The 228,599-nt window shown below is 44.3% G+C and overlaps 4 protein-coding genes, 2 long non-coding RNA genes and 1 pseudogene across 8 annotated transcripts; 2 read left to right on the top strand and 5 right to left on the bottom strand.

Moving 5' to 3' along the window:
• Positions 1 to 6,823: 6,823 nt before the first annotated feature.
• Positions 6,824 to 17,565, bottom strand: NCKIPSD (NCK interacting protein with SH3 domain). The gene is made up of 13 exons (XM_047694377.1): positions 17,281 to 17,565; positions 14,645 to 14,754; positions 14,194 to 14,398; positions 13,914 to 14,004; positions 13,210 to 13,700; positions 11,756 to 11,926; positions 11,543 to 11,629; positions 11,318 to 11,456; positions 11,157 to 11,237; positions 10,908 to 11,036; positions 10,700 to 10,792; positions 10,389 to 10,561; positions 6,824 to 7,720 (listed from the first exon to the last, which is right to left on the bottom strand). Exons 1-13 carry the CDS (start codon positions 17,449 to 17,451, stop codon positions 7,517 to 7,519), a joined length of 2,145 nt encoding a protein of 714 aa, XP_047550333.1. The 5' UTR covers positions 17,452 to 17,565; the 3' UTR covers positions 6,824 to 7,516.
• Positions 17,566 to 19,224: 1,659 nt separating this feature from the next.
• On the bottom strand, positions 19,225 to 52,967 carry IP6K2 (inositol hexakisphosphate kinase 2). Of its 2 annotated transcripts, XM_047694435.1 has the most exons (7): positions 52,828 to 52,893; positions 44,698 to 44,816; positions 30,103 to 30,434; positions 27,945 to 28,167; positions 24,885 to 25,060; positions 20,452 to 20,627; positions 19,225 to 20,000 (listed from the first exon to the last, which is right to left on the bottom strand). In XM_047694435.1, the coding sequence occupies exons 3-7, from the start codon at positions 30,302 to 30,304 to the stop codon at positions 19,500 to 19,502; spliced, it is 1,278 nt and encodes a 425-aa protein (XP_047550391.1). In that variant the 5' UTR covers positions 30,305 to 30,434; positions 44,698 to 44,816; positions 52,828 to 52,893; the 3' UTR covers positions 19,225 to 19,499. The 2 variants fall into 2 exon arrangements, with proteins under 2 accessions (XP_047550391.1, XP_047550381.1); XM_047694425.1 differs by lacking the exon at positions 44,698 to 44,816 and having other exon boundaries at positions 52,828 to 52,967.
• Positions 52,968 to 53,045: 78 nt separating this feature from the next.
• Positions 53,046 to 75,923, top strand: LOC125080607 (uncharacterized). The gene is made up of 4 exons (XR_007121427.1): positions 53,046 to 53,123; positions 53,221 to 53,370; positions 58,919 to 59,030; positions 75,753 to 75,923. It is a non-coding gene; the product is annotated as an uncharacterized LOC125080607 (long non-coding RNA).
• Positions 67,853 to 184,051, bottom strand: PRKAR2A (protein kinase cAMP-dependent type II regulatory subunit alpha). Its single transcript, XM_047694447.1, has 11 exons — positions 183,547 to 184,051; positions 120,125 to 120,160; positions 108,629 to 108,681; positions 105,653 to 105,736; positions 101,125 to 101,231; positions 98,610 to 98,763; positions 89,585 to 89,686; positions 89,349 to 89,423; positions 74,473 to 74,538; positions 72,162 to 72,303; positions 67,853 to 71,702 (listed from the first exon to the last, which is right to left on the bottom strand). Exons 1-11 carry the CDS (start codon positions 183,797 to 183,799, stop codon positions 71,569 to 71,571), a joined length of 1,206 nt encoding a protein of 401 aa, XP_047550403.1. The 5' UTR covers positions 183,800 to 184,051; the 3' UTR covers positions 67,853 to 71,568.
• Positions 127,465 to 128,179, bottom strand: LOC125080586 (transcription factor BTF3 homolog 4-like; annotated as a pseudogene).
• A 107-nt stretch (positions 184,052 to 184,158) lies between the features above and the next one.
• On the top strand, positions 184,159 to 190,273 carry LOC125080604 (uncharacterized). Of its 2 annotated transcripts, none has more exons than XR_007121425.1 (4): positions 184,159 to 184,288; positions 185,834 to 185,953; positions 186,976 to 187,047; positions 187,453 to 190,273. It is a non-coding gene; the product is annotated as an uncharacterized LOC125080604 (long non-coding RNA). The 2 variants fall into 2 exon arrangements; XR_007121424.1 differs by having other exon boundaries at positions 186,976 to 187,071.
• SLC25A20 (solute carrier family 25 member 20) lies at positions 190,266 to 220,142 on the bottom strand. The gene is made up of 9 exons (XM_047694462.1): positions 219,915 to 220,142; positions 214,342 to 214,434; positions 209,278 to 209,405; positions 205,542 to 205,632; positions 193,649 to 193,766; positions 192,862 to 192,934; positions 192,381 to 192,490; positions 191,774 to 191,898; positions 190,266 to 191,114 (listed from the first exon to the last, which is right to left on the bottom strand). Exons 1-9 carry the CDS (start codon positions 220,017 to 220,019, stop codon positions 191,052 to 191,054), a joined length of 906 nt encoding a protein of 301 aa, XP_047550418.1. The 5' UTR covers positions 220,020 to 220,142; the 3' UTR covers positions 190,266 to 191,051.
• Between the last annotated feature and the right edge of the window lie 8,457 nt (positions 220,143 to 228,599).

The following is a 228,599-nucleotide window of genomic DNA, read 5'->3' as shown; positions in this document are numbered from 1 at the left end:
GTTCTGTGGCTTCCAGGATGGCCGGAAGAGATAATCCCGGAGGCTCTCTACGGTCTCGCCGGCAGAGGCAACAGCGGCAACGCTCTGCAGCGTCATTGTGAAGGATGCGGACGTCCCAGGACCGAGGAGGGGTTTAGGGCTGGATCCCAGAACGCTCCAAGGGGCGCGGCTCCTCCTAGGAACTAACGGGAAACTCCTCGCTGAGGCATCCGGCCCACTTCGACGGTACCTATGACATCATCATCAACCAATCAAACGGCACATTCTTTGGCCCCGTGACTTCTTCGCTTCCGGGAGGTGGGGCTCCCGTGGGCTCCACCTCCCGAGCGCCAGCCCTGTCTACCTACGGAGAGCCGGCCGGTGGGTTCCAGAATCTGGGGAACCCCTTAAGGTCGGAGCTCCGCGCGGGGTGTGCAGTCTGGGTTCCACTGGGCGTGAGGGTGGAGCATCTGCTCGGTCGCTGAAGGCGGAACTCGGTTGGATGGGGACCCAGACCTCGCAGGGGCTGGACGAACGAGGCCGGGGATGAGGTTTTGGTTGCACGTTCGCCCTCCAGGTCCACAATCTAGCGAGTACAGGGCACAGAACTTTACACTAACAAAGGAGGGAGGCAGGCGGAACGCTAGGGGGAGGGGTGCTAGGGTCCCGGAGGAGGTGCCTCCGCCAATTTAGCGATCTGGGACGGCTTCCCGCTAGAGAGAATGCTTGAGAGAGCCCGAATAACCGAGAGGAAGTCCGCAGCTGCGAGGGAAGGAGGAGCGCTCATCCTAGGTCTTGGAGGCTAAGTGGTCAAATGTGCAGAGGTGTAAAGGAACCGCCTGCCGAAACAGATCAAACTCTGCTGTCTTCACCAGGGCTAGCAGTGGCTTCAGCGGATCCTCCCGTGGAGAGCAAGACCTAGACTTCTTTTTTTTTTTTTAAGATTTTATTTATTTATTTGACACAGAGAGAGAGATCACAAGTAGAGAGGGAGGCAGAGAGAGAGAGGGAGAAACAGGCTCCCTGCTGAGCAGAGAGCCCGATGTGGGGCTCCATCCCAGGACCCTGAGATCATGACCTGAGCCGAAGGTAGAGGCTTAACCCACTGAGGGTTAACCCAGGCGCCCCAAGACCTACACTTCTTAATACCCCTGACACGTGACTTCAGTGGCTATCCCTGTCGCTTCCTGCTGTTCCTCCCTCCGCTGCAGTCCTCTCTCTGGCTGCTGTACCCATGGAGGCCTCCCGCTCCCCATGTGCACTCACCTCTATCCCCCCACCCCTGTGTGGCAGCTTCTACTGCGTCCTGTAAAGACAAAAACCAACTATTTCTGAGTTTCTCCCTTCAACTCCAGACCTGCCCCTACCTCCTAGCAACATAGCAAGATCCCTGCGGTTCATCCTCTGTCTCTTCTTTTCAATTCTAAGCTAGAGTCCACCTGGGGCTCAGAAACCTGGGTTTGAGGCTGCTGTGGGATAGATGGAGAGCAGCCCAGAAGACCAGAGGGCAAAGGCTTTGCAGAAACTGCTCTCTAGGACATGTTGGCCTCTCGCATCCTGGCTTTTCCTTCTACCCTGTGTTTGCCCTCTCATTCCCCCTCAGTCAGGTACCTTGCTGGAAGAGAAAGCCAGAAGACCTGGCCAACCCATCCAGCTAATTATCCAGTAGTTCTTTGAACTCACTGAGATCTCCAATCCATCATTTCTCACCTCCCCTGTTCCTTACCTTTACCATTAGCTTTATAGAATCCCTCGTTATAACAACTCATCTGCCCTGCTTTTCTTAGACAAACATGAGCTAAAATCTAACCCCACTTAAAATAGACTAACTGTGGGACGCCTGGGTGGCTCAGTGGGTTAAGCTGCTGCCTTTGGCTCAGGTCATGATCCCAGGGCCCTGGGATCGAGTCCCACATCGGGCTCCTTGCTCGGCAGGGAGCCTGCCTCTCTCTCTGCCTCTGCCTGCCTCTCTGCCTGCTTGTGTGCTTTCTCTCTCTCTCTTTCTGACAAATAAATAAAATCTTAAAAAAATAAATAAATAAACTGTGTATTCCTCACCTCTGGAGCAGAACATTACAAGAGAAGAACATTTATTTATTTATTTATTTATTTATTTATTTATTTATTTGACAGACGGAGATCACAAGTAGGCAGAGAGGCAGGCAGAGAAAGAGGAGGAAGCAGGCTCCCCGCTGAGCAGAGAGCCCGACGTGCGGCTCTATCCCAGAACCCTGAGATCATGACCCGAGCCGAAGGCAGAGGCTTAACCCACTGAGCCACCCAGGTGCCCCGAGAAGAACATTTTACATTCATGACTACAAATCTCAATGTTATATCGGAGGGCATAGCCAGTGCTGTTAAGGCAGGAAAAATAATAAAAAGGTATGAGGATTAGAGGATTAGAAAGGAAAAAGTAAAACTTATGCACAGGTAATAGGGCTGTGTGTGTGAGAAATTTGAAAGAACCTATAGATAAGTTATTAAAGTAAGTTATTAGAGTAAGCTTAGAAAAGTTCTTGAGGGGCGCCTGGGTGGCTCAGTGGGTTAAAGCCTCTGCCTTCGGCTCAGGTCCTGATGCCAGGGTCCTGGGATCGAGCCCCACATCAGGCTCTCTGCTCAGCGGGGAGCCTGCTTCCACCTCTCTCTCTCTGCCTGACTCTCAGCCTACTTGTGATCTCTGTCTGTCAAATAAATAAATAAAATCTTAAAAAAAAAAAAAGAAAGAAAAGTTCCTGAACACAAGATCAATATATAAAAATCAGTTGCAGGGCACCTGGCTGGCTCAGTTGGTGGAGCGTGAAACTCTTGGTCTTGGGGTTGTGAGTTTGAGCCCCACACTGAGTGTAGAGATTACCTAAAAATAAAATCTTTAGGGCACCTGGGTGGCTCAGTGGGTTGAGACTCTGCTTTGGGCTCAAGTCATGATCTCAGGGTCCTGAGATTGAGCCCCACATCAGGCTTTCTGCTCAGCAAGGAGCCTGCTTTCCCCTCTCTCTCTGCCTGCCTCTCTCCCTACTTGTGATCTCTCTCTCTCTCTCTCAAATAAATAATCTTTTTAAAAATCTTTAATATAAATAAAAATGAAAATCAGTTGTAATTTCTATATATCAGCAACAGAAAATAAAAATTTTAAAAATATGCCATTTACAAGAGCATCAAGTAACAAAATGCCAGGAATAAAGCTAATGAAAGTTATGCAATGACTCTTTTACACACACACACACACACACACACACACACACCCTCACACACATTACTGAAAGAAATAAAGACATAAATGGAGTGAAGAGCTGTGTTCAAAGATTGGAAGATTCTATATTGTAAAGATGCCATTTCTTCTAAAATTGACATTGACATGGATTTAATGCAACTCCAATAAAATCCGGTAAGTGTGTGTGTGTGTGTGTGTGTGTGTAGACTGATAAACTAGGTTCTAAAATGAGGGCCAGGAATACCCAAGACAGTCTTGAAAACCAAAGGAGGACACCTTCCTCTACTGGGAATCTACAGAAAGCAAGACTATGGTCCCAGAGCAGGAACAGACTGCTAGAACATAATTCAGAAGATGGGCCTAAAGATTTGTGGAGACTTGAATTTTGACGAGGGTGGCTCTTAAGAGTCAACATGAAGGGAAAAAATGGATCTTTCAAAAAATGGCGCTGGCTCAGTTGGATATCCATGTAGAAGAAGTTAAATGAGAACCCTACTTCATACTACCACATACTCAATTCCAGATAGATTTGACAGTTAAATATGAAAGGAAAGAGAACACAGCTTTTAGAAGACAACACAGAAGAGCTTCTTCATACTTTAAGCAAAGATTTATTAACAAGATACAAAATGCACTAACCAGAAAGAAATTCCTGGAAAAACTTACAACTCTTACAACTAAGAACATCTTTTCACCAAAAGACAACATTGAGGATGGGAGCAGATATTGCAAGATAGACAACCCAAGGACTCCTATGCCACAGACATACCACAAATCAACGAAAGAGAGACAACCCAGCCAATGAACGGGCAAGAGATTTGAACGGGTTCACAAATGATCCAAATAGCCAGTAAACTAGTGAAAAGGTGTTCAATCTCTTTAGCCATCAGGGAAATGCAAGTTTAAAAGCAAATACTATGATGGAGTACTGGAATGACTTAAAAAAAAAAAAAAGAAAAGAAAAGGTTGACAATACCGTTTTGGGAATGAGACGGAGGAGCTGGAAATCAGCATGACTGGAGGGGGGCATACATTGGTACAGCTACTTTGCAAAACTATTTGGAGTGTGGGCTTTTGAGCCTGCAGTTCCACTCATGAGAATATACCCCCAAGATAATGCACATGTGCAAAAGACAACGGGGGTAACAATGTTCCTGATGGCACTATTCGTAATAGGTAAGAACTGGAAACTAAGAGATCATCAGCAGTGAGTAACGGAGGATACATCCCACACAACTTTGGGGGTGAACACACTGCAACCACATACTAGGACACAGACAAATCTCAGAAACTTAGTGGTGAATGAAGAAGCCAGACTAAGAGTTTATACTGTATGGCTTCATTTATGTCAAGTTCAAATACAGGCGAAACTTACCTGTAATTCCCTCCAGGGAGGATGCGTGTGTCAGTGAGGGAGAGGGGGCACACACCAGTGGGCTTTGGGGACTGGTGATATTCTACTTCTTGACTCGGGTGGTGGTTGTACTAGCATTCTCTCTTAATTCATTCAGCTGTACTCTCTGTATACTGCACTTTTCGTGATTATGTTATTTTTCCATAAAAACAAGAAAAAAAGGAGCGCCTGGGTGGCTCAGTGGGTTAAAGCCTCTGCTTTCGGCTCAGGTCATGATCTCAGGTTCCTGGGATCAAGCCCCAAATAGGGCTCTCTGCTCAGCAGTGAGACTGCTTCCCCATCTCTCTCTGCCTACTTGTGATCTCTGTCAAGTAAATAAATAAAATCTTTAAAAAGAGAGAGAGAGAGAAAGGTTTTCACCTGTTTGGAGTGTCTGTACCTTTCGGGGACCGAGCAGGCATGTGATTTCACCCAACGCCTTATCCTGGAGTTGCCTGATGCATGGGTAGCCTGTGGTCCATGGGGTTCATCCCACAGGCAAGGTGCCAGCACCTCTGTGTACCCACTTCTGCCCGAGAGCTCAGCCCAAACTCCCATCCCTCAGTGCCCCTCACAATCTCCTTTGAGTTTTTCTTCTCGGCCCCATCCACCAAATACTCCCATTTGAGTGGCTTAGTTGTTTCTCTCTGCCCTCCTCACCACATCCCATGTTTACCATCCTTCCAAGCAGCCAAAGAAAGCGCAACTCGATTCTTGGAGAAACTTCCCTCGCTGAGGAATTCTGTGGCTAACCATCATTTCCCCTTATGGTTGTAATTTTGTGTCTGGAGAGCACCATCAAGGTGTGTGCTGAGGGGGTCGCAGAGCTCTGGATCCTCTCCGAGCATGTTTGCTGCCAGAGGCCGGTATTTAACACTGTCAACGGGGGCTCTTGTGTGACACACACACACACACACACACACACACACACACACACACCAGGATCCCCCCACCCCCCACCCCGGGGTTATACTTTGCTCATAACAGCTGGCAGTACGGGGACAGAGGGTGCAGCACAGCCCTGCCCTTCCAAAGTCAGTGTGTGCATCACGATAGGGGACAGAGCAAAGCATGGCTGCTGTCGCACGTTCCTGCATCAGTTTCCTGGGACACCTGTGCTTTTCACGGAATTACATTTTCTCGGAAGGAGCACCATCATTCTCTGCTTTCAGCTCTCCAGTGATTGGAAGGCCATGGACTCCGGATGTGAAAGGCAAGGCAGAAGGCCCCCAAGGGTGAAGAGGAGTGAACAGGTTGTGCCCCACAGTTCCACTGGGGGGCACTGTCAGCCCCTCTTCTGGTCTAGCAGGGGAGTTGAGGTGCTTAACCGACAGTCAAGAGTTAAGGTCAGACATCCCCCATCAGCCTCCTGAGCTTTACTTCCGTTGAGTTCACTGTCACATGTTCCTGCCTCAGATTCCCAAGGACCTGTGTCCAGGGGACCCCACCCCTTGCCCTGGTCTTTTTGGTGTTTCTTGCTGGATTACAGTCCTATTGGGAAAATAATGGAACAGCCCTTGGCCTTCAGCATTCCAGCGAGGAAGGAAAAGTGACTGGAAGTCACGGTATCAATAATTCAGGATATGTGGGAGTGTCGGATGAGGGTCGTCCTGGGTGAAAAACGGAGGGAACTAATGAAAACCACTTCTGACTGAGGATTCCTGACCCTCCCCCATTTGTGGCCAGAGCCTTCATTAACTTGGGAGCCCACAAGGAAAATGAAGCTTTCGCCAGATGGTCCCCAACTGTCTGCCAACAGTAATGCCAACTCAACCCCACTCCTGCTGAGGTAACTCTTTTTGCCCCCACTGTTAGGATGGAACCTCTGAGGCTGCAAAATGAGGGATCTTGTTGGACCCACGACAGGCGAGCAAGGGAACAGAGCCAGGCAGGGCCTGCATGTGCTGGGAGGCTGTGGTGGGGCCCGCTTCATCTGAACAGCTACAAGGGATAGGGTTTCACCAGGGGAGAAGTGAGGTCTTCGAGGGCAGTCACCCGCAAACAGGCCGCGGGGCACTCATTGGCTTAGCTGTGGCCCGGGAGAAATGGGAACTTGGGGAGAGAGGCTGAACAGGGATCAAGGGACCTTGATGGACAGGCTTGTTAGGGACCATCCGCTCCCCACGCTGGAGAGTTCAGGGCAAGCAAGTGACAAGGTCCTGAGGCCCCAGCGTCCCCGGCCCATCCTGTCCCACCTCAACCCAGGATCATGCGGGGTTGCTGAGCACACAGCCTGTTTCCAGATGCCTGTGATTTATTTCCGAAGGTGAGCTGCAGCACACGGGAAAATACACATGGCTTTTCAGTCTGTTTTTACAGAGAAAATAGACTCTCATTGGCTTTCTCAGTGCCATCACGCTCTTCTGCGGAGCTCCAGAAGAGATGGCCCATCTCTAAGATTCTGTGCTCAAAGCAGCAGCTTGGCCAAGACCTCTGGGGTGGGAGCAAGGGAAAGCGACCCCCACGGGGAGGGGGGAGCATATGAGCAGCACTCACTGTGAAGCTAAGGCAAAGAACAGAGCTGGCGGAAGGCGCCTCCCCTTACCCTAAGGACATGGCTTGCTGAGGCCCAGGACCCAGACTAGGCAGGGCAGGGATGGGGACTCTGGGCCAGCCTGGGGCAGCAGCAGGACTCTGAGTGTGCATCTGTGTTGAGGGGAGGGGGCATGCTGAAGAGGCAGCCTACCAGGAGATGGAGGGGCTTCAGCTCACACAGGCCCTCTGCCCCAGCAGAGCTCCCAGAGCGTGGTCCCCAATCCCGCACTTGGCCCCTCTCATTGGCTCTCCTTCAGGTTGGGCGGGGGCCCTGCTTAGACCTTAGACCCTTCCACCGCCACCTGCCCCACGCTGTCTGTGCAAAACATTTTGAGGGCCACGCCTCCGTGTCCCCTGCACCCTGCCCAGGGCTGCAGGGAAGGGAGGGAAGGAAGGCGCTAGCTGGGGTCCTCGCCCAGCACGGGGAACTCCTTGCACATCTCTCGGACAATCATGCGGTCCATCTGGCCCTGGGGCGAGGCTTCCTCTTCTGTCAGGATGCGCCGCAGGGTGGCCTGCAGGTCAGGGAGCCGGTGGCGGTGCTGCAGGTAGGGCGTGGAGCGGATCACCGCGTGCATCAAGGACAGGTACTCCACGCGCAGCTGCAGGAAAAGCGGCTGAGCTCAGAGACCCAGGGGAGGCACTGCCACCGCCCCCGGACAGGAAGAGGCCACCACGTGGGCCCCTAGGGCCATGGACCAGCTCACAGCACTGAAGGTCAAGGCCGTAGCCCCAGCACCCACCCCATGCCTGGCCCAGAACTGGCCCTCAAGAGCCACCAAGCAAGTGAATGGATGGACCGTCCCAGACACAGGCAGTCCCAGGACGGGGCCAGCCCACGGGAGTCCCGGCTTGGAGAGGCGGCAAGGGCAAAACGGCCAGCTCCTGCCCATCTTTACTGTGCGGTCAGAGGCCCCCTGCTGCTCACTTCCCCCTCTCACTCCGAAGATCTCACTCACACCCACAGCTTCAGATACTGACCGATGCTCACACCTCTGGCCGAGACCCATCCAGTAAGCTCCAGGTGAGAACATCCACTGCCCACTTCTCGTCTCCCGCAGCCCGCAGAGAGACCCCTGTTGCACACGTCCACCGTCACACTCACGACCTTCCCCGTCTTCCCCAAACAGCAGGCTTGCTCGTGTTTTTTTTTTTTTTTTTTTTTAACTTGCTCATGTTTTTTCTTACTAAAGAGCACACCTGTCCACCTAAACGCACAGGCCAGAAACACAGGTGTCCTCTCTGATAAGCCACCCCTACCTTTAACAGCCCCTCCAGTCTGACAGCCCAGCTGCTACTCCTCCTCACTGAGACACCCAATCCACTGACCCTCTAAGCACTGACCTGTGCTTAGAGGAGTCACTTCTTCAGGCAGCGTCACCCCGTGCCCCCCAAGCCTGGTCAGACCGCAGCACCTGCAAATCCGCTCCCAGTGTCTAAGCAGTGGACAGCCCCAAGGCCCTGCACAGGCCCTGCACAGGCCCAAACCTTCTTCCCTGCCATAAAGCTCACACGGACGTGCAGCACGGCCCTGCACTCCGGGCTCTTTCCTCTGCTACATTCACGCACCCTTAAGAACAACTGCCCACCTTCTTCTCCCAGTTCTCCGGATCTAAAGTGCCTACACAGCCAGCCTTGTGCTCCATGGAGAAAACAAGCGATCTTTCAAAAAGCTCTTGTCCTCCCCTCCCAGCACCCACATCTCACTTGTCCCCGCCAGAATGAACTGCCCTGGCTCCCACTGGGGGATGGGGGGGCATCCCAACACAGGCCTGGGCCGTCTCCCATTGCCTGGTCTACTTGGTTCCTGCACTGGCCCACACTCCTGAACACACCAGCCATTTCTTGATGCTTACTGGATCATTCCCTCTGGCCCAGAAACCTGCACCATCATCTTCTGCCTTTAAAACGCTTCTTGAGGGGCACCTGGGTGGCTCAGTGGGTTAAAGCCTCTGCCTTCAGCTCAGGTCGTGATCCCAGGGTCCTGGGATCGAGCCCCACGTCGGGCTCTCTGCTCAGCGGGGAGCCTGCTTCCTCCTCTCTCTCTGCCTGCCTCTCTGCCTACTTGTGATCTCTGTCAAATAAATAAATAAAATCTTTAAAAAAATAAATAAATAAAAAAAAATAAATAAATAAAACGCTTCTTGACCGGGGCGCCTGGGTAGCTTAGTTGGTTAAGCAAGTGCCTTCAGCTCAGGTCCTGATCCCGGAGTCCCGGGATCGAGTCCCACATTGGGCTCCCTGCTCAGCGGGGAGTCTGCTTCTCCCTCTGACCTCTTCCCTCTCATGCTCTCTTTCATTCTCTCTCTCTCTCTCAAATAAATAAATAATTTAAAAAAAAAAGAAACAGGGACGCCTGGGTGGCTCAGTTGGTTGGACGACTGCCTTCGGCTCAGGGCATGATCCTGGGAGTCCCGGGATCGAGTCCCGCATCGGGCTCCCAGCTCCATGGGGAGTCTGCTTCTCTCTCTGACCTTCTCCTTGCTCATGCTCTCTCTCACTGCCTCTCTCTCAAATTAAAAAAAAAAAAAAAAAAAAAGAAACAAAGCACTTCCTAACCCATCTCCCTCCAGCGGCCCTCTGCTCTTCTGCTCCCTTCATAGACAAACTCCCAGGAGTTGTCTCCACTTCCAGCTTCCAATGTCCACCCCCCACTTCCCTCCAACTTCAAATTCTCTCTTACATGTTCCATTCGGACCCTCTTCCCTCCACTCTGCTGGTACTGCTTGTCAACCACCTCTGGCCTCTGGGGGGCAATTCCAACAGCAATCACACTTTGGTTGCCTAACAGAAGTCCACGGCAGGCCTGGCACTCACCTCTGATTCACAAACCTGACCTCGTCCCCCACGGCCATGGCCTCTCACCGCCCACGCAGGCCGCCCTGACAGCCGTGGCTGCTTCCTTGCAAGCTTCCCACCAACCCTGAGCTCTCAGTCTACAAGACGTGTGGGGTGTCGGTAAGGTCACATCCCTTCCTCTGAGATCATGAGCTCCTGCCACAGCCTCTGAGGCCTTGTGGAAATGCCCCCTCCTCCTGCCTGACCCCCTGGTTTCCTCCACCCCAGCTCTGTCCGGGCAGCCTGGCCCACATCCGCTCACCGGGGCTCCTTTGGGTCTGGGCACACCCGCCATGGCTCCAGAGTGGCCCCCACACTGACCTGGCTCCAGCTGCACCCCATCCCCCATCTCCGTTCCGTGGCCTGTCCCTCGCTTCATTCCGTTTTAGCCTCTACACAGCTCCCACCCCTGCCGCAGCCACCTCCGGGCACCTTGTCTCCAGGTGACAGGTCCGCGATGTGGCGCACGGTGATGTCGATGAGCGCCATCATGTCCGTGTGGTAGAAGATGGAAGCCGTGGCGGGGCTGGCGAACACGTCCTGCAGGAACTTGAGGATGGAGTGTGGCGGCTGCGGCTCGTGTTTGAAGATGCGCACGGGGTCATCTAGGAGGCAGGGGGAGAAGGGCTCAGGATGGTCGTTGCGGGGGGTGAGGGGGGCAGCCCAGGGCACCGCAGGGAGTGACAGCGGTCACGGAGGCAAATGACAGGGCAGTGGTGCCGCACCGATTCCCCGGCCCTCACCCCCTCTGTTCAGCAGCAACAGTAGCTTCTCGGAGAAGATCTTGACGTTGGAGTGTTTGCTCAGGGCGGTCATGATGACGTTCTGGTCCGGGGCTGAGGAAGGACATGGGTATAGACCAGCACGGGCACCAAGCACCAAGAGGGGAGAGCCCCCTCCCGCCGGCCACCACCCGCCCTCCCGTTCCCGATGCCGGCCTCCACCCCCAACCTGGCAGGTGCAAGTTGAGAGCCAGAAGCAAGTTCATGCAGAGATCCGGCAGCTGCTCGGTGGTGTCCAGGGGCAGCCCGTCCTCCACGATGCTCAGCAGGAACTGGGCGAAGGGCGTGCCCAAGTGCTCTGGGGGAGAGGCGCACACAATCTGAGCCCCCCCGTACCCGCCCCCTGGGTTCCTGTCAGCCCAGGGCAGGGGGTCCCCAGACCCTCAGGCTCCCAGGAGTGGGGGAGCTGCCCGCTTACCGTAGTGTGCGTAGGGCACTGCCTCCCCCATGGAGAACACCATGGCCAGGATGAGGGCGGAGTAGCAGAGCTTCTGGTGATCTGGAGGGCAAGGCAGGTGGTGAGAGCCCCTCGGGCTGGTGGGGACCCCCCACGGGGCAGGCGGCTCCCCCTCGTCTCACCCTGCGTGTCAGTCTGCATGTCGCGCGCCAGCTCCACAGGCAGCACAGACGACACGAGTGTGGAGATGATGGCCGCATCCAGGCCACACATGGCGCCGAAGCACTTGAGGAGCAGCAGCCGCAGGGACGCCCGGTGCTCCTGGCGGGAGACCCCGTGCGCTCAGTGCCTGGAAGCCCCACGCCTGCCCGGCGCCTCCACGCCCCGCCCCCATGCCTCGCACACACCATTTGGTAGTAGGCCACCAGGGCCAGAACAGACTCGAACTCATTTCTCTTGCACATTTTCTTGCAAACTTCAGGGTCGGCGTCAGTCTAGGGGAAGGAGGAAGTGCGACAGACTCAGCGGGAACCACGCAGCCACACGAGAGGGAGCGGAGTACACGCAGGGGAGACTCCTGAGCCCTGGGGGGAGGACACCCGTGGGCCCCCACCCCGCACCAGGATGTGCAGCAGCTCCTCCAGGTAGCAGCGGATGACTCCCTCGTCCTCGTACAGGGCCCAGCTGCGCTGCTGGGCATCGTCCTTCCGGCGAGCCAGGTCTGCAAAGATCACCTCCAGCCGCTGCTGGTCATGGCAGACCTGCCCTGAAGGCAGGGCAGTGCTCAGGTCCTGGGTTGGGGAGAGAAGGAGGCAGGATTCAGCACATTCCTGGCCCATCCCCATCTCCAGGAAGCCCCCAAAGCTGGGAAATCGACCCAGATCCTGAGGATGTCGCAGGCATGAGCTCCAGGCCAACATCAGGCAAGTGTCCCCCGCCTCACCTCTCAAGAGCTGCCCCTGGTTCGTGTCCTTCCAAAGCCTGGGAGGGGACCAGCCCCTGGTTCTCTTTCGTCCTTCCCCCTGCCCCGCCTCGAGCTCCCACTAAACACCTGCTCCCATGACCCACACCTCAACAAGGAAACTCCCAAGGGCAGCACCCCAGTCCCATACCCCCTCTGCAAGTACCTCCATCGCCCCCAGTCTTGATAACCTGCTGGGACCAGATTCTGCACGAGACACACGTGCGGGGTGCCCTCCAACAACCCGCCTCTCATCCCAGCCCTGCGTAAACATCTTCGTGTGGGAGGCTCCCGACTCTGCCACTGCCTGAATGTGACTGAGATGCCGCACAACACGCCACCAGGCCTTGTCATCTCCCCACCTTCTGTCTCCCAGTGCTTCCTGTTTGACAAGCACCGGCTGTACCTAGCACAGACGACCCTGCTGACCTGCTGCTCCACCCCTGCCCCTGCCCATGGCTGCTGGATCCTGGGGCTCTAAGGAAGGGACCTTGGGCCCATCTGGTCCCCATACAGAGATGGTTCGCTACGCTCCAATCCTGCTTCCTGATCAGTGCCCCAACCCTGGCAAAGGCTCCCACCGGCCCCACAACACCCACGCACCTGACTCACACCTGCGTCAGCACCAAGGCCTCCACCACAGCTCTCGAAGCACCCACTCCTCCCCATTGCCAAGGCCAGCAAGGCACTCCCCTCTCCCATGCCCTCTGTCCACTCTCCCCCTGCAGCCAGAGAAGACTCTGGGCCACTCACATCTGGCCTCATCCGTCACCTGCTCCAAATCGCACCTTCTCCCACACCGCCTGTTCCCTTGCTCCCCATGTTACAGCCATGCTGGCCTTGTTTCGCTTCTGCCTGCGAGCCAAGTGTGGTCCTGCCTCATGGCCCTTGTCCAGGCTGAGCCTCTGCCCGGAATGCTCTCCCTCCCTTTCTCCCTTTCCCCTCCAGGGACCAGTTCAAAGGTCACCAGCACCTGGCACAATGAAGGCCGAGCCAGAGCTCAGCCATGCCCGTCAAGTCGAGGGTGGATGCAAGGGTGAGGGCAGGGATGGGGCGGGGGAGGCAGGGTGGCCCGAGGACGGGGAGGCCCTGGGCCCAGCCAGCCACCCTCACCTTGCCCTCTACCAGCGAGAGGAGGACCTGCTCCATGACTGGCGAGCTGGCTGGTACGGAGGCCTGGATGTGACCCACCACGACGCCAATGGCCACGCGGCAGAGCTCGTGGCTCAGGCCGGTGTTTCTCCGCACGAGCTCCATCAGCTCTGCCCCGATGGTCCTGGGCACAGCAGGCTCAGCCACCGCCTTCTCGTCAGTGGTCCCCAGGCTCAGGGCACCCAGGGCCTCCAGTTCATCGGGGGCTGAAGCTGTATCAACTGCCACCTCCTCTGTAGGGGGCTCGGGGGCTGGCGCCTTGGAGGGAGGGGGCTGCGCTTGGGACACAGTGGTATGGGTGCCTCGGCGCGGCACAGGCGGGGGCGTGGGAGAGCAGCTGGGGCCCAGCTCCGACGAGCTAGAGCCGGTACAGAGCGTGTCAAGGGAGGTGCTGCTGACTGAGGAGCCGCTGGACACAGAGCTGCCCCCGGAGGGCGCGGTGTTGCGGCCGCCTGTGGGCAGAGAGCGGATGCTGTGCTGGGACAGCCCCCCTGGGTCCCTTACCCCTCCAGGCCCTGAGCCCCAGCCTTCCCAGCACAGGGCCTGGTTTCTCTGCCAGACCCACCCCGCTGAGCCCAGAACCCCTAACTTTCTGACACAAGCAGACGGCCGTTCCGAGCACAGGGTGCCCACCCCCACCAACGGCCCCAGCCCTGTCTTCTCACCACTTCCTGGGGCCATCAGGGCCTCCCTGTCTCGGCGCTTCACGGGTGGGGGTGGCGTGGTGGGAGCTGCTCGGCGAGGCTGTGGTGGGATCTGGGAGGACAGAAGCGGAATCTGGGAGGGCAGGCTGCTAACTCGGGTACTGGCCTGGTGGGGGCCCTGGGCTCTTGGCATGGGCTGGGCTACGGCTCTGCATCCCGGACCCGAGTGGACTCTTGGAGCCTCTGGACCCAGACTGAAGCTCCGCCCACCTCCCTTCCCCAGGGTTCCCTCACCGCATACCTGGTAGAGGCCTCCGTCTGCCCCGAGATACTCGGAGCTGGGCAGGCTGTGCTGCCGTTCGAACCCAGCTCGACACATCCCGTTGGGCTGCCTGGCGGCAGCAGCATCCAAATGGTGGTCACTGGTGGATGGGGTCATAGCCGAGGGACTGGAGGCAGAGGGGCCTCTGCGGGACAGGGTCTCTTTCCGGTGGTAGATCAGCTTCCTGGTGGAGGGGCAGGGAAATCACTGGGCGAGTGACCTTAAAACTCCCCAAGTTCTCACATGCTCCCTGTGGGATACAGCGGGGGCCCCTCCCAGCCCAGGCTGCTCCGACCTCCCTCCTGCTCCACCCCACTCCACCTTCCAGACATCCCCAGCACTCACTGAAGGACCCCCACCCTACCGTGCTGGGGGTGGGGGCGGCAGGGAGGTGGAGGGGGTCGTCCTCCTCCCCTCCCCCCACACTCACTGAAGGACTCCGCGCTGCTCCAGGCTGTACTTGCCACCATCCCGCATGGCTGCATTGTGCACGGCCTCAATGGCCCGGTCAATCGCTTGGAGGACATCCTGCTCCAGGCCCTGGGTGGGAGCAAGGGTGAGCAGTTAGACCTGGGGACCTAGGGAGGGTGAGCCCTGACCCAGCCCAGGATGGAGCCCCATTACAGCGAAAGCCTGGAATGCTAGACAGGAGCACAGAAAGCTGAAGGAGAATATGAAGTTAAGGCTCTCAAAAACTGTGTCACTCAGGGAGCTGGGACACAGGGTGGCCCCACACTGCTGCTTTACATATGGGGGTCCCAGTCAGGCCCCACAGTGAGGCTCTCAGCTGTCTCCAAACACCAGGGGTCTAGAGCAAAAACACAGCCCAGGGACCCCCAGCTTGAGACCATGAGTACATACCTAGTCTATCCCCAGGCTTGGCTCAGAGCCCAGGCTAGCATGCCAAGCAGGGAGCCTCTAGTGTCTGGAACCCTTAACAAATCACTCTGGATCTTGCTGATCCTTCTTCAAACCAAGGTCACACTCCAGAACAGCCCTGTCCTCACAGAGCCTTCTGCAGACCCCGGGGATGAGCCTGAGGGACCAGCTGAGGATGGGTCAAAGGGATCTCCTCTTTCCATCCCTGCTTCTAGCCCTCATACCCCCTAGTTATTCCAGGAATCTTCCAGTCTTGCCCTGGGAACCAGCAGTCTGTGTTTGTGGCAAAGGATGGACATAAGAGAGGGGCCTGGCCCCTGGCCCAGATTTCCGTGCTGCCAGACCCAGCAACTCGGGGGTCTAATCTGCCCAGCCAGACTGGCAAGGTGTGAAGAATAGGGGGTGGCAGCTGTGGGACCATCCACCTCCACCCCTCCCCTGTCCATCATGGTCCATCAGGGTACATGGAGGTCTCGGAACTGAGGTGACGTCACTCAGAGCAGGGTCGGAGAAGCGTCCCTAACCGGGACGGACAGATGGATACAGAGTTCAGCAAAGCCCTCCAGGTAGCATGGGGAATACCAGAATGCAGGGAGACAGCAGACAAAAAGGGGGACAGAAAAAAGAAACACATATCCATAGAAAACAAGAAAGAGAGAGAAGGGGAGAGAGGGAGGGAGGCAGGGAGGGAGGGAGGGAGAGGGAGAAGAGGGAGAGGGAGAGACAGGCAGAGGGAGACAACGCAGAAAGAAATTGAGAGCCAGAGACGGAGAAAGGCAGAGAGTGGGAATGGCAGACACAGACAGAGTTAGGGAGACAGAGACAGGGAGATATGCAGAAAGAGACTACAAGGGGATGGGAGCCTCCCTGCCCCTGCCAAGCCCCAAGCCCCACTAGCCCTGAAAAGGATCTTCACGGGCCCTTGAAGAAGAGGCTTCCAACAAGCCCCCAACCCCAGACAGGCTGGGTCTGATACGCTCCCTCCTAAACCAGCAGCCCTAGTGTCCAGGGCCCCAGTCACGCCCCAGGCACTCCTAGATGGGAGCAAGCTGAGGGTCCAAGGCCCAGGGCCCATCCCCTCTGGCAAGACCAGATGACATCTCCAAATTTATCCTGTTATTTCTGTCCTGAACCGGGCTGGGACAGGATGTTTCCTAAAGACTAGGGACTAGGATGGGGCGGGGGTGTCTGGCACAGGCCAGGCTTGGAGGCTCCAGGCCCTCCTTTCCCCTGAGGTCAGAATAGACCAGCTGGAGACACTTACACCCCAGCCCCCACAGCAGGACTATTCTTGGGGAAACAGGAACTGGAGATGCGGCCTCCACTGGAAGGAAACAGGGCCATAGTCAGACCAGGGGAAGCCGTGAAGAGATCTCACTTCCTCACAACGGGAGAGGCCCCCACCCCAGGCTGTGGACAAGGAGGGATGGGACTTTTCAATTTCAGAGAGAATTAGTCTGAAAAGTCAGGGCCTGAGGCTTGTGATGGGGGAGGAAGGGTGTCAGGGAGAGTATTGCCAGGGAGTGCCAACAGGGGCTGAGATCTTTGGTTCCAAGAGGGTTGGGGGTGGTCTGAAGAAGAGCTTAGGGGGTGGTTGAATACGGGAGAGCAAAAGCCACAGAGGTTTGGCGGGTCATCCAGGGGCTTCAGAGGTCAGTGGAGGAGTGAGGACATAGAGGGTGGTTGAGGAAACAGGTGGTGTCCAGGGTGGCCCGGGTCTCCGTGGTGGAGGCAGTGGCTCCAGCTGGGGGTCTGAGGGTGGGAGGCAAGAGTGTGCAACCCGGCGGATCCAGGGAAAGGACTGATTATGGGTCTGAGGTTTCAGTGATCCGAGGAACTGATCAGAATTCGGCGGTAGAGGAATCTCAGGACTGTGTCTTGAATTCTACTCAGATGGAGCTTCAGATATTGGGTCTCAATGGGTCTGGGATCCCAAGGAGTCTCAGTCCCAGAGTTAGGCTTGCCAGTCTGGAGTCCAGAGTTGGCTGTCAAGGGCCTGGTCTTTTGTGGGGGTGCGGGCTCTTGGGGTCCCAGTCTTCGTGAGTCTGGGGTCTCAGGGTCAGGTGCTCAAACTCCCTATCTGCGGGAGGTCCCGGCGGGGCTGGGGCTCCGGGGTGGGTACCGAGAGCCTGTGATGGGGCCCAGTCGGGGGACCGCGGAGGCCGGGCCGGGGAGGGGAATACTTACCTGCAGGCGGCGCAGGTAGGCGGGCGGCACGTAGCCGGTCTCGCCACTGCGCGCCCGCGCCGCCAGCCACCAGTGCGCGCTGCTGCGCTCCAACACCAGGAAGGTCTCCCCCGCGGCGAACGCCAGCGCGTTGGGCTCCGCCGAGCGGAACGCGTAGAGCGCACGATACATGGGGCCGGGCCGGGCCGCGCCGGGGCAGTGGAGGCGGCGGGGGCTGCGGAACCAGGACGCCAGGCCCGGAGCGCCGCGATCGCCCCGCCCCGGCCCGTGACACACGACGCGTGCGCGCACCCGCCGGCCCGCCGCAGCCCCGCCTCGGGAGGGGGGTGGCCCCCCCTCCGATTGCGGCGCCCCCTGGCGGCTCCAAGCGGCGCGGCCGGGCGCGGCTCGAGTTAGCCTCCGGTCGGGTCCGGACCCCTAAGACTCTGAGCCTCTGAGCCCCCGCTCGGTACCCGCCCGGTGAACCCCATCCCAGCTTCTCCCGCCTGGTCCTCCACTCAAGCCCGGGTGCTGCGATCCGTTCGACCTCCGGAAGGAGCGCTCAGCCCGCAGCCCAACGGCAGAGCGTGCGTCCTGCGCTCTAGTCCCGAGCGTCGCCGCCGCGCGGGGAGAGTGGGTCCTGACCTACTAACGGTAGCATAGTCCCATCGTTGCGTCTCGCTGATCCAACACTTGGGAGGCGCCCGCGGGGGCCGGTCTTCTGGGTGTCTACAGCCGCGTGAACCCTCTCCACCGAGTCCCTACTGCCAGCCGCACGCACCACGCACCGAAACCAGGTTGGCCATTCCCCAGTCCAAAGTCCTCCAGCCCTCGCAGCTCACCCACCTCCTCTCTTCACTCGCTTCTCTCCACTCCTCTAATACAGGTCTTTGCATACGGTTTCCTCCCTTGGGGCTCACTCCCCCCACCATCCCAACAGCATAAGGTCATTATGCTCCCAGTCGCTGTCACGTTGCTCTATTATCTTTATAGGACCTACAACTCCGAATTATCTTATTTCTGAGCAGACAGGAGAGCTGATGAGGGTGGTGAGGGCGGTGCTATGTGGCCTTAAGAGCTTGTTTGACCAGTCATCCCCGACCTGTCCTTGATGTCCTGAGAGACACAGGGACCCAGGGGAGAGGCCCTAAGTTTCCCTGGGGGGCCTTCTATTCCTGTCCAGGGACTGGGCCAGCCACATTCCCCACTGGAAGCCTGGGTCCAGTGCAGGGGTTGTGGGCACAAACAGGCCAGTGTATACAGTTGGTGTTTCGGGACATAGTGCACATAGGCATAGTGGGCCTTGGAGAGGAGGGGCTGGGAGTTTCAGGGAGGCATGGGACTGCTAGAACTGGACATCAAGACCCTACCTTTTTGGCATTGGGTCTGTGCCCTTCTCCCTGGTGTCTGGTTCTGCAGTTCAAGACCTCCTCCCACACCTCCCAGAACCCTCCTAGCCTTGCTGGAGCTGGGTAGATGAGACCAGCGTAGTTGTGGTGGGTAGCAGTGGTGACACGTGGTGTGATTAAGAGGAACACCCTTTCTCACTGGGGCCCCCACCTCCTAGGACCTTTGACCATGGCGCCCATGGCTGCCAATAGCCCAGAACCTGGCAGCTACTCGAGGCCCCATTTTGGCTCTAGGACATCTGACATCTCGGTGCAGGAGCTGGATCCAAGGTCTGGCATACATGCTGCCCCACTCTGTCTTAAGCTGCATGGAGCGCAGGGCAAAGACCTGTATCAAGTTCTTTGCTTAGGGGGTGCTGGCATACTAGCCCAACCCAGACCCCAAAGAGACCTATGGGCCAAGCCAAGAAGCTGTGGTGACTTTAGGTCTACAAGATGGGGGCAGCAGCCAGGAGAATATTCCTGGGCTAGGGTGGAGACAGCACGTGTGCGGCTTCTGTGGGGTCGGGAAGGGGGCTGGCTGCCTGCCCCTAGTAAGAACGACAGCAGTACTGTATACAATTAACAAAAAGATTTGTATTAGAACATTTACACTCAGGGAAGAAAGAGGTATCTGCATCATCAAATGTGGAATGTTGAAGAAATAGTTAAAATAAATAAAAGACTCCGAACGTGGTTAGGGCTGGCTCAGGCTGGGACTCACAGAGGCCTCTGCACATCAGCTCCAGGCTGCAGGGGCCAACGGCCTGGCCATACTGGCCTTCTCCCCGACGCAGCACAGCTGTGCCTGGGACACAGAGAGTCTCTCAAGTGCTGGGGCAGGAAGCAAGCTCACTCCCCGCTTTCCTCACTTATCTCTGTGACAATGTCTATCAGGCTCTGGAGCCCAAAGATATAGCCAGCATCCTGGCCCTCATGTACCACACTGTCCTCGCCATACAGCCTGCAGGTGGTGTGTGCAAAGTCGATCATGCGCACGTCCACGGAGCTGGTGCCGATGGGCTTGTAGGCATAGGCACCAGCAGACTCGTCAGCTGACTCTTCTGACAGGTCCTCCAAGTCCTCAGCATCTGAGTCCAGGGCCACCTCAGGCCATTCCTTGCCATCATAGATGACCAGTAGGGAGCTTGAGTAGAAGCGATAGGACTCCTGTCGCTCCAAAACGGCCTTGAGCTCAGTCAGCTTCTTAAGCACAGGGCCCAGGAGCTCACGGCGCAGGTACCGACCATTGTGGAAAAACTGGAAAAGTGCCTCCTTGAAGCCTTGCACCGACAGCTTCCGCCCATGGTACTTGTTCATGAACATAAGCTGCCCACTGCCTGCCTGGTACACCTGTCGGGGGGAGACCGGCAGATTAGGTACTGACCGCCACTCTCAAAGCCTGAACCCCAGGGAACAGCAGCAACAGGACAGCACCAGATCGGAGCCTTTAACCTGTTAGGTACACCAGTCACACAAGACACTGTCCTCTCTGATCAGCAACCACTAGTCAGGATGTAGCCCTCTGACCTGGTTCTGTGCACAGACCCCTCCTGAGTGTATGGGTCAGTGGAGAGGGCCTAACCTCCCTCCCCGAACTCCCGCTCCTGTCCAGAGGTTCTGTACTCAGTCAACCAGGTCAGCCCCAGAGGATTCACCCAAGCATGCATGCTTTTTACCTAACCAGAGAGCGACAGACTCAGTCACACTGGAACCTTGAGAAAACAGGACCATGCCAGGGTTCGAGAGCGTCAGCTACTGGCTGCGCTAGCCAGCCCAGGCTCTAGCCCAGCATTCCCCTCACCTGCATGCCACACACACGGACACCGATGACTGCGGACGTGCTCTGCTGGCACTTGCGGATCTGGTTGGCTGCTTTCTCCTCTGAAGCATCGTCACCGTGCTGGCGAGTACCCATCTTGAGGTCCAGGACACAAGGCACCTCGTAGCGAGAAGTTAGGTTTTCCAGTAAGATGAATTCTGAGTGGTTAAGGACAATCCTCCCTCTAAGAAGGTGCTGCTGCATGGGGCCTTGGCACTCCCAGGGCTCAGTGCCTGCACAGAGGGCCTCAAAGAAGCCCGAGTCCAAAGAGGGCCCCATCAGTCCTGCTATCCCCCCACACAGGGAGCCAAAGGCTGGCTGACTAGACAGCTAAAAGGCATATTCAAATTCTTGTCAGGGAACTATCTGGGTCCAGCTTGAGGGACACACACACACCATTTCCTGGACTCAGCAAGGTGTGGGAAGAGGGTTCCACACCAGGTTGTCCTAAGTTACGAATAGAACATTAAATAAGTAAATCCCGTAACCTTATATGTGAACTGGAAGTATCTATATGAACTCATGAAAAAATTTCTCTTTAAAATAAATGTGTATCGGGGCGCCTACCTGGCTCAGTGGGTTAAAGCCTCTGCCTTTGGCTCAAGGTCATGATCTCAGGGTCCTGGGATCGAGCCCCACATCAGGCTCTCTGCTCAGCAGGGAGCCTGCTTCCTCCTCTCTCTCTGCCTGCTTGTGATCTCTGTCAATAAGTAAAATCTTTAAAAAAATAATAAATAAATAAAATAAATGTGCACTGGGGTGCCTAGGTGGCTTAGTTAAGCATCTGCCTTCAGCTTAGGTCATGATCCCAGGGTCCTGGGATCGAGCCCCTTATCAGGCTCTCTGCTCAGTGGGGAGCCTGCGTCTCTCTCTCCCTCTGCCTACTGGTATTGTCAAATAAATGAATAAAATTTTTAAAAATAAATAAATGTGTACTTCCCTGCTGTGTGGCACTGAAAAAGTCTAGAAAGCCAGGAGTTTTCCTGGGGCAGGGACTGGTGAACTATTTGTTATAGAGCCTGTACACTAGAAACTGTTCTTAAATTTTTAAGTCCTCAAAAAATTATTATAGGGGCGCCTGGGTGGCTCAGTGGGTTAAGCCGCTGCCTTCGGCTCGGGTCATGATCTCGGGGTCCTGGGATCGAGTCCCGCATCGGGCTCTCTTCTCGGTGGGGAGCCTGCTTCCCTCTCTCTCTCTCTCTGCCTGACTCTCCATCTACTTGTGATCTCTCTGTCAAATAGATAAATAAAATCTTAAAAAAAAAAAAAATTATTATATAATACTTCATGACACATGAAAAGTAAATGATACGCAAATCTTGGTGACCGTAGTTTTATTGGGATATGGTCTTGCTCATTCATTTACATTATCACCTATGGCAAACTTTCATGCCATAGTGGCAGAGCTGTGACAGCCTGTGCAGCCTACAAAGCCTAAAACATTTACTGTTGGCCCCCTACTGAAAAGGTTTGTTACTCTTGCCTTAGAGGAATAAGGAGCTCACATCTGGAGTAGGAAACATACATGACTCTGGACCATCATTTTATACCAGAAAGACAGCCATCACAGACTATCGTGATTGTCAGAAGGACTCAAGAGCCTATTTTAAAAGATCAAACATGGGAGAATTTGTGCATCAGTAAAGGAAAAAACTGCAATGGATTAAACCACATCAAGCATGTTTAAATTCACAGATGTGTAACAATGCTGAAAAACTCACTGGTCACCTTTGGAGGATGTTGAAAAATCCACTCACTACTCCAAGTATTTAGTAAATAAAAGACAAGAAACATTTACCCTGCCTTTCTCCTTTATAAACTACACCTCAGAATGAGCATATACTTGATGAGAAAATGTTTATAGATTCCAGCTGAGAAGGAACAACCGAACTAGGAAACTTCCTAGTGGAAAAATGGACCTAAGGCAATAGCAATACAGGAGAGAAAGATGAACAGTGCACTGCTGATGGACAATACCACCTCAGAAGGACTCTTGCCCCCACCCCAAAATTGAACCTGAATGTGATCAAGCCTGGAGGTCAAATTATCAACTAAAGGGAAGAGAAAGAAAAGAGTAACATGTAAAGGACACCACAGGAATGTAATCAGTAAAATCCAGATGGTGGGAAACTTCAGAAGACTGACTGCCCAACCTCCCTCCCTCCCTCCCTTCTTTAAGATTTATTTATTGGGTGGGAAGGAGAGGGAGAAAGAGTCTCAAGCAGACTGTCCGCTGAGTATAAGCCCAACTTGGGGCTTGATCTCCTGATCCTGACATCAGGACCTTAGCTGAAACCAAGAGTCAGCTGTCTTACCTGACTGTACCACCCAGACACCCCGAAGACCTAGTTTTTTGACAAGAAATTTCTAAGAAGAAAAAACAGAAAGAGTACTTAAAAAGACTTAAACATTTCGACCAAATGCAACATGTGAACCTCACCTGGATCCCCATTCAAACAATCCATCAATCAGTATAGAGATTTATGATGGGGCACCTGGGTGGCTCAGTGGGTTAAAGCCTCTGCCTTCAGCTCGGGTCATGATCCCAAGGTCTTGGGATCGAGCCCCACATCGGGCTCTCTGCTCAGCGGAGAGCCTGCTTCCTCCTCTCTCTGCCTGCCTCTCTGCCTACTGGTCTGTCAAATAAATAAATAAAATCTTAAAAAAAAAAAAAAAGATTTATGAGACAATTAGGAAAATGTGGATACAAACTAGATTTGATAATGAATTATTGTCTACTTTCAAGGAGCAATAATGGTAATAACGTCTTAAAATATTCTTAGAGATCCATGAGACACTTCAGAAACAGCTCAGCTGGTAGGGCTAAGTTTAAGATAGTCGTGGCATGAGCTGGACATAAGTGAGTGAACTGCAGAAACTGGGTCACAGGTACTTAAAAGTTCCAAGTATTATTCTAATGTTTAACATGTTTAAAATATCCCCTAGTAGATAAAAGAAAACCCTTCTGCTCTCTTAGCTCTGCTGGAAGCTGGAGGTTGCTAGGCCCCTATGTAGTGTACAGAATTCTAGCTTTTTTCCTCCTTTCTGTGTATTATTACACTGTGTCTTTATGTAAATATGGACAGTTAGCATTTACTGACATGTACCTATTTCTCTGTTTAAAAAAAAAAAAACAAAACTTTAAAAAATGGGGTTATAGAAGGTCAGCAAAGGGTGGATTTGAAATGTTTGGGTAGGTTAAGTGGATATTTGACAACATGGCTTTTCCTCTGGCATGTTTATGATGTTTAATGGACATCCTTGCAGTTTAAGATGACACTTTTAAAATTAAACTCTCTCCTAATGATGACTTAAGCCCTGGCACTTGATGGAAGAATCAGCAGAACCTATAGGATCTTTGGAATGGACATTCTCTGTTACAATTTTGTTCCTGTTTATTTTTAAATTTCCTTTTTGTTTCATGGAAAGGAAAGATGATGCAAGTGTACAAGTTGCTTTATTACAATAAAACTAAATGTGTAAAAGTAAATAAATAAATAAATAAAAATATCCCCCAATAAAAAATTAAATAAAACATACTCAATTCTGAGGAATCCTTCCTCCAAGATTAAAAAAAGAAAAGGGACGCCTGGGTGGCTCAGTTGGTTGGGCGGCTGCCTTCGGCTCAGGTCATGATCCCAGCGTCCTGGGATCGAGTCCTGCATCGGGCTCCTTGCTTGGCGGGGAGCCTGCTTCTCCCTCTGCCTCTGCCTGCCATTCTGTCTGCCTGTGCTCGCTCGCTCTCCTCTCTCTCTGACAAATAAATAAAATCTTTAAGAAAAAAAATCCATGAAACAGGGACGCCTGGGTGGCTCAGTTGGTTAAGCAGCTGCCTTCGGCTCAGGTCATGATCCCAGCGTCCTGGGATCGAGTCCCACATCGGGCTCCTTGCTTGGCAGGGAGCCTGCTTCTCCCTCTGCCTCTGCCTGCCACTCTGTCTGCCTGTGCTCACTCTCGCTTCTCTATGACAAATAAATAAATAAAATCTTTAAAAAAAAAAAAAAATCCATGAAACATAGCTTCATGGGCTAGAAAGGGGAAAAAGGAAAGCCCCTTGTGGTATGCTTCATGTGCAAGTCTGATCAATCAGGACTGAAAGGCTGGCACCCACCCGCCACCCACCCTGGGCTGGCAAGCAGGGGATTTCCAAAAACATGAGCCAACTCCTTGGACTCTAGGCCAAAGTTTCCCTGGTGTAGGCTGTTCCCTCCGGGAGGTGTCCCTCACCTGCTTCCCCACCGCCTGTATATCAGACCAGCCCCTGCTCCTGCGGGAATAGGGATCTGTCCTTGGGTTACCACAGAGGGTGCCCTGGTGCAACCATGGCTAGAAAACAAACCCAACTTCTCTGCACTCTTTGGCCCTCACCCACCCTTCCGTTCCCGAGGCTGAGAGACTCTGTGAACAAAGGATACTGTACTGGTTCCGATGTTTTGCGTTCTCCTTCATTCTCTGTAACTGCTGCTGGTGACACTTCATGCTCCAAGGGTTATAGTGTTTAAGCTGGGAACTGACGTTCCCCTTTTTCTCTACACTGTAGTACAAGACTTCAGATTTCTTTAACCACTCAAATTCTTCTTCTAATTTATGGCTGTAAGGAGACAAGAAGCCAATCACAATGTCTTATCAAAACTCAGGGCCAAAGAGGCATGAGAGAACTTTTGGAGCGATGGGAAGTTTGAGATCTTGATGGGGTGGTGGTTTCAGTGTGCACACTAAACACTTCAAATGGATACATTTTATTGTTAAGTGTATTATACCTCAAGAAAGATGGTTTTTAAAAAAGAAAGGGGCCGGCTCACTGTTTTTTTCTACAGTAAGGAAAACCCAAGATGCGAGAACAGCCTCTGCGTCCGCCCCGGCGCCCCCACGACTCCCTCCCAAGCAGCCCTTACTGCCCTCTTCTTCTAGACGGTACCACCACCCTGGCTTCGGATACAGCAGGTTCTCAGATTCTGAAGGCTGGAGACCAGGGAAAAGCCAAACTAAAACCCCATGGGAATAAGCCAACCTACTTAGCCACATTATAAATACTTTAATTTATATATACTGTTTATATTTTTATAAGCTCTGCCAAAGAGTGGTACCTGGACGGCTCTTATAGGTGGAGGAGTCTCCATTTCAGGGACACCCAATGGACCACTTTTGTCTCTCACCATCAGCGAGCAGCCTGAGGGGAAGGGATGGCTCCTGTCTCAGTCACTGCTGCATCCCCAGGGTAGCCGCAGAAGCAACGAGCGACTACAACTCTTTCAGAGCTGCCACCGTGGCTCTTGACCCAAAATGGCATAATTTAATCCAGAGTCTGTTTGTTTGTTTTTACCTTGTATGATTAGACTTTATTTCAAAATAAATGAACTAGCAGGTTATAGCCTAACAAAAGGCTAATGACATTTATAAGGCAGAATAAACAACGAACTGGGTAACTTCATTTTGTCTGCTTTTTAGGGGGGGCAGGGGAACTGAGGGAGAGGGAGAATCCTAAGCAGGCTCCACGTGACAAGGGGCTTGATCTCACGATCCCAAGATCATGACCTGAGCCAAAGTCAAGAGTCGGACACTGAACTGACTGAGCCACCCCGGCGCTCCATGTCTGCGTTAATATAGTGCATTGGGTGACATGGTCCAAATCTGATTCAGCTGAAGTCCGTACTTTCCTTTGTTTATAACTTCCATTTAAAAATTAATTCCGGGGCACCTGGGTGGCTCAGTCGTTGGATGTCTCTCCGGCTCAGGTCATGATCCTAATATCCTGGGATTGAGCCCCACATCAGGCTTCCTGCTCGGTGGGAAGCCTGCATTCCTTCTCCTAGTCCCCCTGTTGTTTCCCTCTCTCATTGTGTCGCTCTCTGTCAAACAAATAATTAATATCTTTAAAATAAGTAAATAAATAAAATTAAAAAATAAAAATAAATTCCTAGGGGTGCCTGGGTGGCTCAATCAGCTAGGCGTCTGACTCTTGATCTTAGGCTCAATTCTTATCTCAGGGCTGTGAATTCAAGCCCCACACTGGGCTCCTCACTGGGCATGGAGCCTACTTTAAAAAAAAAAAAAAAAAGTTACAAAAGAAAAAACTGCACTTAAAAATGACTTTAAAGGAACATTTTTATGGGGGCACCTGGGTGGCTCAGTTGGTTAAGCATCTGCCTTCAGCTCAGGTCATGATCTCAGGGTTCTGGGATCAAGCCCCCTGTTGTCCCGCTCCCTGCTCCTCAGGGAGTCTGCTTCTCCCTCTCCTTATGCCCCTCCCCACCCTCAACTCATGGTCTCTCTCAAATAAATCTATCTTAATATATATATATGTATATTTATGAAGCTTTCCATAAATTTGGTTAAAGTCATTTTTATTTTAGGAAGTGCACAAAACTCCCTTTTTCTACATACCCAACCTGTATTTGAAAAGTCAACTGATTATCTCTTGTCCTAAATGTAAAATATGAAAGAAACGTGTTATTTCTGGGGTGCCTAAGTAGCTCAGTTGGTGAAGTGTCCAACTTTTAGTTTCAGCTCAAGTCATGATCCCAGGGTCCCAAGATCTAGCCCAGCATAGGTTTCGGAGCTCAGCAGAGAGTCTGCTTGAGATTCTCTCTTTACCTCTCCCTCTGCCCCTCCCTGCTGCACAATCCTGTGTGCCTGCATGCTCTCTAAATAAATCCTTTTTTTTTTTTAAGATTTTATTCATTTATTTGACAGAGACACAGTAAGAGAGGGAACACAAGCAAGGGCAGTGGGAGAGGGAGAAGCAGGCTCCCCGCAGAGCAGAGAGCCCGATGTAGGGCTCAATCCCAGGACCCTGGGATCATGACCTGAGCTAAAGTCAGATGCCTAATAACTGAGCTACCCAGGCGCCCCTAAATAAATCTTTTTTTTTTAAAGGAAAATTAAAAAGGGGCACCTGGGTGGCTCAGTGGGTTAAGCCGCTGCCTTCGGCTCAGGTCATGATCCCAGAGTCCTGGGATCGAGTCCCGCATCGGGCTCGCTGCTCAGCGGGAAGCTTACTTCCCTTCCTCCCTCTCTGCCTGCCTCTCTGCCTACTTGTGATCTCTCTCTGTCAAATAAATAAATAAAATCTTAAAAAAAAAAAAAAAAAAAAAGGAAAATTAAAAAAATAAAAGAAAGGTGACACTTCTGTAATCCAAAGCTAACCTCAATACTGAACAGAGAAATGGCATTGCCTTTTAGCTTCACCTATCATACATTAAGAAAAAATCTACTACATCTTTTCCATTTTCTATTTCAAAAATCCTGATCTTAAAACACTAATATTTAACACAAAGTTCGAAAGTGTAACCCAGAGTCATTAAAGAGAAGCTGCCATGTGGGAACTGGCCACTGAGTTACAAGGCACAACTAAGTCCATCATTTGAGTCCCTAGCTCCAGGAGCCTGGCCTGTAACTAAGATCCCCTGACACCTCCCCTTCCACAGAGTACAGGGTGTCGTGTCCCCCCGCCCCCCGCCTCAGTCTATACCTACCTCTTCATCTTCTCCTCTTTCCGGTGCTGCCTCACCCAGTCCTTGGGGCTCTTCTCCGTTTCTAGAACGTGATGTTTTTTGTTTGTCCACCTCAGGAGCTTACTTTTTGGTTCACAGTCTGAATTGTCTACACTGTCCACAGTTCCATGGTCCCCCTTTAGTGGATATGCTATTAAACATAAGTTCCTGTCTTCATCCTCTTCAAAGCGTACAGATACCACACCTGCAAGGGGGGTGAGGAGCAGAGAGAACTTTTAATTCCACAGAAGATGTGTTATAAATAACATGATTGTAACATTTGTTTTTTTCTTACCCTGTTCCTTAGTCTCTATGTTGCCAGAGGCCCCAAACTCATCTGCAAACCTAACAAATATCAAAACAGCTAGAAAAGATGACACCACACAAGACAAGCGATTAGGGAGCAAACATGGCCGAGAGTCTTCCTCTCTGATGCACTCAACAAGGCAAGAGCCAAAGAATTACAAGACACATTTTTCCATCATTGAAAATGTTTATTAAGTTTTATGTAATTCTTCTAATCCTAAGAGAGACGTGAAAACATTTGCTCTTTATATCTTGCGGGAATTTTTGATGCCCTAAACAGAAACTCCGACAGCCTGAGGCTTGCTTTAAAGCAGAGCCGAACAGGGGGAACAAAGGTTTGCCCTGAGGGGTAAGAAGCATCCAAGGGTAAGGGAAGACTGGGCAAGTGAAACGAAGTAAAGGAGCCGACAAAACAAACCGCACAGCACGACAGACACCCTAGCAAAGGCTTCCTGCAGCACCCCCACACGGGTGGGCGCCCCAAGCCTTTTGTCCTCAAACATGTTACTTTATTGGTCTTTGCAGTCACAAAAGAACAAAATGAACACAAGGCAAATAGGGTCCGGCCGGGAGCACAGACGCGTGGTGGCCTTGAAAGCAGCTCTCCCCCTTGAGTCTCTAGAACCTGCCTTGTGTAATTAGACAGTCTTTGAGGAGGGGCTGTCAGGTGGGAGCGTTTCAGCAGGCGCCGACGAGAGCCTTACAACCGACTGGCTGAACACCTTTCCTCACAGGCCTCTGTGGCCTGGGATCACTCAATTTGCTCAGTCCTTGCTGCCCGCCCGCTTGCTCGCTCGCTCGCTCGCTCGCTCGCTCGCTGCAGGGGAATGCGTGCTCAGAGAGAGATGACACTTCTGAGGTGGTCCCTGGCTCTGGGCGCAGAGGAGCAGAGGAGCCCAGGTGGGGAATTCAGGGGACCACACTTCCCTGTGGCCCGGGGAAAGAGCCAGGGGGAAATAGGGGACAGGGGCGGCCAGCTAACAAGGGGCCTTTGGCTTTGTCCTGGAAAAAACAACAGAGAAGGACCAAGTGAGGGCCCTCAACTCCCCCACCCCCCCCACCACAACACACATGTATATTCAGAGTACAGAGAGAGGCGCCCAGTACATTCTGTCTTCAAACAGCACGTTTCAACAGTCCCAGAAGAACCTAAGTTGTTCAAGAGTCTTTTGTATAAAACCAGGCAACGTAAATTTAATTTCCTTTAATGGATTCTTTGATTTACAAAATATCCTCCCACCCCAGGAAAGACCACACCATGCTGGTGGTTGATGTCACCCCCAAAAATGCATTATAAAAAGAAAGAGAGAGTCACCATATGTGAATCAAAGGGTTGCCATAACATTGCAATTTTGGGGACATTCTGTAATAGCAAAGGGCTTCAGCTAATCAGCACAGGCCTCCCACTCCTGCATTCCATCTGACTCAACCCTGCCCCCAGCCTACCTAATCACCAGGGCTTCTGGTTTCCTGGAGGACAAAAAGCAGGCCGCAAGGATTCTGGGTAAAATCCTCCCAAAGTCTTCCCCCGCTGTTCCCCCACAGGGGCCTATGGGTTACTGAGATCAAGAGACACCTGAACATAAAACACAACTACACTTCCACCAAAAATAAACTCAAAACAAATCCACAAAACAAAACAATTGAGCAATCTTACCAGGGCTTGCAAACTGAGGGTGTGAGGTGCTGGGCTGAGGGCCAAGAGGAGGAGGAGGAAAAACAGAGTGAGGGGAGGGGTGAGGGCTCCGGGGATGGCTGCCGGGACCTTCCATGGCAGCGCCGCCTCGCATCTCCTCGCCAGGCGATGGCGACCCCTATGGCAGCGGGGGCTCACCTTTGTACTGGGGAGTGAATTTGCGCATCTCGGCTGGGAGAGTCTCGTAGAACTGGTGCTCCCTTGGTACCAGGGGCTTGCACAGGGTCGTCTCGTTGAAGCGGAGCACGCATGAGTGCCCCCCGACCTGGTGGACAAAGGGCTCCAGCAGGACGCCCTTGGTGCGGGGCTCCACGTCCATGGCCCTGAAGGCTGGGCTCATCCTCCAGGCGCAGGCGGCAGGGAGAAGAGGGAGGCGGCGGGGTCCAGCGGCCAGCGCGTCCTCCGTCTGTCGTCTGTCCGTGCGTCCGTCTGTCTGGCCTCAAGTCCTCGGTTGCGCGGGCCAGGACGCTCTGCCGAAAGCAAAGAGAGACACTGGCATTGGAAGCGGCCTGGGAACCGCGGTAGAACCGCGAGCACTTCAGCATAAAGACAAACAGCGCGAGCTCAGGCGGGGCCCTGCCCACACCGCCCACCCCGGCTCCGCCTCCTCCCTCGGAAACAAACAGCCAGAGCTACTGCGGGGCGGGGCCAGTCGCAGGGGACTGGCCCCAGGTGTCTTCAAACAGCCCGTGCCCTCCACTAGGCGGGAAAAATGCAAGCCATGATATGGTAAAGTCCCATTTCACACCTAATAATTCAGATTAATTTTTACCATTTTCTCTTTTAAAAAAGATTTTATTTACTTGACAGAGAGCGAGAGCAGGAACACAAGCAGGGAGAGTGGCAGAGGGAAAGCAGGCTTCTGGCCGAGCAGGGAGCCCTATGTGGGGCTCGATCCCAGGACCCCAGAATCATGACCTGAGCTGAACGCAGCCGTTTAACGACTGAGCCACCCAAGCGCCCCATAATCCTTACCATTTTCTGGTAAGACTAACTTCATTCATTTTTTAAAAGATTTTATTTGATAGAGAGAAAGCGCGCGTATTTGCGCGCGCGCACGAGCTGGGGTAGGGGCAGGGGCAGAGGCAGAGGCACAAGCAGGCTTCCTCCCCACAGAACAGGGGAGTTGGCCGGGGGACTCAATCCCAGGACCTCCGGATCACGCACGACCTGAGCCGAAGGGAAGTGCTAAACGGACCGAGCCACCCAGACGCCCCCATACATATTTTTAATACTTTATTTTTTTAGAGTAGTTTTAGGTTCAGAGCAAAAATGAGAGGATGATAAGTGCCCACAGAAACACCTGCCCCCACACATGCCATTGCCTTCCCGGTTATCAATATCGCCCATCAGAGTGGTAGGTTTGTTATAAAAGATGAACCTACATTGACTCATCATCCTAGATTACATTAGGGTTCTTAGTCGTTAATTATGTTTTTATAAAATGCAGTTTAAGGGAAAACCTGCTTACTCACCATCTGGTAAGATTTACTCCCCCAGGGTGTCCACTCCTCCCCCTCAACCCTAAGGCCAAAGACAAGCCCCATTAACCTTATTAACAGTGGAGCTTGGGCCTGGCGTTAATCATTAACATCTGTATCTAAAAACAACCAATCAGGGCTGGCTACTCCATTTAAAAAGATACACAGTGTTCTAGGTCACTGACTATTTTTATCAGTTCTATCCTGATCTCCAAAAGCTGGGGCACACGGTTAGGCCAAAGCTGCGCTCCTGGGGTAATCAGGGCTCCCATCCTCTCCTGAGGTTCACGGCCTTAGACCTGACTTTGCATCCCTAAACACCCCAGATCTCAGCAAAGCAATCTCTGTGCAACTGACTTCAAGGCACTTCATGCTAGTTCTCTGTTTTCAGTCTGTAATTTACAGACTACACAGCTGCTACTAGCACTTCTTATAGGGCGTGGGGCATGCCATTATCTGTAGGGTTCTTAATGAGAATTCTTCCAGTTCCCATTACCCCAAGTGACATACTGGTGATGAGAATAGGTCTGCTGAAGATGTGCCCACTGTCCTCTAGGGTGAGTAAAGCACCTACTACATGCTAGCTCATTACAAAAACTTACCTCATTTGGTCCTTGGGATACCTTCTGTGAGGAAGACACTATTCTCTCTGTTACAAACAATGAAGCTAATTTGGGAAGTGAGGAAACTCGTCCAGGGCCAGGGACAATAAGCCACAGCTCCCAAATGAACCACAATCTGTTGGAGGCCCTCATGGGGCCACCTCTACATCCCAGAGTCTTTGAAACTAGTGCCCTGATACAGCACTCCTCCTATGTACATGGGACATTTAGCCTGGTGAGAGGGTGCCTTCACCATGCATATTTTCTCTTTATATACATAACCTCTCTTAGAGTTTAAACCGATCATTAGTCTCTTTTTAGAAGGATGTGACTGTGGGCCCCAACTGGACTCAAGGATTAGAAATCAATAAGCTTTCCTATACGCAGAGATGAAAACCAAAGGTCCTGATTTCTCTCCTGGAACCACCTTCTCATGACCACAGAAGCCCTCAGCAGCACATGTGCTGAGGAGGTTTCTAAGCTCCAAGGATGAGTACATTCCAGCCATTTCTAGACCCTCTCCAGAAGGTGGAGCTCTGAGACACTTGGCCACACCAGCCCTTTCTTCGGGTCTACACAGACTAGTTCATACTAATCCACTGAAAAGACCTCTGGAGTAGGAACAATACCAAAGAAAAGCTACTGTACTGACTCACAGTCGGTCTGCCAGAACCTACGCACAAACGAGGTACCACGATTGTCAATGCACAAGACACCCCTCATGGGCCAGGCTTTAGAAACACAATCCAAGCCTTTCATTAAAGTATAAACTGCTTTTGTCATCAGAGTAATATTAACACCAATGCAAATCCCTTTCCAACTCTGTTCAAATTCCTTAAGTGTATTCAGTTAGGTGGAAGAATCTCTCTCCAGGCATCTCTCTCACCCATCCTTACCCTAAAGCAAAATCTACAACAAAAACGGGTCCTTCAAGGCAACTCTCTGGAGTACAGTGCATGGGTGTGGCTGGAGGCCACCAGGTCAGGTGAAAGTCTCCATCGCCTCCTCCCAGGTCCTCAGTGTGCTCATTAGCTGCTGGGTATGATGTGGCACCTTGCCATCCTCCCCCCAGCACCCAACTCTGGCAGTCCGCAGGACACTGCTCCCTGGAGAATCATCATCATCTTGGGTAGAGAGGCAAGAAAAATAAGGCTAATCCTCGCCTGAGCCAAGCTGATGACAGAGAAAACTGCCAAATATGAACTGGGAGTTAGGGAGACAACAGATTACCATGTAGTTAGGTGGAGCCAGATTCTAGTCCCAGTTCAGCCACTCGATTGCTTGGAGATAATCTCCAAGTCCCTGGCTCCCTCTGGGTTCTGGTTTTCTGGTTTGTAAAATGGAGAAGAGAGGCATGGAATAGACCTCTACTGCGTGCGTGGTATAATGCGATTAGTGAGCGGTAACTAGTTTTAATCAAATAGGAAAAAATAGTAAATATAATTGCATTGTACATATAAGATAAGTCCTATTTTGTGATTCTTTCATTTAAAAAAAATTTTTTTAAAGATTTATTTGAGAGAGAAAGAGAGAGAGATTGAGACAACGAGTGGGAGGAGGGGCAGAGGGAGAGAAGCAGACTCCCTGCTGAGCAGGGAGCCCAATGTAGGACTGGATTCCAAGACCCTAGGATCATGACCTGAGTCAAAGGCAGATGCTTAACTGACTGAGCCACCCAGGCGCCCCATTTAAGAAATTTTTTAAAAAAGATTTAATAGAGCACACGTGCACAAGTAGCCAGAGCAGCAGGCAGAGGGAAAGGGAGAGGGAGAAGCAGAATCCCTGCTGGGCAGAGAGCCTGATGCCAGGGCTCAATCCCAGCACCCTGGGATAACACAAGCAAAAGGCAGATGCTTAACTGACTGAGCCACCCAGACGCTCCTTTGTGCACCCCTGTTTCAATTATGTTTAGTCTCTCAATATGAACATAAGTATGGCTTCACCATACCACATATTTCTCACATTTGGGGTTGCAGATGAAGAAATGGAGCTTCTGTTCTAGCTTCTCTTAGAGGCTGCATCTGTGTGGGAAAATGAGGTATCAAATTTCCCAAGGATTACACACAGCAGATCCGCTCCCTCTCTAGTGGCCTCAACCCGGCCAGAAGAAAGAAAAGTGCCCCAAAACCTGTTTTCACCTACTATTCTCTCTGTCCCACACGTGGTTTGAGCTCGCAATGATTTTTAAACATCCGAGGTCTAAGGCCCAGTGTCCCAGAAATCCTGGAGTATTAGAAGTTACTGAGAAGTCCATGCAAAATGTGTGGGCTCTGTGCCTAGGGAGAGGGGGAATAACCACAGAATACTGCCTTTAGATTTAGCATCTATTTTAGGCTTCCACATCGTCTCACATTGGTCCATGAAACTATGAACAGGTAAGGAAAACAGAATATAACTCATCCTAAAACAGGAGGACATAGATTTCCTCCACAGCCCATCCCCCTAAATCTGTCAGATTGGTTTAAGGATCTGCTGGAAACAATGCTTTAATATTCTTGCTTCTAAAATACTGCGGACTGGGGCGCCTGGGTGGCTCAGTGGGTTGAGCCTCTGCCTTCGGCTCGGGTCATGATCTCAGGGTCCTGGGATCGAGCCCCACATCTGGGCTCTCTGCTTGGCAGGGAGCCTGCTTCCCCTTTCTCTCTCTGCCTGCCTCTCTGCCTACTTGTGTCCTAAATAAATCAAATCTTTAAAAAAATAATAAAATAAAATACTGCAGATAGTGGCGCCTAGGTAGCTCAGTTGGTTAACTGACTTCGGCTCAAGTCAGGATCCAGGATCCTGGGATGGAGTCCTGGGATGGGGCCCCTTGTTGGGCTTCTCCCTTTCCCTCTGCCCTCCCCATTCATGCTCTCTCTCTCAAACAAATAAAATCTTTTTAAAAATAAATAAATACTTCAAATAAAACAATGACTCATGAAAACCCTTAAGCCCTTAGCTCACTCATCTAGAATTTAGTTAATGAGGCCACAAATGTGGTCTGCTGGGGCCACTTACTTTGCCTCAAGAAAAGCCCCAGGGTTGGATAGTCACAGGGGGTGGTGTGAGGCACACTAGCCTGATGGTGGAAAAACAACACTCACCATTCACACCTCCTCTCCGTGAGCGAGCCGCAGGGCCACCACCATACAGCATCTGCATACAACCCACAACTACACAACCCATGACTACACCACCACCATCACTAAAACTCTTAAACACTGTTGGTAGGAATGCCCAAAAAAAAAAAAAAAAAAAAAAAAAGTGGTACAGCCACTTTGGAAAACAGTTTGGCAGTTTCTTATAAAGTTAAACAAATACTTATTATATGACCCAATAATCCTATTCATAGGTATTTGCCTAAGAGAAATGAAATCCAATGTCCACACAGACTTGTACATGATCATAGATAGAGGCACTACTTACAAAAGCCAAAAGGTGGAAACCCAAATATCCATCAAATGGGTGAATGAATAAACAAACTATGGTATATCCATTTCATGCAACAGTATTCAGCAATAAAAGGGAATCTTGATTCACCATAAAGATTCATCATAAAAGCACGTAAGTGAAAAAGCCAATCATATATTATATTACATGATTAGATTTATAAGAAATGCTAGAAAAAGCACAACTCTAAAAAGTAGATAAGCAGCTGCAGAGGTAGGAGAATAGGACTGACCACAAAGGGGACTAAGAGAACTTTCAGGGGTAATGAAAATGTTATATGCTGTGGCTGGGATAGTAATTACATGACTGCATAAATTTGTCAAAATTCATCAAATTGGGCTTAAAATTGATGAGTCCTATTGTATATAAATTATACTTCAGTAGAGGGATTAAATTTTTTCTTACACTTTTTAATTTACCTTATTTTCATAAGTACATATTATTTTAATAATCAGAAAAAAAAATAGACTTGGGGCGCCTGGGTGGCTCAGTGGGTTAAGCCACTGCCTTCGGCTCAGGTCATGATCCCAGGTCCTGGGTTCAAGCCCCGCATCGGGCTTTCTGCTCGGCAGGGAGCCTGCTTCCTCCTCTCTCTCTGCCTGCCTCTCTGCCTACTTGTGATTTCTCTCTGTCAAATAAATAAATAAAATCTTAAAAAAAAAAAAAAATAAACTTAAAAAGATCATATTAGGGTACCTGGGTGGCTCAGTGGGTTAAGCCTCTGCCTTCGGCTCAGGTCATGATCCCAGGGTCCTGGGATCGAGCCCCACATCAGGCTCTCTGCTCATCAGGGAGCCTGCTTTTCCCCCCACCCCCCACCTACCTCTCTGCCTACTTGAGATCTCTGTCAAATAAATAAAATCTTAAAAAAAAAAAAAAGATCATATGAGCTGTTAAATAGCTTCTATATGCAAATGCTTTGGTTGAGATTTACCTTCCCATCCACTCTAACTGGGCTCATTTGCCTCATACTGAGCATCTTGAGACACTCCTGCCAAGATGCCTGGGTCACCATCTTGGTCAAAGGAAGGACTCCCCCTTTCCGTGAATGCACTCCCAGATGGTACAGACTTTCAGAGACAGCCATGTTTTCCCTCATAAATCCATGACACCCACTGCTAAATCTAAAGCCATTTGCTCACTCTGAAAGCCTAATTTTTATCAGGGTCTTAATAACTAGCAGACTTCTACCAGTGGCATGGTTATCTTTTTAAATTCTTATAAAGTCAAAGCAAAAGCATCCTTTACAGACAAACAAGCAGAACAGAAGCATAAAGGTCCAATAAGCCTTTCTGTAAAATCCATAAGGAAAGAAAAATCAGCATCAAATCTGCTATTATTCTAGTTTCCTTGTTATTTCTCAAGCATGCCTGGAATATGCCTACCTCAGGGCCCTTTGCACTTGCCATTCCCTCTGCTTGGTACACTCTTTTCCCAGGCATCCCTCTGGCCCACTCTCTTATCTCCTTCAGCTCTTTATGCAAATGTTACTTCTTTAATGAGGTCCTCCTAAGCCACCCCATCTGAAAGGACCATACCTCCTTGTCCACACTCCCTTATACACCTTGCTTTATTTCTCTTTAGCACTTATCACCATCATCTAACATATTATATGTCTTCTTTGTCTTGTTTATTTTTTGTATCCCCCATCCTGACCCCACTAGAAAACAAAGTCCATAAAATCAGAGATTTCTGACTGCTGTGTTCACTGCTGAATCTCCAGAGTCCAGAACACCAGCACAGAGAAGGGACTTCATAGGATGTGCCTCAAGTCACTGCTGCGTCATGAAAACCTGCTGTACACAGATAACAGAAGACTCAAAAGGCACCCGCTGCAATTATCCAAACCCGCACTAATCACACGGCGAGTACAATTATTAAAATGAGGCATGCAATACACTTTACCAAATGTATTCTGAGCACTGAACTAGTGTTAATTTTGCATTTATAATTCCCCATCTATCAAGCTGCATTAACTGGGGAGTATAAATGAAGGATCCTGCACCTAAAGACTCATCTGGGACCTGGTGCTGTGGAAACATTTCATGGAAACAAAACTTAAGCTCTTAATGCAATGACCATCTCTTAGAAAATTCTCTCTTGCAGAAAATCAGGCAAGAAAAGAATGGTCATTCAAGAATAAACTTTAAAAATGTGGCCTCGGGGGCACCTGTGTAGCTTAGGTCTTGATTCCAGAGTCCTGGGATCAAGCCCCTCATCGGGCTCCCTGCTAAGCAGGAAGCCTGCTTCTCCTTCTCCCACTCGCCCTGCTTGTGTTCCCTCTCTTGCTGTTTCTCTCTCCCTCTCTGTCAACTAACTAACTAACTAACTAAATAAATCTTTAAAAAAAAAAAAAAAAAAAAAAAAAAAAAGGTGGCCTCAGGGCATCTGACTGGCTCAGTTGGTGGACAGCAGGACTCTTGATCTCAGGGTTGTAAGTTTGTGCCCCACACTGGGTATAGAGATTACCCTAAAAAAAAAAATGTAGCCTCAAGAAGATTAAAATTCTGTAACTTAAAACAAATACACTAACTAGCATTCAGAAATTATGTGTTGGTATAGAATTCACATCCCAAACACCCGAGGTTTTCAGGTTGCAATGTTATCATTAAAAGACAATTATCCGGGGCACCTAGGTGGCTCAGTGGGTTAAAGCCTCTGCCTTTGGCTCAGGTGGTGATCTGAGAGTCCTGGGATCGAGCCCTGCATTGGGCTCTCTGCTCGGTGGGGAGTCTGCTTCCCCCTCTCTCTCTCCGCCTGCCTCTATGCCTACCTGTGATCTCTGTCAAATAAATAAAATCTTTGAAAAAAAAAAAAAAAAGAAAAGAAAGACAATTATTCTGGGTCACTTGGGTGGCTCAGTCAGTTAAGCATCTGCCTTCCGCTCAGGTTATGATCCCAGAGTCCTGGATCAAGCCACACATCAGACTCCCTGCTTGGTGGGGAGTTTGCTTCTCCCTCTGCCTGCTGCTACTGTTGCTTGTGTTCTCTCTCGCTTGCTCTCAAATAAATAAAATCTTTAGAAAAAAATAATAGATAAAAGATAATTATCTCCATCTTTTGCAGGCAAAGCAAAGAAAGGCCCCCTTCAGCAACACTGGTGGGTCTGCCCTCCAGCTTCTAATGAGGTGTCTCAGCAAGACAATGCAGAAGGAAAATCATTCCTCACTTTGCCCTGGACTTACCTGGAAGCTGGGTAAAATGAGGCATAATTCCTGGTAACAAAATGAATATACAAAAAGGAGTTTTAGCAAAATAACGCCAGGAAGGAAGAGGAAAGCTATCAATGTTTGTCTTGTGGGAGGCACCAAGGATAAGGGCTGACCAGACTGACCCATCTGGGTACAGGGCATCAAACTAACACCGACCTCAGGAAAACTCCTACCACTGTGCCACAGAGTTTAAGCCCCATCAGGACATTTCCCCCTCAACCATTTTTTAAAAAATATTTTATCTTTAAGTACTCTATATATATACCCGATTGTGGGGCTCAAACTCATAACCCCGCAATCAAGAGTTGCACACTCCATGGACTAAGCCAGCCCAGCGCGCCCTGCCCCCATCAAGACATCTCTTCTACCCCATTGTGAAAGGACTTACTCCCATGTCTAGCAGAAGAGTGCCATGATGGACTATCAGGATATTATGAAAAGTCTGCTTACTAATTTTATGATTTTTAAACAATATGAGAAAATTGTTTAAAAGCAAGATATAAAATTGTATAAGCTATTATTATCTAAACTAGGTCCAAAGAATTACAGAGGAAAAGACTAGCAAAAAGTCCCAGCTATGCCACTGAATCATATATTTAAAAATGGTTAAAATGGTAAATTTTATGTTATGTATATTTTACCACATACACAAAAACTAAAAACAAAGTACCAGCTACTCACAAGGGGTCATGGCTGCCTCCCCCTTCCAAACCCCTGTAGTCACTGCATTAAAAATGCTGAAAGCCTTTAAGTGTCCCAGCTCACCTATGAAAGAAACTTGATACAGATTTCCCAAATTTGACAACAATCCTAAAAATTTATATGGCACAGATGAATTAGGAAGCTAAAAGAAAGTGTTCTAATGGGGTATCTGGGTGGCTCAGTGGGTTAAGCCTCTGCCTTATGCTCAGATCATGATCTCAGGGTCCTGGGATCGAGCCCTGCATCAGGCTCTCTGCTCAGCGGGGAGGCCTGCTTCCCCTTCTTTCTCTGCCTGCCTCTCTGCCTACTTGTGATCTCTGTCTGTCTCAAATAAATTTTAAAAATCTTAAAAAAAAAGTGTTCTAAGTTGTCAGTAATAGAAAGAAGATGGCCATCAACCTAGGGGAGCAACTGTGTGTCCTTTCTATAGAAATATCAGAACACTGTTGTCACAGAAGAGGCAGTCAAAACGCTGCCCCAAAATGTAGGGGAAAGTACCGCAGGTTGTAGTATTTTTCTGCTTTTTGAAATGTGAACTTCTGATTTCTTTTTCCAAACTAAGCAAATATTCACTTTCTTACCTAGTTGTTTCCATCATTGTAAATTCTTCTGTTTAAAGATGGCAGTTGTAATATATATTTATATAAATAAATTACATATATTTGTATTATGTAAACTTTGGACAGCACGAAACCTAGATCTGCCCTGTACCAAGTGTTAAGATAGTTATTCCCTTCTCTTCAAGTTGTCTAAATGTCTAACTTCTTGAAATATTCTCAAACTCAGAGCATACGTTACCTTTATATTAGGGAGGGAAAACATCAGGGGGGAAAATAAAAGAACTCACGGAGACGAAAACAGGAGAGCCCAGACAGTTCTGCAGCTCTTGCAGGTTTCAAGCTCATCCTCAAAAAGGCCCTGCCCCAGCACCCACTGGCAGGCTCCAGCTGCGCTCCATGATGAAGCCCCGAGATGCACCACACAGAAACACAGGAGGTAACAACCCAAACCCACCCTGCCCTTAAGGTACGTCTGAGACACTGAAGACCAGAGGAGGAAGTGACCAACTCCCCAAACTTCAATGACAATGGGGTACAACCAGCCTCTAGAGGCCAGAGCCGCCACTGATGGGGAAGTTCCTCTATTCTATAACACCCATGCTCTTACAGCAGCCCTCTGGAGTAGACACCATGACTATCTCCGTCACAGACGGATGTATAGAGGTGCCAGGAGGTCACCGTAACAGGGAGACCTCACTACAGAAAACAGGTGCATGAGATGAAAGAGTTACTGCTAAGAATGGCTACAATCATAGTCCTAACCTCAAAGGAGCTACAACCCAGCTGGCTGGCAGGGTGTCTGTCTACCAGCCCCCCAGGCCAAAGCAGCAGAGCCTGGGAGACAAGACACAGAGGCTCTGCATCGATTCGACACCTATGCCTGTGGTCCAACAATGGGTGTTCATTTTCTCCCTCATTAACATTTTATTCTAGTTTTAATAAAGGAAAAGCTCTAAGTTGTCCATGAAATTATTTCATTAAAGCCACAATAATGCAGATCCTTCCCCCAATTATGAGGGACAAATAAAACACCAGATTCTTTGCCAAAAATCCAGACAAGTTTTTCTGTAAGGGAAACAGCAGCCTCTCAAATGCTTCTCTAGATCCGCCAGCATGACCACACTGCCTGATCTCTCTGCCTCAGATCAGATTTCTGGAATGAAAGACTAGTGGGTCCCAAGATGGAAGGAAATGAGAAGGAGCTTTCAGCCTACCGACAGGTACGTTCATCAGAGTTACACCGCTAAATTACAAAGTTATAGCAACTTAAAAAGCTTTTTCTAGGGATGCCTGGGTGGCAGTGAGTTAAATGTCTGCCTTGACTCAGGTCATGATCCCAGGGTCTGGGGATAGAGTCCCGTATCAGGGTCCTTGCACAGCGGGGGGCCTGCTTCTCCCTCCACCTGCCGCTCCCACTGCCTGTACTCTCTGACAAATAAATAAATAAAATCTTAAAAAAAAAAAAGTTTTGGGGCATCTGGGTGGCTCAGTGGGTTAAGCCTCTGCCTTCGGCTCAGGTCATGATCTCAGGGTCCTGGGATCGATATGGGTATCGGGCTCTCTGCTCAGCAGGGAGCCTCCTCCCGCCACCCCCCGCCACTGCCTGCCTCTCTGCCTACTCGTGATCTCTGTCAAATAAATAAATATAATCTTAAAAAAAAAAAAAAAAAGCTTTTTCTAGCTAAAACTGTAGCACCACTCCTTCAAGGAAATTGAAATTATTAACTCTGGTGTCACACGTCCTATCAGAATACCACATTTTCTTATAAAGAACTAAATGTATTCCATATACACACCCAGAATTTTTCAGTCCTCCTTAAAAAGCCCATTACCCCTCTTTCAAGGGCAATTCTCCACTTTCCACCACCTCCTTGGTGCAGTCTATGACTCCCACCACCCTGTAGAGAACATACACAACAGAAACATACAGAAATGACCACCTCACATTGCAGCTGAAATGACCGTGAGGTCTCAATCTGAGGGACTTTCCAACTTTGAGTCACAGTTCTCTCTTGTGCCAACAAGTCCACTCACTGGCTTTAGGCAAGATTATATGCTCTCTGAAGGTAGTCAGTGTTTACCCCTAACCCTCTCTCAGCTGGCTTCCAAACCAAATGAGACATGTGAACTATCCTCTGAAACACAGGAGCCAAAACTGATTCAGTCCTATGGGCAACCACAGAACCCGAGCACCCCTGACCTGCCTAGGCCAGCACCCCAAGCGCTGTACCTGTTGATGGAGGGACAAGGTGTGTCCTGCACTGCACCAGGTCCTGTGTCCAGCGGGCACAATTTCCTCCGGCTTCTTGCAAAAAACCCCACTCAGGTACATACTCTCCTCAAGGGTCTACAAAGTGGCCCCGGCTCACAGAGCCAATCTGGAAGCTTTTTTTTTTTTTTTTAAGATTATGTATTTGAGAGTGACAAAGAGTTGGGGGGAGAGGGAGAGAAAGCGTCTCAAGCAGACTTCCTCCTGAGTGTGGAACCCAATGCCAGGAGCCCAATGTGGGGCTCAATCCCATGACCTTAAGACTGTGACCTGAGCCAACACCAAGAGTAGGATGCACTGAATGACCCACTCAGGCATCCCCCAATCTGGCAGCTTCCATCACAAACCACTCTGCAAAGTGTCAGTGTTCCTCCATGACCAGCAAGAAAAGAATGAGCCACAGGTATGAGAAAAGTCCTGACACTGGCACAGGTCACAACGCTATGCCACTTGCCAGTCATCCTCCAGAAATCCTGAGATTTCTTTCCAAAATAAACCATAGCAAACTATTTACAAATTTCGAGGAAATGAAGTTCAAATAGACCCACAGTTCTGAAGCAAATCAGATGCTGACTCCTTCAGAATCACCCAGCTTGTGAGAAGGGCAGTGACTTCAGTCACTCAAGAGCACATCTGAGGACTGGGAAGGAAGGCCAATGGGGGCACTTCCACTTTTGACACCTTACCTTTTTCTGTTCCCTTTCTTTGTCTCTATACAAAGAGCCCCCTGTATTTTTTAAAGTAAAAACACTCTTCTGAGAGTGCGATGAATCATTCCTGGAAGAGGACCAGCCTGTCCCCTCCTTTCCCACCCCTCACCTGCCCTAGACCGGCTGGCCACATCCATCAGTCTTTCAGAGCCCAGAGTCTATCAGCTGCCACACCTGGGACCTCTGCAGGGTTCACTCTTCCAATTGCCCCAGGACCCTGCATCTGAGGCTTACAGTCCTCCCCTGGCCTCCCAAGGGAGGTGCAGCAACCCCATCAACCCACAGGCTCTCACGCATGCAGCCGTGGGAAGGTGTTGCTGTGTATGTCCCATAAGGCCTAGCACAGGTACTACAAAGGGCAGGGACACCTCAAAGGACCTGGGGGAAAAGATACTTGTGTTCCCATACTCTCTGATAAGAACACAGAGCAAGAAAAACCCAAACCCTTAGCAGGGAGTTGGCAACCAACTTCACTATCTCTCCTCTAGAGGCACTCACCTCAGGGAACAGACACTGTTCATGGAAGGACACCTTTCACTGCCTTACATGAGTACAGCATAAAAGCAGAAAACTTGAAAATGTTCATGAAGAACTGACTAATTTAGGAGGACCATAATCTCAGCAATATGCAATTAAATGGTTTAATAGTGATGTCTGCCTTCCCTGTCGGGTCGTTCGAGCTCATAAAAATATACCTTCTGTGGGGGCGCCTGGGTGGCTCAGTGGGTTAAGCCGCTGCCTTCGGCTCGGGTCATGATCCCAGGTCCTGGGTTCAAGCCCCACATCGGGCTTTCTGCTCAGCAGGGAGCCTGCTTCCTCCTCTCTCTCTGCCTGCCTCTCTGCCTACTTGTGATTTCTCTCTGTCAAATAAATAAATAAAATCTTTTAAAAAAAAATTAAAAAAAAAAAATACCTTCTGTGGTCAAATACATTATATCCACCCTTCTTCCTTTGTTGAGTAACTCCAGGTAGTCTCTCAAGGAAAGTCTTGATTCTGTTTAGCATGAAAACCAACATGTGCTGGTCCACGCACCTCCACAGAGCTCCCTGTAAAAGCAGCTCCAGCGAGACCCCCACAGAGACTTAGCATCACTTCTTGCTCGTAAGAGGGGAGGACTGAGCTAAGGTGCAATCCGCAGAAACCAAGTTTCAAGCACACTGAACAAACAGCCATCGGAGTGAAAGCCGGCAGGCTCGGATCTAGGTTAACCAAATGTTGCTGCAGCCTTAGCAATGACACCAAAGTTGTACAGATGTGGGATCTCAATCCCAGATAAAAAGGCAGGAAGGAGGGTTGCAGCAAATCCCTACCTCGCATTAGTTTTACACTTGTAAAACAAAAACAATCTACTATTCTCATAAAATAAGCTTTGAAGGGAGGTGCAAGATTTTTACGTTCCCTAAGACAGTAAGACGGAACTCACACAGTCCACGGGGCCTCTCATTTCCCAGTGTGCAGCTGGGGCTAGAAAAGCCTGGAGCAGAAACAGCAGTACTAGCCTTTCTGGCTTCTAAAACACATCTTACTTCATGAAATGAAATATAATCTTCCTTAGGCTTGGGATGGTACACTCGATTTCTAAAACACGTCTGAGTGTCTCAGTAAGATAAATGGATGGATACACAGAACCAACAGTACTAAATGATCTCCCAGTTTGATCAACTATGACTTTCAGTCAAATACCTGCACAAGAAGAGTTAAAACAAGCAAATAAACCGAGCAGTGCAGAGAAAGTTTGTGAAAGAGGTCCAACAGGCCCAGACTGACCTCAGCTGTCCCGAGGAGTTTATGACAGCAGGTACTGAAACTCCTTCTCTAAACCACAAGGGTTTCAAAAACATTACCCAAAGCCTGACATCTTCCATCCAGAGTGGGATGAGATCATCCTGGCAACAACAACAACAACAAAAACCCAAGTGAGAGAGTGAAAGACCTAGCATAGTGAGGGTCCCATGAGCAACTGCTGGAAGTATTGCTTCTGTTTTCCCGTGGGCAGGGTGCTGTAGGTGCGAACCATACAGCTTCAGCAACAGCTCCATTTCACAAACATTTAAAACCAAATCAAGGCACAACTCCTCTGTTTAACCATTTGTTTGTTTACAGGTGTTTTGCTACCTGTTCTGACCTGGAGACCACTATTTAGGAGCTATCATCCTCCCAACTATTTCAATCTTAACTAAGTGGCATCTTAGTGGCATTAAACACAAAGACTCTTTCTTGTTACTAGAATATAAACTTTTAGCCGCCACATACTGATAATGCTGGTGCACTGCCACAGCTTAATCCTTACCAGTAAGACTGTATTAATGTAATGTCAATAAGAAGAGATCCCTGTTTATGAAAATTTACACTAAAAACAAATACACAGGGGCACCTGGGTGGCTCAGTGGGTTAAAGCCTCTGCCTTCGGCTCAGGTCATGATCCCAGGGTCCTAGGATCAAGCCCCGCATCGGGCTCTCCGCTCAGCGGGAAGCCTGCTTCCTCCTCTCTCTCTGCCTGCCTCTCTACTTGTAATCTCTGTCTATCAAATAAATAAACAAAATCTTTAAAAACACACACACACACACACACACACACACATATACAGGGGCACCTGGGTGGCAAGGTCAGTTAGGCGTCTGCCTTTGGCTCAGGTCATGATCCCAGAGTTCTGAGATCGAGCCCCGCATTGGGCTCCCTGCTTAGTGGGAAGCCTGCTTCTCCCTCTCCCATTCCTCCTGCGTGTGTTCCCTCTTTCGCTATCTGTCAAATAAACAAAATCTTAAAAAACAAACAAACAAAAAACCCCAACCAAACAAAAACATATAATCTTGAAAGAGACTGGAGAAAAGGTCTATAAACAGAAAAATGAATCCAAGGTGCATCTGAGCTAGATGCCGACCACCGATGCTCACGTCCAAGACAGTCTCTCTGGGTAACATGTCCTCATTTGCCCTCCAACCCTCCATGTAAAATGGCAAAACGGTAATGTGCTACAGCCTCCCCGTCCCAAAGCACCTATCTCTGGGGCAAACTGCCACAACCAACAGCAGGAAGAGCTTGCTTCCTCCCTCTATTCCCAGGGCTTAACCGAGTGCAGGGGTGGCCTTTACAACAGGTCAAAGTGAGGAGGGTTTCAGGACGACTGAAGGGCCAGTGGGGAGGGGAGCTATACTGGGATGAGGGACACAGGATTCCTTCTGGGATGCATTATAAGGTAAGTGAACCACAGCTCAGTAAAGCTGTTAGACAGAAAAAAAAAAAAACCTGCACAGTTAACAGGGTCACACTGAAGAGATCACAGCCAGCTCAGGGTAGAGGCTCTAGTGATGTCACACCTTTGCCACCAAGAGTGAAGATCAAGTGCTCAGGAGAGCACCTCCAAATGTGGCTACAACACCAAAGATGCACGCAGACAAACTGCAACAGAACTAATTCTAAAAATATGTGGGTAAAAAAGTCTAACTTCTGGGGCGCCTGGGTGGCTCAGTGGGTTAAGCCGCTGCCTTCGGCTCAGGTCATGATCCCAGGTCCTGGGTTCGAGCCCCGCGTCGGGCTTTCTGCTCAGCAGGGAGCCTGCTTCCTCCTCTCTCTCTGCCTGCCTCTCTGCCTACTTGTGATTTCTGTCAAATAAATAAATAAAATCTTTTAAAAAAAAAAAAAAAGTCTAACTTCTAAAGGAACACGTTGTTTTAGATAATAACTAAATGTGTATGTGCAATTAAAAACAATATTGTAGGGGCGCCTGGGTGGCTCAGTGGGTTAAGCCTCTGCCTTCGGCTCAGGTCATGATCTCAGGGTCCTGGGATCGAGTCCCACATCGGGCTCTCTGCTCAGCAGGGAGCCTGCTTCCTCCTCTCTCTCTCTCTGCCTGCCTCTCTACCTACTTGTGATCTCTGTCAAATAAATAAAATCTTAAAAAAAAAAAAAAACAATATTGTAGGAAAGTCAACTTCCAAGTACATCTAAGTTTATACACTTTTGAATTGTATCCAAAAAATTCTTTTACGGGTGCCTGTGTGGCTCAGTGGGTTAAGCCTCTGCCTTCAGCTCAGGTCATGGTCTCAGGGTCCTGGGATCAAGCCCCATAGCAGGCTCTCTGCTCAGCAGGGAGCCTGCTTCCTCCTCTCTGCATGCCTCGCTGCCTACTTGTGATCTCGCTCTCTTTCAAATAAATAAAATCTTAAAAAAAAAATTCTTTTAAATCTCAAATTCAGGCCTGCCTTATCCTGGGGTATACATGGTGCTCTACCTCCTGGTGCCTGTGTTCATCTATAAACCGGACATGGTACAGTTTTACAGAGGTGCTCTGAGGCAGGAACAAGAGTAAAACACCTAGCCACCTGCCTGGCTGTCCTCTGCCCACTGCCCTACAGTTCCTGCAAAGAGTCCATGGGGAGACGGAGGTCAAGGAGGGACCGATGGTATAGGAGGGGATAAGGGTATACACTAAGCTTGCGCTCCTGGAAGGAGAGTGAAGAGCGGAGGCTTCAACGCCAGGCAGAGGAACAGACTACCATGGGACATCCTGCCTGACCTTTAAAAAAAAAAACCAGATTTTTAAAGCAGTTACAAGTATGATAAATTGACCACCGTTACTCGTTCGGGCGCTCTTCACCCTGCAGATCTGCTTCCATACACTCTTCTTTTTTTTTTTTTTTTTTTTTTTTTTTTTAAAGATTTTATTTATTTGACAGAGATCACAAGCAGGCAGAGAGAGAGGAGGAAGCAGGCTCCCCGCTGAGCAGAGAGCCCGATGCGGGGCTCGATCCCAGGACCCTGAGATCATGACCTGAGCCGAAGGCAGCGGCTTAACCCACTGAGCCACCCAGGCGCCCCTCACTCTTCTATTCTTTACATAAACAGGATCAGTCTGTGCTGTTTTGCTTTTCTTCCCCAATGAAAATCAGCTTTATTTTTCTCACCTTTTTAAAAAATTGTGATGAAATACACACAACATACAATTTACCTTTTTAAGCTATTTGGGATGTACAGTTCAGTGGCACTAAGTACACTCACAGTGCTGTGCAACAACCACCACTACCCATTCCACAACTTTTTCATCTTCCCAAACTGAAACTCTGTATCCATTAAACAGTAACTGCCCAGTTCCCCTACCCCCAAGTCACTGGCAACCACCATACAGCTTTCTGTCTCTTCGAATCAGACTACTCTGGTTTCTCGTACAAGTAGGATCATTCAACATTTGTTCTGTTTTGCCACTGTTCCCCCACTAAACTATATCCTTAGCCATATCTCTGTCTCTATAGAATTCCTTTCAAAGGCAGCATATTATTCACACAAAATCATAATGTATTTTTAACTTCCCTACCGACACTAGCTTATTACAATAATGCAGTGAGTGTCCCTGTAACAGTCTTTGCACTCTTGTGGGAGTATTTCTGTAGGAAAATTCCTTAGAAGTAGAAGAATCGCTGGGACAGAGCACAGAGATTGCACCCACTGTTTCACTCTTCCGTGTAATGCCTGTGAACCACAAGGATTGTGGAGCAGGGTGGTGACATTCTCCGTAGGGAAAACTAACCAGGCAGAGAGAAATAGAAAACCTGGCTTCACGACGGCATGGGGAGGACAGTGGCAGCAGGACCCAGCATTTACAGGGGTCTTCTAAGTTCTTACTTAAGGAGCAATCAAAGTGATACAATTCTTTTTTTTTTTTTTTAATTTTATTTATTTATTTGTCAGAGAGATTGAGCACAGGCAGACAGAGTGGCAGGCAGAGGCAGAGGGAGAAGCAGGCTCCCCTCCAGCAAGGAGCCCGATGCGGGACTCGATCCCAGGATGCTGGGATCATGACCCGAGCCGAAGGCAGCCGCCCAACCAATTGAGCCACCCAGGCGTCCCCAAAGTGATACAATTCTTATACACATTAAAAGCGTATGTGAAAAAGGAGGTTTGAGAGAATAAAAAAATGTAAGCTTCTTAGGAAGCTCTCAAGCTACTCTGTTACATGCTATCCTATAGATGTGTTTCAGTAACCTGTGGGCTCATGAATTTAGAATCTGGTTATTTGAAGATGTCAAAAGCAAAGGTAAAGAGGAGGCGGCAACACTGCCTTCGGAGTCCTGAGCCTGGGAGTTTGCAGGCGGAAGGAGATGAGAGCAAGAGTACCCCTAACAGAACTGCAAGCTCTAGGAGGCCATCAGGATCAAGACCAAGCTGGTCTCTCCAGCCTGTCCCAAATGGGCTTCCTTCTCTCATGGGTCTCTCCTCCTTTATCCCTGGGGCGGGAGGTAGGAAAGAGTTCTGACACCTCAAATTCTCCTGCCTTCTCCAATGTACCCACAGAGCTTTGTGCCCAACCCCCACAGGGAATTAAGGAAGGATGGGGGAGAGTCCAGAAACAGGCTTTGGTAGATGGTTAGGTGGTGTACCACTGTTCTTAACCCTTCAGGGGCTACTGGCCCCCTGGAGAATCTGAGACATCTGCCTGTGGGCCTCTCCTGAAAAATGCACACCCTCACTGAACTCTACATACAGACTGGGGTGTGGGCACCTGTGGACCCTATCTTCAGAACCCGATACGGGGAATCAAATTAGAGGGATGAGTCAAATATTGAGCATTCCCACGTCAGAACAAGGATGTTTTGGTTCAGGAAGTCAGAAACAGCTAAGAAGACACTTCGCTGAGCTGCAGACACTTATATATAAGGGGATGGTCAAGCGCTCAAGAAATATTCAGCAGATAGGAGCAATGGGATTGAAGCTTGAGTGAACCTAACGTGGAAACAGATATGGGGGTTACCTATAAAGGAAAGACTAAAAAGGCACTCTAAGAGTAATGTGCAAAAAAGGAAGAACACTGGGTCAGGGACCCCATAGGTGTGAACTGCCTGTGAGCAGAGGGTGCAAGGTCAGTGTAAGAGGAGGTCTGTAAAGGGACAAAGAGGCAGAACATCTACAATCTCCTGGAAGTCACAGAATCTCCTCCAGTTTCACATGGAAAATCTAGGGCTCATAGTTTTGGGACTACATGACACAGAGGGAGTCAAAGAGTCTTACACTGTGTAGCCCTTTAGGTCCCTGACCTCGGGTTCATGGTTTGGGGCTCAGTTATGAGGGAGCCTTGGCAAAGCCTTCACAACGTCTTCACTGAAGATATACAGGAGCGACCCTTTCAAACCCAGCCACCGTAGTCAAAAGGTCTCAAGCAAAGGAAGTGATCAGCAAAAGCCAGCATAGGGGAAATCCTAAAGGATAAATGACAGTTGCTTCAACAAAACAATTACAAGAAAAACAGAATGAGACTATATAATTTAAGAAACGAAAGAGATACTTAAATCAAAAGCAATGTGCAGACCTTATCTGCAGATAAGACCTTATCTGCAGAACAAATCAACTGTAAAAAAATTATGGGAAAACCAGACACATTTGACCATAACCAGGTATTCAAGTGGGGAAAAAAGGTATTATCATTAGTTTTTAAGCAGAGTAATGGTACTGTAGATTCAACGGGCGGCTCCTTGTCTCTTAGAGATAAACAATGAAATACAGAAAAATACATCCTGATGCTATGCCACCTAAAAAAATTCACGTTTTGTTTGTTTTTAAGATGGGGGAAGACAGGCAGTGAGATGAAATAAGATCGACTAGGAGTCGGTAACTCCAAATGGTGATGGATGACAGACCCAGTCCGACTGTTCATCCGCTTAGGAGACTGTTTCTTCCTTCAGACTCTGAGGTGGAGTATAAATTCAATTTTGGGGAAAAAGGACCTTTTCTTGCTACCAGAATATACTGCAAAATATACTACTGGTTACTTTTATTACTCGATATCCAAGTAGGCAAAAATATAATTATTTAAAATACAAAAACATTCTTTAAAATGTAATCAAAGAAGAGAAATCATCTGCTTACCTTCCACTGTACAAAAATGTGTTCAACGTGTTAGGGCAACTATCTCACTAGGTAAAATAACTTCACTTAAAGGGAAAATTCTTCCCCAGAGCATCCTCTTTATGAACCAAACAATGGAAAATTTTCACCTCAGCAAACTGGCCTCAGAGGCTCAGGCTCAACCCTGTTGCCTAGATACCAGTGACATCTCCAGCACTTACAGAAAGGAGACTGGCTAAGGTTCATCAGTCAGCAGTTGCTCCTTCCTTCCCTCTACATTCCACTGCTCCAACAGACACGGGGTTGGTATACAGTGTACTGGTCTGTCACTCGTAAAGCTCCAAAGCACAAAAGAACTCTATTCCGTCTGCTAAGTGGCTTTTACAATTATATCAACTCTGGTGCTGATTCTCGTGCCCCTGGTTCCTAACAATTCCTTTGAATTCTACTCTAAAGTCACAATGCAAATAAATCAGTTGGGAGTAACAGTCAACAGTCCAACTGACTCTTTCTCCAAAGAAAAAGTTACTAAGAGATGAACTGGCTTTTTATTTTTTATTTCTTTTCTTAAGATTTATTTATTTATGTGAGAGACAGTGATGGAGAAAAAGAGAACACAAGTGGAGAGGGGCAGAGGGAGAGGGAGAAGCAGACTCTCCACTGAGCAGGGACCCCCCCACCCCCACCCCACCAATGATGGCGGGATGTCCTGACATTGCAGGGATGTGGGGCTCCATCCAGGGACTCCAGGACCATGACCTGAATCAGAGGCAGATGCTTAACAGACTGAGCCACCCAGGGGTCCCTCAACTGGTTTTTTATATCGAATATGATAAAGTATTCATTTTGCGGGCTTCTAATTTTGATAGTGGCTAAATTTAAAACAATAACACCACCACCCTGAAACTTCTCTTTAAATACTTAACACCAGGTTACAGGATGCAATTACCCAAAGTCCACAGCAGCAACTTGTGTAAATAAGCATCCGAGTTCACTGAAAATGTAACCCTGCTAAAAATGTAAATACTGCAAATATTTTAAATACTAGAGTTCATCAAAATTACTGTAATCATGATGCTTTATGAAAAAAAAATCACAGAACTGGTGAACTGGAACATTTTTGTTAACGCTCTTCAAAAGTTTCAGTACTTTTCCTCAAAACTATTCTTTTTGAAGACTTTTATTTTGTTCTTGTCTCACGTACATTTTACTACCAAAACGTTTCATTCCAAGCAGTAACTAGTTCTATGTCCCTGGTATTTAAGAGCACTAGGCTTTGCTGTTTTCTATCTTTTGTTTTCACAACGTCTGGCCTCATTTTTCTGCTAGTGCAGCTTTCTTAACAGAGGAAACCGAGTAATACAAATCATTAGCATGGGAGGCAAAAGCGGTCTTGAAGCAAATACGAAAGAAATGAAAGCTCCACCCACGGTGAAGCTTACCGCTATTAAAGAAGCCGTCCTCTGATCCATTTTAGGACTTTTTTGGATAATAAGATGTGCAGATTGCCTCACCAGACACCAGCTAACAGGCCCAACTGGCATTCAACGCTCAAAATGGCTGCACATCTGCCGGGGCCAGGTAAACAGCACCTGAGGCGGTGGGCTGGCTCTTCCACCCAAAGACTCAAGGAGAAGCCCCCCTCAATAACCCGGGAGCCCGTTGACGCCGCTGTCCTGGGAAGTAAAGACCCAGGAGGTCTTCCCCCACAAACACCTGGGGAAAGCTCCTCAATGACCGGGGGAGATCCCGCACGGCCAAGATACCCGGGAGACCCCCCCCCAATGACCAGAGAAGATTCTGCCCCTCAAAATCAGGGGAAATAGCCCCCCCCCCCAGTAACCCGAAGACATAACGCCTCTCTCAAACGACCGGGGGGTATCCGGCCCTACGAAGACCCGGGGAGATCTCCCCGCCCCCGGGATCGCGGGGGAGCCCCTCCCCAAATAACCCGGGGACAACCCTAATGAGCAGAGACCTCGCCTCTGAACGGCCCGGAGACACCCTCCTCCAAATATACCGGGACGGCAGAGCCATAGGCTGGACAAAGCGGGCGTTACCTGCGGCCTCAGCCCGTCCCGCGGTGCTTCCGTCCTATTGTTTCTCTCCCATCAAGATGGCGGCGGCCGCGCCGAGCCCCGCCCCCCGCGCCTCGCTCCCGGAGCCCCTCGCTATTGGCTCGCACCTGGAGCCCGGCGCGTGGACTGGGCAGCCCGAAAAGCGCTGTTGCTAGGGCGCCGGGATCCCGGGCAGCGGCTTCCGGGAGGGGCGGGGCGAGGGGCGGGGCACGGAGCGGGGCCAGAGGTGGGGCGGGGCCTTGAGTGCCTTCCAGTGGGAGGATGGACTGGGAGGTCAGGTGGGTGGTTGGGTGGGCGGACGGGCTTTGGGCTTGTGGGTGCAGTGAGGGATCCCTGTGTGAACGGATGGCTCAACCAACTGTCCCATTTTTCCAGGGTCCGAGGGGTCTCCCGGGATGTGGATTTTTCAAGGCTAACGTTGAGATGATCCGTAGCAAACTGGGAATTTCATCACCCTACCGGATGGATGGACAGAGGACTAGATGGGGATGGATGGAAAGACGGACAAAAGAGTGACTGTAGACGGTGAGTAAAGGAGTGGTTATATGCACATGTGGATAGATGACTAGATGTAGAGGGGAATGGCTGTAGAGTCCTCTAGGGACTGGTAGATGACCCTGCGTCCAACCTAGGTCCTGCTAACAGGGCTGCCCAGTCCACGCGCCGGGCTCCAGGTGGGGGGAGGGGTGCTGCCTTTATGAGAGCAGGCAGGAAAGCCTTCCTGTGACCAGCTGATCTCTTCTCTCCTGGAAGCACCTTCCCTGTGTGTTTCAGGCCTCCATGCCCTGGTGCTTCTCACCTCACTGGTTCTTCCTCTTTGCCTTCTCTCTCTATCTACCTTCTCTCTCTCATAACCTTATCCAGGTTCATGGCTTCAAATTCCACCTACACGCCCATCACTACCAGAGGTGTATGTCCAGTCCAGATCCTTCCTGAGTGCCTGACTCAGTTGCCCAGCTGTAAACTAGGCATCTGCACTGACTTCCACTTGGCATCTCAAACTCAACTTGTGTCCCCCTCACTCTGGCTTAAAGGGATGGCTGCTTAGTCCTTTCGATTGCTTGGTCCAAATGCCTCTTGACTGCTTTCCCACTTACATTCAAGATGTCCTGTTTCTTCCATGGCATCATCTACTCAGAATGAGAGCACTTCTTGTGCTCTCCCAGTCTAAGCCACCACCCAGTCCAAGCCACCACTATCTCTCCCTAAGGCAATGTCAAAGCCACAGGCCCCTCTGCTGCCCTTGCCACCTTCAGTCCATTCTCCACACATCTGCCTATGAATACATACATCAGAATCCTTCATGCCCTGCTCAGATCCCTGCAGTAGCACCTCCCCAAGAAAAAGTCAGAGCTGGCAGGGACCCTGTGATTCCCCATTACTTCTGACTGCATGTCCTCTGTTCATCTCCAGCCCCTCACAGATCACACCCTGTGCACTCTCCTGGTTCAGGGGCTGGGCTCCAGGTGTTCGCGTAGCTGCAATGCACTTTCCACAGATTTCCACAGGACCGTAACCTAATGCCCTCAAAGCCCCCCATTTCAGACTGCAGCCTGTACCTTTCAGCCAACACATGGAATCACCTTTATCCCTTTACCCTGCTCTACTTTTTTTCATAGCAGTTACCTTTCTCATGGAGGCATTCAATATCCTTATATGGCATTGCCTGGCTTCCTCCACTAAAGTAAGAGCTCTATGAGGTGAGAATCTCTCTGTTTTAGTCATGGATAGATCCTGAGCACCTCAAATACAAAGTAAACTCCAGAAATACCTGTTGGCTGACTGAATAAGAAGGATGTCTTGTGGTATTAAATGATAAATTAAAATGGGGCAGCAGAAGGTTGGGGCAGAATGAGAATATCCCAGATTAAAGCTAGTCCTGGGTCAGGCCCAAGGCCCCCACACCCAGCAGGATTGCTATGAAGACCAGTCCAGCTTCTGCTCCTGTTTCCTGCCTGTACCCACAGAATAAAAAGAGCCCAAGAAGGGCGCCTGGGTGGCTCAGTGGGTTAAAGCCTCTGCCTTTGGCTCAGGTCATGATCTCTGGGTCCTGGGATCAAACCCCACATCGGGCTCTCTGCTCAGCAGGGAGCCTTTTTCCTCCTCTCTCTCTCTGCCTGCCTGTCTGCCTACTTGTGATCTTTCTGTCTGTCAAATACATAAATAAAAATCTTTAAAAAAAGAGCCCAAGAGGCACCAGTCATTCAACCCCTCACAGGGAAGTACTGCCCCACCTTCCTCTGCCCACCCCCTCTCCCATTCCAGTACTCCTATGTGTGGAGTTGAGGCTGGACAGGGCAGGGTGTCCCTGGGGAAGACATTAATTTACTCTTATATTTCTTCCATAAGTGCTAACCTGTGCTAGACACTGGGTACATAGCAAGAATGAACACAGCAAGAATTTGAATGATTTATAGAGTCCTTGCCCCACAGTGAGGAGTGTGGGGAAGTAAAGGATGAGTATAACAGCAAAATAAACAACTTAAGATGTGCCTGGGTGGGTTAAGCATCTGCCTTTGGCTCAGGTCATGATCTCAGGGTCCTGGGATCAGGCTCTGCTTAGAGCTCCTTGTTCAGTGGGGAGCCTGCTTCTCCCTCTCCCTCTGCCCCACCCCAAGTCATGCCATCTCTTTCTCTCTCTCAAATAAATAAATCTTAAAAAAAAAAAAAAAAAAACAACTTAATTATGGGCAGTGTGACTAATGGAGAAAAGGAACAAGGGTGATGTGCAGAGTATGTTGTTTACATCCGAGGTAGCAGGAAAGGTGTATCTGAGAAGGAGGCATCTGAGCTAAGATAAACCTAGAGGCATGGCTAAGCAGGGAAAGATCTAAGAGAAGCCATTCCTGGAAGAAAGCATAGCAAGTGCAAAGACCCCAAGGACAGAACAAGCTTGGCATGTTGGAGGAATATGAAGAAGGTGCTTGGGTCTAATGGAAAAATAGCTCAGAGCTCAATGGAAAGCTCAAAGGCATGGAGGAAAGACCAGGGATCTGGAGGCCAAATCTAGGAATCCTGAGGTACAACCAGGAGTTCCAGAGGGAAAAATGGGGATGGATGAAATAGAGGCATGAACCAAATAAATTACAGAAGAAAACTTTTCTGACATGAAGAAAAAGCTGTGTCTGCAGATGGGAGGTACTGACCTCATTCCCAGGCAGTGTGGAAGGGAAAGATGATAGTAAATTCTTCAACTCCAAGGAGAAAGAGAACATTGTACAAATTCATAGATAGATAGAACAAGTTACCTACCAAGGAGGAAGGGCCAACTGGCTTTAAACTCTCCCCCATAACATAGGTAAATTATTTGCTACTTATACGCAGTAAAGGGTCAGTCCTTATGCCTGGAGGGAAGAGGTAGCCATTAATGGAATGGAAAAAAGTACTAGAATTTCCAAATTACCAAGGGAAAAAGTGAAATGAATGACATCTTAGAGAAGATAGGAAAGTAGTAGGTAGTTGGTAGTTTCATATAGTTCAATGGAATAAAAAGATAAAATCACAAAATAAAAAATAATAAACATAGGGGTGCCTGGGTGGCTCAGTGGGTTAAGCCTGTGCCTTCGGCTCAGGTCGTGATCCCGGGGTCCTGGAATCGAACCCTGCATCGGGCTCTCTGCTCAGCAGGGAGCCTGCTTCCTCCTCTCTCTCTGCCTGCTTGTGATCTCTCTCTCTCTCTCTGTCAAATAAATCAATAAATAATCTTTAAAAAAAAAAAATAATAATAATAAAAAGGGGCGCCTAGGTGGCTCAGTAGGTTAAAGCCTCTGCCTTCGGCTCAGGTCATGGTCCCAGGGTCCTGAGATCGAGCCCCGCATTGGGCTCCCTCCTCAGCGGGGAGCCTGCTTCCCCCTCTCACTCTCTGCCTGCCTCTCTGCCTACTTGTGATCTCTGTCTGTCAAATAAATGGATAAAACCTTTTAAAAAAATATTAATAATAATAAAAATAAACATAAAGGAATTAAGGCATGGCAAACATCTTTGTCATACTAAACAAGGATACCCCGATCCCCCATTAAAAATCTAGAGACTGGGTTAGAAAGACAAAAAAAAGATACATACTGTTTATAACAAAGATACTTGAAACCACAAGAAAAGAAAAGAAAAAAGAAAAGACTGAAAATAACGGAGTTGTCAGAGAGAAAGATCAGGCCAGCATAAAGTAGAAGACAGCAAGAGCAGCCACATGACACCAGAGAAGGTAGGGTTTAAGGTGATAGGCACTGAGAAAAATAAAGATGGTCATTATCTAACAAAGGCACAGTTCATGAAAAAAATATAAAATGTAAAATAATCATAAGCCAACATACACCAGATACTAAGTCTACTTTTTGTTTCAGTCAGGAGCGAGACAGGATCAGTATCAACACTATTCTCATTACACAATGCTTTAGAGTTCTAGCAAGTGTAGTAAGACAAGAAAATAAAATGTTATAAATATGGAAAAGACAGAGATTGCTCTATCTTTTTAGTTAATATCATGAATGGAAATCTAAAAAATCCAAAGGACTTTTTTGAAAACTATAATTAATAAGAGGACATGTTAAGGTGATAAATACAAGAAAAATATGTTAAAAATTTACTATGGGGCACCTGGCACAGTCGGTTAAGCATCTGACTCTTGATCTCAGCTCAGGTTGTGATCTTAGGGTCGTGAGATCGAGCCCCCACATCAGGCTCTGTGCGCTGCTTGAAGTCTGCGTGGGATTCTCTCTCCCTCTCCTTCTGCCCCATCCACTTGTGCTCTCCTTCTCTCTAAAATAAATAAATAAATAAATATTTTTTTAAAATAAAGGAGCATCTGGGGGCTCAGATGGTTGGGCATCTGCTTTTGGCTCAGGTCATGATCCCAGGGTCCTGGGATCGAGTCCTGAAGTAGGCTTCCAGCTGAGCAGGGAGCCTGATGCGGGACTCGATCCCAGGGAAACCTGTTTCTCCCTCCTCCCTCTGCTATTCTCCCTGCTTGTGCTCTCTCACTCTCTCTTTCAAATAAATAAGTAAAATCTTTTCAAATAAAATAAAATAAAAATAAAAATTTACTCCAGGAGTGCCTGGGTGACTCAGTCAATTAAGTATCTGACTCTTGTTCTCAGCTCGGGTCTTGATCTCAGAGTCATGAGTTCAAGTCCCACATTGGGCTCCACACTGGGCATGGAACGTACTTAATTTTTTTAAAATTTACTAAACAACTAACAATAACAATAAAATCTTTGGGAATAATTTATTATGGAAAGTAAGCAATTGTACTAGGTGGGAAATTTCCTATAGGAAATCATACTAGGAGTCTCAGAGAGAAGGGTCAGGATTCATCCATCACTTGAGACTGGACACTTGCCACTCTGGACAAAATCTGGATTTATTAGAAAAGATAAGAAGAAAAAGGATTGGGAGGCAACCAGCAGAACCTCACAACATGAAGAATGGCCAAGTATATCAGAAGGCAAGAAGTGCAAATCCGAGTGAAAATGGAACAATGACGGGGCGCCGGGGTGGCTCAGTCGTTAAGCATCTGCCTTCAGCTCAGGTCCTGGGATCAAGCCCCACTTCGGGCTCCCTGCTCAGCGGGAAGCCTGCTTCTCCCTCTGCCACTCGCCCTGTTTGTGTTCCCTCTCTTGCTGTGTCTCTCTCTGTCAAATAAACAAATAAGATCTTAAAAAAAGAAAGAAAATGTAACAATGGCACAACTACGGAGAGAATAAAAAGATGAGTGGTTGCCAGGCATTTGAGGGAGGGGGAGAGATAAATAGGTGGGCACGGGATTCTTTTAGGGCAGTGAAGCTGTTCTATTTAATACTCTAATGGTGGATACATGTCCTTATACAGTTGTCAAAAGCCACAGAAAGTACAACAAAAAGAATGAACTCTATGTAAACTCTGGACTTTGGTTGATGATGGTCCACTGATTGTAACAAACACGTCACACTGATACGGGGGGCTGATGGTGTGGGAGGCTCTTTGTTGGGGAGGGAGGGGATATATGGGAACTCTCTGTACTTTCCACTCAATTTTGCTGTGAACCCAAAACCACTCTTTTATTTAAAAAAAAAAAAGGCTTAATTTTTTTTTTTTAAAGGGAAATGAGCTGTCACTTTCTTTAGTCCACCCGCAGATGTTAAAAAGAGCTGGACCAACTCATGTTTTCCAGGATGCAAGGAAACGGATTCATCCAGACATTATTGACAAAGGTAAGACAGTTCACAGCCTTTTTGGGAAAGCAATTTGGCAAACTCCAGTAGAATAAAAATGCACACACTTTTGGACCCTATGGTCCCAAATTTTAGATTCTCACTTATAGAAATGAGAGCACTGGGTGTGCCTTATATGATCAGGGATATTTATTCATGCATCATGTATAGTGGGGGAAAAATTGCAAAGTGATAGCCCATCCACAAGGCCACGGTTAGAGACATTCTGGTACCTGCACATGGTTCTGGCTACTATGCTGTATAAAAAATTCCCTAAACTCTCCTTAGTGGCTTAAAACAGTAACATTTATTGTGCTCACCAATCTGCCATTTGAGCAAGATTCGGTGGCAACTGTTCTTTGTGGCATCAATCTGGGCAGCTTGGAAGCTGGAGCTGGAATCCTCAGAAGGTCCGTCCCTTGAAGCGTGTATGATGCTGGCTGTCAGCTGACCCTGGGGCCGAGGCGGGAACACCCAACATTGACCTCCATACGCCCTGGGCTTCCTCCCAACATGGTGGCTAGGTTCCCAGGATGATTGTCCCAAGAGAGAGGAAGGCAGGTGGAAGCTGTATTGCCTTTCTAACCTAGACTCAGATATACACAGTAGGGCTGGCATATGTGTTCAAGGAGAGGGGAATTAGACTCCACCTTTTGTGGGAGGAGGATCAGCAAGTCTGGGGACAGGTTTTATGTCTCCATTGAAAAGGAGGAATTAGAATTGCCACCACCTGAATTGGACGGACTGCAAGAAGTAGAGATGAGCGGGAAGGACGCAGAGAAGTGTGTACGGAATGATCTAATGTATACAACAAAGACAGACCACATCGCGTACATGTGCGATTGGCACTTTGTACAACACAGCTTTGAACTCCACGTATTCGCGAATTTTTGCATAAATACAGTACAGTACTGAATATGTATTTTCCTCATATTTTCTTTCCTCTAGCTTACTTTATTGTAAGAATACAGTATCCAAAAAAAGAATACAGTATACAATACATGTAACGTACAAAACAGGGTAATCGACTGTTTATGTTATTGCTAAAGCTTCCAATCAACAGTAGGCTACTAAGTTTTTGAGGAGTCAAAAGTTATACACGGATTTTATTCTGTGCAGGCGGTTGGCATCCCTAATCCCTATGCTGTTCAAGGGATTAACTGTATATATATAATGATTATGTAAGCAAGGAGAAACATGGAAACATGTATCTTTTTTTTTTTTAAGATTTTGTTTATTTATTTAGAGAGCACGAGCAGGGGGAGGGGGTAGAGGGGCAGGGAGAGGGAGAGAATCTCAAACTGACTCTCCGCTGAGGGCAGAGTCCTACCCAGGGCTTGATTCCAAGACCCTGAGATCATGATCTGAGCTGAAACCAAGAGTCGGACACTTAACGGACTGAGCCACCCAGGTGCCCCATGTCACCATGGTTTTCCAGAGAGTGATGATGATAGAAGGGAGAGGCCTGGGGTAAACAAAAGAGGAAAAGATAAAGACCGTGCTAAAACCCAGCAGTTAGGATGGCTTCTCCCTTACGCATTTAATTACAGGTGTTGATACCACTGTATGAAGAAAGTAGTTACCTACCTATTTATTTATTTACTGTTGTTGTTTTTAAGTCAGCTCTGTACCCAGTGTGGGGCTTGAACTCCTGACCTGCAGGTCAAGAGTCACATGCTCCACCAACTGAGCCAGCCAGGTGCCCCAAGAAAGTGGTTTTTCAGAGAGGTATGTTTAGGTGGTAACCATCAAGAAAATTGAGGTAATGACCATCTTACTGTAGGGCACTGTAGGGCGCCAACAGTGTCCTTCCTCTGGGCTCTGTTTTTTGTGAGTGGTGGTGAGAAATCACTGAGCAGAATGTCTGTTTTATGCATCTTTCTGTATTCATTATATTCCACACTTTGAACAAAAATTTAAATTTAGAAAAACAAAAAAAGGCAAAGCAAACTTTCCAGAAGGTTCCCAGTGGGTGGAGTGAAGAGATGGGAGAGGGATCCCAGCCCAGACCACTGGACACTCGGCCCAGCACAGTGTCCCAGATGGAGGTATATATCTGGAGTGAGCAGCATGGAGAGAACACCGAAAGCCACGCTGCTTCTGGCAAAAAACTCCCAGGGTGGGGAGCGGAATGGAGCCCTGGAACGTGCCGATGTTTAACTGTAGTCTGGGTTAAAGCTGGCAACAGAGCTGAGAAGAAAACCCAGAGAACTAGATGTTCTTGAGAAGGTGGTCCTCGAAGCAGGAGAGACAGGTCCACCACGGTGACTTGAGCGGGCTCCGAGGACCGCAGGGATGAGCTATGGGCCAGAACGGGAGGCAACTGTCCAGAAGTCTCAGGCTTTTGCCGTGAAAGGAGAACAGTGGGGCAGGAGCTAGAGGGGGACACGGAGAGCAGAGGAGAAGCCTGGGGGTTCTGGCCCATGTTTCTGTTTTTTTTTCTCATAATGAGGTGAGACCATTGCCGAGGAGGGCAGAGGCACAACAGGTTAGAGGATGGGCTAAGGGCCAGGCAGCAAGCGATGAAGGGTGGAGGAGGTGCTGAGCAGTGACCTCGCCTCAGGGGTGTAAGAAGCCAGGCCCCAGGCAGGAGTCAGCCAGGGTGAGAGAGGTTGTCCAAAAGTGGAGGGAGGGAGAGTTGGACCAGGAGGTGGAGGCAGCCTTTCTGTGCTAAAGATCCCAGCTGTGGATCCCTTCTTTCCTCCCACGCAGGCCTGGCTTGGGATTGGGGAAGGAAGGGCCACAGTCTGCTAGGGCCGGTGCCAAGGTTAGGGTCGGGAGGGAGTGCATCGGTAGAGCTGTCCTGGGCTCAGGGATCTATCAGAAAACCCTTCCCTGCCTGTTTCTTAAATCAAGCTGGCCTTTCTCGCTCCACCCCACCCTCTCAGGCCCACGGTTCCCAAGGGTTGGATGGGTAGTTCCCAGTCCAGAACATGATGTTCCCACCAGGACAGGGCAGGACCCAGGTCCCCCACCACCCTACCCCCTCCCCTGCCTCCATAGCCCTGGGAAGTGGGCCACATGGGGAGGGGCTGGCTGCAAGTCATTCCTGATTTTTTGTTGTTGTTGTTACGGAACAAAAGGCAGGAAAATTACCAAGAAAAAGATCCCACAGGGCCAGGGTGGAGGCGGTTCCCAGCACATCATGCTGGATGCACACCCTGTCCCCACCGCATCCAGGCCACGAAGAGCCTAGAAGGACACTGAGAAACTCCCGTTGTGCTCGCCTGGTCTCATCGAGCCCCACTCTGGCACGCTGTGTGTACCTTTGCCTCACTTTGTAAACCTGGCCCTGGACCAGTTCCCAGGTACAAAGCTAGCCCTCCTGGGACATAAAACTAGTTATATCTGTTTATCAGGTAGGAGAATAACTCACAGAGGTTTTCATTTGGGAGGCCAGTTCTCTGGCCCCAGGGAGTGGGGCCTGCTTTCACTGTGAGCCAGAGATGCCCAGCTTGAAGTGAGCACAAGGAGAGAGTGCACACCAGCTCCTGAACTCCAGTCTCCCACCGAACCCTGGCCTCCTGTGACTGGGCCTTGGACCAGTCCAGGCAGGTGAAGGGTCAGACTAGAATTCCACTGGGCCAACACACATGGGCAGCCAAGGGCAGCGGAGTGGATGCCCTCCCATGAGCCTGCTTCCTTCTTTTCAGAGGAGCAAGGCAAGGAACTGGAGGGTCTCCAACTCATCCTCATCTCAGCAGTGTCAGCCCGGAGCTGCCAGCCCAGTGGAACCATCTTGAGTTCTGAGGTAGGGGCAGTGCCTGAAGTGGGGATCTGGGGGTCTGGTCTGTCCTCCAGCTCTGTCCTGGCTAGGAAAGCAGTCTGGCTTCCAGAGCTGCCAGGGCTGCAGCTCTCAGGGGGAACAGCCCCTCGTCTGGGGTCATAGGAGCCTGTGTGTGGCCTCATTTCTCATCCTGGGCCTGGGGCCCCAGGACAGGACGCCAGGAGTCCAGCCTGGCCCTTGTGCTATTCCAGCTCACCTGGATCGATGCACAGTGACCCCAAAGGCCTCTGCCCTGACTGTTGTGCAGATCCAAGCCTCAGCTTCGGGTGCCCCTTTCCAGCTGCCCAGGCTGGGTTCATGACAGGCATGGGAGAGTGTGCTGCGGGTGTCCCTGCACGCCTAGGCCTTTCATCTTCAGAATGAAAATGTCCAGTTTAGGGGCACCTGGGTGGCTCAGTCGGTTGAATGTTTGCCTTTGGCTCAGATCATGATCTCCAGGTTCTGGGATCGAACCCTCTGTTGGGCTCTCTGCTCAGTGGGGAGTCTGCTTCTCCCTCTCCCTCTGCCCCTCACCCCCACTCGTGCTCTCTCTCTTTCTGCTCTCTCAAAATCTTTTTAAAAAAATAAAAAGGAAAAAAAAGAAAAAAGAAAACATCCAGTTTAACTATGCTTGGATGTTATGCTGGAAAGTGCTGATTTGCTTATCTGGTGGATCTAGACTTTAGCTCTTCCTTTTTACCAGTTTACTAAGAAAAAAAAAAAAAAAAAACTGTACACTCCTCCCTCCTCATTCTGGGGGCAGGAGGACCTGGCCAGGAAGGGGATTGCTGGATCCTGGCTTCCAGTAGCATACACAGCGACTTGTGACCCCTGGCTCAGTGCAGTTCTGCAGAGGGAGGAAGTGGTGGGCTGATGGCCAAGAAGGCCACAAAGATTTGGCTGGTACTATTTTCATCTGTGTTCTCCAAGAGCTGGCCCCCAATGCCCATTCTTCTGCCTGTCAGGATGGACTGATTAGTGCGGTCCTAGTGTCTGCGGTAGCTCCTTTGGTTTCACAGTTCAGCCTGGCCAGCCTCCTGCCCTGCAGTCTACAAATGGGCTGGGCACTACTTGACTTTACTTAAAGACATACTTAAGGGCGCCTGCGTGGCTCAGTGGGTTAAGCCTCTGCCTTCAGCTCGGGTCATGATCTCAGGGTACTGGGATGGAGTCCCACATCAGGCTCTCTGCTCGGTGGGGAGCCTGCTTCCCCCTCTCTCTGCCTGCCTCTCTGCCTACTTGTGATCTCTCTCTGTCAAATAAATAAATAAAATCTTAAAAAAAAAAAAAAAAGACATACTTAAAGGCAAGCCAGTTGGGGCGCCTGGATGGCTCAGTGAATTAGGTGTCTGCCTTCAGCTCAGGTCATGATCCTAGCAATCGAGCCCCACGTCAGGCTCCCTGCTCAGCCAGGAGCCTGCTTCTCTCTTTCCTTCTGCCCCTCCTCTGCTTGTGCTCTCTCTCACTCTTCTCTCTCAAATAAATAAATGAAATCTTAAAAAAAAAAAAAAAAGACAAGCCCATTACTGGTTTTATAGGAGAGAAAGAAATGCTCCCAGGATCAAGGATTTTGGCTGGGAAAAAGTCAAAGAGGAAGGGGTAGAATGTCACACAGAAGAGACTAACTTTCAGAAGTTTGATTTTTAGCCCATGACATCACAAAACACAACCTAGATCCAAAACTCATCTCTGGCCAAGTTTCATCCTGACGTTTAGGATGACTAGGATGAAGGTGACAATTTCTTAGAATCCCTACCTGGAGGGAGTCTCCTTCAAACCTCAAGTCTAGGGGCTCAGTCATTAAGTGTCTGCCTTTGGCTTGGGTTGTGATTCCAGGGGCCTGGGATTGAACCCCACACTGGGCTGGCTCCCTGCTCGGCAAGAGGCCTGCTTCTCCCTCTCCCACTCCCCCTGCTTGTGTTCCCTCTTTCGCTGTGTCTCTACCGAATAAATAAAATCTTTAAAAAAAAAAAAAACCCTCGGGGCACCTGGGTGGCTCAGTGGGTTGAGGCCTCTGCCTTCAGCTCAGGTCATGATCTCAGGGTCCTGGGATCGAGCCCTGCATCAGGCTCTCTGCTCAGCGGGGAGCCTGCTTCCTCCTCTCTTTCTCTCTCTCTGCCTGTCTCTCTGACTACTTGTAATCTTTACCAAATAAATAAATATTAAAAAAAAAAAAAAAAACAAAAAAAAATCCCCTCAAGTCTAGTCTTTCTAGACTAGACACTTTTATAGTGCCCCAGATACTTGTGCAGCCAGAATACATGATGCAGGCTAGAGCAGGAAGGGACAATGCACACTGTGTGTCCAAACCACTCACTTTATGGAGAGGCAGTGGCTGCCCTGAAGAAGGGCAGCATCACCAAGGGCAACAAGGCACTGGGCGCATGATCATCCTTGAAATAGAACAGGGCTGCTGTCTATGTGAGTCCAGAAACATGGAGGATAAGCTCCATCAATGGAAGAAAGGTCCAGAATGCCCTGGTGGACCTCAGTATCATTCCTGATAATTCCTGTGGTTTAAACAGTGTCATGGTGTGCGTGGGTGGCTCAGCTGGTTAAGCATCTGCCTTTGGCTCAGGTCATGATCCCAGGGTACTGGGATGGAACCCTGCGTTGGGCTCCTTGCTCGGTGGGGAGCCTCTTCTCCTTCACCCTCTATCCCCTTGCTCCTGTTCTCTGTATCTCAAAGAAATAAAAATTTTAAAACAAAATAAAAAACAAAAAACCACAGTGTCAGGAATGTCCATAGCAGGTCATCAAAATTTGCTCCATGAGGGGCGCCTGGGTGGCTCAGTCAGTTAAGCATCTGCCTTCAACCGAGGTAATGATCCTGGAGTCCCAGGATCAAGCCCCATGTCGGGCTCCCTGCTTAGCGGAGAGTCTGCTTCTCCCTCTGCCCCTCCCTCCCCCTACCCATGCTTGCTCTCACTCTCTCAAATAAAATCCTTAAAAAAAAATTTATTCAGTGCATGAATAAGCTGAGTCAGACCTAATTTCTGACATTCTAATTCAGAAATTGGATAATACTCATCTAAATTCACAAGTCATTGCTCAGTAAGTCCCTGGTCTACACCCTGCATTTTATCTGCATATCCCCAAATAGTGAGGTAACAGTATCTGTGCCATCATCTGTGATGGGGCTTTTGTCCACAGAGAGGATGGGTATGGGTAAAGGAAGCAAAATTCATACTTCACACGAGGCCTTGTGAAACAAACACAGATTCCTTAATCACAGCGTAAATAAACTGGTTTAATTCTGTTGTTATAAAATAGATGCACTAAGGGGCACCTGGGTGGCTCAGTGGGTTAAAGCCTCTGCCTTCAGCCCAGGTCATGATCTCAGGGTTCTGGGATCGAGCCCCGCATTGGGCTCTCTGCTCAGCGGGGAGCCTGCTTCCCCTCTCTCTCTGCCTGCCTCTCTGCCTACTTGTGATCTCTGTCTGTCAGATAAGTAAATAAAATCTTAAAAAAAAATAAAATAAAATAGATGCACTAAGATCACTGAGGATAAGTTCAGGACATACAAGAAGGCGAAGTCCTCATGTCACATGAACTCTTTGAGGCTGAGACTGTGGACATGATCTTATTGTTGTCCTGGCACTTCTTAACTGTTCATAGTGATACCATCAATAAACTATAAAAGCCAAGCCATATTTAATTTTTAAAGCCTTGAAATAAGGCCCGTTTGGCTTTGAGACAGCTCAGCTACCAGTTTCTTGAGCTCCGTAGGCTATCTCGAATGTTCACAACCTACTTGACCCTTTTGTACTACCAGGTTAAGCAAGATTAAACAGGAACATGATTTTGCCAAACAGCTTCTCTTGATCACTTGGAAAAAAACGTTAGGTACACTAGGTTATCACAGAGTCATTGCTCCTTCTCGTGACAGCCAGGCTACCGAGAAGGAAATGATAGAAGTAATCTTGTCAGACAGAGATGCTGTCTGCTGGGCTTCACTGGGGAGTTTATCTACCCTGGCAAGGGACAGACTTGACGCCCTTCCACAGCAGACCCGACAACTCAAATACCATGCTGGTATAGTTAATTTTTTAAAAATTTAAATTTTTAAGTTCGTTTTTAAAGATTTTATTTATTTTAGATAGACAGCATGTGAGTGGGGGTAGGGCAGAGGGAATGGAAGAGAGAGAGAATCCCAAGCCACACCCAGTGTGGAGCCCAATGTGGGACTCAATCTCATGACCCTGAGATCATGAACTGAGCCAAAAATCAAGAGTCATATGGTTAACCAACTGAGCCACCCAGGCGCCCCTAAGTTTTTTTTATTTCTAAGTAGACTCCATGCCCAGTCTCATGACCCTGAGATCAAGACCTGAGCTGAGATCAAGAGTCAGAAGCTTACCTGACTGAGTGCCCCTAGGATAGTTAATTTTATGTGTCAACTTGACTGGGCCAAGGGGTAGGGGTATTTGGTCAGCCATTGTTCTGGGAGTTTCTATAAGGGTGTTCTGGGATGAGCTCAACATTTAAATCAGTAGGCTGAGTAAAGCACATTGCCCTCTCCAGTGTGGGTGGGCCTCATCTAATCAGTTGAAGGTCCAACCATAAGAAAAGTACCCTTTCTCGACTAAGAGAATTTTCCTGCCTGACTGCCTTCAAACTGAGGCATTGGTTCTTCTTGGGTTTCTGGTCTGCTAACTTTCTAAAAGGAACTACTCTATCAGCTCTTATGGTTTTCAACCCTTCACATTTAGACTGGAATGAAATTATCAGCTGTCCTTGGTCTACAGTTTGCCAACTCATCCTGCAGATCATGAGACCTGCCTGCTCCATAATTGCATAAGCCAATTTCTTATAATAAATCTATTTACAAACATACATACACACACACACACACACACACACACACACACACACACACACGGGAGACACACTCCTTGTTGGTTCTTATTGGAGAACCCTAACACACATGTCCAGGCCTCCTATCTAATTTTCAAGAGCTCACATCCCAGTCCCAGCAATGTATCTGCCAGATGAGTACTATGATGGCCTGGAACCCTAAATGAGAGGACAAACAACACAGGGCCACACCAAAAAGTCAGACATGATTTGTCAGCCTTTATTAACCAAGAGCAAAGCCGAGCCCTAGAGTTTCCTTTTAAAAAAACCAACTTTGTTTATGGCAAACAATGATTTAATTATATGTTCAATACTACAGAGCAAAACTTGATCACTTTCTAATCACTTATTCTTCTGAGATTAAAATACAAGTGTAAAACGGTTAAAATAAGATTCTCCCCAATGATTTAAAAACAATTCCAATTGAAAGACATTTCAAACACAATGTGTAGAATTCAGGACCAAAAAAAGACCTTAAAACATTTTACCTTTGAGGTAGCACAATAATGCTGAATTAGATCTCCTTTATTACAATGAGCTTAAGAAAAAAATGAGGAAATCTACCTTTTGCTCAAGGTGGGCTAAATGGTTTTCTGCAAATCCCCCATGAGGTTAGTGACAGATTTTTTTTCTTTTTTCTTTTTTTTTTTAAAGTATAAAGATAGCCCTGCAGTGTGTAAAAGGAAACCCACAGGGGAAGGCTGCTTCCCATAAAATAGACATTAGAATCATCGAGGAACGTCAGCAGTCAAGACAGGAGGAACAAGAGGTAATTGTAGTGAAAAACCAAAACAACTTGTATCTTGGCAAGACTGGTTTACAAGTGTATGTCAAGAACAAAAATTCCATCAGCCAACCGAAAACAAAAGATAAAAGATGACATTCATGGGTCTTTTTCCTTTTTCTCTGTGCAAAAATGCTCTTTCACTTTTTCTAAATGAGAAGGCTGTTTGTACACTGCGACTTGACATGGAAATGCTGTGTGCCCAGGGTGCCGCTGGGCACCAGTGGCACCTCTCACTGACTACCATTGTGAGCAGAGAATCTGGGCATTAAGAGGATGAACATGACCTCTCCGGGCCGGAGAACCACTTCTTGCCACTTTGCTGCTGAATTCACTCATTAAACTGCTCAAAGAAAAGCTGCACTCTGACTTCTGAGAACCTATTGCAATTATATGTGAGACTATCAACTAAGAGGACAGCACACATGATGCCTTTTTTCAGAGACTATGACCAAAAGAAGAGGGTGGCCGTGATAAACTGGGCCTAGAAAGAAGGATAATACTATAGGTTGGGCGTCAAGGCTCAAGGAATATTCTCCACCACCCCAAATCCACAGCAAAGCCAGGAAAGAGGGCGTGAAGCTCTAACCCACGGAAGAGAACAACATAAAAGGGATCTCTTCCCAACACACACCTCTGCTCGAGGCCCAACCAACAGTGCAGGGATTGCCGGGCATAGTGTGGACACCAGAGATTCTGCCACCTCAGATTCCCCACGCTGCGAAGAGAACCGGAACACTGTCGGACTCCTGGCACTATTTCACTCACGCTGGTCCCTTTAAAGTCTTCCTTCCTCAAGCCAGACCCCCAGGGGGCCCTGTATACAGTGAGGGTCTGGACTCATGATCCGTATGTCAGTCTGTAGTTAGAGCTGGAGGGCTTAAACCTGGATGACTTCTACTCTGTAAAACAGCGACCATCAGTGAGTTGGGGGTATCAAAGAGGCTTCTGTGAGGGGGAAGACTGAACTGGGATATGCAAGAAGGCCACATGAGAAGGCCCATGCCTAACAGCCTGGAGGAGTGACTCAGGACACTAGGCGCCCAGCCGGCCCTGAATAATGCTGGCGGGGGGGGCGGGTTTACAAGAGAGCATCTGCTTGGTGTTTAAACAGAGTCCTCGCACAGTTTGGGGCTAGGCCTCTGTGACACCCCTAAAGCTCCATGTACTTGCTACTTTTGGACGAAACAGGTGTGATTCTTGTCTGCTAACGTACAGGATCTGCTTTCTGAATTTATTTGATAATAAAGCAATGCCCTAGAAAGAACCACCTTGGAAAATCGTGGGAAGAAAACCACATGGGCTTTCCCAGCGCCAGCTGCCTGTTTTGGAGTATTAGTTACAACCTTTCATGCTGCAATGCAGGTTACCTCGCTAGGGCAGTCTGAAGGCAGTCTCCTGCTTTCACTTCATAGAACACAAGAAAAAGGGAGACTTGACCAAGGTTGTGGTGAGTCGCCACTCTGGAAATCTCTCCACTGCACAGTCCATGGCAAAAAGCAGAGAGCCTGGCTTCCGTGGAGAATGAAGTGACCACGTGGGCTCCATCATTATCCTACAACAGGAATGACTCAAGCCCCAGCATGCGGTCTCTCAGGGATTTACTGAGTTATGCAAGTTTAAAAAGTAAATCATACTAGAAAGGGCCTCTTGCTTTAGTATAAACTTGGCTACAATATTCAAATTTATCTCTATGCAAACTTCATACTGCTCTTAGGATCTCTTGTAGAATCTGGTTCTAAGTCATTCATCCTGAAATATATCTAGTTTGGATAATTCATCAGAATTCTGCTTGATATAATTAAAAGGTTAAAAAGTTTTAAAATACAAGCTAATTTACTTTCCTCTGGGGTTAATAACTGGAACCCCAAATATCCCAGCACCTTAATTAGAACTAGCTCTTTGCAGTAATTCTATGAAATGGTGAAGGATTCTGATTTTTAAAAACAAAGAATTGATCTTCAGGATGAATGCCCGAGTCAGCTGACACACTGAAGCATATGAATAGGTCCAACAGGAATTCCCTACATATAGAAATAACATTTTTTTAAATTTCAAAAAAATAGCTGCTTCTTTAAAGAGTTTAAAAATTGATAGTTCAACAGCAAAGCTAGGTAACAATACTGGAGTAGAAGGAAAGGGCTCTCTTTGTAGTATGACCTCTTGCTGGCACACTGCCATTATCGGCTGGTGAGGCAACTGGAAACGAGATGGCAGGAGTTGCCCAGGGAAGTATTTGGGTCAGATAAAGTGATGGCACATCCAGACTCTGACTCCTCAGAAATGGACAGTAGTTCACTCAGGCAAACCGCACAGAGATTAAATAAACAAAATAAAATCTACTAAAACAAAACAGAACAAACCAAAACCCCCAACCCAGAAAACCTTCCCTGGCTCTCTGCTACCTGAAGAATGTGTGGAACCCAGATTTTCTGCTTTAACACGGGTCCTCACGACCAATCAGTGTGCTCTGGGGTGCTGACCTGCTAGGCCCCAGGGTAGGGCCTTTCCCTCAGCATCGCTGGGAGTTTGGAGACAGCTGTCATGGGCGCAGCTGTCAGGTGACAGTACAGGGCCTCAGGCCCACAGACCTCATACTACCTGCCGCCATCTTCTACTGTAAAACCAAAGGCTATGAGTGTGAACAAATGTGGACTTTCTCAAAGGACAAACGAGAAGATCAAGGGCTACAACATTTCCTCCCTCGAGAAAGGTCAGGGGCGGGTGTCTACAGTTAAACACGGGTCTGTGCAGACCTGGGATGACATTCAACAGCAACAGTAGCAGCCAGAGAGGAAAGGAACATGATGACGCTGTGGACTTGGTATCAGGCACTTAAATTGTTGGAGAGACATGCCATTTTGAACCAAAGATGTGACAGCTGGGTTGGAATAATCGTTACGAGTGGTCTAATAATGGGCTTTCAGAAGCAAAGTGGAGGAGGTGTGGGTTGAACCTCTGCCCATCTTTTAGTGCTGACTTTCAAGTTTTCTAAATGCCCACGGCCATAGCAATGGCAGCGGCGGGGGCAACAGCAGGAACAGTTCTGTCGTGTCTGTCTTGTGTGTGTGTTCTGTGGCTGACCGGAAGGTTTTGGTGTCACACTGAGAAGGCTCTGGGGTGTGGCACACCTACTGCCCGGGGTCAATCAGATCCAGGCTGGAGCCAAACATCTTCACCAGCTGTTCCTCGTAGTGGGAGATGTTCCTCTTCATGATGTCCATGCAGGGCCCCAGAAGCCTCTCAAATGCTTGTACATCCATCACTGTGTTGTTAAAAAGAGGCGCGAGAGAGAATGAATTCTCTATACCAATAATTCAAAGTCACTTCCCTCACCCAAACCTTTTCTCACATATACCGGTTCACCTTAGGGAACCAGACTGGGGGAGGCTGGGCGCTGGGGAAGGATGGGTGTGTCTCTGTGAGGGCAGCCGGACTCTGTCCTCTGTCTGCGACTTTGCAGAGCCCGGCAGCACCCATTCACTCTGTCCCGATGGAGCTCGGGACATCTGCCTCCGAGACTGCCTGTCACAGGCTACCCTCACTCAGTGCTCAGCAGTGCTTGCTCAAGGGGTACATCCGCCATTTCTAGCTGGTCCCACAGACTGTTCAAGCCTCGATGTGTGTGAGAACTGGTGAAATGAGTCGAGGCTTTCTGAGGGAAAAAAAAATACCGCATGTTGGGAAAAAAAGTATTCGTGCATGAAGAATTTATTTTTCTTACCTAAGCATTTGACATCTCCCACTGCGTAAGCCGAAGCAGCTCTAGGTTTGTTGGTGACCAGCGCAAGCTCTCCAAAGTACTGCCCCTTGTGGCAACGGGCAATCTCAACCTCCTGGTTCCCGCCATCCTTGTTGGCTTTAGTCTAGAGCAGATGGAAGACATGACCTAGGCTGATTCCAGAATCACAGCTGAGCACGTCCAGTTACACGCACTTCCATTCCCTTCTCAGGACACTTAAAACACAATTATTGAGAAATTCACTTTGCGGAGACACTAACTGTACCATGTACACTGCACAGGCTAATTCATCTCAGCACTCTGGTTTAATTAGAGGAGTTAGCTTTTACCTGGGGCTTCATCCAAGTCCCAACACTGTTCAGGTAACGGCTAAATATCGAGAGGTAAGGTGCAGACCATTTTCTTTGGAAGGTTTTATATATATCTTCCAAAGGAAAAAAATATGTATGTATTATAACATATATATTATGTTGATATATATGATCATACTATAGTGTCAATTATATATTAACATAAAATATATATATATATATATATGAATGTTGTCTTTTTGGTAGATGCTGACTTCTGCTTCTACTTTTGCTAATTCCTGCTGAATGATGTCAACGTTTCTCTTAGGTAAAGTCACAATCCTGGGTTACTTCTTCTTGATTTGATACCATGCCTTTCTCGAACAATACAGTGACAAATCTTTTTAGGTACTATATGCTTCTTAAGTTAATGGTTCCCTCCAACACTGCACACATGTTTTTAGAAGAGCCGAGTGACTAAAAAAAAAATTTCTTTATAATGTTCAACCTGGATATTTAGTGGTTTAACTCTGTATTAAGAAATCAAGCAAGGGAGGTGCCTGGCTGGCTCAGTTGGTTAAGTGTCCTTCAGCTCAAGTCATGATCCTGGGGTCCTGGGATGGAGCCCCACATTGGGCTCCCTGCTCAATGGGTAGTCTGCTTCTCTCTTTCCCTACGCCCCTCCACTTGTGCTCTCTCTCTCTCTCACACATAAATGAAATCTTAAAAAAAAAAAAAAATCAAGCAGGTTATAATTTGTGCTTATCAAATAAGAGAAAATAATGTGGCATATTTTATGAAATATCTAATGTTTCCTCTTTTTTTTTTTTTTTTTTAACAAATCCATCTGCTAAGCTAAGCAATAATCTCAGGAAAGAATTACTGAGAATTTACTGGTAAGAATTAGTCTCAGTCTCTAAGAGTCACTTTGGGTTACATGCAGATAATTCCCTTTACACTTCTGCCCCAACCTGTTTGCTCCGAAGCTGACCTGCTCCATCAGAGCCAACACTCTCCTTCCAATTCCTGTAGCATTCTCTAGGACGGCAGTTTGTGCCCACCTAGTCCCTTCTTTAGAGTAGCAGTTACCACACGGTCACATGAACGCCAGCCCCCTGGGGGATTTGTTACAATGCAGATTCTCACTCAGTGGGTCTAGGGCAGAGGTCAAGGCTCTGGATTCCTAAGGAGCGCCCCCTAACCCCAGGGCCACAGTGCTGCTGGTCCCACATACCCAATACTAATCAGAAGATGATCAGAAGGTGCCAATGAGTATTTGAGAAATGTACGGACATCTATCACTAGTCCAAAAACAATCAGTAAAAGACCACAGATGTTTCAATCTATTGTTTCATGTGAAACAGATCTATTTTTAATAGAGATTTAATATTTTTAAATCTATTTTTAACAGAGGTGGTAATCATGTTTTTCTTTCTCCATATTTAACTTTTACTAAAGATATTCTTTAAAAGGTTTCATATTAGGTTAGAATTATATTTAACTATTTTAACAAATTCTACATTCTTAAAAAAAATTGGAATAGGGAAATCTGGTGGCAATGGATTTATGATGAGGACCATTCCTCCCACCTACCGGCCATCAGTTTTCTAGGCCTCACCTATCCACGAAATGGCATAGTAATACTGGTCCTACAAACCTCCTCCCCAGTGCTCTAGAAAGGAAGCTTTTTTCATATTCAACACCCACGTGTATGCCTTTATCATATAATTCCCCCACTTTTGACTACGGGGTTTATCTTTTTCTTACTGATTTGTAGGCCAGTATTTCTCATGTTAACGATGCCACAGAGGCAAAGGCAATAGGAACAAGCAGAAATGCACCAAGTCCCCACCACTGGAGGTTCTTACACGTGGGTCTTTGCCAGTCACATACCTCACAGAATGATGGTTTGTTACACTAGACACACTTCGCATTATTTAAAGCCAGCAGCTACTTTCTGGGCACGCACCTGGCAGAACTTGCACCATCACACACAGACTCACCTTGCTTCTGATCAGGATGCTCACCTCACCAGACTCTATAATGTAGAAGCTATCAGCCTTTTCGCCCTAGAAAGAGACAGAAGGTCATTAGAGCTATACATATGTATTGGCAAGGGACACATTATTTTCTCGTTGCCCTGATTTGTATTTATTGGCCAACTCTACAAATTAACCAAGGGCTGACAAATTCAGCACAAAACCAGAGGCTCCTGGTCACTGGGACTGTCAGTCCAACTACGACTGACGCACGTCTCTCACTTCCTAACATGGAATAGTCACATTTCTCCCCATGAGCATGCCCAGGTGGCACACAGATCACTCCTGCTGCTGCTCAGGTCAGTCTGCTATTGAAACCTGTGACCAGGGGAGGGGGCGCAGGGGGACAGGAGGCAAGACTGCTATAGAAAATATCAAGGTGGGGCGCCTGGGTGGCTCAGTGGGTTAAGCCGCTGCCTTCGGCTCAGGTCATGATCTCAGGGTCCTGGGATCGAGCCCCGCATCGGGCTCTCTGCTCGGCAGGGAGCCTGCTTCCTCCTCTCTCTGCCTGCCTCTCTGCCTGCTTGTGATCTCTCTGTCAAATAAATAAATAAAATCTTTAAAAAAAGAAAAGAAAAGAAAAGAAAATATCAAGGTGACTCCTGGCTACCCCTGAGCTTGGGGCCCAGGGATAATCCGGACCATCAAGTGCAGCCCTCAGGAGGACAGCCTGGATCTGGAGAAAGCCTTGCCTTGGTGAGGGAGGGACTTTGATGTGAGTTGCTGTCACTCTTGCGAGACTCAGGCTTTCCTTTTTGCTTGCTTGGATTTTAAACCACTTGGCTGAACCAGTCCTTCAGGTATTTCAACAAGTAATTAAGTACTTACTATGTGCCAAGGCACTGTTCTAGGCATGTGAGACGCATCCGTGGACAAAACAAATATCCCTACCCTTATAGAAATCACAGTCTGAAAGGGCAAACAAACTATAAACAATCAACATGGTGAATCACCAAATGATACTGTTGTGTTGGAAGGCAATTAAGTACTCAGGGGAGAAAGCAGAGCAGGCAATGTGGGGTCTGGAGGGCTGGGGGAGGAGATGGCTACAGTATACAGCGGAGTTTCATCAAGATGGTAAAACCTGAGCAAAGGCTGCAATGAGGCGAGAGCTCAGGAAGCAGACGGGAAGCCCATATCCGTCTCCGACCTCCCTCTCACAGCATCTGGAGCAACAGTCATCTACGCTGGGTAATTCAATACTAATCCTGTGTCTTCATTCCATGTGGGTCTTATGTCTTCAGAAGAATCTACACTTGTGAATTTTCATAAGACTTCAACTTTGATGACCGCAGACAACTCCAAGTGTACACCCTAAGGCGGAGGCCGCCATTCCTGAGTGAGTCTAGTCCAAGTTCACTACATAACAATCATCACTCCATGTGAGTAGAAGCCACAGCTCTGTAAAGGGGGGTCATGGGCTTCTGCGCTGTTGTGTCAGGTAGGTACCCTATACCCAACAGGCCAAATCAGCATGAAATTGTAGAATTACACAAATTAACTCCCTGACACGAGTTGCTGAAGGAAACTAAGGGGGAGCCAGAGGTAGGATCACCAGCAGGAAGAGTGGTTTCTAGGTCCAAGAAGAGTTTCATAAAGGAAGATGTGATTACCAGTGTTCAGTGCTACTGGGAGGAGGTCAAGAGTAGTAATGATTCACATGTGTGGAAACATTCTGGTGACCAAGACGAGAGTGGGGTGAGTGGTAGCCATAAACCAAAGAAGAGACAGGTGGTGAAGGGTGGTACCTGAGCTCTTTTTGTTTGTTAGGATGGATGTGCTCATTTTTCAAGGCTGCAGCCCGATGAACTTTCACACATGTATGCACCTGTGTGACCACCCCCTCGATCAAAACAGAAAATCTTTCTGGCCTTCACCCTACAGAGTGTTTTGCAGTCAAAACCACCATGACTTCACTATTAGGTAACTGTTTCTGACTTCTGTCCTTGCAATTTTCCTTAACTTCTGTTAAGGAAAGGAAGGCTGTTCCTTAACTTCATATAAATGGAATCATACATTGCCTTTTGTGTCTGGCTTCTGCCAGTCCACGTTGCGAGCCCACACTTTGCATATGCCTGCCTGTGAAAGGGATAAGCTGGTTGCTGGAGTAAAAACAGAGCGAGTGCAGGAATGTGAGTGACTCGGGCATTTCTACAGGATGGAAAGAATGAGTGTGATGAACAGGGAGCCCAAATAAAACAGAATCTGCTAACGGTACTGTGTGCTCACTCCCAGCAGGCACTCTGGAGAGCACTGCATGTACGCTGCTTCACATAATCAATCACCTGAGAAGTCAATAAAGTTGGTACTACTGCTATCCCGTTTTACAGATGAGTTCCCTCAGATGCTCAAAAGATAAGTAACTTTGCCAAGGAGGTGGGGGAATAGCTGGTGGATTCAAAACTGAGAGGAGATGGGAAAGAATTATTAGCAAGACCACGTGGACTAATGAGGCTTGCTTAGGTAAAAAAGCTCTTCTCATTCTCTAGACCAGAGAAAGCACCATCTCTGATGCTTTTAATTTTAGTAATTTGCTAATATATCACCAGAAAGGATTATCATAGTTTACAAACAACTTAAGAAGAAAAATTTAAAATAAAACCATGAATGATGAAAATAGTCTATGGAGCGGGGGGCACCTGGGTAGCTTAGTGGGTTAAGTGTCTGTGTTTGGCTCAGGTCATGATCCTGGAGTCCCGGGATCAAGTTACAGGATCGAGTCCCTGCTCAGCAGGGAGTCTGCTTAGCTCTCTCTGCCCCTCACCCCCATTCTCGTGCGCTCTCTCTCTCACTAATTAATAAAACCTTTTTAAAAATGTGTAAGGCTATAATAAGAGAAACTCTGAAGGGGGCAGCTTGCCAGAGGCTCCCCTGCCAGCACATATGGTCTAGAGAACACCCAGAGACGGGCTGAGATGTACACTAGCATCCCACCAGCCTCTGCAACAGGCGGTGGCTTCTGTTCTTTTGGTCGCATCTGGGCCCTAACTGGACACCTGCACTAAGCGAGGCTCCCACCCTCAAGCACAATCACATGTAAAGAACAGCTGGGCTGCAGGAAGGGGCTAGTGGCATGTTGGTGCTAAAGAGCCACAGCAGTCAGAGCACAACTGTAAAGAGGGACTTCAGGCAGTGACCTCTAAATGCTGGCCATCACCACCGATCTTTAGGGATGCAGGGAAGCTCCTAGTTGTTTTTTTGTTTTGTTTTGTTTTGTTTTGTTTTTTTAAGATTTTATTTTTTTGACAGAGAGAGATCACTAGTAGGCAGAGAGATAGGCAGAGAGAGGGGGGAAGCAGGCTCCCCGCTGAGCAGAGAGCCTGATGCGGGGCTTGATCCCAGGACCCTGAGATCATGACCTGAGCCGAAGGCAGAGGCTTAACCCACTGAGCCACCCAGGTGCCCCGAAGCTTCTAGTTTTAAAATGCCATGATGGAAAAAGAAGAAAGGCTAGAAACTACATAGCTAAGCAACCAACTCAAGTGAATTGGGGGGGGGGAATACCAAAATCAAAGCAGAAGAAAGGAAATAAGATAAAGACAGAAAGTAATGGAAAAGGAAATGTTCAATACGATTAATAAAAGGTGAGAGCTGGTTCTTCAAAAAGACTGAAAGAATTGGTAAGTCCCTTGCAAGCTTGAGCAAGAAAAAAAAAAAAAAAAAAAGAAGGCACAAACAACAGTATCAGGAACGAAGATAGGAACATCATTCTAGATGTATATATTTAAAAGGTGTTATGGGGAAACAATTAAAAAAACTAGAAGGCAGCCTATGTAATGGGAGAAAATATATGGGACAAAGGGTTAGCATCCAAAATCCATAAAGAACTGATCAAACGCATCACCCAAAAAACAAATAATCCAGTTAAGTAATGGGCAGAAGACACGAATAGACACTTTTCCAAAGAAGACATCCAGATGGCCAACACACACATGAAGAGATGCTCAACATCACTCATCATCAGGGAAATAGAAATCAAAACCATGATGAGATACCACCTCACACCTGTCAGAATGGCTAAAAATAACAACACAAGAGCCAGCAGGTGTTGGCGAGGATGTGGAGAAAGGGGAACCCTCTTGTATTGTTGGTGGGAATCCAAATTGGTGAAGCCACTCTGGAGAAGTTTTGGAGTTCCTCAAAAAGTTAAAAACAGACCTACTCTATGACCCAGCAATTGCACTACTAGGTATTTACCCAAGGGATATAAAAATACAGATTCAAAAGGGTACATGTACCCCGATGTTTATAGCAGCATTGTCAACAAGAGCCAAACTATGGAGAGAGCCCAAATGTTCAACCAATGAATGGATAAAGAAGATGTGGTATACACACACACACACATACACACACACACACACACACACACACGAATATTAGCCATGAAAAAAGAATGAGATCTTGCCATTTGCAACAACATGAATGGAGCTAAAGTGTATTATGCTCAGCGAAATAAGAGGAATACAAATACTATATGACTTCACTCATGTGTGGAATTTAAGAAGGAAAACAGATGAACATATTGGGAAGAGTGGGAGGAAAGGATAGAGGAAAATAAACATAAGAGACTGTTAACGAAAGAGAACAGAGAGTTGATGGAGAGAGAGGTGGGGGCAGATGGGCTAGATGGGGGCTGGGCATGAAGGAGGGCACTTGTAATGAGCACTGGGGATTGTATGTAAGTGATGAATCCCTGAATTCTACTCCAGAAATTAATATTGCACTGTATGTTAACTAAGTAAAATTTAAATAAAAAATTAAAAAAAAAGGTTTTATAGGAACATTATGACCAAGCTTTGTGCCAATAACACTGAATTTTAGACAAAGATGAAACAGAAAGCATAAATACTTTAACAATTAAAATAATTTCATCTGTAGTCAAAATCTTCCTACAAAAGAAACACTGGTAAGTTCCTTAAAATAGCCAAGAAATTCTAGCCTTTTCTTTTCTTTTTTTTCTTTCTTTAAGATTTATTTACTTGACAGAGAGAGAAAGAGAGAGAGAGAGAGCATGCACAAGCAGGGGGAGCAACAGGCAAAGGGAGAGGAAGAAGCAGACTCCCCGCTGATCAGGAAGCCCAGTGGGGGACTCCATCCCAGGACCTGGGTTCATGACCTGAGTCAAAACCACATGCTTAACAGACTGAGCCACCCCAAGGAATTCTAGTCTTATACAAACTCCTCAGATAATAGGAAGAGAATAGAATCCCAGCTTACATTATGAGTCTAACATCCTGATATCAAAATCTGACAAAGCTGCTATAAGAAAATTACAGATCAGCCCCTCTTGGGAATATAGCCATGAAATCTTAAACAAAATATTAAGAAACGGGATTCATCAACATATGAAAAGGATACCACACTATGACCAGCAACAAAAGGCTATTTTCACATTTCAAAATCAAATCAATGTAATCACCGAGGCCTCGTTCATAACAGCTAAAAACTAGAAACAGCCCTAATGTCCATCAGCAGTGGGAGGCGGTTTATTCACACCCTGGCACACTGTACAGCACACCGACAACCTGCAGCTGCACACAACAACGTGGGTGAGTGCGGAGCAAAAGAAGATGCAAGTAAAAGACTAGTTTCTAATTCCAATGTAGAAATTTAAAAAAATAGCAAGATGGAGCCGTATTGTTTAGGATGGATACTTAAGTGGCAAAACTATAAAGGAAAGTAAATACATGACTACCATAAAGGTCAGAAAGGGAGGTAGGAGGGCTGTGACTAGGAAGGAACTCATGAGGTGTGAGGGTATTTCTCTGAAAATACCTAGAAAATAAATTTCTGGATTATAGAGTAAATTCAGCTTTCCAGGATAAGGATAAATTTCTCTCAAAAGGGGTTCAGCTAAGTTATTCTATTAATGGTGAATAAAACTTCCTACTGCTTTTTGGAATTCTCAGATTCCTACTTTTTGCCAAGCTATTAGGTATAAAAATATTTCTCACTGTGGTTTTTAATTTGCACTTCCTCATTACTCAATGAGGCTGAAGCCAATTCATTTTTCACTGATGCCAGAACTATGCTTTGAGAATACAATTCTTATAGTGTCATCCTTCCTCTTAAAAATCTTTGAAAGTGCTTCTCAAACATTTCCACCAAGTATTCTTAGTGCAAGGGCATTACCAGTCTTGGAATAGTCTGTATCAGTGGTTTTCAAGCTTTAGCAAACATTAAAATCCTCTGGAGGTGTTGTTGATACCAAAACCAGACAAAAAGATCACAAGGAGGGGGTGCCTGGGTGGCTCAGTGGGTTAAAGCCTCTGCCTTTGGCTCAGGTCATGATCCCAGGGTCTTGGGACTGAGCTCCGAGCAGGGAGCCTGCTTCCCTCTCTGCCTGCCTCTCTGCCTACTTGTGATCTCTGTCTGTCAAATAAATAAAATCTTTAAAAAGGAAAAAAAAAAAAAGACATCACAAGGAGAGAAAACTACAGACCAACATCCTTTATAAACAATCAGAGAAATCCTTAATAAGGGAGTTACCCACTACATGCTAGATGGGATGCTCCCTAATTCACTTAGTAAATTAATACTTAATTTATTATTACTTTATAAGGTAATTATTTAATAAAGCCAATTACATCTTCAAATTAAAAAAACCAAAATTTTAAAAAATTAAATCCCATAATAAATAAAAAAGATAATATATCATGACCAAGTAGGGCTCACTCCAGGATGCAAACTTGGTTTAGTATTCAAAATTCAATCAATATTAAAAAAAGTAAAGGGATGCATGTGTGGCTCAATGGGTTAAGCCTCTGTTTTCCGATCAGGTCGTGATCTCAGGGTCCTGGGATCGAGCCCCACATCGGGCTCTCTGCTCAGCGGGGAGCCTGCTTCCCCCTCTCTCTGCCTTCCTCTCTGCCTACTTGTGATCTCCCTCTCTGTCAAATAAATAAATAAAATCTTTTAAAAAAAGTTGGGGCACCTGGGTGGCTCAGTGGGTTAAAGCCTTTGCCTTCGGCTCAGGTCATGATCCCAGGGTCCTGGGATCGAGCCCCACATTGGGCTCTCTGCACAGCGGGGAGCCTGCTTCCCTTTCTCTCTCTCTGCCTGCCTCTCTGCCTACTTGTGATCTCTGTCTGTCAAATAAATAAATAAAATCTTAAAAAAAAAAAAAAAAGTCAAGCAGGGGGACGCCTGGGTGGTTCAGTTGGTTAAGCAGCTGCCTTCGGCTCAGGTCATGATCCCAGCATCCTGGGATTGAGTCCCACATCGGGCTCCTTGCTCATCAGGGAGCCTGCTTCTCCCTCTGCCTCTGCCTGCCATTCTGTCTGCCTGTGCTTGCTCTCTCTCCCTCTCTCTCTCTGACAAATAAATAAATAAAATCTTAAAAAAAAAAAAAATAAAGTCAAGCAGGGCGCCTGGGTGGATCAGTGAGTTAAGCTTCTGCCTTCGGCTCAGGTCATGATCCCAGGGTCCTGGGATCGAGCCCTACATCAGGCTCTCTGCTCAGCGGGGAGTCTGTTTCCCCCTCTCTCTCTGCCTCTCTGCCTACTTGTGCTCTCTCTCTGACAAAAAAATAAATAAAATCTTTAAAAAAAAAGTCAAGCAATGTAATTCGTATTTTTAACTAAAAAAGAAAACCCATATGGGCACCTCAATAAAAACGGCAAAAGCATCTGACAAAATTCAACATCTTTTCATCATAGAAACCGAGAAAACCAGGAAGAGAAGGGCCCTTCCCTAACCCAATTAATGGTATTTATAAAGAAGCTTATAGTTTACATTATATTTAAAGATTTTATTTTATTTTTTAAAGATTTTATTTATTTATTTGACAGACAGAGATCGCAAGTAGGCAGAGAGGCAGGCAGAGAGAGAGAAAGGAGGAAGCAGGCTCCCTGCCGAGCAGAGAGCCCGACGTGGGGCTCAATCCCAGGACCCCGGGATCATGACCCGAGCCGAAGGCAGAGGCTTTAACCCACTGAGCCACCCAGGCGCCCCTACATTATATTTAATGGTGAACAATTAAATACTTTCCTCCTAAGATCAATAACAAGATCAGTAACAAGACAAAGATGTCTGTTCTCAGCATTTCTATTCAATATTGTACTGGAGGACCCAGCCAATGCAATAAGGTAAATTAATTAAAAATGAGAAAGAAGGTGGGGAGCCTGAGTGGCTCGGTGGGTTGAGCCTCTGCCTTCCGCTTGGGTCATGATCCCAGGGTCCTGGGATCGAGCCCCCGCATCGGGCTCTCTGCTCAGCAGGGAGCCTGCTTCCCTTCCTTTCTCTCTGCCTGCCTCTCTGCCTGCCTCTCTGCCTACTTGTGATCTCTCTGTCAAATAAATAAATAAAAAATCTTAACAAAAAAAGAAAAGGCATACAGAAGTAAAACTATACTTGTTCATAAACAAAACAGAAAATCTCTACAGAAAATCCCAAGGAAGCTACAAAAAAGCTACTAAAATCAGTGAGGTTTAGCAAGGTTATAAATACCACAGGATCAATATGCAAAATTCAACTGTATTCTTATACACTAGCAATAAATAATTAAAAACTGAAAAAAGGAAAACCACCTAGAATAATGTTAAAAGTATGAAATATCCAGGTATAATTTTTTTTATTTTTTATTTTATTTATTTTCAGAGGGAGACTCAAGCAGAGGGAGTGGGAGAGGGAGAAGCATACGCGGGCTCAATCCCAGGAACCTGGGATCATGACCTGAGCTGAAGGCAAAGGCTTAATGAGTGAGCCACCCAGGTACCCCAGATCCAGGTATAAATTTTACAGATGTGTAAGACTTGAAAACATAAAATATTAGAGGAAAATTAAAATATATAGAAAATTTTAAAAACTTATAGATGGGGGGGCGCCTGGGTGGCTCAGTGGGTTAAGCCACTGCCTTCGGCTCAGGTCATGATCTCAGGGTCCTGGGATCGAGTCCCGCATCGGGCTCTCTGCTCAGCAGGGAGCCTGCTTCTCTCTCTCTCTCTCTCTCTGCCTGCCTCTCCGTCTACTTGTGATCTCTCTCTGTCAAATAAATAAATAAAATCTTAAACAAAACAAAACAAAACTTATAGATGGGGCGCCTGGGTGGCTCAGTCAGTGAAGCATCTGCCTTCAGCTCTGGTCATGATCCCAAGGTCCTGGGATGAAGTCCCACATGGGGCTCCCTGCTCGGTGGGAAGCCTGCTTCTCCCTCTCCCACTCCCTCTACTTGTGTTCCCTATTTCCCTCTCTGTCAAATAAATAAATAAAATCTTAAAAAAAAAAAAAACCTTATAGATATCTATGTTCATGAACAATGTATGTATCTGACAATAAGCTTTTTTGATTATAATGTAAATGACTGATATCAAACTTTTGATTACTGAGGCAACCACTTCAAAGACACCCATCTTGAATAAACACGCTGCCAGCTATATAACTAGAGAAAGAGCCAGGCTGCTCCCACCTATGAAGTTTCCCTTTTAGAAGGCCCTGGGAAACACAGAAAACTGACAACTTGAGTGACCCCACTTTTCTCTTTTCACACCCTAATTCCTGCTCTGATATTTTAAAAATTCGCCAATAAAGAGTGAACCTGCCAAACCCTGGGGACTCCACCCTCACCCCCAATAAAGACAGAATTCCAGGTCCCCGACCCCACTCTGTGACCTCACTGTGTGGCTCTGGATGTGCTATGTACCCTCCAGGATCCGTGAGTAATAAACCTGTTTTTTCAAAGTTCCCTCAGGATTGTTGCTGAGGTAAGTCTTGTAGTCATAATAAGAACCACAAGGGCTGGTCCAGCCATAACAATGGCTCTGTGGGGGCTTGCTAGGAGTAGGTGAGTGCCCCAGGCATTCCTAGCTGACAGCATCACTACTGATGGCCTGAGATGGACACAAAACACTCACTATTGTTACAATGTCAATTCCTCCCCCAATTGACCTATAGATTCAACATATTCCCAATAAAAAAAAATCTCAGCAGGCTTTTTTGGTAGAAATTGTTATGTTGGTTCTAATATACAGAAATGAAAAGAGCACAGAATAGCCAAGATAATTATGAAAAAGAAGAAAAAAAATTGGAGGGCTTCAACTATCTGATTTTAAGACGTAGTATAAAAAGCTTTATAATCAAAACACTGCAGTTTTCAATGGAACAAAAGAGACCAGAAATAGACCCAAAAACATACAGCCAAAATTTTTCAATACAACTATCAAGGCAATTGGATAGGATAATCTTTTCAGCAAATGACTCTGGAACAATTGGACATCTATATGCAAAACCCTGTAAAAAAACTTTACACCATGTACAAAAATTTACTCAAAATGGGTCACAGATCAGAGATACCTGACTGGCTCAGTCAGCAGAGCATGTGACTCTTGATCTCAGGATCATGAGTTCAAGCCCCATGTTAGCCATGGAGCATACTTAAAAAAAAAAAGGAGCAGGGGATCACAGATCTAAATGTATGAGTTAAAACTATGGAATATGTACAACTGCCTTCTTCAATACAGTAGCATGTGGCTACTGAGCACTTGAAATGTGGCTTCTATAGATTTAGATGTGTTTTAAGTATAAAATACACATCAAATTTTGAAGACTGAGTACCAAAAAGATGGAAAGTATTTCATCACTGAATTTTTCTATCACTTAGATGTTGAAATGGTGTTATATAAAGATACATCTATCATATTATTAGAATTAAGTTCACTTTTATAAGAAAATTTGGCTGCTAAAAAATTTTAAATTACATATGCATCTTACATGATATTTATTTAATGGTGCTGTCCTAGGAGAAAGTCTTATTGAACTTGCAAAATTTTTAAATAGGGCATGAGAATAAATGAACTACAGGAGAAAAAAAATTATAAACTAGACTCTTCAAAATGAAAAACTTTTGGTTTTTAAAAGCTACTATTAAGAAAGTAAAGGTATGGGATGCCTGGGTGGCTTAGTCATTAGGCATCTGCCTTCAGCTCAGGTCATGATCCTATAGTAGGGTAAAGCCCGCACAGGGCTCGCTGCTCAACAGGAAGCCTGCTTTTCCCTCTCCCACTCCCCCTGCTTATATTCCCTCTCTCTCTCTCTCTGTCAAATAAAATCTTAAAAAAAAAAAAAAAAAAAGAAGGGACAAGAGAGGTGGGTAGGGGATGGGCTACATGGGTGATGGGGATTAAAGAGAGCACTTGTTATGATGGGCACTAGGTCTTATAAGTAAGTGATGAATCACTAAGTTCTACTCCTGAAACCAATATTACACTGTATGTTAACTAACTAGAATTTAAATAAAAGTTTGGAAAAAAAATAAAAAGAAAAAAGAAAAGAAAATGGGGCACCTGGGTGGCTTAGTTGGTTAAGAGTCTGCCTCCAACTCAGGTCACTTTCCTGGGGTCCTGGGATCAAACCCTGCATCAGGCTCCCTGCTCAGCGGGGAGTCTGCTTCTCCCTCTGCCCCTCCCTCTGCTCCTGCTCTCTCTCGAGCTCACGCTCTTTCTCTCTAAAATAAAAAAGAATCTTTTAAAAAATTTTAAAAAAGAGAAAAGAAAATGAAGAGACAAACCATAGCTATAGCCACAGATTGGAAGAAATATTTGCCAATCATATGTCTGATAAATGATTTGTAGTCACAGCACATAAAGAACGCTTACAATTCAATAATAAGAATCCAAATTACATAATTGTAAATACGGCAAAAGATCTGCAGCAATTTCATCAAAAAAACATGTGGATGGCAAGCAGCCACAGGAAAAAGATGCTCAACATTAGACATTAGGCAAATGCAAATGAAAATCAAAATGAATTACCACTTCCTACCCACTAGAATGGCTGAAATTAAAATGACTGTTGATACTAAACGTTGACGAGGCTGCAGAACAACTGGAATTCTAGTACATTGCTAGGGAAATGCAAAATGGCAGAGCCATTTTTAAAAACAGCTTGGCAGTTTGTTAGCCATACATTTCCCATATGACTCAGCAATTCCACAAAAACATCCGTCCACACAAAGACTTGTGTAAGAATGTTCAATGCAGCTATATTCATAATTGCCCCAAACTGGAAAGACTTCAAATGTCCCTCAACTGATGAGTGGAAAGACAAATTACGGTCCATCCATACAGTGAAATAGTACTCAGCAATAAAAAGGAACTATCCACCAACACAACATGAAAAAAATCTCAAAAACATCATGCTAAGAGAAAGAAGTCAGACACAAAAGACTACATGTGCTACGATTTCATTTATATGAAATTCTAGAAAAGGAATTTCTGTAGTGTTAAAAACAAATCAGTAGTTTCCAAGAGTTAAGGGGTGGAGCAGTGGACTATGAGGGAACGTCTTGGGGTGATGGAAATGCCCTATACTACGATTCTATGATTGTAGGGATGGCTATAAAACTCCAGAATTGTATACTTGGTGATTTTATTTTATGTAAAATATACTGTAACACGGGGCGCCTGGGTGGCTCAGTGGGTTAATGCCTCTGCCTTCGGCTCGGGTCATGATCTCAGGGTCCTGGGGTCGAGCCCCGCATTGGACTCTCTGCTTGGCGGGAGGCCTGCTTCCCCCTCTCTCTCTGCCTGCCTCCCTGACTACTTGTGATCTCTATCTGTCAAATAAATAAATGAGATCTATCTATCTATGTATGTGTGTGTGTATATATACATACATATATGTGTGTGTGTGTGTGTGTGTGTGTGTGTGTGTGTGTGTGTGTGTGTGTATATATATATATATATATATATAATATACTATATCAAAGCTGACCAAAACGAACAAACAGAACAACATAAAACAGTAGTTTCGGACTCCCAAGAACTTGCACTTCTAACAATTCCTATCAAATTCCCAGATGATGCTGATGTTGCTGTTCCTGGGAACTCACTTGGAGACCCCCTGTCTAGAGACACTGGCTAGAATAAGGGGTCTAGAATAAGCTGAGATCATCCTAATTCTTGCCCATTCTGTGCCACCACCTAGCGTTGCTATCTTCAAGAGAACAGACACTCCAGAAAACACCACAGCTTCTCATACCTCCTGGCACACATCCTGAGGGCCTGGGACTTTCAGAATGAACTAGGGGTCCTTTGGGAGTAAATTAAAGCACCTCAGATTCAGAAGCAAATTGGACCTGTCAACATGTCCCATTCTTGCAACTCAGCCTGACATTCTTAACAGACCAGGACACCTGCCCTGGAACACAGCTCACACCCACAGGCTGTTGCTCATACTGTTCCTTTGTCCTAAAAGACCTTTCCCTGACCTCAACTGCTGAAGCTGCACTTACTCTAAGCCCAGCCCCAAATGGTATTTTCCTCACAAAACCATATGGAATACTTCCTTTCCTACATTCCAACACTGACATTCATGTGTTTTTTTTTTTTTTTTTAAGATTTTATTTATTTGTCAGAGACAGAAAGAGAGAAATTGAGAAGACAGACAGGGGGAGTGGCAGGCTGAGGGAGAAGCAGACTCCCTGCTGAGCAAGAAGCCTGATGCGGGACTCGATCCCAGGAGCCTGGGATCATGACCTGAGCCACCCAGATGCCTCATGTGTTCCTTCATTATAATGCTTATATTTAGTTCCACCTGTGTATCTTAATAAATGTCTATAGAGAATCAAACCAATTTCTTTTTTTTTTTTTATTTGACAGAGAGAGATCACAAGTAGGCAGAGAGGCAGTCAGAGAGAGAGGAGGAAGCAGACTCCCTGCTGAGCAGAGAACCCGATGCGGGGCTCGATCCCAGGACCCTGTGATCATGACCCGAGCCTTGAAGGCAGAGGCTTAACCCACTGAGCCACTCAGGCGCCCCGAGAATCAAACCAATTTCTAACTCAAGAAATTATTAACAGTAGGGGTACCTAGGAAACAAAGGCATTTAGAGATGCCACTCATAGTTTTTTTGTTAGTCCTTTTTCTCTGAGAGTTTCTCTCTCCTTCTGTGATAATAAGCCTGAATTAGTCCTTGTAGGGCTGGTTGGGCCAACTCTACCCACTGGCCCTAGGGGTGGGCCCAGGACTTAGGTTTGACCAATCTGAGTCTTTTCTCCTCCAAACCCCAGCTCTGGGTTCATGATGGAAACATTACCCAACCCAAACCAACCAGGTGTCTTGTCAGTGTTCTTGCCAGAACCACAGGCAGAGAAGTTTACACCTTTAATTACATATAATTAAAGACGTAAGCATAGTAGATAAGGAAAATTATTATACAATACTCACAATGACCCAGGCCACTGTGTGGTGATCCTTACAGCACCCAAAAATAACATGAGAGAAAGGCACAAAGGAAACATTAAAGACAACTTAGATGGGGCGCCTGGGTGGCTCAGTGGGTTAAACCTCTGCCTTCGGCTCAGGTCATGATCTTGGGGTCCTGGGATGGAGCCCCGCATCGGGCTTTCTGTTCGGCGGGAAGCCTGCTTCCTCCTCTCTCTCTGCCTGCCTCTCTGCCTACTTGTGATCTCTCTCTGTGTTAAATTAATAAATAAAATCTTAAAAAAAAAAAAAGACAATTTAGAAATCTGGTCAATCACTGAAGACTGAAGACCCTGGCTTATGCTGGATTAGCTAAGAGGCCACCTTTGTTCCAAACATAGAAGGTAAAGGGCACAACCTTTAGACCTTCTCCAAGCTTTAGCACCAATGGATAAAGCTTACTCAAGGGTTAGAAGAGAATGATGTCCAAAAGAACAAATATCAGAAACCAGCAAAACGGAAATGGAGGCAAGAGATGTGCACATGTCCACAAGATGAACGCCAATGGGCTTCAGAGGACTCTGTAGGAAGTGTGCCCCAGTAGCTGGCAACATGAGCTCCCACCAAAGTGAGAGGACAAGGGATATATCCGTCCTTCAGGAGGTGATTCTCAGGGAAGGAGCTGCACAGGGACCTGCTCACCTGCGTGATTATGCGCTCCCCATCCTTATAGACCTTCTCTCCTATTACATCCACAATCTTCATTCGTTCTGACACCTGAAACAATGGACATACCCATAAACTACAAGGAAAAGACCTTAATTGAAAATCACAATATCTAAACACCACAGAAATGGGTTAGAATAATCCAATATGAAAATTTAATAGTTTTAAATCTTAAATCTCCATAAACAGACTCTTATTCAAATACACTTTACCTCTAGTGATTTAAGGAGGGGCACAGACTCAATAAATGATTCAAACATCCTTCTCTTTTTGGCATTGTTTTTCACTATGATTCTTCTAAAAGTCACACGGTCCTACAAGAAAGAACATGAGAATTCTGGTAAATGCCTCTGTAAGAAAACATCAATGGTTTAATTAACTGGATGACAGCAAAAATTAGAGGACTATGGAATGTACTGGGCCAAATGAGTGTTTAATGACATTTTAATCTGAGTCACCACTGGAAGAGAAAGACTGGTAGCCTGTGTCAGACAGATGCCCACTGTGTAATTGCTCGCTATCCAGTATTCCACGAGTGCCACCTATGGGTCATGAACAGAATACAAAATACAAAACTCCCAAACACTTGCAAGCTCACGGTCACTGTTCAATGTGAAAAAATGCATCTTTGAAAAAAAGAAAGAAAACAATCAAAGGGCTCTTGCCCTCAACAGGGAGACAATACAAAATATATGGGAATAAAAAATCTACAGACAGCATATGAAATGTCCTAGGTGAACGATTAAGACAAGAAGAGTAAGTGCCACAAGAATTCTGAGGAGGGAGGGAGAGAGATCACAGTAGGCTGGAGTGATCAAGGATATTTTTGTTGCAAAAATATAAATTTTGGTGGGCCACCTGGGTGGCTCAGTTGATTAAGCATCCAACTCTTAATCTCAGCTCAGGTCTTGATCTCAGGGTCATGAGTTCAAGCCCTAAGAAAACAAACAAACAAATATTATATATATAAATTATATATAAACATATACATTTTTAAAATTTTAATATAGTTTTAAAAAAAATATAAATTTGCAGAGACCTGAAGGAGGGGGAGAATTTAAGTTAATGGAAAGAGAGGGAAAGAAACTCAAGGTGGAAGGTGGGTATGTGAAAGGTCCCTTGACCCCAGCAAGCCATGAATTCAGATCAGGAGAGAGCTGACCACAGCTACAGTGAGGCTCCTCTCAAACATGTGTACATATGTGTGGAGAGGGACACACAGCCAGGAGAATGTTAATTGCTTAGTGTTAGGTTTCTTGTATATAAGTTAATTATACGTTTTGTCCACCTCAGGCTGTCAGGAGTGGAAAGATGTTTTGTTTTGTTTTTTCCTTTGAAAGCACATAATGAAATGCTCAAGGCTGGCTGAATGAAACATAGCACACACAGTAAGGACATGTTTAACCATAAATTTGCTATTTTAGTATTCTCTGTGATGGGGTGGTGGTGGGGTAGAGAAATCACATAGAAGACCAGTGAGTTAAATTGTCCAAATGGGTTTCACTGGCTCATATTCCATTACTTCCAGAGTCCCCAACCCCTAGCCCATACCATGTTTCATCTACCTTACAAGAAAAGTCACTTAACTACATACCATACTCCTACCATGAGCTACGGCAGACTCCAGCCCTCTGTCTAAACTGCTGGACAGATCATCTGCTCTTCAGCACATTTCTTCTCCATTTGTCTGCTTGAAAAGAGCCATTTGATCTCTGCTTGCTCTAACGGGCTGCATGATTTACCTCCAATTTTTTAAAGTCCAAGGTTAGGGATATATCTTTTTAAATCTTTTTTTTTTTTTTAAGATTTTATTTATTTATTTGACAGAGAGAGATCACAAGTAGACAGAGAGGCAGGCAGAGAGAGAGAGAGAGGGAAGCAGGCTCCCTGCTGAGCAGAGAGCCCGACGCGGGACTCGATCCCAGGACCCTGAGATCATGACCTGAGCCGAAGGCAGCGGCTTAACCCACTGAGCCACCCAGGCGCCCTAAATCTTACTGTTATACTTTGGAATATTATTCCATTATCCTTAGAATTCAATTTCTACATGTTCTCTGGGCCAATTTAGGCATGAGTGCTATGGAAAGAGGACAATCAAGAGTGAGAAAACGGGAATTATAAAGTTCTCTTCCTTCTATTTGAGTAGGCACTGTCAAAAAATATTTTAAAAATCCCCTTACAATGTCACAAAGATTGCTACAAATGCAACAGCAAACTATTTCTAGCCAACGAGAAAACAACTGGTATCTCTCAAAGTGACTTATTCATTCACGTTCTAACCCCTTCTGTGCACACTTCCGCCCTACCCAGAGCTCTCACGCTGTGCGCGGCCAGCTGTGGAGGGCATGCAAGAGCTCCAGACACTAACCTGGCTTTCAGGGAGCTTCCAGTGGAGCTATGAAGAGGAAACTCCCACTGTGAGAGAATGGCTCCCTCAGGCAGCACGTGTTCAGAGTCCAGCATGCAGCCCAAAGTTCAAAAGAGAAAAGGGATACTACGCTTTCCTGCGATTGCAAGTGTTTCCTCAGACAGTTTCTATTGATTTTCACTTTCGCAAGAGAGAATGGGAGCAGAGACTGAGTGTAATGGTCATGGTGGCGTCGGCCCCGAGGAAGAGGAGGAATGTATAATCCAACTGGAGAAACTCAAGTGCAACTCCAAGTCCTCCCTACTTTGGCCTCAGAAGGCATTTCCAAGGCCTTGGAAGGTACAAGAAGTCAGGCTGAGGAGGACCCTCCAGGAGTTACTGTCCTGGACGTGGTACTAAAGCTTCTGAGAGGGTCTGGGCTACAAAGCACATGAACAAAGCAGGAAAAAGCAGAGGTCAGAAGGGCGTCTTGACAGGATGCTTAATACAGTAGGTAAAGGAAGAAAAGACTGCAAAGGATAGGGTTAGGAAGCAGAAATACAAGGCAGGGATCTCAGGAGAGGAGCCTTCTGGAAGAGAATGGCGATAAGCAGTACCGTAACCATAGAGAGCACGTGTCGTCATTCCGTAAGCCCCTACCTACCCTTCACCAGACCCCAAGGGAGCTGCCTCTTATGTCTATTGAATTCTCATACCCCAACTATGGGGCAGATGGCTTTACAGTCCAATTTGTTAAAAAAAAATTCTATTGTGACTGCCTCTTTGACTTTATTAAAGACTTTTTTTTAAAAGATTTTATTTATTTATTTGACAGACAGAGATCACAAGTAGGCAGAGAAGCGGGCAGAGAGAGGAGGAAGCAGGCTCCCTGCTAAGCAGAGAACCCTATGCAGGGATCGATCCCAGGACCCTGGGATCATGATCTGAGCTGAAGGCAGAGGCTTTTTTTTTTTTTTTTTCTTTACAAAATACTAATATCTTTATTCTGGCATAAAGCAGTATTTTATACATTAACTCAATTTTATAGAAAAAGCATTTTATGTACAATTGTAAAGAAACTGTTGCACAGATAGCTCCAATGTAAAAATGGATCGTATTTTAAAAGTTCATTGAGTTTGATATATTGGAAAATATTTTCTTTGTAGAAAATAGTAAAAACCACACTTCCCAGGCTAGCCTAACAAGCCCATTAAAATCAAGTAATAGTGGGATTATAGATTTATAAGTATGGTGTGGATTCCAGGATCCAGGAGAAAGTTCAGCTTCACTTAATGAAACATCCATGTATTCTTTGTATGAAGTGAAATTCTCATGAATCTTCCCCTTACTCTCAATTTCTGCCTGAATATTTTTCTGTAGGCTAATCCATAATCCACATCAAGGTTTTAACTGTTCCTTCCTAAAAGACAGGTACCATACCTTATCTACTTGATAAGGTATCCATTCCTATCCAAACTGAAATATTTTGGTTGTTATTAAAATATGCTCAGTACTTGAGCAAAACCGGAATCTAATAAATTATCATCTACACAGCATGTGAGTGGTCAGTCATCAACTTCTGAATCCCTGTGGCTTGATAGGAAGCCATGAGGAGTGGGAGGAGAAAGTGGTAAAATGGACAAGTTGATCAAGAAAATAAAGCCAAGAGAATTTCTGAAAACAGAGAAACATCCCAGGACTGAGGGACAGAACTGAAGTCCCGAGTAAGGACACACGGCCTCAAGCATCAGAGCGCTGAGCTGGCTATTGAATGCCTTACTGCAAAGGTCACACAGAGTTAGGTTAAAAAAAACCCGATCCAGTGAGAGAAACCAGGGCTTAAAAAGATTTCAATTGTTCAAATGTAATCAAATGAAAACAGAACCAGCCATGTACTTTAACTTCTCCTATCAGCTTATTCCCTGAGATTCTCAGTACAGAATTTCTAGGAATTAAGGCAAGAAAACAATGCCATTCTTGAGCTCCTACACTGTGCAGAAGTTTGGAGGAAGTAATATTTGAGAACTTGGAGTTACATGGCAAGGGGCTGTATTAAGTTCTTCAGTTCCCTCAAAGCAACAACTTAAAATAACCATATAGAGATTGTCATAAAAGGAAGTCTCCAAGCAGCTAAAACCTTTCAATGGAATAGCAGTCTTACAGAAACAGGTCCTACACAGTGGTTATAGGAACTAGGCCTGAAGGCAGAGGTTTTAATGCACTGAGCCACCCAGGCATCCCTGACTTAAAGATTCTTTAGAAATGTGCTACTTAATTTCCAAGTGTTTGGAGATTTTCCTATTACCTCTCTGTTACTGATTTCTGGATTTATTCCATTGTGGTTAGAGAACACATTGTCTGATTGCAATTCTTTTAAATTTGTTAAGCTTTATTTTATATGCCAGGATGGGGTCTATCTTGGTGAATGTTCCATGGGCTTGAAAAGAGTGGTATGGAGTGTTCTACAAATTTCAGTTAGATCTGTTTGGCTGACGGTGTTGTTAAGTTCTTCTTATATCCTTCCTGATTTTCTAATTGTTCCACCAACTCTTGAGAGATGAGTGTTAAAGTCCACAACTGTAACTGTGGATTTGTCTACTTCGTTTCAGTTCTAACCGTTTTTCCCATATTCTGAAGCTCTGTTGTTTGCCGTATACGTACTGAAGGTTGCTATATCTTCTTGGTAGATTAACCCTTTCACTATTATGTAATGTTCCTCTTCGTCCCTGGTAACTTTTTTTGCTATGAAGTCTATCTTATCTGATATTAATATAATTAGTCCTGCTTTCTTCTGGTTAATGTTTGCATGGCATATATGTAATTCTATCTTTTTATGTTATTATGTTTGAGTGAGTTTGGTGCAGACCAGAATAGAGTTGGATCATCTAAACAAATCCATGTGACTTGTCACTGTCATTTAGTTGGTATAATTAGATCATTATATTTACAGAAATTATTGATATAGGAGGACTTAAGTCTACCACTTTACTATATGTTTTCTGCTGTTCCTCCTGTTTTTTGTTCCTCCATTTCATTCTCCTGTATTCTTATGGGAATAAACTTTTTAGAATTTTGATTTATAGAGCTTTTGAATATATCCCTTTGTACAGATCATTTTAGTGGTTGCTCTAGGTATTATATTTATATATGTAACTTATCATGATCTACTGATGTCAACATTTTAGTAGCTGGAATAAAATGTAAAGCTTTACTTCCTTTTGGGCTCCTCTACCCCCCACTTTAGACTCTAACTGTCTTAAATATTTCCTCTATATACATTGAAAACCACATCAGACAATAATTTTGCTTTAAGCATGTAATACAATTTAGAAAACTCAAGACAACAGTCTTTTATATCTCCTCATAGCTTACTTTTTCTGTTGTTCTTTCTCCATTCTTCATGTTCCAAATTTCCTTATTTTATCACTTCTTTTCTGAAGAACTTCCTTTTGCCATTTTTACTGTTACCAGTAGACCTTCTGGTAACAAAATTTTCTTTGATCTGAGAATATCTTCATCCCTGCAGGATACCTGCAGGATATTCTCACTAGGTATAGAATTCTAAGCTGATAGTTCTTTTTTTTTTTTTTTTTTCCCCCAACATTGAAAAATGCGGTACCACTTCTTTCTGGCCTCCATGGCCGGGAAATCTGGTATCATTCAAACTGTTGTTTCCTTAGAGGTAAAGCATTTTTTTTCTCTCTAGTGGCTTTCAAAACTTCTCCTGTCTAGTTTTCTGAAGTTTGATTATGTGTCTTGGCATAGACTTCTTTGTGTTTATACAATTTGGAGTTCACTCAGCTTTTTCAATCTGTAGGTTTATTATCTTTCACCAAAACTGGGAAGTTTTCAACTATTATTTCTTGAAGAATCTTTTAGTTCTATACTCTTTCTCCTCTCCTTCTGGAAGTCTACTGATATGAAATATTAAAAAAATAAAAATTTTTTAAAATGAAATATATCTTTTGTTATTATCTCACACACACTGTTCACTTCACTTCAGTCTGTTTTCTTCCTGTTGTCCAGACTGGGTAATTTCTATTGTTTTTACCTTCAAGTTCACAGATTTTTTTTTTTTTCCTCTCTCACAGTCATTCTGCTATTGAGCCCATTCAGTGAGTTTTTATTTTGGTTATTACATTTTCTAAATTCTAAAATTTCCCAATTGGATCTTCTTTCTGTCTTCTATTTCTTCATTGAGAACTTCTATTTTTTCTTCATTTTTTTTCAAGTGTGTCTATAATTGCTTGTTGATGGCTTATGTTATTGGGTATATGGTAATTGTTTTAAACCCTTGTCAGTTAATTGTAATATCTGTGTCATCTTGGTATTGGCATCTGTTGATGGTCTTTTCTCACTCAGGTTGAGAATTTCCTTGTTCTCTGTATAACAAGTGATTTTCTTTCTTTCTTTTTTAAAAGATTTTATTTATTTATTTGAGAGAGAGCAAGCAAGAGAGAGCATGAGTGGGGGACAGGGAGGGCAGAAGAAGGACAAGGAGAAGTAGGCTCCCACTGAGCAGGAAGCCTGATAAGGGGGGCTCGATCCCAGGGCCCCGGGATGATGACCTAAGCTAAAGGCAGCCCTTAACCGACTCAGCCACCCAGGTGCCCCAACAAGTGGTTTGGGGTATAATGTTGTGAAATTATGTATCCAATTTAATCTTCTTTTGCAGGCACTCTATTAGGTATAGTGTTCATGAACATGTGGTAGTGAATGTTCAGCTCCCCTCTGGACCCCACTGACATAACCCCAGCAGGGAAAGTGGAGTGCCAACTAGTGACACTACATAGCATCTCATTTTGCCTCTTTGCTGCTGGGTGAGGTCGTAAATTCAGCTTGCTGCTAGCCCCAGTGACACTGTGGGGAGGAAGAAGCAGTTTTTCTTTTGGTATTTGGCTGAATAGGGTGATATAATCTGTTTTGCTAGGCTGCCCTTTTCCTGGTCCTTTAGCTAAAGGGGTCAGGGTTTTCTTGGGTTTGTTTTTGTTTGTAATTGGTTGGTGGATCTAGGTTGTAGGCTTTTCCAGAATGCCATCTGGGTCTCACTCCCTTGTCCTTTAAGTCACCAAGATCCCTAGCCACTCCACCTTCTCCTGTCCATCCTCCAGGGTCTTCCTAAGTTTGTTTGTTGTATAATACCTGGACTTTTTTAGTTTTAAAAGAGAAAACTAGGGGTGCCTGGGTGGCTCAGTGGGTTAAAGCCTCTGCCTTCAGCCCAGGTCATGATCGCAGAGTCCTGGGATCAAGCCCTGCACCTGGCTCTCTGCTCAGCAGGGAGCCTGCTTCCTCCTCTCTCTCTCTGCCTGCCTCTCTGCCTACTTGTGATCTCTGTCTGTCAAATAAATAAATAAAATCTTTAAAAAAAATAATAAAAGAGAAAACTACTGAGGAATGGGGCTATTTCATCTTGACCTGGACCAGGAGTTGTCATCAATACATTTTTTTTTTTAGTTGGCTCCATGCCCAAGGTGGAGCTCAAACTTAAAACCTTGAGATCAAGAGTCAAATGCTCTACTGACTGAGCCGGTTAGGTGCCCTGCCATCAATACATTTTAAAACCGGGTTTATTTTCTCCCATTACTTATTGATCTATGATCTATCTTTGAGGTTTTTGGTTTTTTTTTTCTGTTTTTTGAGAGACTGAGAGATAGATGGAAAGTGAGCGAACATGGAGGTGGGGGCTGGGAGGGCAGAGGAAGAGGGAAAGAGAGAACCTTAAGCAAGGTGTGGAGCCTGACCTCACAGCTCTGAGATCATGACCTGAGCCAAAATCAAGAGCTGGACGGTCAACCAACTGAGCCACCCAGGTGCTCCATCCTTCAGTTTTTCAATCACTAGGTCCCCAAGTTCGTGATCTATTCTAAAGCCATTCTATCACTCATTTCGCAAGACATTCTTAGTTCTAGGGGCGCCTGGGTGGCTCAGTGGGTTGAAGCCTCTGCCTTCGGCTCAGGTCATGATCCCAGGGTCCTGGGATCAAGCCCTGCATCGGGCTCTCTGCTCTGCGGGGAGCCTGCTTTCTCCTCTCTCTCTGCCTGCCTCTCTGCCTACTTGTGATCTCTGTCTGTCAAATTAAAAAAAAAAAAAAAGACATTCTTAGTTCTACATCAATATACCACAAGAAAGTGCTCTATTATGTTTTTAAAGTATGATTTCATTTGAGGAACTATACTGATAATGCTATGGTATACATTTAATTCTGCTTGTAAAGTAAATGGAAACAAATTATCACAGATGTTAGTATCTTAAAAGTGAAATCTGGAATTTGTACAAGAGGATAATTATTTTATTTAGAAGGAAGACCATTATAGATTCTGAAAGTTTGATGCAAAAGGAAGCAACGTGGACCACAGATAACAGAAGAAAGAGATCACAGCAGTGCTATGCCATCCATAGGCACTCTAGGAAAGTTCTCTTTCCCGGAATATGGCCATCAGCCTTTCTAGTCATCTAAACCGACTGGATATTGGCATGGAACAATGCACAAGTGGATGGCTGGCTAAAGAGAAAAGTTAGTTCTGGGACAGCTAGAGATGGCAAACACTGTTTGCATAGCTTTCCATGATAATTATTTTTCTAGGCTGCCTCTTGTATAGAGAATTATCCCCTTTGTCTCTACCTGTCTGATAAAAACATACACAGAAAGCATAATAAGAACCAACATGACTACAAGGTCATAAGACCCAGTCTTTTCCCTGTAATTTGGAGTAAATGGTTTGTTGACAAATCATTTTCGAGAAATGGAAAAACACACTGGTACAGGATGGTTCACAATGTCCTTCAGAGAACTGGCTATATAGTGTGAACCAACAGCCCAAGGACAGAAAACCCCAAAGTAAGGGGAATTAATACCATGCCACACAAGGGGAATCATTTCTCTAACTCACCAGTCCCCAAAGGGAGCCTTCCGAAGTGGCGACAATAGTAGCAGCTCTTGGGGTGTTGTACATCAGAGCAAGTTCTCCAAAACTGCCATGGTTGTCATACTGACCGACAGAGCGAGTTTGATTATCTTTTGTTACTAAAATATCATAGGTTCCCCTGGAAGTGTAACAAGAAATAACTTCATTTATTATTTCTAATAACAAATTTTAGACCTGGCAGGTGGTTCAGAAATAGAAGGTACATATGATATAAAACAGGCAACTTCCAAAAGATTTTTGCTGGTATAGAGAAATATAAGAGATTTTGCATTTTGACTTTGTATTCTGTGACCTTGCTAAACTCACATATCAGTTCTAACAGCTTTTTTGTAGCTTGGGATTTTCTAGGGAGGATCATGTCATCAGCAAACAAAGATAATCTCAGTTTTTCTTTTGCAATCTATATGCCCTCCCTCTTCCTGCCTCCTTTTTCTTTTCCTTTTTTCACTGCATTATTGCACTGGCCAGGACCTACAGTACAATACTGAATAGAAGTAATGAGAGCAAATATCCCTGTCTTGTTCTTGATTTTAAGGGGAAAACGGTTGATTTTTCACCATTAACTATGATGTTAGCCATAGGTTTTTTTAAAAAAAATTCCTTTAATCTGATTGGTGAAAAACCACATCTATTCCTAGTTTACTGAGAGTTTTTACATTGAAAAGGTGTTTAATTTTGTCAAATGTTTTTCCTGAAGGGATTCAAATGACTGTATGGGTCTTCTTTTGTAGTTTGTTGAACTAGGATAGAGATAAAATAAAGAAACCAAAAGGTACAATATTCTACCTATTAACTGGTAATGACTGCTAAAGAATAATATTCAGAACTGACAACATTTAGAGAAACAGGCACTCTCAATAACCACAGAGGCAAACTTAAATACATCAATGTTTCTGCAAGATAATTAACAAAATATAACAAATTCCTCAGGGTGCCTGGGTGGCTCAGTGGGTTAAAGCCTCTGCCTTCGGCTCAGGTCATAATCCCAGGGTCTTGAGATGGAGCCCCGCATCGGGCTCTCTGCTCCGCAGGGAGCCTGCTTCCACCGCCCCCACCCGCCGCCTACTTGTGATCTCTGTCTGTCAAATAAATAAATAAAATCTTAAAAAAAAAAAATTCCTCAAAGAGACCCTTTACCAGTGATGCTATTTCTAGGCATTCTATAGGAGGTAATCTGGTGAGGGTGGCTCCTTTCAGGTCTGAGAGGGGGTCAGAAGGAGCCCCCAAGACAACAGTAACAGCCCAAGAACTTACGACACACTAAGGCCAGCAGGTGAAACCCACATATTGCATGTCTCCCAATATGGCTTACACCTGGAACAGAGCTAAGGCAGTGTATCATGTGTAAAATTAGGCTGGGACTAAAAGATCCAGATGACAATATAGCAAAATGGCTTCCTGAACACTGGTAAATAAGTATAAAGCACATCTTGCTAATTATAAAGGAGAATCTTTTTTTTTTTTTTTAAGATTTTATTTATTTATTTGAGAGAGAGACAGTGAGAGAGAGCATGAGAGGGGAGAGGTCAGAGGGAGAAGCAGACTCCCCGTGGAGCTGGGAGCGCAATGCGGGACTCGATCCTGGGATTCCGGGATCATGACCTGAGCCGAAGGCAGCTGCTTAACCAAATGAGCCACCCAGGTGCCCCAAGGAGACTCTTTAATATTGATAATGGCAACCCAAATACGGGTTTTACTGAGGACTGAGGACGGCACTAGATGTGGGGGGCAGGCTGTGGACAGAGAGGTACAAGTGCTTTTTTTTTTCCCCTTCTTGAAATCTTTTTTTTTTTTTTAAAGATTTTATTTATTTATTTGACAGAGATCACAAGTAGGCAGAGAGGCAGGCAGAGAGAAGAAGGGAAGCAGGCTCTCTGCTGAGCAGAGAGCCCGATGTGGGGCTCGATCCCAGGACCCTGGGATCATGACCTGAGCTAAAGGCAGAGGCTTTAACCCACTGAGCAACCCAGGTGCTCCTTGAAATCTTTTTATTAAGAGAAGTTCTTGGGGTGCCTGGGTGGCTCAGTTAAGCACCCAACTCTTTTTTCCCCCTTTTTAAATTCAATTAATTAACATATAATGTATTATGGTTTCAGAGGTAGAGGTCAGTGATTCATCAGTCTTATATAATACCCAGTGCTCAATACATCACATGCCCTCCCTTAATGTCCATCACCCAGTTACCCCATTCCCCCAACGCCCTTCCCTTCCAGCAACCCTATTTGATTCCTATGATTAAGAGTCTCTTATGTTTTATCTCCCTCTCTGATTTTGTCTTGTTTTATTTTTTCCTCTCTTCCCCTATGATCCTCTGTTTATTAAATTTCACATATGAGTGAGGAGAGGGACAAGCTTTAAGAAGCTTGCACACCTGGTCCTAAGCCCTCTCTGGGCTGAACAAAGCACAGGTTGAGGTACATGCCCTGCATTATGAATCTCATTAAGGGCAGCCACACATCTGCAAAGCTCCATCTCCTACCGTTCTATGACGTAGAAGTTATCTCCATCATCTCCTTGGTCGATGACATGCTCATCAGCTTTGACTGTCCTTTCAAACATGGCATCAAGGACTTGAGACAGTTGTTCCTGTGGGTATACACACGAAGAGAGAAGATGGCTTTGACATTTGCTGGGGAAAAAATGACTATGCTTATCTCTGTCTGCGATTACATAGTGGAAGTACATGTATCAGACTGTTCTCCATATTCATGCAAAATCCCTAAATTAGTTGTTGGAAACAAACGTTTTCCTCTGGCCATTCAGCTTTGTACCCCCATGAACACAGCACAGTTGCTGAGTTTTTTTTAGGCAGTAGTGCTTTAAACAACATTCCATAATCTATGCAAAAATAGGCATCTAAGTCATGGTGTGCCTCCGCCCAGTCGCACCCACATGACTGTCAGGTGTGCCTTGATGGCTCCGCTGTGTCATCTGTAAAGCCATGTGATGTCACCTTCCTACAGGTGTTGATCTTAACAGGATCATCAAATCTAAAGGGCAGGGACGAGAAGTTACCTCACAGAGAGGCACAACTGCTCTGACTAGCCATGCGCATCACTGAACCTCTCTGAGCCCCTGTTAATTCATACTTTAAAAAGCATTTAATAGTTTCTAGCTCATTAATTTTTATGACTAAAAAAGAAAAATCTAAGGGAAGTATCACACAAGGGGACTCAAAAACTGACATTAATGGACAGCTACTACTGCTTCAAACATGTATATACACAACACATACAATTACTTACTTATCACTACCTGCTCTAACAGGAAGGTAACTAACTGTACTGGTAAGTACAGTGAAAACAAAACAACGCTATTAAATTTTAACAAAACAGTGGTCTCAGTCTAGGGCCAGCATCCTGTCGGGGAGGGAGAGCAGTGACTGTCAGGGGGTACTAATGAATACCAGCTTCAGCTCAAAGAACGACTTTCTGCTTGTTAGAATGTGGACTGCAGATGTGGCAAGGAAAAACTTTACTGCCGCATAATTCCATGTGATTTAGTGTCTGTCAGTGTGACGGTGCTACCTAAAATAACTGAGTGTCACTAAAAGTATCTTTAGTTCCATAGTTCCATGTGTGTTGAATGCTGCACAAGATGAGAAATACTAAAAAGGAAGTGACAGTCACGTGCATTCCAAACTCACATGGAATGTGAGCCCAATGTTGCCAGAAATCTCATGTTCAAATACAGGTAACAATTCAAATTTTCATGTACAATACAGACCAAACACACACTAGTTGTAACTGGCCTGTGGGCTATCCACTGGCAGCCTCTCGTTCTTAGTAATTCTTCTTTTAGTCTGGACTCTTCAAAAACATCAGTGTCATAAGATATAGAGTGAGGTGTGAGGGAAGGATTCTAGGTTGAAGGTGACTAAAATGACACCATGACAACCAAAGGCAACATGTGATTCGGGACTGAAAAACAAAACAAAAAAGCTGTAGAGAACTGGGAAAATCTGAATATGGAGTGGGTGTTAGATAACACTACTGCACCACTGTTACTAATGGTCTTGTGCTAATGTAGGAGAATAACCTCATTCTTAGAAAATACATCTTAAGGTATTTAGTGGCTAAGTGTCAAGAAGTCTTAAACATATTCATAAATGGCTCAGAACAAAAGAAAAAAAGCAGTTCACCTGTACTTATGTGTGTGGACATACACACACGAGAGAAAATAAATGTGACAAAATGTTAACAACTGGTCAGTCTAGGTAAGGGTACACGAGGGTTCATGGTATTCTTTTGACTTTTTTGTAAATTTGAAAATTTAAAACCTGAAATTTGGGCAATAAATTTTTATTTATTTATTTTTATTTATTTATTTTTTAAAGTAAGCTTTACACCTAATGTAGATGTAAATAAATTTTTAAAAACGAAACAATACACTCACCAGAATGGTTAAAATTTGAAAAGATAGACACTATCAAATGATGGAGCAACTGGGAATTTCATATATTGTTGAAGGAATGCAAAACTGCTTTGAAAAAGATCTGGCAGATTTTTATAAACTCAAACATATACCTACCCTATGACTCAGCAATTCTGCCCTCGGGTATTTTACTGGAGCAATCGGGAAAAAAAAATTCACAAAAAGACTTGTACAAAATGTCCACAGCATTATTCATAAGAGCTAAAAACAAGAAATAGTTCGGCCTGGTATCCATCAACAGGAAAAAAAAAAATGGATAAGCAAACTAGTATTTTCATATAATGGCACAACATTCAGCAACAAAAATGAATGAAGTAACATCACCAGCAATAAGGCCTACTGACATCACGGACCCCTTGATATGATGCCCTCAGAAAGAGACAACTTTCTGCTAATTTCTGTAGCAGTCAAGCCAAGAATGTATGTCCATAGTCCAGTGATGATGAAACATCAGACAAATCCAAATTGAGGTACTTTCTATAAAATAATGAAGCGATACTCTTCAAAGTGTCAAGATTACGAAAGACCAGAAAGGGCTGAAAACCATGACAAAATGAAGAGAAATAAGAACTAAATGCAATGTGGGGTTCTGGATTAGATCCTTAAATCAGAAAAAAGGTTTGCAGTTTAACTAGTAGTATTATAACAATGTTAATTTCCTGGTTTTGCTCATTGTTCTATGGTTGTGTTAAGATGTTAATACCAGGGGAAGCTGGATGAAGGGTATATGGGAAATCTGTACTATTTTTGCAGCTTTCTTGTCAGTCTAAAATGAATTCAAAATAAAAAGTAAAAAAGAAAACGGAATGAACTACTGATACATGCAACAGGCATGAACCTCAAAAACTATGCTGAGTGAAAGAAGTCTCACACAAAAGAGTGCCTATGGTATAATTCCATTTATATGAAATCCTAGGAGAGCCAAAATTAATTTATTATAGAATAAATCAAAATAGTAGTTGCCTCTGAGAGGAGGGGGGCCAGAACTGTTCACAAGGGGGCACGAAGGAATTTTTTGGGGGTGGTGGCAATGTTCTGTAACCTGTTGGGGAGTTCAGATTACCCAAGTGCATACCTTTCTCAAACCTCAGTGGACGCACTTAAAACTCAGGCATTTCACTGATATCTGAAACTTACTCTGAAATGAACCCAACAAAGTAAGATGGGTTAAGGCAGAGGCCAGCAAACAGCTGCCTGTTGTGGTAAATAATGTTTTACTGGACACAGCCACACCCTTTCATTTATGTACTGTTTGTGGCTGCCTTCCTCCAGCAATAACAGATTTGAGTAGTTGTGACAGACATTTACTACTTTGTTCTTTAAGAAAAAGTTTACTGACCTCTTTGCTGAAAGATGGGTAGATGGTATATAATATAACAAGCACAGTAAAATGTTAATCGTAGAATCAAGGCAGTGGATAAATGTGTGTTCTGCAGAAGTCTTCCAACTTTATTGTATTTGAGTATTTTGGTGACAAAAATGTTAGAAAAAAATCACTACATCTGACATTTTAGTTATGAATAAAATGGTAAAATGGTTTTCTTCAACACTAAGAAAACTGAATATTAGATTGACACAGCAACTCCCTTAGAACATCTGATGATACAAAATTTACAAGGGGTTTTTGTTCAGTAGGTAAAAGCAAATTTTCTTTATACTGATACAGATGGATCTTCTAGGGAAAACAGGAGATACAGACCAGTATTTCTCAAAACCAGCCTTTCCTTGAGGTCATGGTCCTTGTTTTATTCACCTGAGACTAACAAAACTGACTAAAGTTCTGGCTATTCTTATAACCACACAGCTACCAAACAAGATTGGTTTATAGATATCAGGGATGGTTGTGAGGATGTCATTAAAAGACTTCTTTGCAAGAGTTGGGTAGGAGGGGAACGTTAACCCCATCCTTCTTGTCTCTGCACATTCTAGGATTCTCCAGGAGGCCCCGTACCTCATCCACTCATGCAGCTTCGGCATGTGGCTCTCAAAGTAGAGAAGTAATGAAATCTGAAGATTCTCTGTGCTCGTGAGGTAGCCCCTGCTCTCCATCTCCACACAAGGGAGGGAAGACAGGTCCAAGCACAGATCCTATACCAGAGCCCTGCAGTCACACACCACTCCCCATGTCTGAGGTCTTTGCTGAGAAGTAATCACAAGACATGTCCCACATCTAAGGCCCGAGAAGTCACACACCTCCAGTGGGTTAACTGTGACCAGAGAAGAGAACTCCATAACTAGCACCTTTGGAGAAATTACTCTGCAGCATAAATTCAGACCCTCCAAACTAAGCCAGGGTCATGTGAACGTGAACATTTCCTTTTAACACGACCAAACTGCGTGATCCTCAAATGGTATATTCTCGGAGGAAGTACCAAAGCAGTTCAGAGAAATACTAGAAGTCATCTGAAAAGCTCATTATGAGTTATGATTGTCAACACAATGCCAACATCTGTAAGTAGGATGATTCTAAAGTTTTATGCCTCATACGGCTGAGGCTAAGATGATAAAAACTGTTTGAATGACAAATAGGAGAAAAGCTGAAAGACAAAAATACTCTTAAAAACCAACGTTACCTGATCAAGATTTTTGAAAAGGAGAATATCTTTGCAAGCCTCCTGAAGTCTGCATCTCTGTTGATCAGTTTTAGGATGAATCACCTGTCAAGCCAAATGAAACCAGGGAAATATTTTTATTCCATTTTAAAATTCGACTTTACTTACAGATCGGTACATTTCTTTCTCCTAAAAAGTGGGGGAAATTAAGAGCATGTTTACTATGACTTTAATTCCATACAATACCAAGCAGGGTCCTGACCATGGTGGGGCACTGGGATGGGGGCAGAGCTCTCACCCTGGGGCCACACACTGACCGTGTGACTGGCAGCAAGTAAGCTACCCTCCGGGAGCCTCAGCATCCTCATCTGTGAAGCGGAGGGCTATTGATCGGTTCACTCAACAGATACTAAGCATCTACTAGGTGCCAGGCACTGTTTCATGTCTGGGGACATGGCGAACGCACAGATAAAAAAACCTGCTCTCATCCAATAAATCTGTAAAATATGTTAGAGAGTGACAAGGCCAAGGAGAAAAATAAGGTAGGGAAGGGTGATTTTTTAAAAAAAAGAGTGTTTGTGTGTGTGGAGTGGGCAGATGAGGCCTCGCTGAGGTGACATCTGTGTAAAGATCTAAAGGAAATGAGGATGACCTGAGGGAGTGGGTCATGTGGACATCTCCATGGGAAGAGTACCTCGAGCAGAGGGAAGAGTAAGTGAAAACAAGGCCCTGTGGCAGGTGAAGAGCATGTCTGAGAAAGAACCAGGAGATGGGTGTGACTCAGGCAGAGCATGGGGTGAAAGGTCAGGAAGAGACCAAGCTGGGCTAGGTGAGGGTGATGCAGAGGGCACTGAAGGTCACAGAACTACAAGTTTTCCCTAGTCACATGAGGGCAATCTGAAAGCTCTGACTGAGGAATAAGAAAGATCTGACCAAAGTCTTTAAAGGCTCATAATGGCTACTAAGTGAAGAACAGCCTTGAGGGAAGCAAGAGTGGAAGCCAGGAAACTACCATGATTATTCCAGTGCCAGGTGGTGGTGGTGAGGACTGGCAGGGGAGGTAGCCATGGAGGTGCTGAGACAGTAGGGATATGTTTTGAAGACCGAGCCCATTGGATTTGCTGGAAAACTGAACATAGGTATGAAAACAGTAAGAGGAGCTGAGGGTGACCCGCAAGTTTTGGACCTGAGCCCTTGGAAGGATGGAAATGCCATGAATTGAGCTCAGGAAGACTGTGGGTGGAGAAGAATGTAAAGGGAAATCATCAGGAGCTCCCGTTCAGCGTGAGTTGCCTACTGAAATCTAAGTGGAGGTGGCAAGTAAACAACGGCTGCATGTGCCGGACTTCAAACATCCACACTTTAGTAGAAGAAGTGGTGCCTCTGCTAAATGAGTCGTCAGAAGGATTATGTAAGTTATATATGCAGTATGTAAAACAGTACCCGGTATTTAGCAGGTGCTCAAAACCTGTCATTATTTGTACTGTTACTGAATAGTTCACTGAACTAAAAAAAATAATTAGTGCTTAGTATTGCTGTTATAATTCAGAGATTACCTGAAAAGATATACCTAAAAAGAAGTATATTTCTTAATCTGATGAGAAATAACAGATGTCAAAGGATTAAGTGTTTTAAATTTGTAATATTAAAAAGTTAGTAAAAAACTGCTTTAATTTTTTTGGTTGGGGGAGGGCCGAGGGGGAAGGAGAGAGGGAATCCCAAGCAGACCCCGCACTGAGCACAGAGCCCAACTCAGGGCTCCATCTCATGACTCTGAGATCATGGCCTGAGCTGAAATCAAGAGTTAAGTTAACTTCCTGAGCCACCCAGCTGCCCCTCCCAAAAAACTGCTTAACTGCTTTAACTTTTAAAAGTCATCAAGAATTTTATAATATCCAGAATAAATTTTTTAAATTTACATATCTATTATATTCACACAATGGTAGCATTTTATTATTAGAATGCTTCAGAAGTCTTTCATGGGCTGCTCATTTTAAGGCATACTTGAAAGATCATTAAAGCTTCTTTTATAATATCAATCTTTTAAAAATGGTGGTTCAGATACACTTTTATAAAAATAATTTGGTAATCGTACAAAAGTTTAAAAAAAATCTGAGTTTTTAAGAGAAGATCAAAAGTGAACCGTAGTAGGGCACCTGGGTGGCTCAGTGGGTTAAAGCCTCTGCCTTCGGCTCAGGTCATGGTCCCAGGGTCCTGGGATCGAGCCCCACATCGGGCTCTCTGCTCAGCGGGGAGCCTGCTTCCCTCTCTCTGCCTGACTCTCTGCCTACTTGTGATCTCTGTCTGCCAAATAAATAAATACAATCTTTATAAAAGAAAAAAAAAAAAAGTGAACCGTAGTCCTGCCACAACCACTATTAACATGTGGGATATAATCCCTCCAGAAATAATTCTTTGTACTAATAACTACTAGACAGATGGATAAATATATATATACATATATATTTTTTAAAGTTTATTAACTTTTTTAAGTAATCTCTATACTCAACGTGGGGGTCAAACTCACAACCCTGAGGTTAAGTATTACCTGCTCTTCCAAATGAGTCAGCCAGACACCCCAGATAAATTTTTTAAATTATTTTTTATTTTAGAAAATGGCTGCAAATTCTCTTGATTTGAGTGTACCATAATTTAGCCTCTGGCAATCCCCTATTTGGGGGCATCGTTCCCATTTTTACCATGACGACACTGCGATGATCTCTGTTTATACATCCTCAGGAAGGATCCAGCTGCGTGTTAGGGATGACTTCTTCAGGTAACAGCTGAGTCAGTTGGCTTGACTGTGTTTAAGGCTTTGAGAGCTACAGCTAGGTACCCCATCTTACCATAACCTCAACCAGTCCTGCTTTCATTCTTCTTAATATCTGTCATTCTGGCAGATTAAAAAAATAGCATCTTGTTGAGGATGTAGATGAGGAGAAGGGGAGTGAGTGGGGAATAAACAACTCTACCTAAGGCCTTCACAGCAGTCCTTACCCTTGGATCAGTATCTTCCTCTTCCTCATCAGGGTTATAGGTCTCAGCACACACTACATTTGGAGAGAAAAACACAAAGAGAAAAGTGAATAAAACAGATGTGTACTTTTACTGGAAAAATAGGAAATGAACACAGTTTCCTGTTATTCACTGTTTTCTAAAACTATAATGATTTTTAAAGCCCTCTCATCAATTAATAAATACATTAAGTACCTACTCATGCCAGGAATTCTAGTAAGTGCTAAAATGCCAGCTTTCTAGGGATTGGTAGTCCCAAATAGGAGAGAGCTGGTAAAATATATTACAGAGTAAATCCTACAGTAGTGGCAGGGACAAGCAAGGAAGTGTTGTCTCTGTTGAATTTTTACTCAGGGGTGCAAAACCAGAAAGTGTAATATATGCAATATCACATGGATATGGATATGAAATAGTTATGAAAAAATTATGAAATAACTGTGAAATAATTATTATTTCCAAACACACGGATATGAAATAATTATGAAAAGAATTACAAAATTATTAAAAGAAAAATTGCCGGACATCATTTTGTACATCAAAGACTTAAAAATAAGAATGAATTTTAAACAAAATGAATACTATGTGTCAGTCTTTGTTCTGGGTACAATATTATATAAATCTAAAATCAACTTGATTTTCTTTGTAGGTAGCCTGTGTTTTTTGTGCTTGGCTGCCTGCAGGACTTGTCTCTGTTGCAATTCAAAGGTTCAGAAAATATTCACTGGACATCTGTTTATAACAGCAAAATATCAGAAATGACCGAACTACCCAAAAATATGATATAAGTAACTATTTGAATAATACGCTATAAGAAAGAATGAGGAAGATCTCCATGGGCTGATAGTTGAGTTCTAGGGAAAAATAGTAAGGTGGAGCATATATGTAATATGCTATCACTTCTATAAGAAAGGACTTCTATGAGAAAGAAGGAGAGCTAAGAAGAAGGGAAAATAAATATATAAATATGAATATATATATACATATATATATATACACACACACATATATATATATATATATATATATATATATATACACACAAAAGTTTTTTTTTTTAACCTATCTATTTTTCCAAAGGGAAACAAGACAAGGATGAACCAGGAAGTTAGCAGGCAAGGAATGCAAATGGTTCTCAACCCTACAATGCATTCATGTGACGGCTAACAACTAGGGGACAAACTGATACCGACTGCTCTCAATTTAACTCCTCGATTCTTAGACACATTTACTCACTGCAGCCTTGGTCTAGCTGAATCCCAGCTTCTCTTTCCTACTGATTCTCTGAACTCATCTGAGAGTTCTTCATCTGAGAAATGATATGTTATATAGACAGGAGCCCCGTCCCTGCCTAGCCTACAGTACTCTAGTGAGGGCCACAGCTCCTGTAGTGTAATGCCATCAATACTCTGCCCATCCAACAGGGATCCAACATCCTTACACAGAGAAAAATTGGGGGGGGGGCGTGTCTGGGTGGCTCAGTTGGTTAAGCAACTGCCTTCGGCTCAAGTCATGATCTCAGGGTCCTGGGATTAAGCCCTAAATCAGGCTCCTGACTCAGCGGGGAATCTGCTTCTCCCTCTCCCTCTGCCTGCCGCTTCCACCACTTGTGCTCTCTCTCTCTCTCTAATAAATAAATTTTTTTTTTAATTATGGAGAAGGGATTTAAGAGGCCAAATACCATTCTAGTCCCTAAAACAGCATCAGGTGATGTTCTGCAGGATGGTATGCCTAGTCCCTGGCTGGTCCAGGCTTTGGGTGGCTGAGCCAGGGAAGTGACAACAGGATGTAGATAATGTCACACCAACTTTCTCCAAGTCATTCCTGATTCTGCAAGATGAGGTCAGCTACATTTATCTCCGATCTGTCCTAATGATTAAGACACAAACCTTCTTCCCTGCTCAGTGGGGAGCCTGCTTCTCCCTCTCCCTCTGCTGCTCCCCCTGCATGCGCTCCTGCGCTCACTCTCTCCCTCTCTCTCCCTGCCATGCTCTGAGGAAGGCGGAAGTAATGAGGAAACCGCATTGACGGCAGACACTTAAACTGCAAGCCTCTTACACTGTTGGTGGGACTGCAAGTTGGTGAGCCACTTTGGAGAACAGTGTGGAGATTCCTCAAGAAATTAAAAATAGAGCTTCCCTATGACCCTGCAATTGCACTATTGTGCTTTAAACAAAAATAGTTATTTCCAGTAAAATTATTATGAATATTTCTATTTGTAGAAAATCATTATTTTATTTTTCAAAACTGCTTTTGAATTTTACCCTCTTCTTTTGAACTCCAGATTCACCTTCGTTTGCCTCTTCCCTGTTTCCACCAACCTCTCTACTCTTCCTAGTCTTGATCCCAAATCACTTTTCTCATCTTTCATGTAAAAATCCATCTTTAACTGTCTCTGTGACTGTTGCCCCAGAGTTTGTGTGATCCCCTATGAAGCCTCAAGAACAACACTAAACGGCATGAGATGCTTAAACCTACTGAAAATGAAGACTGAAAGAGGAGCACAATCCCTTGTTCCAAGGAACTTGTCTTGCCACAGTTCTCCAGCAGATGTCACTGGTCAGCAACATGAAACTGCACAAAGTGACAAGAAACCATCCAGCACAATTTCTTCTGAATTTTAACTGATGTTTCTGTCATCCAGAAATGTATCATTTTTTAAAAGATTTTATTTTTAAGTAATTCTACACCTAATGCGGGGCTCAAAGTCGCAACCCTGAGATCACGACTTGCCCACACCACTGATTGAGCCAGCCAGGTGCCCCCAGAAATGTGAATCATTAAAATGTGCTGGTGAGGGGCCCCTGGGTGGCTCAGTGGGTTAAAGCCTCTGCCTTCGGCTCAGGTCATGATCCCGGGGTCCTGGGATCGAGCCCCGCATCGGGCTCTCTGCTCAGCGGGGAGCCTGCTTCCTCCTCTCTCTCTCTCTCTCTCTCTGCCTGCCTCTCTGCCTGCCTGTGATCTCTATCTGTCAAATAAATAAATAAAATCTTTAAAAAAAAAATGTGCTGGTGAGAGAAAACTCCTTCATTTCTACAAAGAAACAAGCAGATCCCAGTCACAGCCTGAGGCTCTATGCTCTTCTGCTAGCTCTCATGACAAGTTGACTCAGCCTATACGTATTAGTCAACCTGGGCTGCCATAACAATATATCCAGCTGAGTGGCTTAAAGAACAGAAATCTATTTTCTCACAGTTCTGGAGGATGGAAGTTCAAGACCAAGGTACTGGCATGTTTGTTTCTCCTGGAGCCTCTTCACTTGGCTCATGGGTAGCTGCCCTCTCACTGTGTCCTCACACGGCCCTTTGTCTCTGTGGTGGACTCTTGGTGTCTCTTCCTCTTAGAAGGAAACCAGTCCTATTAGATTAGGGCTCCACCCTAATAACCTCATTTAACCTTAACTGCCTCCTTATTTTAAAGGCCCTTTCTCCAAATACAGTCATATTGGGGTTAGGCCTCATGCAGGAATTTGAGGGGGATGCAATTCAGTATGTAACACTGGGTTTCTAAATTATTTTCAGTAATGTTTGGTCATATTTCACTGGAAGATAGCTGCTGGTGGAAAAAAATACTGAATACTGTGAAAGGATAGCAAGACAAAAATCAGTATTTCAGTCCATTATAGCATGTTCACCTTAAAAGGCAGGGAAACCTGGGGAAGGAAGAGCACCTACCATGCAGACATGAGTGCCTGCCACGGCCCCAGAGTCTCAGCAGACTCTACTGACTTGTCAGAGTCATCACCAGAGTCAGACCCTCCCTGCCCAAATGTGGCATGATGTCAACACACAACTTCTGATTAAAATGCTTTGAAGCTTCGCATGTATTTAATAAAAGAAAGGGTTTTCTGGGGATGAAATTTTTTAATTAGCAGAATCAGACTAACATTTCAAACTCAGACAGTTAATACTACTTTAGGACTATTTCAAGAAAGGTGCCTTTAAAGAATTTATGAACTCTCTTCATTTAATGAATTTATCACATGATATAGGACTGTTCTGCTAGAACTTAAATGTGGAAGGCACAGCTTTTCAATTCCATCGCTTTGCAATGATGAGACAGCATCAAGGAGGGGAGAGCTCATCTCTGAAGCCACTACATGCACTGGTGTCTGAGCTTGGACTCACCCACCACTCTCTCACTATTTCTCTGTGTCCCAGATCCTAGGTCTGTCACTTCAGGGGCAAGAGGGGGTAATAAACTAAAATCATGTAGAAGATTAACAATAGGAGGGGACATTTACAACACTGGGCTGAGGGGCACCTGGATAGATCAGTCAGTTAAGCATCTGACTCTTGATTTCAGCTCAGGACCCTGAGATTGAGCCCCTCATCAGGCTCCACACTCATTGGGAAGTCTGCCTGAAATTCTCCCTCTCCCCCCTCAAATAAATAAATAAAAAGATTGTATTTATTCATTTGAGAGAGAGAACAAATATGCACAAGTGCGGGGAGGAGCAAAGGGAGAGGGAGAAGCAGACTCCCCGCTGAGCAGGGAGCCCAAAGTGGGGCTCGATCCCATTCTAGGATCATGAGCTGAGCTGAAGGCAGATGCTTAGTCAAGTGAGCCACCCAGGCACCCTAATAAATAAATCTTAAATAAATAAATTAAACACAGGGCTGGGCTCACAGGCGATACCCAACAACTGCTACCTCTCTTATGATGCTTTATGTTACGGACTATTAGTCAGATATGCTGAGTTGCTGTTGGAGTCTCTGGCACAGCACATGTCCTCACGCAACTAGCTATTGCAGAAATCCTTGGATCACATAAGGAGCACCATTCCCTACCTCTCTTACCAATCTTACTTCATCTCCTCACCCCCAGCCAGAACAGCCAGGTCCAGTTCACCCCTGTTCGAGTCTTAAGACATTCTTTCACCTAGAATGCACTCTTCTTGGTACTAGCCAAACGGTAACCATGTTTTAAAAGTCTGGGGCAATTTCTGCCTCCCTGAAAGAAGGGTCTCTTGACTTCTTTTTCTGGCCACAGTAATTTCTCCTCCTGATTTCTGATCCCTTCTTTTGTTCCTTTCTTCTATCCATCCATCCACATTTACTGACACTGTTCTAAGTGTTAACCGTATGCATCAATGAACAAAACGGACAAAACTTCTCTGCCTGATTGGAGCTTACACTCTAGCATATGGAACTAGGTAATAGGACAAATAATTTAGGAGGGAGACAGCACAAGAGAGACAGGAGAAAATAAAGTGAGGGAGATAGGGTGTGTGTGTGTGTGCATGTGTGTGTGTGCATGTGCGTGTGTGTGTGTGTGTGTGTGTGTGTGTGTGTTGGGTCTTAATCAAGACCTGAGAAAGTGTCTTTCTTTTTTTTTTTTTTAAGATTTTATTTATTTATTTGACAGAGAGAGATCACAAGTAGGCAGAGAGGCAGGCAGAGAGAGAGGAAGGGAAGCAGGCTTCCCGCTGAGCAGCGAGCTCAATGCGGGACTCGATCCCAGGACTCTGGGATCATGACCCGAGCCGAAGGCAGCGGCTCAACCCACTGAGCCACCCAGGCGCCCCGAGAAAGTGTCTTTCAAATGAAGGTCTGAAGGATGTGAATAAGCAATCCACAAAGATGGTTTTGGTGAGGAGTGGGAGCAAAAGTCTGATGCGACTAGACTCAAGAGAGAACAGAAGAAGAGAAACTAGATACAACAAATATGGACAACTCCTTCAAGGACTTTGCTACAAAGATATAGAGGGAAAAAAGGGTGGTGGCTGGAGAGGGAAGGCTGGTTTTAAAAAGTTTTTTTTTTTTTTTAAAAAGTGGAAATCAGTGCTGTGTTTCTCTGCTGAAAAGAAGAATCCCGAGGAAGGATAAAAAGTACGCAGGATCAAGAGGAGGAAAGTGAGGGAGTGATGAAGGGGTGAACTCTAGTGTGCAGGGGGAAACTAGACTAACAGGCAGGTAAGGAAGGATAGATGTGGTGGTGGGAGTCTATGGAAACTACCTTCTGTCGCTTCTGTTTTCTTAGTTAAGGACAAAATCATCTGCCATGCATGAGGACTGAGGAGGAGGTGCAGGTTTTGGAAGAGAGAAGGTATGAAAGGCTTATCTGGGAGAACAGGAGAGTAAAAGAGGTGCGGAGACACAGTGGGATTGCTGGCATCCGGAGCCTACTAGCAGTGAATGCCAGGTACAGAAGGTGAGATCAGTCAACAAGGCTGTTTGTTTTCCTTTCAGTCAAGTACTGCTGTGGTCCGGAAGCAGAATAAGTGGACAGCTGGGCTTAAACAGAATATCGTTTAGACAAGCAAGGAAAAAGGAAAAAGGAAATTGAGGGTATGTGCCACAGAATGATTACAATCGCTGATCAAGGAATTTAAGGTTAGTAAAAGATGAAGTGAGGAACAAAAAGGAAGATCAAGTTGTCAGGGTTGGGGCAGGACAGCAAAAGAGCCCAGGCAAGGGCAGGTGGTGGGAGATTAGGACCACTGATGGAGTATGAACAATCATAATGCTTGGGGTGCCTGGGTGGCTCAGCTGGTTAAGCATCTGACTCTTGATTTCAGCTCAGGTCATGATTTTGGGGTCATGAGATCGAGCCCCATGACAGCTTAAGATTCTCTCTCTCTCTCTCCCTCTGCCCTACCCTTAAAAAAAAAAAAAGAGTTGTAATGCTTGTCATTTCAGAGTATGATGGGGTGGGGTGTAGTGAGTGACTGAAGTAGGGTAGAAGACAGGAGGTCAAGGAATGGAACAGCAAGACACTGACAGAATCATCTATGTGGAAACAAGAAGAAAGCAGCTCATGGATTATTAGATAACTAAAACGAGGAGGGCAAGTGGCTGATAGAATATAATAATACGAGGTTTGAAGGGTGAGGAGAGAGAGAGAATAGTCTGGAAGCACTAAGGAGTATAGATACATTTACCCATCTCCTGTCCGTGTTACAAGAAAGGTAGAAGAGAAGAATCACCATTTGAAAAGCCTGCAGAGAAAGCCAAGCTTCAGCTAGATCCAGAAGATGAACGCCACATTCAGAGAGCAGGCTGAGAATGTAGGGGATTTAGATGAAAACTGACCAAGAGGTCCAGAGGGTATAAGAAAGGGTCCTTAGAGGTGGGAAGGGTAGTACTTAGGATGCACGCTACCTTCAGGCACATTATCACCTTGACTGTTCCAAGAGACTTGACTTCTGCTTTGTCCTCAGTTTCTGCATCTGTACAATGGGGATAATCATGCATGTACCTCACAGTGTTAATATGAGGATTATGTTCAATGATGCAAGGGAAGCGTTTAGAGAGACCTTAAAAATATACATCTAGCACATAGTCTGGATTTTAAAAAACATTAGCAGGGTGCCTGGGTGGCTCGGTGGGTTAAAGCCTCTGCCTTCGGCTCAGGTCATGATCCCAGGGTCTTGGGATCGAGCCCCACATCGGGCATTCTGCTCAGCAAGGAGCCTGCTTCCTCCTCTCTCTCTCTGCCTGATTCTCTGCCTACTTGTGATCTCTGTCAAATAAATAAATAAAATCTTTAAAAATAAATAAATAAAAAATAAAAAAACATTAGCTGTTCCTATTTTCTCTCCTGCATAATCATTTTGGATTCTTTTAAGAATCTTTTATTTTGGGGCACCTGGGTGGCTCAGTGGGTTGGGCCTCTGCCTTCAGTTCAGGTCAAGATATCAGGATCCTGGGATCGAGCCCTGCATTGGGCTTTCTGCTCGGTGTGGAGCCTGCTTCCCCCTCCCCACTTGCCTGCTTGTGATTTCTCTGTTGAATAAATGAATAAAATCTTTAAAAAAAAGAATCTTTTATTTTAACTTAACATTTGAATAATATTATGAAGTTTTAAATCTTCAATAAGATTATAAAATCTAGGGGCGCCTGGGTAGCTTAGTTCATTAGGCAACTGCCTTTGACTTGGGTCATGATCCCGGGGTCCTGGGATCGAGTCCCATGTTGGGCTCCCTGTTCTGCAGGATAGCCTGCTTCTCCCTCTCCCTCTGCCCGCTGCTTTCCCTGCTTGTACTCTCTCTATCTGTCAAGTAAATAAAATCTTAAAAAAAAAAAAATCTAAGGAGGAGGGATAATACCATGTACTTGTCTGAGTTCTCCACAGTTTAAGGCATGAACGACAGAAAGCTCAAGCAGGGACTCATGAGCGCGATCTGTGACCTCTGAAGGAGATATCACTGTACTCTCCATCTCCCAGATCTGTCCTACAGATGTCAAGAGATAGTACTAATCATTTGGGGAAAAGGGGGTACAGGGCAAGGATGAACAAATATAGAAGATAACAGCTCATGGATCTCATACCAACCTTAATTCCCACTCTATTTCTTCTCTGTAATGTCTCCCTACACATAAGAACATATTTTTTTTCAATCTCCTTTCAACAGACTTTAAATTTTTTTTTAAGATTTTATTTATTTATTTGACAGACAGAGATCACAGGTAGGCAGAGAGCAGGCAGAGAAAGAGGGGAAGCAGGCTCCCCACTGACCAGAGAGCCCGATGCGGGGCTTGATCCCAGGACCCTGAGATCATGACTGAGCCGAAGGCAGAGGCTTAACCCATGGAGTCACCCAGGTGCCCCTCAACAGACTTTAGTGTACAACCTTACCAAAGGCTTTCTGAAACATAAATGAGCAGATTTTCTCAAAGAAAAGGACTGAGACATAGAAAAGGGATTCCTAGTCTCACTACATACTAGGTCATGTGACAACTGAAAATCAAGAAACCTTCCCAGAATGACAGGATATGAATAAATGATGTGATACATAGAGCTCACATAGCAATTTTGAAATATATTAACATCACCACTGTATAATCAAATAAACTCTAGATGTATCCAAAAGTCATTTTAATTTTAAAGAAACTTCCAGAAAATATATTTATCAGCTCTAAAAAAGGGGGGGACCTTCTCAGCTTAAGAGCAATTATTTAAAAATATATAATATATATTCATATACATATATAATATATACTCATATACATATATATACAATATATTCAATAAATATTTAGTGAATGCTTGCTATGTGCCAGGCAGTTTTCATGGAACCAGTCACATATTAAAATTTTTGAGTCATTAAAAAAAATAGCAAAATTAAAATAAGTAGCACAAACAACAAGGAAAATTTTGCATTAAAAATTTCAAAGGGTTGGGCACCTGGGTGGCTCAGTCAGTTGAACATCTGACTCTTGGCTTCAAGTTTCAGCTCAGGTCCTGATCTCAAGGTTGTGAGATCAAGCCTTGCGCCTGGCTCCATACTCAGCACAGTCTGCTTGGGATGCTCTCCCTTCTCCCTCTCCCTTTGTCCCTCCTCCCCATTCATGTTCTCTCTCTCAAATAAATAAATCTTTTTTAAAAATTTCAAAAGATTGGGGCACCTGGGTAGCTCAGTTGTTCAGTATCTGCCTATGTCTCAGGTCCTGATCCCAGGGTCCTGGGATCAAGCCCCGAATCAGGTTCCCTGCTCAGGAAGGCTACTTCTCCCTCTCCCACTCCCCTGCTTGTGTTCCCTCTCTTGCTGTCTCTCTCTCTCTCCATCAGATAAATAAATAAAATCTTTAAACAAATTTTTAAAAAGATTTTATTTATTTGACAGACAGAAATCACAAGTAGGCAGAGAAGCAGGCAGAGAGAGAGAGAGAGAGAGGAGGAAGCAGGTTCTCCACTAAGCAGAGAGCCCAAAGCGGGGCTCGATCCCAGGACCCTGGGATCATGACCTGAGCCGAAGGCAGAGGCTTAACCCACTGAGCCACCCAGGTGCCCCTAAAATTTTTTTTAAAAGGTTAAAATCATGACAGGAAAATTTACTCAAACTTTTATAAAAAATAATCTGGATCATAATAAAGAAAAATATTGTCAAACTAGTTCCGTATAAGAAAATAAAAATAGATTTCTCATATTTGGAAAACATTCATTTTTGTTAATAATCAAAGGAGTGCCAAATAAAACATTTTGAAGTACAATTTTACATCTAAAGTAGTAGGCACTGGCTATGTTGGTGAGATGGTGGTGGAAGAGAAGCCTTTGTAGGGTGTCTTTCTCCTTAGAGCCTATTCTGTAGGCTGCCTCTGAAAAGCAATACACAGAAAAAAATGCAGGTAATCCTCAGTTTCTGACCAGAGCATGCTACCCAGCCTATGACTTAGGAAACAGTTTTAGTGGCTCAACACTTTATGCAAGTAGTTAATACAGCATAGTTTAGAATACGAGAAATAGTAATAATATGAAAACAGTTTTTATGAAGAGACATTTTTCCAAAGAAGACATCTATGGCCAACAGACAAATGAAAAGATGTTCAACATCACTTATCATCAGGGAAATGTAAATCAAAACTACAATGAGATATCACCTCACACCTGTCAGAATGGCTAAAATCAACAACACAAGAAACAACAGGTATTAGAGCAAGGATGTGGAGAAAGGGGAACTCTTTTGCATTGTTGGTTGGAATGCAAACTGGTACAGACCCTCTGGAAAACAGTACAGAAGTTCCTCAAAAAGTTAAAAATAGAACTAGGGGCACCCGGGTGGCTCAGTCATTAAGCATCTGCCTTCGGCTCAGGTCACGATCCCAAGGTCCTGGGATCAAGCCCTGCATCAGGCTCCCTGACCAGCGCAAAGCCTGCTTCTCCCTCTCCCACTCCCACTGCTTGTGTTTCCTCTCTTTCTGTGTGTCTCTCTGTCAAAAAAAATAAATAAAATCTTAAAAAAAAAAAAAGAACTACCCTATAATCCAGCAATCACACTACTAGGTATTTACCCAAAGAATACAAGAATACAAATTCAAAGGGATACGTACATTCTGAAATTTATAGCAGTATTATCTACAATAGCCAAATCATGAAAACAGACCAAGTGTCCATTAACCAATGAATGGATAAAGAAAATGTTTGTGTGTGTTTGGGGGGGGGGGGTGTGATGGAATATTACTCAGCCATAAAAAAAGAGAATGAAATCTTGACACTTGCAATGACATGTATGGAGCTAGAGAATATAATGCTAAGTGAAACAAGTCTGTCAAAGAAAGACAAATACCACATGATTTCAATCATATATGGAATTGAAGAAACAAAACAACTGAGCAAAGGGGGAAGAAAAAAAGAGAGGGAGGCAAACCAAGAAACAGACTCTTAACTACAGAGAAGACAATGATGGTTACCAGAGGAGAGATGGGTGGGGGAATGGGTTAAAGAGGTAATGGGAATTAAGGAGTACACTTGTGATGAGCACAGGGTGATGTGTCAAAGCACTGAAAAAAAAAAAAAGGGAAGTTTTTAGAAGCTATAATTATGAACGTGGAAAAATATTAATGATGTAAATGAGACAAATACGTACATATATTATCAGAACTTGAAATGAAACAGAATGAAGGAATTACAGATAATTTTTATAATGTTCTATAATGCTGCTAACTTACTTTTTTATTTAAAAGGTCAGTTCATTTTCATTTAAGAAAACCTCATCTTAAAACAGCATTTTAGCAGTATGTTATGAAAGAGAATACATACCTGATACTCGCCGATCAAATCTGCCAGGAATTGGAACTGTAAAACAAAAAAGCAACATTTAGTCATCATTATGTCACATGACCCCATTTTTAACAATAAAACTAAAAGCACTTAATTACCATATGCTGGGTCAATTCATATTCTTCTATAATCAACCACAGTAGTTCAACATGATCACCAAAGGCAATATAAGGAAGAATTTATGTCTTTGAAAACAAGCTCTTTATAACTTTAAGGTACACAAGATAGCAATTTTATTTCTGTTTACATTCATGTTCCAACTAATTTGTATCATATCAAATGAATAAGAAGTCTACTAAATTTATTGGTAATGTTATGATATTAAATAGTTAATTTTCTTTTTTAAAATGTTTCAAAGATAACCCCAAGACCTGCTGGATAATAGCATTTAAATTGCATTTTAAAATATTTTAATGAGGGGTGCCTGGGTGGCTCAGTTGGTTGGGCGACTGCCTTTGGCTCAGGTCATGATCCTGGAGTCCTGGGATCGAGTCCTGCATCGGGGTCCCAGCTCCGCGGGGAGTCTGCTTCTCCCTCTGACCTTCTCCTCACTCATGCTCTCTCTCACTGTCTCTCTCTCTCTCTCTCTCAAATAAATAAATAAATAAATAAAACTTTAAAAAATATATAAAATAAAATAAAATATTTTAATGAGAATTACAATAAATGAAAAAGATATTGACCACTATATTTTCCCTCAGTATGCCCATAGTCAGTTTATTAATCAGAAAAATGTCTTTAGGTTAAAAAAAATCACGTAAGTTTTCCCTTTGCTATTCTCCTCAACTTTTCACCTACCATTCCTTATGGCTGATGATTATCTAAATTCTCACTAATAAACTATATGAATTATAAACTATGAATACAATGATATTTTTAAAGATTTTTTTTTCAGTAAACCCTACCCAAAGTGGGTTTTACCCTTCAGAGCTTAATCTGATTATTTTTATTGAAAAAATGATGTAAAATATGCCTTCTCATCCTCCATAAAAAGATAGACTTGAAGATTAGTGAAAAACAAATAGAAGATGGCTCAGAGAGCCAAACTCAACTAATGTGAGGCCTCTGGAAAAAAACAAAAAACAGACCCAGGAAGGAGACAAATGCTCATTTACTATAACAGGCCTAGAATTATCTTTTTGCATAGCATGGGGTAAAAGTCATGTTAGCAACAAAGAGGCAAAAATTCAAAAGAAAATTCTAGCCATTACTGATAGAATAGTCCCTTACTACTTCCTCAGTGAAACTGTGGATCTGTCAAAAAAACAAAAACAAAAAAACAAAAACAAAAAACTATGGATCTGTCAAAATTAATTCACCCACCAGCAAACAAAGATGATAAATTCAGTTCAACAAATACAGGTAGGGTACCTCGTAAGTGGCATGCACTGTAGTAGACAATTTGGAAGGCCCTGGTAAATAAAACAAAGACTCCTAGTTTCACGAAGCTTGCATTCTAGCTTGAGGGATGTGGGAGAGTCTCCTTTGATCATTTACAACACGTGTTCCTGTCACTCAGGCAGACAGATGAAATGTATACCAACTTAAACTCATAACCCAGGCCTCATGGGATTTCCATGATTAAAATCCCGCTGAACATTAGCATACAACCTAAAATTTTAAAGATACAATGAAAAAATTTAGCATGGGTGCTATCAGGGGATATCGCAAACAAAATGTTAGATATTAAGATTAAGAACTATTATAAAATGAAAACATGTTTAAAACAAAGACATAAAAACAGGAATCAGAAGCATAAATAAACAAAACAGGGAGACTTGAAAAAAAAATTGGAACTTCTAAGAAAAAAATACACATCGAAATTTTAAAAACTATGGTGCAAGGCACCTGCCTGGGTATATAAAATCTTAAAATGTTGGAAAAATCATTGCAAAACATCATTACCAACAACTTACTGCAATAATATTGATTTAAATGTATAGATGCAAATCAAAAGGAAAATTAGAAACTATCTTGAGATGACTGAAAACAAAAACACAATACACCAAAACTTATGGGATGTGCTGTTAAGTCATGCTAGAGGAAAATTTATGGCTATAAATGCCCACATTTAAAAAGAAGAAAAGCCTCAAATTAATAAGCTAATCGTACACTTTAAGGAAGTAGGAAAAAAAGAACAAACTAAATCCTAAAGCAGCAGAAATAAGGAAATTCAGAGTGGACAGAAACTATAAAATAGAGTGTAGAAAAAAAAAACAGTGAAACTAAAAGTTGGTTCTTTGAAAAGATCAACAAAATCAGTGAACTACTAGCTAGACTGACCAAGAAAAAAGAAGATTCAAATTACTAAAATTAAAGTGGGAACATTACAATGGAATACACAGAAATAAAAAGGATTTTAAGAGAATACTATGAAAGGCAATATGTCAACAAATTGGGTAACCTAGATGAAACATGAAATAGACAAATTCCTGGAAATACACAAACTTGTAAAACTTGCTCAAGAAGAAATGGAAAAATCTCAACAATCTATAACAAATAGGAGGATGGAACTGGTAATCAAAAATCTCCTAACAAAGTAAAGCCCAGGACCAGATGTCTTCATTGTAAATTCTACTAAACATTTAAAGAATTAACACTAATCCTTCTCATAGTCATCCAAAAAATCAAAGCTAAGGGAACACTTCCTAACTCATTTTATGAGGCCACCATTACCCAATACCAAAGCTAAACAAACATACTGCAAGTAAAGAAAATATTCATTATGAATATAGATACAAAAATCCTCAAAAAAATACTGGCACACAAAATCTGGGAACATATTAAAGTGATTTTACACCATGACCAAGTGGGATTTATCCCAGGAATCCAAGGCTGTTTAAAATAAAAATATTGGGGGGCGCCTGGGTGGCTCAGTGGGTTAAGGCCTCTGCCTTCGGCTCAGGTCGTGATCCCAGGGTCCTTGGCAGGGAGTCTGCTTCTCCCTCTCCCTTTGCCTGCCTCTCTGCCTACTTGTGCTTTTCTTTCTCTCAAATAAATAAATAAAATCTTAAAAAAAATAAAATAAGAATATCAAGCAATATACATCACATTAATAGAACAAAGGGAAGAGGGGATCCACATTACTGTCTCACTGATGCACAACAAGCATCTAACAAACACTCTTTCATGATAAAAAATAAACTGGGAGGGATGCCTGGGTGGCTCAGTTGTTAGGTGTCTGCCTTCGGCTCAGGTTGTGATCCCAGGGTCCTGGGATGGAGTCCTGCATTGGGCTCCTTGCTCAGCAGGGAGCCTGCTTCTCCCTCTGCCTGCCACTCCCCCTGCTTGTGCACTTACTCTCTCTGACAAATAAGTAAATAAAATCTTTAGAACAATTAAAATGAAAATAAAGCATGACAGTATGTTGAAAATTATTTTAAAAAAATAAACTGGGGGGCACCTGGGTGGCTCAGTGGGTTAAAGCCTCTGATTTCGGCTCAGGTTATGATCCCAGGGTACTGGGATCGAGTCCCGCATGGGGCTTTCTGCTCAGCAGGGAGCCTGCTTCCCCGCTACTTTCTCTGCCTGCCTCTCTGCCTACTTGTGATCTCTGTCAACTAAATAAGTAAAATCTTTAAAAAAAAAAAAAAAAAAAAAACCCTGGGAATTATAAGGGAATTTCCTCAGCATGAAAAAGGCACATATGAAAAACCCACAGCTAACACCAACTCAATGATAAAGGATTGTAAGCTTTCTCCACAAGAGCAGGAACAAGACAGAATGCCTGCTTTTGCCACTTCTACTGAATATATTACTGAAGGTTCTGGCCAGAGCAATTAGGAAAGAAAAAAAAAAAGAAAAGGCATCTAAATTAGAAAGGAAAAAGTAAAATTATCTGCTTATAGAATGACATGATCTTCTATGTGTAAAACCTTAAAGAATCCACACACAAAAACGTTAGACTTAATAAACGAATACAGAAAGTTGCAGGATATAAAATCAACACCTGAAATCGTATTTCTATACAACTGCAATGAACAATCCAAAAGAAAATATTTTTAGAACTCTATTCACAACACCATCAAAATGAAGAAAATAATCTAGGAAGGAGGAAAAGATTTGTACACTGAAAACTACAAAACATTGTTAGAAGAAATTAAAGAGACATAAATAAGCCTTTTGCAATGTATATATACTCATGTTGTACACTTTAAATATCTACAATCATATTGGTCAATTGTATTTAAATAAAGCTAGAAAAAAAGAGAAATAAATGGAAAGCCACCCCATGATAAGACTAAAAGCTATAATATTGTTAAGATGACAATATTTTTGGAGCACCTGGGTGGCTCAGTGGGTTAAAGCCTCTGCCTTCGGCTCGGGTCATAATTCCAGGGTCCTGGGATCAAGCCCCACATCGGGCTATCTGCTCAGCGGGGAGCCTGCTTCCTCCTCTCTCTCTGCCTGCCTCTCTGCCTACTTGTGATCTCTCTCTGTCTGTCAAATAAATAAATAAAATCTTTACAAAAATAAAAAAATAAAAATAAAATTCTTTTAATAAGAATGGGAAAAGCTATCTAAAATTCATGTAGAATCTGGAGCGCCTGGGTGGCTCAGTGGGTTAAAGCCTCTGCTTTCAGCTCAGGTCATGATCCCGGGGTCCTGGGATCCAGCCCGGCATTGGGCTCTCTGCTTGGCAGGGAACCTGCTTCTGTTCCTCTCTCTCTGCCTGCCTCTCTGCCTACCTGTGATCTCTGTCTGTCAAATAAATAAATAAAATCTTTAAAAAAATAAAATAAAATAAAATAAAATTCATGTAGAATCTCAACAGATCCCAAATAGCCAACTAAACTTAAAAGGTAAACAAAGTTGGAAGACTCACACTTCCTGATTTCAAAACTTACTACAAAGTCTCAGTAATCAGAACAATGTGGTACTTGCATTAAGGACAGAAATATGGACCAGACCCATGGAATGGAGAACCCAGAAATAAACCCTCACATACAAGGTGAATTGATTTTCAAAAACGTGCCAAGATCACCCAATGGGAAAGAAGAGTCTTTTCAAACAAAAGGAAGAGTCTTTTCAACAAAAATAAAGCTGGCCTCTTACTTTTTCATCATAAAAATTAACTCAAAATAGATCAAAGACATAAAATTAAGAGCTAAAATTATACAACTCTCATATGAAGACATGGGAAAATCTTTTTTTTTTTTTTTAAAGATTTTATTTATTTATTTGACACACAGAGAGAGAGAGAGAGATCACAAGGAGGCAGAGAGGCAGGCAGAGAGAGGGGGAAGCAGGCTCACCGCCAAGCAGAAAGCCCGATGCGGGGCTCGATCCCAAGACCCTGAGATCATGACCTGAGCCGAAGGCAGAGGCTTAACCCACTGAGCCACCCAGGCGCCCCGACATGGGAAAATCTTTACGACATCAGAATTAGCATGATTTCTAACATCAAATGTGTAGGTAACAGAAGAAATACATAAAGTGGACTACATCAAAATGAAAACCTTCTGTGTATCAAAACACACAACAGAGTGAAATGGCACACCATGGAATGGGAGAAAATATTTGCAAATAATTTATCTGTTACATCCAGAATAAAGAATTCCTACCACTCAAAAAAAAAAACAAAAAACAAAAAACAAAAAAAAAACCAAACTGATGAAAAAATGGACAAGGGTTTGAATAGACTTTTCTTCAGAGAAGATATACAAAGGACCAATAATCAGATGAAAAGATATCCAATACTACTAATCAATAAGGAAATGCAGGGGCACCTGGATGGCTCAGTCAATTGAGCCTCTGACTCTTGGTTTCAGCTCAGGTCATGATCCCAGGGTTGTGTGATGGGAGTCTGGTGTGGGGCTCTGCATTCAGCGGGGAGTTTGCTTGAGATTTCCTCTCTCCCTTTCCCACTGCCCCTCCCCCAGCTCGCACTCTCCCTCTCTTTCTAAAAATAAATAAAATCTTTTTAAAAAATAGGGAAATGCAAATGAAAAATACAATAAGATATCACACCTTTTAAAGATGGCTCCCATTAAAAAAAAAAAAAACGAACATAATAAAGGTTGGCAAGGTTGTGAAGGAATTGGAATACTTTTGCACTGATGGTCAGAATATAAAATGGTGCAGTTGCTGTGTAAAACAGTATGGCAGCTCCTTAAAAGATTAAAATGAATTACTATATGATCCAGCAATTCCACTTCTGGGTATATGTCCAAAAGAACTGAAAGTAGGTTCTCAAAGAGATATTACAGCACACCCACATACATAGCCAAAAGGTGGAAGCAACCTAAGTGTCCACCAATGAATGAAAAGATAAACAAAATGTGGTTTACATACAATGGGATATCATTCAGCCTTTAAAAGGAAGGAAATTTTGAAACTTGCTACAATAAGATTTGATGAATGAATTTTGAAAACATTATGCTAAATAAAGTCAGTTACACAAGACAAATACTGTATGATTCTACTTGCATGAGGTACCTAGAACAGTCAAATTTATAAATACCGAGAGCAGAACATGGTTGCTAGGAGTTAGGGGGAGGGGAGAAGGAGGAGTTATTATTTAATGGGTACAGAGTTTCAGTTTTGCAATATGCAAAGATGTCCAGAGACAGATGGTGGTGATTGTTATGAATGCACTTAATGGCAATGAACTGCAACTTTTTAAAATTTAAATTCAATTAACTAACTATAATGTATTATTGATTTCAGAGGTAGAGTTCAGTGATTCATCAGTCTTATATAATACCCAGTGCCCATAACATCATGTACCCTCCTTGATGTCCATTATCCAGTTACCCCATCCCCTGATCCCCCTCCCCTCCAACTACCCTCAGTTTGTTTCCTATGATTAAGAGTTTCTTATGGTTTGTCTCCCTGATTTTGTCTTGTTTCATTTTTTCCTCTCTACCTCTATGATTCTCTGTGGTTTTTTTTTTAATATAAAGATTTGTTTTATTTTCTACCAAGGGAAGAAGGAGGATAAATAGAACTGTTTTCCAATTTGCTCTCTACTGTATATACACATACCCACATGCATACATACACATACACACAAACCAAAAATACCCCAACAAAAAAAACAGGGGCGCCTGGGTGGCTCAGTGGGTTAAAGCCTCTGCCTTCAGCTCAGGTCATAATCCCAGGGTCCTGGCATCGAGCCCCGAGCCCCGAGAGCCCCACATTGCATTGGGCTCTCTGCGAGGCAGGGAGCCTGCTTCCCTTCCTCTCTCTGCCTACTTGTGGACCCTGTCTGTCAAAAACAAAACAAAAACAAAAACCAGAAAACTGAGAATCAAATACGAAAACACCCTCAAACTGCACCAACACTTCATATTCTGACCAAAAGAATAAATCCTGGGAGGAAGTGCAAAATGCAAAATCAAATGACTGAAAAATGCTGAACAAACAGCATTATCAATATACAAAATATTTATATTACTGAACTAGTAACAGTTGATGTTCTCTATGTCTGTAAAACTTTGGAACCACATAGCTGATTTGTTAAATTTAGTCCATGCCAGCTTCCAAACTCCAGAAAAAATTTCGGTTAGCTTCATTCTTTGATGCCTCATCAAAATTTTCTGAGATGTGGAAAACATCATCGTCCTCTTCATCAACGTCTTCTGGTTTTGTTGCTTTGCTATCCAACACTTGGCCATGGGAACTGTTCAGCTAACTTCCTAAGACTTGTTAAGCTGTCAGCACCAAGCTGACTTAATATTCCAGGAAGCATTTCTGTGATTGGTTTGGCTTCTGCATGCCCAGTAATTGCAAAGGTGTTAGCAGAAAGGGAAGCTTGGACTTTGGGATTGTTGAAACGAATAACTGTCCCATCATCTTTAATCATGTTCACCTCTTCAATACCAGCTATATTATTCATAGCCAGTTTTTTTAGAGAACTCTAGAGTTTTCTGGCATCAGCTGTAGCTGTTCTATGTACCACCTTCTTCTTTCTGCGAGCTGTACCCTTGCCCCGTATCTGGACCTGAGCCTGAAGTTTGGCTAGCTTTTCTTGATCCGTGCTGTTGGTAAATCTGAAGCAGGGAGGGTCCTCTAACAACAGCATGCGGCAAGAACAAGATGGCTGCCTCAGTCGAGACAGAGAAAAAAGAAAAATCTTTCTAAAAGATTTTTATTTATTTATTTGAGAGAGAATGAAAGAGAGAGCACAAGACGGGGAGGGGCAGAGGGAGAAGCAGACTCTCCGCTGAGCAGGGAGCCTGATGCAGGACTCAATCCTAGCACTCCAGGATCATAACCTGAGCCGAAGGCAGTTGCCCAACCAACTGAGACACCAAGGCACCCCTCTGTTTTGTTTTTTAAATTCCACATATGAGTGAGATCATGTGATAATTGTCTTTCTCTGATTCACTTATTTTGCTTAGCATAATATCCTCTATAAACTGCAAATTTTAAATGCTTAATTTTGTTATTTCCATTTGTCCACAGTTTAAAAAAATTAAATATATATAAAGCAGAAATTAACACTACGATGTATATGTGTATGTGCATGGGTACATAAACAAGAAGTGAAAGATAAAGGAAGTGAAGCGTGGCAAAACATTAACAAGTGGTCCAACTAGGAGGAGTTCACTTGTTCTTCCAACTTTTCAGTAGAGTTGACATTTTTCCTAGTGAATAGGTATTTATTTATTTATTTGAGAGAGAAAAGACAGAGAGCACGCTTACATGTGATCAGGGAGAGGGGCAGAGGGAGAGGGAGACCAGCAGGCTCTATCCCAGGACCCTGCAATCATGAACTGAGCTGAAGGCACTGCTTAAATGACTAAGCACTCAGGCAACCCCTTAAATAAATAAATCTTTAAAAAAAAAAAAAAAAAGAATTCCAAGGTTTTTTTTTTTTTTTTTTTAAACAAAACAAAAAAGAGGTCTTGGTTTGAAGTCAAATAGGAGAAAGTCATGGTTAGTTTGCATGAAGTAAATACTGTTCTTTTAAAAAGTTTTTATTTGATTTTTTTTTAAAGATTTTATTTATTTATTTGACAGAGAGAAATCACAAGTAGGCAGAGAGGCAGGCAGAGAGAGAGGAGGAAGCAGGCTCCCTGCTGAGCAGAAAGCCCGACGTGGGGCTCGAACCCAGGACCTGGGATCATGACCTGAGCCGAAGGCAGCGGCTTAACCCACTGAGCCACCCCGGCGCCCCATTATTTGATTTTTTAACTTGAATATAGTTGACATATAATGTTACATTTCAGGTGTATAACATAGTGATTCAATTTCTCTATACTCTATGCTCATTAAGTGTAGCTATCACGTGTCATGATAAAACGCTATTACAATATCACTGACTATATTCCCTATGCTGTGCCTGTTATTACTGTGACTTATTTGTTTCATAAGTGGAAACCTGTATCTCTCACTCCCCTTTACCAATCTATCTTCCCACCCCCTTTCCTCTGGCAACTATCAGTTTCTTCTCTGGATTTATAAGGTCTGATTCTGCTTTGTGTTTATTCATTTCTCCTGTTTTTTAGATTCTACATATGAGTGAAATGATATGGTATTTGTCTTTCTCAGTCTGACTTATTTCACTTAGATAAGACCCTCTAGGTCCATCCATGTAGTCACAAATGGCAAGATTTCATCCTTTTTTATGGCCCTGAATAGCCAAAGCAATCTTGAGAAAGAAGATAAAACCTGCAGGTATCATAATACCAGATTTTAAGATCTATTACAAAGCTGTAGCATTCAAAACAGTATGGTATTAGCACAAAAACAGACACACAAATCAATGGAACAGAATAGAGAGCCAATTTACTCCACTTATATGTTCAATTACTCTATGACAAACGGGGCAAGAATATACGGTGGGGGAGGGCGCCTGGGTGGCTCAGTGGGTTAAGCCTCTACCTTCAACTTGGGTCATGATCTCAGGGTCCTGGGAAAGAGTCCCACATCGGGCTTTCTGCTCAGCAGGGAGGCTGCTTCCCCCAATCTCTTTGCCTGCCTCTCTGCCTACTTGTGACCTCTCTCTGTCAAATAAATAAAATCTTAAAAAAAAAAAAAAAGAAAATACAGTGGGGGAAAAGACAGCTCTCTTCAACAATGATTCAGGAAAAACTAGACAGCTACAAGGAAAAGAATGAAACAGGACCATTTTCTGACACCATACACAAAAATAAACTCAAAATAGATTAAAGACCTAAATGTGAGACCTGAAACCGTAAGTCCTAGAGGAGAATACAGGCAGTAATTTCTCTGACATCGGCCATGGCAACATTTTTCTAGGTATGTCTTCTGAGACAAGGGAAACAAAAATAAACTACATCAAAATAAAAAGCTTCTGCACAGCAAAGGAAACCATCAACAAAACAAAAAGGCAACCTACTGAAAGGAGAAGATATCTGCAAATGAAGTATCTAATAAGGAGTTAATATCCAAAATATATAAAGAACTTACATAACTCAACACCAAAAAATCCAAACTGACTAAAAAATGGGAAAGACAGGGGCACCTGTGTGGCTCAGTGGGTTAAGCTGCTGCCTTCGGCTCGAGTCATGATCTCAGGGTCCTGGGATCGAGCCCCACATCGGGCTCTCTGCTCAGCGGGGAGCCTGCTTCCCTCTCTCTCTCTCTCTCTCTCTGCCTGCCTCTCTCTCTCTCTCTCTCTGCCTGCCTCTCCGTCTACTTGTGATCTCTGTCTGTCAAATAAATAAAATCTTTAAAAAAAAAAAAATGGGAAAGACAGAGCACCTGGCTGGCTCAGTTGGTAGAGTGATCAACTCTCGATCTCAGGGTTGTGGGCTTGAACCTCACATTGGGTACAGAGATAACTTAAAAATAAAAATATTTGGGGCGCCTGGGTGGCTCAGTGGGTTAAGCCGCTGCCTTCGGCTCAGGTCATGATCTCAGGGTCCTGGGATCGAGCCCCGCATCGGGTTCTCTGCTCAGCAGGGAGCCTGCTTCCTCCTCTCTCTCTACCTGCCTCTCTGCCTGCTTGTGATCTCTCTCTGTCAAATAAATAAATAAAATCTTAAAAAATATATATATGTTTTTTTAAAGTTTTTTTTTTTTAATTTATTTGACAGAGATTACAAGTAGACAGAGAGGCAGGCAGAGAGAGAGAAGGAAGCAGGCTATGTGAGGCTCGATCCCAGGACCCTGGGATCATGACCCGAGCCGAAGGCAGAAGCTTTAACCCACTGAGCCACCCAGGCACCCCCAAAATAAAAATCTTTTAAAAAAATGGGAAAGATGGGGCGCCTGGGTGGCTCAGTGGGTTAAAGCCTCTGCCTTCGGCTTAGGTCATGGTCCCAGTGTCCTGGGATCGAGCCCCACATCGGGCTCTCTGCTCAGCGGGGAACCTGCCTCCTCCTCTCTCTCTCTGCCTGCCTCTCTGCCTACTTGTGATCTCTATCTGTCAAATAAATAAATAAAATCTTTAAAAAAAAAAAATGGGAAAGACAGGGGTGCCTGGGTGGCTCAGTGGGTTAAAGCCTCTGCCTTCGGCTCAGGTCATGATCCCAGAGTCCTGGGATCAAGCCCCACATTGGGCTCTTTGCTCCGCAGGGAGCCTGCTTCCTCCTCTCTCTCTGTCTGCCTCTCTGCCTACTTGTGATCTGTCTGTCAAATAAATAAATAATAAAATCTTTAAAAAAAAAATGGGAAAGACAATTACCATATGATTTCACTCATATGTGGAATTTAGGAAAGAAGACAAATGAACATAGGAAGAAAGAGACAAACAAAAAACCATTCATATGCACAGAACAAACTGGTGGTTGCTAGAGAGGATGTAGAAGGGAGGGGGGATTGGTAAAATCGGTGAGGGGGATTAAGAGTATACTTACCATGATGAGCACTGAGTAATGTACATAATTGTTGCTATTATTATAATCCACACTTGAAACTAATATAACACTGTATATTAACTATATTCAAATAAAAAATAACGTTAACATAAAATTTTTTTAAATGGGCAGAGGACTTGAGTAGACATTTCTCCCAAGAAGACATGGGGATGGCCAAGATGCATGAAAAGATGCTCAGCATCACCAATCATCAGGGAAATGCAAGTCAAAGCCACAGTGAAGTACCACCCTATCCTTGCCAGAATGGCTAAAATTAAAAAGGGCATGCATAGTTTATAAAGTAAATTAAATAATGTGTTGAAATTCACTGAATTTATTTAATATATTAAACTAAAATTTAAAAATGCAAACTTATGGTGCACCTGGGTGGTTCAGTCGGTTAAGTGTCCGACTCTTGATTTCAGGGTCATTGAATTCAAGCCCCATGTTGGGCTCCACGCTACTTAAAAATAAATAAATAAATAAATAAATGCAAACTTAAAGTCGGTATATTCATAAATCATGCAAAAAAGATAAAATGATTTTTTTTATTTCTAAAGCATTCTCTATTACTATGAAAGAGTTCAAAGGTAAAAAATGTTGAATTGCAATGAAAAATACATAATTAAAAACAAGAGTCTTAAGGGCTTTAGCTTGAATAAATGAGTGGATGAACATGCTGCTGCCTGATAGACTTCTGTGCAATTTAATTCTAAGTTAGTACACGTCTTCTAAGGTTTTACAGGGCCAGGAGAAACGGCTGCTGTCAGAGCCAGATAAACTGCCAAGGCATCCAGAGAATGCTATCAACAGTTACCGCGGTCAAAGAGATCACCTTATTCTAATTTCACCACTGTTTACAGAGAGTTCAAAACAGATCACATCAGCCTTTATATGGATCCGACAAAATATTCAACTAGCATATCAGGTGTAAGAAAACCTTCCAACAGAAAACACTACCTAAAATGTTCTCCCGATTTTCATTATAAACAAACACTGATAAGGGATAAGAAGACTTAAAATGTAACCTGGCCTGAAAACATGTGCCTCAAAAAATTAACAAATGCCATCTCAGTGATCAGTGAAACTAAAATTCCTGATTCCTGATAAAAGGAACTCCTAAATGCTGACGGGCCCTGAAAGTTAAAACATGGTTTTAAACAGGTCGGATATTATATGTGGTGAGTGATATTAAGATCATGCTAGAGAAATCAAAAACATTTCCAAAAGTCTCTCCTATTTTATTTTATTTTATTATTTTTTAAAGTTTTACTTATTTATTTGAGAGAGAAAGAGCACGAGTGGGAGGGACAGAGAGACAAGAGTCTGAAGCCGACTCCGCGAAGCATGCAGACCCTGACACGAGGCTCCATGTCATGACCCTGAGATCAGGATCTGAGCCAAAACCAAGAGTTGGTGGCTCAATCAGCCACCATCCAAGTGTCCCAAAGTCTCTGTTTTAAATTCAAACATGTGATCAATAAGATAACAGAAACTTCACTATGAATGTAATAGGACATGTCATGAAAACCTGGAGAACATAATCCAAGCACAACTAAGGTAGGGCAAGATTCAGGAGGACACAACATCCTGCAACTGCTGGAAAGGCAAAGAGGAGGCACGCTGGACTTAAATGGGGCCAGCAGGATGTTAGCAGCACAATTGGGCTGGGAGTTGAGTGAGTCCGTGATTTCAGTAAATGAAAGGGGTATGATATGGCATGAGCAATGTGAGACGAGAGCACAGAGATGAGGGTCAAGAGGGGAGCAAGGGTCATTTTGGAAGCCATTCTATGGCAGAACAATATTCAGTAGTAGTAAGCTGGTTATCTACATGCACTTTCTTTCCCCTTCAGACTGGGGAAGAGCAGAAAGGTATCATTCAATCTATAAATAAGGGTGCTGTCACAGATCCCAAAATCATAAAATGTCAGAGTCGTAAAGTATCTATGAAGTCATTTGGTTCGGCCATGACAAGTAAGGTTCATCTCCTACAGTAACTCTAACTGATGTCACTGGTCCACCTGAATCACCACTGACTCCTTCCTCTCTTTCATTACTCACACCTACTTCATTAACAACTCCATCTGCTTTCCCTCCCACTTTATTTCTCCTATCAGTCTACCTTTCTCCAGCTCCACTGTCATCCTAGCCTGAAGTGCATCCTTTCTTGCCTGGATAACTTGCAGCAGCCTCCAAACGTGTCTTCCAACCACCAGTTCTGCTCCACACCAATCTACTCTCCACATAGTTGTCAAAGGGATCTTAAAATTTTGGAAGACAATCTGGCAGCTTCTGTCAAAATTTTTAATGTGAACCGCCTTTAACCAAGCAACAATTCCACTTCTAGGAATATGAATGAAAAAAAATATATATATATGTATCACAATCATCACAGTGTAATATGTAACAGCCAGAAAAAAAGAAAAGTTGTCTTAAAAATTAAAAAGAAAAAAAAAAAAGAAAGGAAGGAAATGTTGGTGTAGCGAGAGTACAAACCTCTAAGTAGCCATTAAAATGGATGTAACACACCAACATGAACGGACAGGGAGATCTTCAAGATACAGTGTTATGTGAAGAAAGCTGTACAAACACATTATGATATAATCCTTATTTTCTAACAATTTTGTCTTTAATCAGACTACTACATATCACAGATTTTAAAAAGTCAAATAGCACTATAAGCTATAACTAAGAAAACAGTATCAGCAAAACACGGCCATCCTTCAACCCATCTCTCCCTATTCCCAATTTCTGCTCCCCAGAGGCAACCACATCAACTCTTTCAGCTATTTCTCCTGAGATTAACTTCAAATTTCCAAATAACAATTACATTACTAATCCTCTTTCAGTTTTTTTTTTTTTTTTAAAGATTTTATTTATTTGACAGAGATCACAAGTAGACGGAGAGGAAGGCAGAGAGAGAGAGGGAAGCAGGCTTCTCGCTGAGCAGAGAGCCCGATGCGGGACTCGATCCCAGGACCCTGAGATCACGACCCGAGCCGAAGGCAGCGGCTTAACCCACTGAGCCACCCAGGCGCCCCCTCTTTCAGTTTTAATTATCCTTTGACTTAAAAAAAAAAAAAGACTTTATTTCACAGAGAGAGAGTGACAGAGAATGTAAGCGGGGGAGCTGCAGAGGGAGGAGAGAGAGAAGCAGGTTCCCTACTGAGCCAGGAGCCCCACGTGAGGGGCTCCACACCAGGACCCAGGAATCACGACCTGAGCTAAAGGCAGATGCTCAACCAGCTGAGCCACCCAGGTGCCCCTTGTTTGACTTTTAACTCTGAAAAAGAGTAGGAACAGGCTTGCAGAGAAGCCAGATAGGATAATCTAGATCCCTGACAACTTCCTGAAGCTCCCTGTCCTACTGATCCGGGGCTGCTACACTTCAGGCTTCCTTTAAGTGCTATTATTTGTCACTCACAAACCTAATCCTAATCAATACAGAAATCAAAGCAAATTCGGCCTATCAAGATGACAAAGAAGGCTGGAAATCATGCACATGGAATAACAGTATCTAACACACATGTGCCAGGATCTGGCCCGAGTACTTCATGGGTATTAAGTCACTTAATTCTCACACAAGCTTTATGCGGTAATATTTAATAGAAAAATAATTGAAGACAGGGTTAAATAACTCACTCTACTAACAAAGATGGAACCAGGTTCGATGGCAGGAAGCCTTAGCTTCATAGCCCATGCTCTCAGCCAGCCACACAGGTACCTGTAGAGAGGTTAGCATCAAGAATCACCCAGAGGGACACCTGGTGGCTCAGTCCTTAAGCCTCTGCCTTGGGCTCAGGTCACGATCCCAGGATGCTGGGATGACCCCCACTTCAGGCTCTCTGCTAAGCTGGGAAGCCTGCTTCTCCCTCTCCCACTCCCCCTGCTTGTATTCCTTCTCTCTGTGTGTTTCTCTCTGTCAAATAAATAAATAAAACCTTTAAAACAAAACAAAAAAGAATCACCGGGGGGATGCTAGCAGGGTAACTAGATAACACTCACATCCATGCAAGTTTAGGAAAGCACCTTTTTTCTTGAAATGTCTAAAATGTCTTTTTAAATGAAGTTAAAAACTACCACTAGAAATTTGTATCTGGAGTCCTGACTGAATAATTTCTTAGAACTAGCTCAGTTTATCAGTACTTTCATTAGGCAAAATCTGTTGAACCAGGTTCAAAATCAAGTGCTTTTCTAAGATCAACATTAATAGTTCTTTTTAGGGGCCCCTGGGTGGCTCAGGTGATTAAGTGCCTGCCTTTGGTTCAGGTCATGATCCTTGGGTCCTGGGATCCAGCCCCACCAGGGTGCCCCCCTCTCCTTCTCCCTCCCTCTCTGTCCTCCCGCGAGCGCGCGCGTTCTCTCTCTAAATAATAAAGTCTTTTTTTAAAAAGTTTTTAAAACTGTTATTTTTTCCCATTTAAAATAAATCCACTTAAGTACAAAGAGTCATTACAAAGAAAAAGAGAAGTATGGGCCAAATAGACAAAGGAGATTAAGAGATAAAGACTTCCAGTTATAGGGGCACCTGGGTGGCTCAGTCGTTAAGTAGCTGACTTCGGCTGGCTGAGGTCCTGATCTCAGGATCCCAGGCGGGCTCCCTGCTTTGCGGGAAGCCAGCTTCTCCCTTTCCCACTCCCTCTGCTTCTATTCCTCTCTCACTGTGTCTCTGTCAAATTAAACAAACAAACAAAAAGAAGACTTCCAGTTTTGGGGGCGACTGGGTGGCTCAGTCGTTAAACGGCTGCCTTTGGCTCAGGTCATGATCTCTGGATCCTGGGATCCAGCCCTACATCGGGCTCCCTGCTCGGCAGGAAGCCTGCTTCTCCCTCTTCCACTCCCTCTGCTTGTGTTCCCTCTCTCGCTGTGTCTCTGTCAAATGAATAAATAAAACCTTAAAAAAAAAAAAAAGAAGACTTCCAGTTATAAAATAAGTCACAGGGATGAAAAGTACAGCATAGGGAGTACAGCGAATAAAATTGTAATAATCCTGTATGGTGACTACACTTAGTGTGGTAAGCAAAGAGTAGTGAATAGAACCGTCCAATCTCTATGCCATACACTTGGAACTAATACAACACTGTGTGTCAATTATATTTCAATTATACTTTCTTTTTTAAAAAACAGAAAAATAATCATGCTTGGCCATAGCTTAAACACTCAGGGGGGCACTGAGTCTGCAATAGCTGGGGACAAAAAGGAAAACATGCCACTTTTTAAAAAATAACAGCTTTTTCTGAAATTAATAGCTTTACTGAGGTAGAATTCACATACCATATAGTTTACCGTTTAAAGTCTGCAACTCAGGGGTACCTGGGTGGCTTAGTCAGTTAAGCATCCGCCTTTGGCTCAGGTCGTATCTCAGGGTCCTGGGATTGAGCCCTGAGTCGTGTTGGGCTCCCCGCCCAGCAGGGAGTCTGCTTCTGCCTCTCCCTTCTCCCCTCTTTGCTCATGCACACGCTCTCTCTCTCTTTACTACTTTTGTGGTTGATTTCATCTGACTTCTAGGGAGTAAAACTATAACTCATTTAATGATCTAAACTAAAAGAAGCCAACTCCGAAGATAGGAGAGTCCAAAGCAGGAGAAGTTGGGACACCTTTATTTTCTTCATTGTGCGGTCTGTGAAAACTGTACATTCTTCAGAAATTTCTAAATCAAAACAACACATCCAATTCAGGTAAATTCTTTAATCTGAAATTGATTTGCCTTTCCCATCCAGTGGGGTGAGGAGAGGTCTGAAAAGTATCAATGCTGACAACCTACAGAAACTAGATAACATGAGAAAGAGTTTAACTTCATAAAAGATACAAAATAAACACATATTTCTAAGCTTTTAAAGTTAGCAAATACAGAAATAAATTATCTTAATGGCAGTTTGTTTCATAAAGCATAAGATACACCGGATGATAAACAAAGCTTTTTCCCGAGTGGAACTCAGTACCAATGCAGCTGGGCCATGTTCCTCCCTCACCAAAAGGCTGGCAGTTCACCATCATTACCCTCGGCCCCTTCCTCATTCTGTTTGACCTCCCATACAGCTGACATGGTTCACTAGCCCAGGTTTCTTCGAATTCCCCTTTCCACTGGCTAGGCCAAAACGTTGCTCATTTCTCCTCCTACCTTTCTGGTTTCACTGGCACTCTCACTGCTACCCTTCTGTTGAAAAGCGCCTGGCTTCCTTCTTGGGCTATCTTCTCTACAAACCTTTGTAGCAGTCTTAAACTCCCACTACTGTTATTACTACTGCTGCTTCTGCTACTACCACCACGACACACACACACGTAGCAAATCCACTTCTATATCCCTACGTTGTCCCTGAGCTCCAAACTTCTATTTCTCATTGCCTTTGGAGGTCTGCATTTGAATGGCTGAGACCAAATCTGTACTAGGTCTGCCTGTAACCATCACCACTGAAGCCTGTCTGTACCTCCTCCACCTGCCTCACCACATCACCCTTCCCTCACCCCCACACATTTTCAACTGGGCACCAAGACAATTGAGTCTGCTCTTGAAATTCACATCCACTCGCTATGCTTTCTCTAACCTCAACTTTAAAAAAATATCCCTGGGGCACCTGGGTGGCTCAGTCAGTTAAGCATCTGCCTTCAGCTCAGGTTATGATCCAGGAGTCCCATGATCAAGCCCTGAACTGGTCTCCCTGCTCAGAGGAGAGTCTGCTTCTCCTTCTGCCCCTCCCCCTGCTCATGCTCTCTCTCACACTCTCTCAAATAAATAAAATCTTTTTTAAAAATTTAAAAAATGAGGGGCGCCTGGGTGGCTCAGTGGGTTAAAGCCTCTGCTTTTGGCTCAGGTCATGGTCCCAGAGTCCTGGGATCAAGCCCCGCATCCGACTCTCTGCTCAGCAGGGAGCCTGCTTCCTCCTCTCTCTCTGCCTGCCTCTCTGCCTACTTGTGATCTCTGTCTGTCAAATAAATAAAATAAAAATGAGGGGCGCCTGGGTGGCTCAGTGGGTTAAGCCTCTGCCTTCGGCTCAGGTCATGATCTCAAGGTCCTGGAATCGAGCCCCGCATCAGGCTCTCTGCTCAGCAGGGAGCCTGCTTCCCCATCTCTCTCTGTCTACCTCTCTGCCTACTTGTGATCTCTCTGTCAAATAAATAAAATCTTAAAAAAAAATTTTTTTAAATACCCCCAGAGAGCACCCCACTACCTTCCATGAAGCTCCAATCTTCCAAACACAAACTACTAACCACATCATTTCCCAGATGAGTAAAATCTCTGGTAACTTGCCATTGTTTCTGAATAAGGTCCAAAGTAGTTCTCTCAAGGACTTTTCAAGACTTTGCCTATTATGTGCTAGATACTATATCAGGAGATAGGTAAATGAAACAAAAAATTTTATCAACAGAATCAGAGTAAAGGAAGCATTTCAGAGATTGCTCTGAGTTCACCAAATCCTGTTTTCTTTTCGTACGGGACACACAGCTATACCGTTTCCTAGCCTCTCTGGCAGCTAGGGACAATACTGAACCATTCTGGCTAATGGAACATTGGTGACTAATGTTGCCAAATCCAGCCTGACCCCTTAAAATCCTCCATGGGATCGTTCATGTTCTCTTCCCTCCTCTTTCAACTACTTGCAGAGAAGTCAGCACAAGACTGAGTCTCCAGAGAAGCCCTTCCCAACCAGGGTTTCCTGAGAGAATTAAGCCCTTAATACAATGATGTAAGTAAGTAGACTAATTCCTCAGTTCTCCCACGGATGGCATGTAATCAGTACCACTCCAGAATCACAGAGAAATTAACTTGCTGCATACAACAGATGTCTTAAGACATTAGGGTTTAATTATTTCCTCAGAATTCTAGGGGTTTAAGGAGCCTGGGTCTCTGAATATGTGGGTGCAGAGGCCTAGCCCTGCCAATGCACATTAGACTGTGACCTGAGCAAGAAAAAACAAAACTCTGTATTTAACAAGATAAATAAAGATTGTACTGGATTATAACTCATAGAAGAAAAAATCCATAAATCTATACTGGTATATATTAATATATATTAATATGTAATTATTAATCATAACACTGTTACATTAATTATTATTATATTAATAATTATTAATATCATGTTATAATTTATATTATTTTATTAACTTATATTAATTTATATTTAATAAACTTATATTTATATTAATTTATATTAATATATTTATATTATATTTATATAAATATATTAATATTGATTTATATTTATATTTATATATATTAATAATGTAATACATACATAATACATATGTATGTAATACATTCTTAGAGTAAAATTCTGACCAATAAAAGAAAAAGGAGAGATGGAAAATTTTTTAAATCTCCATCTGGCAAGCATCATCGTAAATAACTGTTCAAGGCAAGAATCATCAATAGATACTCAAAAGCATGAAGAGAAACAGTATTTTTACGGTCTCAAAGTATCTCCTCCACAAAATACCACTAATTAGAAAATAATTAAACTTTACAATGGAGTAACCTGGACAGATACATCCTTAACCAAGTGATTAAAGCTGACACCACCAGTAATAGGACAAAAAAGACACCTTGTGTCTTCTGATGTAATGCACTGAGAAGGACATAGCACTACCTCTGTGGTATTCTTTTTTTTTTTTTTTTTTTTTTTTTTTTTTTTTACCTCTGTGGTATTCTTACTAAAAATTTATAACCTGGATTTAATCAAGAAGAAATAACAGACTAACCCAAATCAAAGGACAGTCTATAAAATACATGGTCAACATTCTTCAGAAGTGTTAAAGTCATGAAGGATAAAATTTGTTTAGTTCAAAAAATGTCACTGTTTAGTTCATAGTTGTCATGTCATTAAGGAGACATGACAATTAATTCAGCGTTTGATTCTGGATAAGATCCTGAGTCAGAAAAAAAGTTGTTTTGTTATAAAGAACACTACTACAGTAGACAGCTGATAAAAACTAAACATCTGTATATTAGATATTAGGTACTAGTATTATACCAAAGTTCTTCCTATATTTTGATCACTGTATTGTGGTTATGTAAGAGAATACCATCCCTCCTTTTTTAAAGGAAACAAACTGAAATATTTAGAAATAAAGTGGCATCGGGGCACCTGGGTGGTAGTCAGTTAAGCATCTGAATCATGGTTTTGGCTTAGGTTGTGATCTCAGGGTGGTGAGAGGGAGCCCCACATCAGGCTCCATGCTCTGTGTGGAGTCTCTCCCTCTCCCTCTGCCCCTCCCACTCTGTGCTCTCTCTCCCTCTGTCTCTCTCTAAAATAAATACATAGGAGAGCCTGTGTTGTTCAGTTGGTTAAGCATCTGCCTTCAGCTCAGGTCATGATCTCAGGATCCTGGGATGGAGCCATGCATCGGGCTCCCTGCTCAGTGGGGAGTCTGCTTCTCCCTCTGTCTCTCTCCCTGGCTTGTGTGCTCTCTCTGTCAAATAAATAAATAAGTAAATAAAATCTTAAAAAATAAAATAAATAAATAAATAGGGATGCCTGGATGGATCAGTAGGTTAAGTATCTGCCTTTGGCAGAGGTCATGATCTCAGGGTCCTAGGATCAAGCCCCACATTGGGGGAGCTTGCTCAGTGGGGAGCCTGCTTCCCCCACACCCCCTGCCTCTGCCTGCCTCTCTGACTACCTGTGATCTCTGTCAAATAAATAAATATTTTTTAAAGTTAAATAAAAAAATAATCTTTTTAAAAAAGGAAATAAAAGGGCATCATGCCTGCAATAACTGATGCTATCTTTAAAATGTTCATAGTAGTCACACATTATTTTAGAATAATTTTTATTTCAATATTGAATTAAAATATCTATCTTGATTCCTGAGTTTTTTGGTACCCACTCAAATTTTGTGTCCAAGCCAAATGCCTCATTCTCCTCATGCTTCCCAGCCCTACTATTACAATTCAGAAAAAAAAAAAAAAAAAAAAAAAAAAAAAAAAAAAGTGTGTGCCTAACAGAGAAAAATAACATGACAAAGCAAATGTGATAAATGTTAACATTTGGGGAATGTGGATATGAGAATTCTCTGTTCCACTTGCACTTTTCTATAAGTCTGAAATTATTTCAAAAGACGTTAAAAATGAGTTCTGAATGGAAATATGGATATCTGGAAAATTAGAAAATATGTTTATTGGGGAACCTGGGTGGCTCACTCATTAAGCGTCTGCCTTTGGCTCAGATCATGATCCCAGGGTCCTGGGATCAAGCCCTGCATTGGGCTCCCTGCTCCGCGGGAAGCCTGCTTCTCCCACTCTCCCTGCTTGTGTTTCCTCTCTCACTGTCTCTCTGTCAAATAAAATCTTTAAAAATACACACACACACACACACACATATATGTATATGTTTATTCCTAAGAGAATGGTCAAGCAGATCCTGACTAATTACAGAGCCTTCAAAAATCATTTTGGAGGGGCGCCTGGGTGGCTCAGTTGGTTGGGCAGCTGCCCTCGGCTCAGGTCATGGATCTAGGGTCCTGGGATTGAGCCCCGCATCAGGCTCTCTGCTTAGCAGAGAGCCTGCTTCTCTTTCACCCTCTGCCTGCCGCTCTGTGTACTTGTGCTCTCTATCTCTCTGTCAGACAAATAAATAAAATCTTTAAAAAAAAAATCATTTTGGAGGGGCACCTGGTTGGTTCAATCAACAGAGCATGTGACTCTTGATCTCAGGATTGTGAGTTCAACCCCACATTGGGTGTAGAAATTACTTAGAAATAAAATCTTTAAAAAATTATGGACCCACAGCTATATGGTCAACTAATCTTGGACAAAGCAGGAAAGAATGTCCAATGGAAAAAAGACGGTCTCTTCAACAAATGGTGTTGGGAGAACTGGATAGCTACAAGCAGAAGAATGAGACTAGACCACTTTCTTACACCTTACACAAAAATAAATTCAAAATGGATGAAAGACCTAAATGTGAGACAGGAAACCATCAAAATCCTAGAGGAGAAGACAGGCAGAAACCTCTTTGACCTCAGACATAGCAACTTCTTATTAGAAACATGTCACCAGAGGCAAGGGAAACAAAAGCAAAAATGAACTGCTGGGACTTCATCAACATAAAAAGCTTCTGCACAGGGGTGCCTGGGTGGCTCAGTCATTAAGAATCTGCCTTCAGCTCAGGTCATGATCCCAGTGTCCTGGGATCGAGCCCCACATAGGGCTCTCCGTTCAGTGGGAAGCTGCTTCTTCCTCTCCCACTCCCCCTGCTTGTGTTCCCTCTCTCTCTGTCTGTCAAATAAATAAATAAATAAAATTTAAAAAAAAAAAGCTTCTGCACTCTGAAGGAAACAACAAAACTAAAAGGCAGCCTACAGAATGAAAGAAGATATCTGCAAACAACATATCTGATAAGGGGTTAGTACCCGAAATCTACAAATAATTTACCAAACTCAACATCCAAAAAACCAAATAATCCAGTTAAGAGATGGGCAGAAAACATGAACACTTTTACGAAGAAGACATCCAGATGGCTAACACACACATGAAAAGATGCTCAACATCACTCAGCATCAGGGAAATACAAATCAAAACCATGAGATACCACCTCACCCCTGTCAAAATGGCTAAAAATAACAACACAAGCAACAAGTGTTGGCGAGGATGTGGAGAAAACGGAACCCTCTTGCACTGTTGGTGGGAATGCAAATTGCTGCAGCCACTCTGAAGAACAGTTTGGAGGTTCCTCAAAAAGTTAAAAGTAGAACTACCCTGGGGTGCCTGGGTGGCTCAGTTGGTTAAGCATCTGCCTTTGGCTCAGGTTGTGATCCTGAAGTCCTGAGACCAAGCACCACATCAGGCTCCCCACTCAATGGGGAGCCCATTTCTCCCTCTCCCTCTGTCCTTCCTCCCATCCCGCTCATGCTCTCTCTCTCAAATAAATAAAATCTTTTTTAAAAGAAAGAAAAGGGGACGCCTGGGTGGCTCAGTTGGTTAAGCAGCTGCCTTCGGCTCGGGTCATGATCCCAGCGTCCTGGGATCGAGTCCCACATCGGGCTCCTTGCTTGGCGGGGAGCCTGCTTCTCCCTCTGCCTCTGCCTGCCATTCTGTCTGCCTGTGCTCGCTCGCTCTCCTCTCTCTCTGACAAATAAAATCTTTAAAAAAAATAAAAATAAAAATAAATAAATAAAAGAAAGAAAAGAACGAACGAACAAACTACCCTACAACCGAGAAATTGCACTACTAGGCATTTACTCAAAGGATAAAAAGTACAGATTCAAAATACATCTAGCTCTCTGGTTGGCAGGGAGCCTGCCTCCCCCCTCTCTGCCTGCCTCTCTGCCTACTTGTGAGATCTCTGTCAAATAAATAAATAAAAATATTTAAAAATAAAAAAGTACAGATTCAAAGTAAGATCTGCCCCCCAATGTTTATAGCAACATTATCAACATAGCCAAGACAGACCAAATGTCCATCCACTGATAAATGGATAAGAAAATATGGTATAAGGGTGCCTGGATAGCTCAGTCGGTTGGGTGTCTGTCTTCTGCTCAGGCCATGATCTTGGAGTCCTGGGATCGAGTGCCACATTGGGCTCCCTGTTCAGTGGGAAGCCTGCTTCTCCTTCTCCCCCACCCATGCTCATGCTTTCTCTCACCATCTCTCTCTCAAATAAATGAATAAAATATTTTTTTAAAAGTTGTGGTACACACACACACACACACACACACACACACACACACTGGAATATTACTTGGCCATCAAAAAGAATGAAATTGTGCCATTTGCAATGACCTGGATGGAGCTAGACTGCATTACACTAAGTGAAATAAGTCAGTCAGAGAAAGACAAATACCATATGATCTCACTCATATGTGGAATTTAAGAAAGAAAACAGATGAACATATGGGAAGAGGGGAAAGAATAAAAGGAGAGAGGGAAATGGAAACAAGCCATAAGTGACTTTTTAAAAAAAAGATTTATTTCAGAGAGAGAGAGAGAGAGGGAGGGAGCACTAATCAGGAGGAGGGGCAGAGGGACTCCTCTCCTAATGGGGCTATCTCCTAATGGGAGATGGGGCTCCATCTCCTAATCTGGAGATCATGACTGAAGCCAAAACCAAGAGTCGGATGCTCAACTAACCAAGCTACCCAGGCGCCAACAATAAGTGACTCTTAACAACAGAAAACAAACTGACGGTTGAGAGAGACAGGCAGGGGCAGATGGGCTAGATGGGTGATGGGTATTAAAGAGGGTACTTCTTGTGATGATCACCAGGTGTTGCATGTAAGGGACGAATCACTGAATTTTACTCCAGAAACCAATATTGCACTGTATGTTACCTAACTTTTTATTTTTATTTTTTTTTAAAGATTTTATTTATTTATTTGACAGACAGAGATCACAAGTAGACAGAGAGGCAGGCAGAGAAAGAGGGGGAAGCAGGCTCCCCGCCGAGCAGAGAGCCCGATGTGGGACTCGATCCCAGGACCCCGAGATCATGACCTGGGCTGAAGGCAGCGGCTTAACCCACTGAGCCACCCAGGCGCCCCACCTAACTTTTTAAAAACCTGAAAACTTCTAATTTCATAAAAGAAGATGTTGGTTGAAAAAACACCAAGTTTTTGGAGACCATTTAATGACAAGGAAAAACAATACTCATTGTAGGTTAATCAGAGCAAAAAATGCCTGATGCTATATAAATGTCAGGGTTTTTTTTTTAAGATTTTATTTATTTATTTGACAGAGAGATAGAGAGAGATCATAGCCAGGCAGAGGTAGAGGAGGAAGCAGGCTTCCAGCTGAGCAAGGAGCCTGATGTGGGACTTGATCCCAGGACCCTGGGATCATGACCTGAGCCGAAGGCAGATGCTTAACTGACTGAGCCACCCAGGCGTTCCTACAATGCCGGTTTTTACATACACGTTTTTACCTGTGCATAAATAAAAAAAGAAAACCACCAAAATGTTAATGTTTTCTTTGGGTGATAGACTCAGGGACAATTTACATTTTCTTTATGTTTTTGTATAATTTCTAAATTTAAAAGTAAAAATATATTACTGCTAGAAGAAATACATTCTTTTAATGTAAAACATGAAACAAAACAGAACTATGAACCACCAGCTCTTTGTCAGTGAACAGTGAAAACAGTATTGAGAGTCAGAACTTGATGTCTTATCTATTAAAAATTCAGATATTCTTTTCCCAGCTGAAATATGTGGTCCTCTCAAAAGAAAATACAATGAGCTCATTTCATGCTAATTTCATATGTGTTCCTTTGTTAACATATTGAGAGATGGATATGTTAACCCATTGATTAATAGGGTGCCTGGGTGGCTCAGTGGGTTAAAGCCTCTGCCTTTGGCCCAGGTCATGATCCCAGGCTCCTGGGATGGAGCCCTGCATTGGGCTCTCTGCTCAGTAGGGAGCCTGCTTTCCCTCTCTCTCTCTCTCTCTGCCTGCCTCTCTGCCTTCTTGTGATCTTTGTCAAATAAACAAAATCTTTAAAAAAATGTAACTGATTAAGCTATAATCAAAAATCAGTTATATGGCATTATTAATAAAATTGAGGTTTTTAGAAATGCAAATCACATAAGTTCAAGGCAGTTAGGTAAACAGGTAAGGAATATGAAGTAAATGTCTACACAGAGACTACAAAAGATCGAAAAATTTGGGGCACCTGGCTGGCTCAGTTGGAAGAACATGGGACTCTTGATCTCCGGGTTATTAGTTCAAACCTCACACTGGGTGTAGAGATTACTTAAATTTGGTTTAAAAAAAAAATAACAAAATTCAGGCATTAAAATTTAGTTATACATGCCAGAAAAATTAAAAACTTGAATGCAAGTTCATTAATTACTAAAAACAAAATTCTGAGTTATTTTTCACACTTTCATTCACTTACAACATGTACCAATCCTCCAGGAACTCTTCCAAAAAATTGCAGAGGAGGCAACATTTCCTAATACATAATTATGATGCCAGCATTAGCCTAATACCAAAGCTAGACAAAGATAACACAAGAAAACTTCAGAGCAATAGTCCTTATGAATAGAGATGAAAGATCCTAAAAAAAACCCACAAAATCTAACAAATCCAACTGAATCCAACAGCACATTGAAAAGATTATACACTGGGGTGCCTGGGTGGCTCAGTCAGGTAAGTGGCTGACTTTTGGTTTCACCTCGGGTTGTGATCTCAGTGTCATGAGATCAACCCCCACATCTGGCTCACACTGAGCAAGAAGCTGGCTTGAGATTCTGTCTCTCCCTCTCCTGCTTTCCCTCTGCTCCCCCCCGCATCTTGTGCTCGCTCTCCCTCTCAAATAAATCTTAAAAAAAAAAAAAAAAAAAGAGTATACACCATGACCAAGTAGGCTTTAGCACAAGAGTGGAAGGGTAGTTCATCATAAGAATATCAATGTTATGTGCCACATTAACAGAATGAAGGAAAAAAATCACAGATCATCTTAATAGATGCAGAAAAAGCATTTAATAAAATTCAGCAGTCTTGGGGCTCCTGGGTGGCTCAGTGGGTTAAGGCCTCTGCCTTCGGCTCGGGTCATGATCCCAGGGTCCTGGGATCGAGCCCCACGTTGGGCTCTCTGCTCTGCGGGGAGCCTGCTTCCTCCTCTCTCTCTCTCTGCCTGCCTCTCTGCCTACTTGTGATCTCTGTCTATCGAATAAATAAAAATCTTAAAAAAAAAATAAAAAAATAAAATAAAATAAAATTCAGCAGTCTTCTGTGATTAAAAAAAAAAAAGAGCCAGAAAAATAGGAATGAAAGAAACCTCATTAACATGAAAAGGAGTATTTATAAAACTCCACAGCTAACATCATACCTAATGGTGCAAAACTGAAAAATTTTCAAGATGCCTGGGTGGCTCAGTTATTAAGCATCTGCCTGGCTGGCTCACTGGGTACAGCATATGACTTGATCTCAGGGTCCTGAGTTCAAGCCCTATGTTGGCCACAGAATTTATTTAAAAAAAAAAAAATGAAAGAAAGAAAAAGAAAAAGGAAAAAAGAGAACAATTCCATTTAAATGGGACCCAAAAGAATAAATACCTAGGAATAAATTTAACAGAGGAAGTGAAAATGTATGTGCTGAAAAGTACAAAACATCACTGAAATACACCTGAAACTAATATAACACTGTGTGTTAACTACACTGCATTTTTTAAAAAATTTAATTATATTTATTGTTTCTACCAGCAAAAGAAATACAAATTCATTTAAGCAATTCCAATGTTACAGAAATATACAATATAGAAACAACAACAAAAAAGAATTAAAGTAAACCTAACTAAATGGAAGACATTCCATGTTCATGGATTAGAAGACTTAATATTAAGTTGCAATACTCTCCAAAAGGATCTACAGATTTAATATAATCTTTATCAAAATTACAATGGCCTCTTTTGTAGAAATGGAAAAGCTGATTCTCAAATTCACATGGAATTATAAAGGCTCAAAATAGCCAAAACAATATCAGAAAAGAAAAACAGGGGTGCCTGGGCAGCTCAGTTGGTTGAGGGCTCAATCTCAGTTTCAGTTCAGGTCGTGATCTCATGAGCTGTGGGACTGAGCCCCATGTGGGGCTCTGGACTCTTGAGTCTGCTTGAAGGTTCTCTCTCTCCCTCTGCTCCTCCCCCCAAAATAAATAAATCTTTAAAAAAAAAAAAAAGAAAGAAAAGAAAAACAAAGTAAGTGAGACTTCCCAATTTCAAAACTTACTACAAAGCTACAGTATTCCAAACAGTGTAGTACAAGCATGAGGAGAGCCATACAGACCAACAGAATAATTGCAAGTCCAGAAATAAACTCATACATCTATGGCCAACTGATTTTCTTTCTTTCTTTCTTTTTCTTTCTTCCTTCCTTCCTTCCTTTCTTTTTTTAAAAGATTTTATTTATTGGGACGCCTGGGTGGCTCAGTTGGTTAAGCGGCTGCCTTCGGCTTGGGTCGTGGTCCCGGTGTCCTGGGATCGAGTCCCACATCGGGCTCCTTGCTCAGCGGGGAGCCTGCTTCTCCCTCTGCCTCTGCCTGCCATTCTGTCTGCCTGTGCTCACTCTCTCTCTCGGACAAATAAATAAAAATCTTAAAAAAAAAAGATTTTATTTATTTGTCCGAGAGAGAGAGAGAGAAAGCATGCACATGTACAAGCAGGTGGAGGGGCTGAGGGAGAGGGAGAAGCAGACTTCCTGCTGAGCAGGGAGCCCAGTGCGGTTCGATCAAGGACCCTGGGATGATGACCTGAGCTGAAGGCAGCCACTCAACTGACTGAGCCACCCCAGCACCCCAATGTAGCCAACTGATTTTCAACAACAGTGCCAACAATGTTCAACGGGAAGAATAGTCTCTTCAGCAAATAGTGCTAAGACAATAGGATAACCACATGCAAAGAATACAGTTGGAACCCTAACTCCACATACAAAAATTAACTCAAAATGGATCAATATAAGAGCTAAAACTATCCTGGATTTGCCAATGGATTCTTATATTTGACCCCAAAACTTTGTGCATCAGAAGACATTAAGAGAATGAAAAGGCAACATACAGAATGGGAGAAAATATTTGCTAATCATATATCTAATAAGGTTTTAGTATGCATAATATACACGGATTTTCATGACTCAACAACAAAAGACACATAACCCAATTAAAATGAATAAACAAACAACAACAACAAAAACAGAAAGACTCATAGAGAACAAACCAGTGGTTACCAGAGGAGAGGAGAGCGGGGGGATGACTTAAATAGGTGAAGGTAATTTAAAAGGTACAAATTTTTAGTTATAAAATAAATAAGTCACGGAGAGAAAAGTACAGCATAGCAAATACAGCTAATGAGATTGCAATAACCCTGTACAGTGACAATGGTAACTACACTAATTATGGTGAGTACTACATAATGTATAGGATTGTCAATCACTATAACATCATACAACTACATACTATATGTCAACTATATACTTCAATAATAATTTTTTTGAAGATTTATTTATTAATTTGAGAGAGAGAGCATGAGTGGGAGGGACAGAGGGAGCGGGAAAGAGAATCCCAAGCAGACTCCATGTTGAATGCAGAGCCCCACACGGGGTTCAGTCCCAGTACCCCGTGATCGACCCAAGCCTGAAACCAAGAGCTGGATGCTTAACAAACTGTGCCACCTAGGTGACCCAATAATAATTTTTTTTAGTGGGCAAAGGACTTGAATAGACTTTTCTCAAAAGAAGATATACAAACATTCAACAAGCAAATGAAAAGATGTTCAACATCATTGTCATTAATGAAGAGCCAATCAAACCACAGAGATACCATTTTGCACCCAGCAAGATGGCTTTTATCCAAAAAATGGCAAACGAATCAGTTGGCAAGGATGGAGAGAAACAGAAACCCTTGGACACTTCTGATGGGAATATGAAATGGTGAGGGAGCTGTGGCAAACTGTTTGGTTGTTCCCCAAAAAAGTATACATAGAACTATCAAAGGACCCAGCAATTCCACTCTTAGGTACATACTCAAAAAGAACTGAAAACAGGCACTCAGAGAGATATTTGTTTATAAATGTTCATAGCAGCACTAGTCACAATAGCCAAAAGGTAGAAACAGCCCAAACGTCTATAAACAGATGAACAGAAAAACTGCAGTCTGTCTATACAGTGGAATATTATTCAGCCGTAAAAAGAAATGAAGTAGGGGCGCCTGGGTGGCTCAGTGGGTTAAGCTGCTGCCTTCGGCTCAGGTCATGATCTCAGGGTCCTGGGATTGAGTCCCACATCGGGCTCTCTGCTCAGCAAGAAGCCTGCTTCCCTCTCTCTCTCTCTGCCTGCCTCTCCATCTACTTGTGATCTCTCTCTGTCAAATAAATAAATAAAATCTTTAAAAAAAAAAAAAAAGAAAAGAAGTGAAGTACTACTAACACATAACAACTTGGATGAACCCTGAAAACATGTTAAATGAAAAAAGCCAGACACAAAAGCATTTTAAATACTCCTGATTCATATTCTGAATATGAATTATTCAGAAAGATAAATCCATATATCCATAGAAGAAGAAAGCCAACTAATGGTTGCCAAGGAATGGGGGAAGGGGAACATGAGGAGTGATTACTAGGCACAGGGTGTTCTTCTGGGGCACTGAAACAATTTTGAAACCAGAGGCGTGATGGTTGCGTAACACTGTGAATGCACTAAATGCTAAATGCCATTGAAGTGTAGTACACTTTAAAACAGTTACGGTATGTTATATGAATTTCACTGCAATTTTTAAAAATTAAGCTAAGTGAAAGAAGCCAGGCTCAAAAGACCACATACTGTATGATTTTATTAAAGGAAATGCCCAAAAAAGGCAAAACTAGGAGAGAAGTAGATTAGTGATTGCCTGGGAACGGGGTGGGAAAGGGAAGTGATTGCAAATAGACCCAGCGGATCTTTTGGGATAATAAAAAGTTCTAAAATTGTGGTAAGGAATGTACAGCTCTGTAAATTTACTAAAAATAAATGAATTGGGGGCACCTGGGTGTCTCAATCAGTTAAATTTCTGCCTTCGGCTCAGGTCATGATTCCAGGGTCCTGGGATTAAGCCCACATGTTGGGCTCCCTACTCAGCAGGAAGGCTGCTTTCTCCCTCTCTCTCTGCCTGCCAGGGTCCCTGTTGTGCACTCTCTCAAATTAATTAATTAATTAATTGATTAATTAATTTTAAAGATCTTTTTTAAAAGTTGAATTGTGTGCTTCAAATGGATGAATTTTGTTATATGTATTATATGTCAAAAAATAATTAGAAAATACCACTGAAAGCCCTGAAAGCCCTTAGACATGATTCATATCAATATTAAGTACAAGGAGCATGGAGAGGAAATGAAACAAGAGTAAAAAGAGATAAACAGGAAAAAAAATCGCTCTTTTTCATTCAGTAAATATTTATTGAGTGCCTATTACACGCTAGGCATTGGGATTCGGGTGGCGAGCAAAACAAATCACCTGTCTTCAGTGGAGTTTATAATCTAATTGTGGTAACAAACAATAAACAAACATATCCTGGAATACAATAAGGCACAGACTCAGTAGGTTCTGAAGTATATTAATAGGAAGAAAACAATTCATCATACCCTTTTTTCATTTGGCATTACAGACAACTGTGAGAAAGAAAAAAAAAAAAAGCCTTTCCTACTTTATGTGAAGCCCTGTGTTCTGTTTAAACTAAAAAAACCTAGCTCTGAAACGTGCTGATTTTTTAAACTCTAAGAACTTGTAAACACAACTGATATCTACAGACAGCAAAAACTTGTCTAATCTTGTGTTAGTCACAGAAATCAAGTTAAGTGTAACACTGTATACATATTAAAGCACAAAGAACTAAAGACAAGAGATAAAGACTGGAGTATGATTCAGATTAGAAAGGAACAGGAGGTACCTCTCCAGCTTCTGGATATAGAAGACAAAAGTCCACTTGATTACAAAGATTTGGGCAACAGAGCCTCAATTCTTCCTCGGGATTGACAAAACTCTCTGCAATTTCCAGAAAGTTTGTGATTAGCTGCTGTGAGCCCTGTTAAAAGTTCTAAGTAAAGCCAGATAAGGCAAAGGGGAGGAAGTTATCAAAAAATGTAGCTAGATAAGCCAAAGGGGGTAAGTTATCAAGAATGCTAACAGTGAAGGGTCACTGAGTAGGATATTCAATTGACTTTATAATCCTTTCTATTCACCCAAAGAGTGAACAGGTTTATGGTTTCCAGTTTCAGAAAGATGTATTTTGAATCTTGAACTAAGTCTGACCTTTTTGCTGATTTTAAACATTCCTCAATGCCTTGTTCCATTTGTATTTTCATAAAGCTCTATAAGTTTAATATGCACCAGGGTAGAGAATCATTGCTATAAATCAATAACATATCACAGAATCAGAGTAGTTCAAAGCTTATGAAGTCCTTAATCAGAGCAGCTCTCAAGCAATTCAAAGCATAGCTCTGTCTAGGAGCAAACAGCTAGTTCACTTCTATTCTCTAATTTGAAGACTTGTGGAGGGTTTTTTTTAAGATTTTATTTATTTGTTTGAGAGAGAGAGCATGAAAGAGCACAAGCAGGATGAGGGGCAAAGGGAGAGGGAGAAGTAGGCTCCTCACTGAGCATGGAGCCCAACTGGAGACTCCATCCCAGGACCCTGTGATCATGACCTGACCAGAAGGCAGAAACATAATGGACTGAGCCACCCAGGGGCACCCCAGCTTTGTGTTTTGTAAATATTTAATCACGAATTTCAACATGTCTTTAGGATGTGAAGAAAATGGGTGGTTTCAATTCTCCAGTTCTAAAGCCTTTGGATATTCAGAAGTGTTGGCATATTTTTGTGAAAGGCTGAATGTATATATTCCACTTCAGATTTTTGTTCCTTTTAAAAGCACTGGCATTTAGAGATGCCATGCTACTAGGAAACTGGAAGATTCTTAACCCACTGAGCCACCCAGAAATTGGAAGTTTCTTAATCCTCCAAGTACACAAATGTTGCAACTTAGAAAAGGGAGTGTCAGTCATTTTCCATTCCCAAAGGCACAAATTATTCTATAAACATTAACACACACTGCATTCAAGAGGTATTACAGACTATCTTGGCTGCCCTCTGCCCTGATGCAAATGTGTGAAGAGGCAAGTGAGGCTTCTGTATCTTCCTTCATATGTCAACCTTCACTTCCACCTTTACCACACCCAAGGCATTCTTACCAACAGAAATCAGCCTAGCCTGTTAAGAAAACTGGAAGCCAGGGCGCCTGGGTGGCTCAGTGGGTTAAAGCCTCTGCCTTTGGCTCAGGTCATGATCCCAGGGTCCTGGGACTGAACCCCGCATCGGGCTCCCTGCTCAACAGGGAGCCTGCTTCCTCCTCTCTCTGCCTGCCTCTCCCCCTACTTGTGATCTCTGCCTGTCAAATAAACAAATAAAATCTTAAAAAAAAAAAAAAACTGGAAGCCAATCAACTAAGCCTATCAAATTATTTGCATAAGGAGTATCTGCCTTACTTTCAAATGACAAAGGCTATACCACCGACCTTCAGTCAACTGAAAAAGCAATTTTATAACATAAGTCACTAATTATTTTATTTATTTATTTTTAAAGGAACTATGCGCGTGAAAGCACACACATGTTGGCGGTGGCAGGGTGGACAAAGGCAGAGGGAGAGGGGAAGCAGACTCCCTGAGGCTTGATCTCTCAACCCAGAAATCATGACTTGAGCCAAAACCAAGAGTCAGACGTTTAACCAACTGAGCCACCCAGGCATCCCATAAGTCATTTATTCTTAATATTTAAAAAGGCTTTGCAGAATGAGGCAAATGCAAGAGTCATAAGGTTTTTTTTTTTTTTTTTTAAGATCTACTTACAGGAGAGAAAGAGAGAAAGAGAGCGTGTACCCAAGAGCAAGGGAAGCAAAGGGAGAGAGAGAGGATGCCAAGCAAACTCTCTGCTGACTGTGGTGCCTGACTGGGGGCTTGATCCCATGACCCCAAGATCAAGAGCTGGATGTTCAACCAATGAGCCACCCAGGTGCCCCAAAAGTCATAGTAAGATCTGAAGTCAAGGACAGATTTGCAGTTCTAACTTTAGAACTTAACCTCTCTGAGGCCTTGGTATACTCAAAAATTCAATGAGAATAGTATTACTTACCACGAATGACCTAGGAGGGAATCAATGACCCTACGTATGAAGGTATGGCTGTAGAATGCTAGGGATATCATAGTTTAATTTTGTATTTCTTCAAAATTATAGATCTTTAAAAGACTGGAGCTCAGTTTCACACTTTCACAGCTGCTATTTCAACGTGTGTACTCTGTTCAAACATTTTTTTTTTTTAGTTACAAATTTTTTTAGTTTCACTATGTGCAAGTACTGAGCCAAGAATTTCAAATGCACCACTGAATGCAATTGTCTCAAAAACCCTATTATCAGGGACGCCTGGGTGGCTCAGTTGGTTAAGCAGCTGCCTTCGGCTCAGGTCATGATTCCGGCGTCCTGGGATCGGGTCCCGCATCGGGCTCCTTGCTCAGCAGGAGCCTGCTTCTCCCTCTGCCTGCCATTCTGTCTGCCTGTGCTTGCTCTCTCTCCCTCTCTCTCTGACAAATAAATAAAATCTTTGAAAAAAAAAAACCCTATTATCAAAAAAAAAAAAAAAAAAAAAAAAAAGATGGGGCGCCTGGGTGGCTCAGTGGGTTAAGCCTCTGCCTTCGGCTCAGGTCATGATCTCAGGGTGCTGGGATCGAGTCCCGCATCGGGCTCTCTGCTCAGCAGAGAGCCTGCTTCCTCCTCTCTCTCTCTCTGCCTACTTGTGATCTCTCTGTCAAATAAATAAATAAAATCTTAAAAAAAACACCCCTATTATCATCCCATTTTGTAGGTAAGGAGACTGAGACTAAGAAAATCGCCCTCAAAGAGACAATCACAAGGCTAGGAAGTGGTTAAGCCAGGATGTGATTTATCTAAATTTGACAATTCAGGAAAAGCAGAGCTGTGATTAAATACAATGCCTGTTTTATATTTTGGGGGAAAAAATCCACCACTGCTTAACTATGGAACGGGAGCGATATACTGTATATTAGGATTCCTCAGCTTGCTGCTGTAGAGGGATCATCATATCGTTGCCTGCTCACTGCCCTCACCGCATACGCTCATGCAGTCATGACCACCCTTCCTCTCTTCTGGATCCCAGTGCCCAGCAAAATGAGCATCTGCCCTACTAAAGCCAGAATGCAGCAGGAAGCTGAAGGCTGCAACAGGATTTAGCTATAAACCCACCTCCACCACCCCTTCCTCTTTCCCCCTAGATATCTGGAGTTACCATTTAGGAGTGGCCTCTCTCAAACTTGGAAGTCCCTGTGGGGCTTCACTCTCAACCCTGCCCCTCACCCTCACTTCCAACCAGGCCACAGGACAGGGTGGATGATCCAAGCTGGGCAAATCACAGTGTTTCCACTGCCCCAGCACAATGACTTGTTCTAGAATGGGAACCTGATCCCATTAGCCAAGCTAATCAAGGACAGAAATCTTGGTCATTCTTTTAATTAGATTAGGAAATATTATAAGCACTCGGGAACCAAAGAAGGGTCTTCTGCAGGGGAGTGGCAGGGTCATATATGCATCTTAGAAAGATGATTCCAGTAATAGCCATGAAAAAAGACACCAAGAGAAGAAGACACACAATGAAAATACCAGTATCAATTCTACATTGATAGTCCTGACAAGAGATGAGGGCTTAATCCAAGAAAATGGTAAAAGGAATAGAGAAAAGAGAATACTTTGGAATTGCTTTCTGTCTCACTGGAAATACTATCCTAAAAGGAAAAACCTGAATGCTACATAGAGAGATGAGAACTATGGACACCTGATTCATACAATAAGTGACTTACTAAGTAACCAGAAAGGAGAAAGATAAAGTGGTTATGAGCACAGTCTAAGCCATGCCACTTGGGTTTAAATTCAGTGTTATGTCACCTTACTAGCAGTGTGACTGTGGATGAGTTACTTAACCCCTCCTGTGCCTCAATTTCTTCATCTAAACAAACTGGGATAATAACAGTACCTACCTTCCAGGGTTGCTGGCATGCAGAAAAGGAAACCCTGGAACTGGTTGATTAAAGACAAGTAGTAGCTCAGCAGACAAACAAGGGGGGAATACAGCATTCCAGGCAGAGAGGAAGGCATGTGCAAAGGAGAAGAAACATGAAAAATGAGCTTGAATCATGAGCTTTACCCTCTCTAGAGCCACATTCCCAGTGCCAGCTAAATGCCAGTTGGAATTCCAGCCTCAGGAACTGTATCTGAAACTCAACTGGTCAAGAATGAAACCAATCACCTTCAGATCTCCTCCTCTCCTACCAGACGGTTTTAATTATTCTCCATGATCTCTAAAACAGAGACTGTAACAGTGGGTCAAGGGTGGACTGGTTAGTCTGATGTAATTCATGCGTCATGGGAAGAGACCAAACACCTCCCAGGGCACTGAGTAGGAGACATGACTATGGCAAGGTCAGAAGAAGCAGTGGGGACTGGGGGTCAAGTCAGAGGTGGCACAGAGCACTGCTAACCCAGGGGCAAAACCGACTCTTGGGAACACAAACCATCCAGGCCCTGACGAATCATCCTCTGCTGCAGGGTAAAGACCAACTTTGCATCTGGCTTTTCCAGAACTAGGACAGCAACTTCCCCTACCTACCTCAATCCCCTTTAGCTATTGTTATATTGCTGATAATAGTTCCATGTTTTCCAACCAAAGTTCTAATTGATAGTCCAACTTTCCAAAGATTTTAATATGGGCAAGTTCCCAAGTTTTCAAAGTCAGGAGTTCCAGGATCAACAGAAAAGATGCCCAACCAAATTATAGTTACCACACCAATCACTATAATAGGTATATAGCATACATTATCTGTAATATTCAACACCCTTGAAAAGTAGTCAAGAATTCCCCTTTTAAGAATGAGAATACTAGGGGCACCTGGGTGGCTTAGTGGGTTAAGCCTCTGCCTTCAGCTCAGGTCATGATCTCAGGGTCCTGGGATCGAGCCCTGCATCAGGCTCTCTGCTCAGCGGGGAGCCTGCTTCCCCCTCTCTCTCTGCCTGCCTCTCTGCCTACTTGTGATCTCTCTCTCTGTGTTAAATAAATAAAATCTTTAAAAAAAAAAAGTGAGAATACTAAAGGCCAGAGCTGTGACAAAGCAAGGATATAAACCTAGGTCAGCCTGATTCTGTGTAAGTCAGTTTCCAGTGAATTAACATCAATTAGTCAACAAGGAACTGATCATACATTTTCTGGACCTGAAAAACAGAAAAAAAGATCTTAAAAGTGGTGAATCAACTCAAGGAAAACATTCCTTTTTTTTCTTTTTACGATTTTATTCATTTAGGGGCACCTGGGCGGCTCAGGCGTTAAGCTTCTGCCTTCAGCTCCGGTCATGATCCTGGCTGGTGTCCTGGATTGAGCCTCATGTCAGGCTCCCTGCTGGGCAGGAAGCCTGCTTCTCCCTCTCCCACTCCCCCTGCTTGTGTTCCCTCTCTTGCTGTGTCTCTCTCTGTCAAATAAATAAATAAAAATGTAAAAAAAAGAAATAGAGAAAACAAGTGAGAGGCAGAGGGAGAAGCAGACTCCCTGCTAAGGGAGTCTGACACAGGGCTCACACCCAGGACCCTGGGATCATGACCTGAGCCAAAGCAAGACACTTAACTGACTGAGCCACCCAGGCACTGTGTAAACATTCCTTTTTATAACATTCCTGCTAACCCCTAACACTAACTCTTTCACTGGGTTCAGTTCAGGCCCTGATCACTATTCACTTTTATCATTATAATGGCTTACAAGAGGATCTCCCAGCATTCACTCTGGCCCTACTTCAGACCAGGTCTTCACACTGCTTGCCTTAACAAAGCTTATTAATGGGGTCACCAACCCACAGCAGCATTTCCCAAACTTGTGTGGCCACAGAACTGTTTTTAAACTGACAGGACATCAGCTGGCATTCACAATATCTACTGAGTGCTTGGACTGAAAGAGAGAGGAAAAAATGGACTTAGTAAATGATGCAAAAAATAAAGTAAAATAAACTTTATGGTCAAATAACAGATTAAAAAATTAAGCCATTTTTACTTTCTTACAAATAAAATTTCACAGGTTATAATAAGAACACAAGACACATGACATAGACGTAATGAAGTAGAAACCATACATCATGCTAGTTGGTAAATCCGAGTCACACAGTGTAAGATGCAGATCCCGTCACACACATGCTTGTAATGTCCCAGCATTAACTCTCAGAATTATGTGAAAGTGTTTAGAATTCCTTATTTTAGACTTTGAAAATGTATTTTAGAAGCAAAATTACTCAATTGTCACTCTTCTTTTTTTTAAGTCCTCTACCATCTGTAACACTGGCGTTCTCCAGCTTTAGCAGGTGGTGAGACAACCCAGGGGCTTCGGACACTGCACAGTGTGTCACAGCTTCTCTCCAGGTCATGTTCAGTGAAGAGTGCAGCAGTATATTTCCGTGTTTAAGAAAAAGAGGAAGGGAAAACCGTATGGAGGTCCTCAAAAATTTCAAAATAAAAATATCATATGGTCCAGTAAGTCCACTACTGGGTGTTTACCAGAAGGAAAACTCTAATTCAAAAAGATAGATGTGCCGCTACATTTACTGCAGCATCATTTACAACAGCTAAGATATAAGAGCAACCTAAGTGTCCATTAACAGGTGAATGGGTAAGGAAGAGGTGGGGGTGTGTGTATGTGTAGAGATATCTATACTGAAATATTATATAGCCATAAAAAGGATGAGATTATGCTATCTGTGATATGGATGGACCTAGACAATATTATGCTAAGTGAAATAAGTCAGATTGAAAAAGACAAATACCATAGGATTTCACTAATATGTGAAGTCTAAAAAAAAAGCAAAACCAAACCTGTAAATACAGAGAACAAACTGATGGTTGCTAGAGAGGAGGGGAGCCAAGAGATGGACAAAATGGATGAAGGGAAGTGGGAGACAGAGTAGAGGCTTCCAGTTACAGAATGAATGAATCATGGGAATAAAAGGCACAGTTTAGAGAATATAGTCAGTGATACTCTAACAGCGCTGTATGGTGACAGATGGTAGATAACACTTGTGGTGAGCACAGCATAATGTATAAACTTGTGGAAACATTGTTGTACACCTGAAACTAGTAACATTGTATGTGAACTATACTCAAAAAGAAGGGAGGAAAGGAAGGAAAAAGGAGGGGAAGAGGGAACAAGGAACCTAAATAGATGTATTCTATCTATGCTCGTGCACACACACATTTCAATGGAACAATAGATCATTAAAAAAATTAAACATCAGTTGTCCTTAACTTTAGCTATCCATGAGAATAAACTGGAATCTTGTAAAAATTACTGATGCTTTGGTCTCATTCTCCTTCAATTCGCCTCCCAAACTGTGAATTAACTGCTTGGATATGGAGTCTGTGCATCAGTTGTTTTTTTGTTTTGTTTTGTTTTGTTTTTAAAGCTTCGAAGGCTGAAAACCATTGCTACAGGAGAGGGAGGGAATCAAGTGGAGGCTTTAAGGGTAGAAACCAGACTTCAAGGAATATACCTTATTTTGTAGATTTAACTTTGAATTGTGTATCTTATACAAATACAAAAATAATACTGAATTGAGAGGAGAACCACACAAATAACAATTTACTTGATCTGGATATCCTAGAGGGGTATTATCCTAAAGATGTAAGAACTCAAGAAAATCTTAAACAGTTTTCAAACATCATACTTCTAGTCTCATGATTCTGAGACTGTTACATGTACATCATGGGATTAAGAAAATGAGTAATTAGGGCGCCTGGGTGGCTCAGAGGGTTGAGCCGCTGCCTTCGGCTCAGGTCATGATCTCAGGGTCCTGGGATCGAGTCCCGCATCGGGTTCTCTGCTCGGCAGAGATCCTGCTTCCCTCTCTCTCTCTGCCTGCCTCTCCATCTACTTGTGATCTCTCTCTGTCAAATAAATAAAAAAAATCTAAAAAAAAAAAAAGAAAATGAGTAATTATATTATGGAACAATGCAATTTTCTGGCCTTAGAGAAAGGATATGCACTAGGTTAAGTAAAACCAGTACGTCCTGAATTTGAATTGGACATATGACTAACCCCAGTTGCAGTGAGCACCCCTACCATTCAGACTGTGGATTTTACCATTTTTGCCTAAAGGGAAACAGGGCTCTTTGAAGAGATCGATGATTCCTGGTCTGGAGCTAAACATGTAATGAGACTGGAAAATCTACCAGAAACCACAGATGATATAAACTACTACTAGGATCAAGTCAAAAGAAATCAGAGGAAACTTAAAAAGAGATTCCCATTACACAAAGATGGGATCATATGAGCATCAAATAAGAACAAATGGCAAGAGACTAAAACACCAAATACAATTAAATCCTTGACTTTATAACAGTATTTTTTTAAAGATTTCATTGGTCATCTTTGGAGGATACTAGAGAACCAACTGATTATTCTGAAAACAAGTAAATAAAAGGAAAGACTCAAGCATTTATTCTGTCTTTCCTGAACAAACTATTCTGCTGGGTGACCTAAGAGTTAATGAGAGGAAGTTTTTCTTTACAGAAACATTCCAGTATGCAATGAAGAAAGAATTAATGCCATCTGAAACCCTGGTGAATTAATGAACATAATCTAAGCAACAATCAACATGATCATCGGCATCATAAATGAGAAGACCAGTTAGCTTTAGGTGCCTTCTAACAGAAGACACATCAAAAGTTATGAAATAGTTGGTGGAGGTGGTGGGGGGTACAGGTGGGGGACAAACCTGAATCTGATCAAGCCCACGCAGCAATGGTTCTCAAACTTCAGGGTTCATCAGAATCATCATGAGGACTGGTTAAAATACAGATTGCACGGGCACCTGTGTGACTCAGTTGGTTAAGTATCTCCCTTCCGCTTAGGTCACGATCCCAGGGTCCTGGGATGGAGCCCCCTAGTTGGGCTCCCTGCTCAATGGGGAGCCTGCTTCTCCCTCTGCCTCTCTCCTCCTCATGCTGTCGCTCACACACTCTCAAATAAATAAAATCTTCTTAAAAATACAGATTGTAGGGGCACCTGGGTGGCTCAGTCGTTAAGAGTCTGCCTTCGACTGAGGCCATGATCCCAGGGCTCGAGGCCTGCTTCTCCCTCTCCTACTCCCTCTGCTTGTGTCCCCTCTCTCGTTATGTTTCTCTCTGTCAAATAAATAAATAAAATCTTTAAAAAAAATACAGATTGTAGGGCCCCAGCTTCAGAGTTTCTGATTCACTAGGCCTGGAGTAAGAACAAGAATCTTTATTTCTAACAACTTTTCCAGCTAGACTGATGTTGTTGATCCTGGAACTTCACTTTGGTAACCACTGCTCTAGTGCTAATTAGGAATTTAGGGGAAAAATGAGAGAGAGAAACTTTGATGCAAACATCATGAGTATGCAATCAACAAACTCCAGACTGTGAAAAAAAAATCTAGAAAATAAACTTACTTGTACAAATAAGCTTCAAAAGAAAAAGAGAGATCATGGGGGAGTAGAGAGAGAGACAGAAATCCTATAGTTTAAAATAGACCTAAGAGATAAAGCAGCCAGGGGCACCTGGGTGGCTCAGTTGTTAAGCGTCTGCCTTTGGCTGGGGTCGTGATCCCAGTGTCCTGGGATCCAGCCTGAGCCTGAGCCCCGCGCATTGGGCTCCCTGCTCAGTGGGAGCCTGCTTCTCCCTCTCCCTCTGCCTGCCACTCCCCCTTGCTTGTGCTCTCTGTCAAATACATGAACTCTTAAAAAAGAGAGAGAGAAAGAAAGCAGCCAAATGTAACCTATGGACCTCATTTGGAGATGTGTGAAATTTGAATATAGATTGAATATTTGATACTAAAGAGTTATTATTATTTTAGATGCAATAAAAGTTTTGTGGGTATATTTTTAAAACAAGTCCTTACAAATATAAGCTTAAATATTTATAGGTAAAATTATTTCTAGAATTTTATTTTACTTTTTTTAGAATTTTATTTAATAATTTGAGAGCACGTGGTTTGAGTGCAAATGACTCATGAGCTGACACATTCCTGCACCAGATCAGGAGAACTGATTCTAAAAATCTTTCCCCAACTCCTTGTTCAACAAAATTGTGTTGGTAGCTCGAAATTAGCAAGGTAAATGTACGGGCAAATACTCCCAAGGGAAACTGGCAAACACTATATAAATCAGAGGTGGTTGCCATGGTATCACTACCATGAAGTTGGGTTTATTACACTATTCTTCTTACTATTGTCAATAATTAACATTTTTCATCATAAAAAAAAAAAAACTAAAAAAGAAAACCAGCATTTCTGTGTGGGGAGAGGGTAACTAGTGGGTAGGGTGATTCTGATAACAGATGGTTCATTTACACAATGTTTACAAAACACTGCCCTAACACATACATCCCACCACTAAACACAGTCACTTATTCTGAAATAACCAATGCCACCCACAACTCCTGCCACCCTGTACACTAACTAGTAGATGTGACATCTCTCTGCTCCTAAAGTGACTCCTGACTAAAAAACATCCATCTATAATACAGTCCCCTCATCCAAAACTCAAAGAAGATAGCTCCCTTCCAGGGGCTGAGCACTGCTTCTCTATAATAGCACATACAAGTTCCATGTGTCTACTACATCACACTAAAAGCTCCTAAGGAGTAGGGATAGGGGCCTTCCTGCCACCTTTTGTCTAGTACAGACCTTGGCACACATAGATTCTAAATATAAATGGACTGAATGAATTATTTCCTATTATCCAGGCTAGAAAGGACTGAAAGCCAAGTCCCCTTTCTGATCACCAACTCATATCTGGACACCAATTTAAGTAGAATTTATAATAGGACTATAAAACTATTCTGACACCAATTGGTGTATTTCACTACACTTCTGATGCTAACCACCCAGAGAAGCATCACAGTCCACAGTTAAAGGACCTGGTCCCTAACAAGACTACCCTTACTTCAGATGCCAGCAGCACTTTGGGAATCCCCATGCCATCCACATTTCTGACCAACTGACTACAAATTTAGAGGTTCCCACAATTCCTTAGTTTTGACCTGCTAGAACAATTCACAGAACCCCAGAAAACCTGATACTTACAATTTTATTATAAAAGATCAAACCAGGATTAGCCAAATGAAGAACACAAAGGCTATAGTCTGGAAGGGTCTTAAACAAAGAGTTTTCCATTCCCCTCTCCTCATGGAATCAGGGCATGTCATTCTCTTAGAACAGAAATGTGTTCACCAAAAGGAAGCTCCACCAAACTTGGTGTTTAAAGTTTTTTTCAGAGTTTCGTCCCATAGGCATGGAATCATGGGCCACATAATTAAACTCAAATCTTCAGCTCCACTTTTCCCCAGATGTCAGCCTGGTTCAAAGTCCCAATCCTCTAATTATATGATTGGTCCTTCTGGAGACCAGGACCCATTCTGAATTATCTCATTAACATTAACTCAGGTGCAATCCAAGGGACTCATGAATAAGAAAGACACCCCTATCACTTGGGAAATTCTAAGAATTTTGGAAGGCACAAAGGCAGACACATTATTATGCAACAAAAACAAACTGTTAAAATTCCCTAGCCAACTTACAAAAATAAAGACAAAAAAAGGTATCTAAGACCACTGAAGACCACTCATTTTAAGAGTACTTCCATTCTCACTTAGTAGATTTCAGACCACTCCTCTACTAGACTACCCACCATTTTTTAAATTTTTTATGCATTGGGGAGCCTGGGTGGCTCAGTTGGTTAAGTGTCCGCCTCTTGATTTTGGCTCAGGTCCTGATCTTAGGGTTGTGAGATTGGGTCCCTGGTCGGGCTCCATGCTTGGCATGGAGCCTGCTTAAAATTCTCTCTTTCAGCCTCTCCCTCTGTCCCTCCCTCCCTCTTGAGCTCTCTCTAAAATAAAAAAACAAAAAACAAAAAATGCTTTTTAATGCATTAAATTTAACTATACTCCAAGGGTTATCTAGTGATCGCTAGGGAAAAAAACCCTTAACACCACCAACCGGATGGGGTTCCTCTTTTGTCAGCTGGAAAATCCATTACTTGAGCACTGGCCTGGTAATGTCAAGACAAATCACCTCCTTTTTAAAAATAATGGAGTCACACACACACACACACACACACACACACACACACACACAAAAGTCAATAATCTTTCCCAAAAGAGCCATTAAGAACATGGTAAAAGGCTGGGGCGCCTGGGTGGCTCAGTGGGTTAAAGCCTCTGCCTTCGGCTCAGGTCATGATTCCAGGGTCCTGGGATCAAGCCCCGAATCGTGCTCTCTGCTCAGCAGGGAGCCTGCTTCCTCCTCTCTCTCTCTGCCTGCCTCTCTGCCTACTTGTGATCTCTGTCTGTCAACTAAATAAATAAATAAATCTTTAAAAAAAAAAAAAAAAAAGAACATGGCAAGAGGTGACAAGTATGTCTTATTCACAGTATGAAACAAATCCCATAATTTTACTTTTCTTTAAAAATATTGGCTGCCAGGGTGCCTGGGTGGCTCAGTGGGTTAAAGCCTCTGCCTTCAGCTCAGGTTATGATCCCAGGGTCCTGGCCCTGCATTGGGCTCTCTGCTTAGCAAGGAGCCTCCTTCCCTTCCTCTCTCTCTCTGCCTGCCTCTCTGCCTACTTGTGATCTCTGTCTGTCAAATAAATAAATAAAATCTTAAAAAAAAAATACTGGCTGTCTCAAAAAAAAAAAAAAAGTGCTTAATTATAACACTGCAAACTGAACAATAAATCTCCAGCCACTGGCTTAGCCAAAAAATCTTTATCCAAATTTCAACATCATTAGTCACTGTCTTCACACACAATATCTTGTGGGGTATCACATCTTAAAACTATTGTTGACAAATTCCCAGACAGGTATCAGGGCATGGACTGAGAAAAACTCAAGCCATCTATTTTTAGATCTTAAATTCATTTAAGTGGAACCTCAAATTCATAATAAATAATACAAGCTAAAAGTTTTCATTTCCAGGCTCTGAACACTCCTACCTTTTTTAATGCCAAAGAATCACAAATTAAATTTTACACTTAGCAGGAAAAATGACATGAGAAATACTTATGGTGAAGACATAATATACAAGAACAGTCCTAGCAAACCACCTGTTTCTAGAGACAAAAAAACCTGTGCCAACACCTGTCTCAGTCTGGAGCCACATCATCTAAAATTCTTACAAAAAGACTTAATGAGCAAAATGTTTCCCCTATTACTTTCCTTCAAGCTGCTTTTTATTTGAAGAGAAAGCCTCGATCCCCTTTTTACTAAGGAAGTATTTAATCTTGAAAAAATATCTCATCATTCAACAGAACTGTAAACTAAGGCTATTCTGTGCCAAAGACAATGAAAACAAGCTCCTCAGTCTCCGGAATGGGCAAGTATGCCCAACCTGTCCTTACCTACATATCATGCACTGGTGTTCTCCAATGTATATGGTTCTTCAGATGAGGACATTTCAAAAGCTGCCCATAGGTTACTAACCATGCAGTAGCAAATCTCAGTTTTTTGTGTTAAAACAGTAGATCTTGTATTCTGTGAATAAGCATCCACTAATTTTACTTTTTTCTTTTTTTTTTTTTAAAGATTTTACTTACTTGAGAGAGTGAGAGAGAGAGAAAGAGCAAGCATGAGTAGTGGGAGGGGCAGAGGGAGAAGACGACGCCCCACTGGGCAGGGAGCCTGATGTGGGCCTGGATCCCAAGACCCTGAGATCACGACTCCAGCTGTAATGAAGAGTCGGATGCTTAACAAACTGAGCCACCCAGGGACCCCTAAATTTTTTTAAATAATCATATTTTTGGGGCACCTGGGTGGCTCAGTGGGTTGAGCCTCTGCCTTCGACTCAGGTCATGAGCCCAGGGTCCTGGGCTCTCTGCTCGGCGGGGAGCCTGCTCCCCCCACCCACCTGTTGCTCTGCCTACTTGTGATCTCTCTTTCCAATAAATAAATAAAATCTTTAAATAATAATAATAATAAATTAATTAATCATATTTTCTTAGGGCCTCTAAAAGAAAGCTCACCTTTTGTATTTGGAAAATTGTTTCTCCTACACAACTCATTCTCAGAGCCATTTTCGAAAAGGGCAAAAGGGTTCTCAGTTTTACTGTGAAAGCTTGGAAGAAGGAAGAAGGCCGCATATCTTTCAGTTGCACAGGTGAAGAGCTGGGCCCTGAGGAGCAGTAACCCCAAATTCTCACACCGAGGAAGCTGATGAGTGTCCATTCCCACCAGGGCATACAGGCCCCAGTAGTCTCACCAGAGGAACAGATGTGTTCATCACGATGTGATAAAGACAGGACTTAAATGCAGTCAGTCTCAAAGAGGAGAACTAGGCAGAAGAGGACCAGTGTGTGAGTCACAGTAGTGTGTAACTCACTTTTCTAATTGGAGATTGTCTTGCTCTCTTCTATTTTAAAAACAGTGTGTAAGCAGATCACTGAGGGACATCATTCTTTTTCTAAAATTGAAAATACTTTAATAGTAAGAATCAGAAGGCTGGGGGAAAAAAAATGTAGGCAATCTTCAGCACTCTCAATTAACTATCTGCACTAAAAAAAAAAACAACTAATCCAGGATGTCTGGGTGGCCCAGTCAGTTAAATGGCTGCCTTCGTCTCAAGTCATGATCTCAGGGTCCTCGGATTGAGTCCCACATCAGGTTCCCTGCTCAGTGGGGAGCCTGCTTCTCCCTCTGTCTGCTGCTCTCCCTGCTTATGCTCGCTCACTCTCTCTCTCTCTCTCTGACAAATAAACAAATAAATAAAATCTTTAAAAAATAAATAAAATTTAAAAATTAAAAAAAACTAATCCAAGGATAATTCAATCACTTAATTATTGATTTTGAGTATCTGGCTATTTCTTTTTCTTTCTTTTTTTTTAATTTTAGAGAGAGAGAGAGCACAAGTGGGTGGGACAGAGGAAAGGCAGAGAGAATCTCTCAAGCAGACTCATACTAAGCATGGAGCTAACACCAGCTCAATCTCACGACCCTGAGACCCCAAGATCATGACCCGAGCCAAAACCAAGAGTTGGATGCTTAACCCACTACCCCACGCAGGCGCCCACTGGCTATTTCTAGAAATGTAAAAGTTAGTGATTCCCTCGTTACCATAATTACTTCCTAAATATTTTCATCATAATAGTGACCTTTTATTTTCTTTCATTTTTTCCAACAGATTAAGAAGTTTGTAAAAGCAACAAATGGAAAATTCCAACAAATAAAGTAATCCAGAAATAGCTCATCATCTCTCATCAGATAAAGAAGTTTTGAGACTTGAAAGAGGTTCCAATAAGCTACCTTTTCATTAATTTCTAGATAACAGATTTTGTACGAAGAAGTTGATACTTATTTTAAGATCTTTGTTTATTTGACAGAGAGAGACAGAGATAGTGAGAGAGAACACAAGCGGGGAGAAGAGGGCGAAGCAGGCTCCCCACTGAGCAAGGAACCCGAATGCGGAGCTCAATCCCAGGACCATGGGATCATGACCTGAGCCAAAGGCAGATGCTTAACTGACTGAGCCACCCAGGTACCCGAACTTGATAGTATTTTTTAAAGACTTTATTTATTTATTTGAGAGAGCACACACACGAGTGGGGGAAAAGGGGAGAGGGAGCAGACGAGGGAGATGCAGACTCTCCACTAAGCAGGAAGCCCAATGTGGGACTTGATCCCAGGATCCCGAGATCATGACCCAAACTGAAGGCGGACACACAACCAACTGAAACCACCCAAGCACCCCAAAAAGTTGGTATTTTTTAGAAAAAGAACACTTCCCCAAAAAAGGTCTACATTATAAAAACCTTTTTAAAAATGCATTTGTTGGGACGCCTGGGTGGCTCAGTTGGTTAAGCAGCTGCCTTCGGCTCAGGTCATGATCCCAGCGTCCTGGGATCGAGTCCCACATCGGGCTCCTTGCTTGGCGGGGAGCCTGCTTCTCCCTCTGCCTCTGCCTGCCATTCTGTCCACCTGTGCTCGCTCTCTCTCCCTCTCTCTCTGACAAATAAATTTAAAAAAAAAAAAATCTTTAAAAATGCATTTGTTGGGGCACCTGGGTGGCTCAGTGGGTTGGGCCTCTGCCTTTGGCTTGGGTCATGGTCTCAGGGTCCTGGGATTGAGCCCCGCATTGGGCTCTCTGCTCCGTGGGGAGTCTGTTTCCCCCTCTCTCTCTGCCTGCCTCTCTGCCTACTTGTGATCTCTCTGTGTCAGACAAATAAATAAAATCTTTAAAAAAATAAAATAAAAATGCATTTGTTTCTTTTTTTTTTTAATGCATTTCTTTCTCATGGATCCATGGCATTGAAAATAGCCAACAGACAGATAAGCTAGAAAAATCAATAACCTGTTTCAAAGAGATAATTCTCCCTTAGCTTAAACATTCACCTCTGAGATTCAACTCATAAAAGAGAAGGCCTTGAAGTAAAACCTTAAATTACCCTTTAAATTAAATAACAGGGAAGGCAAATAACACTCCTTTCCCCTCTCTGAATATGAGATGTCCCTACTTTCTCCCCGTTCTAACCCATCCAGTCTTTGGGCCTTGCTGCACTAGCAGCTACCTCTCCTCTGGCTCCTCTTCCTACACAGGAACAAGTTTGGGGTGACTATATCTTAACAAAAGTAAAAACAAAAACCTCCCCTCGCGCCCACCTCTCCTTCAAGCACTGGGTCTTTTCTTCTTCAAAATGTAGTCCCCATGCCCCACCTGCATCACCGGCAGCCACACACACACTCCCAGCCCTGATGACGCCTGAGCCTCTATCCAGTTTAAGTACAGAGAAAGCAGGTGTTTTTTTTTTTTTCCTTCTTGTAATGCAAGGGATTGACTTAAACTTTGATTAAGGCGGCATTCACTTCAAAGAGGCATCTATTTCAAGAGGGCTAATCTTGAATAAACACATTGCGAGGGGTGCCTGGGTGGCTCAGTGGTTTAAGCCTCTGCCTTTAGCTCAGGTCATGATCTCAGAGTGGCTGGGATCAAGCCTGCTTCCCCTCTCTCTCTGCCTGCCTCTCTGCCTGCCTGTGATCTCTATCTCTGTCAAATAAAAAAATAATCTTTAAAAAAACAGACAAACAAAAAACACATTGCTAGCCACTTGATTAGATGAAGAGCCCAGGCTGCCTCCCCTCACTGAGGCTCCTTTGTTTTGGAGATCTTGGTTGATTTTGCTGGGTAGTCCTTTGGGCCACTTGTTTTTTTCTGCTTCCCAGGCTTTAAATTCCCCCTCTTATGTTTTAAATTCACCAATAAAGAGTGAGCCCCCAAACCCTAGGCCCCCATCTTCAACTCTAATAAAAGTAGAACCCCAGGCCTGTGCGTGCTCATGCCCTCTCATTCCCAGGCCTGCATTCACGCACTCTCCTCCCATCCCATACAACATTCTTGCTGTGTGGTTCCATGTGTGCTGTGTAATTTCCAGGTCCTGTAAATACTAAACTTTTATTCTTTTTTTTTTTTTCCTTAAACCTTTCTTTCCTAATGGTAATTGCTGAAGGGTGTCTTGCAATCACAATAAAAAGTGCAAAGGCCTATCTACCCACAACACTGCTTAACACCAGGCTGCGACCAACACACAACATCCTGAGACTCACAGCTGACTGCAACCATGTGAACACCAGCCTTCACCACCGCTGACCTCTCCCGTTGCTTCCAACACCACTGACTGACCAGTGAATTCTGTAGCTCCCATCTCTGTGCTCTCACAGTGTACACCATGGTATCAGTCTCCAAAATCAGCCCCCCATTATACACTCGCTCATTTACTCAACAAGAGTTTTTTAGGTATTCACTATGGGCCAGGTATAAGCTAAGCACTGGAGACAAAGTATAAGACAGAAAGCTTCCCATTCCCAAAGAACTTCCATCCTACTGACAGAGAAATAACAAAAAGCAAATGAGAATTCCAGATCATTACAGAGCTTTGACATAACCACGTGGGGTGCCATTAAACCTCAACAGAGAGATCCACTCTAAGCAGGCAATCCGAAAAAGTCTCTCTGAAGCGGAGTCCTAAAAGAGTGCCACGTGGTCAAAGCCAGGGGGAGAAAGAGTGAGGAAGGGCCAGGCGCAATCAAAAAGTACTGGGGGAGAGAGAGGCTAGTGTAAGAATAAGTTTAACAAGCAAGGAGGGGTAGGGCTAGAGAGAGAAGGTAAAGAGAAAGACAGGGACCAAACCCTGCAGGATTGTACAGACCACAGAAGATAGGTGGATTTCATTTCCCTTTCAGTGAGGGGATTTAAACTGAAAAATGATGCGATCTGATCTCCATTTAAAAAAATCTCTCTCGGGGGGCACCTGGGTGGCTCAATGGGTTAAAGCCGCTGCCTTCAGCTCAGGTCATGATCCCAGGGTCCTGGGATCGAGCCCCACATCGGGCTCTCTGCTCAGCGGGGAGCCTGCTTCCCTTCCTTTCTCTCTGCCTGCCTCTCTGCCTACTTGTGATCTGTCTGTCAAATAAATAAATAAATAAAATCTTTAAAAAAAAAAAATCTCTCTCGGGGGGCACCTGGGTGGCTCAGTGGGTTAAAGCCTCTGCCTTCAGCTCAGGTCATGGTCTTGGGGTCCTGGGATCGAGCCCCGCATAGGGCTCTCTGCTCGGCGGGGAGCCTGCCTCCTCCTCTCTCTGCCTGCCTCTCTGCCTACTTGTGATCTCTGTCAAATAAATAAATAAAATCTTAAAAAAAAAAAAAAAAACTCTCTCGGGGTGCCTAGGTGGCTTAGTCAGTTAAGCGTCTGCCTTTGGCTCAGGTCATGATCCCAGAGCCCTGGAATGAAGCCCCGAATCACGGTCCCTGCTCAGCAGGGAGTCTGCTTCTCCCACTGCCTCTGTCTGCCACTACCCCCGCATGTGCTGGCTCTTTAATAAATAAATAAAATATTTTAAAAATAAAAACAAAAAAAAAATCTCTGGCTACTAGGTGGAAAATGGACTGGAGAGGCAAGCAAGGTGTCTGAGAGAAGGAACTACTGTGGTTGTCCAAGCACAAGAAGAGAGCCAGGGTCTAGACTGGGTATGACACTCAAAGAACAGCAAGAAAAGAAAAAAACACAAAAACTAAACTTTATCAGAATTTAACATGTGTCCTTCAAGAATGTAAAAGGACAACTCACAAAATAGGAAAAAACATTTGCAAATCACATACTGGGTTAGGAACCAGTATCTGAAATATGTAAAAATCTCTTACATCTCAAAAACAAAGACAACCCAATTTAAAAATGGACAAAGGCGGGTGCCTGGGTGGCTCAGTGGGTTGGGCCTCTGCATTTGGCTCAGGTCATGATCTCAGGGTCATGGGACCCAGCCCCACACCGGGCTCTCTGCTCAGCAGGGAGCCTGTTTCCTCCTCTCTCTCTCTCTCTCTCTCTCTCTCTCTGCCTGCCTCTCTGCCTACTTGTGATTTCTATCTGTCAAATAAATAAATAAAATCTTTTTTAAAAAATGGACAAAGGACCTGAATAGACATTTCTCCAAATAAGATATACAAATAGACAAGCACATGAAACACTGTTTGTCATTAGGGAAATGCAAATGAAAACCATAATAAGATACACTTCACACCCACCAGAATGGCAATAATCAAAAAGACAAAGGTGGGCAATGACATGGAGAAAATGAAATCCAAGTACACTGGCAAGAAGGTAAAATGGTTCAGCCACCATGGAAAAACATTTGGCACCTCCTCAAAAAGCTAAGCTGAGAACTGCCATATGACCTCACAATGCTACTCAAAGAACTGAAAACAGGTACTCACACAAGTAAATGCACAGGTATACAAGACCAGCACTCTTTTTTTTTTTTTAAGATTTTATTTATTTGTCAGAGAGAGAGAGAGAGAGAGAGAGCACAGGCAGACAGAATGGCAGGCAGAGGCAGAGGGAGAAGCAGGCTCCCCGCCGAGCAAGGAGCCCGATGTGCAACTCGATCCCAGGACGCTGGGATCATGACCTGAGCCGAAGGCAGCTGCTCAACCAACTGAGCCACCCAGGCATCCCAAGACCAGCACTCTTCATAACAGCCAAAAGGTAGAAAATGCCCAGTGCCTATCAACTGATTAATGGATAAACAAATCACAGTATATCTCAGGGTCCTGGGATCAAGCCCTGCATCAGGCTCTCTGCTCGGCAGGGAGTCAGTTTCCACCTCTCTGCCTACTTGTAATCTCTCTCTGTCAAATAAATAAATAAAATCTTTAAAATAATAGATAATTTGATGAATGAACAGAATGCAAATTATTCATATAATCGAATAGCATTTGGCCATAAAGGGGAATGAAGCACTGAGAGATGCTGTGATATTGATAATCCTTGAAAACATCACGTTAAGTAAAAGAAGCCAGGAGCAGAAGAACACATATAATTCCACATACATGAAGTGTGCGGAATAAAAATCCATACAGACAGAAGATAGATTGCTGGTTGCCAGGGGGAGAGGGAGAGATGAGCAGTGACCATAATGGGTATAGGGGTTCTTTTGGTGTATCGTAAATGGTCTGGAATTATACAGCGGTGATGGTTGCACAACTTTGTGAATGTACTAAAAACCACTGAATTGTATTCTTTAAAAAGGTGAATTTTATGTATCTCAATTACAAAAAGAAAAAGAGAAAGCAAAACAGAATCATCAAACATATGGAATCAAAGCTAGTACAGCGGAGGTAAATAATTGAAGGTAATAACTGCAGTATTTCATAGAGCTTGCAAAAAGATGAACGTAAGGAGTGAGGGGAGGAAAAAAAAAGTCAGAGACTACTCTCATCCCCATCCTAACTTAAGTCTTCAATCTTGGCACTTATCCACACTTTTTAAAACCAGAATGTCAGAGGTCCCCAGGATCATGTCACAGCCCTATTCTCTTCGACCTGGATAGCCTCATCCACTTCCATACCACACTGATAGCTTCCCACACCTCTCTTCCAGTCTTTTTTTTTTTTAAGATTTTATTTATTTATTTGACAGACAGAGATCACAAGTAGGCAGAGAGGCAGGCAGAGAGAGAGGAAGGGAAGCAGGCTCCCTGCTGAGCAGAGAGCCCGACACGGGGCTCGATCCCAGGACCCTGAGATCATGACCCAAGCCGAAGGCAGAGGCTTAACCCACTGAGCCACCCAGGTGCCCCCCAGTCTTGACATGCTTCCTGGTTCCAGGCCTGTCGTTACTATGGCTATTTCCACCTGGCCACCCTGCAAACCTATCAAATTCATGCAACCGATCCAACTCTGTCTTCCCCTTAATTAAGAAAAAAAGTGTGTGGAGGGGTAAACACCTGGGTGGCTCAGTCAGTTAAGCGTCTGCCTTCAGCTCAGGTCATGATCCCAGGTCCTGGGATCCAATCCTGTATGGGGGTGGGGGGGGGGGGGGTCCTTGCTCAGCAGGGAGCCTGCTTCTCTGCCTTTGCCACTTCCCCTGCTTGAGCGCTTTCTCTGACAAATAAATAAAATCTAAAAAAAAAAAAAAAAAAAGGAAAGAAAAAAGTGGGGGGAAGGGGAAAAAGGGGAAGGGAAGGAAGAGAGGGAGGGGAGAGAGAAAGATTAATCCTAACATTTCTGAGTGGGATATTGTGATATAATAAGAAATATATGTTTGATCTCTGGCCCTGGTTCCTGGCACAGAGCTCCTAAAACCCTTGGAATTTCCTGAGTGGCTGAGAGGAGTGTCTTGTTATTCCTAATAAGCCCCTATCAACCATAACCGAAGTTGAAGCTAATAAGGAGGATGGGGGCTGGTTACCAGAGAAACCAACCAGGTGATTGGAACTTTCTGCCCCTTGACCTCCAGGGAGGGGAGAAGAGCTGGGAATTGAGCTCATCACCAATAACCAATGATTTAATCAATTGTGCCTACATAATAGAACTTCCAGAAAAACTCTAAAATAAATGGGTTCAGAGCTTCCAAGCTGAACACACTGAGATGCTGGGAGGGTCCTATGCTCAGAGGGGCACAGGCCCCTTCCCATATACCCTGCCATAGGCATCTCTTCCATTTGGTTGTTCCTGACTTGTATCCTTTATGGTAAAAATGGTTTAACAGTAAATGAAGTACTTTCCTAAGCTGTGTGAGCCATTCTAGCAAATTATCAAAGTCCAGGAGGGGGTTGTGGAAGCCCCCAATTTACAGATGGTCAGCTAGAAGTACAGGACGCTGGGACTTGTGATTAGCCTCTGAAGTAGGGTCCCATCTTGCGGGACTGAGCCCTTAACCTGTGCGATCTGCATTAACTCCAGGTCGTGTCAGAGTGCTGTGAATAGAGAAACAACAGCTTTCCTCTACCTAGTATCTTTAGTAACAGCATCATCCCTGTAGTATGCCAAGAATAATGCTAGGTTCACCCCAGATGGAATGTGAGGAGTAAACCCTGACTTTCCTCTCTCCCTCTCCTTCCAAAAGCAAGGAGTCAATAATCCTTATCAACTAATCAAAATACATATCTCAAGTATACAACCCGACCTTGAATGTGACCAGAGATAAGATAAAGGTTCAACCTTCCTAAAATGAATAAATTGAAATTAAAACATTGAGAAAAAAATTTCCAAAAATTAGTACTTTTTAAAGAATTTTAATACCTTGTGTTATCAAATGTACCGCAAACTTTGTATTCACACATGTTGCTGGTGACTGCGTGTGGTGATCAGCACAATCCTTCTAAAAAGCATATGACCATATAGTACTTAATAAATAACAAACAAAAGTACATTTTCACCTAATAGTTCTATTTGTAGCAATATATTCTAGGAGATCAAGCCAAAAATGTTAAAAAGGCTTGTATACTCTTTGAGGAAGACATGGTCACAGCAGCAGTGGAGCCTGGGGTACTGGCTCTCCCTGAGGAACAATCCCGTCAGGAAGCTGAACTGCATCCATGGCTCTTAAATATAACGGAATGTCACCCCTGAACCAGAGGTGGCGATTCACCAAACTAGAATTACCGTAACCAGCCACAACATAAAATCTGTGAAGAAGGTGTATGCTAACACGATGAGAGGAGCAAAGGAAGAGAATCTCAAAATGGAAGGACCAGTTCAGGTGCCTAACGAGACTTGAGAATCACTACTTAGAAAACTCCCTGGGGCACCTGGGTGGCTCAGCTGGTTAAGCATCCAGGTCTGGATCTAGGCTCAGGTCATGATCTCAGGATTGTGAGATCAAGCCCCATGTTGGGTTCCACATGGGGCATACAGTCTACTTAAGATTCTGTCTGCCCTACCCCCCTCTAAAAACATCAAAACAAACAAACTCCTTGTGGTGAAGGTAGTAAGACTTGGGATCTTTCTTAGATGAGGACCCATATGCAACTTACAGGCTCACAGAGTCCTGAGATTGTTAAAGAGATTCCCTCCATCAGCAGAGCCAGGAATCAAGGTTGAAGTCACCCCTGCAGATACTTAAATTAACTACCTTCATAAATTATCAACTGTTGGGGTGCCTGGGTGGCTCAGTTGGCTAAATGTATGCCTTCAGTTCAAGTCATGATGCCAGGGTCTTGGGTCATGCTCCCTGCTCGGTGGGGAGCCTTTTCCCTTTCCCTCTGCAGCTCCCTGTGCTTGTGCTCTCTCACTCACTCTCTCCCTCTCTATCTCAAATAAATAAAATCTTAAGAAAAAATTGGGGGCGCCTGGGTGGCTCAGTGGGTTAGGCCTCTGCCTTCAGCTCAGGTCATGATCCCAGGGTCCTGGGATCGAGCCCCGCATCGGGCTCTCTGCTCTGCAGGGAGCCTGCTTCCTCCTCTCTCTCTCTCTGCTTGCCTCTCTGCCTACTTGTGATTTCTCTCTGTCAAAAAAATAAATAAAATCTTTAAAAAAAAAAAAAAGAAAAAAGAAATTATCAATTGTTTAAAAAAAACCCTATACATAAAATAAGTTCATATAAGCAAACAACTGCAGGCAACCTAAAAGGAGAATAATTAAGTAGAGTATAATATATTCACTTGATTTACAAACTGCAGCAAAAAATCATTATGACAACAAAATACATCCAACCACATATCAAAAGGATTATACCTTACACCATGACCGAATGGGATTTATCCCAAGAATGCAAGGGTAACTCAACACACAAAATCAATCAGTGTAATACACCACATTTAAAAAATGAAGGGAGGGGCGCCTGGGTGGCTCAGTGGGTTAAGCCTCTGCCTTCGGCTCGGATCATGATCTCAGGGTCCTGGGATCGAGCCCCACATGGGGCTCTCTGCTCAGTGGGGAGCCTGCTTCCTCCTCTCTCTCTCTCTGCCTGTCTCTCTGCCTACTTGTGATCTCTCTCTGTGTCAAATAAATAAAAATAATTTTTTTAAATTAAAAAATAAAAAAATAAAAAATGAAGGGGAAAAGCCACATGGTCATTTCAATTGATGTACAAAAAAGCATTTGACAAAACTCAACAACCTTTCATGATAAAATCACTCAACAACTAGGAATTAATGGGAATTTCCTCAGGGCACCTGGGTGGTTGGTGGTTCAGTTGGTTAAGCTTCTGCCTTTGGCTCGGGTCATAAGATCAATATTTTATTTATTTGAGACAGAGAGAGAGAGAGAGAGCATGCCCATGAGCAGGGTGGGGAGAAGCAGAGGGAGAGGAAGAAGCAGACTCCCCGCTGAGCAGGGAGCCTGATGGGCGGCTGGATCCCAAGACTCCAGGATCATGACCTGAGCCAAAGGCAGACGCTTAACCAACTGAGCCACCCAGGTGCCACAAGGATGCCCACTTTAGTCAACTCTATTCAGGATAGTACTGGAAGTCCTAGCCACAGCAATCAGGCAAGAAAAATAAATAAAAAGGCAATCAGATTGAAAAGGAACAAATAAAACTATTCACAGATTATTACATGATCTTATATTCAGAAAACCCTAAAGAATCCACAGGTTGCAGGGTATAAGATCAACACACAAAACTCAGTTGTAGTTGTATACATTCACAATCAACACTCTGATGACAAAATTTAAGAAAACAGGTTTTTTTACAGAAATGGAAAAACTGATCACGAAATTCATATTGATTCTTGATCTTGGGGTCGTGAGTTCAAGTCCCATGCTGGGCATAGAGCTTATTTAAGAAAAAAGAAAAGAAAGAAAGCAAAGTGGTTGTATTGTGAATGTATTAATGCCACCGAATTGTATACTTAAAATAGTTAAAATGGGGGACATCATTTGTGGAGCATACAACTCTTGATCTCAAGGTTGTAAAGTTCGAGCCCTCACTGGGTATAGGGATTACTTAAAAATAAAATCTTTAAAAAAAAAAAAAAAGTTAAAATGGGGCACCTGGGTGGCTCAGTGGATTAAAGCCTCTGCCTTGGGCTCAGGACGTGATCTCAGGGTCCTGGGATCGAGCCCCAAGTCAGGCTCTCTGCTCAGCAGGGAGCCTGCTTCCTCCTTTCTCTCTGCCTGCCTCTCTGCCTACTTGTAATCTCTGTCAAATAAATAAAATTTTTAAAAAGTTAAAATGGTTAATTTTACATTATGTATATTTTACTACAATTTAAAAAGGAGGGGTGGAAGAAGGGTGATTTTAGTGATGGTGTGGAGGAGATATGAGTGGGAGGCCTACAGATGCTTACCATTAAAGCCAATCCTAAGACAGGAACAGGGGGGAAGGACAAGATGAGAGAGCCCAGAGAATACAATGAGTAAGTGAGAGACACAGAGAAAGACTGATTCCTAGATTTATTGCTTTAAAACTTAGAGGAAACACAGTGTGACAAGTATGCTAACAACATCAATTTTTGGCATATGAGTTTGAGAGATGAATAAGAGATGACCAGCTGGCAAAATGAGCATAAACACATATCTGTATCAGCAAAGAAAGTTGTGAAGCTATAGTTTTGATTTTGAAGGTCCAGGTTCAAGGCAGTAAAAAAGCTCAGGAAGAGAGCTGCTCACTGAAGAAAAGGTAACAAACTAAATTCTGGAGATCGTGAAATATCATTTAAAGGGCAGAGACAAGGCCAAGTATTGGATGGAAATCCAGGGAAATGAAGACACAAATGTCAAGAGGGAGGGTGGTTCAACAGTGTCAAAATTCTGCTGAGAGAGCCACTAGTTGAACTGCAGGACCATTATTATTAAACAATTCCAAAAAAGTTCTGCTAATGCTGTTTGGACCAACTCCTATGTTATGTGGTATACACTGTGGAGTACAAAATGCTGGGGAAAATTCCTAAGGAATTCACTAAAAAAAATTCTAGAACTAATAAACAAGTTCAGCAAGGCTGTAAGATACAAGATCAATATTTTAAAAAATTAACTATTTCTATATACTTGCAATGAGCCATCTAAAAATGAAAGTTAGAAAACAATTCCATTTACAATAACACCAAAAGGAATTAATTACTTAGGAATTAATTTAAGAAAAGATGTGTAAAACCTATATCTGAAAACTACAAAACATTATTATTCTTTAATTCATAAGATCTTTAGAAGAACTAAACAAATGGAAAAACATCCGATATGCATAGCTCAGATGACTTAATTTTAAAATGGTTATTCTCCAAATTAATCTACAAATTTAAGGCAATCTCTATCAAAATCCCAGTTGCCCTCCTTGTAGATGTTGACAAACTAATCCTAAAATTCACATGGAAATTCAAAGAACCCCAAAAGTCAAAACAATTTTGAAAAAGAACAAAGTTGAAGAACTCACACTTACTGATTTCAAAATTACTACAAACCTATAGTAATCAAGACAGTAGTAGTGGCACACAGATACGTAGATTGAGAGGGCTTTTTTTGTTTTGTGTTTTGTTTTGTTTTTAAGTAGGCTCCATACCCAGCATGGAGCCCAACGGAAAGCTTGAACTCACAACCCCGAGATCAAGACCTGAGCTGAAATCAAGAGTCAGGCGCTTAACCAACTGAGCCACCCAGGTGCCCCTAGAATCCTTAACGTAAAGGGTTAGAATGTAAAATGGTGCAGCCACTTTTGGAAAACAATCTGGCAGTTCCTCAAAAAGTTAAACGTAGAGTTACCACATGGTCAAACAATTCTACTCCTACATATATATACCAAAGAGAAACGAAAACATACATCCACATGAATGTACACATGAATATTCACAGCAACATTATTCATAATAGCTAAAAAGTGAAAACAACCTAAATGTCTATCAACTGATGACTAAATAAACAAATGTGGTATATCCATACAATGGAATAGTATTCAGCAACAAAAAAGAGTAACAGATTAATATGAACTTTGAAAATATGATGCTAAGCAAAAGCCAGGAGCCAAAGACCATATACTGTATGACTCCATTTATATGAAATGTCCACGACAGGCAAATCTATAGACAGAAAGCACATTAGAGGGGAATGCAAATATTGGCATTGATGGCTAGGGTATTAGGTTGTTTTGGGGGTGATGAAAATTGATTGTTCTAAAACTGATTGTGATGATGGTTGCTCATATCTGTGAATATAATAAAACCACTGGGGGGGGGAACCACTGAATTATACACTTTAAATGGGCGAATTATATAGTACATGAATTATATGCAATATATATACACACACACACATATGTATATATATGTGTATATATGTGTGTGTGTGTATATATATATTTATATATATATACACATATATACACATATATACACATATGTATACACATATGTGTATATATATGTGTGTGTGTGTATGTGTATGTATATATATATATATATATATATATATATATATGCTGGAAGACCCACAGATATAAATGTTTTACGGTAAGTACAGAAGTAAATCAAGTCTGGATGCCAATTTATTGTTCTTGTGAGGATAGTTACAGTAACTTATTAATACATCTGAAGTCTTCAGGTTTTCCCAAAAGTTAAATACTCATTATAATACTTTGTACTTGGTGTGCTGTTTGACATTACTGTTATTAAAACAAACCAATAACAGGTAATAACTTCTTTGAGTGTTTCAAACAGCAGTTTTATAAACTGAATAGGTAAAAAAATAAAAATTAAAATTTAAAAAATAAACTGAATTGGTGGTTAGCCATACTAAACAAAATCTCTCTTGCTACATACAGATCCAGCTCTATATATCCTAGTTCTTATTTTTGGTATTGTGGGCTTATTACCCTAATGTTCCTAATCACTGGATATGTAATGTATTTATCTTTTTAAAAATTGTGATGAAATATACATAAAACTTACCATTTTTTAAGATTTTATTTATTTCTTTGAGAGAGAGAGTGAGAGAGGGAAAGAGAAGTGCAAGGGTCAGAGGGAGAAGCAGACTCCCCACTGAACAGGGAGCCCAATGTAAGACTCGATCCCAGGACTCTGGGATCACGACCAGAGCTGAATGCATTCACTTAACCAACTGAGCCACCCAGGCGCCCCAAAACTTATCATTTTAACCATTTAAGTGTACAACTCATGGCATTAAGTACATCCACAGTGTTGTGCAACCATCACCCTTATCCAATTGCAGAACTTTATCATCCCAAACAGAAACTCTATACCCATTAAACAATAACACCCTATTACCAGCTCCAGCTAACCTTTATCCTACTTTTGGTCTCTATGAAATTTACCCATTCTAGGTACCTCAGATAAGCAGAATTATATAATATTTGTCTTTTGGTGTCTGGCATACTGGATTAGCATAATGTGTTCATGGTTCACCCAAGTTGCAGCATGTATTAGAATTTCATTCCTTGGGGCGCCTGGGTAGCTCAGTGGGTTAAAGCCTCTGCCTTTGGCTCGGGTCATGATCTCAGGGTCCTGGGATCGAGCCCCACATCGGGCTCTCTACTCTGCGAGGAGCCTGCTTCCCTCTCTCTCTGCCTGCCTCTCTGCCTACTTGTGATCTCTGTCAAATAAATAAATAAAATCTTTAAAAAAAAAAAGAATTTCATTCCTTTTAAAGGATGAATAGTATTTCATAGTACATATACATACGACAATTTATTTATGCATTCATCTGCTGATGGGACATGGGTTGTTTCTACCTTTTGGCTACTGTGAATAATGCCGCAATGAACACTGGCATGTAACTGTACATTTGGCTCCCCAGTTTCAATTCTTTGGCATATATACATAGCAGTGAAATTGCTCAATCATATGGTAATTCTTTAATTTTTTGAGGACCTGCCAAACCATTTTTCCACCGCATATAGACCATTTTACACTCCCAACAGCAATGAACAGGGGCTCCCAATTCTCTACCTTCTCACCAACACTTGCAATTTTTTTTTTTCATAACAGCCATCCTCATGGGTGTGAAGTGGTATCTCATTGTGTGCAATGTATTTTTAGTCTATTATCTGTAAACAGAAGTTCACCTAGTATTGATTTCTATAATTATATGTAGCACAGCCACGTTAGAGATACAAACAACAAATATTTACACGCCAATAAAATAAAGCACAGAATTACAAAGATTTAAATCAACTGAATTTTGAAAAAGATATCAAAGATGACAATGAATACAGACATAACACAAAACCTATATATGCCATTTTACTCATCTGGGACTAATGTCTAAAAGACTAATATGTGTACATAAAAATTCCACAAAGCAACTTACAGCTTTGTGATTTATAGATACGACAGTGAAACAAATGAGGAGTCACTCCTGAAGTAAAACTTTTAGAGATACATTTATCCCTGAGAGATCATTGTCACTGTCCCCATTTTAAAGATAAGTGAATCTGAAATCAAATAGGTTTAACCACTTGTCTTAGACCACAAAGCAAGTCTTTGGAAGAGATCTGGAAAATAACAATTTGACTTCTAAGCTTAAGGCAAAAATCTCATAATTTAATGTGCAAAATATCAAAGAAAAACTGAGAACCATTTCAACTCTTAACGGTAAATAAACTATGGGAAGTTGTCCACAACACTGAAGCTTACAATCTCCAAAAGCAAGGACAGATAAACTCCCAGCTAACGGACCTGAATGTGGATTCTACTCAAAACTACATTTCCCGCCCCCCCACACCATGCTCTAAGAACACTGAGTCTCTAACTTTGTCTCTGTTTTCATTGTTTTGTTAAATTTTGGCGGTTCAAGCCTAGGATCATTCTATTGTTAAACTGACAAAGCCTATGTTGAAGCAAACAAAGAAAATGGAATTGTTCTTTGACAACCTTGCCTAAATCAGATATAGAAAGTGTTACTTGTCTTTTTTTCCTGCACCCTACATGCTAAACAAGATAGTTACTGTTTACCCTCACCGAATTTGATCCAATCGTTTTAGCGAAATTGAAATATATATTACGTATATTTTAAGAAATATTTTAAATTTCAAGAAATACTAAGAATATTTTAAGAAATACATGCCCAGTTATGCAGAGGTGAAATGACCTGACTGGGATTTGCTTTAAAATACTTCAGCGTGAAACGAGATGGGACCGGGGAGGGAGACGAACTGAACCGTAACAGACTCTTAATCTCAGGAAACAAACTGAGGGGTGCTGGGGGGTCAGGGGAGGAGGGATAGGGTAGCTGGGTGATGGGACATTAGGGAGGGTATGTGCTATGGTGAGTGCTTGGAATTGTCTAAGACTGATGAATCACAGACCTTCACCCCTGAAACAAATAATACATTGTATGTGAATAAAAAAAAAAAAAAAACCCTTAAGCAAAGCAAAGGAAAAAAAGTAGAGATGAAACATTTGTGACATATTTAAACTGTTGAATGTGGATGGTGACATATAGTTCATTTCACCTTTTCTCTCTCTACTTTTGTCTATGCGTAAAGTTTTCACCATAACTTTTCAAACTGAGTGATTTCCAAACGAAGTTAACGTCCTGGTTATCGAAGACAAGTCGGCGGATACGAACGTCCTAGTCTTCGGAACCATCCCGGCGAAGGGTCCCCCCGCAGAGGCGAGGCCGCAGTGGGCTCCGCGCCACCACGCGGGCCGAAGGCGCACGTTTTCTCCCAGGCTGAATCTGACAACTCCCTCGGTGCGCTCCCGGGCTCGGAGGACCGCCCAGCTCCGCTGGGAAGTGGCGCACGCGGGACTCACGCCCGCGGCTCGGGGAAGCCCGACAAACTCCGCTCGCGCGCTCCAAGCTCCCGGCCCAGTGTGGTCGGCCCCCGCAGCCCCTCGAGACCGCGGCTGGAGACCCCAGCACCGCCCCCTCCGCCCCCCCACCACGAACGCCGGCCCAACCCGCCGCCTACCATCCAAGTCCTCGTCGTCCTCCGACTCGGTGTCCGCCTTCGCGTCGGCGACCAGGCCAGCGCCGGGCTCCAGACCCTGGGAGCCGGAAGGAGGGGCGGCGGGCGGGCTGGCGGGCTGCGAGCGGGCCTCGCGCAGGCGGGTGAAGTAGTCCACCGCGAAGTCGACCAGGTCCGGCGGCTGCTGCCGCAGCACCTCCACGGTGTAGCCCTGCAGCAGCTCCGTGAGCCCCGGCGGGATCTGGATGTGGCTCATGCCGGCGGCGGCCGCGAGAACAGGCGGGTCCGGGCCGCCGGCGGCCACTGCCTCCGCGCTCCCTCACGCCGGCCTTTTCGCCCGGCGCCCGCGAGGTCTCCTCCCGCGCGACCCGGCTCTGGCCCTCCTCGCGCCGCGCCGCCCTTCGGCCCGTGTGCGTCTCCGGGCCGCACGACCCTAAGCTACTACGGCCGGCCTGGTGCCGCCGCCGCTGTCACTGGACAGCCGCCGCCGCCGCCGCCGCCGCGGGGACCGACGAGCGGGCAGGCGGGACGGGCGGGGCAGGAGCCCGGGTTGTGACGCACGCGACCGCGGGCGTGCGCGCCCTCGCCGACCGCCGGCCCCCAGTGCGCGTGCGCCGCTGGGCCGCCCGCAGGTCCTGTGCAGTCTCGGGTCGAGTCCCGGGAATGAGTGGTCTACTGGCTTAAGAGAGACTTCGGTGCTTCCCACCTAGCCGGGAAGACCTTTCACATATTGTTTCAACATCCGGTAAGAGCCTCCTCTTTGCCAGCACTTGGTAGGCTCCAGTAGAGCCTAGTAGAGCCAGATAGCCAGACGACGCCTGGCACACGTTACAACTTCAGTGTGGTTCCGGCTGTCGTGGAGAGCAAGAGGGCGCGCTTTAGGGGGTGACATTCAGGCTGACTCCGAGACCTGGACAGGATCCCACGACAGGAAAATCTTGAGGAAAGCCATCTGAACATACAGGGCAGCAAGAGCAAAGGGCTGGTAACAAGTCAGGACCACCCTGGTCCCAGGGTGGAATGGTGGCACGACGGTAGGACCTTCAGAAATCTGGCAGGGTTCTGTGATATGTCAAACAGGAAAGGCGTGATAGATGGTAGGAGTTTCAGTGATACAGTAATTTGAGAGCCACATGAGAGAAATAAACCTGTTAGAGTATGTATGCTGAGCACGGAGTAAGGTGCAGAGCAGGAATCACCTTTGTGTCTCTTCTCCTCTTAAGCACTCCCACCAGGATTCTGCAGGCCTTTTCTCTTCCCACACTCCACCCTGGCCCCACACTGTTTCATGGTGTTGAGTAGACCATAAGGCACTGTTATCCTTTGCCCCTAGGGAGGGGGCATAGGTGAACTGGAGAGGCTAGGCTATTTCCCAAGTTGCCCCCTTCACCCACACCAGATCGAAGGGAATAGAAAAAGGTGCTTGTTCTGGGTCACAGTGCTGACGAAAGGCCCAGTGGGCATAGGACAGAATCCTGCCTCTCTTTGCTGGGCCCAGACAGAAAGTAATGAGCTATAGGCTTGGGAACCTCCAAGGCATTTGGGATGGTTAAGCTCCACCAGGTAATTATCCAGTATTAATTAAAATCAGCACTAAGACCTCTCATATTGGCTTGGCACGTACCTAGGAGTTCAGTGCTGCTAGGAACTCAGCTTCTGGAAACAGGAGCAACAGATCCCCGCTGGTACAGAAGCCATCCACCTTCTAGGCTAGGCAAGCCTGTGATTCCAAACAGCTCTGTCTCCCTGGACAAGTTCCTTGACTCCAGGGGGGAAGTCTTGCACAATTTACTTTGTGAGAGCAGGGATAGTGTCCAATTTGTTTCCTGTGTGTGTGTGTGTGTGTGTGTGTGTGTGTGTTTTATTTATTTGACAGAGATCACAAGTAGGCAGAGAGGCAGGCAGAGAGAGAGCAGGGAAAGCAGGCTCCCTGCTGAGCAGAGAGCCCCATGCGGGGCTTGATCCCAGAACTCTGGGATCATGACCTGAGTCAAAGGCAGAGGCTTTAACCCACTGAGCCACCCAGGCGCCCCTCCAATTTGTTTCCTGCTCATTCCTTACCACACACTGTTGGAGAAGGTTTACTGAATGAATGAATGAATGAATGAATGAATTCTTCCACACAGCAAGTGAAGTCAGTGAAACTGCTCTCCTGACCCGTCTCAGAACTAGGAACTAGGACCCTTTTCTTTAAAGTGCGCTTTCTGATATCAGCCTATGAACACTTCATTAAGGATGGGTAGTAAGAAGCTAATGGGACAGGACTCATCAACTCTTCTCTGCTCTTTAGACCAAGTCTTCCAAGTATTCCAGGAATCAGCCCATACCCAGAAGACCTGTGTGTCACTCCCACTGCACCACCACACCTGGGGATCTGCCTGCTTCAAACAATCCTACAACCAACCCTTTGGTAAGGCAAATTCACAACTCCACTCCCCTACTTGCTCATTCTTCAGGTTTTATATGTTTTTTTTTTAAAGATTTATTTATTTATTTATTTGACAGACAGAGATCACAAGTAGGCAGAGAGGCAGGCAGAGAGAGAGGAAGGGAAGCAGGCTCCCTGCTGAGCAGAGAGCCCGATTTGGGGCTCAATCCCAGGACTCTGGGATCATGACCTGAGCCGAAGGCAGAGGCTTTAACCCACTGAGCCACCCAAGTGCCCCCAGGTGCCCCCAGGTTTTATATGTTTTAAAGGGGGACAGGTACCTGTATAGTTAGGACTCTCACCTCAATTACAAAATAAGATAGAGGAAGGCTACTCTGATGACAGAGCTGGGTGTAGGCAGGTTCTCCAGGTCACTTCAAGGAAACTCCCATCAGCCTCTGCCAGGAGTAGGCTGGTTTGCTATCAGTTGGCCCAAAGCTTGGCCAGCCAGCCAGCCAGCAAACACAGCGTTCAAAGGGCATCTTTGGACCTGGAGGGAATGAGGGCCACAGAAAGCAGGAACCCCATAGCTGTTCCTTATCTCACAAACCAGCCTGAGAGTAAGGATGGACAGCCAGCCTCCAGGCCCTACCTGGCTCCCCTCCCTAGCACCTGGTCCAAGAGCAGGGATGCATCTTTGGGAAGCCCTTCTTTTTTTTTTTTTTTTTTTTTTTTAAGATTTATTTATTTATTTATTTATTTGACAGAGAGAGATCACAAGCAGACAGAGAGGCAGGCAGAGAGAGAGAGGGAAGCAGGCTCCCTGCTGAGCAGAGAGCCCGATGCGGGACTCGATCCCAGGACCCCGAGATCATGACCTGAGCCGAAGGTAGCGGCCCAACCCACTGAGCCACCCAGGCGCCCCTTTGGGAAGCCCTTCTGTTGTAAGTGGAGTCCCAAAGGCCTTCATGAATCCTCATTTGAGAGGGTCAAAGAAGAGTGCCTTAGAGCAAGAGAGAATACCAGGGCCCTGAATCCTACATCTTCTACCCTCACCCTCCTAGGAGTGCCTTCATTCAAGCCTGTCCAGCTACAACACTAGAGGTTACCGTGGCAACCAAACCCACAGACAGCAGGTGACCAGAAAACAGCTGCCAACAGTAAGTGATGGTGGGGGACAAGGCAAAAACAGAGACCCTCAGAAGCAAGAGAAATATAGAGCCTGTGGTAGAGAAGAGGCCTGACAGGTGCTCAGCTCCAAGCACCAGTCCTAGGAGTCACTCCCCAGCAGGAAGTCGGAGCTTGCACAGACTGCCACACCACCAACCACGGGCAGACGCGAACACAATGGGGCTGGTTCTCAGAGATATTTACAACTAGTAATCACAGTAACACAGGTGAGGTGCATGTTTAGCCTGACAGCAGTGGGTCTGGTGAAAATGAACATGGGTAGGGTACCAACTATTGTTTCCAATGAAACAGTGGATTTCATGTACTCTTGATAGGTTTATTATTTGAAAGCATTTTTTTTTTCTTTCTAGGAGGAAGAGAAACACCCAAACTCCCCCAGACTCCTCTGGGAGACTGCTCTTGGCCCAGACCTCCCAGTGTATACACCTTCTGCCCTCTGATACCCTCTGCATACTGGGAGTAGGGGAATGGACTCAGCCCAAGCAGCAACACCTCCCTCTTCTCTGCCCAAAAGGGATCTCTAGGCCATTCCACTCCCCTACCTATCTCCTGGAACCTGTTGGTGATCTGACCACCCCTGCATGCCAGCCCCTCTGGTCCAGTCTTCCCAGCTCATTAGTATCTACCACCATCAGTTTCTCTTTTGCTTCAGAAGTGTTTATGAGCCTCTTGGACAGGAAGGCTTGGTAAAGTGGGCTATGTTTTCTCTGTCATCACCCAAGCTGTCCTTCAGCCTCTATAATGCCTCCCTCATATAAGTGGCCTCATATAAGGCCACTGCCTTTGGTCCAGGAAGTCTCTATTTTAACAGGCATCCATGCCCCAGGGAGGAGTTAATTCCCAGGCCACCTGTTTCTGCACCTGTGAGTCACCCTCTCCCCAGGACACTGTGTCCCAAGAAAGTATCAGTTTCTGCAGCGGACCTTGGGTCAGCCTCGGAGACCCCTCAAGGAAAGAACAGACCCTGGGAAGCAAGGGAAAGGCTGGCTGGAGAGCCACAGGCCTATATGCTCACCAGAGCAGAGAAAACAGAAAAGAGAGCCCTCAGGGAACATCTGGTCCTGGGGCTTTCCCGGTACCTGTTGGGACTCTCTGCTACCTGTGGCCTCACTCACAGGCCAGTGGCCCGGCTTTGACCCTGTAGTACAGACATGCCTCCTGGAGCTTGGGCCAAGCAGTCCCAGGACAGCCTCTGATAGCATCACAACCCTTTCTTCAGGCCTGTGGACACCCAGACATAACTCTGTCATCTGCACTCTATTATCGATCTGCCAGTGATCTTGGCAGATCAGCTTACCGGGTCTGAGCATTGACTTCCACATCCAAAAGTGGGGTAAAAATCCATGCCCACTAAATATCGAGTTACATGGAGATAAAGTAATAAGGATAGGGGCGCCTGGGTGGCTCAGTGGGTTAAAGCCTCTGCCTTCGGCTCAGGTCATGATCCCAGGGTCCTGGGATCGAACCCTGCATTGGGCTCTCTGCTCAGCGCGGAGCCTGCTTCCCCCTCTCTCTCTGCCTGCTTCTCTGCCTGCTTGTGATCTCTGTCTGTCAAATAAATAAAATCTTAAAAAAAAAAAAAAAAAGAATAAACCCATGGGAAGGTTAGAAAGGGCACAGGGGCTTCAGCCTCAAGAGAACTGTAGGGAAAGAACTGTGGGTGGAGATGGTATGACCTTACAACAGAAAATGGCACTACTGTTGCTTCTAATAGGCTTGTTGCAACATTCCACTGGCTGCCCCTCACCTTTGACCCAGTTATACTCTTCTTTGTGCCTGGGTGAGGCTGTTATCACCGACTGGTTGTTTTAACACCTGCTGTCTGGCTTCTAAATGCTGCCTATGACAGAGAAATTGTTGAGGAGGGCCCCAGCCTTTCCCCCACCCTCACCCCCATCACGGACAGCAGAGATATATCAGGAACAGGTGGCATTTCAAAGTGCATCATAAAAAGGAAGTGCCAGCCAAGAGGGACTTACTCACCATCTGCTCTGCTCCCTTCACAAATACGTCTCCTGGGGCTCCCCTATTTGACTTAACACCTATCGAACAACCAAAGGAGTAGAAGAATCTATCACCACTAACATCAAGGAAACGAAACATTCCATTTTAAAATAGAAGCTGTTTCAAAGGGCAAATTAGCCAGACGCAAGGACTGTAAAAGTGATCCTGAGCCATGGGAATGGCTGTCATTTGGCTAGAATGCAAATGCACTCACAGGGGCTTCCAGGCAAAGGCTGGGGTTGCAGGATTAGCTCAAGGACAGGCTGCTGCCAACAGCTTCAAGAAACACTTATGCGGCCTTCTCCAAACCAGAGAGAGATTAAATAAAGACATCCTGCAGCATTAGGGAGCAGGCATAACACTGAATTAATCTTCCTAGGCAGAGGGCACACAATTTTCATCTCTGAACAATGTTATTTGTTGTTTTTGCTTGACCATAATTCCTTTCTGGTCACCCAAGAATATCTTCCCAGGAATAAAGTATCCTTCCTTAAACCCCCAAATCTTTAGCTTCCTGCCAGGCTGGCCACGCCCACTCTCAGATGGGGGTGGGTCCCTGCCCCCTCATCCCCTTATGCAGAGTCATGGCACTAAAGCCAAAGTCCCAGGGTCTCCCTGCAGCTGCGGCAAGGTGGGACGTACCAGCAGAACTGTAACTGTGACTGCCAGGTGGGACAATGCCAGAGAAGCCCAGCTCTGGTAGCCTTGCCAGCCACCAGACAAGGACAAATTAACTTGGCTCCCTTACCACCTCTGGATGTACCTGTGCATCACCAAAAGTCTAATTAGCAAAGCCCGGCTGGTGACATCAGATCACAGTGACCCCCAAACTCCTATGATAAGTCAGGAGTGCTTCTGGCTTTTAGAACAATCAACTCTCTGTTAGCTCAGGGCAGAGAGGTGAAAGAGTAAAAGGAAGGGCTGCAGGCTTGTACTGAGGGCTATGGGAATAGTTAGCAATCAAGCTCCCCCACTTCCCCATCAGGCAGTTGCTGCTAGGGCAGTCGGAAGGCTGGGCTAGCCTAAACTTCCTCTTCTTCCTCCTCCTAAATCCCCTGCCTGGAGCCACCAAGAAGGATACCAGATCCCTGACAACTTCCACCAAAGCCACAGGCTGCCTGCTGAAATGACCCAGAATCAAAATAATTTCACACAATGCAAAAATTAGAAACAATATTTATTGTTTTCTGTTAAAATAGGGCGCTCTCATGAGAAAAGAGTGTGTGAAAAGAGCCTTTCCTACACCCCAGGCTTTGTCACTTATCTCAGCAGGCTAGAACTATTGATTCAAAACCCTCCTGTGTAGGAGGGAAAGCTCTCCATCTACTCCTGGGAAATTAGGCTACTGTAGTTTTAGCTTTGATTACTTGCATGCATTAGAAAGAAAAACTCAACCTGTTAACAGGCTATCCGCCCCTAGGCACCTTTGCTCAGTCCACTTGGACAGAGAGATGTGGCCTTCAAGTCCACATCCCCATGTGTAGGCCAGAATTAAGTGATAACCCTGGAAATCTGGTGGGTGTTCCTGGATAGGGATTGAAGACAACACCAACTCTTGGTCAGCTGGTTGAAAACATGCATAGTGTCTCCAGTGAGAAGCTGAGATTCTCTCCTTCTTGAGTAGTATTTTGGGTGTAGTAGGGCCTGTAGTCCACCAGTAGATAGCTCTCTGACCATAGGTGGTATCTGGTCTAGAAGCTACTTACTCCACCTCTAAATCCTCTTGAGATCCCTTAAACTGACATGAGTAAATTCAAGTTTCAAAATGGCACACCAAGTTATACCAGGTAGAGGATGTCATTAAGGCAATGGTCTCAACAAGTCCATGTACAGAGTTCTGATCCCACCATTCCCCTCCCTTTGCCTTCAGGACTGCCTAGTCCTGCCCACAGCTTTTCCTCTATGATAGCTTCCATCTTCCAGAAGCCTTGAGCAGCCTTCAGCTTCATAAGTTGGGGGTGGCCCAATTAAGGAACTTCATGGCAACTTCAAAGCCAAGGAAACAGGCCTGAGAAGGGGTTAGAAGGAAGAAAAAAGCTAGTAGGAGTTGGGACTATCACAAAGACCCCAGCACCATGCTTGGCTGACCCTGTCAGGACCAGAACCCTTCCGTGACTTTATCAGAACCCCTCCCCAACTTCGTTCCCACCCCAGGTCAGGGAATCAAGCTGTGCTTTCATATTCCTGCGAGGGGAAGAAAATCCATGTCTCACAACTACCCACTTCTGATGACCAAGTCAGGAGATCAAAACCCCTCCCCTCATGGGGCACCTGAGTGGCTCAGATCGTTGAGCATCTGCCTTGGGCTCCAGCTATGATCTCTAAATCCTGGGATCAAGCCTCATGTCAGGCTCCCAGCTCAGCAGGAAGGCTGCTTCCCCCTTCTCCCTTTGCTCCTCCCCCTGTTTGTGCTCTCTCCTTTCTCTCAAATGAATAAATAAAATCTTAAAAAAAAAAAAAAAAGCCCCTCCCCTCAAAGAATCCCAAAGACAACTCCTCCTGAAGCTTCAGGAAAAGAAGCAAATAAGGAGGCTCTGGCTGAGGGTGGGATTTGGGGAAAACTGAGCCCCCAATCCAATCCTAGGAATAAGCAAAAGTCAGCCCATCTAGACCTAGGAACCTGCTCTAAGCCCTGAAGGGAAAGCATAGCCACTGCCTTCCACTCACCGCATTGGCTGGAAAGGCTCGGATCATCACCGCATTGAACCCCTTATACAAGGATGTGACTCCTTCGTTCTGGATCAGCTCTCTCAGTACATCTCTGAAACCATTAGGGTATTTTCCAGGAGGTGCTGTGGGTGGAATCCAACTGTTAAGGCTTTAGGAAGTTTCCTGACCTGCATATAGTAACCTATACGGGGACAGTTCCATAATCAAGTCTTCCCGCTGGGTCACGGCATCAGGAAGAGGACACCCTCCAGGTCATCTGGGACCAGTCCACAGACAACACCATTCACCTTGGGATAAACATACAATGTCTGGATTACTGATGCTGAGGGAGTGAAGAGGAAAAGTGAAGAACGTAAGAGTCCTTCTGCTCATGGGAAGGCAGCAGAGTTGATCTGACTGCTTATCTCACTTATTTTGTGTTCTGGCCAAAAGGAAATGAATCTAGGGTTCCTAGGACACAAATGGCTGTAAGGGAAAATGTTGGTCAGAGAGCTGCTGGGTGCTGCTGTGGAGAGTATCTCCAGGGCCCTAAGAGCTCGCACCCCAGGGGCAGCCAGTTCTGGTACCCAGTCCACCCCCATCTACCCCACTACCCTCCACTAACCAGTCTGGAAGCGGGACTTGAGCACGTCCGGGGGGATTGCCACAGCCCAGTTGAAGATCCCTGCGATGCCCCCAGCCACCAGGATCCGAGGCACACTGAGCTCACTGACACTGCAGAATACCAACCGCAGCCCCAGTCAGACAAAGGCTATGAGCAAGGCATTCGAACCATCCCCCCCCCTTGGCAGATGGGGCAGTTTCACCGAGGGAGAGGCTGGCCAGAGGGAGGAGGTCCAAGGTCAGGGCTCCTGTGACATGGTAGCTGCCACTCCTTGGAGGAGGTTTCATGAACTTCTTTCATATACTTCCTCCAGCAGGTGAAGTACAGAGTAAGCAGTGTTAGCTGGGTCTCAGCAGCAAGGACAGGAAAGTGGACACGGAGCCAGAAGCAAGCCCCACTCTGCCTTCAGACCCACTCACAGTAAAGGGCAACAAACCCATGACTGAGCAAAGTGGCCTCTGCATTCTTCTATTCTCCTCACCTCTTTCCCTCTGGCGTCAAGATATTTTTCAGCCACTCATATGTCATGAAATACATCCCACTGGCTGGAACATCTGTTAGAGGCAAGAAAGAAGCAAATTAAAGTATATAAAATCCTCATGGATTTCTAGAACTTAGAAGAGCCAAGCTTGGTGCTGGCCCTTTCAAGGTTTCCTGGGAAGTTCCTCAGCCGCACCTCCTATGTGCAGTAATCATTTTGCAGTAATTAGATGCTGCTTTGGGGCAAGCACTGGTGTAAATGAGCACACACACATGCAATATCACTTCACCTTCTGAGTAGGTGACTTGAGGGGACTCAAGTCCCCTCTGAGTAGTCCCCACGGACACGCCCACTCCATGTTACAACTACAGATAGCCTCTGGCCTTCCTCCAAACAGCTACAGCAGGACAGCGGTGAGGCTGTGTCTGCCTCTCTGACTGCCACCCCAGCAGCACATGCCTCTTGAAACCAGGGAGAGCCCCACTGTCCCTCATCCCTCCAGCCACGACTGCTATCTACTAGCCACTCCCCTGTAACTGGCACTATCTTGAGTTGCATCCTTGAGGGCCAGCCTGCCAAAAGGATACAGGTCCTCCCATCCTCATTTGTGTCCATGCTGGCCAGGGGTGATACTGCCCAAAAAACAGGACACACCACGCCAGTCAGAAGTGTAGCCTGTACAATGCCAAGGCTAATCCGGGGATACAGGTAAGACCCTCTGTGGCAAGCCCTCCTCAGATGAGCTCCCCCCGCAAGGTGACCTCAGGTGGAAAACCTAGAAGGTTACCTCGCATAAGGGTAAGCACTGTCCCTTTGTAGATGCCTCGGATCCCAGATTCCTGGTATAGCTTCTTGGCACAGTCCAAGGCCCCACTGTACTTGGTTTCTCCCGAAGAAGCCTGAATCTAAGAGGGAGGAAAAAGTCATCAAGTCAGTAGCAGCAACATCAGAGTCACAGGCTCAGCAGGTTACAGATTACAAGGTGAGTGTGGGAGTGGTCATTATTAGACCAATGAAAGACTGCTCTGTCAAACTGCTAGTTATTTGGAACATAGAATATTGGTGGAAATCACTGGGAAATAAGGTTAAATGAAAATATCACAAAGTATCCACACACAAGAAAAAAGTCAACAGAGGAGCTGGAAAATATGTGGAGGAACACTCTCAAAAACAAGAGCATTCCCGATAAAGCCAGTTGGAAGGTCGTTCACTTATTCCTTCAACAAATATCCATTGAGCACCAAATCTATCCCAAGCTCTCAGAGATCGGGAAGCTCGGTCAAGGAAAGGTGAACAGGAAAGAGCTGTTCAGAGCTCTAAGTGCCATGACACAGATCCTGTGCAGAGCTGGGGGAAGAGCAAGGAGAGGCCCCCATACCAGTCTCAGGGATCCAGGCCCTAAGACACAAGAGCTTGAGTAAGGCAGGCAGGGGTAATTCCAGAAAAGATCTGAGACAAAGAACCCCACACAAGATCCACAGCGAGTACAGAGCCAAGAGGAATCACAACACACAGAGGCATCAACCAAAGAATAATTAAAGCTGGAGAGTTAAGGGGCACCTGGGTGGCTCAGTGGGTTAAGGCCTCTGCCGTCGGCTCAGATCATGATCTCAGGGTCCTGGAATCGAGCCTCGCACCAGGCTCTTGGCTCATTGGAGAGCCTGCTTCCTCCTCTCTCTCTCTCTGCCTGTCTCTGCCTACTTGTGATCTCTGTCTGTCAAATAAATAAAATCTTAAAAAAAAAAAAAGTGGAGAGTTAAGCCTTAACAGTTCCAAGGAGAAACATGAAATAAACATATAAGTTCAATAATTTTCCTACATACCAGCAATAACAATTTGAAAATAATGTGGAGGAATCCTATTCTAAAGATATTTTTTTTTAAGATTTTATTTATTTATTTGGCAGACAGAGATCACAAATAGGCAGAGAGGCAGGCAGAGAGAGAAGAAGGGAAACAGGCTCCCTGCCGAGCAGAGAGCCTGAAGGAATCCTATCCTAAATAGCAATAAAATAGATGTGCGTCAAACAGTAATAGGATTTGCATAAATAAAACTCTAAAGCACTCCAAGGGACATAAAAAAAAAAAAGAGAGAGAGAGAGATGAATAGAGTCATCATTCTGGTTAGGAAAGTTTTTCCTTGGAAAGACTTCAATTTTTCTAAAAATAATAAATTTAAGACAATGTCAATCAAATAGTAATGGCTTTTTAAAATATAACTTCCCCCAATGATCTGGGCACATGTAAATCTGGTATGTCTGAGGAACAGCAAGGAGACCCACGTGACCAGAGGACACTGGAGCTGACTCACGGTGACGTGGGGGCCAAAGAGGATCGGTATGGAATTGATATCTTATTGTGAGAATCTTCTCACTGTTATGTGATGAAGGTGACCTGGAGCAATGTGGCTGCAAATGGAGGGATGAGAAGGGATAGACCTGGCATACGCTGAAAGCAAGCTTAACTGTTCAATAGATGGGACATGTATGGTGAGAAAAGAGAAGCATCTCGGATGACTCCTGTGATTTAGAGCCGAACAACTAGAAGTATGGTTGCCACAACTGATGTGGAGAAGGTTGTAGGTGGAGCAGTTATTGGAGAAGACTAGGAGCTCATTTTTGCACATGATGACACTGAGGTGCCTATTAGCATCCAAATGGAAATGTTGGATAAACTAGTATGGAGTTCAGGAAAAGCCTGAGTTGGAAATATAAATTCTCCCTGCTGAAGTGCAACAAAAAACCCCAGATGTTATTTTTATTTAATTGGGGGGGGGGCAAAAAAGGTGGTTTTATTAAAGCATGAGACAGGACCCGTGGGCAGAAAGAGCTGTCAAAAACCCTAGACTTTATTTTTAAAGCAAAAATGAGAAGACTCTGAAAGCCCAAAGCAAAAGAGAGACTGGCTAGGAGACTCTGAACTTGAGGAATGACTTGGTGGTGAGTTCCTTGGATTTTCTTTCTGATATATCTCAGATCTGGGGCTGAGGAAACTGGCAATCCAGAAATGCGAACAAGCATAGACCAGAAAGAAGCCCCAACAAAAGCCTGTGTTCTCTAGACAAAGGACCAAGAAAGGGTCAGCTTAGAAAGATAAAAAAAGTTTTAGACAATAAATACTCAACTCTAGCCATACACCATAAAACAAAACCACACCAGCAAACACCAAGTGGGGAACTTGGACTTCCACCCTTTCAGGGCTCTAACAAGGCACCCAACATGCTGTCAGGGTGGAGTCGGAGAAGGCCAGGTAGGGAACTAGGACTTTCATCCCTGACAGCCAGTAACCAGGACCCTCCTATCGGATGGGGTCAGTGGAGACGCTGGAACTCCCACACCCACCCAGCAGTAAAAAGAAGTGCCCCACCCTGAGGTGCCAACAGAGGCCAAGTCGGGAACCTACACTTCTATCTCCACCTGGCAATAACAAGGCAGCATTCTTCCCTTTCCTGCTGGAAAAAGCCAGCTAAAATAGAAAATACATTATTTATATAACATGCAAATAACCAGGTTTCAACTGAAAATCACTCATCATACCCCAAACCAGCTAGACCTCAAACTGAAAGGAAAAAGACAAGCAAAAGATAACAGAGATGTTACTGTTATCTGACAAATATTTGTTTTGTTTTGGGTTTTTGTTTATCTGACAAAGATTTTAAAGCAGCCACGGTAAAAATCCTTCAATAAGTAAAAATATGCTTGAAACAAATGAAAATATGGAAAAGCACACCAAACAAATAAAGTCTTAGCACGGAAATAGAAGATGTAAGGAAGAACCAAATGGAAACCATATAACTGAAAAATACAACTGGAAAAAGAAAAGGGAAAAAGAAAAACATAACCAAAATAAAAAGCTCAGTGGATGGCTCACTCAGGAGCAGAACAGAGGTGAGCCTGGGTGGCTCAGTTGGTCAAGCATCTGCCTTCAGCTCTATGAGTCCTGGGATTGAGCCCTGAATTGAGCCCCTGCTCCAGCTCCCTGCTCAGCAGTGAGTCTGCTTCTCCCTCTCCCTCTGCCCCACCCCCCTCATTCTTTCCCTCTCTCAAATAAATAAATAAAATCTTAAAAAAAAAAAAAAAAAAAGAGCAGAACAGAGGCAAGAGAGAAAAAAAAAAACACTGGAAAACACAACAATGGATAATACCCAGTCTGAACAACAGGAAGAAAACAGACCAAAACAGATTGAACAGAACCTCAAGACTTCTGTGACTATAACAAAAAAATCTAGTATTTGTGGCCTCGGGGTCCCAGAAGGAGAGAAGAAAAGACAACAGGACTGAAAAGGTACTTGAAGAAATCATTGCCAAAAGGTTCCTAAAACTTTCTCAATGTGGCAAAACATACACACAGATTCAAGAAGCTGAGCAAATACTAAACAGAAAAAACCCAAGTAAGTGCATGCAATGACACATCAAAAATGAACTTCTGAAAACTAAAGATACAGAAAAAATTCTTGGGGTGCCTGGGTAGCTCAGTCAGTTAAGCATTCAGTTAAGCATCTGACTTTTGATTTTTGGCTCAGGTTATCTCAGGGTTGTGAGATCGAGCACTGCATTAAGCCCCGCTTAAGATTCTCTCTCTCCCTCTGCCTCTGCCCTTCCTCCCATCTAAAAAAAAAAAAAAAGAAGAAGAAATCTTAAGATCAGCTAGAGGAAAATGACACCTTACCTAAACAATCAGAAAGACCACAGAAACTAGGGACGATAGAAAGAAATGGCACAGTATCTTCCAGGTACTGAAAGAAAAGAATTGTCAACTCAGAATCCTACGTCTAGCAAAAATATACTTCAGAAATAAATGGGAAGTCAGGCATTCTTAGATAAAGGAGAACTAAGAATCTATCACCAAAAGAAGACCTACCCCAAAAGAATATCTGCCCCCCCCAAAATAGTGAAAGGAAGTTCTCTACACAGAAAAATGAAAGAAGGAACCCTGAAACATCAGGGAAGGAAGCAAGAACATAGTAAGCAAAATTACAGGATGTTGCATAATGATACTATGAGGGACATTATATAGTAATAAAAGGGTCAATCTACCAAGAAGACACAGCAATCCAAAATGTGTATGTAATAAACAAGAAATCTACAAATGACGTGCAACAAAACTGATAGCACTAAAAGGAGAAATAGACAAACCAGCAATTATATTTGGAGATTTCAACTCCCTCTATCGACAAACTGGTAAAACAAAAAGACTGAAAACCAGCAAAGACAGAGAAGAACTCAATACCATCAACCAACAGGATGTAAGTGACATTTACAGAACCCTCCACCAAATGAGAGCAGAATACACATTCCTTTCAAGTGTCCATGGAGTACTCACTTCTGCAGCACATACACTAAAAATCAAGTGTCCATGGAACATACCGGATAGACCACAGGCATAAAACAAGCTTCAAGAACTTTAAAAGATTTTATTTTATTTTATTTTTTTAAAGATTTTATTTATTTATTTGACAGACAGAGATCACAAGTAGGCAGAGAGGCAGGCAGAGAGAGAGGAGGAAGCAGGCTCCCTGCTGAGCAGAGAGCCCGATGTGGGGCTCGATCCCAGGACCCTGGGATCATGACCTGAGCCAAAGGCAGAGGCCTAACCCACTGAGCCACCCAGGCGCCCCACTTAAAAAGATTTTAAATAATACAGTTATGTCTTCTGATCACAATGGGCTTAAACTAGAAATCAATAATCTCTAATACTTGGAAATTAAACAACACTCTTCTAAATAATTCAAAAAGGAAGTCTCAAAGGAAATTAGAAAACACACTGAACTAATTGGCAATTAATACGTAAGTTAGAAGTGCCTGGCTGGCTCAGATGGGAAAGCATGCAACTGCTGATCTCGGGGTTGTGAGTCTGACTCCTATGCTGGGTACAGAGATTACTTAAATAAGTAAATAAATTTTTAAAAATACACACACACACATATATGTGTGTGTGTGTGTGTGTGTGTGTGTGTTTGTGAGACACAACTAAAGCACTGCTAAGAGGAAAGCCATTAGCACTAACTGCATACATTAGAAAAGAGGAAAAGACTCAAATCAACCATCTAAGCTCTCACCTAAAAAACCCTTCAAAAAGAAAAGCAAACTATGGGGGCGCCTGGGTGGCTCAGTGGATTAAGCCGCTGCCTTCGGCTCGGCTCGGGTCATGATCTCAGTGTCCTGGGATCAAGCCCCACATGGGGCTCTCTGCTCGGCAGGGAGCCTGCTTCCCCTTCTCTCTCTGCCTGACTCTCTGCCTACTTGTGATCTCTGTCAAATAAATAAATAAAATCTTAAAAAAAAAAAAAAAAAGAAAAGAAAACTAAACCAAAAACAAGCAAAAGGAAGGAAATAATAAAGATATGAGCAGAAACCAATGTAATAGAAAACAGAAAAAGAGTTGAGGAAATCAATAAAACAAAGAGTTGTTTTCTTGAAAGAATCAAAAACATTAACAAACCTCTAGTGAAGCTGACAAAAAAGAAAGAAAAATCACAAATTACCATACCAGGAATAAAACAGAAGATATCACCACAGACCCTGTAGACATCAAAAGGATGATAAGGGAATGCTACAAACAACTCTACACAGACAAATTTGACAACACAGATGAAAAAACAAAAACATAAACTACCACAATTTGCCCAACATGAAGTAAGGAATTTGAATAGCCCTGCAACTATTAAGAAAATTGGATTCATAATTTTAAAACACCTCCCCAAATCCCTAAGCCTAGATGGTTTCATCATAAAACTCTATCAAATGTTTAAAGAATTAACACCAATTCTATACAATCTCCCTCCAAAAACAGAAGGGGGAACACTTCCTAATTCTTTTTATGAAAATAATATTATCCTGAAACCAAAACCAGATAAAATAATACAGAAAAAAAATGACAGACTAATAATCTTTCATGACTATAGCTGTAAAAATCTTTAACAAAACGTAAGTAAATAGAATTCAGCAATATACAAAAAGAATCATACAACATGTTCAGGTTGGTGGGTTTGTTCCAGTAATGCAAAGTTAACAGGTTAAAGAAAGACCACATTGCGATTACATCAATCAATGCAGAAAAGTATCTGACAAAAGTCAATATCCATTCATGATAAAATTCTCAGAAAAAAAGAGTAAAAGAAGGTAAACTTCTCAACTTGATAAAGAGCATCTACAAAAAAAAAAAAAACATCTAACATATTTAATAATGAAATAATGAATACTTCTCTGTAAGAGTGGGGACAAGGCAAAAATGTCCATTCTTGTCATTCTTATTCAACATAGTTCTACAAGTTCTAGCCAGTGAAATAAGGAAATAAAGGTTAAACAGATCAGAAATGAGGAAATAAAACTCCCTATTTGCAAATGACATGACTCTATACATAAGAAATCTCACTGAGAGCCCCACATCGGACTCTCTGCTCAGCGGGGAGCCTGCTTCCCCCTCTATCTCTGCCTGCCTCTCTGCCTACTTGTGATCTCTGTCTGTCAAATAAATAAATAAAATCTTAAAATTAAAAAAAAAAAGAAATCTCACTGATTCTATTTAAAAAAAAAAAACAACCTTAGAACTAACAAGGGATTCAGGAAGGTCACATGACATAAGATTAACATACAAAAATCAACTGTATTTCTATAAACTAGCTATGAACATGTAGATAACAAAATTAAAATTACAGTACCATTCACAGTGCAATTTTTCAAAGTCAAAAAAGAGAGAAGACTTAGGAACTAATATAAGAAAACACGTACAGGACTAATATGCTGAAAATTACATAGTGCTGATGAAAGAAATTTAAAGTTCTAAATAAATGGAAAGATATACTATGTCCATGGATTGGAAGACTCAAAGTAATAAGTCAATTCCATCCAAAATGGCCTATAGATTTAACATAAGTCTTAGCAAGATTTTTCCCAATTTTCTTTTTTTTTTTAAAGATTTTTATTTATTTGAGGGGTGCATGGGTGGCTCAGTGGGTTAAAGCCTCTGCCTTCAGCTCAGGTCATGGTCCCAGGGTCCTGGGATCATGCCCCACATCGGGCGCTCTGCTCAGCAGGGAACCTGCTTCCCCCTCTCTCTCTGTCTGCCTCTCTGCCTACTTGTGATCTCTGTCTGTCAAATAAATAAATAAAATCTAAAAAAAAAAAAAAAAGATTTTATTTATTTGAGAGAGAGAGAAAGCAAGCTAGCACAAGCCAGGAGGGAGAGGCAGAGGGAGAAGCAGACTCCCTTCCTAGGAGCCCCACATGGAACTCAACCCCAGGAGGGACCATGACCCAAGTTGAAGGCAGACGCTTAACCTACTGAGCCACCCAGATGCCCCTTAATTTTCTAGGTCATCCTAAAGTTTATATGAAAATACAAAGGAAATAGAATAGCCAGAACAAGTTTGTTTTGTTTTTTTAAAGAATAAAGTTGGAGGGATCAGACTACTAAATTTTAAGACTTAGTATATGCCTGTATTAATCAAGACTGTAGTATTAGTGAAGGGATAAACACATAAAATCAATGAAAGAAAATACAGAACAAAAGAGTATGCACACAAATATGCCCAATTGATTTTTTTTAAAGATTTATTTATTTGAGGGGTACCTGGGTGGCTCAGTCATTAAGTATCTGCCTTTGGCTCTGGTCATGATCCCAGGATCCTGGGATCGAGCCCCGCATTGGGCTCCCTGCTCGGCGGGAAGCCTGTTTCTCCCTCTCCCACCCCCCACCTTGTGTTTCCTCTCATGCTGTGTCTCTCCTCTCTCTGTCAAATAAATAAATAGAATCTTTTAAAAAAAATGTTATTTATTTATTTGAGGGAGAGATAGAACACGAATTGGGGAGGGGAAAAGGGAGAGGGAGAGAATATCAAGCAGACTTCCCACTGAGCACAGAGCCCAACAATGGGCAGGGCTGCACAGGGCTCGATGTCAACAACTGACAATCACGACCTGAGCCAAAACCAAGAGTTGGGCACCTAACCAGCTGAGCCACCCAGGTGCCCCTTAAGAGAGTATTTTGAGCAAACAATTTTAATTTGGGGGCACCTGACTTCAGCTCAGGTCATGATCTTGGGATCTTAGGATCCAGCCCAACATGGGGCTCCACACTCAGTGCAGAGTCTCCTTGGGATTCTCTCTCCCTCTCCCTCTGCCCCTCCCCTTGCTCAAGCACATGCTCTCTCTCTCTTTCTCTCACTCTCACTCTTTCTCTCTCTCTCAAATAAAACAAATGAATAAAATCTTTTTAAAAAGAGACTCTGTTGGGGCACCTGGGTGGCTCAGTGGGTTAAAGTGGGTTAAAGCCAAAGGTTAAAGCCTCCTTCAGTTCAAGTCATGATCTCAGGGTCCTAGGATCAAGCCACGCATCAGGCTCTCTGCTCAGTGGGGAGCCTGCTTCGCCCTCTTTCTCTGCCTGCCTCTCTGCCTGGTTGTGATCTCTCTCTGTCAAATAAATAAATAAAATCTTAAAAGAGAGAGAGAGAGAGACTCTGTTAAGAGGATGAAAAGACAAACTATAAACTGGGAGAAAATATTTGCAAATCATGTATATGTCAAACGACTAGTTTCTAGAATAAAGGACTCTCAAAATGCAATAAAAAAAAATTCAATTAGAAAACAGACAAAAACATGAACAGACATTTCACCTAAGAGGATACACAGCAAATAAGCATTGAAAAGATGTTCAACATCTTCAGCTGTTAGGTAAATACAAATTAAAATGAGATATTACTACACACCTATCAGGATGGCTAAAATTAAACATAGTGACAGCACTAAACGTTGGCAAGGATGCAGAGAAACTGGACCACTCATTCATTGCTGGCAGGAATATAAAATATCAAAAACTAAGCAACAGTTTGGCAGTTTCTTTAAAAAATAAACATGCAGCTACCATATGACTCAATTTGTACTCTTGGGCATTTATCCCAGAGAAATGAAAACTTACTTTCTTAGAAAAGCTTCTGGGGGCGCCTGAGTGGCTCAGTTGGTTAAACAACTGCCTTCGGCTCAGGTCATGATCCTGGAGTCTCAGGATCGAGTCCCGCATTGGGCCCCCTGCTCAGGAAGGAGTCTGCTTCTCCCTCTGACCTTTCCCCTCTTGTGCTCTCTCTCTCTCTCTCTCATTCTCTCCCTCTCAAGGAAATAAAGGAAAGAAAAGAAAAGAAAGAAAAACTTCTGAACATGAATGTTTAAACCATCTTTATTCCCAATCTCTCTGATTATTATGATTTTTTCCTTTGTATTATTTTTTACAACTGCCCAGAGATCTAAAATTGTCTCAAAATAAAAAGTTTAATTTAGGGACGCCTGGGTGGCTCAGTTGGTTAAGCAGCTGCCTTCGGCTCAGGTCATGATCCCAGCGTCCTGGGATTGAGTCCCACATTGGGCTCCTTGCTCAGCAGGGAGCCTGCTTCTCCCTCTGCCTCTGCTGCCACTCAGCCTGCCTGTTCTCGATCGCTCTCTCTCTCTCTCTCTCTCTCTGGCAAATAAATAAATAAAATCTTTTTTAAAAAGTTTAATTTAAAAAATACACAAAATTGTAATAAAGCTTCTACTGTCAAAAGCTAAAAAAAATATACAAAGTTAAATGACAAACGCAAACCATGAAACAGGCTTGCCCGGTACAGTAAGTAATTAACAATTCAAAGCTTTTGTAAGTCAAAAAACAAATGAGCAAAGAACACAAAGAGGAACTTCACAATGGAAAAATACAAACAATGAATATTCATCAAAATAATTAACCTCACCACCATTTAAAAGCATGAAAATTTAAAACAATGCCAATTTTTCACTGGCAGAGATTGTAAATTAGATGATGCAGAGTTTGCTGGTAAGTGGTTGCTCTTTTATTATTGACTGGAATAGAAAGTGACAGTGACAGGCCAATATAGGGGGATCATTCGGTAATAGGTATTAAAAACTTTTTTTTTTAGGGATATGTCAGTGGCTCAGTCCATTGTCTGCCTTCAGCTCAGGTCATGATCCCGGGGTCCTGGATAGAGTCCCACATGGGGCTCCTTGCTTAGCGGGAAGCCTGCTTCTACCTCTGCCTGCTGCTTCCCCTGTGTGTGCCCACTCTCTGACAAATAAATAAATAAAATCTTTTAAAACACACACACACACACACACACACTTTTTTTGTTGTTTAAGATTTTATTTATTTATTTGACAGAGAGAGACACAGCGAGAGAGGGAACACAAGCAGGGGGAGAGAGAGAGGGAGAAGCATGAGAGAGGGAGAAGCAGGCTCTCCGCCAAGCTGGGAGCCCAACGTGGGGCTCGATCCCAGGACCCTGGGATAGTGACCTGGGTCAAAGGGAGACACTTAACAACTGAGCCGCCCAGGTGCCCCAACACACATTTTTTTAAAAAAGATTTTATTTATTTATTTGACAGAGAGAGAGATCACAAATAGGCAGAGAGGAAGCAGAGAGGGGGAAGCTGGCTCCCTGCTGAGCACAAAGCCCTATGGGGGACTCGATCCCAGGACCCTGAGATCATGACCTGAGCTGAAGGCAGAGGCTTAACCCACTGAGCCACCCAGCAGCCCACTTTTTATTTTTTAAGTATACATCTTATGGGGTGCCCAGGTGGCACAGTCAGTTAAGCATCCAACTCTTGGTTTTGGTCATGATCTCAAGGTCATGAGATTGAGCCCCATCTCAGGCTCCATGCTCAACATGGAGTCTGCCTGGAATTCTCTCTCCCTCCCCCTCTGTCCCTCCCCCTCATTCTCTCCCTAAAATAAGTAAATACATCTTTTTAAAAAAGTATATACCTTTAAACATAATAATTTCAAGTCTAGACATTTACTCTAAGAAAATAATCAGGTACATACACAAACACTTATTTAGCAAAATCTTCACTATCATATATAATTTGTCCTGCCCCTAGATAAGGGATTTTTGGGCAAATGACAGCCATGTAATGAAATAATACACAGAACACAATGCTTCAGAAAAATAACCACACAAAAAATTAGGATACATCAAATGAAAAAAGCACGTCATAAAACTAATGCATTACATGACCCCAATTTTATTTCAAAAGTTAGTATTTCTTAATATACATGTTTACCAAAAAGATCAGAATTCACAAAGAAACCCTAACAGTGGTTACCTCAGTGGGATGGTATCATGGGTGAGAAATACATTTTTTTCTTTGTGCTTCTCTGCATTATCCAAATTTTCTAGCAAGAATGGTGTGTTAAATTACTTCAACCATTAGAAGAAAATAGCAGTAACTTTTTTGTTGTTGTTTTAAAAGGAGCCCTGTGTGGTAAGGCAGGCAGCCAGTTCATAGCCGTGGGCTCTGAAAGGCCAGGCACTCCAAAGTCAGTGCTGCACTGAGAATTTGGGCAACTGTAGAGACATAAGATACAATGGGCAGAAGTAGCCTCCCTTCCACCTCTGACCAGACATGACTCACCTTTCAGAGGTCCTGAAGTAGCTGTTAATAAGAGTGGATAAGTCTGGAATGACACGTCACAGGTGTGACATTTTGGTTGGTTTGTTATACTGTCCTGGTTCTCGATTCTACTACGATTGCTTCCATGTTCCTGAAAACCTTGAAACTGTTTTGCACACCTGATCTGAAGCCTTTATAAAGGGTGAAAGGACATAAACATCCACACAAAATTGCACACTGAATGGAAAAAGCTAGCCGCCTCCCCCCAGATGACAACCCCCAAACCCCAGATCCCACCCCTTACCTGTAACAAGCACTTGATCCGTTCTCCAGGGGTCATAATTCCTGTGGTGAATACACCAGACAACATCCCAGCTGCAAATATTTGGGGGTAGCTGTATTGAAAACAAAAACCAGAGGCAAACACCGGTGACTAACTACCCAGGACAGAGGCAATCCCAGCAAAGAGGATGACTTTCTAAGAAAAAATAGGGGGTTAGAGGATTCACTAAATGGGTGATGGGCATTAAGGAGGGCACTTGTTGGGATGAGGACTGGGTGTTATAAGTAAGTGAAGAATCACTAACTTCTACTACTTAAACCAACACTATACTCTCTGTTAACTAACTTGAATTTAAATTAAGAAGAAAAAATAATAAATAAGCACTTGACTAGGCAGAAGCCCAGCACAAATAAGTCCTATTTTGCACAAAAGCCATGTTCTAGGCGTATTCTGATGTCAAATTTCCCAGGGCAAATTTCTCAGTGTCAAGAACAGTATGATGGGGCGCCTGGGTGGCTCAGTGGATTAAGCCACTGCCTTCGGCTCAGGTCATGATCTCAGTGTCTTGGGATCGAGCCCCGCATCTGGCTCTCTGCTCAGCAGGGAGCCTGCTTCCTCCTCTCTCTCTGCCTGCCTCTCTGCCTACTTGTGATCTCTCTCCCTCTGTCAAAAAAATAAATAAAATCTTTAAAAAAAAAAAAAAAGAACAGTATGAGCTTGGTCAACAAGGCCCCCACACTCCCCCCCAACGTCCCAACCCCCCACCCCCAGCACACCTCAGATGTCCTCGCCCATGGGAGGAACTTTATAGTGAGACCCAGTTCCCTCCCTGGGCCTGCCCTGCACCATGACTACACACAACATTTTAGGCTTCACTGAGCCTTGATTTCCCATTTGTAAAATTCAGGGTGGTGGGGAAAAGCCTCTAACTCAAGGTCTGGGTCTCAGTTGACCCCAGTTCTCCCCCAGTATCACTTCCTCTGGACCACCAAGGCTCTGAGAACATTTTAAGCCAAGACACAAGCAGGACACCATCATGGATGGGGGCTAGACATCATGGATGTCTGAGAAAGGCCCAGACAGGGCTGGTACCCAGATAGGCGTGATGGGTTCTGTGGCCCTCTGTGCTGGGAATGGTCGCCCAGTGGCCAGACACCCAGATCCTCACCCTGACCCTCAAAGAATGAACCACGCCCAGTATTCAGAGGAGACTGAGTCTCCAGGCATCTATAGCTCACAGCTGTCTGTGCTACTCTGCCATCTCCTTTTCTTTCTGGGATTAGTAATCAAGGGTGGCCAGGAGGCAATGGAGCACAAAGCCATAATTAGTATTTCAAAAGAGCCTCCGCAATTAAAAAAAAATGTTGCTGAAAATCTTCAGTTACTCGCCAGAGACTCAGGCCCCTCCTGACCCCAAGCCTCTGCCTGCTGAGCCTTCAAGCAGGTCCCCCCAACAAGGAGCCCAATATCTGGAAAGCAGATGTCAAATGGGGGTAGGGAGACAGCTACTGCAGGTCCTTCCCTCCTGGCAGGGCATCAGTTTCAACGGACCTGTTCTTTCCACATTCTCACCCCAGGCAGGGCCCACACATGTACCTTAGGCAGACAAGTCTAGCACACAGATTGACTGTGTAACAGTCAAGAGACTTGCTCTCGTGCGGGGCCTCCCTCACAGGCTCAGTTCACACTACTACCTCAAGAGAAGCCCTCTCTGCAACTGAACTTCCCCTCATGAGACCAAGTATTCTTTGCAAGATGCCCATACCCCAGGTCAGGTACACACCTGTCTCCTGGGAGTAAGGACTTCCCTCCAAATGGGGTCTCTGTGTGTGCGCAGGGTACTCTGTAGCCACTCTATGACTACCTGGCCCTTTCTGCCACCTCCCACCCGAACCCCACGTTGGCATCTGTGAGTCTGGACCTCTTGGGCATCCACTCCGTGGTCCTGGTAGTGCTCATTTTCACACTCTCCCTAAATACCACTCCAGGGAGGGGAAGATGGCAGGGCTGAAGTTCAGAATTTAGAACACAGAAGGATTATAAGGGTGGGGTCCCAAGTGTCTCAATCTTTGCTCAAGCAGGAAGGGAGTTTCTCTACACACTGATGTGACCGCACAGGCAACATAAGCCATAGGCCAAAGTACTAACAATGACCCCACTGGAGGTTTTAGTGCATGGTCCTGGTATAGCTAGGAGCTGGCACATGAGCTGGAAGACCAAGTGCTCAGAGAGGACATGTGTCCATGGGATATCTGGACTGCCAACAGTCAAATACAGCTTCAAAAGGACCCCATACATGCCCACATTTGCAGCCACCCGTGGCTGTTAATAGAAGCTGGGCACATTTAAGGGTCACAAGGACTCCAGAAATAGTTTCACATTACAAGCATCTCTATCTATGTCCTAGACCCTTACTCAGCATGCTGTAGCCTGCAGTAGTGACAGAAAACAACCATATAACACCCTGGGCTTCCTCCTTTGAGCTCCTGGATCTCAAGTCTGGCTAGCCTCTGGGGGTCCTGTGCTGCCTGCAGCCCCTCCCAGGAGTTGTCACCTTGCAAGTCTCAGATGAGCCACCCTGCCATCCACATTTCCATTCAGAATTCCCCTGCACCCCCAAGAAACTGGTTTTATGAAAAGTACAGCACACGGAATATAATATAGTCAATAATATTGTAACAACTTTGTATGGTGACAGATGGTGACTGTACTTACCAGGGTGAGCACTTTATAATGTACAAGATTGTTGAATTACTATGTTATACACCCAAAACTAATATTATATGTCAACTACACTTGAATCAAAAGTTAAAAAATGGGGGCACCTGGGTAGCTCAGTAAGGGAGTATGTTTCTCCCTCTGACCTTTCCCCTTCTCATGCTGTCTCTCTCTCTCTCACTCTCTCCCTCAAATAAACAAAATCTTTTTTTTTTTAAGTTTAAAAATGTTTAATTTTTTAAAAGTTGACCTATTTGGGGGAGCCTGGGGGGGCTCAGTGGGTTAGAGGCTCTGCCTTTGGCTCAGGTCATGATCCCAGGATCCTGGGATCGAGCCCCGCAACAGGCTCTCTGCTCAGCGGGGAGCCTGCTTCCCCACCCCCACTGCCTGCCTCTCTGACTGCTTGTGATCTCTTGTCTGTCAAATAAATAAAATCTTAAAAAAAAAAAAAAAAGTTGACCTATTTTTATTAACTACTTTGTAAATCCTGGGCTATAATCCTGACTCATCTGCCTCTTCATACTCAAATCCAACTTCTTAAAGTTTATGAAGAGAAGATACACTAATTTATTGCACTTAAGAGAAACTGGTATTTGAAATAATTATAATCATGTTATAAAAATGATGTAAAACAAAAGTTGAGAACTGCCCTTTTCCCAACCAGGTGATGGAAAACAAGGCTGCCACTGTCTTTACTGCAGGACCGGGAACTGTTTGTGGCATTTTACACACATAGCATTCAGACATCCTGATTCCATGGGGTTGATATTACTAATATCCCTAGTCAGTGACACTACTTCACAGAAGAAATTATGACAACCTGGTAGGGAGGGCGGGGGAGGGCTTTGGGTTGTTTTCTTTTTCCTTTTGTTTCACAGGGCAAAAGACACTCCAGTGCTTCCCTCATGTGGAGCAACCAGGAGCCAGGATTAGGGGCCCAGAGGACAGCCGCTCCCTATCTGCTGAGATTTTTTCCCTTTAACCCATGTCACATCACCAGGCAGAACAGCTTCAAGTGCTCCTGACCTGAAGTACTCACCTAAGCACATCCTCTGGGCATTTCTGTTGCAGTTTCTTCCCCAAACCAAACCCAAAGAAGCACACGGCGAACATGGGGGTGACCCCAATGATGGGGGCAGCCATGCCCCGATATAGCCCCGTGATGCCCTGCAAGGAATCACAGAGCAGAAGCTGTTTATAGACACAACTACCCTTCGTACTGCTGAAATGAGGGAGTAGTGTGTCCTCTAACCTGTGGCTTCCTTCCTTTAGCTCTTCTCCAAGCAAAGAGAGCTTTAAATAGGGAGAAAACCCCAGAAATAGTTGTCCTCTTATACACTGCTGGAGAAACTGGAAACAGCTTTCATCCTGGAAGACAGTCCGGCAATATGCAGCAGACTCTCACCAGGAGATTCTCTGTCGAGAAATTTATTCTAAGAAAATACTCAGAGACGTAAAAATGGAAGGACATCAGGCAATTATATGCTCTCAAGATTTTGGAATAGACCAAAAAACTCCCAATGAGGGTGCTACCAAGACAAATTATGGGAATTCCATGAATGGGCTATCACAGCCATTAAATCGCACTGTAACAGGAGAAGAGACTACTAGGTCTACTTAGAGACCACTAAAAAAGCAGGCTAAAAAACAATGTGATCTGACTTTCTTGGGATGAGATGACAGGTAATTAAGAAATTTTGGGGAGCACCTGGGTGGCTCAGTGGGTTAAGCCTCTGCCTTCGGCTCAGGTCATGATCAGCAGGGAGCCTGCTTCCCCTTCTCTCTGCCTGCCTCTCTGCCTATATGTGATCTCTCTCTCTCTCTCTGTCAAGTAAATAAATAAAATCTTTAAAAAACAAAAAAAGAAGTTTTTGTATTTTCCAAGTATTAAGACATGGGGGTTTTATTGTTAGAAATAATAGTAAGACTGCACATCAATTTTCAGTTTTTAATACAGTTTTTTCAATATAGTTTGGTGATAAGATCAACTATGTAGTAGCCAATAAATAGACAAATAGATAATATCCCCACAAACAAGGTTAGCAAACCAGGGAAGAGGAAGCTTTGGGACCCAGGAGACCAAGTGTTCAACCAAAGAGAGGTGAATGGGGTTTCCAGGATGGCACTGAGTACTGTCAATCTGAAAAGGAGCCAGTCCACCTGGGAGTATGAAGATGGAGGACTCCAGAAGGGATGTTTTCAAGAAAAACAAAGCAAAACAACTCACATAGAACAACAGATTTAACTGTTTCGGCAGTGTGGAAAACCAAACAGAAAAGTACTCCACAGAGCTTTTCAGATACAGGATAACAGAGACAGTGATTCAAAGAAACACAACAAAAAAACCCGACACAATTACTAACCCAACCTCAAGAAAAACAGTCACACAAGAAATAAAATATGCCTCATAGTATATTACTTAATTAACTTTTAAACATATAAAAAGCTGTAATCATGAAAACAGTGAACTAGATTAAACCACAAAATATAAAATTATATGGGCAGGGCAGAAAGAAGGGATAAAGAAATGTAAGACTTAAAATCATCTACCACAAACAGGTAGCTAAAACATATAAAAACGTATAAAATATAGTAGTAAATGTATATTATTTAGATAGAAACAGCATAAACTGGAAGAGCTGAAAACAGTTGCCTCTGGAGAGTGGGGCATAAATCACTTTGCTACTTTGTTACAAGCCTTTTAATAACAAACCCAAGTGTTTGTATCACTTCAATACAAAATAAGGAATAATTTTTTAAAGATTTTATTTATTTATTTGAGAAAGAGAGAGAGAGAGAGCACAAGCAGGGGGAGAGGAAGAAGCAGACTCCCTGCTGAGCAAGGAGCTGGATGCCAGCTAGATCCCAGGACCACCTGAGGCAAATGCAGATGCCCCACATTGGGCTCTCTGCTCAGTGGGGAGCCTGCTACCCCCTCTCTCTCTGCCTGCCTCTCTGCCTACTTGTGATCTCTGTCTGCCAAATAAATAAAATCTTTAAAAAATATATATTAAAAGGGCACCTGGGTGGCTCAGTCAGTTGGGCATCTGGCTCTTGGCTCTCTGCCCCTCCCCCAGCTTGTGTACTTGCACACCCTCACACACACTCACACACTCTCTCTCAATAAACAGATAAAATCTTAAAAAAAAAAAAAATATATATATATATATATATATATATATATATATATATATACTGTTCCTTCAGGCACCTGGGTGGCTCCGTTGGTTCAGTGCCTGCCTTCAGCTCAGGTCCTGGGATCGAGTCCCACTTTGGGCTCCCTGCTCAGTGGGGAGTCTGCCTCTCCCTCACCTTCTATCCTTACCCCCCTACTTGTGCTTTTGCTCTCTCTCAACTAAATAAATAAAATCTTTAAAAAAAAAAGCTGTTCCTTAAGAGAGAGCTGCAGGTAGGGCACCTGGGTGGCTCTGTCCATTAGGCATTGGACTCTTGACTTCAGCTCAGGTCCTAATCCCAGAGTCTTGAGATTGAGCTCCGCATTGGGCTCACAGTCAGCGCAAAGTCGGCTTATCCCTTTCCCTCTGTCCACCCCCCACCCCGGCTCATGGTCGCATACACTCTCTCTCAAATAAATAAATAAAAATCTTTAAAAGAGAGAGAGAGCTGCAGGAGAAACGGTATGGTGCTACACACTGGGAGGGTCCACAGACACAGGCTGAAGAACCTTCTGTCTGCAGACTCTGGACATTCACAACCAGCCTTCTACATGGGCCAGCTGTACCAGTCAGCACTCCTGGATCTTACAAAGGTCTAACATTGCCACAGACTATAAGCAGGCTCTCTTGAGGACAAAGGGCAAAGGCAGTAAACAGGAAAGAAGGGGAAAGAGAAGGTTCTGAGGAGGATCTACAAAAGCAGCATGTGACAAAGTCCTTCCAAAGCCCACAGCTCCCCACCGGGGTTGAGAAGGACGCCCAAGTCCTAACCCATGCCTCCTGACAACTCCACTAGCCTTCCTTGCACTACATGGGCCCACCCATTTCCATGCAGCACTAAGGCCTCCAGTAGCTTCAGAAAGCAGAGAGCTCGGTGCCTGGGTAGCTCAATGGGTTAAAGCCTCTGCCTTCGGCTCAGGTTGTGATCCCAGAGTCCTAGGATAGAGCCCCACATCAGGCTCTCTGTTCTGTGGAAAGTCTGATTCCTCCTCTCTCTCCCTGCCTGCCTCTCTGCCTACTTGTGATCTCTGTCTGTCAAATAAATAAATAAAATCCTTAAAAAAAAAAAAAAGAAAGAAAGAAAGCAGAGAGCTCAAGTTGCATGGCAAAAATCAGGGGCGTGCACACATATGGATTAAGGAAGCCTATTCAACTCTGCAGGGAGTTGGGTTTATACAAGCCATTCTCACCAGCCCCCAGGACCCAGCACACTGCCAAGCCACAAACAGGTGTTCAATGTTTGTTGACCAAGAGGCATGTAATCCCACCTCTCTTCCTCCAGGGCAGAGGACTCTGAACAGACCCAGACCCTAACGCCTCAATCAAACACTGGTCAGATTCCGTTCTTGGGCAGCACAAAATTCTATAAGAATGCCTCACAGAAGAAAAAGGCAGCACCATCTCCGGCATGGATCCTACAGGAACCCTGGGACCAACTTCTATCCCAGGGCTGAGCCCATCACTTACCAACAGCCCCTCTTTATCTGGGTGACATCTACTTCTCAGTTTCCGTACATTTATTAAGAATTATATGTTTAACAGAGTATTTATAAGAGAGTTGTATTTTAGGAAGCAAAGGAAAAGTTCTCAACAAGGCCTTTTAACATACGTGTTAATGAAGTGAGCAATAAATATCACTAATAAAAAAAACTTTTTAAAAATTCTGTGTTTTCGGGGGTGCCTGGGTGGCTCAGTCAAACATCTGCTTTGAGCTCATCACGATCCCAAGATCCTGGGATGGAGCCAGGCTCCCTGCTCAGTAGGGAGTCTGTTTATCCCTCTCCCTCTGCTCTTCCCCTAACCCCCCTCCCGTGCTCGGATGCTTTCTTTCTCTCTCTCTTTCTCAAATAAATAATAAAATCTTTAAAAACAAATAAATGAATAGGGGCCCCTAAGTGGTTCAGTCAGTTAAGTGTCTGCTTTCAGCTCAGGTCATTATCCCAGGGTCCTGGGATTGAGTCCCACATTGGGTTCTCCCTGCTCTGTGGGGAGCCTGCTTCTCCTCCCTCTGCTTGCTGTCCCCCTGTTTTTTCTCTCTTTCTCTCGCAAATAAATAAATATTTAGAAATAAATAAAATCTCATGTTTCCACTCTAAGAGATATCTAAAAAGTTATTATGTAATTCAATAACCCCAAACCAATTTATTGTCTTTGTCTAGAGGTTTGAAGACTCGTCGGCCTCCCTCACTGTTCATCAGATTGCCTGACTTTTCCTCTAGACTTCACATGAACTTTTTTTTTTTTTTTTAAGATTTTATTTATTTGACAGAGAGAGATCACAAGTAGACAGAGAGGCAGGCAAAGAGAGAGAGAGAGAGAGAGAGAGGGAAGCAGGCTCCCTGCTGAGCAGAGAGCACGATGCGGGACTCGATCCCAGGACCCTGAGATCATGACCTGAGCCGAAGGCAGCGGCTTAACCCACTGAGCCACCCAGGTGCCCCCCACATGAACTTTTTTGACTACACTTTTTTTCTTTTCTTTTCTTTTTTCCTTTCTTTCTTTCTTTTCCTTTTCTTTTTTGTTTTTTAAGTATGCCCAATGAAGGGCTTGAACTCGTGACCCAGAGATCAAGATTCACATTCTCCACCAACTGAGCCAGGCAGCAACCCCAAGACTTTACATGAACTTCTGACACTGACCTCTATTAAACCAGAGATCCAGATTTGTATTTTCTTCCATTTCACATCTCTAATGATTTCCTGTGGTCTAATTCTGCCTTCCAAATGAGAGAACCATTTTATTAGCTTCAGTCTTCAACATAAAACAGTGGCTGGAACTATCAAAGACTCCAGAGCAACCATAAGAGAGCATAGGATGGCAGGATGAGACAGAAGGAGCTGTGGGCTATCCCCGCAGAGGGATAACAAACCAGCTCTGTGAATGTGGTCCTCTGAGTAAGAGGAATGCCCAGCACTTAGATACCATACCTCTCTAACAAGAGTCTTCCGGAAACAGTCAAAGGTCCCAGAATACATGGGTGGCTGTCCAGGCAAACTCGGGGGCTGTGTCTGCAGTCGGACCTGAAACCAGAAGTTAAAATACAGTCATCTCCCAGAAACAGAACTGCCTGTCAAACTCTGAACAGAGAAAGCTGTGCCTGTGTACATGTCTTTGGCATTCATTTACCTGCTAGATTCAGACTTCTTTTTCTTCCAGTTTATTCAAAGTCTGCATTCAAAGGTCATGAGTACCATGCTTTTTTTCCCCCTTCATCCAGTTATTTACACCATTTATTTCTTACTTAATCGATTCCACAGTGACCCATGGGATAGGTATTCCCAGCTTACAGATGGGAAGACTGGGTTTAGGGAGTTCAAGTGATGTGCCAGTAATAAGGCCTGGCTGATGCAAAGCTCCAGCTCTAGCCAACTCCCCCCTTTCATTTGTGATGGCATGCTGGAGGTTAGGTAAGGCACTCCACAGAGGCATTCTGGAATAACGTGGATTTAATCCTACTTTTCTTGGTTCTCACCCTTCTCAACCTTCTGGTATACCCAATGCTTCAAACTATGTCTTCTTCAAACCTCCCTTCTTACAACTTCCTCTTTTGTCTCCTTTTCTACTCCAGGCATTCTTCAAGGCTTAGCGCCCTACCTATCTGGTCCACATCAATTTCAGAAAATTCAGATTGCAGGGCTTCAGCTTCTGCTCAGTGATGACTATCATTTAGTCATCTCCAAACCTTCTTTCCCATCTTTTTTTTTAATTAATTAATTTATTTGACAGACAGAGATCACAAGTAAGCAGAGAGGCAGGCAGAGAGAGAGAGGTAGAAGCAGGCTCCCCGCTGAGCAAAGAGCCCGACGCAGGGCTCAATCCCAGGACCCTGGGATCATGACCTGAGACAATGGCAGAGGCTCTAACCCACTGAGCCACCCAGGCACCCCCTTCTTTCCCATCTTTAGGGCTGCCCTTCCAACTGCCTGGAGAAGTTATCCCTACTCAAATCACCTCTGGAATCTCACCTTCCTGATGAATGTGCCATTTGTGCCAGAGCCACCTAGCCACCCTCTTTCTCAGAATTTGAAACCATAGCATCACCTCTGACTACCTCCTGTTGCTGTTACGACATGGGCACCAAGTCTGTTAAAGTAGTCTTTCAAGATGCTTCCAGAATCCTAATTTCTTCCTCTCTATCTGAGTCCTTTCCCAGGGCAAGTTCTAACCCATCCATACACGGTGTAGTGGTTTTCAATTATGTCCACTAATTCTTTAATGCTCTTTCCCCTTCGAAGGTAAATCCTAATTCAATCCCCTTAAATGTGGACCAGACTCAAGTGAGCTCACTTCTATCAAGTAGAATGTGGTGGTATTGATGCTATATGACTTCCAAGGCTAGGTGATAAAAAGGCCAGCTTCTGCCTATCTCTATCTCAGGTTATCTGCTTTGGGAGAAGTCAGACACCATGTCATTAGGACACTCAAGCAGCCTAGAGAGGCCATGTGCGGAGGAAAGAAGGCCTCCTGACACAGCCAGCACGAAAGTGCCAGTAAGTGAATGAACCACATGGAAGTCATCCAGATGACTGCAGTCCCAGACAACACCTATTGTAGGGGGAGGTGAACTGTCTTTAGTTCAGTTCTTTTTTTTTTTTTTTTAAAGTTAATTCTATACCCAACATGGCAGCCAAACTCATCACCTCAAAATCAAGAGTCATATGCTCTCTGATTCTTGATTTCGACTCAGGTCATGATCTCAGGGTTCTGGGATCAAGCCCTGCATCAGGCTTCCCACTCAGCGGGGAGTCTGCTTCTCTTCCTCTATACCTCTGCCCCTCCCCCTGCTTGTGCTTGAGCACACACACTCTCTCTCTCTCTCTCTCTCTCTCTAAAATAAATAAATAAATATTTTTAAAAAAAGAGTCACATGCTCAGGGCGCCTGGGTGGCTCAGTCATTAAGTGTCTGCCTTCACCTCAGGTCATGATCCCAGGATCCTAGGATCAAGTGCCACATCAGGCTCCCTACTCGGCGAGCCTGCTTCTTCCTCTCTCTCTGCCTGCTGTTCTCCCTTCTGTGTGTGCTCTCTCTCTCTTTCTCTCTCTCTGTGTCAAATAAATAAAATCTTTATTTATTTAAAAAGAGTCATACGCTCTACCAACTAAGCCAGTCTGGCAGCCTGGTTCAGTATCTTTTTTTTTTTTAAGATTTTATTTATTTACTTGACAGAGAGAGATCACAAGTAGGCAGAGAAGCAGGCAGAGAGAGAGAAGAGGGGAAGCAGGCTCCCTGCTGAGCAGAGAGCCCAATGTGGGACTCGATTCCAGGGCCCTGAGATCATGACCTGATCCGAGGGCAGAGGCCCAAACCAACGAGCCACCCAGGTGCCCTCAGTATCTCTTTTTAATGGTGTTATTAACGTATAATTTACATACCAAAAATTCACTCTCTTAAAGTACACAATTCAATGGTTTTTAGTATTTTGAGTTGTGCAACCTTCCTTACAATCAATTTAGAATATTCTCATCACCCCAAAAAGAAATGCCACACCATTAGTAGTTACTTCCCATTCCTCTCTCCTCTCAGCTCTTAGCAAACACCTACCATCTCTATAAATATGCCTGATATTCACCAAATATTAAGTCCTTTGCCCATTTTTTAATTGGCCTATTTGTCTTTTTATTGAGTTACAAGAGTTCTTTACATATTCTGGATCCCAGCCAATATCCGGAACCTCACAAGTGACCCTGAGCCAGGACATCTGCCTAAGCTGCCCCCAAAATCCTACCTCACAAAGACTATGAGAGTTAATGACTACTTTTGTTTCATATCAGTACGTTTTGGGGTAAGTTGTTACACTGCAATAGATAACTGATACACCCCGTTACCTCTGCAGTCTATTTCCTGGCTCTTTTTCCTGCTCCGAGTTCTTGGGCTTCCAAGTCCTTCTCAGGTTGCTATCATACAGACCTTTTCAAAACACCATTTCAGCATACTGTTCCTCTGTTTCTTTAGAATCTCTTATCCTTATATTTGTTAAGGCCTTATAGGTCACCATAAGGCATCACTCTCTAGGCAATGGAGAGAACATGCAAATCTAAACTCAGAGGACAGAACGGTAGAAATCTCCAGAGGCTCCCACTGCTTTAGATCTAAAATCCCTTATATTGGCCTTCGAATCCTCCATGGTCAGGCATAACCTCCCTTGCTTGGTAGGCAGGGAGAAAGGTATCAAAACTGCTCATCCCTTTTTGTGATTTTGTTTAAATCTCATCCTTGTCCCATCATGACCTCCTCCAACCAAGTCAGCAAGAACATTAAAGTACCCCAGGGCTGATCTTATTTTACAGCCTGACTCCCACTGCCAAGCCTGTAATCTGCCTTCACTCTTGCCCTCCCCACGCCCAGATGTCTGGGTTTTTCTACTTCTCTAGTCAGAATTCAGCCAGCCCTTAGGGACCTGCCATACAGCCTTTCCAAACTCCCAACTCTGAAATACCTTAGTTCTTGCCTTCTCAGGCTACAACTAGTGACCTTGGACCTTAGAAGGTGCCCCTAGACCAGGCTTTGACTGGAGCCCATGTGGCTCTCTGAGGTCAAAAGGACGGCAATCGGGGCACCTGGGTGGCTCAGTGGGTTAAAGCCTCTGCCTTCGGCTCAGGTCATGATCCCAGGGTCCTGGGATCGAGCCCCGCATCGGGCTCTCTGCTCAGCATGGAGCCTGCTTCCTCCTCTCTCTCTCTGCCTGCCTCTCTGCCTACTTGTGATCTCTGTCTGTTAAATAAATAAATAAAATCTTTAAAAAAAAAAAAATAAAAAAAAAATAAAAAAAAAAAAAAAAAAAAAAGGACGGCAATCAGTTATCTGTGGTTTTGTTTAAGCTTAAAACAGGCCTTCTGGCTGATAAAAACACCAGGGAACATTTTCAGTCATTTACACTTCGGTACAGAGATAACTGGGCTCTTCCTGAGAGCAACATCTGTGGGGAGGAAGGGCAAGAGGATACAGAAGTTAAGAGCAACATTTGTGCAAGGCAGCCAAGAAGGGTTTTGTTTTCTTTCAAGAGAAGTCCCAAATGCCTAGAACTAACAAGATGTCTGGCTCCATGGATCAACAGTAGGATGAGAGACCAGACAATTCTTCTCTTAGCAGGCAGTGCTGCCTACAACAACCATTTTCTGGGAAGCACTAACACACACAGCATTTACCATAAGCTGAATAAACATCTGATTCACGTTTCACAGTGCTCTAACCAGCCTGGTTGTTTTAATCCTGATCTTCCTATAGAATGACTCCAGCTCTTTCCCAGATGAAAGGCAGCAAAGAGGTTGCTGCCCAAACCTGCCAAGAGGAAGTGTCCCCAGAGCTATCTCCTGGGGGAGAAACCCAACCAATATTCTAATAAGTCCTCTACACAGACTTCCCACTCTGCAAGACTCATATCTCCCCAGAGATATGATATCTCCCACCCTCCACATGATCTGTCAATTTCCTCCAAATGTGTGTCCAGAAATAACAATAGAAAACTCAGATAGGGGCACCTGGATGGCTCAGCGGGTTAAAGCCTCTGCCTTTGGCTCAGGTCATAATCCCAGAGTCCTGGGATCGAGCCCCACAATGCATTCCCAGCTCAGCAGGGAGTCTGGTTCTCCCTCTCTCTCTGCCTACTTGTGATTTCTGTCAAATAAATAAATAAAATCTTAAAAAAGAAAAGAAAACTCGAATAAAGTTTTGAATGCTAAGTTACATGGCAGGGACTTTGGTCTCCAGGCAGGCCTTGCTAGAAGTGTTGCAGGGGGAGGAACTGAGTTGAGGCAGGATGTGAAGACGACCTGGGAACTAGCCCTGATGAGTTTCCTTCCCAGAGCCTCAGTTTGATTAGGGCTTCCTCATGTAGGAGTTGTGAGGATCATCCTGGCCCTGGAAGAAATCAGTCGCTTGCTTTCCTTGGAAGCGACTCCATCTCTGAGGTTATCGTCACTTTCCACAGGAAGCCTATCAGGCTAACAGGAGGTAATAGGCTGAAGATGGCCAACCCCTTCTCTGCAGCGGAAAAATGAGAAGGAGATGGTGATGGGTGCTCAGAGAATGTGTCAAAAGGCATCTCTAGAATAACTGCACCTCTGCCTAGCTCTCTCCCTGAGGAGGGCTTTAACAGGTGACCTGTTTCAATCCTGCTGGTAATGTTACAAGGTTTGCAGATAATCAGAGCTTGGGGGGTAGGAGTGGGTTTTCTTTCCTGTTCCCAAAGAAGTGGCGCGAGGTCGGGAGAGGATGCTGGACAGAGAACTTTAAATCAGAGCCCTTAATGGACGGTTAGAGGCTGCTCTCTCTGTGCTGTCTGTCTCTTTGGGGCTCAAGGAACAGCCCCCCTCCACTCCCCGACCCCGCTCCTCCCGCCCCTCGGATCCTCGAGAAGAGTTAAAGGGAGATTCCCTAGACTTCTCATTTAAGTTCCCATGGGCCCCGCTTCTATCCTGGGCTGTGCCTCCTGGGAGACGCTGCACTCTGCGCCCCTCCCGGGCCTCCTCCCTCCAGCCGGCGCCCCAGCCTCCTCGCACCTTGACCGTGTCCAGCGGGTGCCCCACAAATACTAGGCACATGCCGCCAAAGCCGCCGGCCAGCAGGTTCTTGAGCGGGCTGATGGGCTTCGCTTCCTCTGCCATGGTCCGTCCGTCGGCCTCGCCGGCAAGTGTGTCGGTCTGTTCCGGACGCGTCCTGCTCCACAGCCTCAGCCACAGCGCTGGCAGCGCCAACCTTTCACCCACTTTCGGGTGGGCGGGGCAAGAGCTGGGACAGGTTGAGAGGAGGGCCTAGGCAGCCGGGTCTCGCTTCCGCCGGGAGGGCGGCTTCCGGTAGAGGCCCCGCCCCCGATGGGCGTGGATCGAGAAAGCGGAGTTGGCACCCATACCCTCTGAGTGGTGTTTGGAAGCGCGGGAGGTTAGATTTACTCCTCCAGAAAGTCTTCTCGGACTTGAATGTTTTCTATTCTGGGCTCCAATTCCTCCAGTCACTCCACTGAGGCCGACAGCGCTCTGCTACGTTCCAGGCATCCTTCCAGGTGCTGGAGGCACAGCTGGTAGCTCAGCACACGGGTCTCTGTCCTTGTGGAGCTTATAGAGCATAACAAAGATAAAAAAGTGAAAACTAGGGGTGCCTGGATGGCTCAGTGGGTTAAGCCTCTGTCTTCAGTTCAGGTCATGGTCTCAGGGTCCTGGGATAGAGCCCCGCATCGGGCTCTCTGCTCAGCGGGGAGACTGCTTCCCCCTCTCTCTGCTCGCCTCTTGCCTACTTGTGATCTCTCTCTCTCTCTCTGTTAAATAAATAAAATCTTTTTAAAAAAAAAAGTGAAAACTGCATAGTGTATCAAGTGTGATAACTGCAATGGAGAAAAACCTGGAAAGAGGGTTAGAGAGTGTGGGAGACAGCAGGTGAGTCTTTGGCAGTGTTAAGTAGGTAAGGGAGGGTTTCACTGAGGAAGTGAGGAAGTGAGTCCTAAGAAGCAGAGGAAAAGAAAAAGCAAAAGCCCTGAGTTGGGCTATGCCTGGCCTGTTTGAGGAACCACAGAGAGGCCTTTTAGGCTATAGCAGAGTGAGGCAGAGGAAGAAGTAGCAGGTAATGACATGGAGATAATACTGGCACATTAAACAGGCCTTGTGTGCCACTATGAGGACATCAGCCTCTCCTCTGAAGGAGATGGGAGACAGAAGCCATTCTGGGTTTGTTTGTTTTTAAAGATTTATTTGAGAGAGAGAGAGTGCGTGCACTAGAGCGTGGTAGGGGGAGGGGAAGAGAGAGGAAGAGAGAAACTCAAACAGACTCCATGTTGAGAGTGGAACCCAATACAGGGCTCGACCCCAGGACCCTGAAATCATGACCAGACCTGAAACCTGGGCGCAGTCAACTGACTGCACCACACAGTGCCTTCCATTCTGGGGTTTTGGGCAGGGGAGAGACATAGTTCACAGCATCCCTCTGACTGAGGGATGAGAATAGACTGTAGGGAGCAAGGAGGAAACAGGGAGCCTTGAAGAAGCTAAAAGTCCTGGTCAGAGGTGCTGGCTTGGATGGGGCACAGAAAAGGAAGTGGTGAGAAGTATTTGGATTTTGGATATATTCTGAAAGAAGAACCTAAAGGAATTGTTTTTGTTTTGTTTTGTTTTTTTAAAGATTTTATTTATTTGAGAGAGAGACAGTGAGAGAGAGCATGAGCGAGGAGAAGGTCAGAGGGAGAAGCAGACTCCCCGTGGAGCTGGGAGCCCGATGTGGGACTCGATCCCGGGACCCCGGGACCATGACCTGAGCCGAAGGCAGTCGTCCAACCAACTGAGCCACCCAGGCGTCCCTGAACCTAAAGGAATTGTTAATGAACAAAACATAAGGTATGTGAGAGAGGAGTTAAGGAGGATGCTAATGTTTTTGCCTTAATGACTCTAGGTGGATGGTATCCAAGTATTCACTATCTTACTTTTTCATCATTTCTGTACATTTAAAAATATTCAGTTAAAAAGCTGTGAGCAGGGATGCCTGGCTGGCTCAGTTGGAAGAACCTGAGACTCCTGATTTTGGGGTTGTGAGTTCAAGCCCCATGTCAGAATTACTTAAATAAGTAAAACTTGAACAAATAAACAAAAAAGATGTGAACAATAGACATGTGACAGTCATGTCACTGTCTTGTCAAGCTGACTTGATAATAATCCTCCTTTAGGGATGCCTGGGTGGCTCAGTTGGTTAAGCAGCTGCCTTTGGCTCAGGTCATGATCCCAGCGTCCTGGGATCGAGTCCCACATCGGGCTCCTTGCTCGTCAGGGAGCTTGCTTCTCCCTCTGCCTCTGCCTGCCATTCTGTCTGCCTGTGCTTGCTCTCTCTCCCTCTCTCTCTCTGACAAATAAATAAATAAAATCTTTAAAAAAAAAAATAATCCTCCTTTATAGTGCTCTCAGGCTAGAGGGAAGCCGGACTGGGGAAGATGGACGGGCCATGTATGCTGGACACGGAAAGGTGAGTAACAGGATCAGGATTGGGATTTGACAGAGCCTGGCTGGTCTAGAAGTCCTATAGGGGAGTAGAGGGCGAGGAGGAGGAGGCAAGGGCCCAAAGCCTGTCTTCTCTATGTCATATATTTTTTCTAAGAGGTGATGGGGAGCCATGGAACAGTTTTAAGCATAGTGAAGACATTAGACTTGTTTTAGAAAATCTATTTTAGGGGTGCCTGGGTCCCTCAGAGGGTTAAGCCTCTGCCTTCAGCTCAGGCCATGATCTCAGGGTCCTGGATTGAGCCCCGCATTGGGCTCTCTGCTCAGTGGGGAGCCTGCTTCCCCCTCTTTCTCTGCCTGCCTCTCTGCCTACTTGTGATCTCTGTCTCTGTGTCAAACAAATAAATAAAATCTTTAAAAAAAAAAGAAAACCTATTTTAAAGATTTATTTATTTATTTGACAGATCGAGAGAGATCACAAGTAGGCAGAGAAGCAGGTAGAGAGAGAGGGGGAAGCAGGCTCCCTGCTGATCAGAGAGCCCAACTCGGGGCTCAATCCCAGGACCCTGAGATCATGACCTGAGCTGAAGGCAGAGGCTTAACCCACTGAGCCACCCAGGCGCCCCAAGAAAATCTATTTTAGATGGATGTATCTGTGTTGGGAGAGACTGGAAGCAGGGAGACCGGACAAGAAAGAATTACTGCAGTCTAGGCAAGAGGGAGAGAAGGCATGAAATGAGGCAAGGGTCACTGTTGGATGGAAAAAGCTAGAATCCAGAGGCTAATATTACCAGAAATCTGCAGCCACTCTGGGTTTCAGACACACTGCAACTGCAGTATTCATGGCACCCTGAGGACACATTTGATCATTATCAGATGTGCAGACTGGGAACCAGGAGAGAGGTGAAGCCAGAGACAGAAGCCAGGAAGGCTTCAGTAAAGAAATATATATCTAACCGCTGGAAGACTATACCACGGGAAAATGGGCTGGCCTGTTAGGAGGAGCCCCCACAGCGGAACTTGTTGCTAGAGTTTTAGAGGAAACTGAAGAGAGAGTGATGCCTTTCAGTAAAAGGGATAAAAGGGTTAAATGCTGGATGAAGCTAAGGTATTTTAAACACTCCTTAGGATTAACTATTAGTCATTGGTGACATTTAGAAGAAGCTTGCCAAGAGTGTTGATGTGGTAGGTTGAGTACTGAACAGGCAGCAAGAAGGCAGAGGCACTAAGAGCAGTTACTTACTGGTTCGAGGAGTTTGGCAGGGAAGCGAACAGAACAAAGACGTAAAGGAAGGTTTAGATTTCAGTGTTTAAGATGAGACTCAACCTCAGCTCCTCATTTCACCAGAATAAAATACAAGTAGTATTCCCTGAGCAGTCAAAGTTTTTTCATAATCTCATAGTAACGCACTTCCTCAACCTTGTTTTTCTCTAGACTCTATCTTCATCTCTGAGCAAACTGAGCTTCTCCTGGTTTACCACACAGATTTATTACTTAACTGCCTCCCTGCCTTGACCCAGGCCTTTACACATACTTTGCCCTTCAGGGCATAATGTCCTTCTTCCTACTCTATAACATGTGGATGCAAGAGATGTACACTGTGTTGCTTCCACATGCTAGACATTGCCCAATCAGTGGTTCTTAACCATTTTCAGGGTGGAAAACCCCTGGTATCCCTTCCCCCAAAAATGTACATAGACATATACAGGTTTGCTTTCAGTCTCAGGAGAACTTGAAGCCAACCTTGACCTCAGATGAGAAGTACTGTTCCTAAGTCCTGGAAATAAAATATGGGCTAATCTTCCTAATGTCCCTTCTTTGGTCCTTTTTTCTTCTTTCTTTCTTCCTGGCCTCAAATTCTAAGTCTGGCCTGAAATCTCTCCAATCTCTGTACTTGTCATGGACTTCACCCTTGCTGTCCACAGGGATCTCAAACTCAGGATTCCTGAAGGTAAGTGGCATCCAGAAAAAAAGAACCCACAAGAAATCTTGAATTTATTTATTTATTTTTTAAATTTTATTTATTTATTTGACAGACAGAGATCACAAGTAGGCAGAGAAGCAGGCAGAGAGAGAAGAAGGGAAGCAGGCTCCCTGCTGAGCAGAGCCCTTCCCCCCCCACACCAATGTAGGGCTTGATCCCAGGATCCTGGGATCATGACCTGAGTGGAAGGCAGAGGCTTTAACCCACTGAGCCACCCAGGTGCCCCAAGAAATCTTGAATTTAAAAGAACTTCACAGATGAGCTGAATTAAAGTATGGACACTCCAAGAAGAAAATTAGAAAGCTGAAAGATCAAGCTGCTAAATCTCTTTAAAAAGGCAGTGTCAAAAAAAGACAAGCTGAAAAAGAAAGGGAAATTATGGCACAAAGGACAGATTCAGAAGCCCCCACCTCTCTAATAGTATTTCCAGTAGGAAAAGACAGTAGGGAGAGAGGATATAACCAAAGAAATGAAGAAAATATCTCAGTAGGAAACTCACATCTTTCAACTGAAAAAGGCCCGTGAGAACCAACCAAGATGAATAACAAAAGGCATCTATATGTTCTATGGCAACTTTTCAGAACAAAAGGGAAAAGAATCTTAGAAGCTTTCAGAGTGAGGAAAAAAAAAAAGGGCTATCAAGCAAGGAATAAAAATCAAAACATAGGAGAATTATCATTCCCCATGCTGAGTGTAAGACAATAGAAAATAAGTTCCAGGGGCGCCTGGGTGGCTCAGTGGGTTAAAGCCTCTGCCTTGGGCTCAGGTCATAGTCTCAAGGTCCTGGGATTGAGCCCCGCATCTGGCTCTGCTCAGCAGGGAGCCTGCTTCCCCCTCTTTCTCTGCCTGCCTCTCTGCCTACTTGTGATCTCTCTCTCTGTGTCAAATAAATAAATAAAAATCTTAAAAAAAAAAAAAGAAAGAAAGAAAGAAAGAAAGAAAGAAAGAAAGAAAATAAGTTCCAACTTCTGAGGTAAAATCATTTTGAACCTTCACTCTTATACCCAGCTGAACTAGCATTCAAGTAGCAGGAAGCAACAAGCACACTTTCAGTGAAGAAAAGAAAAACTTGGAAAGTTTGCTACCCACATGCCTTCTCTTTAGGAATTATTCAGGAATATACTACTGCCAAACAAATGAATCCAAGAAAGAAAATATGGTAAGCAAAGAAACTTGCAAAACTAATAGTGATCTTTTTTTAAATTTTAATTTTTTTAAAGCTTATTTTATTTTTAATTATTTATTTATTTATTTTTTAAGATTTTATTTATTTATTTGACAGAGAGAGATCACAAGTAGGCAGAGAAGCAGGCAGAGAGAGAGAGAGGGAAGCAGGCTCCCTGCCGAGCAGAGAGCCCAACGTGGGACTTGATTCCAGGACCCTGAGATCATGACCTGAGCCGAAGGCAGCGGTTTAACCCACTGAGCCACCCAGGCGCCCTAAATTTTAATTTTTTATTAACATATAATGTATTATTAGCCCCAGGGGTACAGGTCTGTGAATCACCAGGTTTTTTTTTTTTTAAGATTTTATTTATTTATTTGACAGACAGAGATCACAAGTAGGCAGAGAGGCAGGCAGTGAGAGAGCAGGAAGCAGGCTCCCTGTTGAGCAGAGAGCCTGATGTGGGGCTCTATCCCAGGACCTTGGGAACATGACCTGAGCTGAAGGCAGAGGCTTTAACCCACTGAGCCACCCAGGCACTCCTGTGAATCACCAGGTTTATACACTTCACAGCACTCACCATAGCACATACCCTCCCCAATGTCCATAACCCAACCACCCTCTCCCTAACCCCCTCCCCGCTGCAACCCTCAGTTTGTTTTGTGAGATTAAGAGTCTCTTATGATGTGTCTCCCTCCTGATCCCATCTTGTTTCATTTATTCCCTTCCTACCCCCCAAAACCTCCGCGTTGCCTTTCAACTTCCTCATATCAGGGGCAAAACTAATCGTTATCTTAATAATCATTGATATTAAATTAAAAATAAGATTCTTGAAGATTCATATGAGACGTGGTACCTGGCCATATCCAACAGTTTTCTGTATGTGGTGGATTTCACCGTTATTTATTCCTAAATTTTAGAGGCCAGCATAACCCTGATGCCAAAATCAGACAAGGATAGCATTCACATAGAAAAAGGAAACCAGAAACTACTCACTTAATGCATGAATAACAAAAATATTAAAAGTAAAATATTAGCAAATCAATTTCACAAAGTTTTAAATGGATAAGCTATTATGACCAAATGTGGTTTAAAATCAGTGAATACCAGCACACCTGACTGGCTCAGTGGGTAAAGCGTGCAACTCTTGATCTCAGGGTCATGGGTTCAAGCCCCATGTTGGGTGTGGAGCTTACTTAAAAATCCCATAATGTGTTGGGGCACCTGGGTGGCTCAGCCAGTCAAGCGGCTGCCTTCAGCTCAGGTCATGACCCCAAGGTCCTAGGACCGAGCCCTGCCTACCCGTGCTTTCTCTCTGTCAAATAAAAAAATCTTTTAAAAAATGTTTTAAAAACCCCATAATGCAGTCATAACACTAGTATATTAAGGATGACAATCCTATGATCATCTCAATAAATGGTAGTAACTATATAATATTTGTGGTGGACATGGAGTTGTATGAGCTAGAACCTTCTTCAAGGAAGGCCTGGCTGCCCAGCTGTGGAACACAGTAGCAGACAGCCTCTAGCTCTCAGTCCTTCAGGAGATGCATTAGCTTCAGATAGGTGCCTCCCCTCTAGGCATACCCTTCCCAAGACAACCTACACCCAGTGACTTAGCAAGAGCACAAATCCAAGTGTGTAAAAGTATGTAAATATCAGTCTGACCCAGTATAAGATACTCTGATAGCCACTGTTCATTCTATTACAGGGTTGCAGGGTTCTTGTCTCCCAGAGTCAAAGAATGATTCTCATAGACACAAAAGGATGAATGATAGTTTATTAAGTGAAGGTGAGAACAGAAAGAAAGTTCTCTAGAGTGAGAGGGGTCCCTTCGTGGTTGCCAAATGATGTAGTTTTGAAATGTTGGTGAGGTCTGGAGCCGATGACCAAGGAAGAATTCTGGAGATGTCTTTGGTGCAAAAAGGTGATTTTATTAAAACTTGGGGACAGGACCCATGGGCAGAGAGAGTTGCACTGGGGTCATGCAGAGTGACCCATTATACACTTTCAAGTTGGGAGGGGATTAGGGATAGCATAAGCCTCTAATGAATTTTGGAAGGAAGGTTTCCAGGCCCTTGAGGGGGTTAGCTATTGTTAGGAAAAGGTCATTTATTACTGTCCAATAAAACCTTAGTAATGAGACCCTTCAGATGTATATCAGTGGGTCATATGCTTGGGGGATGATTGCCAACATGTATCATGGGGTGGGTAGAGATAAAGGAAGTTTCCAAAGGAATTTTTGTATGTTAAAGAAGACTTACAGGCTCCCAGGGGTTGGGCTACAGTTGCCTTTTACCCTTAGCAAAGTGTCAACATCTAGGCAATTGAGTCCCTAGAGGAATGTCACTCTGCCTGTTACAAAAACTTGTCAATGGTCTGTAAGTAGTAAGGAAATTAAGTAATTTTTCTCCTGCCTTCATTTCCCACATCAATTCCAGTGCTCTCTGCTGGGTTAATGGCAGCTTCACTGGGCCGGCAACACAGTTTAACTTTTGCCTCTGCCCAATTCTGCTTCCTGATCCTTCCCTTTACGTATGTTGGTACCTAATACCTTGCTCTCTCAATGCCATCTCAGCATTTGTTTCCAGAGAGTCTGACAAGCAGTAGTAGCACACAATCATTCCTTATCAAAAACAAAACAAAGTTGGGGGGTAACTGGCTTGCTCAGAGTCAGAGGAGCATGCAACTCTTGCTCTTGGGGTCGTGAGTTTGAGCCCCATATTGGGTGTAGAGATTACTTAAAGAAAAAGTTAAAAAAAATTAAAAAGGAAAAGTACATAGGGACACCTGGTTGACTCAGTCAGAAGAGTGTGTGACTCGATCTCTGGGTTATGAGTTCAAGTCCCACGTTGGGTGTAGAGATTACTAAAAACAAAGAAACAAACTTTAAAAAAGGAAAAGAACAGAAAACTGTAAACTTAAGATTTTAGGTAAACTCCCTCCTTTTTTTTTTTAAAGATTTTATTTATTTGACAGACAGAGATCACAAGTAGGCAGAGAGGCAGGCAGAGAGAGAGAGAGAGGAGGAAGCAGGCTCCCTGCTGAGCAGAGAGCCCGATGTGGGACTTGATCCCAGCACCCTGAGATCATGACCTGGGCCGAAGGCAGAGGCTTAACC

The sequence above is a fragment of the Lutra lutra genome, chromosome 1, assembly GCF_902655055.1.
Source record: "Lutra lutra chromosome 1, mLutLut1.2, whole genome shotgun sequence".
Taxonomy (NCBI): Eukaryota; Metazoa; Chordata; class Mammalia; order Carnivora; family Mustelidae; genus Lutra; species Lutra lutra.
Note: the sequence above shows the minus strand (reverse complement) of the source record. Positions and strands in the feature narration are given on the sequence as shown.

Bases quoted from the DNA above. Each gene is read 5' to 3' on its own strand.
- SLC25A20 (XM_047694462.1), bottom strand. From the start codon at position 220,019: ATGGCAGAGGAAGCGAAGCCCATCAGCCCGCTCAAGAACCTGCTGGCC. The intron at 192,491-192,861 runs GTGAGGAGAATA...GGTATTCTGCAG, and splicing joins TTGACGCCAGAGGGAAAGAG to TGTCAGTGAGCTCAGTGTGC. The intron at 191,115-191,773 runs GTGAGTGGAAGG...ACCCCTTCTCAG, and splicing joins GAGCCTTTCCAGCCAATGCG to GCCTGTTTCCTTGGCTTTGA.
- NCKIPSD (XM_047694377.1), bottom strand. From the start codon at position 17,451: ATGTATCGTGCGCTCTACGCGTTCCGCTCGGCGGAGCCCAACGCGCTG. The intron at 11,037-11,156 runs GTAAGCGGGCAG...CCTCTCCCCCAG, and splicing joins AGTGCCCTACGCACACTACG to AGCACTTGGGCACGCCCTTC. The intron at 10,562-10,699 runs GTGAGGGCCGGG...CCTGCCTCCTAG, and splicing joins GTTGCTGCTGAACAGAGGGG to ATGACCCCGTGCGCATCTTC.
- IP6K2 (XM_047694425.1), bottom strand. From the start codon at position 30,304: ATGAGCCCAGCCTTCAGGGCCATGGACGTGGAGCCCCGCACCAAGGGC. The intron at 28,168-30,102 runs GTGAGCCCCCGC...CCCCCCTTGCAG, and splicing joins ATTCACTCCCCAGTACAAAG to GTGTGGTATCTGTACGCTTT. The intron at 20,001-20,451 runs GTGAGGGGAATG...TCCCCCCGACAG, and splicing joins TCCGTGTGTGTGGCATGCAG to GTGTACCAGGCAGGCAGTGG.
- PRKAR2A (XM_047694447.1), bottom strand. From the start codon at position 183,799: ATGAGCCACATCCAGATCCCGCCGGGGCTCACGGAGCTGCTGCAGGGC. The intron at 101,232-105,652 runs GTAACGTTGGTT...GTATACCCACAG, and splicing joins TTTTCAAAAATCTTGATCAG to GAACAACTGTCTCAAGTCCT. The intron at 72,304-74,472 runs GTGAGTCTGTGT...CATCTGCTCTAG, and splicing joins GCATCCTGATCAGAAGCAAG to ACTAAAGCCAACAAGGATGG.